General features: G+C 44.4%; 5 protein-coding genes, 3 long non-coding RNA genes, 1 other non-coding gene and 1 pseudogene across 24 annotated transcripts; 7 read left to right on the forward strand and 3 right to left on the reverse strand.

Annotated features, from left to right (window-relative positions):
* Positions 1-9,368: 9,368 nt before the first annotated feature.
* Fgfr3 (fibroblast growth factor receptor 3) lies at positions 9,369-24,590 on the forward strand. 8 transcript variants are annotated; one of them, XM_034508464.2, is made up of 18 exons: positions 9,369-9,554; positions 9,907-10,112; positions 15,204-15,473; positions 15,729-15,782; positions 17,268-17,437; positions 17,512-17,635; positions 17,717-17,907; positions 18,839-18,989; positions 20,294-20,484; positions 20,829-20,977; positions 21,224-21,345; positions 21,421-21,531; positions 21,610-21,800; positions 21,914-22,036; positions 22,119-22,189; positions 22,398-22,535; positions 22,676-22,781; positions 22,956-24,590. In XM_034508464.2, the coding sequence occupies exons 2-18, from the start codon at positions 10,010-10,012 to the stop codon at positions 23,100-23,102; spliced, it is 2,412 nt and encodes an 803-aa protein (XP_034364355.1). In that variant the 5' UTR covers positions 9,369-9,554; positions 9,907-10,009; the 3' UTR covers positions 23,103-24,590. The 8 variants fall into 8 exon arrangements, with proteins under 8 accessions (XP_034364355.1, XP_034364358.1, XP_034364357.1 ...); XM_034508467.2 differs by lacking the exon at positions 18,839-18,989 and adding an exon at positions 19,670-19,814; XM_034508466.2 differs by having other exon boundaries at positions 9,370-9,554; positions 20,832-20,977.
* On the reverse strand, positions 10,676-13,275 carry LOC143443079 (uncharacterized). The gene is made up of 3 exons (XR_013111793.1): positions 13,151-13,275; positions 12,192-12,768; positions 10,676-11,597 (listed from the first exon to the last, which is right to left on the reverse strand). It is a non-coding gene; the product is annotated as an uncharacterized LOC143443079 (long non-coding RNA).
* A 2,461-nt stretch (positions 24,591-27,051) lies between the features above and the next one.
* Positions 27,052-101,061, reverse strand: Letm1 (leucine zipper and EF-hand containing transmembrane protein 1). 4 transcript variants are annotated; one of them, XM_076938303.1, is made up of 14 exons: positions 100,960-101,061; positions 65,772-65,832; positions 56,489-56,939; positions 47,668-47,811; positions 46,822-46,959; positions 45,972-46,175; positions 40,608-40,727; positions 36,243-36,374; positions 35,663-35,803; positions 34,878-35,105; positions 33,852-33,986; positions 32,686-32,873; positions 31,368-31,506; positions 27,052-30,193 (listed from the first exon to the last, which is right to left on the reverse strand). In XM_076938303.1, exons 2-14 carry the CDS (start codon positions 65,798-65,800, stop codon positions 30,044-30,046), a joined length of 2,199 nt encoding a protein of 732 aa, XP_076794418.1. In that variant the 5' UTR covers positions 65,801-65,832; positions 100,960-101,061; the 3' UTR covers positions 27,052-30,043. The 4 variants fall into 4 exon arrangements, with proteins under 4 accessions (XP_076794418.1, XP_034364184.1, XP_076794417.1 ...); XM_034508293.2 differs by lacking the exon at positions 100,960-101,061 and adding an exon at positions 69,650-69,959 and having other exon boundaries at positions 34,878-35,012; XM_076938302.1 differs by lacking the exon at positions 100,960-101,061 and adding an exon at positions 69,650-69,896 and having other exon boundaries at positions 32,686-32,864.
* LOC143443077 (uncharacterized) lies at positions 70,108-79,121 on the forward strand. Its single transcript, XR_013111791.1, has 3 exons — positions 70,108-73,936; positions 76,147-76,302; positions 78,909-79,121. It is a non-coding gene; the product is annotated as an uncharacterized LOC143443077 (long non-coding RNA).
* On the forward strand, positions 80,208-80,836 carry LOC117712385 (large ribosomal subunit protein eL6 pseudogene; annotated as a pseudogene).
* Positions 94,840-96,452, forward strand: LOC143443078 (uncharacterized). The gene is made up of 3 exons (XR_013111792.1): positions 94,840-94,956; positions 95,543-95,601; positions 96,368-96,452. It is a non-coding gene; the product is annotated as an uncharacterized LOC143443078 (long non-coding RNA).
* A 1,332-nt stretch (positions 101,062-102,393) lies between the features above and the next one.
* Nsd2 (nuclear receptor binding SET domain protein 2) lies at positions 102,394-175,562 on the forward strand. 4 transcript variants are annotated; one of them, XM_034508961.2, is made up of 23 exons: positions 102,395-102,553; positions 103,331-103,400; positions 122,973-123,598; positions 126,083-126,239; positions 131,833-131,999; positions 132,475-132,957; positions 138,055-138,199; positions 142,395-142,513; positions 145,207-145,288; positions 146,402-146,526; positions 156,619-156,750; positions 157,614-157,737; positions 158,600-158,800; positions 159,640-159,819; positions 160,162-160,318; positions 160,453-160,658; positions 162,134-162,237; positions 162,592-162,861; positions 164,440-164,556; positions 169,411-169,552; positions 169,832-169,938; positions 171,144-171,348; positions 172,676-175,562. In XM_034508961.2, the coding sequence occupies exons 3-23, from the start codon at positions 123,002-123,004 to the stop codon at positions 172,945-172,947; spliced, it is 4,092 nt and encodes a 1,363-aa protein (XP_034364852.1). In that variant the 5' UTR covers positions 102,395-102,553; positions 103,331-103,400; positions 122,973-123,001; the 3' UTR covers positions 172,948-175,562. The 4 variants fall into 4 exon arrangements, with proteins under 4 accessions (XP_034364853.1, XP_034364852.1, XP_076794419.1 ...); XM_076938304.1 differs by lacking the exon at positions 103,331-103,400; XM_034508960.2 differs by lacking the exons at positions 102,395-102,553; positions 103,331-103,400 and adding an exon at positions 106,491-106,511.
* LOC117713190 (small Cajal body-specific RNA 23) lies at positions 169,229-169,338 on the forward strand. Its single transcript, XR_004607371.1, has one exon.
* A 439-nt stretch (positions 175,563-176,001) lies between the features above and the next one.
* On the reverse strand, positions 176,002-226,230 carry Nelfa (negative elongation factor complex member A). Of its 2 annotated transcripts, none has more exons than XM_076938306.1 (11): positions 226,060-226,230; positions 189,698-189,869; positions 188,304-188,465; positions 181,265-181,354; positions 179,735-179,865; positions 179,578-179,647; positions 179,052-179,140; positions 178,211-178,322; positions 177,067-177,338; positions 176,829-176,928; positions 176,002-176,730 (listed from the first exon to the last, which is right to left on the reverse strand). In XM_076938306.1, exons 2-11 carry the CDS (start codon positions 189,867-189,869, stop codon positions 176,546-176,548), a joined length of 1,383 nt encoding a protein of 460 aa, XP_076794421.1. In that variant the 5' UTR covers positions 226,060-226,230; the 3' UTR covers positions 176,002-176,545. The 2 variants fall into 2 exon arrangements, with proteins under 2 accessions (XP_076794421.1, XP_034364855.1); XM_034508964.2 differs by lacking the exon at positions 226,060-226,230 and adding an exon at positions 202,398-202,864.
* A 476-nt stretch (positions 226,231-226,706) lies between these two features.
* Nicol1 (NELL2 interacting cell ontogeny regulator 1) lies at positions 226,707-228,139 on the forward strand. Of its 2 annotated transcripts, none has more exons than XM_034509166.2 (4): positions 226,707-226,823; positions 227,013-227,164; positions 227,320-227,408; positions 228,028-228,139. In XM_034509166.2, the coding sequence occupies exons 1-4, from the start codon at positions 226,750-226,752 to the stop codon at positions 228,091-228,093; spliced, it is 381 nt and encodes a 126-aa protein (XP_034365057.1). In that variant the 5' UTR covers positions 226,707-226,749; the 3' UTR covers positions 228,094-228,139. The 2 variants fall into 2 exon arrangements, with proteins under 2 accessions (XP_034365057.1, XP_034365058.1); XM_034509167.2 differs by having other exon boundaries at positions 226,776-226,898.
* The last annotated feature ends 3,022 nt before the right edge of the window (positions 228,140-231,161 follow it).

Consider the following 231,161-nt stretch of genomic DNA (forward strand, 5'->3'; position numbering starts at 1 on the left):
CATCCATCTCTTAAGTAAGCCTAGCTGTTGGCAGTGCTTCTTACCCTGATCCACATGGCTGGTTTGGGAGATACCATCGGCTGAGGGACTTCAAGGCTCCTTCTCTGTGGCATTGGTGGACTCTGGTAGAGGACAGGGGCAGGGCTGAGTTTTTTGTGAGAGAGAGTGAGGGAGTAGACTCTGAATTTGTCTTGTAGTAGGGTTTGAGCCACCTCTTTCCTTCATGGCCTGGTCACAGGAACCAACATGGCCCCCTTCATGTGTTCATGCTCTGCTGCTGGATCATTGCTGTTGCTAGGCCACCAGCATCCTGTTTGTCTCTGAACTTGGACCTATTCCATGTCTGTCTATCTGCTCAGCACTTGTCCCTCTATCTCCATCCACCTCTTGCTTTCACATATTCCACCTCAGATGCTTTTTGTCACATATAGTAAGCTCTCTCTTTCTCTGTTTCTGGCCAGTGGTTCCAGGGCTGAGAGTGGCCTGAAGGCTAATGGCCGTGATTACAATATGCCCAAGATCCATCCTGTGACCTCCAGAAGTCTTCAGTTTCTAAGCCCTCTTCTCATCCCAAGTCATACAACCTCCAGAAGTCATACAAGAAGTCATCCCAAGTCATACATTTTTTGCCCACATTTTATAAATAATACTTCAGAGTAAACCTGCCCAAGACTTTTCATGAGCTGGGGCCTCAGGCACAAAATTGCTTAATAATGGGGAGGGTAGACAGGTGGTTGTCTGCTGGAGGCCAAGGTTGGAAGCTAGTAGGGACCCTATCAGAGCTGGTGTCGGTGGGGCTTGTCATCCTGCATATTAGAGATGTTCAGGTACCTCTGATAAGGAGCTGGGGGTGTGTGACATTGAGAGATCCAGAGTAGAGGCCTGACGGGTAGGGGCATCTGTTGGCGAGTGCACATGGTCTAACCTTCAACATGGAGCACAGCTGAGGCAGGTGGAGCTGTCTTCACCCTCCCTTTCAGAACAGGAGGTTCAGGGCAGGCCTGGAGAAGCTGAATAGAGAGGCCTTGGGGAGTGGCACCCATCGAGTCTCCACCTGCCCAACCTGTTGGTTTCTGGCACTACCTGTTATGTGAGCCCGACAGTAGCATGGAGTAGAATCCTTTAAGCCCTTTACAAGGAGAACATGGAGTGTGTGTGTGTGTGTGTGTGTGTGTGTGTGTGTGTAGGGAGGTTGCTACTCTGGGATCCTTAGGTCTGTGGTGCAAGGTAAGACAGGGACATGTCCCTGAGAACAGATGTGGGGGCTCAGAGTATCAGGGAGCCTCACTCCTGGGCACATATGCCCATGTGTGAATATAGCAAGGGTCCTGGGCAGAGTTTCCCTGTCTTAGGAGCTTGGGGAGGGTCTTCTAATGCTGATAGGTAGGTGGATGGGTGATCATGGTTTGGGGATGTGCCCCCTCTAATGAACTTAGCAAGGGCCACTGGGGCCAACTTCATCTGGTGGGGTATGAAGACAGGCAGGCCTGGGAAATCCAGGACTCAGTGGGGCCAGATGGTATCCCAGGGAAGGAGTAGGTAACAGGAAAGGGTATTTGCTAGGAGTAGCTGCAGCCCTGCTCCGACGCATTCCACCTTCTGTGAGCCAAGCCAAGTTGTTCCTTGTACAACCAGAATGAACACTGGGAAAATCCCCAGGGTGAGGCTGGCCCCATAGCCATGAGATGGCCCCATAGCCATGAGATAGCCCTTACTGATCCTGGCATCTTCTCTAGGGTTGCCATGGGTGAAACGGGCTGTCCTGGGTGTCCTGAAAGTCCTTGGGTGGGAGGATATGCTGTCTCAGAAGGATCTGGGATAGATTTTCCTAGGGCAGGCAGAGGGTGTTTTTTTATTTGGTTTGTGCCTTGGGGTAGAAGGCTGGCTGCCCTTTTAAAGACTTTAGATTCTGCACCAACTACTTATCTTCATCTCAAAGAGCTCCAGGGGTGCAGAGTCTCAGCAGGGAGTCCTTTCCTGAGGGCAGTGACCATTTAGCCTGCCCATTATATTTGGGTTCCCCAGCTTTGGTGGGCCAACCTGGGAAGTGAAATATCCTGAGCTTGGAACAGGCAGGCTGTAGCTATTCCAAGCTGGGGTAGGCACATGTGGAGTTGGAGGAAGCCTAAAGTTCTAGCTGAGGCTCTTGTGGCTTCTAGACGCTTGCACACAGGACAGGGCCAGGTGTGCTCAGATGGGTATGGGTATGGGTATGGGTCCCAGGTTGTTGAGTGAGAGCTCCTGTCCTGCTGTAGGCATGTGTTCTGCTGGGTGAGATGAGGCGGTGCTGGCACAGGGGCCTGCCCAGCCTTGCTCTGACCCAGTTTTCCAGGCCCAACCCAGTTCTCTGCACCCAGGCAGGCAAGGGCAGTGGGAGCTCACAGAACTTTTTTTAAGGAATACCAATGCCCTGGCCCACAGCAGCTTTCTTGTCCAGGGCATTTGACTGGCTGGCTGTCACTACAATTAGTCCCCCGAGAACACAGGCATCCCTAGGACTTGAGTTGCTAATGATCCCACGGGATCCTGCTTTGGAGTTACCTGTTCTGTGCCTCTGTCTCCAGATGAACTGATGCATTGCCCAGAGATAGACAGACCCTGTACCTTCTAACTAAAGATCTGGTAGTGTTTCCTGCCCTCCTAGAAACCAGTTATGGCCTTCCTAAAGATAGGGACCCTTAGGTGATAGGTAGATATGGAACAGGCCACAGAGTCACAAGAGTGGGTATAAAGGCTCAGGAAAACATTCCAGGGAAGGGGAGGGTGGGATAGTGGTGTCTTTGTGGACAAGGAGGCTGGGTCAGCAAAACCTGTATGAAGCCTGCTGGGAAGTAGGAAAGGGTAGGGAGGGTGGCCGTGACTGTGGGAATCTTGCTCTGGTGGCGGCTGGATAAGCTGCTTTGATCCACATTGAGGCAACACAGACCCCAGCTCTAAGATAACTGGGGCTTGGGAACCCGGGCTCTGGCCCCTGCTGCCCTTCTGGGTTTTACCCCTGCACAGGAGAGAAACTAGTCCCAGTGGTGACTGGCTCTCTGGGCAGGTTCTCCTGGATGCTGGGGCATGGCTCTTTTCTGTTTGTTTGTTTGTTTGTTTGTTTGTTTGTTTTTCAAAACAGGATTTTACTGTGGCCCTGGCTATCCTGGAACTCACTCTGCAGAGCAAGTTGGCCTCCAACTCACAGAGATCCACTTGCCTCTACCTCCTGAGTGCTGGGAATAAAGGTGTGTGCCACCATCGAGGAGCTGGGGCATCATTCTTAAGCTGACCTGGCAGGACAACTTGAGGCCCATCAGTTTCCAAGGAGAGGAGTGTGGAGTGTCCACCTCAGGAACAGATAGGCCTCCACTTGACTCTGGTCCTCTGAATTAAACTTTCTGAATACCTTTCCCAGCTAGCTGTTAGCATCTTTCACTTGGGCTTGAGAGGCCATGGAATCCCCTACTCCCTTGCTGGGACCAGGAGGACAGCCTAGTTTGAGCGGAGGTCAGCATGGACACATATGTGGACACATGTGCACACTGCCTGGGAACCCCATATCAAACTCCTAACCTTTGCCTCAGCCATGGTCAGTACCTTCCCACCCCAGAGGGCTGACTCAACACACCCTCAGGCCCTATCCATCCCAGGCTAGTGGACAATAAAGCTGTCAGCAGCCAGGGTGAGGGGCAGGCAATGGGCGTGGCTAGGAGGAGAGGGCCTCCAGAAGCACAGACATCTCTATTAGGGGCTGTAGACCCTGCCTGTCCATCCTACTCAGTGCTGGGACCTTGGAGGCTGGAAGCATGTGGTGACTCAGAGAGAAGAGGATGACCAGAATAGTTAGCAAGGTCAATAAGGACTGGGAGCCATGTGGAGACAGGTGTCTAAGGAGCAAGCGCCCTGCCCACCCCCCAGGCCTCCAGCCCATAAGAAGACCCTGAGAAAAGGGGTTCTCAGAGAAAAAAGATGGTCACAGAACATGCCTCAGCTTTCCCACCTGTGATGGGGCATAGGGCTTAGACAGACACCACTATGTACCTAAGCTGTGTTATAGGACAGCATCAGTCAGACTCCAGTGGAGTCCAGCAGACAGCAAAAGCACTTTCAGATATGGGCTGAAAAGACTGAAGAAGGAAGTGGCTTCTACATCTGTCTCCCCTACATTCAACTCCCAGGTCCAGTATGCCTACTTTGTGAACTAGGGCAGAGACCCAGATGATAGGCATGGCTGTATCCTCTTACTAGATTCTGCTGGAGACTTAGGAGCTGAAATTTAGGCCTATGGCCCTTGGATCTTAGCTGAGATACTCCTGAAAAGTAAGGCTCCTGAAGTGGCTACAGGTTGTGAGTTGGCAGCCTCTATCTGGTGAGTTCTCTGCAGACAGCTCTCTCTTCCAATGAGCTGTAAGCAGCCTATGTGTTAGCATCTCCTGCATCTCCCAGGATCCCTAGCTCCACAGCATCCTCAGAGTCTTACCAGGCTTTGTGGGTGGGCTGGTCCTTTTCCTCAGGCTGATGAGGCACCTAGCCCAGGGCTGGTGAGGTCCTGACTGCTCTGAGGGCTCCCTAAACATTCTACTGTTCCCAAGTTCAGCTGAAACATCTCTGGGAGCAGTGTGGTTACCTCTGGTGACTGAGTAACTGGGACAGTGATTCCTTATTCCCCATCTGTCAAATGAGGCTTCTGTGAGGGCACTGTTAGGAACTTCCAAGACTACCAACTTCACATTCTCCTGACCACACAAGGACCTGGATTGCCCGGCCCAAGCCATCTGCAGGAAGGTTAGGGACTCATTGGGGGGTGTGCATGAGCCCGCACACCACCCCAGGGGGCTGCTCTAAACTTAAGAGAATGGAACTGAACGCTTGGCTGAAGGTCACATAGGGATGATGGGTGAGAGGGCCAACCAGTAGAGGGGACAGAGCAAGACTGCCATAGGTGATACCAGGAGGGGCCAGTGACTGAGAAGCATTCAGTGTAATAGAGACCCACTGGGGTGGAGGAGGGTGTGGCAAGGGCTGCTGGGCCCTCGGGCCTAGATTCCTAGTTCTGCTGGAGCCTGCAGAGTTAGGACTTGTTTATTCTTGGCAGGAAGGCTAGTCCTGGGGGGGGTGGTGAGGGGGGGGTAAGGCCTTTTCAAAAAAAAAAAAATAAAATAAAACATTCATTTAGAAGGCTCCCAAGGCGTGCTGAACTGCTAAAGGGTCCTGGAAAAAATGCTGAGAGGGTTTAAGTGTAAATGGACCCAAAACACCATAATTAAATTTCCCTTAAATTTACCAGAGTTTGGGGTCAAAGAAAAAATAAAACTTAGGGAAAATACACTTGAGGTTTCAGGCCAAGAGCTTAGGAAAATAGATTTCTGAACGGCTCAGCAGCTACTGGCCTGGCCCTGCCAGTCCCTGGGTTGTCGAGGCCTCACCCCCATCTCTGCTAGGCATTGCTCTGTGCACATACCGTTCCTAGGGGCTTTCGAGGCACCCTGGTTGCCCCTTATCAGCTCTTCCTGCTTTCTGCTGTGTAGCTCGTCTTGTCAGGTAGCCCTGCCCTTGCCCTGCACCTCTCCCTAGCTCTGGTCTCCACTATTCATCCAGGCACATTTTCCAGACCAAAAAAAAAAAAAAAAGTAGGACTTGAGGTCTAGTGGTCTGAGTGAACCAAGGGGCAAAAAGGCCAGAAATATTGGTCTGGAATATCACAGCATCCCCAGGCTCCCAACAGCGCATGATTCATGTCATTGCCCTTTTTGCTTAACCTGCCAGGAAGCTCACAGCTAAAATTAAGGATCTTACATAGTAGCTAGTGTTGGCTGAAGGCTTTTGGAACATTTTCTCTTCATGTTCTTTAAAATTCCATTTTTCTGTTATAATGTGCAAATCAAATGTACTTTTATTTTAATCCTCAAATTATGAGAATAAATTTGAAGGGCAAAAATTACCCACACACTTTCAGAGTCACATGGCCATTCAAACTTGCTTCCTGTTTCTTCTTTGGGGGAACCGGCTCATGCCAGTCCTCTAAGTCAGAGTTCTGAGCCCCTTCTCCATGGTACTGCACTGGCTCCTGAGCCTATGGGCACACAGTAATGATGTTTCCCAGTAGCTGAAGGAAGGGGATTCCTAGGAGAAGACAGAGCAGCTCTGGGGCTTTGAAAGCCTTCAGTCCTTCCAGCCAGGCTGTGGAGTCCATTGGGGCTCAGTTTCCCTTATCTCTTCACTCAGCTTAATGGCAGCTGCCCTGCTGGACCAGGCACCCTCCCTGAGTGCAACCTTGGCAGGGTCCCAGGGCTCCCCCTGCCTGGGTTCCAGACCCACTGTGCCTTATAGTAGCTGCCACCTGCCAGGAACCCTGTGGGTAAGAGGTGAGATGTGATTTCAGGTCTGTCCAAGAGCCACCCCCGACTCCTCTCAGCTCATTGTACCTCACAGCCATTTCCCCAGCCTCAGCCCTGGTTTGGCTGGGGAGGTCAGGGAAGGGCAACTATCAGGTTTTCTTCTGCCAGCCTGTAGGGATTCCATTCCAGGACACATGCAGCTGGTGCCCCACCACAGTCTCTTTCCTTGTGGCTCAACAGCATAGGCCTCAGAAAGCTGAAGCTACCCAGCTCTGAGTCCCTAATATGCCTGACTTGGCCTCTGCCCTCGACTCATGTTTACTGAAGAAGACTCCATCCATCTATGTGAGCCTTAGAAAGCTGGTGGGTTCCCCACAAGTGGGCCAGGAGGTGTAAGCATGGAAGGGGACTTTATCATTAGGATAGGGGTATCATCAGCACTAGCTGTCGGCACGCTCCAACCCTTGTCCTCTGGGACTGTGCCATGGGCCAAAGAGAACGACCTCCTCAAAACCTGGTTGTAATAACAGCCTGGAGTTCACCTGAGGGCCTTGGGATAAAATAGTGGTTAAGTTAGAGGCAGCATCATAGAGATTTAAGGGCTGGCACCATCCTGCACTCATGACAGAATGGTGGGCTCAGCCTCATCTTGTGTAGGTCTCTGAGAAGCAGGTAGACTCCTGCTGAACCTACTGACTTGGGAAGAATCACTTCATATAAGAAAATCACACTGAAAACAGACTGTCCTTCCAGGAATTACATCTTGGTATCAAGGGCAAGGCAAGTGAGCTGCAGCTACTTGGGGTTGGTACACAGGGACCATATTGATATGAACTCCCACAGAATCAGTGGAGTCTTAAAATGCTGTGCCTCTTTGATGTAAGGGCCATCAGACAGTGGCAGCCATGTTGGAGAGTCTATCACATCTAGTCCATGTCAGGATGTGCATGATATCAAGGGACCAGGAACTGCCAGGTATGTAGTGGGCAGAAGGTAGCTTCCCCCAGAGGCAGGTCTATGTGCTATCTCCTGGGATCCATGAATGTGACCTTATTTGGAAAAAAAGAGTCTTGCAAGTATAACAGTGGGAAGAGGCTTGAGGTGAGGTCATCCTGCACTTTATGAACAGCTCTAAATCCAACCACCAGTGTCCTTATGCAAGGCAGGAGATGTGGGAGAGATGGCAAAGGCACAGAAGCCATGTGAAGGAAGAGGAAGAGACTAGAGTGAGATGGCTGTAAGTCATGGATGCTTGGAGGCCCCAGAACTAACTATAATAGGCAGGAAGAAGCCTTCTCAGGGCCTACAGCGAGCCCAACTTGACCTCAGACTTCTGTTGTCCTGAGTTGGGAAAGTAAATTTAAGACAACCAGATTTAATCTGGAAGTAGGCTCAAGACAAGTTGTGAACACAGCTAATTTCTGATGAAGGGGGCACACCCTCACATTGCTGCAATTGAGCAGGGGTCTACATGAGCTGGCCAATGTCAGGCCACAGGGCTGGGGGAGGATGAGAGGAGTAGAAGTACCCTGTCTGGAATCCTCTTTTCTGCATGTGTAGCCCATGAGAGATATGGTCTGTTGGGCCATATGGGGTTCAGAGAACAACCAGCACTGGCCTGAGATTCCGGACTGGGAATTTCTAACAAGGAGGACATCTCAGAAATAAATAAGTATTGCTGTTTGGATGGATGCTCAGCTCCCAGTTGGTACAGGGTGTGGAGGGGTCTGGTAAATCCTCCAGACGAAGGGGGTGGAAATAGGGGTCAGAGCTCACATTCTGGTTCATTTACTGATAACTAATCTGCCAATAGATTAAGGGAGAATGTCTGCTATGACCTCCTGGGGTGGCATCCTGGGAGAGGACCTGTGAGCAGCTGCCTGGGGGTTCCATGGGAACCTAGGACTGGATTCTAGCCAGTCTGCAGGGAGGGGTGCTCGGCCAGAGCAGGAGTAACAGTAGGCAGAGCTGCCCAGCTCTAGGGTGGACACAGAGGGATAGCATGAGGGCTCTGGGGGCAGGGCCCTGCTCCGCTATCTGGGAAAGATAAGAGTGATCAGTGAGCCAGTGAAGGGTTTTCATGGCCCACTTGCCATTATTTTCTGACAAGCAGTGTTATGTCCTTCGAACCACACACAGCCAGACTGGGCAGAAACACTGAACCAAGACCCCAGATATCTGGCTCCATAGGCCCCATCAGAACTTTTGGAGCTTGACTGAAAGCCAGACAAGGTTCCCTGCCTTGGGAGGGTAGATACAGAAGCCATCAGTCACAGGGTGGTGTTGGTTGCTGTTACAGAAGTTCTGCCAGGCAGGACCCACAGCTTGCCAGCATTGATTGGGTGACCAGGCTGATCCTCCAGGGACCAGCTGTCATCGTGACACTCCCCAGATGGAATGTGTCCCCACGATGGGTGTGCTGTGCTAGGACGTTCATAGGCTGGAGTTCAGGCAGCCCTAGGGCAGGGCAGGCTCCCCTGTAGCCCCAGCTCTTCTTGTTATTCTGACGCTGGATAGTAAGTTTCTTCCAAACCAGTGTGTTCTTGGGGAAGTGTGAACATCCTGAGTAGGATGCCGGCCACTGGTTGGTTTGACAATCCCTGTGTCTTTCATCGTGTAAACTCTGTTCCATCCTCCGCTGAAAAGCCTCTTCACACGTATTTGAATTTCTGGAATACTGTCAGGCTCTGCACCTGAGGATTTAGTGCTCTTTGCACAAGGTTCAGCTGAGCGGTTCATTGTGAAGACGCCCTAACACCTGAACCCCCACTGAGGTCAACCTTCTGAGCCCCTGAGCACAGCTTTATTGGAGGGAGAAGCGTGCTGGTAGACAGTCCTAAGCTCAGCATTGCTTTAAGGGGTCGAGTGTGTGACCCTTGCCTCTCCTGCTCCGCCCCAGCTGGGCTCCCACGCCCTCCGGGGCCGCCCGGCGCCCCCGCCTGACCACGCCTCTTCGGATCCCCCGCCCCTTGGCCGCCGGGGAAGGGAAGTGTTCGGGGCGTGGCGGGAGCAACCTCCCCCCCCCCCCCCCCCCGGGCTGCTGCGCGCCGGGCAGCCCCAGTTCAGTGCGCTGTGGCAGCGGGGGTGGCGGGAGCAGCTGGCGCCGTGTGGTCCGCTCCGGCGGGGGGGGACTCACCGGTGGGCGCCCGGCCACTGGGACAGTGGAGACCCTGGGAGAGAGGACTGAGAGCCGAAGCCGTAGCCGGGCGTGGTGAGCTGGGCTCTAGTGGCCGCCAGGTTGGTGTGAAGGACTCGGCTGGCGCTCGGAGGGGCCGGGCGGGCTCAGAAGCAGTAAGGGGCTGCGATGGGCTGGAAGTGGAGTGGTTCGTAAGTGCGGCGAGGCCGGGCAAGGCGCGGGGGTTCCCGCTCTGGAAAGTTTGCGGCTACTGCCGCCGTCCTGGGAGGGCTGTGCGGCAACCAGGGAGGGAAGGAGGAGGGAGGGACCGCGGCTGGGAGGAGGCGGCCGGCGCCAGGCAGCCCGGGAGAGCTAGGAGTCGGCGGGCGGGCGGGGCGGCCGGGGGTCCGGGTTCAGGAACGAGGCCGCGCTTCCAGGCTGCCCTCCGAGTAACTCAGTGATCTCCTCCTGTAGTCTCCGCAGCGGCGCCCTCCCACCGGCGCCGGAGCCGGGCGTAGGGGGTTGCAACATGCCCGCGCGTGCCGCTTGAGGACGCCACGGCCCGCGCTCTGGAGCCATGATAGTCCCGGCTTGCGTGTTAGTGTTCTGCGTGGCGGTCGTGGCTGGAGCTACTTCCGAGCCTCCCGGTCCAGAGCAGCGAGTTGTGCGGAGAGTGGCAGGTAAGAACCGACCCAAGGTGTTTTTCCAGGGGCAGCCTTTGACCACAGGGGCTTTGGCAACGGCGAACGGACCTCGGGTGAGGAAGGGGCGTTGGGTTGAGTACCACCACAGGGGTCAGTTCGCCCGGGTTTTGTCTCCCGCCACGCAAATCACTGTCAGTTCTGACGCGGCAGTTTATGGGGGTGTCTGTAGGCTGGGAGTCGCCACCCCAAGTGCGTGGCGTCACGGGGACCGGTGCGCCGTGGCGGTGGTCCCAGGCCGAGGCGCGTCGGGAAGGCGCGTAAGTTGACTTTTCACGATTCCTATTGTTGCTGCTTGGAGTTGAGAGGACGAAAAGTGCCTGTTACTGATTCTGTCGTCCTGCCGGAACAGTTCTTGTTCTGCTTCGGCTAAAGCAAGGCTGGACTTTGCGGAGTGGAAAGTACTATCCCAGCCAAAGTTCGGCTCTCAGGTGTTTCGCATGACAAGGTGACAGCTTCAGTGCCGCCGCTCCCCTCTTATCCTGTAGGTGGCCTGGAGGGTCGGTTCCCAGGGGCGCGCACTGACCGCCCTGTAGGCCGCACACTGGGAGATGAGGGGCGGTTGTCCCAGGATTTTGGAGCCGCCTAGGTAGACCCGCTGGTCCCCAAAGTCCGCGATGGGACACTGAGTGTCTTCAGATGGGGCCGGAGGCCAAGGATACGAAAGGGAACCACAGTCCGCTCTGCGTCCCTCGGCCAACCGGAGGTGCGACGCGCGCGGCCCCCAGCCGTGCTCGGTTGCAGCGTGGCAAAGCAGAGCAGCGGTCTGACGGGAGGCCGTGTAAAGGGAGGTTTTCGCTCGGTAAGCTGTCGCCCCACCCGAGCTGAGGCCCGAACAGCCGCTCCTTTGTACCTCGGCGGCCACAGACCGCGCATTGATGGCGGCGCGGCCTCTCGGGGAGGTGCGAGTGCGGCGGGCGCAGCGGGAGGAGGCAGATGGCGGTGTGCCCCTCCCGGCGCCCCCGAGCCCTTCTCTCCAGCGGCTGTAGTCTCCTGGAACAATGTCATTTTTTTTTCTTCTCTCTCTCTCTCTCTTTTTTTTTTTTATGAATGAAAGTGGGCTGGGAGCTTGAATGTGCGTGTCTTTCAGCGGCGTGACAGAGGCGGTCGGGAGGTCAGCGCGCGCTTTTAGCGCCTGCTAGAACTGCCTGAGTTCCCGGGCGCCGAAAGGCCGGCGATGGGACCACATTAGCATGTGCATTCAGATGAAGATATTACTCCTTGCGTCGGGTGTCAGTGAACTCCGGTAGGAGCTGCGGGGCGGAGCGCATACTCTCTCTGTGCTCCAGGCAGTGACGGTGGCCTCCTGGCACGACCCTCCTGCGGGCAACTGAAGCTGAGCTAGGCCGCCAGGGATCGGTGGGACGTGTGCCCGCCCCTCGCTTCTGCGTTTGAGCTGGTGAGACAGGTAGGGAATTGATAGGCCAATAAACTTAATCCGGTTCCTTAACGAGATGGGCCAGGCTGTAAAAATACAAAGACGTGGTGAAGTTTACAGAGGTCTGGGCTGGCGCTTTCCCTACCAACGTAAATACCAAGTTGGAGCTGGCTAGGGTCAAGGGCTGTGGGGCAGGGCTAGGTCCCAGCCTAACCTGGCCACCCTGGGTAGGGCAAGCCCTGCTGGTATGTTTAGTGTAGGAGAGTAACCTTTAGGGGGTCTAGAGGTTGACCCCCCCCCCAGGCTGGCTTGCAGAAGTAGGGCCTTCCACTCCCCACCACCACCCCAGTGCTCCCAAGGCTGAACTTTGAGCCCTGCTAGCCCTCCCAGTGGTTCATTAACCTGGTTGATCTTAGACTCTGAAGCTTTGGATCCTATGCTGAGTCTAGAATCCCCTTGTCCTCTAGGTCGCAGGTTTCACTTGGGACCTGGACGACCCCCCACCCCCAACCTTTGTAGTTGTGCCTAGAAGGAAGTTACCTGGGGTGGGTTAGGGGGTAGATGATGTTTTGGGGAGAGGTGGCCTGCTAGGTTGAGAAATTACTGAGCTGTGAACAAAGCCATTTGGGGTTGGGACCTGTCTCAGTTTGGGTACTCTCCTAGAACCTAAGTCTCCTCACCTGTCCTGCTAGAGATGACTGGTAATGGCAGGGTTGTTTGGGGGGATTAAACCAGATAATCCCTGGTAAGCCCTCATTAGCCCGCCCAGCCTCCGGATTTTTCTTTCATTTTCTATCTTTCTTTCTTGACTTTGTTATAAAAGTGTGGAAACTGCAATGTCTCAAAGTTGAGATGGTGGGGAGTGCGAAGGCCCCTTGGGTCACCCTTCTTTCTCTTGAGTTATTTTACTCATACACCTCCCACACCAGCTGTGTTCACTATCAAAGCAGATGTCGCTCAGATCTGTGTCCTGGTTTTGCTCCAAAGTCCAAGTCTGTGGAGTTCCTTAGGGTGACCAATCTCAGACAGGTCTGGATTTGATGCTGGTTTTGTCGTGCGCACTTCCATCTCAACAGCAGTGACCAGAACTTGGGCTGTCAGGTCCTCCAGGCAGGGGATGCAGCTCCCCTCCAGCTGGTCAGCTATGGTCTCACACCATTGTTTGACTCAAGGGGCTTTGGCATAGGCGCCCCTCGTAGACACCTCCTTTTTAAAGGCCTCCGGACTTAGGTCTGCAAGTTGGATTTTCACATTGTGCTGTGGTGGAGGAAACAGGCAATTGATGAGACCCTAGGCCCAGTACAGCTTCATTGGGATACAATGTCTCTTAGTCTGCAACACTGAGCTGCGGTAACCAGGTCCATGTAAGTACCATGTAGCAATGGAGATAGATGCTATGGGATTCCTGTAGTAGGGACATTGCCCCTTTAAAGAGCACAACAGAAGGACCAGTGCTTGTGTGCTGCGTTTAGCTCCTTTATTGATGGGGCCTAGGGAGTTACTCATGTACTTCTGGAGGCTGATAGTGTGGGAGTTCCCCTGGTCAGTGCTCTGCTTCTACTGCCCCAGAATATGGTATACTATTTGTATTCTACATAGTCTCAAGCACTGTCCTACACTGTCCTTCCCTTGTTGTTACCTGATTGAGGTCATAAGTTCCTCTAAACTCTGTGACCCTAGGTGGTTGTTGGTGGATACATTGTTGCCCAAGGCCCCCCGAAGTCCAGGTGTCTGGTTTCTGGTTTCGCCCAATTCCTAGTTGACAAGATGGAAGGAGAGATCAAAGGTCAGCTCTTTGAGCTGACTGAACCATTTCCCCTTGCCACCCTATGCCTCCGGTCTGACTTGGGAATGCCATGTTATTTTCCAGTCCATCTTTGGATTAGGTTGAAGCAAATACTTGCGTGAATGGCTTGACTGGTTGTCTTGCCCAGACCAAACTGGAAACAACTGGCTGTTGCCTTTGGGCCAAAGCCTGGACTGGGGCTATTGACCAGCATGTTCTTGCTCTTCTGTGGAGGGAGAATTCAAGCAGCTTCCAGCACTGGGTGGTCCCCATAGGACAGCAGCAGGACTGGAGAACTGGAAGTCAGGAGAGTAGGCTCCTGGCTAATGGGACTTACCTAGGACAACATGAAGCTGTGGGGCTTGGAAGGACGTGAGCTTCGTTGATATTTTGGAGGCATATGGTTCCCTCTGTCTGTCAGAATCCCGGTGGACTTTGCCTGTGGGCTGTCTCTGGGATGGACAGAATTGGGCCCAAGGACTGGTGTGGCCAGAGTGGACAGCTGGGCCTCGAATCTAGGCCATGCGTCAGTGGAATGACAAGTGACATTATAGCCAGTCCAGCTGGATCTGAGGAAGGAGGTCTGCTTAGCAGGACCACCCACTCCTGTCCTGGGCCCCAAGCCCAGCTGCCCTGTGATGGGCATTGTCTGGTTCTGGCAGGGAGGCCTGGGGGAGATAGCCCAGCTGGTGGTGTGTCCCTGAGGGTGAAGTCTTTGGGCCCCCTCATGAGCAGGGCAGCACCTGGGCAGGGGAGAGGTGTATTACCTGTGTCTGCCTAATGGGGGAGCTATGTTACGCCAGGTCCTTAGCCCTCAGGGTGGGTGGATGGCTCTACTTGGCTCACATGGCCACTCTGACAATCCCCACCCCAGCCTGGTCCTCATTTGTGAAATGTGGATCCTGTGTCCTCAGCCACCCTGTGAGCTCATATAGATCTCATAGCCCACTGGCTAGAGACCTAAGAGACCAGAATGGTGTCCTTAATGTCTTAATGTCTTAATGTAATTTCCTAGCTGGCTATGTGAGATGGGTATGTAAGTTGCAAGGCATGGACTGACCAAGGATCCCCCAGCTGGTATACACAGCTCCTAAGAACAGCAGGCCTAGTAATGTATGCAAGCAAGGGCTGCCCAGCCATGTTCTTGGATGTCCTTGGGTTTGATTTTGTTTTTGAGAATGTCTCAAACCGTAGCCAGGCTGGCTTTAAGCTTGTGGCAATCCTCCTGCCTCAGCCTTCTGAGTACATGACCCACCGTACCTGCCTTTCTCTTTCCTGTTGTTAAAGTGTGTGCTGTTCCCTGGCTCTCCGTCCAAACTGGTTTAGAAGCCAAGATGAGGGTTGGGTGCAAAGAGGGTTCTGAAAGGGCTCTCTATTCTTTCTCTGAGCTTTGAGCCAAAGGCCAGAGAAGGACAGCCTGTCTCGAACCTGCTTTTTTGTGCTTTCCTGTGAGCTAAGGACTGATTTTACATTTCCAAATGGTGGAAGGATCAGAGGAAGAAGAATTGGTGACTTTTCTTGGTGCTAGGGATGAGCTCAGGACTTTAGGCATTCTGGGCAGGTGCTGTTCCACAGAGCTGTCCAAAACCCTTCTTGGCATCTTAAGATTCAGTTATCAGGAGAGCTATGCCTATTCCAGATAATCTTTGGAAGACAGCTTTCTCCTATAGGGCAGAGCCGGAAGCCTTAGCACAGACCGTTGACAGAGCTGAGACACTGATGGATCCAGGCACATACTAAAACAGTTTTCCACCCCTGGTTTGAGGTCTGGCAGGACCCCAGGCTCCAGGGCCACATCTCTCACTTGCCTACATACAACCTTTGCTAGTGCTTGTAAAGTAAAGTGCTGGGCCTACAGCATGCTGCTTTGGAGAACTTGTTTCATAGTTTACCATTTCTTCCACAGAGGTTCCAGGGCCTGAACCCAGCCAGCAGGAACAGGTGGCCTTTGGCAGTGGGGACACTGTGGAGCTAAGCTGCCATCCCCCGGGAGGTGCCCCCACAGGCCCTACTGTTTGGGCTAAGGATGGTGCAGGGCTGGTGGCCTCCCACCGCATCCTGGTGGGACCTCAGAGGCTTCAAGTGCTAAATGCCTCCCAGGAGGATGCAGGGGTCTACAGCTGCCAGCAGCGGCTCACTCGGCGTGTACTGTGCCACTTCAGTGTGCGGGTGACAGGTAAGTGCTTGGTGGATGGGGTGACAAAGTGTTGAACAGCTGTAGAGCCAGGGAGATCAGGAGTGTTGCTGGTTGTTGATAGAGAGGAGAGGGTATTCCTAAGTAGGTGGCATCTGAATGAATGGCCTTGTGAAGGCAGGGCCCTCAAGGTAGGGAGCAGTGGGCCCTGAAGGTGGTGAGCAGTGACCTCAGATATGGGAAGCAGCAGGTCTTTGGATGTAGGGATATCATAGAACCCCCACTTGTAACTTGCAGATGCTCCATCCTCAGGAGATGATGAAGATGGGGAGGACGTGGCTGAAGACACAGGTGAGATTAGAGCCTAGGTACACTGAGTTTGTCGGGCCGGGATGCCTCTCTGGTGGTTAGAGGGAACACTGCTACAGGTGGGTAGATGGGAGCAGTGAAGGAAGGGGCAGGCTGCTCTGCAGGGACTTTGGTATTGACTCTGGTGGGAAGGGGTATCACAGATGTGAGAATAGGCCAGGCATGGAGCTCAGATTGTTGCTGAGGAGCAAGTAGATCCAGGGATGAAGGGTACTAGTGGTTGTTGGTTCAGGCCTGCAGGAGCAAACAGTGGATGTTGCCAGGCTGAGGTATACATTGTAAAGAGGGTATCACAGAGGGGGAATGTGTGTGTGGCTATACCTTGGAGACTAGGCTATGTGGACTGGGGATTTGGACCATTTGGAGACTTCTAGGGAAGAGTGGACAAGGTGTTGAGGAATCAAAATTTATGGGAAAACGGGAATGAGTCTCTGGTGTATGGGGGCAAGGAGAGTGGGTACAGGGGCCTGTATGAGATTTTAGAGTGGACTCTACGTAGGAGTCTAGCACTGACGCCAACAGAGACTACTGTACTGAGGAGTTGTTTGGCTTCTCATTTCCCTTTTTCTTTTGGCTACCAGGTTGCTCAGAGCAGAATTTCTAATCCAGTTGCCCCCCCCCCCCCCAAAGCTCCTGCACCAGCCACATTACCAGTGGCCTTGCTCTGAGTTTATTTCTGCTTCTGCCTTTATGGCTTTCCCAGGCTGTATTTAGTGCTTATGCCTGACATGGGCTTGGGCTCTGAGGTGACTAAAGGGTCACCTTCTGGACCTTGCTGGTAGTGGGCGGCATTATATATGATATAGTTATATATAATGTAGTCACTGTAGTCTCTTGAGTGTGCCAAGACTACTGGTGACCCTGGGAACCCAAGAAGGCTGCTCAGGCTGGGGGGACCCTCCCCAGTGTATGTGGACTGTCCTCTTTCCCTATGCAGTAGCTCTTTCACCCACAGATGCACATGGCCCTATGGTAGAGTACAGTGAGGTTGCTACAGAAGGGACCTGCCTCCCTTTTCTGTCCTGGATCCCTGCTCTGTTGCTCAGCTTCTTCAGGAGTCCCAGTAGGGTGGCTTCCTCCACCTACTACTTCTTCCACCCAGAGGACTCAGAGCACTCAGTGGGGGGAAGCAAGACCTGAAGGGAGTAGGCCAGGCCCTGGGCAGTGCAGACTCTGGCTCGGGTTTTGTGGACTGGTGAGATGACCTGGCCTAGCTGCCTCCCTAGATCTGCATCCTACCGGGATCTACCTTCTGGGGACCTCCACCTGTGGGCCTGCACCAAAAGGCAAGGAGAAGATACATTCAAATCTGAGAGCAGGGTGACTGTAAATGCAATGTTCAGGTTCAGGGAGCCTGTTAGACAAAGCAAAGAACTCTCAATACAGAAGGGGGAACAGACTAGAGGGTGGGCAGGTAAAATTCTGGAAGGCACTGATTATAGCTGTTACGGGCATTTCTGCCATCAGGGGCTCCTTATTGGACTCGACCAGAGCGTATGGATAAGAAACTGCTGGCTGTGCCAGCTGCAAACACTGTCCGCTTCCGCTGCCCAGCTGCTGGCAACCCTACCCCCTCCATCTCCTGGCTGAAGAACGGCAAAGAATTCCGGGGGGAGCATCGCATTGGGGGCATCAAGGTAGGTCTGGGGGAGGGGCAGGGGGCTGCAGACAAGGTATATCTTGCATCTACTCATGGACTACCTACCTGCAGCTTCGGCACCAGCAGTGGAGCTTGGTCATGGAAAGTGTGGTGCCCTCTGATCGTGGCAACTATACCTGCGTGGTTGAGAACAAGTTTGGCAGCATCCGGCAGACGTACACCTTGGATGTGCTAGGTGAGGGTCAGCCCAGGTGGCTAAGGCAGGGCATCCCTGGGCCCCTTGGCCCACTGCCCCTGACCTGACTGCCTCTTGCAGAGCGCTCCCCACACCGGCCCATCCTGCAGGCTGGGCTGCCGGCTAACCAGACAGCCATTCTGGGCAGTGATGTGGAGTTCCACTGCAAGGTGTACAGTGATGCCCAGCCACACATCCAGTGGCTGAAGCACGTGGAAGTGAATGGCAGCAAGGTGGGCCCTGACGGCACACCCTACGTCACTGTGCTCAAGGTAGGCTCTGCCACCATCTGGTGGCTGGCTGGGTGGGTGATTCAGCTGGGGCTGCCCTGGCCTTGGCCCATATGTATGTCCCTCTTGGCTGAGGGATATGTTGGAATTTACTGACTGAGGTGTTGGAGCTTCTGAGAAGGGGCAGCTTAGTCCCAGTGCATAGTCCCAGTGCATGTCACCTACTCTGAGCTCCAGGCAGGTTCTCTGTTCTTGTGCCGTGCCATGGGACTTGGCTCCAAGGGCTGAGCCTGCAGAAGTCTTCTCTTGGGTGACAGTTACGGTGGCCCAGGGCAGGAGGATGACTGCTGAGTTATTACCCTCCGGACCCCAGGGGACTGGCTAGACATTTTCCAGCTGTCCTGGATTGGCTGGTGTCATCTGCTTGCATTTAGCACTGGCTCTGTCCTGCCCTCCCTCTGCCTGTAGCATGTTCCATACCAGAGTCAGGACTTTGCGACACTGGAAGCTCAAAGAAAACAGCTGTTGAGAGACAAGGAGGTCTGGTTGGGGAGGGGAATAGGGACTGGTTGGAACAGGAATCTTGGCTGTTGAGGAGGCGGCCACTGGGGTGTTTGATGCGTCCCATACCATGGGTGTGGATGTTCATGAGAATAAGCTAGGTGCCCTAAAATGATCCCTGGGGTGAGGATTTAGAGGCTGTGGGTTACAGGTTTTGTCTCTCTTCCCCTTTCCTCTCTCCTCCACTCTCTGTGTATGTGTGTATGTAAGCATGTATGTTAGACAAACGTGGTGACAGACGTGGAGAGAAGGCCTCTTTCTAAAATCATGCCTACCACTCTCCAGGCAGCTTTCCAGGTGTTGCTGCCCAGCCCCCTGCCCATCTCTGGGGAGCTCCCTTACCCTGCCTCATCCTCACATCCTTCAGGAGCTGGCTCGGGGTGTGCCTGAGCCCAGTCTCTTGTCCCCGCAGTCCTGGATCAGTGAGAATGTGGAGGCAGACGCACGCCTCCGCCTGGCCAATGTGTCGGAGCGGGACGGGGGCGAGTACCTCTGTCGAGCCACCAATTTCATAGGCGTGGCTGAGAAGGCCTTTTGGCTGCGTGTTCACGGGCCCCAAGCAGGTAATGACTCTGTCCCATGCCTGCCTGGCACGCCAAGCTCCAGCTTCAACACCCTAGCCGTTCACATGCCTGCATGCCCTGCACGACCCATCCTGCTTGACCCTGCCTGTGGCTCGAACTCTACTTGTGATGCCTCAACAATACTGGTAGCCCCCAGTTACCACCAACTGACTGTTTGCTTCAAAGCTCCTCCCCAAAGGCCGTGCTGTCCTCTCGCTTCCCCCACTTGGATACTCGGAAGATCTTTAGAGCCTGTTAGGGGCCATGTCCTGCGCTGTGTGAGCATCGACCTTACACCCATCTCCAGCTGGCTGATGCCTTCTGGCTTCCCCTCTGTACATCTGTCTTGCCCGTCTTTTCATCTGCATCTTTCCTGTTTCTGCACTAACTCTGCATGCTACCTTTTTGTGGCACTGTGCTGCCCACCTGCCTGTTGCTCACCTTGGGACAGAGGACTCGCCACTGGTGGAGGGACTGGCTTCAGGCTCAGTGCCTCCCTCTGTGCAGGAGACAGAGGGCCCTGGGCCTCCGTGGCTGTGGCAGGGCCATGGTGGTGGCCGAGGTTGTGGTGGCGGCGGCGTTTTCCTTGCAGCCTGGCTGGATCATCTCCATGTGGACTGCTGTGGTACCTGCAGGGAGGTGTTGGCACTTGCCTATCGCGCTCTGTTCTCTCTTTGTAGACTGCAGGCGCTAACACCACGGACAAGGAGCTAGAGGTTCTGTCCTTGCACAATGTCACCTTTGAGGACGCGGGGGAGTACACCTGCCTGGCGGGCAATTCTATCGGGTTTTCCCATCACTCTGCGTGGCTGGTGGTGCTGCCAGGTACTGGCTTCTGCTGCTGCTCACGCTGCACCTGTCCTCTTAGGGTGCTGTCTCAGGACATGCCAAAGCTGCCAGGAACTGCAGGGGCCCCTTATAGCTTATTGCTGCCCATCCCGTGAAACTCACCCAGGCCTTGTGCTTGGTATGGGAACATGACCTTGCCCTATTTTGGTCCTGCAAGGGCCTCTTCATTCTCTAGCAGGGCCACCAACAGTCCTTACCTGAGGCTCTGGCATTTCCTGGGTGCCTGGGTAGCAGGTGTGGGTGCTTCTGGCTCTGCTGGGCTTCTCTCCTGGGTGTGTTCCCTGCTGACTCTCAGATGTTTTTTGATGATACTACAAGGTGAGTGGGGGCCATCAGCCCCTTCTCTCCGAGTATGAGTATCCCAGGTCCCTTCCCTCCCCCACTAGGGCCTGTGGTTCCGGCCGGGGGAAAGTTTGAAAAGGCTGGATGAGGCCCCAAAATTTCTATCTTTGCAGCTGAGGAGGAGCTGATGGAAGCTGATGAGGCTGGCAGCGTGTATGCAGGCGTCCTCAGCTACGGGGTGGGCTTCTTCCTCTTCATCGTGGTGGTGGCAGCTGTGATACTCTGCCGCCTGCGCAGTCCCCCAAAGAAGGGCCTGGGCTCACCCACTGTGCACAAGGTCTCTCGCTTCCCGCTTAAGCGACAGGTAACAGAAAGTAGATACCAGATTTTGAGCTCCCTGTCCTGCCTTTAGTCCCCTAGAGTCCCAGCAGGGCCTGGGGCCTGCCCAGGACATACTTCTCTGTGGTTGGGTGGGCTGATACCTCCTTATCTCTGATCTCCATGTGGAGCTCAAGTTACTCTGAGGTGCAAAAGCATTTTTAGTCGTCTTCAGTCACCACTGTATAGAAGTCAGAGCAGCCAGCCCTTTTCTTGGCCCCATACCTTGCCTCACAGACTTGACTTTGCCATCCTGGAGGCTCTATCACCCCACCCCTTTTCAATGCCCAGCCCACGTTGTGTGGTACCAACCTGTCCTGATGACCCAAGCAGGTGTCCTTGGACTCTAATTCCTCTATGAACTCCAACACACCCCTCGTCCGGATCGCCCGGCTGTCCTCAGGAGAAGGTCCTGTTCTGGCCAACGTTTCTGAACTTGAGCTGCCTGCTGACCCCAAGTGGGAGCTATCCAGGACCCGGTCAGTGGTGGTGAGGGACAATATGTACTTGGTGGGGTTTAGTATATACCTGGTGGGGGTTCTGGGATTGGGGGCTAGGTGGCTACCAGGCAGGGGCCTGTTGGAGGTATTTCTGAGATACTCCAGGGTGAGGTTTGAGGTGAGCTTTGTCTTCATAAGCAAATGCCCCTAGGGCTTCTGAGATACAGTGGTACGTGAGGGATGGGGGCACTGGGCACATACTCACTGCCTCTGTTTCCATGTCAGGCTGACACTCGGCAAGCCTCTCGGAGAAGGCTGCTTTGGACAGGTCGTCATGGCAGAAGCTATTGGCATTGACAAGGACCACACTGCCAAGCCTGTCACCGTGGCAGTAAAGATGCTGAAAGGTGAAGAGGGAGGGAAGTAGAGGGGGCATTTGAGGGTTATGGGACCATCAGTTGACACTGCTGTTTCCGGCACAGATGATGCCACTGACAAGGACCTGTCGGACCTGGTATCTGAGATGGAGATGATGAAAATGATTGGGAAGCACAAGAACATCATTAACCTGTTGGGGGCCTGCACACAGGGTGGTAGGTCAGGTGGTAGGTGGGCTCGCTAGTGGATGGGGCTCCAGAGTCTCAGCATCTCTCAGATGTCTGTGCTTCCAGGGCCCCTGTATGTGCTGGTGGAGTACGCAGCCAAGGGCAATCTACGGGAGTTCCTTCGGGCACGGCGGCCTCCAGGCATGGACTACTCCTTTGATGCCTGCAGGCTGCCAGAAGAACAGCTTACCTGCAAGGATCTCGTGTCCTGTGCCTACCAGGTGGCACGAGGCATGGAATACTTGGCTTCCCAGAAGGTGGGCAGAGACAGGGCCCAGGCCTGGTGGGGCTTCTCTGGGTGGAAGAATGGGTGATAGCTTGCCTGAGCTGGGAAATGGCAGCTTAGCCCAGGTTCCTTTTGTCTCCTCAGTGTATTCACAGAGACTTGGCTGCCAGAAATGTGCTGGTGACTGAGGACAACGTGATGAAGATAGCAGACTTTGGCCTGGCCCGAGACGTGCACAACCTGGATTATTACAAGAAGACCACAAATGTGAGCCCTGGTCCTGCATGGTTGGGGTGTAGGGCCCATTAGGAGGCCCCACCAGAGAGCCAACACCTCTCCCTCTGCCCAGGGCCGGCTACCTGTGAAGTGGATGGCACCAGAAGCCCTTTTTGACCGAGTCTACACCCACCAGAGTGATGTGTATGTGTCCCCACATAGGATTGGGGTAGGGAGATCTGAAGACAGGCAAGGCGTGAGTTGCACTTGTGCAGCCTTCAGGGTTCTGGTCCCCTCATTGGGCCACCAGTATAGTCCTGGCTTCTCCTTATCCTGGTGCCCCATTTTGCCCATCAGTGGTGTGTTGTAAGGGGCCAGGAGTAACAGGCCTTCTGTCCTCATTCCCCCACAGCTGGTCCTTTGGTGTCCTTCTCTGGGAGATCTTTACGCTGGGGGGCTCACCGTATCCGGGCATCCCAGTGGAAGAGCTTTTCAAGCTGTTGAAAGAGGGCCACCGCATGGATAAGCCAGCCAACTGCACACATGACCTGTGAGCCTTGCTCATTCCTCTACCCAGTCCCTGGGGTGGCAGGATTCCTACCAGGGCCCTTGGGATGTGTAGGGGACTGGTGGCCTGGGGGGAGGTAGGGACGAACAGCAGGCCAGGGACCCACAGCTGTACTTGCACAGGTACATGATCATGAGAGAATGTTGGCATGCAGTGCCTTCACAGAGGCCCACCTTCAAGCAGTTAGTAGAGGATTTAGACCGCATCCTCACTGTGACATCAACTGACGTAAGTGTCACTCAGTCCTGCCCCCTCTGAGGTTGCCTTGCTTACTGTGGGTGTCACAATTTAGCGCTCCAGTGGAGGGACTGGCTTTAGGGGGCATAGCCTGAACATAGATGGTGTGGGATAGAAGGGTGTGCATGCTAAGAGAAAGTTCTGACAATCGTGTCCACCAAACAGGAGTACTTGGACCTCTCTGTGCCATTTGAGCAGTACTCGCCAGGTGGCCAGGATACTCCTAGCTCCAGCTCGTCCGGGGATGACTCTGTATTCACTCATGACCTGCTACCCCCAGGCCCACCCAGTAATGGGGGACCTCGGACGTGAAGGGCCAACAGTCCCACAGACCAAGCCCCAGCCAATGTTTACGCGGACCCTAGCCCGCCCTGCTACTGCTGGTGTGCAGTGGACTCAGCCAGCCCAGTGCGATGGGCCAACAATAGACAAGACTTCTGTGTGTTTATCCTTGGCTCCTGGGTGCAGAGGCCCCTTGGGAACATGCACTGCTGTATAGTGATCTCCTGACTGGCCAGGAGCACCAAATGAGAATGTAAGAGGCCCACCCTGTGCAACCCTGGGCTTCTGGCTCCCTCATCCCCCACTGCTACCTTACAGGGACCATTGTAGAGGGGCTAGACTCCATGTCCAGAGTGGGCCTTGGCCTTTTTGGTGCCCAAAGCTGAGCCTGCAGGGAGGCTCTGCTCTTATGTGGCAAGCCTCTCTGCTACATGGCACCTTGTGCCTGGAGGTGAGTCATAGCTAGACTCCTCCAGGCTGCCTGCTTCCCATCCTGTCCCTCAGAGACAAATTACGGGTACCTGAAGGGGGGGCCATAATGTCTATCAGAAAGGTTTATTCCAGAGGAAAATGTACATTTATATAAATAGATGTTGTGTATGATATATATATATATATATACATACATATATATAAGAAAATCTATATGGAAAAAGGCAAAGCTGAGGCCCAAGTGAGCAAGATACTCCATGGAGCTCACTAGTAAAATGGCAAGAGCAGGCTGAGAAGCAAGGGGCTTTTCTGGCACCGCAGTTTTGTTTGTACCTGGACCTGTATATTTGTAAAGCTATTTATCAACCCTCAGAGCTCCAGTCCCCGACCCCAGGTTCATAGCATTTAGTCCCGAGGTATTGCAGAAATTCTAAGTTGTAACTTATTAACAGCTGAAGATGTTTATGCTGAATTTAGGGAGTTGCTGAGAGCGTGCGTCTGGCCTCCATCAAGGCTGGACCATGGCCCCTTGGCACTTGAGTGGCTCCTAGTTAGAGCTGGCTCCATTGCCTTTGACCCTCTTTTGTGGGGGATTAGAGTTTTATAGGAACTTTCTTTAGGGGATTTTTAAAAATTTCAAGGTGAACTGGTATTTTTCATACAGATTATTCTAATTGCTATGTATTCCAGGCAGGAGCCTGTGCCCAGGGAGGGGTTGGCCCTGCAAGAAGGTTCAGATGTTAATAGATATGTTACAAGTTTATCTATAATTTATTGAGTTTTTACAAGTTGTTTTGCTGTAGGCTTAACACTTCCTATACAGTGCTTCTAGACTTTTATAGCCTAGACTGCTACCTTTCAAAGCTTGGGAGACAGTGGTGAATGCAATTTTGTTACTTTTTGTACTGTTACTGGGCCCTAGGCTTGGGTGGCTGTCCCTTGCCTGTCAGCCAGCAGGGTCAGGACAGTGGCTCAGGGTGATTTTCTTGGGGCCTAGCACATGGGTTTGTCAGCCCACGCTGGCAGATGTGGTTTTGTTAACACAGCCAACTTACTTTCCAAAAAAATAAAGATAACTGGTTCTGATTTCCATGAGTGCTTCACTTTCTGTTTTGAGACCTGTACAGCTGTGTCCTTGTTGCCTGTGGGGACAGGTTCTGGGGTACATTCCCAGGGGAGGAGGGATAATAGCACCTGGGGATTCAGCAGCCTCTGGCTGGTCCCTAGAAGAAGGTACTAGTCCCAGGCTCCAAGGAGGACTGTCTTTGCTTTTCTTTCTCAGGGTAAGGACAGCTGAGGAAGTGTTTGGGTCTCTTCAGTCCCCTGGCTGGCCTGGTGGGAGGGATCTTATGAGGACAGGGTACTTAATTATAGTTGAAAGTCCTCTGGGGAAAAGGCAGGTAGCCAAACCCCATGTTTAAGCAATCTACATTGAGCCAGGCATGGTGCAAGTGACCTCTGTATTTTTTTTTTTTTCTTTTGTGTTTCGAGACAGGGTTTCTCTGTGTAGTCCTGGCTGTCCTGGAACTCACTCTGTAGACCAGGCTGGCCTCGAACTCAGAAATCCGCCTGCCTCTGCCTCCCAAGTGCTGGGATTAAAGGCGTGCACCACCAACTCCCGGCAACCTCTGTATTTAAGGCGAAGATAATGAGTCTACATAATGAGTTCCAGGACAACGTGTAGACAACTTAGTGTTTCCTTCCTACATTCATTTTGTCTATCATACTTTCTAACCTTGGGAGAAGACCTGGGGCTGAATGAACGTGCACCCTGGTTCCACCCTTGCTAGGATCAAGCCTACCTTCTAGGTGAGGGCATTTTTGTTTTTAAAGTCAAGATGACTTGGCTCCAGACTGAAATAGAAGCTTGAGATCTTCAGGGAGGCCTTGGCTCTCTGTTGGTTACCCACAGCATCGTCTTGAGGGACACCAGATAGTTTCAAGGACTCAGAGCCACACAGACATATGATGATAGTGACTAGGCAGATGGCAGAGGATCTGACTAAAGCCTGCAGAACAGCATGTGTGCATATATCAGTACGTGTGTGCAAGTATGTGTAGGGGAGTGGCACCAGGAGGATGCATTCTTATCCCTGAAACTAGATCAACTACCCAAGATAGCTGTGTGGCAGCCTGTAGCGCCCTCTAGTGCCATTCTGAGCATAGCTTTGTATGTTAATCTGGGAGCCCTTTTCAAGTCCAGGGCTCTTGGCAATCTAGGGAAAGCTAGCATCAACGTGTTGGTCCATGGGGACAGGAGTGGTCCTGAGAGGGACGGGGGCCATAGGTGAGGCTACTGCACCACCAGGATTTCCTGGGTGGTCACTGCCCTGTGAGAACACAGTAAGTGTGGCTATGTCACCAAACACTGGATTTGCACTCAGATCTCCCATGAACTAAGTCAGGTTCCTTTTGCTGTGCAGTCTCCTCTGGAGGAAGTCTATTCCACTGCATTACCTTTTGAACATGGGTAGTAATGATGGTGGATGGTTTCCTGGCTTGCTCTGGCTAGTATCAGGAACAGGCTGGCTCCCAGGAAACTCCTGCTTACTGTCACCGACCAGTGGCTGGCTATCATCCTGGGTTAGGGTAGGTCCTAGTGTTCTGAAGACCACCAGCAAGAATTCTCTGATTTGTAGAGATGACTCTGATTTATTTAGAGTATTTTCTGCTCTAGCAGAGGACTCGGTTTTATTCCCAATACCCACATGATGGTCAAAACCGTAATTCCAATTTCGGGGGATATAATCTTCTGGTCTGCGGGCACTGGAGGTACACATGGTACGCGTACATACTTGCAGGCAAAACAGATAAAAAAAATTATCTTCCCAAGAAGGGAAGAAACAAGTTGTGTGTCAAATGTCCTGTTTTTCCAGTGAGACTCAGGCATGATCACACACCCACTCCCTGGCACACAAGGCTTTTCTCAAGAGTCACGTAGGGATGGGACCTGAATTTACTGTCTAAGTCGACCTCATCGGAACTTTGCTTTGTTCTCAATATAGCCATGGGCGTGCTGTGCCCTTTAAATGACTGTCCTTCACCAACAAGCAGTTCCTACCCTTGCTCTGAGACTTGTACTTCTTGAGCCTGGGGACCAATGTCACCTCAGTCAAGCATTCTAGAAGACACCAAGAATGGCTACAGGAGGCCACACACTACATTCTGGTGTCCTGGGCTCAGGGCAGCTGCCACTGATAAGATCAGAAGATGAATACTGTAACTTTATCCTAACACCCAGACCCACCTCCCAGCTAAGGTCCCAAAAGCAAGCACAAGGTGGGGCTTGGGGAATTGCCTCCACCAGGCCCTCTGTCCTCCATACAACCCCATGGCTGGATCCTGTCTCTGGACTGAGCAGTAGATTCTGTGTGGGCACAGACCACATTTCCATGGGATTCCCAGCCAAGGTCCTAGCTCCTGCCCACCCTGTATAGCTCTTGAGAAGAAAAGGTTGGGCTATGAGCTGACTAGTCTGTGGTCATCTGAGCATTGGCAGGCTGGGAGAGCCTGGTTAGGTGTGGAAACTACCAACTTGAACACACTATTATACAGCAGACAGGTCATCAGTGGCACTTTATTCAGTCAATTCCTTACATCAAGGTGTTTAGAAAATATCATCATGCAGCCTGCTAGCCCCACAGGGCCCTGGGTTAGCCTAGAGTCTAAGAAGTCCTTCCTTGTCAGATTCTACAAAACAGGGCTGTATCACAGGATGAGGGTATACGGGCTTCCTCAGATAGGTCACACAAGCCATGAGCCTGAAACCAAGGCTTGAACCCCCAAATGTGAGGTGGCACTCACCTAGGGGCTGAGGGGAGGGTCAAGACCCACTAAAATCTGAGCACACCTGGTGGCCACAACACAATCATTAGAGTTTAAGGTGGTCTGAGTTTCCATTCAATTTCTCGGATTGCTCAGGGTTCAGAAGTATCACTCTGGGCTGTTACATGAACATGGAAGATGTCTATACATGATTTAGCTGGAGGCTCTGGGACCCCTGGAAGGCAGAAGAGGGTACAGAACTTGTTCCTCTACCATGGTCCTAGGACGCACAGCCCAAGACCATGAGAATGGCTTTTAAGAACTGCATGGTGTCCTTCACATTAAGATGTTAAAAGTCCAAAAGGAGCCTGGAATTTAGGTGCCAGCTTCCCAGATTCTGTGTGGAAAGGGGTTTTGGAGTGGAGAGAGGAAACACCAGACTCTCCTGTGTTGAAACCTTAATTTCATTTAAAAGATGCAGACATCTCAACTCTTGAACATACGCTCTGGGCAAGTGCTGAGGTGCAGGGCAGTTATGATAGATGAAACACCAACTTTCAAATGCTCAGCCTGAGTACAGTTCTCAGTCCTGGATCTGCCATTTCTTTTTTGGGGGGTGGTGGTGGTGGTAGTGGTAGTGGTTCAGGACAGGGTTTCTTTGTGTGGCGCTGGCCATTCACCTGCCTCTGCCTTCTGAGGATTAAAGGCTGCACTGCCATCACTGCCTGGTGGATCTGGTGTTTCTAATCCTGACCCAGCTGTACTACTTAAGGTCAAGCAGTGAAGCAAACAGATGTGGGGACAACTCCAAAACCCAAGGGAAGTATCAACTGGTAGACCTTCTAGCACATGTGTTTGCTAAGGTGCTGCAGTGGGGTGATGGCGTGACCCGTGAGGACAGAGTCCAGAGTGGAGGTTAGAGGGAATTCCCGAGTCAGCAGCGGCCAGCGCGGCCACCAACAGTGCCCTGTAATACAAAAAAAGGATGAAGACCATGGGTAGACACAGGGCAGGCTCCAGAGTGCTGGTCACAGAAGATACCCTCTACAGTGGGGACATACTGGTAACCATAACCTTGCCCTTGTAGAGACACCAGGATTCAGTTGTGACCATGGAGTGACTAGGCTCCTCCCGCTGCTGCTCTGCAGTTACAGTCTACATGCAAGAGTCATCTCATTCCTGCTCAGCATCATATGTTTCCTTTAACAGTCAAGAAAGAAGTTTCAAGAAACTGAAAGAAAGGTCCATTCTGCTTGCTGCGTCTCTGTACATGTTCCAAATCCTGTCTGGAGTCAACAATCTCTTTTTTCCTGGACAGGGTCTTACTGAGTAGCCCAAGTGGAACTCACGATCTTCCTCTCTCTGTGCTCCCAGGATGGGGTTACAACATGAAGGTGGTGGTGAGGCCACAGGACACCCTGGCCTGTCCAAGGAGCCATTTCCAAATGAGAAAGGCTAGCGGCCACTCAGCAAAGAGCTCTGGACCATCGACTCAGAGGGGTGCCAGTGAGCTGCTGGTGGGCAGGGACCACCATGCTGAAAGCTCTGTGGCAGCAAAGGACTACTTCCTCACTCCTTGGTGGCTGGTGCACAGCCATGAGCGTTTGTGCTAAAGATGTTGGAGCCTTGAGCCAACAGCATACAGAAATTCCCCTGTGAATCTCCATCTTGCACACTGTTCTGTGAGATGGGACTTGAATTTTATGTTAAAAGCCACACAAACCCTTAGGTATATTCAAGTTGCAGACGTCAGTTCTATCCCCTGGGCCTGCTCAGCAATGTGGATGCACAACAGAAAAGATTTCATTTTCTTTCTTTCTTTTTTGGTCTGGTTTTTCGAGACAGGGTTTCTCTGTGTAGTCCTGGCTGTCCTGGAACTCACTCGGTAGACCAGGCTGGCCTCAAACTCAGAAATCCGCCTGCCTCTGCCTCCCAAGTGCTGGGATTAAAGGCATGTGCCACCACTGCCCAACAAGATTTCATTTTCAAAGTCTCTTGAATGTGTGTCACCCACTATATTAGGAATTACTCATGAATTAGGCGGACGGTCATGTATGAAAATTTAGTACTAGTCAGTTAAAGAATTATTAAGTAGACATCAATGGTGAATTGAGAGCGCTCTAGTCAAAATGCCTTGGAATCCATACAGGGCACAGACACTGCTGTCAGGGACCTGCGGTTAAGACAACTCTGGAGGTGTGAGCAGACAGATCTATGTACGCTGGCATTTAGGAATCTCAATCCCTCAGACTGATGGCAGTGTCTTCAGAGCAGAGCGGCCTGCATTTGTATTTGACTAACTCCTAGCCCGAGGCCTCTGAGGACACACAGGCACATCCTCTTGGGTCCACACAGGTGCTGGGGGGCCAGTTGGTTCTCACTCTCCTCTCACAGGATGGAGGCTCGCTCCAATCCTGTAAGGACATATACAGAGAAATGCCTTCCTACCGAGCCTGGCCAGAGCCATCTCTGAAGCTAGAGGTCAGTGTGGGGCTATGATCCTATTGGCAGCTGTACCTTAACCCAAGTTAGAGCCGGTTAGTACCACACCATGGCATGAGTCCAGACACAGCCACCCTCTCCTGCTCCAGCTGGACTGAATCTTCGTGGAATGATGAAAATTAAAAATGGCTTCATTATGGAAGTTTCTGATTTATTCCAGACAAAATATTAGATTTGTCACTAAGAATCAGCTCAAAGCAATCACTGTGTCATGCCACCGTGCTGGCGCAGCATGAGAACGGCAAACCTTGTAAGACTGAAAGCCGGCAGTTCTAATTCTTCACTTCTGCCGCCTCTTTCTCAGCCTTTTCCTTGGCCTTTTCTTTCTCTTCCACCTTTTCTTCCTTCTCTAGTGTAGCCACAATTTCGGCTACCTGGGTGGTAGAAATCTGAACATCTTCTTTGTTCACCAAGTCGATTACCTACACACACAGGGAAGGGAGACTTAGGAGGTGCTCCACCACCTAACCATCTGCTGACACTCAACAGCTCTGGGAGACAGCACCTGACTCCTCCTCTGAGCCTTCCTCTTGGCGGGGCACTTGCCATTTTACTGCTTGCTATGGGTATCTGGGTTTCACCTGTGTCTCTGGCACTCAAGTCTCAGACCTCCAAGTGCCATAGACTTCACAGCAAGGGCGTGGCATCAACTCCCTATTCCAGCCAGCACGGCTGCTACTAGAAGCCTTGGACCTTCCCTGAACATGGCTTCCCGGGTACAGCAAGGGGCAGGCACTGGGGTACATCTGTTTTTGCCATGTAGCCTGAGGGGAAAATATGAAAAATTCTCATCATGTATGTATAATAGTAGCTGTTTTAAAATGGAACTAAAGGAAATTAACCAATATTTCTGGCTATATATAGAAAAGTCACAACCTTGCCAGGTGTACTGAGAACCATGATGACAGTGGCAATTTTTTTTTTCCCTCAAAACCATGACTTATAATTTAAGTAGGTCCATGACAATTTGCAGGCTGGAATTCAGACTTCCCCTAGAGGCTGGCTCTTGACTCAGATCTTGTGGGCTGATGTACCTGGAGCTTAGCCACTATCCCTACAAGCTCTACCTACTCAAATGTCTCTCAGGTCTCAAGGGGTCCTGGCAGAGGTGTTTACCCTATTCCTCAGATCTAATAGGGATGCAAGGTCCTACAGTATAAACAGTGTAAGGCGGCAGGCTAGAGTGTACCTGCGGCAGGCCAGGGGCATTTTCTTATCTCACCAGTATGTCTGGAACTTTAGTAACTTCTTAATTCCAGTATGATTTCAAATGAGAGCAAAAGGCAAATCTGACTTCCTAATAGTCTTCTTTTCAAAAGAATTTATTTATTATGTACATTGGTGTTTTGCCTGTATGCATGTCTGTGAGGATGCCAGATCCTCTGGAGCTAGAGTTTCAGACTGTTGTGAGCTGCCATGTGGGGGTAGGAATTGAACCTCTTTCCTCTGTAGGAGCAGCTAGTACCCTTAACTAAAGACTGAGCCGTTTCTCCCGATAGTCTTAAAGCTCTGAATAAGTAGACCCCCCACAAACCCCTGGGCCCTAAACCAGGAAAGCAGCCATGCCGGGCTGGCTCAGTGTGCACTGAGACCCACCTTAACAAGGTCATCGATGTTGATATTGCCATCCTTATTTTCATCCAGGGCTGAGGTCAAACTGATCAGCTTGTGTTCTGGAATGTGCTTGATTTGCTTCATGGCGCTGATGAGCTCACCGACACTGATGACGCTCTCCCTGGGGAGTACAGCCTCCATGTGACATTGGCCAGGTGCTTGGTCTCATGCCTTACCCACAGCTCTTCCCATAAGCTCTGAATCTAGAGCCATGCATGAACTGGAAATATCAGCATGACTTTCCCACAGTGAGATCCTAAGCTGCTTTCCCTTCAAGATGCAAGACTAGCATGGACACTTACAAAAAGCATCCTAGGATGCTAGGAAGGTGCTTAGCAGCTGTCGGTGTTCTTACTTCATGAGGACCTGAGTTCAAATCCTCAGAATCCATGTAAAAGCTGGTAATGGTCACACATGTGTCTATAATCACAGTGCTATGGGTGGGGGAAGGCATAGGAAGACCATGGGCTTGTGGGCTGACAGCCTCATGTGCACATAAGCATGTATACCAGCACACACACATGCTTACACATATAGCACATATACAAATACCACACTCACACATAAGCTTATGCATACCATTTACACAAATACACACATACACATAAAACTGAAAAAAAAAATTTTTGAGGCTAGAGAGATGGCTCAGTGGTTAAAAGCAATTATTGCACTCGCAGAAGACTTGAGTTCAGTTCCCAGAACCCATGTTGGGTGGCTCACAATTGTCTACAATTCCAGCTCTAGGGGATCTGACACCTTCTTTTGGCCTCCATGGGCACCACACACATGTGCATATCCCCACAGTAGGGAGCACCAATATGTCTTCCAGGCCACCAACAATCAATTCAAGGACCTAGAGTAGAAGCTGAGCCTGGCTGCAGCCACCTGGCCTCACTGTAGAGACTATGGTCAGGACTTGTGGCAAGTCCACTCGTAGCTGGGTCACAAAAGCATGGAGTGTCTCACCGTTTGCCAGTGTCTGCTCAGCAAGGCAGACTGTCCACAATGGTGTCATACCAGGGTTAGAAAAGGGAGGAACCAGGAGAAAGCCTGACAGTTTGAAGAATCAGGAGCCAAGTGGGGTTCAGACTAAAGCTCAAAAGGATGGGAAGGCAGGGAAGAAGCAGATCTGATCTACCTAGGAAAAACAAGCATGGAGATAGAGAACTGAGCTATGAAGAGAGGAAATACACGAGCAGAGACCTCTTGTAATCCTGGCTGCCCCTGGGCCTGAGATGAGGTGGGCAGGTAGAGGCCAAAGAGCTATACTCTGGAACTGGAGGCTCACTCCCTCACTCACCCTGTCGGAGAGCTCTCCTCAGGGCCCAGACTGCCATCCTGCTGAGTGGTCTCTAGCTGTGCGATCAGGCCGTCGATCTGCCCGATCATCTGCTGCACCCGCTTCGACAGCCTCTTGCTAGCTGTGGATTCTTCTATGTACTGCTCATCACCCGTCTTCGAAAGTTCCTTCTTGATCTCCTGTAAGTCCTAATTTAAAAAGTTTATCCCAAAAAAGAGGGAGGGCTCTACATTAATTTGAACTTAAAAATGAAGTCATTAATTTGTACTGGGATGTGGCTGAGTGGCACAAAGTACTATGCACAAGGTCCTGAGTTCGATTCCCAGCTCCACAAAACAGGAATCAACCTCACAAAAGAATTAAATTCAGCCTTAGAAATTAGAGAATCTTATTTCTCTCATGTAAATTTATTCTTATTAACTTATTTTTATAAGTTCAAACTTTTAAAATCTATCTTGAATTTCAACTTCCTCTGTAGTTAGCAATGAATAAATACAAAGGCTCAAGGAAGCCTAACCGCTCTTCTCTACGTGGGTCAAAGGTCACAGGGCTAAGAGCAGGGTGGAGCAGAGGGGACGGAGGCACTCACTGCCTTGTCTGGTGAAAATGTAGTTTCTGGTGGAGAAGTCGCATAGCCAGAGGGGCTACCACATGGAAGATGAGAAAGAGAAATAGATTTTCAGCAACAATCTCTAACCCATTCCTTTCCCAGCAGAGTGTGGACAATGGTACTGTTATCTCAGAGTAGAAAACAGTGCCTGCTGAGGATGCAGTTAGAGGACTGCACTTACCTAGCATAAGGCCCTGGCATCAGTCCTAGCACCACGAAAGAGAGAAAAGGAGGGCGGCAAAGAAGGAAGGGAGGGACAACCACTAGATAAAAAAAGAAGTGCCGTGGAGGGAGGGCCCTGAACCAAAGGACGGTTCAAACATTAAGTGACTCAGCTGTTCCCACGACACCTGGGTTCTGATAGCTATCACTATCTACTTAGCAGCAGCAAGGGTCACATCTACCCACACAGTGGCCCAATAATCTGCCTACCCTCTCCAGTGTCAGCCTGGGCCCGGAGCAGCTGCTGAAGGGCCCCCTCCAAGGGTCCGTCTCCCCTCAGTGCACGCCCACCCATCTCACTGCAGTCTGTACCCCTCAGTGCACGCCCACCCACCTCGCTGTAGTCCTGCACATCCTCCTTCAGCAGCTCCAGCTCCTCCTTCTCCTTGGTCAGGGACTTCTTCTGCTCCTTCAGCTTGGAGCAGGCGTCACTGAGGATGTCAATCTCCTCCTTGGTAATTTCTTCTCCCTGGAAAGAAATAAGTGAGTAGATAAACTTAGCCCAAATGGCTTCTGCTATTCTCTAAATGTTGAAAGCCTTCTTGTTCACACCACATAGGCAAGCACTTGAGGACAGCCTCAAGTGAGTTGCAATTCAGCTGAGTTATGCTGCTATGGCACTTGTCTGTATCTTCTTGGTGTGCAAGCAGAGAAAGCATACTGGTTATCCCCAAATGCTCCCTTGTGCTTCCCAGGATTCCATCCCCAAGCCTGCCTTTTGCTCTATTGGACAGCCTTTGTTTTCTACAACATTATAGGAGACAGATTACCAGCTCTGTTTCTTTTCATCAATCACCTATTTTGAGACCCAATGGTAAAGTATTTCTAATCTGGACAGCAACACCATCACAGTTTTCTCCTTAGTGGCTTTCAGTAACTACAATGGCAGCTGCTGGGAATGTCTGCGTATAGGCATAAGCAGCTGATAATAGGATATAAGTTTGGTGCTTTAGAAAACCATTAAAGTGGTTTCCAAAGTGACCCAGGTCCTCCACATTCTCACCAACACTGGATGGAAGGCCACATTTTCCTGTTGTGTAGCATTGGGCACTGAGCCTACGGCCCTGAACATTCTATGTAAGGAGCACACTATGTAAGCACCCCAATGGAACCACATCCTCAGCCTTATCTTACATTTTTAAAAGATTGTTTATGAGTATGTATATGGGTGTGTTTTGCCTATATGCATGTCTATGTACCACATGTCTGCCTTGTTCCTGAGGAGACTAGAGAAGGGGGCATTGGTTCCTCTGGACTGGAGTTATAGACTGTTGTAAGCTGCCACGTGGGTGCTGAGAATCAAATCTGGGTCTTATGGAAGAGCAGGCAGTGTTCCTCCTCTCCTAGTCATGAGGCTTACCTTCAAACCTTCCAGTACAGGTGCCGTATCCTTCAGTACCTCTGAGGGCAGGATCACATCAGCTATCTTGGGCTGAAGCTCGGCCCCTGGCCTCCCAGGGACAGTGGCTTCTGCCACTTCAGGCTGGATGTCCTTCTGAAATGTAAGCAGTACCACACTGTCACCCTGTTCACCTGGCTTTGGTTCCACACTCAGCATATCGCCCTGACAGGTCACACTTGGCATACTCTGTAGTGACAAGGAGAACGACTGATCAATATCCAGCAGCAGTAGCTCGCTTGACCCATGATGAGCCAGCCACCTGAGGCCACCTCAACAGACTCAGTCAGAGCTCATGTCTGGGACTGGGACTAGGTGAAGGGATGTGCATTGATAACCTAGGCAACTCCAAGCTCTAGAACATTACAGCTTCCTGTGGCTTCTGAGACCACAGAAGCCAAGAGTCATGGAGAAGCACAGTCATGGGGAGTGAGCAACTGACAGGATAACAATCCTGAGAAGGTGGATCCCTTGGTGACTCCCTGCTTGGTTGCTAAGATGGCCCCTCCTATGGCAACGGCAACCAGAGAGTTAGATGTCACATCATGTCTTCTATTGTACTGTCCCTGAGAGCTATAGCTCTACAGTCAAGCACTCCTGTGTCCTTGAACCACTTTGATCCCTGCAGAGAAAGACAGGATAGGCCTGAGAGCCACATACACAGCTACAAGACAGGCTCTAAGGAACTTGGCCTGGTACAGGTTTGGGTCCCACAGAGTGTCTGTCAGTCAGTGCAGGATGCTCACCACAGCCTCAGCAGCTCTCTTTAGTTCTTCAAGGTGTTCTTGCTGGATGGCAGCCTCTTCCTGCAGTGTGGCCTCCAGCTTCGCCTTGTTGTCTACCTGTTCACCCTCCACTTCTGCTGCTTTTACCTGAGCCTCCTTTGCCTTCAGAGGAAAGGAGAAAGAAGAAGGTAACTGCAGTGAGCCTGAGGTGCCAGACCTAAAGTGCCCTTATCTCTCTCTGAGCAATGTTACCACCCAGGCTTCATACAAAACAACAGAGTACACAATAGCATGCTGCCTCCTGTGTTTAGAGGCTCTGAGGCTTCTAAAGGTAAGGTTCCCCTTTCATAGAAGACTGTTTGAGTTAAAGCATAAGGGAAAAAAATAAAAAATAATGCATCAATTCACATCTTCCACCTCGGCACTGCTGTGCCTGAGATCGTGCTATATGGGAGGCTGGTCAGGGAGACAAAGCAGGGAGCTGATGAAGAGGACAGGAAGACCAAGGTCTCTTGGAAAGGCTCCCACAGCTGTGGAGGTGAGGATCCCATCCCAAGCCCACAGAGATAAGGAGTCAAAAGGGTTGTCTGACAATACATACCACAATTTCTGGAAGGGTCTGCAAGGTGGACTTGAGCTGGTCAGCAGGTGAGAGGGTGTCTGGGAGGTACATGGCCCGGGACAGTATGAGCAATGACGTGGGGATCTCGTGATGCAGGTGTAAGTCCAGCCACTGGGAGCAAAGCACAGTCACTAGGCATGCTGTCCTTGCCGGCCCTGTGCCTCTCCTGCAAGGTGATGGATGCCCACCCCAGTTTCCTTCTGTGGCTCTGGTTTACTTGGGAGATGCAGAGTCGGGGTGCCACAAACAGGACTGGAGCCAATAGTTCCATTAAGTCACTGAAATGCATCTTCCAAAGACGGCATTTCAGAATGTCCTGCAGGGGCTGGAAAGAGCTCTTGCTGCTCCTGTGAGGACCTGGGTTCAGTTCTAACACTCACATGGCCGCTCACAACTCTTTTTAACTCCAGTTATGGGGGACCTGACACCCTCTTCTGGTCTCCATGGGCACTTGCATGCATCAGGTATACAAACATGTATTTAAATACCCATACAAATAAAATGAATATTAAAAAATATACCCAATATATTTAATATAAAGTGTACACATGCATACCCTTCAGTAAACTGAACAACTGATCATCAGCTCCAGGTACCTTGAGAATGGTCAGTGTGCTCCGAGCTTAAAAACAGGTTGGTACACTGGCCCAGGAATGGTGGTGCTGACCTGTAATCCCTGCCCTAGCTGAGGCAGGAGGCTCACACAATCTATGGCAGCCTAGGCACTTAAAAAATAAAAACAGGCCTAGGGGACTGGAGAGATGGCTCAGTGGTTAAGAGCACTGACTGCTCTTCCAGAGCACCTGAGTTCAATTCCCAGCAACCGCATGGTGACTCATAACCATCTGTAATGGAATCAGATGCCCTCTTCTGGTGTGTCTGAAAACAGCTACAGTGTACTCATCATATAAATAAATAAATAAATCTTTAAAAAAAAAAAAAAAAAAAAAACAGGCCTAGGGTATGACACACATATACATTACATGGTACCTAGTCCTATTTGTAACTTTTATGCCTTTATTCATTTAAATCTATTTATTTGGATGGGGTAGCAGCACAGCCATAGAGGCATATAAACTGAACTCAGAGAATGGCATTTGGGAGTCATTCTTCCATTCTATTACATGGGTTCTGGAATCAAACTCAGGTGGTCAAACCTGAGCCACCTTTATTCATGGAGCTATCTTACTAGCCCATGTGTTTAGATGTAAATAAAAAAAATTTTTAGAAATGCTGAGGCAGAGGGATACCCAGAAGTTGAGGCTAGCCTTTGGAGGGCAGGCTGGATGTGGTGGCTTACACCTTTGATCTCAGCACTTTAGGAGGCAGGGGCAGAGGTGACTGAACCTCTGTGAATTCAGGACTGGTCTAGTCCACACAGCAAGACATAGGACAGCCACGGCTACACAGTGAGACCTGGTTTCATATAACAAACAAAATTTTAGAGGCCAGAGGCTGTAGCTCAACGGCAAAGTATTTCCCTAGCATATGTGCAGCCTTCGGCTGAACCTCCAACACTATGTAAAAACAAACTGAAGGCCAATGAGATGGTCTAGCAAGTAGAGACATCCCACCCCCCACCCCCACGACAAAGCAGGATTTCTCTGTGTAGCCCTGGCTGCCCTGGAACTCACTCTATAGACCAGGCTGACCTTTAACTGAGAGATCAGCCCATCTCTGCTTCCTGAGTGCTGGGATTAAAGGCAAAACCACACCTAGCTTGATACATTTGTTTATAGACTTTATAACTTGAGATTGAAATCTAGATCCCAAAGGTGGCATGAGAACAGATTTCTGCAGCTGTCCTCTGACATCCACAAAAGAACATAAAATGAGTTCAGGTCTGCATGAGCTCAATGCCTATCAGGGTACTTCACGGACACCAAGACAGCCTCTCAAGTGGACAGAAAAGCCTCTTGGGTTTTGTTCACACCCAGGGCAATAGATGAGAAGAGGGGCCAGAAAAAACAGCTCAGCTTTTAAGAGCACTTGTTCTGGTAGAGGACTTAGGTTCTGTTCCCTGCATCCACATGGATGGTTACAATTGTCTGTAACTCTGGTTCCAGGGGACCCAACACCATCTCTTAACTTCCTAGGGCATGGGAATGCATTGCTGCATAGTCATAGATGCAGACAAAACAGCCATACACATAGATAAGAATACTAATAAATAGTGAGAGAAGATGCACCTAACCCTCAATAGACTTGAGGCCCCAGGGAGTAGGGAGGTCTAGTGGGGTGAGGGTGGGAATGTGGGGACATCCTCTTGGAGGGGTCGGGGGAGGAGGTATGGGATGGGGAGGAGTGGGAGGGAGGTGGCAGACCAGGAAGGGGATGAAGTCTGGAGTGTAAAATGGGATTAAAGGGTTAAAAAAAAAAAAAAAAAAACCAAACCCAAGTCTGAGAATAAAACATATTTGAACCTTTGAGATATATATGTGTGTGTGTGTGTATGTATATATATATATATATATATATATATATATACATATATATATATATGTATATATATATATATGTATATATATATATATACATATATATATATATATATACATACACACACACACATATACATATACATATATATATGGAGTCGCATGTGATGATACTTCTTTAATCCTAGCATTGAGGAGGCAGAGGCAGGTGGATCTTTGAGTTTGAGGCCAGCCTAATCTACAGATGGGAGTTCCAGGACAGCCATGTCTACACAGAGAAACCTCTTCTTGAAAAACCAAAAAATGAAGAAACGCTAAACATGTGTGAAAAGGCTGAGCAGCAGCGGCGGCGGCAGCAGCAGCAGCAGCAGCAGCAAGGCAGAGGCAAACATAACCACAACTTTGGATACCTAATTCACCAAGAAGCACAGCCTTGGTTGGTGTGTGCTAAGAATCCATGTGGTGAAGAAGCCTTTGGAAGACAAATGATAAGAAAAAACTGCAGAAACATGTTAAGTGGAAAGTGGGTACCCACTCATCTTACACATGTGGACAGTACACGGGACAGTGGGTATCCACTCATCTTACACATGTGGACAGTACACGGGACAGTGGGTACCCACTCATCTTACACATGTGGACAGTACACGGGACAGTGGGTACCCACTCATCTTACACATGTGGACAGTACATGAGACAGTGGGTATCCATTCATCTTATACATGTGGACAGTACATGGGACAGTGGGTACCTACTCATCTTACACATGTGGACAGTACACGGGACAGTGGGTATCCATTCATCTTACACATGTGGACAGTACACGGGACAGTGGGTACCCACTCATCTTACACATGTGGACAGTACACGGGACAGTGGGTATCCATTCATCTTACACATGTGGACAGTACACGGGACAGTGGCTGATGAACAACTGCCAAGGGCACTAAGTGGAGAAGCTCATTTAGGAGGAAGACCAGGCTCATAGCTCACATCCGTTAAGGCTTCTGATGTGAAAGATGATAGGCTGTAAATGCCATCTACTGCCATAGATCTGCAAGGGACCACTGCATCAAGACCCTCAAGCTGACGCAGAGTGCAGTGTCACATACCAAACACCTACTACCAGGCACAGGGTAGCTGTGGATGCAATGTGTCCTGAAACTTGATTTTTAGTTGTAGAAGTTCTTATATTTCTGATTGTTGCTGGGTGGTGGTGGTGCACCCCTTTAATTCCAGTACTCAGGAGGAAGAGACAGGTGGACCCCTGAGTTCAAGCCCAGCCTGGTTTACAGAGCAAGTTCCAGGACAGCCAGGACTACAAAGAGAAACCCTTTCTCAAAACAAACAAACAAACAAAAAAACAAAAAACAAAAACAAAAACAAAAGAAAAAACAAAACAGAACAAAATCTTGATTTCTTGCTTTTGATTGCCTTGCCTTCACATCTTGAGTGCCAGGATTACAGATGTGTACAACCATGCTAATATGGCACTAGAGATCCAATCCACAGCCTGTGCATGGTAAGCAGATAGTCTATCAACTCACCCATTTCTATCACTGTTCTGAGACAGGGTCTTACTCTATAGCTCAGGCTAGCCTCAAAGTCTGACCCTTTTGTCTCCAAGTGTGCCATCACATTCGGGTTTCTGTGTATGCATACACTCCTATGTTGTGCCGAGAATGGGATTCGGGGCATTTGTACCAGATATGCATTCACTTGGGCCATACCCCACTCCAGGGGCTTTTCTAGCTTGAAGACCAACTCAACCCTCCCCCCCCCACCACCCAAAAAAAAAAAAAAAAAAAAAAAAAAAAAGCCTGTGCTGGTCTGGAGCAAAGGTAGATAATTCCTAGTAGAGGAAAAAGCTATGAACTTGCCCCAACCAGCCATTGAGGCCACATACCTGTTTCAGCTGGCCCTTCAGACGGTCTTCTGTGACACCAAGTGCTCGCATGCCTCGTGCTCGACACGCTGCCTGCAATTCCTTCACAGTTAGACTGTCCACCCCTTCCTCAGAAATCAGCTGGAAGAGAAAGTAAGCCAATTATTGCTTTGCAAGATCATCTCAGATCTATGACACTGATGGTAACACAACTGGGGGAAAACTACTGAATTAGAAACCACTTTCCTGGGGCTGGAGAGATGGCTCATCAGTTAACAGCACTTGTTGCTCTTGCAGAGGTCCCGGATTTGGTTCTCAGCACCCCACAGTAGCTCACAACCATCTGTAAGTATAGTTCCAGGTGGTCTGATGCCCTCTTCTGACCTCCATGGGCAACAGGCACTCATGTGGTACATGAGTTCTGGGGATCTGAATGCAGGTCTTCATGCTTGAATGGCAGGCACTTTACCAGCCAAGCAGTCTCCCTTGTCTCTGGCCATTCTTTAAGGAATCTGTGACAATTCTTGTGTTCTTTCACCTGAGACTGTCTTGGTTGTTCCTTATTCCCTTTTTTCTGTTTTCTTGTTTTTTCAGACAGTGTTTCTCTGTGTAGCCCTGGCTGTCCTGGAATTCACTCTGTACATCAGGCTGATCTAGAACTCACAGAGATCAGCCTGCTTCTGCCTCCCAAGTGCTGGGATTAAGGGAGTGTGCCACCACTGCCAAGCATTGTTCCTTATTCCTAAGGGACATTTTGGTTGGAGAAAGAAGCCAGTAGGGGAAAAGTCATCCAGCTTTTCCAGGCTCCTCAATTTCTTTGAGGAAACCACTGTTACTGTGTTCTTGTCCTACAGGGAGACACATCCTTTTCGCTGTTCTCCAGTGTCTGTGGTGTTTGTTAGCTTGGTTTAGAGAATCATAGTAGGAATTTCTTCAGACGTTCCACTTAAAGATTCATTCCCCTTTCTTCTCTTCTCTTCCTTCCTTTTTCTGTGTAGTTCCGTCTGTCTTGGAACTCACTTTGCAGACCAGGCTGCCCTCAAACTCAGAGTTCCACCTGCCCCTGCCTCCCAAGCTCTGGGATAAAAGGTGTGTGCCACCATTGCCCAGCTTATTCTGCCTCTCATTTGTGACATTATGAATCACATATGAATTTGGGGAGTTTAAGGTCATTAGTTCTTCCAGGTTCTCTGGTCCTGGCCACCCTGTTTCTCCACTCCTCTAGATCCTTTTAACATAAGCACACCGTGCTGTGAACAAACCATAGTGCTGTTCAGTGTTCATGAGTTTTTGCCTGCCACTGCCAGAGGCAGCTCCTGTCCACTGTACCACCCTCTCACGCTGCAGCACCCTCCCGCCAGGCCTCCTGTGTAACTCTTTAAACCCTAGTGCACTCAGGGAGATGTTCACTTAGTTCAGTCGTAAAGTGTGTTTAAACATCTATAAAACGTCTGCTTCCTTGGGAGGCAGAGGCAGGCGGATTTCTGAGTTCGAGGCCAGCCTGGTCTACAGAGTGAGTTCCAGGACAGCCAGGACTATACAGAGAAACCCTGTCTCGAAAAACCAAAAAAGCCAAAAAACCCCCAAAAACCAAAACATCTGCTTCAAGGCTTCTCTTAGAAGCTCAAGCAGTGGTATGTGCCTGTGGTTGTAGAGATCTGAGTTTAATGTTGGCTTGAACAGCAAAGCTAGACTACTGCCTTAAAACAAAGAACAAAACCTCTCCAGTTTTCAGAGGTCAGAAGTGGGCACTCCTGGAGCTGGTGGCGCATGCCTTTAATCTCAGCAGGTAGAGGCAGGTGCATCTCTACATTTGAGACCAATCTGGTCTACAGAGCAAATTCCAGGACAGCCAGGGCTACACAGAGAAAGCTTGTCTCAAAAAACCAAAAAAAAAAAAAAAAAAAAAAAAAAAAGAAAGAAAGAAAGAAAAAGAAAAAGAAAAAAGAAAAAAAAAAAGAAAAAGAAAACAAACAAAAAAAAAGAAAGAAAGAAAGAAAGAAAAGAAAAAAAGAGAAAAGGAAAAGAAAATCTGAAACCAGAGCTTCAGATGGTTGTGACATACCATGTTAGTGCTGGGAATCAAACCCACATTCACTGTAAAGATAGCAAGTGTCTTACCAGTAGAGTCATCTCTCTGCCCTGACAGGTGATTTTTTCAATCAAACCTAGACACATTGGTACACAGTAGAAGAATCTGGATCGAATTCTACTTTCAGCTTCACTGGCTTCCTCTGACACTGCTGGGTTGGAGTACCACTTTACAGATGTTAGGGTGGGGTGGATATCACTTTTACAGATGTTGGGGTGGGTATCACTTTTACAGATGCTGAGGTGTGCTGGGTACCACTTTTTCAGATGCTGGGGTGAGTACCACTTTTACAGATGCTACAGTTATGATTTTGCAGCTAACAGCCATAGTTGCTCTGTTATCTAGTTTTCTCAATCAAACAGAAACCTTGATCTCTCTGTTTCACATCCTATAGTCAAAACCATCCCCCTGGCTGCTTCTCCACAAGGAACACAGGCAGAGCACCAGTTAGTCCCTTGTGTTCTCTATCCTATTCCTCATCAAGGTTCTATTTTTTTCCCAGCTGCTATAAGTCACAGAGGTGTCTCTCCACACTGCTTACTTGGTCCTATCTACAAGTTAAGGGATGAATTTTAAAACAAGTGAGGACACAGACTCCTCATTTTACACTCGCTGACTCTCTAAGGTAAACATACATCCAGCATAACTATAGGGTTGTCTGTACCCTGTCTCCCTTCTGTTGACACCCTGGCTGCCAGGGCACAAGGTCCTCGTTATTGTTACTGCTTCCCACACAGCTCCCAGTGACACCACAGGGCCTCTGCTGACCTCACCTGACACTTGTCCCTAGTGACCCTTACTACCTGCTGAGGACAGAAGTCAGCTTTTTGCTAGCTCCCTCCCTGCTAGCTCTCTGACCCCTTCCTGGCCATCCTGGCAAGGGTGGAGGTAGCTAACTCTTGGGCTTGCTCACTGAGTGAGTCCTTCCTGAAAGAAGAATGTCGGTCATTACAGTCAGTTCCTGTATTTCAGAAAAATAAAATAAGCAACCAAACAAAACCAAGAAGGACAGCAAAGACAAAGACCCCAGATGCCTCGACCTCTGATACTGAATGTGAACTATGATTAATATGTTTCAGAAAGAGAAAGAAAAATAAGGGCCAGGTGTGGTGATACATGCCTTTAATCTCAACACGTGAGAGGGGGAGGCAGGTAGATCTCTGTGAATTAAAGGCCAGCCTGGTCTACATAGCGAGTTTTGAGGTCAGCCTGGTATACAGAGTGAGTTCCAGTACAGTCAGGGCTAAGTAAACAGCCTTTGTCTGTCTTAAAATAGACAGACAGACAGGAGGGGAGGAGAGGGAAGAGAAATTAGGAAGGAAGGAACGCAGGCAAGCAAGCCAGGCCTGGTAGTCCACCAACAAATTCCATGATTGGGAGGCAGAGGCAGGAGGATTAAAAGTTCTATAGCTTGAGCCAGGCTGTGGTGGCACATGCCTTTAATCCCAGCACTTGGGAGGCAGAGGCAGGCGGATTTCTGAGTTAGAGGCCAGCCTGGTCTACAGAGTGAGTTCTAGGACAGCCAGGGCTACACAGAGAAACCCCGTCTCAAAAAAAAACAAAAACCAAAACAAAACAACAACAACAAAAAAAGTTCTATAGCTTGGGCTGGTAACTGAGACTCTGTCCAAAATAAAAAGCAAAGAAGGAGTGCTGGGGCTGAGTGTGCTGGGTCATGCCTGGGAGTGCTGGGGCTGAGTGTGCTGGGCCATGCCTGGGAGTGCTGGGGCTGAGTGTGCTGGTCATGCCTGGGAGTGCTGGGGCTGAGTGTGCTGGGGCTGAGTGTACTGGGTCATGCCTGGGAGTGCTGGGGCTGAGTGTGCTGGGGCTGAGTGTGCTGGGTCATGCCTGGGAGTGCTGGGGCTGAGTGTGCTGGGTCATGCCTGGGAGTGCTGGGGCTGAGTGTGCTGGGTCATGCCTGGGAGTGCTGGGGCTGAGTGTGCTGGGTCATGCCTGGGAGTGCTGGGGCTGAGTGTGCTGGGTCATGCCTGGGAGTGCTGGGGCTGTGTGTGCTGGGTCATGCCTGGGAGTGCTGGGGCTGAGTGGGCTGGTCATGCCTGGGAGTGCTGGGGCTGAGTGTGCTGGGTCATGCCTGGGAGTGCTGGGGCTGAGTGGGCTGGTCATGCCTGGGAGTGCTGGGGCTGAGTGTGCTGGGTCATGCCTGGGAGTGCTGGGGCTGAGTGGGCTGGTCATGCCTGCTGTCCTAGCTCCTAGCACTTGAGCTGGAAGCAAGAGGAACAAGAGCTGAAGGCCAGGGCAGCACAATGGCACTCCCCACCAAGCTTAATGACCTGAGTGTGAGCCCTGAGACCAACATGGTAGCACTAAAAGAACAGACTCATGCAAATATAGCTGACTCCACACATAAAATGTGAGATGCCCATGCCTGTGTGCATACACACAGATACACTAAATAAATAAATATTTAAAAATTGTTTTAAAAGAGTTAAATGCTAATCTTGACTACATAGTGAACTGCTGGCTAGCCTGGGTTACATGATACCCAGCTGGCTTGGAAATCAGCCACTGTGGTGAACTATGGTCTGACTAGAAGACCCTGTTATACTGAGCAAGATGGAGGAACAATCAAGGGTGATTCCTAGCATTTTCCTTGGGCTTCCAGATGCATGTGAATCCATTCAAACATTCACCCTTCCCAGACACATGCAAATGTAACACACACATAAATACTACATACACACATGAAAAATATTTTTTAAAAATGTAAAAAAGAAAATAGATTGAGGCTGGAGGAGTCTCAGCAGACATGAGTCCCATCACTCCAGTGCCCTCCTCTGATCTCTGGGGGCACCAGGCACACACATGGTACACATAGATATATGCAGACAAAATATTCATATGTATAAAATACAACTTTAAAAAAAGGAAATAGAGGGTTGAGGATATAACTCATGAGTTAGGGTGCTTACATATCATGTGAGGCTCTGGATTCAATCCCAAAGATTGTTCTCTCAAGCAAAAACAAAACAAAACAAAAACAAAACAAAACAAAACCAAAACAAATTGAGGTCTGGTGGTTTATGCTTATAATCCTAGCACTGAAGAACATGGGGCAGGAGGATCACCAAAAACATGAGGCTAGCCTGGGTCATTTAGTGAGTTCAAGGCCAGCCTAGCTATGTAAGAAAAAGAAATGATAAGAAAATGTAAAAGAACAATGAGAAGACAGAGCACTGTAACCAAGACACATGGGCAAGACACAAAGACCAGAAGGTACCTCACAGTGGCCAGAACAGTACCCCACAGTAGAGGTGACCTTTGGCCCAACTCACCTTATCATCAGCCTTTATGGACCTCAGCCGCATGGTGAGCTGGAAGCGTAGGAAGTTGTTGGTGCCAATGGACTGAAGCTCCAGCAGCTTGCACAGTGCTACCAGTTGAGGCCTTGTGAGGTTATCCAGGGTCAGTTCATCCTCAAACAATTTGGAAAAACGCATGATTTCCTCATTGCTGGGTCTTTCCCCTGTCTCCCGGATCTGCAGAAGTAATCCCAAGTATTATTCAGTAGGTTCAAACTATGAATTCTGTTCCCACAGCTAACCTCTGGTCCCCGAGAGAGAACAGATGCAGAGCACTAGACCACCTACCTCTCACCAAGCTCTCCCAGGAGCTGTCATTCCCCAGGCAGCTGAAGCCTGGGCTGGCACTACTATACAGAGGATCAATACCTGCAACACCATCCAGGCTGCTGTCTCCCAGGGGCCTGGAGTGGCAGCTGTGGGATCACCTCTGTTGTTCTTTTTCCATCAGAGCTGTGGGGCAGTGACTTGAGCTCTCATGCCACACCCCCGTTTCTCATTGGCAGAATTAGACCACACTTGTATATACCTACAGCTCCCCTGAGAGGGACTGAGCACAGGGAGTAGGCAGTCAGCTTAAGCTCTGTTCTAGGGGCTTGAGTATGCTGAGGAGGAGGAAGAGAAAGAAGAAGAAGAAAGAGAATGAGGAGGAGGGAAAGAAGGAGAAAGAAGGAGGAGGAAGGAAGAAAAAGAGGAAAAGGATCAGAGGATCAGCAGCAGCAGTGGGGGGTGGCAGCAGCAGGGCTGAAGGAAGGAAGAGGGAAGAAAAGTCTCTTAGTGCTTTACATTTGAATCATCCCCTGACAGGGAGGTAGTACTGCACCTTCTGAAAAAATGCAGAGAAATCTTTGGTGGCATTCCCTTTGGCCGCCTTGTTCTTCAGGGCCATTTCCTCTATGGTGTCCTGGAGAAACTTGGCTAGCTCCAGCTTCACCCTAAGCTCCTTCTTCAGCCTTTCTTCCTACGAGAGCAAAGTAAAGGTTATACTCCAGTCCTGTGCTGACCTGCACTCCACCACTACCTGTCTCTACCATAGAAAGTAATCTCAAAGCCTGCTCAGACTGCTGCCCACTGCAGGCTAAGTCTCCTACACCCCATACCATTCAAGGAACAAAATCTAAGTATGATATGCTCAAACTCTATTTCCTGGCTCTAAAAAAAAGTCTGTGTGAATCTCTAACCTTACTTCAATAGCAGAAGTTGGTAAATTTGTTTCATAAGGGGCCAGACAGTGAGGCTTTGAGGCTCCTGGTGTCATCTGGTTCGATTCAATCAGTCGACTCAGCTGGTGCTTCACAAGAGAACGAGTTGATACATATGAAACTGTGTGGAGGTGTGGATGGAACTTTAGACTCATTTTCTTTCTATTTGGGGTGTGTGTGTGTGTTGACTTATGTGAGTGTGGACACTGGGTGTGAATCAGAGGACACCTTGGTCCTTACCATCTACCTGTCTGAGAAAGGATTTCTTCTTTGTTGTTTGTGACTAGCTGGCACACCATTTTTGGGGAATTGTCCTGTTGCCACTTACATTTTGCACAGGAGCACAGAGGTTACTGCTGCACTACCCCACCTGGTTTCTCCATGGTTGCAGAGGTTTAAGTTCAAGACCTTGTGTTTTCCTGTAAGTGCTTTCTCTACCGGCGTTGCCATCTCCCCAGCACCCTCACCTTGATGGACTGGGTCTCAAAGGTGGAGGGCAGCATGTTGGGGAAGAGCTTCACAACCACAGGTAGCAGGAACTCCATGAAGGGCACCACCACGAACACCAGGAAGGGCACTAGACGGAACAGGTCGGCACAGATTCGGAGAAACTGCAAAGATGTGTGTCCGTGAGCAGCAACAGAGCAGGCAGGGTATTTCTCCCACCCTCACCACAAACTGAGCTACAGGGTGTAGTGACTCGAGAGCTCTTGGCAGATACTTCAGAAACCCATTTCTCTCTCAGAATCTAAACTGCATGCCAATGGGCTTCAGTAAGAGACAGGTGCTAACTTACAGGTCACCAGATGCACAGGGTGTATGTAGAAATAAACAAGACAGACTCAAAAAAGGACAATTTAGACAAGATAACAATCTTTGAAAGAAGTCTTGGACCACCCCCTGCAAGGAGGGGGCCTGTGAAATTCTTCAAATGAGTTTTTAATTTTCCATAGAGGAGTCTATTACATGCCATGGTCTGGACAATTTCTTAAATGCCCTAACATCTTAGTACTCGCTTGTTTTTAATGGTCCCAATCTCTATGTATAATTTTTATTTATTTACGTGTATGATGTTTTACTTGTATGTATGTATGTACACCAAGTGTGCCTAGTGCACAAAGAGGTCAAACTAGGTCTAACTAGAGTTAGACATGTTGTGAGCCACATGATTGAGCCCAGGTCCTCTGCAAGATCAACAAGTGTTCTACATCACTGAGACATCTCTCCAGCCCCATGGTCTCAATCATCCTTAGCTCCAACTTTTTACTGGGTTTTCTGGCCCAAGTGCAAGTTTTTCAAGTCTTTTTACTCAGTTTTTTTTTTTTTTTTTTCTCTCCTGATCCTCATTATAAATCTGGTAAAAAACATCCAGGAATAAACTACTCCACAGCCTATTTTTTTTCTTGAAATTTTCACTGCTAAATTAGTCTGTCACCTTTAAACTCAAACTCCCACAAAGTTTCTAGATACAGATGAAATTTAGACAAGTTCTAAATGAGTGGCCTCTAGACCAATTCTCAATCAAATCCTGTTTCCAATTGAAAATTAATGTCAGTGGCATGCGTGTGCTCACCTGTGTGCTTGCTTGTGTGCGTGTGTGCACACGCTCTTGTGTGCACTGGCCCAGAGTTGACATTAGGTATCATTTGTTATTGCGTTCTGTCTAAGGTTTGAAGAGACTATCTCTGAACCTGGAGCTTGCTGTTTCAGCTCTGTTGGCTAATCAGTGATCCCCAAGTCCTGCCTGTCTCCATAACCCCAGGGCTGGGTTTATAGACATGTGTCACCAAGTCCAGCTTTAATGCAGGTGCCAGGAATCTGAACTCTGCCTCATGTTTTATAGCAAACACTTTAGCTCCTGAGTAACTACATGGTCTTTACTGACCATATTTCTGTCAGAATTTTGGTCTTCTGAGCTCCCACTCATTAAGCTCTGTCCAAATTTTCCTTACACCAGTTCCAAGGGCTTAAGAACCGCAGGGTCAGGATTAATAATACATGCCTCTGCTTCTGGTATCAACTTTCTGTATTAATACATTTTCTTATAATTGTGAGTAAAACACCTGAGAGAACAATTTAACAGAAGGAAGAATTTGTCTTTGCTCATGGTTTTAAAGGTTTCCACCCATCATGGTACACATGGATTGGCAGAGCAGAAAGGTTATCAAGGTAACCAGGAGGCAACAACAAAGGACCAGAGTAAGATCGAGCCACCAAGGACATACCTCCAGTGATCTATTTCATTTCCTTCACCTAGAGTTAGAGTGCATTAGATCATAGCCCTGATAATCTAATCGTTTTCAATGACTTAGGCAATCTATCAATTGCCTTTAAATATTTAAAGGAAAGACCTTTGGGTTGGGAATGTAACTTAATAGCAGAACATTTGTCTGCTACATACAAGACTCCAGGCTTCATCCCTAGCATCACAAAAGAATACAATAAAAGAAAGAAATCCTTAAGTGTGTAGAAACATAAAAAGTTACACTGGGCACCGGTGGTACATGCCTTTAATTCTAGCACTTGGGAGCCAGAGGTAGGCGATCTCCAAGTTCTAAGGTAGCTTGGTCTACAGAGTGAGTTCGAGGACAACCAGGACTACACAGAAAAACCAAAAAGAAAAAACAAAACAAGACAAAACAAAAGCAGAATTACAACTCCTTGTTCTTTGGTACCTTAATCACTCTACAATTATCTTTGAAACAGAGGGTGACAGTGCCAGGCACAGTGGTAGCACACACCTATAATCCTTACACTTAGAAATCTGAGACAGGATTTCAAATTCAGCCTGGGCTACATATAAAGTAAGATCCTGAACCAAAAACACAAAACAAAACTTGGACATCATACAATGTATACCTGTACTAAAATATCAAGCTATTCATGAGTACTTAATTTAAAAAGTTTTTTTAGATTAAATAAATCTAATTAATTTTATGTGTATAGGTGTTTTGCCTGGATGTATGTGTGTGTACCTGGTGCCAATGAAGGCCTGGAGGGTGTCAGATCCTCTGAAACTAGACTTACAGATGGTTGTGAATCACTATGTGGGTGCTAGGAATCAAACCCAGGTCCTCTGAGCCATCTCCAGCCTGTAAATAATCAATTTTTGCTTTTATATACCAAATAATAATGATAATAATAATAATAAATAAGTTGACTAGGTTTTTTATTTGAGTACTGAAGAGAGTAAACAAGACTGTGAATTCCAGGCCAACCTCAGCTATCTTTATCTCACGAATAAAGTGAAGGGTTGGGGTTGGGACTGAAGAAATGGCTCATTGATTAAATCCATTTACTCCTCTTATAAAATACCCAACTTTGATTCCTACCACCCAAAGGTGGATCACAACCATTTTCAATTCAGTTCCAGGGAAACTGTCAACTTGTTCTGACTTTTGTGGGCTTTTGCACACATGTAGTATATATAATACACATAAAAACATACTGTGTTCTTTTTTTCTATGATTTATTTTTATTTTATGTGTATTGGTGTTTTGACTGCACACATGTCTGTGTGAGGGTATCATATCACCTGAAACTGGAGTTATAGACAGTTGTGAGCTATCATGTGGCACTGGAAATTGATCCTGGGTCCTTCAGTAGAGCAGCCAGTACTCTTAACTGCTGAGCCATCTCTCCAGTCCCAAAACACATATATTTTAAAAATTAATTAAAAGAATAAAATTTCATAGAAACCCTGTCTTAACAAACAAACAGACAAACAAAGGGGGAAAAAAAAGAATAAATGTGGGTTGGGGAGCCAGGCATAGTGATGGTGTAGCATCTGGGAAGGACAAACAAGAGGATTGTGAATCAAAGCCAGCCTGGGTTACACAGTGATAACTTGTCAAAGAAAGAAAGACAGACAGACAGACAGACAGACAGGCAGCTGGGAGTAATGGTGCAGCCTTTTGTCCCAGCATGAGAGAGACAGAGACAGGTAGACCACAGATGGATCACTATGAGTTCAAGGCCACTCTAGGTTACATCAAGTTCCAGGACAGCATTGTCTATATAGTAAAATCCTGTCTTATGGGGGAAAAAAATAAACAGGGCTAGCAAGATGGCTCACTGATTATGAGTACTTGCTGCTCTTGCAGAGGACACAGGTTCAATTCCCAGCATCCACATGGCAGCTTACAACTATCTGTATCTCCAGTCTTAAGAGATTGGATGCCCTCTTCTGGGCTCTGAGGATACCAGACATGCACAAACACACATAAATGCAGGCAAAGAACTCATACACATAAAACAAAAATAAGTATTTTCTAACCACATACACACCTATTTGATACTTTTAAAAAAATGTGACCCCAGGGGCTGGAGAGATGGCTCAGCAGTTAATGGCACTGACTGCTCTTCCAAAGGTCCGGAGTTCAATTCCCAGCAACCACATGGTGACTCACAACCATCTGTAATGGGATCTGATGCCTCTTCTGGTGTGTCTGAAGACAGCTACAGTATACTTGTATACATAAAATAAATAAATAAAATCCTTAAAAAAATGTGACCTCCCCCCCCAAAAAAGTGAACCTAGTACATCAATGTATAGATGGACTTCAATGCAAAAGCAAACCAAGACGCTAATTTTCTTTTTTCTTTCTCTGTGTGTGCCAGGAAAGAGCCCAAGGACTCCTGTATATACACTGAACACATGCTTTAACACTAACACACTCAGCCCTCCAAGCTAGTTGTTTATGGCATGCAAAGTGCCAGAGGACAAGTGACCTAGAGCTGTAAGGGCCGAGAAACCAAAGCCATATACACACATATGTTCACAGTTAGTGTGTGTGTGTGTGTGTGTGTGTGTGTGTGTGTGTGAGAAAACATACATGTGAGTGCAGGCTTCTAGAAAGGCCAGAAGTAAGTGTAGGGGTCCCTGGAACAGGAGTCATGGGTGGCTGTGAGACAGATGCCTGGTATGGGTTCTGGGAACTGAACTTAAGTTCTCTGGAGGAGCAACAAACCCTCTTCCTTCTGAGTCATTTCTCCAGCCCCAAAGCTTTACTTAGGCTTTCACCTTAATAAGGAGTAGGGCAGGGGTAACATCCAAATTTACATACCCAGAAGAGTGAAGGTCTCATACCCTTGTAGGAAAGCTGGTATGTCTTAAGCTCCCATGGGGATGGTTTACCATGCTCACAAGAACTCAGTGACAGCATCTCCCCCACTTCAAATATACACAGAAGACAGATATAATAAATGTCCAGATGTGTTAGGGCTGTCAATCACTTCTAGGTTCTTTCTTTTTACATTTATTTGTTTGTTTTTTGTTTATTGTATCTCACTATGTAGCTCTTGATGGCCTGGAACTCATTATGTAGACCAGGCTGGCCTTGAACTCATAGAGAGCTTCCTGTCTCTGCCTCCCAAGAACTGGGATTAAAGGCGTGCGCACTACCACTACCACTTCCAATTTATTCAGGTTCAGCAGGCATCTGCAAGTGCCAACCAGGCTATAATAAACACACAAGCATGGGTGCACTGCCATTGAAGGGTCCTCAGCCTACCTACTGCAAAAGGATGACCAGGAAATAGAGTAAGTTTGTGAACAACACAAAAGCACACTGGGATGAGAAAGTAAGGTCAGGCCAAGGCTGGAGCACGTGGTCAGACTGCTGCTCAGAGGTTGCCTGCATCTGGGAAGAGGATCCCCCAATACAGACAAGGTACCTTACTTCTTTAAAAGGACTGTTCCTAGGGTGCAGACAAGTGGCCCCTCTGCCCACAATGCAGGGAAGAAGGGTAGGAAGTATGAAACACTTGGACCTGGGTTCCATTGAAAATCTGGTGGCTGCTAGGCACCCTGGAGGAATACAGGTTCCGAGGGCCTTGAGCCTGAGCACCTGCAAGGGTTGTCTGTTATGCTGGTTGAAGGCAGCAGAGGCTTCCCAGAGACGTACAGGGAGGGTGGGGGAGGACCAGAGCTTGTTCTGGACATGCACCCTGACCCCGAGACAGCACACTGAAAACTAGCAGGAACACAGTGAGCAGTGAGCATGGGGGGTGGCGGGGAGAAGCCCAGGCTGGGTGTACATAGGTGTAAGGACATCAGCTGTATGTAGATGGGGTTTCTGTGCCCTACAAGGGGAAGCAAAGCTACCTGGACCAAATGCCTTGTGATGTCCCACTCTAGAAGGTGTTAAGAGTCACCTGCCTGAGTAGCATACAAATGCTAAGTAAGCCCCCAGAGGGACTGGTATTCAGGACACAGCTAGCTCCTCACAAAGCAGTGGCACCCTCAAGGTGAGGGCCTAGACCAGGAAAAGATATCAGTGAGAAAGCTGGGGAGGGGGGGACGGGAAGGAATCAAGTCTGGAGTTTAGCAGAGCAGGAAGCTAAGCCAATGGCCATTATGAAACAGGGGACTGAGGTGGAGGGGTCTAAGCACAGTACCATCTCTAAGATTTCTCTATAAATTTAAAGTTATCTTGTTGGAGTGATGTTTTTTGTACACTCTGTGAAGATGTGTCTCTGTCCTTCCTTGCCTGCCTCAGGCACCTTCTGATTGGTTAAAATAAAAACTCTACCTATAGCAAAAGGCAAAATAGTACGGTGTGACTTTCAGACAGAGGGAGGAATTCTGGGAAGGAGCCAGTGCAGAAGATTCAGACAGACAGATACTGAAGAAGAAGCAGGCCAGGAAGGAAGGAGAAGTAGCTAACTAGCCATGTGGCTGAACTTAAATTAGTATAAAGGGGATAACTGAGTTATGAACAGGTGGGAAATAATGCCTAACTATAAGGCCAAAAGCTTATAAATAGCCTCCGTGGGAACTGGGGTGGGCATAAAGGTCTACAGCTACATTTTAAAGTAAAAGATTTATTTAAAAATAAAACTAAAACCCACAAAATAAGTTATGTAAATCCCCAAGAGCTAGAAACAAAGAGAACAAACACGGATTCCCACCCAGGCTTGACCCCTACACAGCCCCACGGGTCTCACAGCACCCAGTCAGAGAGCACCTGCATGGAGAAGATGGCTTAGCACTGACATCACTCAGGGTTTCCACAGTTACGAGTCCTTTGAAAATAAACTCGTAGTACAGAATCACTAAACTCTACCTAAGGATGTATGCTGAGGATGTAGCACAGTTGGTAGAGTGCTTGCCTGGTGACTGAGAATGGCCCCTACAGACTCAGATATATGAATGCTTAGTCACCAGAGAACGGCACTACTTGAGAAAGATTAGGAGGTGTGGCCTTGTTAGAGTACATATGGCCTTGCTGGAGGTGGTGTGTCACTGGGCTTTGAAGTTTCAAAAGCCAAAGCCAGGCCTAGTGTCTTTCTCTTCTTGCTGTCTGTGGATCTGGATATAGTCTGCATGCCATCGTGTTCCCCACCATGATGATAATGGACTAAATCTCTGAAACTGTAAGCCAGCCTCAACTAGATGTTTCCTTTTTTAAGAGTTGCCGTAGTTATGGTGTCTCTTTGCAGCAATAGAACACCAACTAAGATATATGAGTTTGATTCCCTCTGGTACTGTATAAGCCAAGCGTGGTGGCACAGGCCTCTAATCACTTGGACGTTGGAAGCAAGAGGATCAGAAGTTTAAGGTCAATATAAGCTACATAGTGAGTCTGAGGCCACCCTGAGCTACAGGAGACCCGTCTAAAACAATAAAAGAAAGAAAGAAAGAAAGAAAGAAAGAAAGAAAGAAAGAAAGAAATCTTGTTGGAGTGATGTTTTTTGTACACTCTGTGAAGATGTGTCTCTGTCCTTCCTTGCCTGCCTCAGGCACCTTCTGATTGGTTAAAATAAAAACTCTACCTATAGCAAAAGGCAAAATAGTACGGTGTGACTTTCAGACAGAGGGAGGAATTCTGGGAAGGAGCCAGTGCAGAAGATTCAGACAGACAGATACTGAAGAAGAAGCAGGCCAGGAAGGAAGGAGAAGTAGCTAACTAGCCATGTGGCTGAACTTAAATTAGTATAAAAGGGAAAGAAAGAGAGAGAAAGAAAGAAAGGAGAGAGAAAGAAAGAGACAAATAAAAATCATGTGAAATCACACACATACACATACAAAAATTAAAACACACAAGTCACTCATCATGGGCAAAGTCCACAATAAAGAATGAACCCATCTCCCACGAATGTCAGAAAATAGAAATTCTCATTTCAGGAATGAAACATATTCAGAAATGTTAAAGACTTAAAGGAAGGGCCTAGAGAGATGGCTCAGCAGTTAAGAGCACTGATGGCTCTTCAAGAGGTCCTGAGTTCAATTCCCAGTAACCATATGGCTCACAACCATCTATAATGAGATCCGATGCCCTCTTCTGGTGTGTCTAAAGATAGCTAGAGCGTACTCATAAATAAAATAAATTAATAAATCTTTAAAAAAAAAAAAAAAAAGAAAAAGAAAACTGAATGCTTATTGTTTTTGTTAAAAAAAAAAAAAAAAAAAAAAGACAAAGGTCCTACCAAGAAAAACCAAATAAATTGATGGTAACACACAACACACACACACACACACACACACACACACACACACACACACACACGCACACGCATATGTACATGCACACACACCAGCAGAACTTCCAGAAGTAAAATCAGATACACAGAACAAACAGCCTAGCTATTGTGCTGGAAACACTTCAGCTGACAACAGAAGGAAAGCAATAGCAGCAGCCCCTAGAGATTGAGATGAGGTCTCACTGGGTCACCTAGGCTAGCTTAAGATCCTTGAGTTCTAGGCTCCTAGGTGGCCAGGACACAGGCACAGCCACCATGTACTTGGCTTAAGATTCCTCTACTCCCACCCCTGCCTTTTTATAATTTATTTTTATTTTCTGTGCATAAATGTTTTACCTGCATTTGTGCCTGGTTTGCAAGGCCCAAAGAAGGTATGGGATTTCTTGAAACTGGTATTACACAGTACAATTGTAATCCAATATCTAAGTTCTGGGAATTGAACCCAGGTCCTCTGAAAAAACAGCAAGTGCTTTTAATTTAATGAGTGAGCCATATCTCTAGCCCCAGGAAGGGTCTTTTCATAGGTTAAGGACAGAAAGAATTCTATACTAGGCCCACAGAGCCAAAGAAATAACTAAGAAACTTCCCCAGAGGGACAGTGTCTCTGAAAACATGCTAGAGGCAGAGACAGAGACCCAAGTCTGCAGGAAACCACCAAGGAAGAAATAGTGTGTCAGCACTGACATTACAATTCACCTGTAGCATGAGATAGGCTTATGTTCCCATAAACTTTTACTGACGTTTTATCCAAAGGAGTAGAAAATAACCTGCAGCAGTAAAAAAAGCATCTGGTGTGTCCCATACCTGCCTGCGCTCCCGGCGAGTCAGCGTATGGCCATTGAGGATGCGCCACAGCATGCGGGCAGCAATCTTGGTGTCGATCCAGAGCAGGCGGAAGCCATGGTAGTAGTGCTTCAGCTCATCCAGTATCCTCTGCCCCAGGGACTTCTTTACTGCCACCTGAGCTGGCGGGCTGTATACGGGGCCACCCTCTTCCAGCTTCTTATTCTTGTCCTTTAGGGACTTAAGGGACTTCTCTATCACAGAGTCCTCTCCTAGTGGGGATGATGAGTGCCAGCTGCGCACAGGAAGGTACTGAGGTCCTGTAACAACCAACCTTGCAGAGGCAGGTGTCCATGTTGCCCTTGCCACAGTGCTCTGGCCCTCAGGCCTCTGAGTCCAACAGCTGAGGGGCTCACCTTTGAAGCAGAGGTACACAGGGTGGGCTGGAGCACAACAGCGAGACAGAACACTCCTTGAAAAGGAAAAAAACATAAAAGCAGCAATGAGAAATTCCTACCTATCTGACCACTCAGCACAAAACATCAACCTGTACTTCATGGCAGTATATAACTACCGACTTCCTAGAAGGAAGCCTTTGGGAGGGCTTCCATGTGAAGCTAGGACCTGAGCCTCATTGGCTCAACTCATGAGACCCCAAAGACCCACATCAGTAGTGTGGACATGTACACACAGCAGAGCTTGACTAGACTCTACCTAAACCCTGGCACCGGATGTAGGAAATGATATTCATGACTTTGGGTTTGAAGATATGGGGTGCAGAGTCAAGAGTTTGTCCAGTTTGGATAGTCTCTCTCAACAAGTGACTCTTGGTTGACAGAAGGCACTAGAACAAAGGGGAAATCCGAAAGAGGAGTTCAGGGTCCATTTCCTTACCTGGCTCTAGTGACTCCCCACCTCTGTCCATTTCCTCCTTAGTATACTCTTTGAGGCACGTACTACCCATCACCTGTCACAGAGGGATGAGAGGCACATACGCCATCAGGCCTGTACCTCTTCACCAGACTAACAGCCCTAAAAAGGCTGAGGTCACAGCCAGAAGCTGTTAGCTAAGAACTTTAGCTCAGACCACACTGGATCAGGCTCACAGGGCTGTCTGGAACCCAAGTAGTGCCCACTCACAACGTGACTCTAAATAAGGCCAACTACAGTGGGGATCATGCCTACTTAACCCGAGCTGAGTTTATATACAACAAGACCATTTCCAGAGCCCATATGGAGCCAGGGTCAGTACTGAGCTTACCATCTGACGTAAAAAAAAACTCACCTGGACAACCCTCCTTGAGGTTTAAAATGTACATTAGAAACCTCTCCCTACCAGTCATTTACAAATCCATCTCTAGGTGGCCACAAACTCCATATTCACTCTAGAGGCCTGCCGTGGATTCCCACCTGCCGTGGATTCCCACAACCCCCCTTTTCTGCCTCTTGCACTTGGCTAGATTCCTGTGTGAGGACTGGAACTCTGAAGTAGATTATCTAGGCTCAAAAGCTGCAGCTCTGGGCTGTGAAATGGCTCAGTGAATAAATGCGAAGCCCGATGACCTGAGTTAGACTCTTGGGACCCACAGGTAAGAGAAAACCAATTCCTGTAAGTAAACTGTTCTCTATTTCTATCCTGGTGCCACGACATGCATCTCTGCCACACACAATAAACACCCTGGGCTACAGAGCAATTTAGTAAGTCAGTATTTTCTTAGTAAAACCCGAGTCTCAAGTAACAACACCACACACACACACACACACACACACACACACACACACACACACTCACTCACACGCGTGCGCCCGTGGGCGCAAGCATATTGGTCCACTTGCTGTAACTACAATAACCTCATAACTTGACCTTTCTGTGTTTTAGGAGCTTCCTTTGTAATCTCATATTAAAATATACCTACCACAAAGGGAGCCAACAATGATGGACCTATCAAAGCAATGGGAAGCAAGGTACGACTTTCTAGAGCTACAGTCCCTCATAGGTGGGCTCAAATAAGGGCAATGGTATACACAGCCTCAGCTCACAGTGTATGGTGTCCAGTGAAAGCTGACACAGAGCACTATCAGCCTACAAAGAATCCAAGTATGGGACTCACTGGGCTGCTAGGCTCAGCTCTGGTGCCATCTTTGATTACAACATTCTCCAAACTCCAACTCTGTCCTCTGTCACAGATCATAAGCCCACACTGACTTTACAGTGAGCAGAGAAGAGTGGTACGGACATGTCTGTGGACCACTGAAGACAACGAGAAAGTGTCTGTGAGTGTGTAAGCCAGCCCTCTTAATCTATCGCCCTGGGGATCCTGTAAAGTGCTGTCAATCTCTTCCCAAGCCCCACCCAGCTCCACAGCACCACACCTCTGGGTTTCCTTGTCTCTGCAATCTTGGGGATGTGAAGAGCCCCTGAATCAACTCTGTCCTGAACCACAGTGTTACATTACTCAGGGTGAGGCCACATGGAGCAAGACAGAGTCCAACCAGATCCAGAGTACCACTCAGCTACTTACCAACAGAGAGATTCAGGGCCTATTTCCTACCTTATCTTGGCCTCACCTCCAAATATAGGGGAAGACAGTTCTGCACATGGGACAAGTACATCGTCAAGCTTAAATGTCAATTTCCCATCCTCAGTGAGGAAGAGTGTGGCTTCCACAGAAGGCTTGATAACTGCAGGTATAAGGGCCAACAGGCCAAGGCAAAGACACATACACAAAGATGAAGCAGGCAACACAGCATTCTGGGTAAGGGCTGGGTCAAGATCTTCCTCTTCTTAAACTCAAAAGAGTTGTTGTTGTTGGGGGATGGTGGGGACAATCTGCAGGAGTCCATCCTTCCATCACGTGGCTCTCAGGTGTCAAACTCAGGTCAACAGGCTTGGAATCAGGGTTGCACCATTGAGCTATCATCACTGTCGCCTCAGACAGGCTCCTAACTATCATTAACACATAATGTTTTACCATTTCAAACAGTAGCAAATCACATGATAAGGTTTTATTGTTTGTTTGTCAGTCCTAAGAATAGAACCCAGAGCCTCCCAAAGGCTAGGACAAGTGCTGAGCACTAAGCTCCACCACAGGCCAAATTATATAATAATATTCTTAAATTTCTACTGATGCGGAACTAATGTCGGTGCTGCTGGTGTTCAACTAGCACTATCGCAGGGGCCGGACTACAGGCCTGGCTTCCATCATCCTTCTCCGACTTCCTTTTTTTTTTGCCTTTCCCTTTTGAAAATCAATTGCCAAATGGAGTGAAACAGCACCAACCAAACGCAGTATCTGAACAAGAAATAGACTGCTTGAGCTGGCAAGATGGCTTAGTGAGTAAGGGTGCCTGTCATCAAGTCTTATGACCTTAATTCAATCCCTCAAGAGGTCCACATGGTAGAAGACAGAACTGACATCCACAGTTTGTCCTTGATCTCCACACATGCATCATAGCATAAGTTCACCCATATACATGTCCCTGCCCTCAAAATAAATAAACAAATGCTGAGAGAGAGAGAGACAGAGACAGACAGACACACATACACATACACAGACACACACACACACACACACACACAGACACACACACACACACACACACACACACACACACACACACACACGTCAGGGTGGCTGACCACTAACTCATAGCACCCACCCACCTACATTACGAAGCTAGGAATCTTAGCAAGGGTGATCATTTATATAAGGGTCCTGAGCCTATGTCCTGCCCAGCCTGAATATCCAACCTTTGTGTTAGCATAAGAAAGACTAAGGAGAACCTTACAAAGGAGGAGTGTGCATGATCCTTATGCTATCAGCTACATATTTTCAGCTGTCAGGCAGGTAAGAACAGGAATGGGGCACATGAACATACACAAACACACACACACACACAAACACACACACACACAGTGTGAAGGGGAGGACACAGATATCTCTTCTGCTGTCAGTGTTTCTAACTCTCACTAACATTATACAAATGTCAGGGGTATGCTCACAGGCCATTCCCACGTGAATCACTCCCTTGAGCCACTCCAGAGCCTCCAACCACAGGCTACCCCTAGAAAGGCACAAAACAAGCTAATAGACAAAGGAGAGGCCTAGTTATAAAAAACACCAACCCGGATAAGTCATTCTGTTCTTCAGGAAAGTGATGTCAAGGAATAAAGTCATCCTCAGCAAGAAGGAAAGAACAGAGTTATAATTTTAACAGAATAAATCTCTAAAATCACAAGATGATTCCAGAAGTGCAGACAAGTCTACTTAGAGGCCTGTGGTTATACCACATCAGACAACACTTGCTTCCTGGCTGAGGAACTAGACAACACAGGAAAAACAACAACAACAACAAAAACCCAAAACCCAAAAAAACCAGTAAAGTATAGCAGAATCCTTAGTACCTGGTTCCAGCTCATGACAGGAGATTCTGAGCTGGGATGTCATATGCTGGGCTCATGCTCTGCAGGGATACCCATTAGTATAGTATAATTTCCCAGAGCAAATTTTGCTACTCTGAGCACTAAATGTGGTGTGGGTTGGATGGCTCAGCAGACATGGGCACTTGCTAACTAGTCTGATGACCTAAGTTCACCTCTGAGATCTGCATGGTAGAAGGAAAGCTCCAAATCACACCAAGTTGTCCTCTGACCTCCACGCCTGCATTACGTACACACACACACACACACACACACACACACACACACACACTGAAGAACCAATACTGGGAGATGGCAAGAAAGCTCAATGGGTAAAGGTGATTGCTATTAAACCTGGAGACCAAAGTTTAATCCCTGGGATCCATAAGGTGGAAGAAAAGAACCAACTCCCAAAAGTTTTTCTTTGACTAGAAATTGACATCGTGGCACATGCACACTCACACACATAGATACACTGTACATATATAGATATAAACATACATAGAGCCAGCCAGCCGGCATGGTAGTGCACTCCCTTAATCACAGCACACAGGAGGCAGAGGAGGGTGAATCTCTAAATTTGAGGCCAGCCTGGTTTACGTAGTGAGTTACATAGTGAGTAAGACAGTCAAAGCTACAAAGAAGAGACCCGTCTCAAAAACAAAACAAAACAAAACAAAAACAAAACAAAAAACACAATAAACCAAAACCAATGTGTACCTTCCCATTTCAAGTCACCTCCAGGACTCAAGATTTCTTTCTTTTTAATAAAACAACAAAACCAAAACATTTCTGAGGGTTCTGTAAGTTAAAACTTAGGAATTCTTTTGAGATTTATTTATGTGCAATATTTGCTCACATGTTTATATATCATGTGCATGTTAGGTGGCCACAGAAGACAGGGAGGGCAGTGGAGACTATGAAATGGAGCTACAGATGGTTGTGTGGGAATGAAACCTGGGTTCTCTGCAAGAACAGCACTATTCTTAACCAATGAGCCATCTCTGTAGCTCCAGGAGTCAAGAATTCCTGCATGGGTTAGAGAGGTGGTTCAGTTGGTAAAGCGTGGAAGCTGGCTTTGGATCCCTGGTAGCCATGTCACAGCTTGGTACCACGGTGAGCACCTGTAATCCCAGTACGAGGGAGATGGACACAGGCAACCACTAGTGCTCCCTGGCCTGCCCGACTAGTAAAATCAATGAACTCCACATTCACTGAGAAATCTGTCTCAAAAAATAAGGTGGAGCATGATCAAGGAAGACAGTCCATGTCACCCTGTGGCTTCTGCATGCACACACTGGCGCCCACACACAAGCTTACTCACAGGAGCATTACCACATGCAGACAGAGTCCTTACTCTGCGTAGCTAAAACGGAAGTTTTTGCTGCTCATCCATAAGTGCTGATTTAAAATGTGTAAGTTGCTCAAAAGAACTTTATAGTTATTACTGTTAGCTTTTAAAGCAAATGTCCAAAATAGTTAACTTAAAAGAAAAAAGTTAAAGCTGGGTGTGGTGGGACATATCTATAATCCTAGGACTGGAAGGCAAAGTTGAGTTTGGCATTAGCCTGGATCACACAGTGGGACTGTCTCATACCAAACAAGGCCCAGGGATAGAGAACACCTGCCTGGCAGTACAAGGCTCTGGTTTTGATTTCCAGCACTGAAAATAAAAAATTTTAAATTAATAAAGCATAGTTCTTTACATTCTAATATGAATCTTAAAACTCTTAAAAATGCCAGAGAGGTACTTGACAAATCTAACATATATTCTTAATGAGAACACTTTGAAATAAGAATGAGCAGCTGGGTAAACAGACAAAGATGAAACCCCACAGCTACTGCTTAGCATAAGGAGCTTGGCTAAGCTGGCCTGAGGAGGCCATGCTGTGTGTCTGTCTAAGCTGGCCTGAGGCGGCCATGTTGTGTGCCTGGCTAAGCGGCCTGAGGCAGAGCTTCCTGCTGAAGCAGGCCCTGAAATTACAGAGACACAGGCACTAGGACTGGAGAAGTGGGTTCTGCTGGTGTCAACAAGATTTCAATCATAACCTGAACCTGTGCTACCAAGTGAGCTGAGCAGAAAGCAAACACAGTGATGTGAAGTGGCCAAACTAGACATTATCACAGACTGGAAGAAGTAAGAGACTGGCAAGATAGCAGAAAAGGAAAGTGAAGGCAGAATACACCTGGGAACTGCCTTAGAGACCAAGGTCATGACCAAAGTCGCTTTTTCTGAAAGAAAAGAGAAAAGTCTTGGGGGGGGGGGGGGGGCAGTGGTGGGAGACAGGGTCTGACTCATAGCTGTGGCTGGCCTAGAACTCATAGATATCTGCCAGCTTCTGCTGGAACTAAAGGCATGTGCCACCACACCCAGCTACCATCCCTACTCTAACCAAAAATCTTGGAGATGAAGTTGCAGTATCAAGAGATAAGGGCCAGCCTTAGGTATAGGAGATTCTGTTTAAAACAAAACAAATGAAAAGTTGTTAATCTTGGGGCTGAGGATATATTTGCTGGCAGAGTGCTCATCTAGCAAGCCCAGGGCTTTAGGTCCTATTCCCAACTCCACAAAACAAAACAAAAAGCTGCCAATCTCCAGTGGTTTGGTAGGTTTAGTGGCATTTCACAAAGGCTGTTTTAGACCAGAAGAACTAAGGAGTTTATCTAGGACACTAAAACTCTCAGAAAAGTACGGGTGAGAAACTGGTTCCTAGAGTGCTGACTAGAACCCGGAAGGCATACGGTGCAACTCAGTGTGAGCCATACACACTGCCTGCAGCAAGGCTTAACACCAGGCCAGTTCAGTCATAAGTCATAGGACCTGCAGCCCACATCTTTGTGGACTTATGCAGGGAAACTGAGTTCACAGGGCATCCCACTAATCTTCATCTGATGTTGGCACTTCGTAAAACTAGAGACTATTCAAAAAAAACAAAACCAACCAACCAGATGATGAAGACAACAACAACAAAAAACCCCACCAAAAACAAAGCTCAGAGACTGCATACCAAATCCCTACTCAGCTTCTCCTGAACCCCAAAGCAGCGTCCACCAAGCCTCACCAGCTCACCAGCACACTTCAGGAAGAGCCAAAGAAGCTAAGCAAGGTGTGGTGGTACATACCTTCAGTCTCAACATTCAGGAGCTAAGGCAGAGGCAGGCAGATCTCTGTGAGTTCAAGGCCAGCCTGGTGTATGTTGTGAGTTCCAAGACAGTCAGAGCTGTTACACAAAGAAACCCTGCCTCAAAAAACAAACAAACAAATGAACAAACAAACGAGTCTTAAAGAAGCTCAGTACATAGACATTAATGCCATTACTTGCACAAAAACTATCCAAAGAGAACTCTAATGAACATCTCACCCAACAGGCACAGGGTGGAAGCCCATACACAAGGACTCTCTCAGTCAGCTGTGTGGGGATCTGAACATGATGTGTGTGCAGTAGCCATCCAGCCACAGAAATGTTGCCTTGTCCGAGAAGCCTGCAGGCCTTCTTGTTCACCTCAGCACTTGACAAAAGGCATCATAGCAAATGTGCTTTGACAGAAACCAAGTCTTCACAGCTGACCTGTCTGTAGTTTGTCTTTGTTTTAAAAAATTTGTTTATTTTATGTATATGAATGCACTGTAACTGTCTTTGGACACACCAGAAGAGAGCACTGGATCTCATTACAGATGGTTATGAGCACTATGTGGCTGCTGAAAAATGAACTCAGGACCTCTGGAAGAACAGTCAGTGCTCTTAACCACTGAGCCATCTCTCTAGCCCTCTGGCTTGACTTTAATTTAGGGAATTAAATCTGTATCAAGAAGCAGCACTGTTTATGATACAGAGCCAAGTAATTACTTAACAGCTTTAAGTGAACACAAAATCTCTAGAGATGAGGAGCTGGAGAGACAAGAAGTGCACAGAAAGTAGCACTGGTTTCCTGCTCTGCAGAGAAAGAGACAGGGATATGGAAGCAGGAAATGAACCTCCTTCAGTAATCTGAGCAGATAGCAGAGGGTATCTTCTGGCCCTACCCTTTTGGTTAAGGGCTGAGGTAGAGGCTCAGGGTGCAGGACACAGTGCAAGAAGCACAGCAACTCTGGTGGAAGTCCAAGACTACATACAACAGGAAGTGTGGGTGCTATTTTCTTCAAGAAGCTCTGTGACACTGGCCTTGCAATGTCACCAAAGACTCATTTGAGATGCTGTCACCACCTCATAGGCACCGTCATCCTGTGGGCTAAATACACCATCCAGAGTGAGGGGAGGGGCCTGGTGTGAGCATCCCTGAGGCAGGTACCCTTGAAAGAGCAAAGTATTCAAGGAAAGGTCTGCCTGGTCACAGACAGGTTCCCAACAGTCTGAATGCTGCCGCAAACAGCTGAAAGGAATTAGGCAAGAGTCTATGGAAAGCCAATAAAGACAACACGTGTGTGAGCACAAAAGATTAGCCATTCTGAACAGACAAAACTACAGTGATAATGACTACACTAAACCCAGTTACATAAATAAGAGTATCAGGCAGGGCGTGTTGGAGTACATGCAAATCCAGTAACTGGAAGGCTAAGCAGGAGGGCTGTCAAAAATTCAAGGCCAATCTAAGCTACAGATACTATATATGGAGACTCTGTTTCACAAAACAAAAATCCAAACCAATGCATAAACAACATCCAAAAGTACACCAAAAAGTCAGTAGTGTGCATAACTGCTACTGGCGTCATGAGTACTAACTCTTATGGTTATAACGATCAAAATAAACAGATGGGGATTTAAAAGAAACAAAACCAAGGAATAAGGAGGAAGAAGCCATCAGTTCCCTGACAAAGTCCAGGTGCATGGCCTGCAGCCTCCAGCAGACATGTACAGTGACATATTCAGTCGTGGGCTTACTTACTCATGGCTCATCAACCCCACGGTCCTCATACAACTGAGACAAGCTCGATCCCTCAGACTACCTACGACAGAAACAAAGAAAAGGTAAGCAAACAGGTGTCAAACGAGCATCTTTGAAGATCTGAATGGAACCCCAACCGGGAAGTTTCTGGAAGACTGTTGTGAATGATGGGGGGCTTCGGGCATGGTGGAACAGAGCATCTAATCTCCCCAGTTTGGAAAATGGGTCTCAGGCTGAGCCCCAGGGAGGAGCATTGAAGGCATGTGGGCTTCTCCCAATGTGAGGCCCTTCCAACCAACTAGTTGTTGGTGGCAGGCAGGGGAAAGGGCACACTGACTCCTAACAAACTGATAGTCCTTCAGACCAAAACTCAATTCCAAGGGACAAGGGTTGAGAACTAACAAATGCTAAGAAGCCTCTACAGGGCCAGCAAGATGGCTCAGTGGATAAAAGCACTTGCCACCCTGACCAGGGTTCGTGCTCAGGGTCCCCATGGTAGGGGAAATAACTCCCAACAAGTTGTCTTCTGACCTCCATAAGCATGCCATTGCATATCCAGACAGATAGAGAGACCAGACAGACAGACAGACACACACACACACACACACACACACACACTATAATTAAAGCAAAAACTTTAAAAGAGGCCATGTCTGGAAAACACTAGGGATGAAATACACTTTCAATGCTTTCCCTAATCCACTCTTCTAACACATGAAGCTGAGAGTTTATTCACAACACTGCTATGTGAGGCAGGAGTTCCTGCACAGTGGGAACCAGAGATACAATTTTCAAAGGGGCCACATGGCCCATGTAGATTTCAGGCAATAGCAGGGGCCAACAAGGCAGTAGGTGACATCCTGCCCCAATCCTCCAAGCAGTGGGAGCAGCAGTAAAGGTATTCAGTTACCGTTTTATGTCAGGAGGGAACTTTTCTGGCTCTATGGGGAAAGAGGTCACATTTAGGGTCTGGTAGCATTGGGAAAACTCTGGTTGCTTCTTTACCACCTTAAACAATTGATATTGGCTACATATGGGTTCTAAGATTTTCGTGCCTCTAGCTGGCCCTTAGCTACATTCTTACAAGCATAAGCATCAGGTAAGTGTTACATTTTAAGTACACATCCTGGGTACACACCCCAGGGCACACAAACTTTTCCAGATTCCTCTTAACCCAAAGAGATCCAGAACTTCCCTCTCAGAGAGCCCCTTCCAACACTACTTTTAAAGGATTTGGCTCAGAAACATCCCATAGCACCCAGAAGATAGCCTGGGTAGATCTTATTTTGAAGTTTCTGTCCTACCATCTCCCTTCCTGGATTCTCCCCCAAATAACATCTGAAGGCTGTCCTGCTGCACTACCGATGCCATGCAGGGTGACAGGCTCACAGGTCTGTATTCCACTAGAGCTGCTCAGACTGCCTGTGGTTCTGCTCTCTGTAAACTTGGGATTTGGGCTGAAGCGATAGCTCAGCAGTTAAAAGTACTTGCTACTCTTGCAGAGGACTTGGGTTCAGTTCCCAATACTCATATTGGCTGGTTCATAATTGCCTGTACTCCAATTCTGAGCTTCTCTGACTTCCATGGGCACCTGCATACACAGAGTACACATGCCCACATAAACACACAAGAATGCCTAAATTTTTAAAATCTAAAATAAGCCGGGCGGTGGTGGCGCACGCCTTTAATCCCAGCACTTGGGAGACAGAGGCAGGCGGATTTCTGAGTTCGAGGCCAGCCTGGTCTACTGAGTGAGTTCCAGGACAGCCAGGGCTACACAGAGAAACCCTGTCTTGAAAAACAAAAACAAAACAAAAAAACTCTAAAATAAAATAATACATTTGAAGGGTTAATATACTCTTGGTTTTGATAATTTGCTAGAACAACTCACAGGACCCAGCAAAGTCACAGTTTATCACAAAGGACACAATGAGTAGCCAGAAGAGACATGGGACATGACTGGGAGAGTCCTGAACAACCTAGGTTTTTTCCTCTGGCCCACTGACCACTCTATACTCTCCACCTCCCTGCAGGCATCTATTTAGGCCCATTTCTCTTCTCAGGTGGGGTGGAAAGGGCTCCTTATGAGTAACAAACCCGCTGATATCTATCACCCCAAAAGCTGTAGGAGCTCAGTGTCAGACCCAGGGAAAAAGACTAAATGAATTTCCCTGATTTACTTGGCCTTCAGGAGACCTTTACTTCTTCCCAGGCAATGTCCTCCCTGACATTCATGCAAAGCCTCCAGGTCTAGTGCACCTTGTAGCTGTCAAGAACTGCAGAAACCTGTCTCACTCCGAGCCAGTCAGTCCTCTTTTGTTTTCCTGAGCCTTGACTAGTCCTCACAGGTTTACAAAATGGCACCGTGGCCTCTAAACTGGCTTCTCTCCCACACACTCCAGGATCATTCAGTCTCATTTCTACATACCATGTATCTCCCTTTCACAGAGGACAGGCACAGAAAGGGGAAGGAAAGGATCTTCGCAGTTGACCAGATCAACTCAGCATCAACAACGTAACTGTGGAGCCTTGGCTACATGTGATGAGCAAAGCATTTAAAACCTCTCCAGTACTCATCAGCCGAACACCAAAAGAAAAATCTTAAAACACACCTGACCTAAGTACTCCTCCCAACTCACGGAAAACAAACAAAATCTGAGAAATGATTACAACTTGAAGAGCCAAAAGGACTAATGTAATGTGGTGTCATGGAAGAAGATAACGAGAAAATCCGAAAATAAAGTAAGTCACACAAAAGTGAAGACTAAGGTAAGTACTCAAGAACAAAGAACATTCTGATTCAATGTTGGCCTCAATTTATCCACTATGACTAAAAAATTAGGCCGTTCATCCTATGCCTGTTGCCTTTGCCAGCACATCATTACAGGGAGTGCAGGGACTTGCTACCCAGTGCTGCCCTATTAGTTCCACATCTAAGCAGCTGACAAAACCACTGTCAGGGAAGCAGTATTTTTGTTCAAAGGGAACTGGGTTAACTACAGAAAACATTCTTGTGCCTGGAATAATAACACACACACACAGTATCAGCTAGTTTTAAAGCCATAAACATAAATAAGAAAGCCACAGAAATAAGAAAGGGCAGAGTACTTAATGGTATCCTGAACAAGTCAACAGATAGACAGCTCTTATGGCAGAGACAGTTTGGAAAACCACACTAAACCCAGGGATACTTTGCTCTTTCCACTCACCATAACTGGTTTTGTTGTTTGTTTTTAAGACAGGGTCTCTTGTGCCCTGCCTGGCCTGAAATTCTAAATGGTCTGGAATTTAGAGATCCACATGCCTCTACTTCCAGGGTGCTGGGGTTTAAAGGCATGTGCTACCTACCACGCCTGGCTACACATCACACCTGGCTCTCCAATATTGTTAAGGTGACAAGAATTGTACTTCTGCCAGGAAACCATAAGGTCTTGGGTCCCACTCTCACAGGCTAAGTTTCATCTTCACTGTAACTGTTACAAACAGGACACATACAAGTTTCCTTGGGACGAACGGGTCATTGGCCACCCCTCCCTAGGGAGCGGCCCACTATGCTGGCATCAACCACAACCCAATCTCCTTGTCCCAGAGTTCCGGCTTCCAAGCCTGAACTGGCCAAAGGGCACAGCAGGGCTCCGTTCATCATCGAGGGGAGCGTCAGGGAAGGCAAGGCCCTAAGGAACTTTCTCAGCGCCTCTGTCAGTAGCAGTGACCTGCAGTGACCAGGGCAACTAAGGTCACAGAGAAGCTGCCCAGCCTAGGCAGCACAGAGCCGCCTGGTGCTTGTCATCGACGCACTGCCTCGGGGCACAGGGAGGGAGGGTCCAGCGCGGGCGCCAAGTCGCCCACAACAGGTCCGGTGAGCGGCTCCCGCTTACCCCGAGGGGAGGCGGCCCGGGGCGGCGCGAGGCGGGCAGGCCCCCGGCCGCGGCAGCTCCTGAGCAAGATGGACGCCATGCGCCCGCCGCGGCGGCGTCCTATGGCAGCCTCAGCTTCCTCGGCGGATCTTCGCCGTCCTAGCGCCTAGGCCCAGCCCGTACGGACGATTGGCGGCAGAGGTTGGCTCCCGCTGCAGGCGATCAGCTCAAGCACCCGGCATCCGCAGCGGCCATGTCCCGGCACAGACGTCCGGAGGCGCAGGGCGGGACAGGCCGGGCCGGCACCGCTCCCATTGGCCCTGCGGCACCCGCCCTGGCCAGGTGAGGGGCGAGCCCGTGCAACGGACTACCAGTCCCAGCGTGCATCCGGGAGGCTTGCATCTGCCGACTACAAGTCCCAGCGTGCGCCGAGCCTCTCCTTGAGAGATGAGCGGCTTGGGTTTTCCTGATGAGCTCAGAGCTTCCTGGAGTTTTTCTTGCATCTTAGCAGTGCCTAGCTTCTGATTTGGGGATGCGGGCACAGAGGCGGCGAAAGAACTGGCATTTATCCTTGTTGCTACTAAGCCCTATACTAAGCGTAGCTGATGGCTCATGGGACTTAAGGAAGGGTGGGTAGGGAACATAAGGCTATGTTAGTTGGTCCCAGCTCCTTGGTTCGCATCTGGGGCGAGCAATCTTACTCAATAGTAGGCTGCGCTCCTGGCAGGTACCCTCTGTGGTAGCTCACAGCCACCCCTGCCCACTCCAGAATAGACCTGGCAGCATCCTCTTCTTTAAAGTGTGGCTAGAATGGCAGGCTTCTGGATAATGGAAACCCAGAACCCTACACACTCTAGTGCTACACAGCAGCCACCCCCTCCACAGATCTGTATTCCGACCCAGGGGCACCAGACCTTTCCTTGAGACTTCCCTCACGGCTTTCCACCTTCTGCCTTTGGTTCTCTGTGGAATGCCTTTTCCGTTCCTTCTACTTTCCTGTGGGGGTGAACTCAGCATAGTAGGTGAAGACCTTCAGTATGAACTTAATGCATCTGTTTTTTTGGATGAACAGGTAGCTGGCTCCCAGCAGGAATGCTTAACTAATATTCCAGCACAGCCCATTGGGAAGAAGTAGCCTATGTGCTCATTTTCTGAATCAGAACCTAAAAGCTGGGCCTGTGTAGGCCAGAATCCTATACCAGAACTCAGGTGGGAGAGAATCTCCTAAGATGTCTGGAACCTCTCTTGTGCATGAGGTAGTGTACATTGTGGACATCAGATACAGAATTAAGTCAAATATAGGGATTCCCTGAAAGGGTTAATGACCTAAACAAAAGAATCTTAGCCAAGCTGAGAAATGCCCACCAATAAGAACACCTGCCTTAAAAAAAAAAAAAAAAAGAAAGAAAGAAAGAAAGAAAAAAGAAAAAAAAAGAAAGAAAAGCCAAAGTAGTAATGAGGACAGGTTGGAGTGAACTTCCTTACATTGTATTAATGTGTGTCTCTGTATCTTCAGTTGTTGATTCTGTACCAGCAGAGAGCTAAATGCTGGTAGGATTCTGGTATTGTTATTTCTTTTCTATGGCCCATCACCAGGTTTTCTATTTGTAAATGTTTGTTCTTCCTTAGCTGCCCAAAGGCAATCTAAGAGATGTATCAGGTGTATCGATCTAAGAGATGTAAGAGACTACTGGTTGTAATAAAGATCTGATGGCCAATAGCTGGGGCAGGAAGTATGAGGGTGGAATTTCTGGGCACAGAGATGCAGGGGAGGAAAACAGATGAGACAGAATCCAAAGTGGACGCATAGGTGAACAGAGATAGACTGGAACAGAGGAGGGAGGTAAAGAGCTAGCCATGTGGTCTGTCGTAGACTAGACTAGTCAGGTTAAGTTTAAATGGTAACTGGGAGACTGCCCTAGCAAAAGGCCTAAGCTTTAAAATATATTAGGACCAGCCGTGTCTTGGAGAGGGGTTCTGAGGAAGGCATGTCTGGGATCAGTGAAACAAATGACTCGAAGTTAAATTGTTGGGAATTGGTTCTAATGCTTTGTCTTATTTCAGCTCCCAAAAAGCTACACTTCCTGACCTGAGGGCCCTGCCCCCAGCAGGCTTCGATTGATAATAAAGAATTGCCGTACAGCCATTGGCTGAGCAAGGAGAATGGGGTGGGACTTTTAGATTTTGTGGGCAAGAGACCTAAAGAGAGGGGAGTTGGATAATAGCCATGACAGGGAGGCAGAAAGATGATCTGGGAGAGTCCCCGGATTGGGTCTGGGTTAGCAGAGAGGAAATGTTAGCAAGTTGACTCAGGAAAGTTGGAAGGGAGAATGTATGCTAGCCACAGAGAGATTTAGAAATGCCCAGTCATTGAGCCAAGGCATAAAAATTAGCGTGTGTGTGTGTGTGTGTGTGTGTGTGTGTGTGTGTGTGTGAATCCAAAGAGCTCTTGGCAGGTGCAGTGCACACTTGTGACCTACCTGGAGCCAAAGCGGTTTAACTATTTCACTGCTACATCAAATCGTGGGGTGAAGCTGGTGACTTATGCTCTGCTTGAGACAGCTTTCCAGCCTCCTTACATATCAATCCAGTCATTTACCCCAGGTTTGCTTTTGATTATCCTATAAATCAGCATCCTGTGACTCCCCAATGAAGTGGAAATTTAAGGGTTCTTTGGAAAGTCAGTTGGAAGGTGTTTTGCTGGGGCAAACACGTGAAGGAGTGTTGTCCTGAAGTGGACACAGGTGAAAGTCTAAGTAAGGTAGACTTGTTAAGGAACTTTTTGCTGAAGCAGACACAGAAGAAAGGATGTTCTGCTAAAGCAAGCATGTGAAAGGACACGTGATGAAGGATTCTTTGCTAACAACATGCATATATTGGTCCACCTTACATTGCATAGTTGAGCTGCATTTGTAGGACTCCATAGAGAGAAGTGCACCAAAAGCTTCTGGTGGTGTGCTGCAGTTTCTTGCTACAAACTCGGGCTGATTGGCAGAGTGATGCCAGTTGAGACAGATGCACTTGCTGAAGCAAGACATATGGAGTTCATGTGATATTTGGAGGGTATAAAAATGACTCGACAGACAGTGACGGGAGCAGGGGGTGGGTGGGTGGAGAGAGTTTGGCTTGCTTATAGAGCTAGTTGTGCAATGTTTGTGGGTCTCATTCTTCCCTGATCTTCAATTCCCTGAGAGAGGCACAGCTGAGAATTTCTCCTGATGTTCCTGCTGGTCCTTCCTGCTGACTTGAGCCAAGGCTGAGTTCTGGCTATCTCTGCTAGGTAGTGCCACCGCTGTCCCAACTCTACCAAAACTGTACTGCAGGTGTATCCATGAAGTGTTTGCGAGTGGATCGAGCTGCTGCTGCTAACCTGAACTGAACTGCTGATTTCCAGACAACACAGATGGGAGTTGCTCCAAAGAACCTTTCTAAACAGATCCACTTCCATCGTATCCTTTCTTCTCCACTACCTCTGGTGGGTAGTGGACTGAGGAAGGGCCAAGAAACTGTAGCACACCACCAGAAATTTTTTGATGCATTTCTCACTATGGAGTCCCCACAAATGCAGCTCAGCTACATGATGCAAGGCAGACCAATACATGCGTGTCATTAGCAAAGAATCCTTCATCACGTGTCCTTTCATGTGCTTGCTTTAGCAGAACATTCTTTCTCCTGTGTTTGCTTCAGTGAATATTCCTTCATGAGTCTGCCTTAGCCTTTCACACCTGTGTCCAGTTCAGCTAAACGTTCCTTCACGTGTTTGCCCCAGCAAAACACCATTTAACACAATTTTCTAAAGAACCCTTAAGTTTCTACTTCACATGTGGACTGTTTGGATCCAAAGATGGCTTGTATTTTAGTCATTTTGCCTTCTATTCAGTCTCCCATAGACTTTATGCAGAGAGTAGATTATCTCTTAGAATGGATAGTTTCAGCACACAGACTAAAAAAAAATTAAAGACCTACGTAGAAAAAGTTTCTGAATTGACTGAGTTTGGGAAATAGATGTGTTTCATTTTTTCCAGAATTTAGAAAATTAAAGTATGTGTGTAGGGGAGGTGCTGATTCCCTAATTGGTTCTTGATTTTGCCAGTAAAGAAGGTCTGGAGCCAATTGCTGGATGGGACAGGTCAGACTTCTGGGTCCCAGGAGAAAAAAAAAAGAGATACACAGAGAAAGAGCAAAGATTTTTCAGCCAGGCTTTGGACGGAGAAACATGATACAACCATGTAAGATCTTGGGGAAGCTAGAACTGGCGATGACAAAGTTTAGGGCAGCAGATTCTGCTCCCAGCTATTGTACTATCTGGTAAGTTTTAAAATAATAAAGCTATCTAAGTGTTTTTATCTGCACAGCAAAGATGGGCAGAGAAAGAGAGAAGCCAGGGTAGTAGCTGGTGGTTTGGCAAAGCTACAGGATTGGGGGATTGTTGCAATTGATTCTGGGCTAAGCAGGATGGAGCAAAGGGAACCCGGAGAGGTTAGAGCACTGGCCTAGCTCCCATGAAAGGCAATAGCGTGTTTTTAAAAATTACACACAATATATGTACATCATACTATAGACACATTCAGGATTTCAATGGACCACTGCTTTCAGTTCTTAAAAGGCTGATTCTGTAATTACACATTTATTAGCAGTTATAGCTATTATGGGAATACCTGTACAAATTAAGTTTGACAATGCTTCAGCATGTCTCTAATAAAATGAAACATGAGTGCCCTATCTGCATGCACACCCATGTGCCAGAAGAGGGCATCAGATCACGTTATAGATGGTTGTCAACTACCATGTGGTTACTGGGAATTGAACTCAGGACCTCTGGAAGAGCAGCCAGTGCTCTTAACCACTGAGCCATCTCTCCAGCCTCAAACAACTTTTTGTATATTTTATAAGAAAGCATATTACAGCCAGGCAGTGGTGGCGCATGACTTTAATCCCAGCACTTGGGAGGCAGAGGTAGGTGGATTTCTGAGTTAGAGGTCAGCCTGGTCTACAGAGTGAGTTCCAGGACAGCCAGGGCTACACAGAGAAACCCTGTCTAGAACACCCCCCCAAAGTTATGGATTCATTCAAAATTAATGAAGATCAGATTTGACTGGGGAGATCTCCTAAAACTCTTGGCTGCAGAAATGAAGAAAGATACTAAGAGAATAACAAAACAGGTAACATGAATGCTGGTCCATATACATGGGAACAGCTCTGACACTGGCTGACAAGTCTCTGTATAGCCAATAAATCGTGTGTACAAAATCCTCAGGAATTATTACATGCCATCCTTCTATATGATATACATGGAATATATATTATAGTTATTAATACAGTCTAAATGGACATATAAATATTAATACCTTTCACCTGCACAAAGAAGAGACAATTATCTTTAGCTGAATTGTTCACACTGCACATTTCATACATGTGTTAATGCAAAAATATATATCACTTTGACTGTTTATATGATAACATACCAAAAGAACCAGACACCAAAGAAGACAAGTAGCTCAGATGATCCAACCTCACAGACTACATCAATGGCTGTTTCCTTAAGAATCTGTATCTAGAACAACTTCAAAGTGGCTAGCTAAGATGGTCCAAACTCAGACTATTCCAGCTAGCACTCCAGTTAAGCCCTGTACTTTCCCATCACAGTGACTAGACAGCAAATGTTACAACTAGCTTTCCTAAGACTTGTCCAAAATCTCAATTTTCTTAGGGACCCCAAAAGAGAATGTTTCCCCTAGACAGCAGGAAGCCATTTTAGGAGAATGACACCCACCCACAAATGTGGGGAGGGTGGTTTTTGGTTTTTGGGTGGGCTGGGTGTTTGTCATTATTTAAAGGGAACTGGTTGGGTTACCAGTTGTCAATGGTCTTGGTCAGGGAGGAAACAAACAAAAGGGGGCTGGATTCAGAGATTTCTCTTTTTCTTCCCTCTATTCTTTTCCCTCTCCTATCAAATGTTATGTGAAAAGTGGGGAAAAAAAGAACAAAAGGGGATATAGCAATAATAGGATAAAAGGGTAGATTACTGAATCTACTTATAAACTAAAAAAATCAACAAGCTTAATATTTCTACGTTGATATGGCATTTTGTATGTTGATATAAATTTAAAATTATTTTTGTTACAACACTGTGTGTGTTTCAACTTTTGTTTAAGGTATTGTATCTATGCAAATCATTTTAGACTGTAATGTGAAGTTCTAGTCCTTGAAAGTGACTATTATAAACTGTTTAGAATAATTAAAAATGCACGCTGGAAGTGAGTCCATCAAACTTATGGTCATATTAGGTAATAGTTAATTACAAAAACAAGTGGTACTTAGCCTTCTGCAGATGTCAAATTTAAGCAGATAATAAATAGCTAGAAACAAGCAATCTTACCTTATTCAGCTATACATAGATGGTCTTCAAAAACTTCAGACATCTACAGAATATAGCACTTAAAGATGTTTTATTAATAAAAGGCTTTTTGATAGTAAGACATGTCAGCTCATGTCAGCACCTCTGTTCCACTTCAAAGAATATGATGATCAGTGAAGAACCCTCATATGGAGTTTGCGTCTATGTGTCAAGCTAGCACTGGCCAAGAAACTTGCCTCGACTAATGACAGTATGCTGTCAAAACTGGACATGCAGGGCATGGAAGAAGTCAACTGCCAAGCTTTTCAAGAACAAGGTAGGCAAATCCTTCATAATTCCTGCTTCACAGGAAAGTTTGTTAGATATATTGGCCCAGAAGGCTGAAGACAATGCTCCATTGTTGCAGAGAAATCTTTGATGACTATCTAGGCAGACAGCTGCCTCTGTCATTTCTATAGTTTTGGAAGCTGACTGCTCTGCAGTTCCTGTTTTCCCAGGTATATTTATTCCTTCTCAGGTCTGATGGTGTTGAAGATAAGATAGTTATAGTCTTGCTTTTAATTAATTTCAATGTAATTTAATTAATAAAAATTAAGCTTAAGTTCTGTCTTAGGATTTTACTACTGTGAACAGACACCATGACCAAGGTAACTCTTATAAGTCCAACATTTAATTGGGGCTGGCTTACAGATTCAGAGGTTCAGTTCATTATCATCAAGGTGAGAGCATGGCAATGCCCAGGCAGATGGTGCAGGAGGAGCTGAGAGTTCAATGTTTTGTTCCAAAGGCAATCAGGAGGAGAATGTCTTTTAAGTGGTTAGGAGGAGGGTCTCATAGCCCACTCCCACAGTGACACACTTCTTCTAACAAGGCCACACCTAATATTTCCACTCCCTGGGCCAAGCATATTCAAACCACCACATTCAACTCTCTGGCCACTATAGGCTTGTTCAAATACAGGAGTCTAAGGGGCCCATACCTAGCCATAGCATAATAAAAGTACATTTATTCCCACTTCCAAAGTCCCCATAGTCTATAGCAGTCTCAACAATATTAAAAGTCCAAAGTTCAAAGTCCCTTCTGAGATTCATCCAATCACTTAATTGTAATCCTCAAAGCAAGACAAGAAACCAGCTAGGCAAACTCTAAACTCTGTATCTCCCTGTCTGATGTCAAAGCAGTCTCCAACTCCTTTTTTCATCTTTGTTGACTACAAGAAGCTTTTTTTCTCCTGGGCTTGTTCCACTCCCTGTTAGCAGCTTTCTTTGGCAGGTATCCCATGGCTCTGGTATCTTTAACATCCTGGGGTCTCCAAATCAACCTCAACTTAAGGCTTCTTGTTCCATACATGATATTCTGAGCTTCTGAGATGTACTAGCATCTCTAATTCACTGGAGTCTTAAACTGCAACTAGGCTTCACCAATAGACTCTCATAGGCTCTCTTCATGATGCCAAACTTCAACTTCTTTGCATGACCCCTTCAGTCTTGGGCCATCAACTGCAACTGAGGCTGCACCTTCATCAACGTCCTTCCCTGGTCTCTCACAGTGGCAAGCCTCAACTACATTCCATGACCCATTCATATCTTCAAAACCAGTACCACTTGGGTGACTCTTACACATTACAGAGTCCAGCCAAAGCATGAGTTACAACCTTGGCTATCTCTGGAACACAGCTTCTTTGTGATCCCAGAAAATACTTCCCAGAAGATTTCACCTCAGGATATGGGTCTCTTCATTACTACTAATTTCTTAGCTTCAATTAACCAGCATCAATTGTCTCAGTAGTCCCTTCTTTTATGGACTCTAAGGCTAGAGCTATATGGCTGAAGTTGCAGAGTTCTATGCTTACTGGGGCTGAAACATAATTCCCTTTATTCTATTGCCTGCTTTCTGTTTTCCAACTCCCTCACTGCCTAAGCTTGGCTGTTCTGGAACTTGCTCTGTAGATTGACCTTAAACTCAGAGATCTGTATGGCTCTGTCTCCTAAATTCTGGGATTAAAGGAATGTACCACAATGCCTAGATTTAAGCTTTTCTTCACCTAGAATTTGCTGTTACAGACTGACCTTGAACTCAGAAATCTACTTGGATTTGTCTCCTGTGATTAAATGTGGTGTACATGTGTACTACCATGCCTGCATGGCCATTATTCCTCAAGATGTAGATCAAAGCCTGTGTCTCCCAGACTCAGGATGCAGATCACAATCATTTTTGAATTGTAGTTCATTCCAGATTAAAAATCCAAACTATTCCTTGTTCAACTACAAACACAAACAATAAGCTTAGCTGGGTGGGATCTTGCCCTGAGATCACTACTCTCTTAATCTCTTTATCTCCTTGAACATAGGATTCAACTCCATCTTTGTGCCCTCTTATTACCTGAACCATACATTTTGTATTTTTTTCTTTTCAAACTTGCTATGCTTGATCAGATTGCTCTTCATGGGAGTAAACCAAAGGGCAAAGTCTATGCTGGACTTTTCTGAGACTTCCTTTGTCAATGCAATTAATCTGATTCTCTTTACCTTAGACTTGGCCTCATGCAGACTCTTCAGACAAGGGCAAAAAGCAACCACATCTTCACCAAAATATTACAAATAGTCTCTAAGCCACATACTAAAATTCTTTTCCTCTGAAACCTATAGAGCCAGGCTTCCACAGTTCAAATTACCCTCAGCAACAAAGTATTCCATATTCCTACTAGGATAACCCATTAAGCCCCCACTTTAAAGCATTCTACTGCTTCCTAAATCCAAAGTCTCCAAATCCACATTCCTCCAAACAAGAACATGGTCAGACCTATCAAAGCAATACCCCACTCCTGGTACCAACTTCTGTCTTAGAGTTTTACTGATATGAACAGACACCATGACCAAGGTAACTCTTATAAGGATGGCATTTAATTGCTGTGGCTTACAGGTTCAAGTGGGAGTGTGGCAGTGCCCAGACCAGCATGTCACAGGAGGAGCTGAGAGTTCAACATCTTGTTCAGAAGGCAAACAGAAGAAGACTGTCTCCATGTGGTTAGGAGAAGGGTCTCATCGTTCACAGTGACACACTTCCTTGGACAAGGCCACACCTACTCCATCAAGGCCATACCTCCTAATTGTGCCACTCCTGAGCCAACATATTCAAGCCACAACAAATTGTTTAAGATATAAACAAATGCCTTAAGGTCTAATACGATATTTTAAAATTGTTAAATGCAAGTTATAATAGAAAGTGATTTAAGTACAGAACTGTGAACTCACCAAGTTAGGATAGATTACAGTATTTTCTCCAAGGTTGCCAAATACAAATAAACTGGACATTGTGAATGTAATTTTATGTGATAGTTTTCATAATTGTTCTTATTATATATATTATTAATGTAAGAGAAAAGAGTCTTTATTGAATTAAAAGGGGGAAATGTTGTGGGATAGTTTTGTGCACTGTGTATTCAGATGCTGATTACCATGTCCAGGGATCTCGTTGCAGTCTGGATGTTGGCATTGTCGTTATTATTATCATCTTCTGTTTTAATGTTGTGTAAAAATTAATTTTCATCACCTCTGATTGAGTAATAAATGCTGATCAGCCAATAGGCTTGCAGGAGAGGAGGAGTGGGTTTTCTGATCCCAGTGAAAGGTCTCTGGTTGGGACCAGAAAGAGAGAGAATTCACCAGAAGATTCACTATGAGCAGGTTACCAGGGGAGTCGTCATGAGGACACTAATAGAACAGGAGCAGCCAGGACAAGAGTAAGTTGGAAAGTACTGGGCACATGGCTATGTAGTAGGCAGATTTAGATAGGTTAGAATGGGGTTAGAATAGATGAGAACATGCGGAGCTATAGTGCAAGAAGCTTTTTAAATAAATATACCAGGTCACCATGTCTTTATTTGGGAGCTAGACTGGGCATAGAAAAGCCAGAATCAGTTCTCTTTCCTGTCTTGCAAGATGGCTTGTGAAAAGGCGGAGAAGCCTTATACAGAGGAGAAGAAAACTGTGGCCAAGAAGGCTGGTGGTGATGCTGCTGCCTCTGGTCCCCCAGCTGCTGGTGCCCAGGCTGCTAGTGCAGCCAAAAAGGGTAACCCTAAGGTTAAAAAGCCCAGGAAGGGGAAGCCCCATTGCAGCTGAAACCCTGTCCTGGTTTGAGGAACTGGCAGGAACTCCCGATCTGCTATGTATTCCAGAAAGGCCTTGTACAAAAGAAAATACTCAGCTGCCAAGACCAAGGTTGAAAAGAAGAAGAAAAAGGAAAAGGTCCTTGCTACTGTCACAAAAACAGTTGGTGGGGACAAGAACGGTGGCACCTGGAGTGAACCTTTGAAAAATGCCTAGGTATTATCCTACTGAAGATGTGCCTTGGAGCTGCTGAGCCATGGCAAAAAGCCCTTCTTCAGTCATCACGTGAGAAGGTTGTGCTCCAGCATCACTCCTGGGACTGCCCGGATCATCCTCACTGGGCGCCACAGGGGCAAGAGAATGGTTTTCCTGGAGCAGCTGGCCAGTGGCTTGCTACTTGTGACTGGCCCTCTTGCCATCAACAGGGTTCCTCTGCACAGAACACACCAGAAGTTTGTCATCGCCACCTCTACAAAAGTTGACATCAGCGAGGCTAAAATCCCCAAATTCTTGACTGATGCTTACTTCAGGAAGTAACAACTACACAAGCCCAGGTGTCAGAAGGGTGAGATTTTCAACACAGAGGAGAAATACGAGACTACAGAGCAGCGAAAGGCTGATCAGAAAACTGTGGACTCGCAGATTTTGCCAAAGATTAAAGCTGCTCCTCAGCTCTAGGGCTACCTTCGATCTCAGTTCTCCCTGACAAACAGGATGTATCCTCACAAACTGGTGCTCTAACTGCTAACAACCTAATTAAACAGATTTGTATGTTTAAAAAAAAAAAGAAAAAAGAAAAGCCAGAATTACTTTTATACCATTTGGTGTGCTAGACAAAGAGAGACAATTCTATAACAGACACAGCTGCTTTAAACTTAACTAAACCATTTGATAAAAAAGTAGAGCAGCTCAAATGGATAGAATAAGAGATTAAAAAGCTGCCAGAAAAAATATGTTGGTAAAATGCTATAAATAATAACAAACCAAAGTTGAAATTATAATGAGATGGAATTGAGATTGAAGTCCTACTGGATACAGGAGCTGATGTAACAATAATTTCACAAGATTCTTGGAATCCAGCTTAGCCCCTTCAAACAGTATCTACACAGTTTGTAGGGGTTGGGACATTGTCTTAGGTAAAACAAAGTCTAAATACATTAAATATATAAGACCAGAAGGTCAGATAAAATGATTAAGGAATATGTGGCAGACATAGCCATGAATTTATGGGGATAAGATCTATTTCAAGACTGGGAAACATAAGATTTGTAGAAAGAATCTCTTATAATCATAACCTGTCAATAAAAATGCCATGGTCAATGAGCTGAGGCTGGAAATAGGAGGTGGGACACTGCCAGGAAGAGATAGGATTCTGGGAAATAGTGAGAGGCAGAGGAGATTAGAACAAGATACTGAGGGAGAAGCATGGTTGCTGAGCAGAGATTATAAGCCATATAAGTGATCTCAGGTTAGAATAAAAGAAGATTCACCTAGAAATGCTGAGGAGACTGTTGTAAACCAGCAAGATAGCTGAATTCAGGATAGAATAAAGAGATTTGCCCCAGACTTGGATGTATGAAGCAGACAAGAAGTAACTGACCATGTGGAAGATATAGAATAATTTGAATGGGTTAAATAAGTTATCAGCTAGTCAGGGAATGAGCCAACACTAATGGCCTAGACATTTACTAATAAGTGATTAGTCTCAGTTGTCATTCCAGGAGCAGGGGCCAAGCAAGAGAAAAAGCTTTTTTTGTTTTGTTTTGTTTTGTTTTACACAGACTAGCATTCCTCCAACTTCAGGGACAAGGTGTAAAATAGAAGATGTTCCTGATAAAGGTATAAAAATGTTATAAAATATAGTTACAGAGTGTCCAGGCTGTCTATAAAGAGGACAGTGAAGAAGTTGGGTCTTCAAATTTACAAGGCGGCTACTGCTGATAGTGTACCAATTGCCCTATTAAAATTGTTAATCGACTAGCCTGTTTGGATAGAGCAATAGCCCTTAAGTAAAGAACCGTTCCAGCCCCTAGGACAGCTGGTCAAAGAGCAGCTGGAGGCTCCACATGTAGAAGAGTCCATCAGCTCTTGAAATTCTCCTATAGTTCTCATTAAAAAGAAATCTGCAAAATGGAGGATGTTAACAGATCTGAGAGCAGTCAATAAAGTAATTCAGTTGCCGTGGTGGTGGCACATGCCTTTAATCCCAGCACTTGGGAGGCAGAGGCAGGCAGATTTCTGAGTTCGAGGACAGCCTGGTCTACAGAGTGAGTTCCAGGACAGCCAGGGCTATACAGAGAAACCCTGTCTCGAAAAACAAACAAACAAACAAACAAATAAATAATAAAGTAATTCAGCCTATGGGTTCCTTACAATCTAGAATCCCTTTAACTTCTTAGTTAAAGGCATAACCTATTGATGTGTAAGTTTCTGGTTGTGTCGTGTGATGACCAAGTCTGCAGACTTGGGTGGTGTTTTGCTGTGGCAAGACCTGTGGGAGGACACATGATGTTTGGAAAGAGTATGAATAGAAATCAATGGACAGTGATGGGGCATATGCATTACTACAATATATTTATTGGTCTCACATCTTCACTGATTTTCAATTTGTTGAGAGAGAGGCATGGCAGAAAACTTCTGATGTCTGGCTGGTCCTGGTGGCTTCTGCTGACTTGTGCCGATTTGGTGGAGCTCTGGCTGAATAGTGCTACTGCTGCTGATTCATTTTTGGTATCCTGACACTACTGAACTGGACTGCTGGTATCCTGACAGAGATTGTAATCCCTTCAAAAAACTACTTCTAAATAGGTCCACATCCCCTTGTTCTATTTACCATCTTTTCTCCCCTACCTTTGGACAATGGGCTAGAAAGAAGGGGGATTGAAGTATTTAAGAACCCTTATTAAAAGTAGGTTTTGAGTGCTGGAGAGATGGCTCAGCAGTTAAGAGTACTGACTGCTTTTTCAGAGGTTCAGAGTTCAATTCCCAGTAACCATATGGTAGCATACAACCATCTATAGTGGGATCTGATGTCTTCTGTCATGTCTGAAGACTGCGACAATCCTACAATCTGGAGGTGAGCTATAGCATACTTATATACATAAAATGATAAATAAATAAATAAATCTTAAAACATAGGTTTTGAAAAAACCTAAGCCTACAGCCTACTATAGTGATTTAAAAGATTGATTTTTCTCACTATCCCTTGAGTAATAAGATAAAGATTTGCTTTAACCCTTCCTAGATTTAGCCATGAAAATCCAACTAAAAGATACCACTGAAAGGTTCATTCCACATGGAATGTTAAACATCCCCACCTTTTGTCAACATTTTGTATAACCATCATTAGAAACAATTAATAAACAGTTTTCTGAATCTATAATTTACCATTATATGGATGATATCTTGCTGGCTGATTCTGATACAGGTATCTTAGGGAAAAATGTTTGATAAAGAGAATTTTGGCTTGTTGGGGATTACAAATTGCTTTTGAAAAAAATACAGAGAGGATATTCTATTAATTATTTAGGATATAGGATAGGTTTACCAAAAAAAAAAAAAAAAAAAAAAAAAAAAAACAAGTCACAAAAGGTAAAGATCAGAAAAGACCATTTACAAGCTCTTAATGATTTTCAAAAATTGCTGGTGGATACTAATTGACTACAGTTCATAATTGGGTTAACTATTCAAGAGCTAAGTAATTTATTTCAAACTTTTCAAGGTAATTTGGAATTAAATAGTTCAAGAAAATTATCAGTTGAAACTGAAAATTTGCCTCTGGTAGAAGAGAGATTACAGGATGTATATGTGGGTAGCTTGGACCCTAAGCTTGATTGTATTATGATTATTTCTCATCCTACTCATTCTCACACAGAAATTCTCATGCATAGAGAAGATTGTATCTTAGAATGCATATTTTAACACACAAACAGTAAAAAATTAAATACTTACATAGAAAAAGTTTCTGAAGTAGAAACTCCTAGTTTCTTTGGAAAGTCAATTATGTCAAATGATGTTTTGCTGGGCACATAGGTAAAAGAATGCATGATGTATAGAAGGAATAGAAATATGACTCCACAGACAGTGGGAGCTTGAACATTGGTTCACTTTGTTCTATCTTGCTATTCTTCACTGATGACATGAATATATTGGTTCACCTAACATTTTGCCTTACTGAGCTTTGCTTGTGGTGACTTCATAGACAGATACTTCTCAAAGAACTTCTCTTAAGGTTCCCACAGCTTCTTGCAGCTTCTGTGGAGGGCTTGGGCTAGTTGGTAAGCCTTGACATTTCTTCTGGATTGAACTACCTTTGCTGATTCGTGTGTGGTATCTTCAGACTAGACTGGACTGCAGCTGCCAGTTCATATGTGGTTTCTGCCAAGTATACTGGTCTGTAGCTGTTGATTTGTGTTTGGTGCTTGCTAGTGGACTGGACTGAGAACACACGGGATTGAAATCTCCTCAAAGAACTATTTCTAAACAGGTCCACTTCCCCCATATCTCAATAACTTTTCTTTGCCATTACCTCTGGTGGGTGGTGGGCTAGAGAGGGTGAATGCTTATTAAAGTAGGTTGAGAAAAATGTATGCCTACAGGTTTCTGATTTAACTATGAAAGGAAGAATAAGACATTGTCAATTTGAAGGAACAGTTCCAGCAAAGATTTTATTGCTTTATATTTATGTTGGAGTGATGTATTTGTAGTGTTTCAAGATATGTTTCTCTCCTTCCTTGCCTATGGCATTGTCTATTTAAAATAGAAACCCTGGACTGGAGAGATGGCTCAGTGGTTAAGAGCACTGATTGCTCTTCCAGAGGTCCTGAGTTCAACTCCCAGCAACCACATGGTGGATCACAACCATCTGTAATGGGATCAGATGCCCTCTTCTAGTGCGTCTGAGGACAGCTACAGTGTACTCCTATACATAAAATAAATAAATATTTCATTAAAAAATAAAATAAAATAGAAACCCTACGGCCTATAGCAATAGGCAGAATAGTAAGGTGGAACTTTGGTAGAGAGAGAGACTCTGGGAAAAAGAAGAGTACCTGAAATTTGCCACCCAGACTCTGAGGAAGTCAGATGTATGAAACTGTGATGAGGTAACAAACCAGCCATTTGGCAGAACTTAAATCAGTATAATGGATAATTGAGTTATGTGCAAGTAGTAGGCAATCCTACCATAATGCCAAAAGCACTGTAAATAAATATAAGCCTCTGTATCATTATTCTGAAGCTGGAGTGGGCATAGAAAGGCCCACACATTTACACTTGGCATCCAACAGATGGCACAGAATTCTAGTTAGACAAAAGATTTGAGTATTAGAAAATGTACCAAGTGGAAGGTGGTTTTCCAGTGACAGAGCAACAGGAAAGGAGCAGAAGACAGGGAAGACCTCTAGAGGCCTAATGCTTGGCTTCTTTAGGAAACCCCTACTGAGAGAAAAGTTAGTTGCTCTCTTGGTATCTCAGGACAAAATAGTAATAGCTTCTCTCAAGTGTTGCATGGTCCCAGAGAAGGGTTGGAGCATGTGCTTGAGAGACCTAGGTGGCCAGGGTATCAGGGCACTGGAGCCAGGCCACATGGATGTGCATGAGTACTTAAAATGCAAGCTTGGGGGTGGGGGTGGGGTGCATAAGGTGCAGCTGCTGGCCAAAGCTGACTGCACTTTGAGGGAGACTGTGCCTCTCCCCAAATTTTGGACAGCAGAGCAGCTGAAGGGAAACACTGTAGAAGATGGCACTTGAACTCTCTATAATTTTTGTATGATTGTCAGCATACAAATAATGATATTTTCAGAAATGATTACAATTTTATATATCCCTTTTATGAGAGATCATAATAAAACAGAGTTAGAGAAGGAAAAGACTAAACAATGAAATGCTAGATTGGAAGCAATAAAAATGTCGTGGTATAGGGATTGATTCACAAACCACATAAACACTGATCTCAGTCAGTCAGACAGGGATGGTTTATTCAACACACACCCTAATACTGATCAATCAGGACAATATCTCAGAATTTGGGGGCTAAGCCATAGTATTGAACATCTTTTTCAGAATTTGGGGGCTAAGCCATAGTATTGAACATGTTTTTCTGTCACTTTATAAAACCCACAATGAACTTATGTAGGTCCAGAAAGTGCTGTCTGGTAGTCAGTTCTGACTCAAGATATTTTAGACATAACAGTTCATATAGACCGTTAACTTGATGGGTCCTATGGAAAACTTTGTGGAATTCCTTAATATTAACAAACCTCAGAACATATGAACATAATGGGGATGTGGTCAGCATGACCCTGCTCTGAGTCAAGTTATTTTTCTGTCAATGACTGGTAGGCATATTCCAGCAACAATATGAAACAGCTGGGGGGCATGGAACAAAATGGCTACAGCTACAGTGTGTGTGTGTGCACGCACCCACGTGTGTGTGTGAGTGTGTGTGCGTGTCCACAACAGAAGAAAAGATTGGAAAATCCTTTGATTTAGAAAAAAAGTATCATCAGATGAATCCAATCTAAAGTCTACAGTGTCACCTTATGACAAGATTGCAGATTGGCAGCCTACTAAATTCCTAAAGAAACTTAAACTGAGTTAAGAATACAGATTATGTTTAAGAATGCCACCTCAGGTGCCTGTATAACACATTTAGGAATACAAGGCCTAGACCCAGTCCTTCTTTAACTTTTTTTAACTGATTTGGGAAGGTTAACCTATGAGTTAAGGGACTATAGCAAATTCATGGCTTTGAGTTTATTGTTAGGAGGTTTCCCATATTTTATTTAGAAATAGCTGAGAGGTGTGAAAGACAACAGTCCAGGTTACCTTACATGGATAGTTGGTTTTCAAAACATCAGAAGTCCATAGAATTGACGCTACAAATATTTATATATTAATGTCCATTCTGATTAGAGACTTGTCTGCTCCTGACAGCTTCCTGTTGTGGATTCTAAGAAGAAATTGAGCATCCTTGGAGTTACGCCAGTTGTGTGGTGACAGCCACTGGGTAAGAATTGCCTCTTTCCATCTACAGACAAATTACTGTCCAGAAAAGGACACACATGCAGAATAGTCGACTGATTATATCTGCCTAATAATATCTGCCCTTAATAATCCTGCATCACTAAGGTCTGTCAGATGACTCTGGGCCAGAAAGCTGAAGATTTGATGCTCCAACATTCGGTAGTATAGGGGCTTTTCAGGTGTTCAGTGGTCTCTATAAATTGGCTAAGTTTTAGAAGCTATGTTTAGTGCTTCCCATAACTTCAGTTAACTCAGTCATTCTGGATTTCTGATGGGGTTGAAGACCTATAGTCTCATAGCCAATCCTGGCTATTTACTTTGAGAGAAAAGATCGGAGTAGATGGTTTTCAGCTGACATTCATTCTAAAGCCAAAAAAAAGCCAGGATCAAAAGTAACTGTTTTAGTTAGAAGAGATGACAGAGGTTCTGGTTAGTCAACAAAATGATGGACTGGGCATTAGGACTATCTTGTACCTCACTGGTACAATTAGGAATAAGTATGCTCTAATTGTATTTTGAGAGAAAAGTTTTACTTTAACAGGAAGAGAGATATGTAGGAGGAGCTAAGTGGGAAGGAGTACTGAGACGAAGAGATGGAGTAAGAAGAGAAGATGAAGGAGAGGAGAAGCTAGGTGATGAGAGAGAGAAAGAGAGAGGGGGCATGGAGGCAGATGTTCACAGGTCTCCACCAGTCAAAGATAGTTTTTATATCTAGGTTGGGTATTGGGTTACACTTCTGATTGAGCATTACCAAACTTACAAATCCTTTGATTAACATTTAAAAAATTGTATAAAAGCAAAAAGGAAAGGGGGGGGCATGGGACAGGGGTTTTCTAGGGAGGGGAAATGGGGAAAGGGATCTTAAATGTAAATAAAATATAAAATAAAATTTTAAATTTAAAGCATCTTAAATGTAAATAAAATATAAAATAAAATTTAAAATAAATAAATAAATAAATAAACACTGATCAGCACAAAATTAAAAAAAAGTAGAAAGAATGCCACCTCAGAACAATGTCACACAATAAGTTATATGTTTTATTCTATAGAGTTTGGAAAATTACAATATGTACATATGTTGATGCATCATACTAAGGATACATACCTAAAATTCCAATGGGCTTATATCTTGAGTTCTAAAATGGTTGATTCTGAGATTTTACATTTATTACAGGTAGTGATGGCTATCTTGGAGATGACTTTGAAGATTAAAGCTTATAATACTCTGACTTACGTATCTATTAGAATACAACAATTTTTAGATGGTATGGTATAAAATGTGGTACAAATACATCTTATAATCCTACAGACCAAACAATTGTAAAAGACCTAACTATACATTGAACAGAAGAAGGATATGGGATCTCCCAATGATAGAGTGAATAATGCTTTAATTGACTTTGAATTTTTAAAAAAATGTCAAGGTAGCACAGCTGTTAAAACAAAACAAAACAAAACAAAAACCCAGTGGATTTTAGAAAGACCTGTTGAATTAGATCAGAACAAAAGGCATGAAATGTGTTGTGGTGGTGCAAAGGTTTTGTCTTTGGTTCAACAGAAGACGAAAAGCTATGGATTCCCTCAAAATTGATAAACATCAGATTTGACTGGGGTGGGAGGAACCTCCTGAAAATCCTGGCTGTTGACATGAAGAAAGAAACCAAGAACAAGACAGGTGACACGAATGCTGATCCTGTTCATGGGAACAGCTCTGAGGTTGGCTGAGACATGAGAGTATCTCTACATAGCCAACAGATCTTGTTGGCTACAGAGTCCTCGGGACTTACTATGCCATCCTTTCATATAGCATGGGACCTGACTTTATAAAGAAGATGCCTTCCATGTTCAAAAAGCAGATATTCATCTTTAGCTGGATTGTGCATACTACATATTTTATACATATGTTAATGCAAAAATGTATCTTGTAACCAGATGTAATTTTCTATGCCTGCTCTTCTTCCTGAATAATGATATGGAGACCTCTGCTAGGCTTGTTCCCAACTAGCTTGTGATTCAATTATCCAATTTATAATAATCTAGGTTCTGCCACATGATTTGTTACCTCTCATCAGTTTCATCTGTCTGACTTCCTCCATGTCTCAGAGGTGTGTCTCCTGTACCAGACTTCTTCCCAGAGTCCTCTCTCTTGTCTCGGAGTCCTGCTTTACTATTCTGCTTTTTGCTATAGACCATAGGATTTTTATTTTAACCAACCAGAAGTGCCTTAGGCAGGAAAGGAAGGACAGAAACACATTTTCATACAGTGTACAAAAACATCCTCAGGGAGCTAGAGAGATGGCTCAGTGGTGGGGTGCTCTGACTACTCTTTCAGAGGACCTGTGTTCCAGCATCCACACAGCAGCTCACAACTGTCTGTAGCTCCAAGATCTGACACCCTCACATAATACAGACATATGATCAGGCAAACCACCAATGCACATAAAATAAAATAAAAGTAAGTTAAATTTTAAAAAATCTGACATCTCCCTCTCTTAGTCCAATAAAGGCTCTTTCTTCAACATCAATAAACTATATATAATAAAAACAATTATGAAAACTATTAAGTAAGAATTACATTTACAATGTTCAGTCCATATGTATTTAAAAATTCTAAGGTTGCCAAATATATCTATCCTATCTTGGTGCATCTAAAGTTCTGTACCTAATCCACTTTCTATCATAACTTGGATTTATCAACCAAAATCTTTTTTTTTTTCAAGACAGGGTTTCTCTGTATACCCCTGGCTGTCCTGGAACTCACTCTGTAGACCAGGCTGGCCTTGAACTCAGAAATCTGCCTGCCTCTGCCTCCCAAGTGCTGGGACTAAAGGTGTGCGCCACCACTGCCCAGCTCAAAAATATCTTCTTAAATTATAAACAACTTAAGCTTAATTGTGAGACTCTAGCAGTCTGACAGTAGAGAGCAGGGTGCTAGGAAAATTCATTTTTCACTAATAGAAATGGCCTTACTTGTAGATGGTTTTTGCTACTTTGTGGGTTCTTTGTTTCCCACTCTTTATCCTCCTATTTTCACCCCTTATCACTAGATAGGAGAGAAAGAATAGAGGGGAGAAATCTCTGAATCTAATTTCTTTCTTCTTGTTTCTTCTTTGAGCACAACTACTAACAAATGACAACCACCTCCCTAAACAACCACCACCTCTGCCTCACTTCTTGGGCCCCTAGCATTTTTATATACCCTCTGAAAAGTTCTCAGAATTCCAAACGTCATACAATCATAAAAACTATCTGCAGCTGGCAAAACCACACCTCTGCTATAGTATGAGGCAAATTATTGTCAGCTGCTGTGGACAGTCTGTAGCAGCCCCATACCCCCATACTAAAGCAAAAAACACTTTCTTATATTTCTGAGTTTTTAACAAAACCCCAAATTCCCAAAGTGCCACTTTACTTTGGCATCAGAAGTGCTGGGATTACTGGAGTAGGATATCAAAACTACAAAAGGAAAAAAAAACTTTTTAACTTTTGTAACTTTGGGCTTTTCTACCTGGCCTCTTTTCCCAGAAAAAATGATTCTGAGACTTAATTATGAGTAAATGCTTAGGGCATACGTTTGGGCCTCTTTCCTGACTAGCTCATAACTTGATTATCCAGTTTATTCTAGTGTACGTCCTGCCATGTGGACGGTTACCTGGTCCTCAGTTTCATCCAAGTCTTCCTCTGTGTCCAGGCAAATCACCCAGCTCCTGGACTCAAACCCAGAATTCCTCTCTTCATCTCTGCCAGATGTCCCATCTTCTAATCCTGCCTCAGCTCACTGGTCAATCAGCATTTTATTGACAGGTGAATGCTTTTACACAGTGCACAATAGATTATCTCTACAAACCTTTTTGATTCTTTTTTGGAGACCTCTCTTTCTTCCTCCCTACACTTCCCGAAAGCTACAATCTTCCAGTGTTTACATTGGTGGACGAACAGGGCAGGATATCCCAGCAACATAGAAAGGTATTTAGGGAGGGGTATGGCTAGGGAAGTCTTAGAGATCACATTGGAGGATTTTTGAGGGCTGGGGTCTGCCATCCTATAAATGGTATGGAACAGGCAAAGGTGGATTTGCCTAATGGCATTTGACAGGAAATAAGGGAAGAGGCACAGTGATACGGAGGACGTATGCACATTTAATAGAAAGATTAGCTGGGGTGGGGGTGGGGCATTTATTTTGTTTTTTGTGATGGTCTCAGGTAGCTAATTGAGGCAGTTCTTCCTGATCTTCCTGTCTTAGCCTCCTGGGTGTTAGGACTTTGGGCATGTATCATTCACATGTTGTAAAGAACTCTAAATTATCCTTAACCTCATAAGCATACCATGCCACTCATGTATGCATATGTTCACATGCATGCAGTGTGTGTACATATATATACTCACACAACTAAACAAACAAACAAACAAACAAACAAACAAAAATACGTAGCCAGGCTTGGCAGCACACATTTTTAATCACAATACTCAGGAAGCAAAGAGGCAGGCAGGTCTCCATGAGTTCAAAGCTAGCCTGGTCTACATAGAGAGTTCTAGGACAGCTACAAAGTGAGACTCCCCCCACCCCCGAGACAAGGTTTCTTTGTGTAGCCTGTCTTTGGCTGTCCTGGAACTTTCTCTGTAGATCAGGGAGGAAAGGGTTTACTGGGTTTACACTTCAAGCCAGGACAGGAACTCAAACAGGGCAGGAAACTGGAGGCTGGAGTTGATACAGAGACCATAGATGGATGCTGCTTACTGACTTTCTCTCTATGGCTTGCTCAGTCTGCTTTCCTATAGAACCCAGGACCACCAGCCTAGGATAGTACCACCCACAATCAGCTAAGCCCTCCCCCATCAATCACTAAGAAAATACCTTACAGCTGGGAGGAAGTGTTCTTTTTAATTTTTAAAAAATTGGGGGCTGGAAAAATGGCTGAGGTGAAGAGCACTGGCTGCTCTTCCAGAGGTCCTGAGTTCAATTACCAGCAACTACATAGTGGCTCACAATCATCTGTAATGAGATCTAATACCCTCTTATTGGGTATCTGAAGATGGCTACAGTGTACTTACATATAGTAAATAAATAAACCTTTGTGCTGGAGTGAGAGGGAGAAGGGAAGGGGGGAAAAAGTAACAATGGGTAACTAAGACTATGTGAATCTAAGTAGCAGAATATGTTTACCTATTAAAAATATCTTATGTGTATGCATGTTTTGATCATGTATGCGTGTGTACCACTTACATACCTGGTGCCCACAGAACCAGTAGAGGGCATTAGATCCCTTGGAAGCAAAGTTCAGAATGGTTGTGAGCTGCTGTGTGGGTGCTAGGAACCAGACCCAGGTCTCCGTAAGAGCAGCAAGTATTTTTAATCACTAAGCCACCGCCCTAGCTTCTATTTATTTATTCCTGAGACAGGGTCTTCTTGTGTGGTCCAGGCAGCCCTCAAACTTACAAGCTTCCTGCTTCAGCTCCCCAGATATAGCGATTTCAGGCTTGTAGCCACAATGTCTAGCTTCAGGCCTGGTTTTTATTGCTTTGTACTGTTTCCTAATTAAGGCCTTATTTTCTCTTTCTTTTATATGCTTAGGGATTTGGTTATATAGTTGTTTATGAAGGACATGAGGCAACTCTGAGTTGTTTTCTTTCTCTGAGAAGTGCTGATTTTCATCCTTAGCAGGTAGCTCAGTTGCCACAGTGGAGCACCTTGAACTAAAGTTGGTTTGGTATGCTCTGTCAGATCTCTGTGGAAAGTCTAAGACATTTCATAAGCCTCTCAAACTTTCTGAGTGTCAACTACAAACTGTCTCTTTTGTGGATTTTGTCAGAACTCATTTTTGATCTGTGGTGGGTATTCCAGGTAGGCTCAAGGATATTTGCCTCTAGGTACACACATCCACAATAGGAGGGCTATCATGTTAGTCAGTAAGAATTTTTGGAAATGATAAGGCTGGATTTCAGGTTTCTACTTTTATTCCTTTTAGATTTCTAGCCACACTCTACATAGTCTTGGCTGACCTGGAAATCATTCTATAATCCAGGATGGCCTCAAACTCATGCCTGCTGTCTAGTACTGGGATTAAGGGCATGTGCCACCATACCTGCTTACTCCCCAGTTTTAAGGTTTTTCTTTTCCTTTTAAAGATTTTTTTCTTTTTAGGATTTTTTTTATACATACATACATACATACATACATACATACATACATACTCCATCTGCATGTACTCCTGCATACCAGAAGAGGGCATCAGATCTCATTACAGATGGTTGTGAGCCACCATGTAGTTGTTGGGAATTTAACTCAGGACCTCCGGAAGAGCAGCCAGTGCTCTTAACCACTGAGCCATCTCTCCAGCCCCGTCTTAAGTTTTTTTCAAAGTTTCTCTAATAGCTGTGGCTGTCCTGGAATTCCCTTGAACTTACAGAGATCCACATGCTTCTGCCTCCTGAGTGCTAGGACTAAAGGCGTTCACCAACACGGCAGGCTTACTCCTCAGTTCTTGACCAAGGAAACTATAAGTTATATAGTTGTTTACTGTAGTATCAAAACAGTAAGTTTTAGCCGGGCAGTGGTGGCGCACGCCTGTAATCCCAGCACTTGGGAGGCAGAGGCAAGCGGATTTCTGAGTTCGAGGCCAGCCTGGTCTACAGAGTGAGGTCCAGGACAGCCAGGGCTACACAGAGAAACCCTGTCTCGAAAAAACCAAAAAAAAAAAAAAAAAAAAAAAAAAAAAAAACCAGTAAGTTTTGGGGTAATATCATATATAGCAATGGGTAACTAAGACTATGTGAATCTAAATAGCATTTTACTCTGAGAGAAGCTATACCATTACTTGGGAATGAATTTTAGTTTCAGCCAAATTTAAGGACATTAAGGAGGCTTGAGTGAGGTCTTTCTAGCCTGTCAGCATCTCAGTATGTGTAACCCATTTCTCAGCTGTGGACAGGCGTAGCTATAGCTCCTCGCCACACCGTCCCTTACTTCCTGTGCCCTCTGTGGATTCCGGCTGCCCTTTAGCTTAGCAATGTTCTCCTTACCACCTTTTTTATTCTTTTCATGATGGTACTGGGGATTAAATCTAGGCCTTCATGTATAAAAGACAAGCACCTTACCACTGTGTACAACTCTAGTCCAGGCTCAGAAATGTCTTAGTTCCTTTCAGTGCTTGAGGATCCGTGTTGGGGATCTTTCCTGAGGCAAGGCCTCAGTCGTGTTAGGCAAGCTCTCTCCTGCTAAGCTATATTCTGCAGTGGAAACTGAAGGTTCCTTTTGAAAGTTGGGTTGGAAGGTGTTTTGCTGGGGCAAACATGTGAAGGAGTGTTTTCCTGAAGTGGCCGCAGGTAAAAGACTAAGGCAGACTCATGAAGGAATGTTTTGCTGAAGCAGACACAGGAGAAAGAATGTTCTACTAAAGCAAGCATGTGAAAGGACACATGATGAATTCTTTGCTAACAACAGGCATATAATTGGTCCACCTTACATTTTGTAGCTGAGCTGCATTTGTTGGGACTCCATAGAGAAACTCACCAAAAAACTTCTAATGGTATGCTGCAGCTTGTTGCAGTTTCTTGCTTCTTCTTTGGAGTCTGACAAATTCAGCTCAACTATGTAACATAAGGAGCTGATTGGCAGTGATATCAGCTGAGACAGATGCATGTGCTGAGGCATGTGGAGGACATGTGATATTTGAAGAGTATAAATAGGACTTGATGGACAGGGACGGAGGCTGAGCTAGGATGGCTTATAGAGCTAGCTGTGCAATGCTTGTGGGTCTCGAGTCTTCGTTGATCCCTGCTTCCCGAGAGGCACAGTTGAGAACTTCTGGTGTTCCTTCTGCTGACTTTTGCCTCAGGTGAGGCCTATCTCTGCTAGGTAGTGCTGCCGCTGTTGCTATCCTGACTCTACTGAACTGGACTGCTGGTGTATCCGTGAAGTATTTGTGAGTGGATCAAGCTGCTATTGCTAACCTGTGAACTGAACTGCCAATTTCCAGACAACACAGGCAGGAGTTGCTCCAAAGAGCCTCTCTAAACAGGTCCACTTCCCCTGTATCCTTTCTTTTCCACTACCTCTGATGAGTGGTGGGCTAAAAGGGAAGCTAAAGTGTTTAAGAACCATCTTTAAAAATAGATATAAAAAATTAGGTTACAGTTTTCCTAGCACTTGCCCTTCAGTTCAGAGAGAGCACATCTCCCTGAATGGATTTAGTCTTTCTGTGCTCTGCTTGAAATGGCTGGGGAAAATAAAGCTCACTCATAGATTTCCCTGTTCTGGGCACGGCAGCTATAGCGTTCCCACCCAAAAACTGCTGTCACATCTGTTTTATCCATATTACATGGTCACAGTTGGTCCAGGACAGGCTTCTGTGATAGCCAACACCAAAGAACTGGTCAGAGGCTGACCAGGAATTACTGATTCTCCTTTCTCTTCCTCCCAAGGTCTAGGATATAGGCAGATGCCATGACGCCCAGCTCTTAAAACCTATCAGAGTATAAAGGTAAGTAATGGTAAAACAGATATGCTCTCAATCAAGTTTGGTATTTAGTAAACAGTAACAGGCCAAAGTTATCTCTTAATTTTTTCCTGGGTGCTGGGGATGAAACCCAGCCAGGGCTTTACATGTGAGGCAAATGCTTCATCCCTGAGATGCACCCAGCCCTGGTCTTTTGGCTTTGACAAAGGTACTCTAGAGGTACAGCATGTTATCATTAATAAGAAAAACAGGTGAAGAAACTCTATTACCTTCGAAACTTTTCAGTAAATCTTAAATTAAAAAAGCTCCTGTGGGGGCTGTCCCTGACTGTCGCCTGCCTATACATCCCATTCCCCTAACTGGGCCATCTTATTTGGCCTCAATGGGTAAGGATGTGCCCAGTCCTGCAGTGACCTGATGTGCTGGGGTGGGGTGATATCTAGGGGCACCCTCCATTCTCAGAGGCGAAGGGGAGAGAACACGGGCAGGGATAGGAGTTATATGGGAGAGACTGGGAGGGGAAGGGGGCTGATATTGGGATGTAAATTGAATAAATAAATTAATGGGCAAAAACCCCGGATGCTCCTAGGCCAGCAAGATGGCTCAGTGGATACAGCATCTATTGCTAAGACTGATGACCTGAATTCTGTCTGGGGAACCCATGGTAGACAAAGAGAACTGATGTCCACACACTGTCCTTTGACTACCATATGAATTCTGTGACATGTGTGCAAACTCTTACAAACACATGCTAAACAAATATAATTTTTATATTATTATTTTGAGGCAGGTCTCTCTTTCCTGGCTGTCCTGGAACTCAGTAGATTGTGCTGGCCTTGAACTCATGAAGATTCCCCACCTCTATTGTTGTTGTTTTTTCAAGATTGGGTTTCTCTATGTAGCCTTAGCTGTCCTTGAACTCACAGTAAACTGTTTACCTTTGCCTCCTGAGTGCTGGGATTAAAGATTATATACCACCACTGCCTGGCTATTTTGATTATTTTTAATTATGTTTGTGTGTGAGTGTTCGTATGTGTATACCTTGAAGGCAGAGGAGTTAGGTTCTTCAGTATGTTACAGGCAGTTGTGAGCTACCTGATGTGGGTGCTGGGAACTGAACTCAGGTCCTCTGCAAGAGTAATATGTGCACTTAGCTGCTGTGCCATCTCTCCAGACCCATAAACATAATTTAAAAAAAAGGTGGGTGGTGGTGGTGCTTAGTCTTTAATCCCAGCACTCGAGAAACTGAGGCAGGTGAATCTCTGAATTCCAGTCTAACCTGGTCTACAGAGTGAGTTCCAGACTAGCCAAGGCTTTATAGTGAGACCCTGTCTTTAAAAAAAAAACCAAACCAAGGGCCAGTGAGATGGATCAATGGGAAAAGGCACCTGAGCACCAGAGTTCAGTTCCTGGGACCCAGATAGAAGGAACAATTGCCTCCTTCTACTTGTCCTCTGACCTCCTCATGTTTGCCATATGCCATAATGTACATATGTGTACACACACACACACACTGAATATAATGTAATAAAATATAAAACATAACAAAAATGGGACCAAACAAAAACAACACAGAAATCTGCCCTGGATGGGAAATGGGTGGGGTAGGCTGGGTGACCTGAATCACTATCCACAGGCCAGCCATCTCAATTTTTGGGCTCAAACGTCCGAAGCTACTAACTAGTCTGGAAAATGTGGCTCTCGGCACATGGATTAGGAGGGGCTTAGTTATCTTCCTTCTGCTAGTATGAGATTTAACACCCTGCCATTTTCATAATTAGAAAAAGAAGTGCTATTTTAGCATTGAACTCCATTTCTTAGGCAAAAGCAGAGTGAGTGGGCAGTGCTGGCCCCATGCCCTGCTCTACTTTGATCCTTGAGTATGTGGCAGCCCTTTGCACAGAGCAGGGGGATGGGCCAGGCTCCCTTTCTTGAAGTAATCCAACAATGCAAAATCAAACAGTGTGTGGCTGCAAATAACAACCACACAGTTTGATGTGAAAGAACTGTTCTTCACTCTCTCAAAGGGCATGGCCAGGTAATGGGTGGAGCAGACCCTAAATGGTAATGCCCGAACCAGGTGGAACCCTAGTGGTGGAACCTGTGTAGGAGATTGATCAATTTCTTAGAATGGCCCAGAGCTGCTCCCTTAAGCTTCCCACTTACCCTGAAGTTGTTCTTGTGGCCTGGTGAGTGTCCTCACATCTCATAGGCCTTTCTCCATTATCCCTTAACCAAACTGAGGAAGTTTGCTGCTTGGCCTGTCTGTGACCTACACCTTTTAGGCCATGTGCTTATGAAAAGTGAGCACACTTTGTCTGTTTGGGATGGCACATACCAGACCCTCCTTTCTTCAAGTAAGAACAGGCAGGCAAGAGTTAGAGCTTGCAGGGACATGGCCCTTATCTGTCACCCTTTCCTCTAGGGCCTAGAGAAACAAATACTGATTATTTCCACAGCTCTACAGAGTCTCAACATCCTGACTAACCATGGGTTTGAATTGTGTAATTGTGTTTCTTCAAAGGTATTTTCCACAATTAACCAGGGCACCTGTCATTGTGACCTTAGTTGGAAATAAGGCTCTGGCAGATGTAGGCTACTGTATTCATCAAAAAAAAAAAAAAAAAAAATCAGAAACAGGAATAGACAGACTAGAAAAGGCCACAATGAAACTCAAGCAGAGATCATGATGTTCATAGGAGCTACAGATTATAGGTAACCACCAGATAGTTGGGAAGAGGCAGGAAAGTCCTACCCAGGTTTTGGAGCCTTATCCTCCCTCCACAACTGTAAACTACTAACTTACAGTTGTTCAGTGTCTAAGAAACCAACAATGGGGAAACCAGCTGTCTAAATCCAAAGATAATACTACCTGAGGATGAACACCCAGAGCTGGGATCCAGCTAAGTCTAGAAGGGTATCAAGGAAGACTTTGGGGTCAGGCTGGTGGGGCTTATCTGTAATCTCAGGACCGGTATGTGTGAGAGCTGGAGGCCAGTCCAGGCTACATAGTGAGACCCTATCTCAAAAAACAAACAAACAAACAAACAAACAAACAAGAAAAAGAAAAGGAAGGCGGCTAATGAAATGGCTGAGGGTAAGAGCACTTGCTCTTCCTGCACAGGACTGGCGTTTGATTTCCAGCACCCACATGATGGTTCTCAACCACCTTAACTCTATTTCTGCACAATCTATTCTGCCTTCTGCAGGTACCAGGCATACACGTGGTACGATTACATACATGCAGGCAAAGCAGTCATACGCATAAAATTAAAAAATAGAAATAAACAGCGAGACAGATGACTGAGTGGTTAAGATTGTATACAGTTCCTACAGAAGACCTCAGTTGAATTCTCTGCACCCACAACAGGTGGCTGACAACAGCCTGTGACTCCAGCTTCAGATGCCAGAACCTCCAGCCTCTTCTGGCACCTGCACTCATATGTACATACCCATACACGTACACATAAAATATTTTTTTTTTCTCAAGACAGAATTTTTCTTCAGACACAACAGAAGAGGGCATTGGATCCCATTACAGATGGTTTTGAGCCACCATGTGGTTTCTGGAAATTGAACTCAGAACCTCTGGAAGAGCAGTCAGTGCTCTTAACCTCTGAGCCATCTCTCCAGCCCCAAGACAGAATTCTTCTGTGTTGATAGCCTTGGCTGTCCTGGAACAAGCTCTGTAGACCAGGCTGGTCTTAAACTCACAGAAATCTGCTTGTTCCCAAATGCTGGGGTTAAAGGCATGCCCTGCTGTATTCAGTTAAGAATAAAATAAATCTTTTTTAAAAACATGAGAAAAAAAAGTAAGTCTCTTACCTAAGATCTGGAAGAAGGTGTAGTTTTTCTGAATGACACCCAGTGGATATTGGTTGGGTTATCACCCTAGGAAGCATCCTTGGTGAAAGATGGGTTGCAGCTATTCTGGGCTGGTGGTTTGTACCCGGAGGTGACAATTGGACCCCAGTGACAGATACCTTAGGCCTCTGAACCAGGGCTTGTGAGAAGAGAGTTCTTAGCCACATTTCTGTCCTGTGTAGTTTTTATCTGATAGGGATCCTAGGTAAATAGAAAAGCCTTGCAGAGCTGCCCAGGAATTCAAGAGAATTCCTAGGGAATTCCAGTGGCCTTTGCCTGGGTAGCACCTCAGCTGGAGGCTTGGGGAAGTCACCCTGCAGTTTAGAAAGCAGAATGATCAGTTCTGGGGAGTTTGGGGGTAGGAGGTCCTTCAGTGGTTCTGCCTGGGTTCTGGGTCTTTCCACAAGCCCCTTTTTGGAGACAGGGGCCACCTGGGGCATGGGAGGAGGGGCAGTCCAAGCTGCATTTCCACTTGGAAGCCCTCTTTATTTGGCCTGGAACAGAGAAAGACTGGGGTCAGAGTGCACACATCTCCATGGAAACAGCAATGAGCCTGGCCCCTAGGGGACCCTAGGCATAGTAGGGGGTCTCAGGATTTTTTTTTTTTTTTTGACTAAGGGGCCTGGGCCTATCTATCTTTGGCAGCAGCTTTTACAAAGTTTCAGGAGACCTGGAAGAGAGGCAGAGAAGTGGACTTCAGCCAGGGACACATGGAGCAGCAGAAGAGCAGACTGAGCTTTTTAGGACTACAGGCTCCAGGTAGGAAAATACTGAGTGCAGCAGCTCAAATGTGGAGTCTTTAGAGAAGGGACAAGCCTTGGAGAGACCAAAGAAGAGTTAGCTGTGCTGATGCTGTTCCTGTGTCCTGTTCCACTCAGGGACCACCTGGGTTTGAGTCCCACCAGCTTGCCGAAGGCTCCTCTCTAAGAATATCTCCTCTGATAGTCTCAGAACGCCAAGGCTGCCAGTGCATCTGAACAGGTGACCTATAGAATGAAACTATTGACTTGGATCATCTGGGAGCCTGGTATGGGAAGTGTGCAAACCTTGGTGGATGAATTTCTTTTTCCTCAGGATTCTACCTATGGAGTCCTATGTATGTCCTTTTTCTGCCTGGGAGTACTATAACATAAAACACTACTAGTAGTCAGGAGCCCCTGGGTTAGGCTGTGTAGACTTACTGAAGGGGGCTTATGAAAGGTGAAACAGAACAAGAAAAGAACAGTGTCAAATAACAGTCAAGATAATTCAAATACACTTGCCTATTTTAAATACATGCTGACTACACAGTACTGCAGGTTTGTTTTTGGAGAACAGATCTGGCATCAGGAAGCTACATGGTATCCCGCATGTGCTGTAGGGATCTAGAAGATGCTGGGGAGAGAATAAAGCAGTGGGCCTAGTGAGACAGAGAGGAGACTTATTCCCTACTGTCAGAGGAGTCTGTATCATGTTCCAGGAGCACATGGTAAGCACTGGCTAAGCATCTCAATTTGACACACATCCTGCCTGACTCACCATAGTGTGTGGATGGAAAGTCTTCTGGAGTCAGTGAGCCTTTGGCTAGTCCGATAGTATCAAGCAGATGAGTCTGCTCCAGCTCATCTCTGCAATTCTGCCCTCAGGCCTTTCCTGGACTTAAAGCGTCTCAGAGTTTCAGGTCAAAGGGTTTCAGGTCTTCATGGACAATGCCTGGGCTTGAAGGTTTTTTTCTCACCCCTTTCGATCCAAAGCACTAGACTAGGAACATTCCCGAAGATTGGGGGTGGGGGACAGTAGGCTGTGAAAAGTAAGTATCCTTAGGAATACAGCAAAGGGATGGGGCTGAGTCCTAGGTCACAGCCCACAACAGCACCCAGAGCTGGAGTCTGGACACCACTGAACCTGAGAGGAAGCAGTGGCAGGCAGAGAGCTGACAGCAGGGAGCAGTGGGCAACAAGCAAGCAGCCAGTGGTCCGAAAGGGAGCCTGACTCATTCCCACGCTCTGATGCTTCTGGGAGCTGTCCTCAGGGGGCTGAGAACATTCTGTGGTTGGCTTAATCTAGAAAACTCCAGGAGATAAGGCCCAGAGTCCTGACCTCCCGAAAGGCTAGATACTTAACTCGCAAAAAGTCAGTCGGACCTCCCAGGACCACCGCCCTTCTCCCGTCTTTAATCACACTTCTCCGACTCTGCGCCACGCGCAGGCGCTTCGCGCAAAGCACGCAAGCTACCCCGACCCGCTGGGGCTGCGTTCTGATCCGCCGTAGCAACGCATCTCCGGAGACTGCCTCCCGACGCCTTCCCAGGACGCCAAGCGGTTCATCTTTGACAAGTGATTCTCCCGGGTTGACAGCCCGCCCGGCCGGGCGTCTCAGAACCTGGAGCGCCCGGCGAACGCTATCAGTGACGCGCGCTCCGCCTGCAGACGACTTCGCGCCGCCGTGTCCAGCTGTCCACGCAAGGAGGCGGGCAGGCTCCGGCGCGCCACGAGCTGCTCCCGCCAGCCGCTGGCGCTCGAGGCCCGGACGCTGGGCGGGGCCGCGGCCTCCCGCGCTCCTAATCTGCCTGAGGCCCTGTGCCCGCGTCCGCGCCCACGCCGGGCTCCGGGGCCGCGCGCGGCGATTGGGCGGCGGGCGTGACGTCACCGCGCCGTGACTCGCCGCGGTTGCGGAGCTGGCCGCCGCCCGCGCGCCGCTGAAGGAGCGGGAGCGGGAGCGGGAGGCGAGCGGAGCGGGCGCGCGCCGGCCTCCCCAACACCCGCGCTCGGGATCGCTGTCTACTCCGCGCGCCCTGTCGCCCGCCGCCTGTCGCTCTCCGCGCGCGGCCCCGGCGCGGATTTGAAAAGCCCGGTCCGCGGGCGAGTTGAGGCGGCAGCCAATCAGCGGAGCGCACTTTTCCCGCGGCTTCTGGGGGCGGCGGCGGCCCCGGCGGCGGCGGCGGCGGGCGGGAGGCGCGGGGGCGGGGTCGGCGCCGCGCGCGGAGAGCCTCGGCCTGGCCGCGCTGCGCCCGCCGCTGCCGCCGCCGCCGCCCCCTCCTGCCTTCCTGCCCTCCGCGGCCTCGCGCCCGTTGCCGCCGCCGCCGCCGGACAGCCGCTGCGGGACAGCAGCCGGAGGATGCGACGCAGCGCAGGTCACTGGGGCCACGGGCCAACCGCCGCGGGAACTAACCGCTGGCTGGGGAAGGGAGGCCGGGTCGGGAAGCCGGGAGATCGAGGCCTGAGGGCTGAGGGGGCAGCTTGAGGGGCTGAGGGCCGGGCGCCGGGGGCAGGCCGGAGGAGGACGCACGGCCTGAGGCGAGGGTGGAGAATCGGGAGGCTGGGAAGACGCGGCCTGAAGCGCCGGTCGGACGCGCACGGCCGGCGACGGCTAACGGGGCGGCGGGCGCGCGGCCATGTTGGGCCCGCTGGCCGGGGCTGCACCTGTGCCCGACCGGCGGGCGGCCGCCTTTGTTCCCGCGGCGCCCGGCGGGCCGAGCGAGCCTTTGTGCGGCGCGGGGCGCGGGGCCGGGTGGCACGGTGGGAGGGGCGGCCGGGTGGACCGAGAGGCGCTTTTTGTGTGCGGAAGCGTCCGGCGTTGACACTCGGGACCCCGGCCGTTGGTCAGCGCGGCGCCGCGGTCGCCGGCCCTTGCCGGGCCTCGCAGGTGGAGACGAGGCTGGCTGGACCCGCGGACCCGCCCGGGGCTGTGGCCGCGCCTCACAGGGCGCGCTCCCTCGCTCGGGATGCAGCTCTCAGCCTAGAAGGCGCAGGGCGCGGCGAGCCGGACCGTGACTACCAAGCGGCTGGCTACTGCCTTGGTTTTAAATCTCAGCATTTAAAAGATGTTTGGTTTGAGTTTCGGTGAGAAGAAAATGGATGAGATTGTTGCATAGGACCCGTTGCAACATTGAGCTTTTCTCCCTTCTCAGCTCAGGACGAGGTTTGACATTGACGACGAAACGGTATGAAATCGGATGTTCTGACGGGAATCATTTTCAGGTAGATAATTGGAGGGTGTGTATTTTATAACGGACCCCGTAAAGAGACCAGCGCGAGTTCAGAATTAGGTTAGAGAAGTTCCTAAGTACTGCCAGTTTAATCCCAGACTTTGAAGGCCTTGACTTTTAAAGAAATTAAATTCTAAGATCATGCGTGGATGTTAGTACTGTTTTATGTATTTGAAATAAGATATCACCACAGAAAGTAAGTTAGGAAACATCTCACTTAGGAAGCTGAGACTTTTAACTGGCATGTTTTCCATGTTTTAAGTTCTGGTTATGTACTTAAGTCGATGGTATACATACATGCGCACACGCACACACACAACACACACACACAAATACAGAAAGTAGCAAGGAGAGAGCAAGTCCCGTAAACACAGATCTTCCTATGTGTTCTCCCATTCCTCAATACCCAGAGTTCAAATCATAACTGTTGGCTAAAGATGAAGAGGGTTCATACCTTATACATTTGCTGACTTTGAGTCATTTCCTTTGCTTTCCTTCCATTTTCTTCTCTGTCCAGCAGCCTTCATTTTTGGTTTGATGGCTCGAAGTGTGTGGACTTAATATTTGCTTGTGAATTTGTGTAAGCTTTTGTGAATAACTCTTACATATTCAGAATGAAAATCCTCTCCTTTTGGCCTCTGATTCTAAAGGTCAACATACAGTGAATTAAAAAAAAAAAAAAGGACAGTTCTCATGTGTTTAGAGATGTGTTATGTTCATTGTAATGTTACAAACTAGCATAACTTGGAAGTTTGTGGAGACATAAAGAGAAAAACAGTAAGACTACAAGTGCATTACTAGGTTATTTTTGTGCAACCAAGCTATCTGGGGCTGTTAAGCCACTGCCTGAAGAAATGTGAGGAACCAAAAGAAGACTTAACTCAGAACTGCAGAATGAGTCAGGCATTAGAGACCCTGTGGGTTACTTAAGGGAGGAGTCTAGCCTTTCATCTATTCAGACATCCTTCCAAGAAGTACTCAGGCTTTAAAAAGGTTTACTCACATGGCAGAATGTGAACTAATTAGTTACTTCCTTTTTTACAGTTTTGACAATTCAGTGTAAAACATGAATGTAGATGGAATTAGACTAAGAAGTGCTGGTGAAAAGATAGGAAACAGTATATAGTTAAATTGTGTCCTATATGAGCTGTAGGGATCAAATCTCCTTACCAAGTAATAGCACATGTAAAAAAATTGTGCTAAAATGAGTTGATGAATATAATTTGAATTTATTATTCTTTTTATTCCATCAGATAACTTTTTGAGTGAGTGCTTTAATTAGTGATAATTGAAAACAGGTTTTTTTTTTTTTTAAAGACAGGGTCTTGGTAAGTGACTATGGCTGCCTAGAACTTACTTCATAGACTAGGATGGCCTTGAACTTTGAACAGTCCTCATAGCACTGAAATGAGAATTGTGAAGGGTATTGTGTACATCTGTTGAAGATTGAGCCCTGGACCTTGAGCATCAGGCAAGCCGTCAACTACACTGGGCTACATCTTTAGCTTGACGACAAGTCTTTATGTTCACATATTCTAATATTGTGTTTTATTTTCTGGCAAATTGCTCAAGACTATAGAATACATACAACATTATATAAGTATTGTAGTCTCCTGGCTACACTCTGTTTCTCTTGGGTCAGTTCAATCAGAGTATCTCTCTTCCCAAATTTGTGGTGATCTGTCTTCACTCCAGGAGTTTGTACAGGTTGTTGTTGGATATGGGCCACTGATTGTTCTATATAGCACAGCATACAGCTTTGTAATGGCTCTTTTACCTTTTGGGTAAATTCTTGAAAGCGGTACTCTGTTGGTTTTGGGCACCCTGTTTTCTGCTTTTCACTTTTTCACAAAAGAAGTTCAGCTAAATAATACTAAGTGAAGCATGTGATCTGTTTGCCTCTTTAAACCATGTTGAAGTAGAAAAGTTCCAGAGAGCTGAATATGAAAGAGAAAGAGTGGCGCTGAGGTCCTCCCTTAAGTCCATAATAGCTTGAGCTTTATCTTAGAAGCCAAGCCCTGTGGCTCCTGCCTGTTTTGGAAGGCCCTTGTAGGTATGATTTTACTTCTTGTGGCTTTCCTTCCTCTGATCTCTACTAGCTCAGTGATAAACAAACAAACAAATGGATGTGGTCGATGAGAGGTCAGTTTGCTAGTTTTTACCCATGCTAAATGGAGATAGCTTTTGAAACATTGCAAGTATGCAAGTGCAACAAATAAGGAGGAGTAAGAGTCTGCTGTTTCTGGTTGATTTCTCTGAATCACTGGGCTAAGCAAAAAGAATCAAAGGTATACAGGCAAAAGGAATCACTTATAAATTACTCCCATGTTTATAAACTATCAGTATGGTTTGTTAGTTTCTCTAAGAATGGTTATTTATACTGAACATTGTGGGAGAAAAAGATTTGATGTTAGTCTCAGGAGATCTAATACCATCTTTTGGTCTCCTTTGGCACCAAACATGTATTTGTTTCACACACACACACACACAGCACTCACTCACATAAGTCTGAATTTTAAAAATTTAAGATTAATTCATTATTTTATATGGATAAGTCTTTTGCGTGTGTGTGTGCGCGTGTGCGTGCGAGTACTCATGCCAGTGCCCAGTGAAGCAGAAGAGAACATCTGACCCTCTGGAGCTGGAGTTAGAGGTGATTATGAACCTCTGAACATGGGTTTTGGGAATCAAACTCAGGTCCACTTGAGCAGCAGGCCCTCTTAACCACTATGTAATTTCTTTGGTTCCCCATCTGTCTTTTATTTATTTGTCTGTGTCTGTGTGCACGTGCATGAAAGTGCATGTTCAGGTAGAGGTCAGTAAACAGTTTTCAGGACTTCTTTTACTGTGGGTTCTAGGGTTTGAACTCAGGGTACCAGGCTTACACTTGTATTTGCTTAGTCATTTTGTCAGCCCCATCTTACTTCTTTTGGCCATGTTTCCTCTTGAGCCTTTGCATGGTTAATTTTTATTACTCTTCCCCACCTTATACGTGCCCTGCCATGTGTACATGGACTCACTCTTTCTTTAGTTATGTCTTAACTTGAACCTCATACAGGAAGCCTCTATTTTGGAAGCAACCTGTTTTGGAAGGCTCTTGCAGGTAAGATTTTAGTATTTGGGACTTCCCTCATCTTTTTCTGGTCTCTGTTATCATCTGTTGTAGCTATACCTCTTGCTTGCCCTAAACCCTAGTCCCACTGTGCCTTAGACCACTGGAATACTGTTTGTTCTGTCTATAGTATTCTTTGCGTGACTTGATTTTTATCCTTTCAGAGGTTTTTACCCATTTTACTAGTTTAAAATATTCCCTTGATCCTGTGTATGGTGGCCCATTTCTTTAATCACAGCACTCGGGAGGCAAAGGTAGGAGGAACTCTGAGTTCAAGACCAGACAGGCCTATTTAGTGAGTTCTAGATCAGCCAGGCCTACATAGTGAGACCCTGTCTCAAAAAACAAACACACTTAAATTGTCTGGTATTTCATTCAGTCTTAACATTTTCTCCATAATTTTATGTGTTTTATTTGTTTGCTCTTCCAGTCTTCATTGAGATGTCTCTGTAGGTGGGGATTTGGTCTTTTAGTTTTTATCCTTAGTAACTAAAATGGTATCTGAAGTCGGGCGATTTGAATGAACCATCATTCAGTGCTTGTATGATGGTGATGAAGTGATGTTGATGAAGGAGGTTGTGTGAACATCCTTGAGGAAGAGGCAAGCCAAGGACTGGTGGGAGGTCAGTAAGGAGGCTTGTAGATCAGGACTAGAATAGAGTACTAGATAGGAAAAGAGATGGGGGTAGGAAGAGAGGACAGATGCAAGAATAAGAGCTGATGTGTATGTGTTTTTAAGTTATAATTACTTACTTGTGTGTGTGTGCTCATGCCTAGACTCACGCCATGGTGTGATGTGGATGAAAGAGGAAGGTTAGCAAGAGTTCTCAGGAGTTCTCGTTACTCACTGTGTGGGCTGTAGGAATCAGACTCAGCTTGTCAGGCTTGGTGGCCAGCACCATTACATGCTGAGCTGTCCTTTGGACCCCTGATGTGGTTTTTACAGGCTAGAAGGATAAAGAGGAGAGGGTCCCAGATATTATGGTAATTACAGTATGAAAATTGGTTAATACTGGCCCCATTTTTACCTTGTAAATCAGTGAGAGGGAAGAAGGGCCTAGTTTGTGGCCTACCTTTGTTCTTTCTGAAAGGAGGCTTTGATGTCTTTGTTTTGGAAAGTACCCTAGATCTATCCTGGTGTTCCATGATACTCACAAGAATCTCTGGGTCTAGAGGATTCCCTGTCTTCCTGTTCTCTATCCTTTGTTGTCCCAAGATTATACTTTGATGATGCCTATCTCTCTTAAAATAATCCTGGCTTATTTCTGGAGCTTCAGTGCTGTTTTTAAATTTTTTATTGTTGTTTGTTTTACTAGATTTTATTTTATGTGTATGGGTGTTTGTACATGCATCATGTGTGTGCCTAGAGAGGGCATTATTAGATCTCTGGGACTGGAGTTACATTGTGAGCCCCATGTTGGTGTTTGAAACTGAACCTAGATTTCTAGAATACCAGCAAATCTCTTAACTGCTGATCCATCTCTCCAGTTCCCTGTGGTGGTATTTGATGGTTCAGATCTTGTCTCTGGGAAGCCTGCTTTCACTGGTGTTGCATATCTGGAATCAAACCTCAGATATACCAGGTGTCCTTGTGCCAGATGTCTTGGTGTTATGTAGGGCCTCCAGCACATTGCCCAGGTTTTCATATCATTCTTTTTAGATAGTTTTTCAAAGGGAGGCTCCTGACTGGTACTTTGGTACCTTTAGTACCTGGGTGTAGAAGGGACTCAGTTAACAAATGGAGTCAGATTTTGGGTATTATTTCATACTTTGCTAAGAGTTTTTATTTCACAGGATTGTGTGGGTTCAGATTTTATTTTTCAATTAGAAATAGGAGGTTAATAATAATCCTTTCAAAGATTAAAGGTTAGTGTCATCGGTGGACAGCTTTGCTCTATGTAGCTTAGAAAATGTGCATGTTTGTGTGTGTGTGACATGTGGCTTGTGGTTGGCATGTAGGCATAAGTGTACAACTTTCAAGAGTCAATCAGTTCTCCTACCATGTGGATCTTGGCCCCTCTACACATTTTTTTTTTTTTTTGTGTTGCAGATATTTTTGTTTTGTTTTGTTTTTCTTTTTTCTGTTTGAAACAGTTTATCTGTGTAGTCCTGGCTGTCCTGGAGCTTTCTCTGTAGGCCTGGCTGACTTGGAACTCAGGGATCTGCCTGTTCTGTCTTCGTGCTGTACTCCCACCTCCATGCTTTTTATTTTTTTTGGATTTACTTTAGTATTTTATATTTGTGAGTGTATTGGTTGCATGTATATAGATACATCATAGTGTTACTGGTGTCATGGATGTCAGAAGAGGACACTGGATAGATACCCTGGGATGGAGTTTAAGAAAGATAGAAGTGAGCTATCATTTGGATTCTGGAATAGAATCCAGGTCCTTTGCAAGACCTCTTGACCACTGAGTCCCTCCCTCTCCAGCTCCTGTAAGTCTTCTTTATTTCATCTTAACAGAACATGACAGCAGGAAATTTCAAAGATATTAGTTAAGTAACTTGCCCGAGTCACTATGCTTTAGGTGATAATGATTGAGTTTTGCAGGGCCTGGAAAATTCTTGTTCTTCTGCTCAGGGAAAAATTTTAGTCTATCTGTCAGTGGGTAGAAGGGGCAAAGGCAATTACAGTTTTGTACTTATGGCTCTCATTTTCATTTATTTATTTATTTACTTATTTATTTATTTATTTAATAGTTTTTGAGACAGTCTTGCTGTGTAACCCTGGGTGGTTTGGAACTTGGTATGTATAACAGGCTGTCTTTCAACTTGTGATTGACTGATCTAGCTCAGGTTCCCAGGTGCTAGAATTGTAGGCATGTGCCACCATACCCAACTTTCTTGCCATTCATTATGTATTTTACTTATTATGTGTGTGCATATGAGAGCAGTATTCTTGTGCCATAGGGTGCATATAGAGATGAATTCTCTCCTGTCTTGTTGAAGCAAGGTCTCCTTTGCTGTTTTGGTTCCTCTGCATATATAAATCTAGCTGGCCCTGGAGCTTCCAGGTGGTTGTCCTGACTCTGCCTCCTTTTATGCCTGTAAGAGTGCAAAGATTATAGACACAAGCCACTGTACCTAGCTTTAAAAAACAAAACAGCTTCTCACTATATAACCCTTGCTGGTCTGGAACTCACTATGTAGACTAGCTTCAAACTCAAAAGAGTTTGACTACCTGGGATTATAGATACCACCACATCTCCTCCCCTATATACAGCTTTTTTTTTGCTTCCAAAGATGGAACACAGGTTGTTAGGTTTGCTTGGTATATACTTGTACTTACTGGACTATTTCCCTAGCCAGCCAGCCAGCCAGCCAGCCTGCCTGCCTGCCTGCCTGCCTGCCTGCCTGCCTGCCTACCTGATTCATTCCTTCCTTCCTTCCTTCCTTCCTTCCTTCCTTCCTTCCTTCCTTCCTTCCTTCCTTCCTTCCTTGATAGGATCTCATGTAATTAAGGCTGGCTTTGAACTAGCAGAGGATAACTTTGAGCTTCCCATCCTTGGGCCATAGAGTAATTGGGTAAATATACTTGCTGCACAAGTACGATGACCTTAGTCGATCCTCTAATCTACAGTGGAAAGAGTAAACTGACTCCAGAAAATAATGCTGTGCCACTTTTTGTTTTGTTTTTCCAGACAAGGCTTTTTTTGGTATCCCTGGCTGTCCTGGAACAAGCACTGTACATCATGCCAGCCTCAAACTTAACAGATCTGCTTGCTTCTGTTTTCTGAGTCCTGGGATTAAAGGAGTGTGCCACTTATTAATATTGTGCCAGGAAGTGTTTGTGAGCCACCAAGATCACCAAGGAGCCATGTCCGATGTAATAGCATTTGGGTCTCTTTATTATATAAGCTCAGGCTTGGGCTCTCCTCCAGCCCAACCCTGACACAGCAGGAGGGGAAGGGAAGGCAGAGCAGCCTCAAACCCTTAGCAGGACAAGTTTTTATAGGAAAATAGGAGCAAGTGATGGGGTGGCAGAGGGGGTGTCCAGTCTGGCAAGCATCTAATAGAATGACTATAAGCCAGCAGGTGAGTGCTCTGAAGACCGACCGTATACAATCACAAATGGTCTGAAAGTACATCTGAGACAATCAGACTAATCTTTGATTAACTGCTGTTAGGAAGTAGCTAGGGAGTAACTCTGGCCAAGGACAAGCTGTGGGGCACATGCATGGTATATGGCTACATGGTTGCAGCTTAGGTTCTGCTGTAGGTCAAATTTTCAGACTTTTTTTCTTTAAGATGGAGGCCAGTCCTAAGATGGAGTAGGTTTGGCCTCTCATTAACGCATATCTTCCATAAAACAAACAATAATAATATTTATTATTAAAACTTCCAATCCTCTTGTGTTCATCTCTCAGGTGCTAGGATTAGAAGCATATACCACCATATCCAGTTTATGTGGTCTTAGGGATTGAGCCCCAGGTTTCCTGTATGCTGTGTAAACACTCTACTACCAATTGCGCTATCTCCCCAGTCTTCTGATGTTTCTTTATTGAAGAGATAACTGAGATTAGCCCTGTGACAGTAATAAGCTGGAACCCTGTTCTTTATCCCATGAAGTTTAGGGACCTACCTGTGAACAGGAGAAAAAAAGGACAAAAGATTTTGTTTTTGAAAACCTGTGGGATACTCTTAGAGGAAAAAAAAAATCAACCCCAAATTTGATAAAATATCCATGTTTAACAGCTGATAAAACTACTGAGAAGAGAGGAATGTCTTAAACCATGTCACAGGACTGCCAGTGGCAGAAGTATGGACAGAAACCTCAAGACTAACAACCTGTTTCCTTCTACAGGGAAAGGCAGGAGAGGACTGTAGATGACAAGAGGTTGGAATTACACTGACAATGTGAAGGGTTTATTTGCATCTGTGTCTGGTTAACAAAAGATGGCTAAATACCATTTATCACATCTGAGGAAATTAGACATTAGAGTACTGAGTGCTAAGGATGTAGCTCAGTAATATAATAGAGCTTTAAAGCCCCTGGGCTCAGTCTATAGCCTTATCATTCCAAATAAAACGAATTTGGAACAATGTCTAGATTTGTTAGAAAAAAACATATTTAAAAAATTTTCTAATAGAGTTGTTATAAGCAACACAAGAATTTTTATTTTTTAAACATACAAACATTTACTAACGATTTGCGGTTTGGGATTTATTTCACACTCTTGACAGGAGAGGGGGTAAGTGTGTGGTTAAATAAGAACTGGCTTAGTGGATGATAGTATGAGTATGTAGGTTCTGCCTGCTTTATGTGTTTTCAGAATTCCCAGAACAAAAACAGTAACTCTTGAAAGAAAGATCTAGGTATATTACTAGGGATGGCATTAGGAAAAATTTCCTTATAGGTTGATTTGGAGGAGCAGAATTAGAAGGGTTCGGGGTGTCAGCTCTATACAGGATAAGAATACATATTCAGGAGGTCACATCATAGGAGCAGAAAAAGCTTAGCATGATTAGAGTAAATAGTGAGGCTGGACAGATGTATGGGATATTGGAGAGGATTTTCATCCTCAGGAAATGAGAGGTTAGGTTCTAGAAGTATTTTGAGGGGGTTAGGTGATACGTGCAACATAAATGTATGTGCTTTGGAAAGCCTGTTCTTTAGAAGGTACTGGATGGAGGTGATGGGATGAATATTTTGTTTTGTTTTTTTTTTCGTTGTTTGAGACAGGGTCTTGGTATGTAACTCTGGCTATTCTGGAACTTGATACCTAGACCAGGCTGGCCTTGAACTCAAACAGTTATCTTCCTGTTTCTGTCTCCTTAATGTTGGGGTACAGTGCTTAGTGCCACCATGCTAGGTGGGAAGAGTATAAGTATAATAATAGCCTACAGTTACTGTGTTTGTTTAGGTTAGACACTTTTTCTTTTTTCTGCTTTGTGTGTCTAATATGTTTGAACATCTCATCCCTTTGAAATTTGATGTGGCTGTGTGATTTGTTTTGGTTATTGAAAAGTGGCACATTGAGAACTGGAGAGATACCTTAGCTGTTAAGAACACTGACCTAAGTTCAATCCCTAGCATCCACAAACTCACAAATGTCTGTTAACTCCAGTTTCAGAGGATCTGATGTCCTCTGCTGGCCTCTATGGGCATTGCATGGTTGTGGTACACAGACATGGAGGCAAAATACCCATACATAAAATAAAGAAGGAAAGTAGTATATCCTTTATATGGGTGTATGTGTATATTTATATTTATTTGAGTGCATGTGGTTGCCTGTGTGGAACCATAGGGTAATTAATTGTAGGACTGAGTTCTCTTCCTTTGACCATGTGGGGTCTGGGGATTGAACTCAGGTCATCAGACTTGGTGGGGAGCATCTTTGCCTTCCAAGCCCAGCATATTACTTCTTCTTCTTCTTCTTTTTTTTTTTTTTTTTTGTTTGTTTGTTTGTTTGTTTTTTCGAGACAGGGTTTCTCTGTGTAATCCTGGCTGTCCTGGAACTCACTCTGTAGACCAGGCTGGCCTTGAACTCAGAAATCCACCTGCCTCTGCCTCCCAAGTGCTGGGACTAAAGGCTTGTGCCATCACTGCCCAGCCATATTACTTCTAAATGAAAGGTTTTTTTTGGTTTTTTTTTTTTTGTTGTTTTTGTTTTTGTTTTTAATATTTGATCACATCAGGCAAATCAGTCTCCTGTGTGTGTGTGTTTTGTATGTATTTGTGAGAATGTACATGAATGGTAACAAGTTGACATCAGCTGTCTTTCTTGATTACTCATTACATTAATTAAAAACATTTTTATTATTTTCTGTCTATGGGTGCTTGCTTACTTGTTCACCTGTGTACCACACCCTTGCAGTGTTCATGGAGGCTAAAAGAGGGCATTGGACCCCTTGGAATTGGAGTTAACAGGTAAATATGAGCCACCATGTGGTTGCCAGGAACCAATTCTGGCTCCTCTGTGGGAACAAAGTGTTCTTAACTACTGAAGCACCTCTCTAGCCCTTCTGCCTCTTTTTGAGACAGGGTGTCTTTGTACTCTGGTTGTTCTGGAACTCTCTGTGAAAACTTCCAACTCTGTCTCCCAAGGTCTGTACCACTTATACCTGCCTGTACTTTATTTTTTGAGAATTTCTTACTGTTTTGGCTAGACTGGCTGGTCAGTGAACCCCAAGAGTTCTCCTTTTTCCCCTCCCCAGTATTGGGATTACTGGCATACATCCATTGCACCTATCTTTTTAAGAAATTTTGGGGATCTGACCTCAGGTGTTCATGCTTGCAAAGCAAGCACTTTACCAACTGAACTATTTCACCTGCCTATTTGAGTGAAAGTTTAAAAAATGATGTTTGTTTTATCATTTTCTTATTTCTCATTTCCTTTTTCTTCTTTTCCCTTCCTCCCTCTCTCTCTCTCTCTCTCTCTCTCTCTCTCTCTCTCTCTCTCTCTCTCTCTCTCTCTTTTTCTTTCTTTCTTTCTGACAGGGTTTTTCTGTGTAGCTCTGGCTGCCTTGGTCTCTGTAGACTTGGCCTTGAACTCAGATGATCTGCCTGCCTCCTAAGTGCTGGTGCTGGGAGTAAAGACAGGCACCATCACTGCCTGACTAAAATCTCTTTTTAACATGTCATTCATTCACTCATTATTTATATATATATAGGTGTTTTGCCAGCATTTTTGTGCAAAGAGTGATGAATGTTTTGAAGCCCTGTTTTGGTCTCTGTAAGTAAGCCTAGGTGTGTGTATCAGCACATAAAAGTATGCATATACTCCAATACATATAGAAGTGTACACAGTATACACATATCTTAAGAAAATAAAATTGTGGGGCTTTGAGAGGTGGCAAGTACTTTATGCCCTTGGTGAGGACCTGGTTTTGGTTTCTAGCTCACAACTGTATGTAACTCGATCTATAGGATCTGACTCTCTTGGCTTCTGCTTGCATCAGGCATATATGTGTTTCATGCACATATATGAGGCAAACACTCAGATCTTTAAAAAATTATGTCGTTAAGCCAAGTGGTGGTGTCACATGCCTTTAATCCTAGCACTCTGGAGGCAGAGGCTGGTGGATCTCTGAATTTGAGGCCAACATGGTTTATAGAGTGAGTTCCAGGACAGCCAGGGCTACATAGAGAAACCTGGTCTCAAAACCCAAACCAAACTAAAACCAAACCAAAAAAATTTATGTGGCTGAAGAGATGGCTCATTGCTTAAGAGCATTGGCTTCTCTTTCAGAAGACTGAGGTTTAGTTCCCAGCACTGACATGGCCTCACAATTGTATGTGACTAGTTCCAGGGGATCTGATGCCCCTTTTGGCCTCTGTGAGCATCAATCAGGCCTTCGGGTAGTATTCAGATACACATGCAGGCAAAATACCAATACACATAAAAGTAAATAAAGTTTTATTCTTTTGCTCTCTTTATTCTTTTAAGCTGTTATCTCCTGCTTTCCCCCTATTGCAGTAATGACCTCATTTGTTTTCTTGCCTTTTTAGCTTATGTGGAAGCTCTGTGAGGTGGGGCACTTGCCTTGTGTTCACACTTGTGTCCCTAGAACTGAGTTATATGTAGAGGTATGTAGTACATGTGGGCTGAAGGAAAAAGTGACACATCCTCTGCCCAGATCACAAAAGGAACTTCTTGCCTTGTGGCAAACAGGAGTGTGGCCAACTTGGAACCTTAGGTTTTTGTTTGAATATGACTCAGATACTGCCAAGCACTGTCTGGTGTTTGACTAGAGGGTCCTTGGGATCATTCTTCCTCTGTCTGCTCCTTGTTGCTTATTTCCTGTTCATTCACATAGTAACCTGAGATAAGCGTCACCTGTCATGAGAATAAGAAGCTTGTCTAATTCCTGGCAACTTACTCTAAAAATCGAAGAGAAATGTATTTAAGCAGAAGCAGCAACATTACCAAAAGTAAAAGCTCATAGGATGAGTGAAGTGGAAGTTTCTGGACATGTCATGTGATGCAGACTCGTGGTGTTTTGAGTACCCTTATTAAAAGTAGGTTTTGAAAAATCTAAGCCTACAAATGAGACTAAAAATGGTACATGTAGGCATGTAGGGAAATTCCCTTCCCTTCATTTTCCTTCTGTGGTCATTTTTGCTTTTTGTGAGATAGTCTCGTGTACTCTATAGTCTGCTGGCCTTGAATCTGGGATCCTTTTGTCTCTATCCTGCCTTGAAAGTTCTGAGATTATATGTATACAATAACCACACTTATTTTGCTTTTTTCTTTTCTTTCTTTCTTTCTTTCTTTTTTTTTTTTTTTTTTTTTTGAGTTAGGGTTTCAGTACATAGCCCTGGCTGTTCTATAATTCAATATGTAGTTCAGGCTGGCCTCAAATTCACAGAGATCCCCCTGCTTTGCCTCCTGAGTGCTGGCATGATAGCAGTGAGCCACCATGCCCAACTTAAAATTCATTTGAAATAAATACTAGTACTTTCTGTTTGGTCTCTATCTTGTGAGTCTAACCCCAAATGTTTTTCTCCACTACCATATGCTGTTGATCTCTCAAGGATCTCTATGAGTTAGAGGACTAACTAACTCAGTGAAGAAGCAGAAGCAGGTATCCATTGGAGAGCAGTTCAGGGCCCTGCTGTGGGATTTTGGACTATTACTATTAATTGTGTAGGTAATGGAAGCTGGGCCTTGTGCTTGCTAGACAAGTTCTCTACCACTGAGCTGTACATCCCAGACCCCATTACTATTTGTTTAAATAATTAAAAAAATGAGATTATAATTACATCATTTCTCCTTTCCTCCCAACAAACCCCTCCCCTATATACATCCTTTTCATATTTATAACCTCATTTTCTTTATTGTTAATGGATGTGTAAGGTGTGTATATGCCACAGCAAGCATGTGGAAATCATAGGACAGATCCAGGTGTTGGTCCTCACCTTCTACTTTATTTGAGACAGTCTCTTGTTTGCTTCTGTATACACCAGGCTAGGCGGCTTACAAGCTTCTGGAGATTCTTTTATCTCTGCCTCCCATCTCAATGTAGAAGTGGTGGGATTACGAATGTGTGCTACTGCATTTAGGTTTCCTTGAATTCTAGGTATCTGAACTCAGGTTCTTTTTTCCCCTCACCCCTATATGCTCCCCCCTCCCCTCCAAGACAGGGTTTCTCTGTGTAGTCCTGGTTGTCCTGGAACTTTGCTCTCAGGCTGGCCTGGAGATCTATCCACCTGTTTCTGGCTCCTGAGTGTGGGGATTAAAGGTATACACCACCACAGCACGGTTGAACTCAGGTTCTTAGACTTGTACTGCAAGCTCTTTACTCCAGCCATCATTTCTGTCTTTTGAGGCAGAGTTTCAGTATTTATAGGCTGGCTTTGAACTTGATATGTTGCCCAGGCTCACCTTGAACTCAGGATCCTCCTGTATCAGTCTTTCCCAGTGCTTAGACTAATAGGTATATGCTTCTTCTGGTTTAGTGGTTTTTAGTATATTCAGTGTTGTGTAATCATAATCACTAATTCCTAGACAGTATCTTTGTATAAAACTACTAACTTTCCTTGCTAACCTCATCTTAACTCTTTAATCCACTCTATTATCTGTATATGCATTTACATATTTGGGAGATTTCATGTAGGTGAAATTGTACAATAAAATCTTTGACAATTTTAAACATTTATAATGAATTTTGGTCATTTTTATTCTTCATACTTGTTTAACCACTTCTCTTTCCTGCTGAAACCCTACTTTCCGCAATCTTTTCATAATTTGATTTTGGGTGTATGTGTATATGACACACTGTATGTAACTATGGTTACTAGCATCAACTTATTGAAGAAAATGATACACTTTCCCCAGCAACCATTAACTTATAGTAGTCCCTTAGGAGAGGTAGACCCTCATGAGCTTCTTCAACACCCATGATGAAATGTTGAAGGGCCCACCCAGTCTTGTTTAGGCCTTGTTCAGGTAACTGCAGCTGCTATGAATTCATGAATGCTATGCAGTCAGGCAGCCAGTAGAGAATCTTTTGTGTCCAGCTTCCCCCCACCCCCAAGCCCCCTGTGCTCCCAAGGCTTATCTATATACTTCAGTCCTTTAAAAATTTTACTTTTATTATTTTAAATTATATGTATGTCTGTACCTGGAGGTGTTAGGGTCTTTGGTAAGTGGTGAGCTGGCTGATGTGGGTGCTGACAGCTGAACTCAGACCCTCTGCAAGAGTAACATGTGTTCTTAGTTGCTGAGCCAACTCTCTGGAGCTGTACCCCTCCCATTCTTTCTGTTGTTCATTTTTTTTATTATTTATTTTTTTATTTTTATTTTTATTTTTTTCTGGTTTGGTTTTTCAAGACAGGCTCCATGCAGCTCTTGCTGTCCTGGAACTTGCTCTGTAATCAGACTGGCCTTGAACTCATGAGATCCATCTGCTTCTGCCTCCCAAGTGCTGGGTTCCCTCCCCTGTTAGAAGGTATGTAGAATTCCCTTTAATCCCTGCACTTGGTAGGAAGAGGCAGAATTCCTGTGAGTTTGAGCCAGCCTGTTCTACATAATCAATTCTGAGACAGTCAGGGACTAACTACATAAGAGACATATTTCAATAAAAGACAGTACATGCCCCACAGAAATCAAACTGTGTTAGATTTCTGGGAACTGGAGTTAATGACAGTTGTAAATCTCCATGTGGATCTTGGAAATTAAACCGTGGTCCTCTGCAAGAGTAATAAGTAGACTAACCACTGATCCATCGCTTTAGCTCCACCTCTCATTCTGTAAACCTTTTTCAGTGTTTTTATTTAAGTATATGAATATTTTTTCTGCATGTGTGCCTGGTGCCCACTGAAGCTAGAAGAGGCTGCTGGATCCCCTGGAACTGGAATTCCAGATGTTTGTGAGCCATCCTGTGGGTGCTTGGACTTGGACCCAGGTACAAGGTTGGAGGTCCTATTGGGGGATCAGAGACATGGCCCAATAGTTAAGAGCACTTACTGCTCTTGGCAGAGGACGTGAGTTTAGTTTCTCACACCACTATTTGGGTGGCTTATACACTCCTGTAACTAACTCAAGCTTCAGGAAATCCATTGCCCTTTTCTGGACTGTGCAGGCACCTGTATTCACATATGCGCAGACCAACCCCCACATTCATATGTAATTAAAAATAAAAGTAAATCTTAGAATATAAAAATTATTTTAGAATTACCAGCTTTCCTCACCTTTGCAGATTGATCTTTCCTTCTGGGTTTATAGTCTTGTTAAAAAGTACCTCCTAGCATTTCTTTGTGAAAAGGCTGTGTGTAAAGCTCCCTTTGGCCGCACATTTGGTATATTCCCTTCATCTTTGCCTGGGCATAATATTTTAGCTGGGCATAAAGTTTAAGTAAAGAAGTTATTATTTTTTTTTCACATGTTGGTCAGAGGACAATTTTTATGAATTCTCCCTTCCACCTTTACGTGTGTTCCAGGGATTGAATTTAGGTAGGTAGGCCTGTTTTGTTGTGGATTGCTAATCACTTTATCTGCCAAGTCTCACAGTCTCAAGCAATTCCTTTTTCTCCTTTCAAAATTGATCTTAGAGATCTGTGGAACATAGTGCTGGGTAAGAGTTCTTTCACGGAGCCATCCTAATTTAGTAATTCCATCCTAACTTATTCTTTTGGGTTCTTAGTAATAAAGATTTTCTTATCTTTCATGCTCTGAAGTTTCAATGTTGATTTGGAGTCCTGTTGAATTTTCTCTGAGCATAGAAAGCTCTTAACCTGAATGCCAGGTTTCCTTTATTGGCCATCCCTTTGAAAATTGCCTTTCTCCCATTTTTTTCTTTGCTTCCTAAGAAAAATTCTCTTTAGGATTTAAGCTCCTTGAAGGCAGTCTTCTTTGTTTACTTCTAATAGAGATGTATGTATAAAATTTGCTATTTTAATTATTTGAATGTGTACATATGGGCCTGGGAGTACAGCTCAGTGGTAGAACATTATTTACCTAGTATATATGAGGTCCTGGTTTCAATCCCTGGCAGTGTTTAAAAAACAACAACAACAACAAAATAAAACAAACAAAAAAAACCAACCAAAAACCAAATTTTAAAAAGCCAGGTGGGATTTCTATGACTTCAGAGTCAGCTTGGCCTGCATAGTTAGTTTAAGGCCAGGGTTAGATAGGAAGATTCTGTTGGGGGGTGTGGGTGGGGATTCTGGAAATAAGCATATTTATGTTGTTTTAATTTTAATGAATTATTTCTGTCAGAATATTATTATGTAGACCTGGCTGGAACTTACTATGTAGACCAGGCTGACATTGAAGTTACACAAATATGCCTGCTTCTACCTCCCAAGTGCCAGGATCAGGATTAAAGGCCTGTACTACTATCTTTTGCTCTCAACTTGAACTTCAGAAAATGATTTTTTTTTTTAATTGTACCTGTTTCTGTATTTTAGATGTATCTATAGGTCAATGTCAAGTAAGAGGACAAGTTGTGAAGTGCTTTTACTGGCTGAACTATTTCTCCAGCCCACCCAGCTCCCTTTAAAGCATTTCTTACATGTCTGCTGGTAACAACTTTTCGTTTCTATTTCTTGATGTATTTGGCTCTTATTCTTGGAGAATACTTTTTCTATATGAAAAGTTGACAGTTTTTCTTTCAACACACTGACTCTGGCCTTTGTTTCTTCTTTTTTCTTTCTTTCTTTCTTTTTTTTTAATTAAAAAATAAAATTGCCAGGTGGTGCTGGCACATGCTTTTAATCCCGTCAGACCCCTGCTGGGATTAATCAGGAGGCAGAGGCAGGCCAGCCCTTTGAGCTTGAGGCCAACCTAGTCTACACAGAGAGAATTTTAGGACAGTCAGGGCTACAAAGAGAAACTCTGTCTCAAAATTCAAAACAAATAAAAGTTATGTTTTGTTTGCGTGTATGTCTATGTAACATGTGCATGCCTGGTACCCAAGAAGCTTAGTAGAAGATGTTGGATCCTCTGGGACTGTAGTAACAACATTGTGAGCCTCTATGTGGGTGCTGGCAATTGAACCCTGGGTCTTCTGGAAGAACAGTCAACACACTTGGATTTAACTTCTGAACCATCTCTCTAGCACCTGGCATTGGTTTCTGATAAGTCACAATCTGTATTACTGTTCTGTATTTAAATGGATATTTTTAAAGTTTTGTTGCTGTAGATTGAATCTAGAACCTTGGACATGTTAGACAAATATCCCACTAGTGAGCTATGTTATTGTTTTTTTTTTTTGTGATTTATTTTATTTATACTATGTGTATGTGTTTGTGTATGGCAACCCATACATGCATGAATGGAATGTGAATGAAGGTTGTCCTGGAGGCTGGAGACATCAGATCTTCCCAAATCAGATCTCTCTGGAGCTGTTATTATAAATTGTGAGCTGCCCAGTGTGGGAGTTAGGAAATGAGTTTTGGATCCTTTTAAATTTGAAAAAGGTTTTTGTGTATGCATGTTTTGCCTGCATGTATGTTTTGTACCACATGTATGCCTGGTGTCTACAGAGGTTAAAAGAGAGGGTGTTGGATCCCCAGGAACTGGAGTTCCAGGTGGTTGTGAACCGGTGTATGGGTGCTGGGAATTGAACCTGGGTCCTCTGAAAGAGTAGCCTGTGCTCTTAAAAGCTGAGCCATCTCTCTAGCCCCCAGTAAATATTCATATCTACTGAGCTATATCTCCAGCCTAAGCTCTTATTTTTTTGAAAGGTACTCTCTGTAACTTAGGATGGCCTGGAACTTAATGTAGCCTGGACTTAATTGAGTCTGATAAGCAACATTTATTTACTTATTTTTTTTTTCTTTTTCTTTTTTTTTTTCAGTTTGAATTATATGCTTTGGTATGAGTTCCTTGTATTTTTGTCATGCTTGGGATTTGCTAAGTTGACTGTTAGTTTGTCTCACTAAATTGGGAAATATCCCCCCAAAGGTTTTTTTTCTGCTTCATCCTTTCTTTACTTTTTGGGTGGGAATACAGACTTTGTTTTTTCCTCAGCATGGTGAAACTATATTCTCGCTTCTCCTAATTTTTTCCCCTGTTTTTAAAAGTTTGGATATTTTTAATCTAGTTTCATTTTTTTGACTCTTTTCCTCAAATGTGCTTTAAATTTTTTGTTTTTGAGAGAGGCTCTCTCTTTGTAGTTCAGACTGACCTTGAAACTCTGTAGACTGGAGAGATTGCTCAGTGGTTAAGGTTGAGCACTGTTCTTCTAGAGTACCTGAGTTTGAGTTCCAGGGGATTTGACACCTTCTGGCCTCTGCAAGTACACAACATACACACACAGAGACATATACATGAATAATATAATAAAATATTATTTTAAAAAATGAGAATCTCTGTGGATCAGGCTGGCTATGAATTCAGAGAGGTCATCCTGCCTCTGACTCCTGAGTACTGGGACTGAAGGCGTACACCACCACAGCTAGCTTCCAGTGTGCCATTAAGACAGTCTATTAAGGGAGTGGAGAGATTGCTCAGTGGTTAAGAACACTTGCTCTTCTTGTAGAGTGCCTTGGCTGTGATTTAGCATTCATAGTGATCCTTAGTTCCAATTCTGTGAGATCCAGTGACCTCTTCTGATCCTTACGTATGCTTGATACTCCTGTGGTGTACACACACACACACACACACACACACACACACACACACACACAGGTAAACCACTGGTGCACATAAATCATATATTTAAAAAAGACGATCCATTGACATTTTTATTTTTAGACACTATTTCTTAGCTATAGATTTCCCAGTCTCTTCCCGCTTCCTTTCATTTTCTTTAATACTTGGGATTGAACCAGGGCTTGGTGCATATATGCAGTCACCCTACTACTAAGCACATCCCTAACTCACTATGCTTTTTACTTTGAGATAGCATGTCACTAGTTAGGAGTGTTTTGAATTTACTCTGTGGCCCAGAAAGGCCACAGACAGGTGATTTTCCTACTCTATTTTGGTATGGCAACATATAGTCCTTTTAATAATATCCACTTCTCTGTCATAATTTTTAATTATTTTAATTTTTAAAAATGTGTATGGGCATTTCGCCTGTGTATTTGTACACTGCAAGTGTGCCTGGTGTCTGTGGAGGCCAGACGGGGAGTGTTAGACTCTTGGAACTTGAGTTGCAAGTAGTTGTGAGCTACCATGTAGTTGCTGGGAACTGAAACTGGGTTCTCTGTAAAAAGCAGTAAGTGCTCTTAACACTGAGCCACCACTTTAATCCACAAGTTAAACTCTTAAATCGGGCATCCTGCCATATTGGTTGTTGGTGATATATCTGTCCCGACTATTTTCCCTTTTATAAATGATTACTTGTCTTTTTAGCTGTATTATTTTGTGATATTAAAATTACTTTCTACAGACTAAATTATTATATAAAACATTGTAAATGGTTTCAAAACACAAAACTGAATAAAATGTAACATCAACAAAACTATAGAGCGATTGACATACTTATCCTAGGTTTAAAATGTAATATGTTGCTTTTTTTCTTCTTTTTATTTTTTATTTTTTTAAAATACTGTAGTGTTCTAAGAACCAAAGCACCTAGGCTGGATGGAATTTAGCATCAGAAAAAGTCCTCTTTCTGTTCAGAAAGTTGTAAAGTGCATGAAGATGAAGCAGGCACCAGAAATCCTTGGCAGTGCAAATGGAAAGACTCAGAACTGTGAAGTGAATCACGAATGTTCTGTATTCCTCAGCAAAGCTCAACTTTCTAACAGCCTACAGGAGGGGGTCATGCAGAAATTTAACGGCCATGATGCGCTCCCCTTTATTCCAGCAGAGAAGTTGAAAGATCTTACTTCTTGTGTGTTTAATGGAGAACCTGGTGCTCATGATACTAAATTGTGTTTTGAGTCCCAGGAAGTAAAAGGAATTGGGACACCACCCAATACTACTCCTATCAAAAATGGCTCTCCAGAAATTAAACTAAAAATCACCAAAACATACATGAATGGGAAACCTCTCTTTGAATCTTCAATTTGTGGTGACAGCGCTGCTGATGTGTCTCAGTCAGAAGAAAATGGACAAAAATCGGATAATAAGACTAGGAGGAACAGGAAGAGGAGCATAAAGTATGACTCTTTACTGGAGCAGGGCCTTGTGGAAGCAGCTTTAGTATCCAAGATCTCAAGTCCTACAGATAAAAAGGTATTTGTGAAGGATTCTGTTGGGTTATATGACAATTAATGGTGTGCACGAGACCTATGTAGAATACCTTAAAATGTATGACAGTGGGTGGGAAGGATGGGAAACAAGCCTGATGGTGGCAGTTGCTGTCTTGCCTTGGCCCTATGTAGGTGATACTGATTGAGGCTTGGCTCCTGGTTGGTTGTTGGACTTCGAAATATCTGGACATTGCTCTTATTAGATACCACAGCCACAAGTTGTGCCACTTGAGAAGTCTAGTGAGGTTAACCATTCAGGATTAAAATGGCTAAAAAGGCTAGATGTGGTGGTTCACACCTTTGATCACAGCACTCAAGAGACAGAGGTAGGCAGACCTAAGTTCAAGGCCAACCAGGATTGCCAATAAGACCCTGTCTGAAAAACAACAAGAACAATAATTTCTGAATCTAGGTCTGTCAGGTTTCATGACCTTATTAGGTCTACTGTTTTTATGGGTTCCATCTCTCCAGTGTTTTTAGGCTAACTGCTCAGTGGAGCTACATCTGTGCCATCCAGTGAATGATGGAGCAAAGCTGTGCTATGGAGAGGTGCTGCTGTCATGCTTTCTACATATGCCACAGTCTACTCAGTGGGCTTTTCAACCAAGTGGTTTAGCAGCCGACTGCCTCCTTGATAGCTGGACTATGTCATACACCTTCCTGTTTTTGGGTTTTAATGTAGAACCTAGCACTTTGTCTATAAGCAGGCATGTGCTGATTCATTCCTAAAGGCTGAGAAGGAAAAGCCCTGATTTCAGGTGGAAGAATATGTGGTTATTCTGTTAGATGGTTTATGTCATTAGTGTCATAAAAGTGACACGCAGAATGGTCCTGACACTTGAGTGAGTATAGATCATGTGAAACAGCTTAGTGACTTGGTCTTGCTAGAAAGAAATAGGGACACCAAGTAGATCCTTGCTCGTTAGTCTTGATGGCCTTGAGGGTACTAGGTGTTTTGACCTTTAGTTGCAGCCAGTTACCACTGAGAAAACTCAAGACAGGTAAGTTGAAATTCAAAAGAATTGTTGGCATTGTGGAAGTTGGAGTATTTAGTTTAAAATTGTGAAATTTTGTTTAGAATTACCACAGACAAAGAACAGTTGAAATTTCTTTGAAATTCTTAAAACCACAAATTACTTTTAGGGTTTAAAAGTAGTGGTTATACCGGGCGGTGGTGGCGTACGCCTTTAATCCCAGCACTTGGGAGGCAGAGGCAGAGGCAGGTGGATTTCTGAGTTCGAGGCCAGCCTGGTCTACAGAGTGAGTTCCAGGACAGCCAGGGCTACACAGAGAAACCCTGTCTCAAAAAACAAAAAACAAAAAACAAAAAAAAACCCCAAAAACAAAAAAAGTAGTGGTTATGAGGAGCTGTTTTATTCTTGCTAATGGAATTCCAAAGGTAAATCTTTGTTTTTTTCCTTTTTTTGACTGGGAATGGGGTATGGTTTCACTATGTGGCTCTGATTTGAACTCATAGATATCTGTCCATCGCTGCTTCATAAGTGCTAGGATGTGGGATTAAAAGTTTGCATCATACCTGCCCAAAGGTAAATATTTTAAAAGACCAGTATAATAACCTGGGCTCATCTAGAGGTTTATGGGCATGCCTATAGATGTAGTGAACCTTAATGCTTTCACAGGTTTTTGAAGAGGCCTGAGCATGATTATCACAGACTGGACTTTTCTTCCTAGTTTTGCCATTTGATTTGATTAAAATTGCTCTCACTTATACAGTAAAGTAAAACTGAAATGCTGTGCAGTCATCTGAACTAACATTTCTTGAAAGTATATTATGAATCTTGAGTAGTCTGCACTGTTGTGCTTACAAATCTGTAACAGCCAATGAGATTTATGGGTAAATACGCAACAAGAGAAGGAATTGCCCTAAGAGAGGATGTTGAAGCCCATGTTCCAGAGATGGAGAAACTGAGCTTAAGAGAGCTTTGAACACTTACAGCACATGCTCACATATAGGTGCAAACGCTTGTCTCTGCACTAATGGTGGGGCTAGGGCCCTTGCTTCAGCACAGGAGGTTGATATGTTGATTGAGGTATATGTTCTCAAATACCAACTATCAGACATGTATGTGGCCAGGGTAGGGGACAGAATGTTTTGAGTGTTCTGTGAATAAAGCACCAACTTAGTAATATTGAGAACTTGCTATTTGTCAGGTCTTAAGATAATGCTTTAGATGAGAATGAGAGAAAGTAATTGTGAGAAGTGATTGATATTGAAGGTGAAATCTAAAGTACGTAAGGGAAGCATTCTCTGAAGATCAGGCCCTTAAACATGGACACACAAGTGCTTTTCCAGTGAGTTATACCCCAGTCTTCTCCATACTGCATTTTGAACCTTTAAACTTCTTATTTTAAACTTCTAATTAATACTTGTTCTTTTATAGATAGAAGGTTGAATTTAAGGATAATTACTTAATGTTAATATTTATCTTTTGTTGTTCACTTATAGATTCCAGTTAAGAAGGAGTCTTGTCCAAATACTGGCAGAGACCTCTTGTTAAAATACAACGTTGGTGATTTGGTGTGGTCCAAAGTGTCAGGTTACCCTTGGTGGCCTTGCATGGTTTCTGCTGACCCACTCCTTCACAGTCATACCAAACTTAAAGGTACTAAATTTGGACTCTTTCTTTTCATCTTCCTCTTCTGCACCAAACCTTTCTAATTTGCGTGTTTCTTTTCCATGCTTTGCTAAGTGGTCTTACTAGCTACTTTTACAGCTTTGTCTTAGGTGGCTGATTGGTTCAGATGTGATATATCCATTTCCTAAAAACAGGGTTTATCTGATTGAACTGGTACTAACAGGTGAATAACTTATAAGAATATTTTTTTTAGATTTATTTATGTTTTATGTGTGTTTTGCCTGCATGTATGTACATCAACCGCATGTATGTACATCAACCACATGTATACCTGGTACCCGTGGAGGTCAGAAGGTGACATTGTCTCCTTTTAAACTAGAATTATGTATGGTTGTGAGCTATCATGTGGGTGCTAAGAACTGAACCTGGGTCCTCCACAAGAACAAGTGCTCTAAACCGTTGAGCAGTTTCTCTGTAGCTGGGGAAACACTCTTTACCTTGTATTAGCCTCAAGTTTTATGACAAAAATTATTATTTAAATATGTAGTGATTATTTGTAGACTAATATTTGATAATATATTAACTTTAAATTATATAAAAAAAACCTCCATTCATTTTATTAGGCTTGGAAAGCAGGGAGAAAGCTAGAAATGATAATCTGATTTAGAAAACTTGAATAAATTGGCTCATGAAACAGCTAAAGAATGTATTAAAAATGTGTTCTTGATACAAAGTAAATAGTTTAAAATAAAAGGTAATTTAAGAATAGTTTAAAATAAAAGATAATTTAGCTCATCAGTATGTTAAGTATATAAGAACAACCCACTGAAAATGATTTGGAAAGAAAAGTAACCAAGGATCATGTGGATCTATTTATTTATTTATTTATTTATTTATTTATTTATTTACTTATTTACTTACTTACTTACTTACTTACTGAGACTCGTAGTTCAGGTTGGCCGTATAAAACTCATGATCCTTCTGCTTCAGCCCCTAGTGTGGGGATGTGTACTACTATGCTTTGGAAAGTTCTTCTAAAGTTTGAATTTGATTTGAAGAAGGTACGGTGTGTTACATTAAAGTTAGGCTGAATAAGTTTATGTTCTTGACATGTGTACCCCTCTGAAATGTGGACAACCACAGCTATGACAGTCCAAGGTTGGTATTCTAGTCCAGAACTGCTGCTGACCACTCAGTCTTGTATGGTCCATCCTTTGTGGCATACCGAAGCATGTGCCCCCTGGTCTTTGAGGTCTGACAGGAGTGGTGCCTGCTCCATTTGGTTTTGGGTTATTGTATTGCCACCTGTTTGCCACATATAGGTTTGTTGGCTGGCTGTGTGCAGGTAGTTGGAGGGAATGACAGGGCCCTATGAACTAGCAAGTTTGGACTGGAAGGGACAGTGCTTAAGATGAGGAAAACCTGAGTATCATGCCTGTCTTGCCTTGGCCTCTGTCCTAAGGGTGTAGTGTTTTGTTGTGTGATGAGAAACACTTAATAGTCTATAGGGCTGCACAGTGTGAAGTGCACATGAATGCACGTTAAGTACACACAGAATAAATAAATTATATGTATATATCTATATGAAGGTTTTGTATATTTTTCTCTACTGAGATAGTATATCTGCCATCTTTTACTTGTATTATTTTGTCAGCTGCTACTTTACCTAGTTTGGGGCTTTGGTCTAAATTATAACCTTAAGCATGCAGATGCCTATCCTTTGTCTCTTGGAACTCTGTGGTCTTTTGTCCATGTGACTTTCTCTGTGCTTTATTCTTGTTTCTGTACATACCTGGCCTTGCTTGCACTTAAGGTTTTTCTTCTTTCCCAGACTTAACTCTGAGGTAGTCTTGTGGGATCTCTACTCTGTGCATAAATGGCTGCTGTAAACTCAGTAGGCTCCATAAACTCTAGAGAGTCTCTGGGCAAACCTCTCCCTAGCTTAAAGGGCCAGGAAGATCTCAAACTCACAAGATCCTCCCGATTCTGCCTTCTAAGTGCATAGGCTACCACCACTCAGCTACTTTTATTATCTTAATTATGTGTGTGTGCGCTCGTGCGTGCATCTGTGCCTGTCTGTCTGTCTCTCTGTGTGCACATAAGTTCAGTACCCTAGGAGACCAGAGGCTTGAGATCTCCTTATGGGTAATTGTAAGCCACCATTTCTAGAACTTAGAACCTGTAAGCCAGGTTCTAGGAATTGAATTTGTGTTCCCTGGAAGAACAGCAAGCACTCTTAACTGCTGAGTGATCTTGTCACCTTCCAAATAAAATTATTATAGGTTGAATATACTCATTAAAAAAAAAAAAAGAAACCTGGGCTATGTTTTTTTTTTTTTTCCCATATCCATCTCCTTTTATCCTAGCAGAGGCAGGCAAACCTCTGTAAGTTTGAAGCCAGCCTAGTCATGGTCTACATAGGGAGTTCCAGGACAGTCAGGGCTATATAGAGACTACCTCAAAAAGAAAAGAAAGAAAAATAAATAAAGAAAATTAAGTTATGTTGGCATTTTAAAAAGATTTATTTATGAATTTTATGTATGAGTGTTCTGTCTTCATGCACATCAGAAGAGGGATTCAGATCCCATTACAGATGGTTGCTGGAAATTGAACTCAGGACCTCTGGAAGAGTACTCAGGTATTCTTAACTGTTGAGCCTTTTCTCTAGACTTCTGCTGATAAATTTTTAAGTAGGAAAGAACTTCAGAAATATTATACTCAAACCAAGTGTGGTTGTTTATGCCTTTAATCCTAGTACTGAGGAGGTATTATATAAAAGCAGATTGCAAATTGTAGCTTAGGTCAGCCTAAGCGACATAATGAGCTCCTGTCTAAAAGAAAAAGTACTTGGGCATGGTGGCAGACACCTTTAGTCACAGCATCAAGGAGGCAGAGACAGTTAGATCTATGTGAGCTTGAGACCAGCCTGGCCTGCTTAGCAAGTTTCAGGCTAACTGAGGTTACATAGTGAGACCTTGTCTCAAGAAAAAAAGTAGGAGCTCAAGAGATGGCTCAGCAGTTAAGAACATGTGTTCCTCCAGAGGTCCTCAGTTCAATTCCTGGCATCCATATGGCTAACTGTATATAATTGTATATAACTGTGCAGTCTTAACTGAGGTCTCTAGGGATCTGATGCCTTCTGGTGTGTATTTATGTAGACAAAGCACCCAAACACATAAAATACATAAATAGATTTTTTTAAAAACATTTTATAAACTTTGGGCCAAGCTATAGTAATCTGTTTTGGCAACTGATATATCAGGATTATCTTTTCTGTCATTAACTGTTTTTAGTTTTTGAGACAAGGTTTCATTATAGCCCTGACTGGTCTGGATCTCTCCCTGTCGATCAGACTGACTTCAGACTTGCAGAGATCCACCTGAATCTGCCTCCTGAATATTGAGATTAAAGGTGTTTATCACACTTGGCTAGGCATTAAGTTTTTTCTTCCTTAAAACAACAACAAAAATAAACTTTTATGTGTATGTATGTGCGTGTGAGTGCAGTTCCCCATGGAAATCAGATTTCCCTTGAGTTGGAGTTACAGGTGGTTATATGTCACAGTATATAAGTGCTGGGAATAGAACTTGAGTCCTCTGGAAGAACAGCAAGTGCTGTTAGCTGTTGAGCCACCTCTCCACCCTGACAGTAACTATTTTAAAACATTATTTAAATCACTATTGATTCAGATGCTTTAATTTTAGCACTTGGAAGGCAGAAACAGGCAGATCTCTTAGTTTGAGGCCAACTTGGTCTACAGAGCTAGTTCCAGGACAGCTAAGGCTACATAAAGAAACTGTCTTGAAAAAACAACAACAAATATTAATTAATTTTATATACTATAAAAGATTTTCAGGGCTGGGGAGGTGGCACTCCCCAGTGGTTAAGAACACTGACTATTCTTCCAGAGGTCCTGAGTTCAATTTCCAGAAACCACATGGTGGCTTACAACCATCTGTAATGGGATACAATGCCCTCTTCTGGTGTGTCTGAAGAGAGTGACTGTGCTCATATATATAAAATAAACAAATCTTTAAAAAAAATAGATTTTCATTATGAACCAATGATATATATTTATGCTAATTTTCATTACTCAAATTAAAGTGTTGACAAAAACCAAATTGCCTGACAGCTCTTTTGTTCTTTTAAAAAGCTTACTAGCTTAAAAGTAACTGTTACACATAGTGGGCTTCATTATGACATTTTTATACATAAGTATATATTTTGATGATATTCACTCCCATCACTCTCTTTTGTCTCCATCTTACCCCTTCTTCTCATCTCATCCTCCTACTTTAATGTCTTTTGTTTTTGAGGAAAGCAAGACCAGTTAATTAAATTGTGAGCTGCCATGTGAGTGCTGGGAATTGAATCCAGACATACATGTAGGCAAAATACTTATATACATTAAATAATAAAAATAAAACGTAGCAGGGCATGGTGGCATACTACTTTAATCCTAGTATTCTCAAAGCAAAGGTAGGTGGATCTCTGAGTTTGAGCTAGCTTGGTTTACAAAGCAGGTTTCAGAACAGCCAGGGCAACACACAGAAACCCTGTCTCAAAATAAAATAAGATAAAATAAAAATATTAAAATAAAGAAAAAAATACCTTCTTTTTTCCTAGAAAACAAGAAATTTCTCTGTTCAGTGTCTTTACCTTGCACTTTTAAGTTTGTTACCCTGAGAGCCTGTTCAGAACTTATATTTTAGATTGATTTTTGTGGGAAGCTTTCTGGTCCTTGGTCCTTGGGTTACTCTTGTGTGTGAGCATAGTATTCAGAGCTACTGTGGCCACAAACATAAAACTTGATACCTGACCACCTTTGCTTTAGAGGACTGGACTCACCATCAGCCACTTTACTGGAGGCATCTTTAAAGATGCAATGAAGAGGTTTTTCTTCTTGGTGTTCTAGCTATCCAGGAAGTTTTATTTTCTTTAGGATAAAGGCTAAAGGTCTTTTTACCTCTTGTTACTGAAATCTGACCTTTTGACTGGCTTACCTGTGTCTGTCTCTTTCAGCCTCAGCAACATCTGAAGTTTCAGGGGTTAGTGGTCTCTTTGCTCATTGCTCTGGCTGCACTGAGAGATGCTGCTGCTTCTTGCAGCTAAGAGTGACAGTAAGGACTATCTGAGAGGTTTGTTGTGGTCTCAGGGATGCTTTGAGGTTGAATGCTCTTATGTAAGCACTGTGCCCATGGTAGCCAGAAGAGAGGGCATCAGATCCCATGGAAGTGGGTTGGTAGGTCATTAATGGGATGGGTAGGGATGGGTTACTGAGTCCAGCCCAGTACTGCCCTCTCACTGCTGCTGTTGGCTTTGGTGTAAGTGCCCTTCTGATGAGTCTTGTCCTGTCTAAAATCTTAAGAAGATACTGAAAGAGGGAAGATGAAGTATTTTTATTTAGCTTCTTTTTCCCCCAGTCTCCTTTTATACCTTCTCTATCTCTGATGAGTGGATTTTCTTCTTGTGCATGGAGTATATTGAGGATAAAAAGGTAGAATTCATGTTGAGATTAATAAGCACAAACAACACCAAGTAAAATAATTTCAAAGCAGTCGTAGATTTGCCCGGTTTCATCCCAAATTTTAATGTTCATGTTTTTTATTTTTAAAATTAGGTCAGAAAAAAAGTGCACGCCAGTATCATGTACAGTTCTTTGGTGATGCCCCAGAAAGAGCTTGGATATTTGAGAAGAGCCTTGTTGCTTTTGAAGGAGAAGAACAATTTGAAAAATTATGTCAAGAAAGTGCCAAGCAGGCACCCACGAAAGCTGAGAAAATCAAGGTGATAGACACTCCTTTGGTGTGACCTTATAGTTACTATAAGTGATATAAGTGATTTCTTATGTTGGTTGTTTACCTTTTTTTTTTTTTTGAGATAGGGTCTTATGTAGCCCTGGCTGGCCTTGAATGCATAGAGATCCACCTGCCTCTGCCTCTCTAGCCCTGGAATTAAAAATGTGAGCCAACATGCTCAGCCTGCATTTGTCATTTACTTTTACCTGAGTATTTAATTTTTCTTTTACTCATTTGATGACTCAGAGGAATAATTTATTTTTTGATTTTATTTTCTTTTATAGAGAGAAACTATTAGTTAAAGCTATTAGAGTTGATTGCTAGTTTAAAGAAACAATAGTTGTCAGCTGAGTTATGTCTAAAATTTTAGTTGGTTTTTTATAGGTTTTTCTTATAATACTGTGGAAGTGTTTTTAATTGAGTCACCTTTTATGCAATAAAATTTATAATTTATTTTTTTCCAGTTGTTGAAACCTATTTCGGGGAGATTGAGAGCCCAGTGGGAAATGGGCATTGTCCAAGCTGAGGAAGCTGCTAGCATGTCAGTAGAGGAGCGGAAAGCCAAATTTACCTTCCTTTATGTGGGGGACCAACTGCACCTCAACCCTCAAGTGGCTAAGGAGGCTGGCATTGCTACAGAACCTTTGGGAGAAATGGTGGACTCTTCAGGGGCCAGTGAAGAAGCTGCTGTAGACCCTGGGTCTATGAGAGAAGAGGATATTCCCATGAAGAGAAGGCGAAGAGCTAAAAGGTCTAGTTCTGCTGAGAACCAAGAAGGTGACCCTGGCACAGAAAAGAGTATACCGCCAAAGGTGGCAGAGGCTGAACCTAAGAGAGGAGTAGGCTCTCCTGCAGGGAGAAAAAAGTCCACAGGCTCTGCTCCTCGGAGCAGGAAGGGAGACTCAGCAGCCCAGTTTTTAGTCTTTTGTCAAAAACACAGAGATGAGGTAAGTACTCTGATGGATTCTGAGTTGTTTGTCATGCCACAGGATTTCCAAATTTGATGAACATCCCTTTAGTGCAGAATCCTGTTTCTTAGTATGCTGGTTAAGCACAGTTTAGTTTTTAGCTGTAACAATTACTGTTGGAACACAGCCCTTTGCAGGCTTGGTTGCCACCATGTTCCTTCACAGTGGATAAAAAGTTGCAGCAGTGGGAAGTGGGAAATGAATTTCACTGGGCCTCCCTTTGCTGGAAGCTGGGCTTAGTCCTTGACATTCAGCTCTTGATGAGCATTTTCTCTTAAACTGTTTTTTGAAGCATTCAGTATGGGACATGGCTTACTTATAAAGATGGTGATGTTAGCACCGAGTATGCTGAAGATTTATTTCTATAATACTTCAGAGGATAGTGATATATAAATGAGTAAAGTATTTAAGTACTTTTATTTCTTAACATAAAATATATCATCTCTTGGTGCCTGTGTCTCGTTTCCATTGTAAGGAACCAAGGCTTTTTATAGTGTGAGTCATGAAGCCATCTCTATTATAATGTCTCTTTTAATTTTACTTTCATGGGTTGTTTGGTTTTTGTTGTTGTTGTTGTTGTTCAGAATTTCAAATACATATTAAAGTCACCAGTAAGCAGTATTATCTGGGGGCTAGAGAGATGGCTTAATAGTTAACACTCACATAGTGGCTCACAACTAATTACTTTAGTTCCTGGGGATCCTCTTTTGATACCACATTTATGCAGGCAAACACTCATACAAATAAAAATAAATACATATTTAAAAACTAAAGAGAAAATTGGATGGTAGTGTACCTTTAATCCTAGCACTCGGGAGGCATAAGCCCATGGGTCTCTTGAGTTTAGGGCTAGCCTAGTGTACAGAGCGAGTTCCAGTATAGTCAGGACTACACGTCCTGTCTAGAAACCCTCCCCTCACAAAAAAAAAAAAAAAAAAAAAAAAAAAATAGGGAGGAGAGAAAGATAACATCTGGACTAGTGAGATGGCTTGCTGCATTATAACATTCTCACCAGCTGATGACCCTAGTTTGATCCCTGGGGTACACTGGTAGAAGGAGAGAACTGTTGGGGTCTGGAAATATCCACACAAACCATATGCACACCAATTTTAGTTAAGCAAGAATAGTTTATTGAACGCATACCATAATATTGGACATTCAAGATTATAAGAAGGAAAAACCTAATTGTGGCACCAGTCTGTCCTCAAGGCAGGCTTTTTATAGGAAAAATCAGGTTCAAAAGTTCAAAGGCAAGCAGTGAAGTGATACACAGTTTTGGCTCACTAGACAAAGTATCATCAGCCAACCTTTAAGCTGATTGGTCCAACTGAGGTAAGAAGGGTGGTAGACAGGTTCTGAACAAGGAGATTTTAGAACATTGAGATAACAGGGTACAATTGATTCAGCCATAACTTTTTGGCTTATTAGTAACATTCTTTATTGTCAGCTTCTGGGAAGTAGAGTCTGAGAATCTGAACTTAATTTCACTTTATGAGCAAAATGGAGACTGAATACAAAATGGCTACTGTTATGTTGAAAGGAGCAGGCCTCAACAAGAACCATCTTCAAATTGTCCTTTGACCTCTGCACATGCAACATACACACAATGAATACCTAATTTTAAATTAGTTTAAAAATAAAAGAAAAAATATTTCTTGTCCAAACATTATCCATGCCCTTGTTTTGTGTCAGGCAGCATGGCCTGGTGCAGGATCATGAGGAATTTAAGGAGTTGATTAACTGAATGGTTATGGGTATTGTAAGAAAATCATGGAACATGTTATTTTTGTCTCTACATGGTAGCTTAGAAGTCTTCCCAGAGAAAATATTGGAGTAGTATCTTGAAGAAGAATCTGTAAACCATGTTGGGCGTGGTAATGCATGGGAATGCACAGATGTACTATCTTCAGCACTATTTGGAGACTGACACAGGATGATTGAGTTTGAGGATAGCCTGGGCTACATAGATTACCTCCCTCTCAAAAAAAAAAAAGGAAAAAAAGACAAAACAGAACTAATAGCATCTTCCTTGGGAATGGAAGGTTTATTTAAGTATTAGAAAATCTGTTGAGGCTGGAAAGTTGGATCAGTGGTTAAGAGCCCATACTGTTCATGCAGTGGCTTAGAGTTTGATTTTTACTACCCATGTCAATTGGCTCACAAATGTTTGCAATTCTACCTCCTGGGGAACCAATGTATTTAGACTCTATCTGCACATACAGATAAATTATTAATTTTTTTATTTATTTAGACACAGGCTCTCACTGTATAGCTCTGCCTGGCTTAGAACTCACAAAGATCTCCTTGCTTCTGCTTCCAGAATGTTGTGATTAAAGATGTGCACCACTGCCATGCCTTGTAATCATAGGTGGTTTTCAAAGGTCAATCAAAAGCTGAATGTGGTGGCACACACCTTTAATCCTAGCACATGGCCAGCAGAGTCTAGCCTGTCCTACATAGTGAGGCATTGTCTTTAAAAATTAAACAGAGGCTATAGAGATGGCTCAGTGATAAGAGCACTAGCTGCTCTTCCAGAGCTCAAGCTATGAAAGTGAGGATATAGTAATGGAGACACAGCAAATGCAAGGACCTGCCAGAATGAGAACGTTGATGTCCAGCATTTATGAGTAGTTTAAGTTCATTGCAGCAGAAAGCCTTAGTAATAATCTGAACAGATACATCGCTCAATCCCTAGCACACATGTAGTGCCTTAGGACAGACTGTAATTCCAGTTCCAGGGAACCTGACACTCTTCTGAACTCTGGACAACCATGTGCACACATGGTGTGCAGACATATGCAGGCAAAACACTTATAAGTTAAAAGCAGACAAACAGAAACCTTGGTCAATATGGAAGAGGAGTTTTCCACCTTAGAATAAAGGATTACTTTCTTTTTAAAATATTTTTCTTGTTATTAAATAAATAAAATTTATGTGTTTGTGCACCACTTATGTCCCTGCTGTCCTTAGAGGCCAGAAGAGGGCATTACATCCCCTGGAATTGGAGTCACAATCATTTCTGAGCTACCAAGTAGGTGCTGGGAGTCAAACCAGGTCCTCTTAAAGGGCAGCCAATACTCTTAACTGCTGAGCTGTCTCTCCAGCTCTCAAGGAAAGGATTTTTTAAATAAGCAATCTGAGTACAGATTGTGAAGAAACTGTTTTAAAATGGAGATTTTTTTTTTTTAATGTGTCAAGGACACCATACACAATTGAAATGACAAGATTTGTCAGCTAGTTTTAAGGGACAAAATGGCAATTTACAGGTGAGTTTCAGTGACTTATAAGTACATGAAGAGGTATCGTTCAAGCCCACACATAGACAGAGACTTACAAATTGAATTTATGACTCATTATTACATAGTCATCAGGTGAGCAACAGTGATCTTGGAGCTAACTACTTGGGGCTTGAGAAAATGAGCAAGGTAGCAATTCTTGGACAAAGCTGGTGGGGAATAAATACTTTATCATACTTGTTTTAGAGAGGAGTTAGCAGTACCTGATGTGCTTTATTTCTTTAATTTCATGCCTAAGTATTTACTGTAAAACAATTTCACCCTTGCATCGAACCAAAGGAAAGCACAATATTCAACACTAAAAAGTTGTCAGTGATAGTTGTTATCTGTTCTTACAGTGTATAATATGCCAAAGTAAATTTATTAGATTTTGAAGAAGAAAGCAAGCTGTAGAATGTTATGTAGATCCTGTTGCTTCTTTAAAGTCTGAGGAATATGGTATATTACTTGCACCTCAGTATCTGTTTTTATCCAAAAAGAGAAAATGGTCAGCTGAGAAAGTGTATGCCCAATGTTAAGTGTTAACTCTTAGGAAACATAATTAACTGTTGAATTTGATGTGTTGTTACAAAGTACTCAGTAGTATGTGGTCAGTTACAATGGCAGATTTTTGTGGGAAGGGTAGCAGATAAACTCAAAATGGATACAACAAGTATTTGACAGTTTAGCTGAAACAGAATTGATGAGGAACTATGTGTTCTTATCCTTTGGTTGGAAGTTGGGCAGAGCTTTAACAAATAGGAATTCTAGCTAGTTTTATTCCAACAGGCTTGCCTTTTTTTTTTTTTTTTTTTTTTTTTTTTTTTTTTTTTTTTTTTTTTTTTTTTTTTTGTGCGTCTATCCATAGGAAAGTAGATGCTTGAGAATCTAGACTACTGCTTAGAGATTTCCTCCACTCTTTTATTTTTCTGGGCCCCAGAATCATTTCAATTAGCCTTTGTAGTGCTAAGCATTATAACTGAAAACCTAGATTGCCACCATGGTGAGAATACTATAGATAGACCGAGGTAAAGGTGCACAGAAGAGTTCACTAACATAGTCATCAATTCCACTCCACTCTAGACTTAGGCAGGATCTGAACTCCATTGGCTGTCCCTCCTGGAATTATTGCCATGCACAGTTAAAGTTGGGGGCTACTGATTAAAATCATTACTGTGTACCTGAACCACCTAGAAGACTTGTGAAAATGTATATTCCTTGATGGTAGGATGGGATGGGGCATTCTGAGCATGCTCTGAAGGTATATACATATCCCCTGTAACTGGAGAATCTGTTGCCTGTGTAGTTCTGTTGTCTTTGTGCTGACTTAGACAAAAATTGGGGCTTGCTTGTTGGTAGACTATTGTCTGTATCTCTTGTTTGTTGTAGACTTGTCTGTCCATGGCATGGATTGAAAGATGGAGTTAGGCTATTGTAGTTGGTGAAGACAACAAACCAAGATCTCACTTCATGCTCATAGGAGCATTTTTGCACAGCTTGCCTGACTGTTAATTTTTCAAGAATGACTAGAAAATTGTGACTTAACAAATGATTTAGAGATTTTAGGAAAATACATGTTTTCTCCTCATTATTTATCAGTTATTTTCACTTAGAAATTTTTAGTGAATCACTGTATCAGTTGTGTGTTAGTTTCTTTGATCCAAATTTTCTGGGACATAATTCTATTGTGGGAATAAAAATTTTACATATGTAATTCTAAAGGACTATATTTAATTTTATGTGACTCACAATGAATTTTGTGAGTGTAGAGTTCTTACTGCCCTCCTTTCTTTGTTCATAGGTTGTAGCTGAACACCCAGATGCCTCAGGGGAGGAGATTGAAGAATTGCTTGGGTCTCAATGGAGCATGCTCAACGAAAAGCAGAAAGCACGATATAATACAAAGTTTTCCCTAATGATCTCTGCCCAGTCTGAAGAAGACTCTGGTAAACATACACCTATACATATGTGTTCTGCTTGGTACAGTGTATAGTGTGGCCACATTCACAGTGTACCAAATCCATGCTTGTGTTGTTGCTTCCTCCCTTGTCACCCATGCAGGTGTGTTTTGGATGGTCTATAGGATCTTTATTTTACTCTTTATACAAAGTAGTGATTCTGGCTGTAGTACTTGTAGGGGTGATTGAGGAAAGAAGGAAAGGTAGGTATTTAGTCACATGGGTCAAGCCCAGTAAGAGCAGTTAGTTTCTGGCCTGTTTGCTTGAGTACTTGTGAAATGACTGGTTGACCTTCACTTGGGTATCTCATTTTTAGGCTTTCAGTTTGAAAACTTTAAGACATACTATATCAAATACCAGTTTGGGCTATGGCAAGGTGAGAAAGAACTGGAGAAAATGTCTGTCAGGCTTGTGGTGTGTAAGCACTTGGACGCACAAGTTGTAGAAAACAAAACATAATTTAAAAAACAAAACAAAATATTCCTGTTAATGAAAAAATAAGTGCAATATATTTAAATGTTAATTAAAAATATAGAAACAGTTTGTAACTCCTAAGATTCATTATTGAGTTTTGGAGATGCTAGATATGAAAGTCCAGGTGTTCTAAGTGATCCTAAAATAGCTGCCAAGTATTAGATTGTGACTATACATACAAACATTAGGTGCCCCTCTGCCCTCATGGAATAGACTCATCTTGATTTGCTAGGCATCTTAATTACTTTTCTTCTACTATGACAAAGCACCATGACCAAGGCAATTTATAGAAAAAGTTTATTGGGGACTTAAAATTTTAGAGGAATGTTCCATGATCATCATGGCAGTAATCACGACAGAAGGCAGATTGATAGACATGGAGCTAGAGCAATAACTGATCTATAAGCATGTGGCAGAGAGAGCTAATGGTGTGGGTTTTGAAACCTCAAAGCCTACCCCCAGTAATACACCTCCTTTAGCAAGTCCTAATCAGTCCCAACTGTTCCACCTACTGGGGAGCAAGCATTCACATTCAAATATGTAAGCCTGTGTGAGTCATTATCATGTAAACACTAGAGTTCCATATCAGCTCATTATATTGATCCTGAATAGGGTTGCCCATTTTCATTTTGCTCATGTTTATTTAGGTGCTGTAATTTAGCAAGAATGTTTAGAGTTTGTGAACTTTTGTTTCATTTAAAATTTTTTTATTGGATATTGTATTTACATTTCAGATTTTATCTCCTTACCCCATTCCCCCCACCACCCAGGAACCCCGTATCCTATCCCCCCTTTTCGTGCTTCTGTGAGGATATTTCCCCACCTACTCCCCCACTCCCACCTCCCCACCCTCGAATCTCCTCCCCACTCGGTGTTCAGCCTTCATGGGATCAAGGATCTCCTCTCCCACCTATGCCTGACAAGGCCATTCTCCCCTAGGTATACAGATGGAGTCATGGGTCCCTCCCTATGTGCTCCCAGGCTGGTGGTTTAGACCCTGGGGAGCTCTGGTTGGTTGGTATTGTTGCTCTCCTCCTGGGGCCACAAACCCTTTCAGCTCCTTTAGTCTTCTCTCTAACTCCTCCATTGGGAACCCCATGATCAGTTCAATTAGCTGTGAGCATCAGCATCTGAATATGTCAGACTCTGGTAGACCTCTACCAGCTATATCAGGCTCCTATCAGCATGCACTTCCTGACATTCACATCAGCGTCTACCTTTGGTGACTGCACATGGGATGGATACCCTGGTGGAATGGTCTCCAGAAGGCCCCTCCTTCAGTTTCTGTCCCACACTTTGTCTCCATATTTGCTCCCTTGAGTATTTTGTTACTCCTTCTAAGTAGGACCTAGGCATCCACACTTGGTCTTCCTTTTTCATGAGCTTCATGTGGTCTGTGAGTTGAATCTTGGCTATTTCAAGCTTTTGGGTTGTGAACTTTTTTAAAAAGTGCATATTCACCTCATGGTATGCTAATATACTAAGTCTTGAGTAATACTTTTTTTCAGTATGGTTGGTATACTTAAAAGGAACAGGCATTTCTGAAGGCCAGGGTTAACTTACCCTAAACAATAAGTATTTGGAGTTGTAGTCAGTAGATACATAACTATGGTTTTCCACTTATACTGTGTCAAGTGAGTGCTATTCCTAAATGTCCTTGAACCATGACTTCCTAGTCACCTTGATGTTTACCATAAAGATGTATAATCTTTCTTTGTCAGCTGTTGTGCTGACTCAGTGTTTGGGAACTCAGATTTCTGGAGGAAAAGAGTGACAGTCACCTCCCAGTAACCTACCCAGGTCAATACCTGGGGCTCAGTGTTAGAGTTGTGAGAACACACCAATTGAGGTGTCTGGTGGGTGTGCTATGTGGCACTTGGGACTCCAGTAGTGGTTGAGTGAGTTAGTTCCGGGTATCCTCAGCTTTGTACACAGACCTTTTTCTCCCCAGACTTTGCAGCTAGTCTACAGCGGTGCAGTCAGGATTAAAGCCTAGGAAAGATTTTCAGAGGCCTTGTTCATACTAGCCTAGAGCTAACTATGACTGCTTGATTCCTTCAGTAGTAACTTGAGTCTCAGACCTGAGGAGCAGCCATGTGCGGTTGTTGGCACCAAAGGCATGGGCCTTAGCACCTGAGGCTTTCTGGTTATGTCTGTGCTGTGTTTCCAAAGATAATGGGTTTGAAAATGACAGTATTTTTAAGTTTTCTATATAATAAGGCCTGGTGAAAAACACTTGTAGTTTCAAGTACTCAAGAGGCTGAGGCAGGAGGATTTAAGGCATTTTTAGCCAATGTAGTGAGATTTTCTTTCAAAAGTAAAAAAGATGGCTGGGGATATAATTTAAACCTTGGGTTTTATCCTCAGTACTACACACACACACACACACACACACACAAGTTTGATAAATAGAATCCTAAAAACAGTTGTGCAAATGAAAATAAAGAATTTGTATTCAAAATAAACATTGGAATATTCAAAATAGTTGGCTCTAGAATTTATTTTTTGCCTTCCATCATATCTTTTTAATTCAATGATATGACTTAAAATATTCAATATTGAATACTTTATTGAATATTAGTGATATTTCCAGGGACACCTAAAATAAAGTATTGTCAAACAAATGTATAACAGGAAGGGCTTAATTTTCAGGTGCAGATATAACTTTGCTACTTAAAAAATTTGTTATTTAAGCCGGGCAGTGGTGGTACATGCCTTTAATCCCAGCACTTAGGAGGCAGAGGCAGGCAGATTTCTGAGTTCGAAGCCAGCCTGGTCTACAGAGTGAGTTCCAGGACAGCCAGGGCTACATAGAGAAACCCTGTCTCGAAAAACAACCCCCTCACCCCCCCAAAAAAAAAGAAAAAAAAGAAAAATTTGTTATTTAAGTCTGGTAGTGGTGGCACCACGCCCTTTAATCCCAGCACTTGGGAAGCAGAGGCAGGCAGATCTCTGGGTACGAAACCACCTGGTCCCAGTACTGAGTTCCAGGACAGCCAAGATACACAGGAAAACCCTATCTCAACAAATAAAAACAAACAAAAAATAGTTATTTAAGAGAATACATAGTAGCAAGTTGTAGTTCTTAGTTTATTTTTTATTTAAAAATTTTTAGATATGTTTTTATGTGTTTGAGTGTTTTGCCTGAATGTGTGTATATTCACAGAGGGCAGAAGAAGGTGTTGGATACTCTGAAATGAATTACAAATGATTCTCAGCCACTTCGTGGATTCTGGGAATAAAACCCAGGTCCACTTTAAGAAGTGCTCTATATCACCAAACCATCTTTCTAACTCCAAAGTTTTTTAAAAGTTGACTTAAATCCTACTTGTCTTTGCATGTTCATAAATAAATGCTTCTTTTTCCCCACCCTGAGACAGTGTCTTGCTGTGTAGCCACACCTGGTATTAAACTCAAACTCTCTCATGATAATCCTTTCTGAATGCTGTTATTATTACCCTGTCCAACTGTAATGGGTTTGTTAAAAAAAGACTTAAGTTCTATAGCATATTAAAAATACAGCAAATACCAAGATAATAATTTTTAGGTAAAATATCTGTGGGTCTCTAGTTCTTTTTTGCAAAGAGATTGGATTTGTAAGATATAGGCCTTGGGCATGAGTCTGGTCACTGGTTCTCAAGCTGAATGCCAGAGCAGCATGTGGACTCTTTTCTGTGCATTTACCCCTACTCTGATTCTTCATTCCAAGGAAATATAAATGGGAAAAAAAGAACCCACACAAAGAGAACAGATGACCCTCCAGAGGATGCCGATGTTGAAGATGCACCCAGGAAAAGACTTAGGACAGATAAGCACAGTCTTCGGAAGGTAATGTTCTGGGCTTCTCCGGTCTGTGAGAATGTGTATTCTATATAATTCTTGAGACCCTGACAAAATATAGGCAGTGGAGTTTTTTGGGCTCTTGCTAGAGTGGTATTTAGTAGTAAGTCTTGTCATTTTTTTTTTTTTCTACATTGAAAAGGCCACTGAAGGACACATTCATTAACAATTAAGGGACATTAGCACAGGAACTGTTGGTATGAATTTGTTCAAGGAAACAGCATCCACATGCTTTGAGTAGCATTTTAAGTAATGATTTTTTGATTTTACGTGTTAAAAATGTCTTTTAGATTGAAGGGCATAGTTCAGTTCTTGACTGCTCAGGTAGCATGAGCCTGACCTTCATTTTCATTGATAGTACTTGGCAGTATGTTTTGTTTGTAGGGGTTATTACTCAGTGTGTAAATGAGGTACATGATAACCCACTAAAGATACTTTTCACTGCAAAAAGAAGTTAAAGAATCTATGACCGGCACTGGAAATGGATTATATGAATTTACTCACTTTGTTAGTAATTCATGATCTTACTTATTCACTGGAAACTCCACGTGGGCAGCACTGTTTCAAAAAGGAAACTTAAGAATGGATTAAAAGGGAACCCAGGGCCTTGAGCGTAAATGGGCCTAGTATCTGAAGGAAAGTGAAACTGACCAAAATCTGTGTGTGCAAAGCAACAGTGTCTGCCATGGGTAGCTCACGTGGAGAGAGAGTGAGTCTTTTAGCAACTCTTGTTTCAGCTGTCTGAGATAGATCTAGGTAACTTTTTGGTAAGTTGAGTCTAATTAGGCTTTGTACTACATATTTGAGTTTATATTTTTCAGGAGTTCTGACACAATAGTTATATATATTTAGGATTTTGAGTAAAGCTTGATACTTTCACTGATCAAGTTGCCTTTATTTTTTTTTCTAATTTTGAGGAATAGAAAATCTCACATTGCTGAAATATAAACTATATTATTTATCTATAATTATTTTTTATCTATCTACCTATACCTATATCCTTTATCTTTAAGGTTCTATTTATAGTGTTTTGTATTATTTTTCTGGTGCATAAAGTGTTACTTGGACTTATTTCCATCACACAGGCTATGTAGTGGTAAAGTTTACTATGAGTTAATAGAGTTTAAAAGTACCAAGAAGTACATAGTTAAGCCCTTTAAATATGTGTTATCAGAACATTTTAAATACTAATTCATATTTAATAGTTAGGCATAATTTTTTTATATTAGCTAAACAGATTAGAAAATGGCACATGTTTAAAATGTAGTAGTGTTTGCTCTTAATCCTAGTTCTTGGAATGCAGAGACAGACAGATCTCTAGTTCCAGACCAGCTAGGGTTATATACATAGCGAGGTCCTTTTAAAAAGTAGTATTGTCTCTCTGGTCTGGTCTTTATTAATCTAAGTCATGTTGCATACAATTCCTGATATGTATTGATTACATCTAATGAGCCAGCAGCATTCAGAAAGCTATAAACAGAATTTTCATGAGTAGTCTCAATGGACTTTTATTTTATCTGCTCTGGCTATCTAGGTGTTAGTGAATGAGATCTGAGGTCTGGTACTGGGTAAGGTCTGTCTCTTGGAGTGGCACTGTAACCATTTAGGCAGTACTGTTCCTGTGCCGTTGCAACATGGTTCTTGTTTGTTTTGGTTTGTTTCTTTTGTTGTTGTTTGAGATAGGACCTCATGTAGCCTAGGCTGGTTGAGAATTTTCTCTGTAGCCTAGGTTGGCCTTTTAATTCCTAGTCCTTCTGCCTGTGCTCTCATGAATGCTTGGATTGTAGGCTTGTGCCACCATACTTTACTGAGGGCATTTTGAACTATATATTTTTTTCTTTTTTTCTTTCTTTTTTAAGTTTGTCTGTCTGTCTGTCTGTCTGCAGCCACCATACTTTACTGAGGGCATTTTGAACTATATTTTTCTTTTTCTTTTTTTTTTTCTTCTGTCTGTCTGCAGCCACCATACGTTGCTGAGGGCATTTTGAACTATATTTTCCTTTTTTTTTTTTTTTTTTTGTTTTTGCTGTCTGTCTATTTCATCCCTTGATTGAGTTGAGACAGTCTTACAATATAGCCTTGGCTGGCTTGGAACTTGCTATATATACCAGTCTGGCCTCAAACTCACAGGGATCTGACTGCATTGGTTTTCCTAGTGCTAGGATTAAAGGCATGTGCCACCATGCCTGGATTGAACTACATTTTTCAAAATTTCAGCACAAAATATTTATGATATTAAACCTTTGTTTTTGTGAGACAAGGTCTCTCATTATGTAGCCCAGGCTGGCCTCAAATTAACAGAGTTTGTTTGTATTTATTTATTTATTTATTTATTTATTGGAATTGAATCTAAGGTTATAATAGACATATATTCTACAACTAGCTAGCCCCCCTTTTATTTTGAATATATTTTTAATGATTTGTTTTGTGTGTGTGTGTGTGTGTGTGTGTGTGTGTGTGTGTGTGTGTATCTGTGTTAGTGTAAGAATTAGTTCAGGATATTTTAAAAAAATTATTATGGGCAACTGTGGACCTGTTGAGTGTGAGGAATACTTGTCAAAGGAAGAATTTTCTATTGTGTAAATTTTCAGCAGCCTATGTTCATTCATATTAGGAGAATTTTTTTTCCTTTGATTTCTTTCTCTTTGTCCACTCCCCCCATCCCCCTTTTTAAATAACAGAGAGAGACAATCACCGACAAAACGGCCAGAACAAGCTCTTACAAGGCTATAGAGGCAGCCTCCTCACTCAAGAGCCAGGCAGGTAATGTGGTCAGGCTCCTTCCTGGCTCCTCTGGGTGCCTGGGTGGGTGAGCAGGGCGGCCTGGTCCTGCTCTTGGGGATCCTCTAGTGCGGGCACCTGAGAGGGACAAGGAAAATGAAGTAGGGCTGGGCAAGAGGGATCCAGGGTGCCTCAGAGAGTCAGCAATTAAGCTAATACCATAAGTAGGCAGGATAGAAGATCTTGTGGAATTGAAAAAGAACTGGTTTAATGCGCAGACTGTAAGAATTCAGTCATATTGAAGTTACTTTTCTACTAGTTTTTGCTTGACTTTATTATTTTTCAGTTTGAATTTTATTAGAAGAGAAATTTTAACCAGAAATTCTCAGATTTCTTTATGAGATTAGTTGTTACCATAAATCCTGTCACTCTGATTTAGGCTCTTGATGGTTCATACTTAACCAACCAAGAGTAAAAGTCATGACTAGTTGTTTCTATTTCATATGATAAAGAAATCAGCTTAAAGGACTTTCTGTGAAAAACAGCTTAGCTAAGCGGTAAAAAGGAAAAATCAGACTTTTTGACCTGTGTGTGAGTAATTCTGTGGAGACAATAGGTTAGCACAGAAATACCATCTTCAATATAGGGTGAGCTGTGAGCTATAGGTTAGAGATTGTTTTCTTTATGCTGCACAAGATGATCAAGTTTTTTTTTTTTTTTTTAAGCTATTTGTAACATTTGTGAATGATTGGAGATTTGAATATAAGATTGCTATTTTAAAATATGAAAGTGGTAATGTTTTGCTTAATTTTTTTGTAGGTATACTCTAGGCTTTTTATGTGTGAAATTATGTATAGTGTGTGTCAAATACTCCTGCAGTGGGTCATGGATCCGGGTGTGATGAAACTGCATTGGCCCTGGGTTGGTTTGGGTGGGGCAGGTGGTAGGATATGGGATTCATTGTGTAGTTTGTCTGCTTTTTAAAACAAAACAAAACAAAACAGTTTTACATGATAAAAAGTTAAGCCCTTAGTGACAGCTAAAGGAACCAGAAGATTCATCTTTAGGACTTCATTTAATTTAGGGGGTTATTCAAAGCAGTAAAGAGGTAGGAGGTTTAAATTTTAAACTTTATAAAATAAAATTATTTTACAGCAACGAAAAATTTGTCTGATGCTTGCAAACCCCTGAAGAAGCGAAATCGGGCTTCTGCAACAGCATCTTCAGCACTTGGGTTTAACAAAAGTTCATCTCCTTCTGCATCCTTAACTGAGAATGAGGTAAAATAATGATGATAGTGATACCATGGCGTTCATGTGAAGGCCATTAGTTACTCAATTGCAATGTGAGTGAAAATCCTTTTTTAAAAGAATTATGTTGGTGTTCTCTATAGGTATAGGTGAGTTTCAGGTGTTCTTAGCTATCTAAAATTCACAAAATTGAAAAAATGGTGCACTATTTTAGCCTGAGCACTTTGAATATAAGCACATGCACGTGGTGAACGTGTAGGTGTACATCCATACTTCAGTCTTGTTGCAGAGTAATCGTTGTTGCAATCTGTTTTAAAATGGTATGTTCTGTAAACCTAACTCTGTTTTCTCACATGAAAGGAAATTCACACTGGCTCTTCCAGGACATGCTATGTTGGCCACACTGGCATTTGCTACTGTGCACCCACACTAGTGAACTGGAGGGGCTCACAAGCCTGTGGGAAGCCAAAGGTTTCTTGGTCCTCATGCGTTGCGTGTCTCTGGTCCTTTGTTCTGGCATGTCTCAGATGTGAGTGTGCAGGCAAGTTAGAACTGTCACTATACTTAGAATTCCTGTGTTTCTGGTCTTACAAAATACACAATAGCAGAGAAGTAGGTGGTATTATAATAGGCTGCTGCCGCCATCACTGTAGTGTGTGGCATGTAGATGTCATTACCAATTCTAAAGTCTGCAAATGCTAAAAACAAGGAACAGCCACAAATTCAAGAATCATCATTTATTTTGGTGCAGAGGTAGTTTTAATTTCTTGATTGTAGTGACTACTTTTATGGATCTTACTTTCCATTTTTAATTTTTTGTTTTTTTGATCTCTGTAATTCTATTTTTTTTTTTTTCATTGTAGACTGGAGATTTATTTTCACAGTATTTGTAAGGCATTGACAACCTTGGTCTTCATTAACAGGATAGTGAGATGGAAACTAAACAGGCCCCTTTCTCCTTTTGGATCAAAAGCAGTACTTCTCGTCTGGCCTCTTGTTATGGTTTTTAGTAGGGTTGGGTGTGTCCTTGCTGTTCTTTTTATTGGTTGTGGGCTGGGCCTTCCATTGCATGATGGTTAGGGACCTGGGTGGCCCAAGGAACACCCTTGAGAACTCTGTTACTGCTCTGAAGTGTGGTGTAAATTTAGACTGTTTGTTTAGTCGTATCTCAGTCATACAGACTAGCTCAGTCATAATCTCAAGTGTTCATACTCATGGGACTGGGACTTGCTTATTGTTGTTATGTGTAGAAAAGTAAGCATTTCTTATATTTGTACACATTTACTTCATTGCTGAGCTTCTATCTAAAATGTTACTGAAATACAAAAAAAAGCTAGTTTTATATAAATTATTTTTCTGTTTTTCTTCTCTTACCCATATTTACACTAGTATTTTAAAAAATTAAAGCTGGTCTACAGTTTAAGTTAACCATACTAAAAATGAAAGGGTTTCTAGAGTAGAATAGAAACCCTTTCATTTAGGCATTAAAGTTGGTCTTTTCATTTATGATTTTTTTTTTCTAACTGCTGGGGACTTATGAGTACAGGAAAATGCCCTATTACTGAGTTACATTCAAGCCCTATAAACATTTTCAAACAAGTTTTTCTTGCTTTCTATTTTGATCTGTTTATCCAGTTGTTATTTTACATATGCTGTTGTCGGATATGGAGAGAGAAAACTATTGAACTTGTTTATCTATTATTCCTCATTAGTATTGGGTATTGAAGGTGGAAGCAGTGAGAGGACAGAAGGCAGTGGCTGGTGCAGCTCAGTAGTCTGTTCTTGGGAAGACTAAGGTCGAGTATTTTCTGACAAGACTTAGTTGCAACACCAGAAGCTGATAGATGATTTAAGTATTCTTATTATGTAGGAAATGTATTCAATTCAAATCCCTTCTTACATTTTGAAGGGGATACATAAATCTCACAGTATACTTTATGTTCCTTAAATAAAATAATTTAAATTTCTAGGTCTTCTCTATTAGGTTACTTGTGTGGCTTATGTAAATATTCCATTATAGCTTATTTTATAGAGTTGCACTGTTAATTAAAAAACTTTAGGTGAATAAGTAGATTTATCGAGTATACACTAGCACTACTAAACCCCACAGTGAGCTTACAAGTGTACAGTGCTAAGTGTCTGCTAACACATGAGATGTGGAGACTGTTAAGTCTGGTTCTGATGTGAAATTGACTGTTGAGGGATCAGACTTCCTCCGCAATTTGGGACACTTATGTTTTGCATGTTTATATTTTTTCCCCCTTCACCACACTTGATTGAAAGAAAGAGGATTATATAGGGTTGGTATTCAAGACATTTTAGGACATGTTGTAGTTTAAGTTCTTGAAAATGTATATAATAAATTTATATTGGAATAATTATTAATAACATGATATTACATCACCCCAATGAAGAGATTAAAATTGCACACTTGCATGACAAAGGCCTGTGAAGGAATTGATGTGATTTAAGTGTTTTGTAACTTCATTTTTTGTTCCCTTAGTAGAGCAAATTCTTATTTTTTTCGCCTTCACTGGTAACAGCTTTTATGGGAGCCCACATCAGTCAAGTTGGACTTGAACTCAGCCGCCCTGTACTGCACTTAGAATGATGTAATACCCCAAGATGTCTGCTGCAGGTGGTGCATCATCGTATACACTAAGTGACATTTCTATCACAATCATTTTATGGAAGATGTGTGATAATCTGTTTTTACTGGTATTAATAAACACATACAATGAAGAAAACAGATAACAAATTTTAAGACCAAGGTAAGATACTCAATCAAGGCCATTTAATCAATCACATTCATCTCATAATAGAAACACATTCATATTCTAATGATCAATCTAAATTTCACGTTGAGGAGGAGGCCCTTCAATTGAGGTTGTCCAGAGCTGTGACAGTGCACCATGTTGAAGGGGCTATCCTGTTAATGCTCAGTTTTTCCTCTAATTCATAGCTTACTGAATTTTTATGGAAAATGTCAGCATCTGTTCTATCAGTCAGAAAGAACAAGCAGGACACATTAAAGGTTCTTTGTCAGCTATTTTCATTGCCAATGAAATGTATTCAGTATTGTAGATATTAAACCAGTTTTCCCACATAAAAGGCAGGAAGAATTTTGATTCTGTCCTTTTTTACTTGACAGTTTTACTATGACACTAGACTCAGTAGATTTTTAGGGAAAAATATGATTAATAGTATCATGTTGAACCATTCAACTGTTGATCTAGTCACTGATATCTAGAAGACACCATAATCAGTTTATTTACAACAGCCATGTCATCAGTTGCTTTTGTAGAACATCAACATCATGTTTTAAATGTTGTGGTCCTGGATGTCCAACTGGGGCTACCCAGGTGCCAGCATGTTTGCATGGGAGGAAAGGCTCCACTTGCCCTTAGCTCAAGAAGCAGAGCTTGTGCTATGCACGGGGTGTGTGAGCGGTGCCCAGGCCGTTCCACACAGACACCTCAGTGTTGGACCTGTGATGAAAGTTTCTGAGAAATACTTTTGTTCCAAACCATTAAGTAATGTAACGCATGTAAAACACATAGAGTGCCTGGCATCTTGCAAGGCCTCAGTGGTTCACTATTGTGACAGCAATGGTTATTACAATAAAAATAATAAAATCACCATCATTCTACTTTTATCCAAAAGTATAAATTTTGCTTTGGCATGAAAAATGATCCCCTTGACTGCATCATGCATGTGAGGAAAAAAATAAATCCAGAAGTAGCAGAACCCTAGCTCTGTTTGTGTGACACAGTAGGGTATTAGACTATGAGGTTGTGGTCTGGTAAGTCACTCAGCTGGCTCTCCTCAAATGTATTGAGAGACATGACCTCAGAGAATACCTAGTTAACATTCTAAGTTGTACTGTTCTTAATGGACATGAAAGATCTCAGGTAAATAAAAAAAATTTAAAATATAAACCACAAAATTAAAAAGTATGCAAAGAAATATGATGGTGTAGAAATGGCCCTGGTTTAAGAAGTGATTTCTCCAAAATAAAGATACTATCCCGGAAGATCTTGGGCAGAAATGAAGGGATTTCATTTGAAATTAGAGCATGATGAATTTTGAGTGGGTGCCCAGGAAGCAGCTAGAGGATAGGCATTAGGCTCTGTGCTGCTGGGGAAGTGAGGACTTTAGAACTAATGGTGATGTTCACAGAGCAGCACAGTTCAGAGAGTTCAGAGAGTGCGAGGGGACAAGGGTGAGCATACTGGAATGTTCTTCAACTGGGAAAACAGAGCTCACCTTGGGGCAGGGGCAGGAGCAGGGTTTTCAGCATTTTACAGTGAGTGTAGAGTGAAAGTCCTTCATGTAGGGTTTTCCTGCCCCAGAGACCAGTGGTAGTCTTACAGTAAATAAACAGAGTTCTGTGTCAGCTCATGGCTGATCTCTCCTCAAAGAGGTGAGTAGAAAAGAGACTCTTGTTTAAAAGGGTCTAGCAAGAAGCAATAGCTTGTCTGTTAAGAGTACAGACATTATGTGACAAATTTATTATGCTACAAATTTAACATGGAATTCCTTCATTTTCTATAAAAATGTCAAAAAAGCAATGCTACCTCTAGCCTTAGGTCTTTTGAACTGCCCACTGTTGAGATGAGTTTTACTTTTGCCATATAAACAATTATTACCATTTGATTCTATTTGGCTTCCTTCAATCTATTGTTTGTATACTGTATTTGCTTGGCAAGGGGAGGTAGCTTTTTGTATAAGACTCTGATTCTAAAGAGATGAAGACTTGTGTGAATGTACAAAGGTTTGCATTGTAGCTGTTATAACAGAACAGTGCACCAGGGAGTACATAAACTGCATAGAGACCTGTGCTCAGCAGCCAGGCCCTTCAGGTGCTCCTTAGTCAGCCCCTCTGCTCCAGATGGACTTCTCCTTCCCTGCAGCTTTTCCTCAGAGTTGATGAAAAGTGAATGTTATGTTGTCTTTTGGTCACAATGCCTTTAAGTGTAGTTGTAGCTCAAAACTTTTTTTAGTATTCATATACTTACATCTGTCTTTCCCAACAGAAGACAACTTCAGTATTTTTAAGAGGATATCCTGAAAACCAACACGAAATCTAAGCATGACAAGGAAGTAAAACATGGGATCTAAGAGGAGAGGGTCCTTGCTCCATGCATGAGGACATTCATTTCACCCACTGCCTCTGAAGAGGTGTAGAGCAACCTGCTTCTGGCATGGGTGGAAGGGTTTTTAAGTTGGTTTCCCAGTCAAGTTATATTTAATTATGGGATTAGTTGAGATAGTTCATGCAAAAGCACCAGAAAACTTAAAACAGGCTTCTCTGGTGCTGGAAGCCAGATGAGGGACAGGATCTTTTCATTAATGAGAAAACATGTCACAAGAAAAGCAAGGAAAAAAACCCCAACAAAACCTAACCTGGTAACCACATGTCTGTGACTCCATGTACTCATCCCAGGGCTATATTTGGAGCTTGTGGGTTGGCTAGATGATATGTGACTGGCACCTATTAAGAGTTTATAACGTAAATACCATAAAAAGAAGGAAATAAAGATCATAAGTAAACATCTCATTTCTCAAACAAAAAATGATGCCTGTGTTTAATGTAAAATTTAAATAATTAAAGAGTGCTCCTGACAAAGGATCTCATAGCCTAGAGTGAGGGCCAGAACTGATTTTGTTCTGTCTGTCCTTCAGCACTGGTGTGTATTCTTTATAAGCTCCTAGCTCACTCGGCTCACTTGAGCAGAATGAGGTATCTTGACTAAGTGGTTCTTTGTTGGCCTCAGTTGCTTTATGTGGGCCTGAGATGTCCTATGAGGTCATAGCTCCCTTCTTTAGAACTGTTTGTCCAGTGGCAGGTTAACCACAGGGTCATTAACACTTAGTACGTTTGCTTCCTTTCTGTCATTGGAGTCTAAAACAACATATGCCTCACACATATTCAGACATACAGGTTGCTGATCCACCTTGTATCCTGCTGTCCAGGTGGACTTCTGTTAGGGACCCAAGGGCCCTTTGGAGTGAGTATAGCGTGCAGCTCCATCAATCAGTCCATTATCCAGTTTTTGAAAAATCAGTTCCAAGGACCGTGTTTATCTTTCGGATGATAAAATCCAAGCTATCTTTTGTTATAACAAAGCAGAAGGGCTTTCCTAACATGCTGGTAGAGCTGTTACCGCTTCTTACTAATAATACTGACTTAGAAAGATTTTTGGGTTTTGTATTTGTTTTAAGAAACATTGATTCCTATATTTTTTAGCATTTTTGGTAATTGCAGTTGACTTTGTTTCTTTTAGATACTATTTTTATTGTTTTACTTAGAATATTAAGATTTTTTTCACTAATTTTTCTGCCAGTGAAGGAAAATGGTCATCCTTAGTACACAGAAAAGTACGTTTCCATTTTTCCTTGTTTGGGAATAGTAAGGGAAATGCTTTTTGGGGTTTAACTAACAAGGATGTACTTCCAGTAACCTAACATTATCTCATCTTACCAGAAGTCCTGTGTGCTATATCCACATTTATATATATTTTTTCTAGCCTATGTAGTTAGTTGTTCAGCTTTTAACAAATAACTCTGGCAGTTTTAAGCTAGCATTTCAGGGGTATTCTACTTAAAAATTAAAAAACTGGGATCAGGTGGAGTCCTAGTTTTGTACAGGGGCATTGCCAGTCACATGAGCTAAGGAAGCAGGTAGGCTGGTGGTTCTTCTGTTCTCAAGCCTTTCAGGTGAGGACACATGGCCTGTTGCTGCAGCTGGCTGGACCAGGCTCCTCCACAGCCTACTCCCAAGGGATGGCTGCTTCTGAGGACACAGCTGGGACATGGTTGAGTCAGTAGAGCATTTAGAGACTCACTTGACTTTGGATAAGGCATGCCTTTACGGGAGCAGTAACTGTGTGACTGAGTGGCTCAGCTCTCCTTAGACTCTGCCGTCCTCTTATGCTAACCGTGTAGAAGCCGGCTTTAGATTAAATGACTATGAAGCACAATGACATTCTGTGGACTAAAAGTTTTTTGTATTTTGATTTAACCCCCTCTTTCATGTCCTCAGTAACTCATACCTGGCTTTGAATTAGGAGCAGCTAGGAGGGTTCTAGTCTGTGCAAACTTTAATAAAAATTATTTTGAATTTTAGGATTTTAGAATGGTTGACTTAATTTAAAATTGTCTTAATTCTACTCTTAATACTTCACTGTGATGTTAACTTGGAAGACCTGCTGAAGATTAGTCTTAATTTTCGACCATTATCTCTGCTGAGCACAGGATTATTATCATTTGTAAATCTAAAACCGTCTGTGAACGCATTTCTATGCTTCTTCCTTTATGAAAGCATAACTTAAAACATGAAAATAATGTTGGTTATAGAAATATTTACTGTTCAAGGTCTGTAACTGTATTTAAAATGATGTAGTATTCAACTTGTGAAGGGATTTGTTTTGTCAAAAAAAATTAAAACTCAATGTGTATCAGCCCACAGAAGGGCAGGGGTCTGCTTTGTGGCCACAGTAGGGTAAACTCCAGTTGCATTTATTGAGCCTTTCTGATGGCCACATAGCTCCTGGCAGTGGGTTGGAAGATTTTTACTGGGTCACATGATGTTTGGTAATGCCATCTTGAACTCCCTGTAATAGATGGAGACTGCACTTCCTATCCTTGAAGGAATGTGTGTCTAAGGCAGGTAGGCAACTCGGTACTATCACATACCGAGGAGTGAGTGGAGAAAGTATTCTCAAACTCAAGAAAACTTTGGAAAGTCAGGAACTAAGCTGCTTGGAAATCAGTGCCACAAGCATGACCTTGGTGGACACAGGAAGCCACAGGAAAATTCTTGACAGTCTATGTCCCATCAGTCACTGCATTTTTCTTTTTCCAAATACATCCTGTTGGATACTGAATAGATCATAGATGATGTAGACTGAGATCTGGGACTGTGTTGGGACCATACAGGTGATATGTCACTTCCACAAATGGCATCTCCAAGTAAGCTGTCACCTGGTACACATGGAGGTGGAGCCTGCAGCTGGAGTGAGGCGCACACTTGACTCTACTTGCAGGTGGTTTGCTGAGCAGAGAGCTGAGGGACCCTCTTGACCGGGTAGGAGTTTTGTCCATTTGTGGGGAGGATGTGGTGAAGGTGGACCTTCTACAATCTGTCATGAACTGTGATATTGTAAGGTCTATATTCTGTATGTGGATAACAGACCCAATCAGGAAACGAGCCTTATGTGTGTCGTTAACATTTATATTTCCATTCAAAATATGTATTCAGTGTTTATTTCCTCAAACAGACTTTGTTAATTTAGGAAATATCTCCAAGTGGAAACGTGCTAACTTTCTGTAAATCTTAAATAAAAGGTGCTGTTCCTTCCTCTGACCCAGAACTGGTTTGTGTTTTCTGTCTTTCTTTCCATTCCTTTCTCTTTTTATAGTTTTGAAATTTGTTTTATCCACACTAAGGGAAGAAGTGGGTTGGTGGATGGAGCATGGGCTCTTTTCCATGGATGATGTGCTAAACACCCTTTGGGTCTCAGTTTCTCCATTAGTCAGATGGTCATCCTTGTGTGGCTATGGGAGCTGCTCTCTGAGCCAGGGCAAGCTTTGTGGCCACTGATTCCTAAGGCCCTGGGCTTTTCTAGTACTTACTCCTGTCTCATCTCAGAAGTACTCAGACTCCCACCTGTGGCCCTATCTGATGGACGTATTAAATTTGAAGTTTGAACTCAGAGCATTTCACGTTGCCTCTTTCTGGATGTTGATGTTAAAGACGTGGGCGGTGAGCTGATGGGAGAGGGATTGCCAATGGGCCCTGTAGTTCCAGCTAGTGAGCCTCCTGGTGACAGACCTTATGATGTGACATTAATCTAGTGTTCTTCATGCTATTTCCATCTTCCTGCAAAAGGTGAGAAAATACTTTGAAAGGCCTGTTTTTATTTCTTCATTATACTCTTGTTGCTCTGTGTCTAGTGAGACTAGCATGGCATCACACAAGGCTGTCCTTTGCTTCCATGGCCCATCAGAGCCACAGGAGTCCTTGTTCATTTACCCCACTTTAACATTGAGTTCAAATCAGAGAAAATGCATGTTTTTCTCTCATTGCTCCCAATAATTTCAATGAGATAAAGGGAAAGCTTATCAGTAATGCTGCAAAATCAATGGGCCAGAGTCCCTGCTGAGTTTTTTGTTTTTTAATGTGGCCTAATTACACTATCTAGCATTGTGTTCACTGGCAAATAGCAAGCCTATAACATAATTACTTGCGATTTTTGAGGTAAACATGAATCAGAGTTAATACTTTTTTTTCTTTATCTCCAAAATTAAATTTTCAACACTTTCTAAGATCAGATAAAAACAAAAAAATTAAGCACCCCCATTTGATGGATGAAAGGGTTTTCTATTTCACACATTTAAACATTACTTGGTAGTACTTGTCAAGTGAGGACAGGGTGATTTGTGCAGCGATGGTGAAGTTATAGCTGGATCCTAATTTCTGTTCAGTGGAGTAGGGCCGGGAAAATGGGTGCTTTCATCAGCACACTACTGTATTTCTCCCAGTCTTTTCCTTAGGGTCAAGTGTTAGAGAAGGCAGAAATTATTTCTTGCCTTTCTGTGGGGCAGAGCAGATGAGTTGGGTGGGACCAGTTAGCTTTGAGAGGAGAGACAAGGCACTCAGGCTGCAATGTGTGTCAATGACTTTCCTGACTCGTGAATCAGTTCCCGGGAGCACAGTGTCCTCAGTAGAGTGAGAAACAGCTACTTTGAGGTCTTTTTTGCAACTTCACTTTTTTTTTTTTTTTTTTAAATTCATGTGGTTATTTGGGTCTGAACACATTGGGTAAGAAAGGGCAAGAATATCCCAGAAGTCAGTTTACTTAGAAGAGAGATAATTGGATTTTCATAAGTTACTTTATTTAAATGAATTTGTCTTATGTACATATGTATATTAAATATTGAGTAGAATAAAGTCCACTTCTAAAGTTCTCTATGCAGCGTTTTACAAGTTTTATTACTAACAAAGCCAGTGATGATGTGTGTCACTGGGTGATAGGACAAGAAGTAAGCCGTGTCCAAAGGATGTGGCCACCTGTTTTCTGTGGCTAGTGAACTGTCGTCCACCTCCTTCATCTCCAGGTCTCAGACAGCCCAGGAGATGAACCATCAGAGTCTCCATATGAAAGTGCAGATGAAACACAGACCGAAGCATCCGTCTCATCTAAAAAATCTGAAAGAGGAATGGCTGCCAAAAAGGAGTACGTGTGTCAGGTGAGGGGTAGGCGGTGTTTGTTGTATTTGTGAGGGCTTCTCATGGAGTCCTAGAACAGCAGAGTAAGTTTCCAGCATCCTTTTCTTTATACTTCTTTGGAAGGGTTAGATTATCAGCAGAATTCTGTTATTAAGTTGCCTAAGTTAACATTCATTCTCAGATGGTAGCACTGTGTGTGTGTGTGTGTGTGTGTGTGTGTGTGTGTGTGTGTGTGTGTGTGTGTTTGTGTTTGAAATAGTACTTGGAAGTATGTGCTGTAAGAGGTAAGGTGCTAGGGTGATCCAGTGTCTTTGCTACTTACTTAGTTCATTGGGTAGGCCAGTCATGGATTGGGATGGTGTAACTGGATCCATTCCTACAGAGGTACTGCCTGGGCCAGTTTCCTACCTGTGCTGGATTATGGGTTGGAGATCTTAAGAAAGCTACTCACCTAAGTCCCTGCACCTTGTGAGAGATAGTCAGTGTCAGTATTGATGTGGGACTGCTGATTTGTCCATAGTTGGAAAATGCTTGACAGGCAGCTTCATTGTTTCCATCTGTGGAAGGATGGCTAGTTTATGATGAAAATATGCCATGGGTCTTGGTTTTTTTTTTGTGTGTGTTTTTGTTTTATTTTTGACTTTCACATCTGAGCTGAAAACCTGAATGTATCTTTCCGCGTTTTGGTCTTTTGTTTCCTTAGAACTTGCTGAGGGACTAACATTGTCTAACTTAACCTGTCTGTAGTCTGGGATCCTGCTAGGTATTTCACTCTTTGGTTATGTTCATTTGCATGTCAAAGATGAAATCAAATTGTCCCCTGTGGTGAGGGGGCCCTGAAAGGGCTCTGGCTGTTCATGCTGCCCTCTCTTCTCTCCCTCAGTTGTGTGAGAAGACGGGCAGTCTTTTACTGTGTGAGGGCCCCTGTTGTGGTGCGTTCCACCTAGCCTGCCTTGGACTCTCTCGAAGACCAGAAGGAAGATTCACCTGCACCGAATGTACCTCAGGTAAGTTCCAGCTGCCAAGGCTGGGGGTTTATGTGTGCAAGTCAGTGCTGCTTGTCCTGTCCTTCTGTTCGGTCTCTAGTTGCGTATGAGTCATTTGGCAGAAAACAAAGCTCACTCATACTGGCTGAAAGGCTTATGTTCCTAAGCTGTTCTTCCACTGTACTGTATTAACTTGAATGATAATATCACTGGACAGAGTAGTTTAGGATACAGTGACTGATGAATGAGGAAATAAAAGGTTATGCACAAGGCTCAGGCTAGCCCACAAAAGGGGATTGCCTGAGCCTTGCTCTACAGGGCATTGTACCTCCAAACAGTCCTGCCTAACTAGTAGACAGTTACAGAACACTGGTATTTTTAGAATTCTAAGTTCTTTACAGAGATTCAATGTAACTCAGCTTATTTTCATCAAGAAGTTAACTAAGGGGTTGAGTACAACTCTAGTGCCTCAGGATTCATCGTAAAGTCTAGAATCACAGTGAGAAGACTGGCTGCACAGTGGCCCCTCCTCCCTGCTGACTAGTCCCAAGAAGGGTCAAGCTGTCCAGGCAGCTCAGCAGCAGTAGCAAACTTCAGGTACTAGTCTTTCTATAGCCATAGAAAGTCTTTGCTGCATTGGTGAGTGGCCCAGGAAGGCGAAAGACTTCCTGTATTTAGGTGAAGCTGGAGATTAGATGACAGTGAACTCTGATGACTGGTGGTTTTCCTGAAGAAGGCTTAGACTAGTCATCAAGGTTGGAAACAGAGATAGAAGCTTTAGCAACACAGGCTGCTCCAAAACAGCTGCCTTGTGCTAGTTGCTCAGAACTGTAATTTAACTCTTGTTCTCTCTACCTTTCTCTTTTCTTTGATCACTTGTTAGGGATTCACTCATGCTTTGTATGTAAAGAAAGCAAGATGGAGGTGAAACGCTGTGTGGTAAATCAATGTGGAAAGTTTTACCATGAAGCCTGTGTAAAAAAATACCCTCTCACTGTGTTTGAGAGCCGAGGCTTTCGCTGTCCTCTCCACAGCTGTATGAGCTGCCATGCCACAAACCCTTCAAATCCACGGCTCTCAAAAGGTACAGATAGATGTGCCCTTAAAACTTGGGTTTGGGTTCACTGGAATGTGTTGGTACTTCTGAAAGCAGGCCCCTTGATGCCCAACAAGTGTCAGCAGAGGTTGTGAACTGTACCCATCTCTAATAGCTCCCATTTTTCTGCTGACTCATCATAAGAGGAGTCAAGTGTTTTTTTTTTTTTTTTTTCCTGTAACATAAGACCTGCTTCCATTCCATTCTTTCCATTTGTATTAGCTCATTCAAATTCTTGACTTTCAACACAGGATACTACCTGAGCTGTCTCTGGATTTTGTTTGCTCATTTTAAAAAGGCACTTCGTATATAAGGGAAACGTTTCTTTGTAATATAAGAGGTAGAACCCTAAGTCTCACATACCTAGGCAAGTGCTTCACCACTAAACTTCATCTTCAAATGGGAAATACTTTAAAATCAAATTGTATACATGAAAGATAAGGGTGGTTGTGTAGGATTGGAGAGTATAGTCTTGTCCTTGTCAAAGGGCTTCTCTGCCAAGATATATTTAGTAATATTTAGGGGAGAATTTGCTATCAATATCTAGTAGGTAAGATGCCCAGAAGAGGCTCTCCCAAATCCCAAATCCCAAATGATAGCAGCATTAGGTTAAGAAATGCTGGTTGACCCTGCTTTAGAATGTGATATTTAAATAGTGTCTGGTTTTTTTTTCCAAACACTGTTTTCAAACCTTTGCCTTCATGGAAGGTATTGTTATTAAATAGCTCCAGAGTCTTTCATCTTAAATTTTCTAATTTTCTCAGGCTTCATGATGTTGGTCATGAAGTCAAGAGTATTTGTGGTCCTCAGGGTGTTATTTCCTTTAGGTAAACTGATGCGGTGTGTCCGATGCCCCGTTGCCTATCATGGAGGGGATGCGTGTCTAGCAGCAGGATGTTCGGTGATTGCTTCTAACAGCATAATCTGCACAGGCCACTTCACTGCCCGGAAGGGGAAGCGGCACCACACCCATGTCAATGTGAGCTGGTGCTTCGTGTGCTCCAAAGGTAAGGATGGATTTTGCTATGTGTGCTGATGCTGAAATGTAAACTAAGAGAGTCACATAGACTTTAGGAAGATGACTTTGGTAAAATGATGTCATTGAGTGTTGACTCATGGTTGATATACTGGCACTCGTGCTTCTGTTGGGTTTGTGGCAGTTACAGGCTAAGGGAGAGGGCCTAGCCAGGCAGTGGTGGTGCACATCTTTGATCCCTGTACTCATCAGCCCAGGCAGAGGCAGGCAGATGTATGCATCTGGAAAACCCTGCCTGGAAAAGAACAAGAAAAAAAAAAGTCTAATCTGACCTGGAGAGACAAGCTCAGGCTAGCCTGTTCTCTTCCTGTAGGGGGAAGCCTTCTCTGCTGTGAGGCCTGCCCAGCAGCCTTTCACCCTGATTGTTTGAACATTGAGATGCCTGATGGCAGCTGGTTCTGCAATGACTGCCGGGCTGGAAAGAAGCTCCACTTTCAAGACATCATCTGGGTCAAACTTGGGAACTACAGGTGTGCAGTAAAAGTCTGTGCTTTTATAAAGTCTTCTTGTCCAGATGTGTTTGTTGTACTTTATAGTAGTAAGTATTGAAAATTTTGTCACTCTCTGAAGAATATGTGAATCCTGTTTTTAATATTTATAATAGATGGTGGCCAGCAGAAGTTTGCCATCCCAAAAATGTTCCCCCAAATATTCAGAAAATGAAGCACGAGATTGGAGAATTCCCTGTGTTTTTCTTTGGGTCTAAAGATTATTACTGGACACATCAGGCACGAGTGTTCCCATACATGGAGGGGGACCGGGGCAGCCGCTACCAGGGGGTCAGAGGCATCGGAAGAGTCTTCAAGAACGGTATGGAGATTTCCCAATGGAGCATAGTTGTCATTCTCTTATGGCTTGTTAATCCTAATTTCTGTTCTTTTGAAATTTGGTATTTTCAAAAATTCTTGAACTAAATATTTTATCTCTACCTCTAAACTAGAGAAAAAGGAAGGTTGTAGGCTGATGTATTTATTGAAGTATACTTAAGCTGTTAAATAACTTTTACAATATTAGCTTGTAGTTAACTTTATTAAGCGACATAATAAATTTTATTTATTTATTTATTTATTTATTTCAGCCCTGGTTGCCCTGGAACTCATTTTGTAGATCAGGTTGGCCTCAAACTCACAGAAATCCACCTGCCTCTGCCTCCTGAATGCTAGGATTAAAGGTGTGTTGCACCACTGCCTGGCAGAAAAGATACTATCTTTAGCACTAGTTACAGATATTTTCCATAGCTAGTCTTTGTGTGGTATCTCTGGAGATGATTTCCTACAGTTAGACCTCAGCTGCTAATTCATTCCAATTCAGGAGACATAGTGGGACCTTGGGTGCCTTATACAGTGTCAGGGTGGGCAGATTGACAGGAATGCTGTGTCTAATTCTACAGTCTGTGAGACAGAGTATAGAAAGTATGGTTAAGCTGGATCATGGCTTGGGCAGGAAGGAAACAGGAGATTAGAGGCGTGACATTGCACATGCAGAATCAGCATTTTCTCTGAGTGCAGAGTGAGTGTGGATAGTAGGAAAAGCTTACAGTGCTTCCATGCATGCAGGGAGAACTAAAGTTATGTCACTGCTGATGGGATTTGCCAGGGTAGATGAAGATCTGTCTCTTGAGAGCTCTTGGATCCCTGCTTGCAGCTGAGACCTGTTCTCTTTCCCTGATGCCTCAACATTTGGGAGCTTCAAGAGGTTTTAGTAAGCATGGATAGCTATCAGAAGACTCTTAAAAACCATCAGGAAGGAGAGACCTAGTAGAGACTGTGGCAACCCAGTGAGTTTGATACAGTTCCAAATAGTGAAAGTGGGACTCCTGATAATGGCCTGCTATTAAGTTGGGTCTGATCAGTTCCTGCCAGCTTAGCCCATCCACTGTCCAGGCCTCAAAATAACATTGACATTCTGTGAGCTCTGAGTATTGATGTAGCCTTTGGTGATCTGAACCAGAGCTTCTTGTCAAAGCACATTTGCTTACAAAGAGAGTAGAAGCTCACTTTTTTCCTTAGTACACTGTTTCCCAAGCACCAGCACTGTTGCCTTGTCCTTAGAGCTCAGTACAGAGAATAGGTAGTGACTGACAGAGACAGAACCAGGCTTTGTGCTGAAGTGGCACAGATGAGCTTCCAGTGCTCAGTCACTAGGCACTCACTTGCCTTTTCGGGTGGTTCATAGCCTGTAGCTTCCTAGAAACCAACAACAGTACTTAGCAGTGAATATGGAGCATAAAAGATGGATGTAGTTATTTACTGAAATATATTTCTTATATCCTTTTGACTTTTTAGCATTGCAAGAAGCTGAAGCTCGTTTTAATGAAATCAAACTTCAGCGGGAAGCCCGAGAAACACAGGAGAGTGAGAGAAAGCCTCCACCATACAAGCATATCAAGGTACTGGGCCTGTCAGGGAGGGGGTGGGGACACACACACACACACACACACACACAGAGAGAGAGAGAGAGAGAGAGAGAGAGAGAGAGAGAGAGAGAGAGAGAGAGAGAGAGAGACAGTCCATTCGTTCTCAACAGAGTAGTAAACATGGCTTTTAGGCTACTGATTTGTTTTTTTATACCTGGGTTGTGGCTGTTAAGAGGTCTATAAGGAACTAAGTCTTTGGGTCCAATGATGAATACTAGGATGCATGTCTCCGAGGTAGGTAGGTCCTTGAGGGGGCAATATGAGTGTGCAGGGTCCAGGGTTCTCTGTTTATAAAGTGAGTCATGACAACATGCTTTTCCCCTACAGGTGAATAAACCTTATGGCAAAGTCCAGATCTATACAGCTGACATTTCTGAAATCCCAAAATGCAACTGTAAGCCCACGGATGAGAACCCCTGTGGCTCTGATTCAGAGTGTCTAAACAGGATGCTCATGTTTGAGTGCCACCCACAGGTGTGTCCTGCAGGGGAATACTGCCAGAACCAGTGTTTCACTAAGCGCCAGTACCCTGAGACCAAGATCATCAAGACAGATGGCAAAGGGTGGGGCCTCGTTGCCAAAAGGGACATCAGAAAAGTACGTAATGTGTCTTCTTTTTATACTATGTAGTGATTCTTAATTGTGGGTTTTTATGTGTATTAGAATGTATGTGGATGTGCATGTGCCATGGCATGTGTGTATAGATCAGAGGACAACATTTGGGAGTCAGTTTTCTCCTTCCATGTGGGTCTCAGGGATTCAGCTGAGGTTCTCGGCCATGGTGGCAAGGTCTTTACCTATTGGATCATCTCACTAGCCCTCCCTTCCCCTCATAAGAATTTGTGGCGCACTGCTTATTATATGTGGGGTTTTTGTTTTTGCATTTGTGTAAAATATTTTAAAATAGTGTTCAGATTGAATTATTATAGTTAAAAGTTGTAAGCCAGGTATGATGGTACATACCTGGTATGTGGCAAAGGCAGGCAAATCTCTCTTGAGTTCAAGGCCAGTATAGCCTACATCGTGAGTTCCATTCCCCACCCCCACCCCCACCCCCAAATGTTTTAAAACATTCCATAACTCCTATCAAAGTTAATACTAATAAACTTCCTTGAAGCATGTCTTAGGTATAAATTCTAATGTTTGCCTCTTAGGGAAAAAAAGAGTCTATGAAATGATTGCTTTTCCTTTGATTGGCAGTCAGATGCTCAGGCATTCCTACAAGAGCTAAGGAGGCATTACTATTTGACATTGTCTCAGCATAATCCAGTATGAATTCGATAAACAAAAACTTCATTGGCAGGACTGGAAAGATGTCTCAGTGACTAAGAATACTAGTTGTTCTTTTAAAAGGACCTGGGTTCTGTTCCTAGCACCCCAATGGTGGCTCATAATCATCTATAACTCAAGTTCCAGGGAATCTAATGTCCTCTTTTGGCCTCTAAGGGTACCAAGCACATGAGGTGTACAGACATATATTCAGGCAAAACACCCATATACATAAAAATAAATAAATTCATTGGTGAGTGAGACTAACTTCTGCTAACCCTGTTTCTGCTTTCAGATTCACTTGCCAGTATATCCCCTTCATAGAGATACAAGTGGAATTGTTATTTACCTTGTCACAGACTGGCTCTGAAGTGCTTTTTCATGACCTAGGGACCAGTAGTTTCAAACTCAAGGTCCATGACCAGAGTAGGGTCCAGCATGGATAATGTGTAAGCTATAGACTAGTATCGGCCATTTTTTAAAAAAAGGGCTGTGTAGATGTACCCTTCTCTAGCTTTCTTCCATGGTTGCCACAGCTGTTGCTTCATGTAGACTTGCTATAGAACCTGCCTGTCAAGTTCTTTATAACCCTTTTCTTTTGGGGGAATCTGCGTGTAATGATTACTTACATGGACCAGATATGTGCTTAAGAGGCAAGACATTGAAGGAAGTAATATGGATTGTCACTACTCTGAGAATACCATGATATAATTGCTTCTGGCAATCTTTATTTATACGATATATATGAGATCACTTGAATTTGACCTTAACAAAGGACTTCTAGGATCCCTACCCCCAAGATATTAACGCCTTACCCTAGACTGATTGATAGTGTCATGGTGTTTGAACCTTGATTCTGAGAATTGGTTGGTATGTACTCAGTCATTATATTCTTCTGATTTCCAGGGAGAGTTTGTTAATGAGTATGTTGGTGAGCTGATTGATGAAGAGGAGTGTATGGCAAGAATCAAATATGCACATGAGAATGACATCACTCACTTTTACATGCTTACCATAGACAAGGTAATGGAAAGCCTGTGTTTGGGTTTGCTGTTCATTCCTGAAGTCTGGAACATAGGCCGGGAGGGTTCGCCTGTATGATTGGCCTTTCGATTTTGTTGACATTCTCATTTCTTCTTCTTAATAACTTTTTTTCACAAACATTGCGTATTTTTTCCTGAATATAGAGCTGCCCCTTGGCAGAGAGCATCCTAAGCCATGTGTGTTTAGTACAACATAAATAGTGTACCAAGAGTCTTCCTAAGACCAAGGAAAGAAGGGGAAAAGCATAGACATAAGCATTTCAAGCTATCTGGGCTGCACTGTAGAGTGGTCTTTGGCTGTGAATTGATCCATAGCTTGTGAATCCTATGCATTCTCTCTGTGTGTATGCTGCTCATGCTGACTTGAAACTTCTGAGTTCAAGTAAATGGGACTAGAGGTGTGTGCCACTCTTCATAGCTCTGTAATTCATAGTTTTAAGCAGATGGAACCTATATGCTAGAGGGTTTTGGTGTTCTCAGAATGAAGGTAACTAGCCGTAGGTAGAGAAAGTGCTTCAGACTGGTACTTTTTTGTCTTCTGCAACCAGTAAGTGGGGCTCAAAAGTGCTCAAAAAGTGGGGCTCTGTTTCAAAGACAAAGACTAATAATAGTGCTTGAAGATGGCAAGGTAGAAAATGGCTACTTAGCAGGCGTTTTGAGTAGAGCATAGCAAACAGACTCTGCTTTCTGGGGATAAAGAGCCACTGTAGAAATAGAAATGGCTCCAAGAACCTCATCCAACTGTCCCCTTAGGAAACGTGACCATTCTTCAACTCCATTTGCTGTAGACTGGTGTGTGGACCACTTAGTGAGGGCAGTGTCAGAGACAAGAGGGCTAAGAAATAAAGACTTAGGAGATACTGAAGCCAAGTATAGTGCATGCCTGTTTATAATCACAGCACTCGGGACAGTGAGGCAGCAGGATCTTGAGTTTGAGGTCAGGGACCACAAAAAGCTGAGGGATAGAGGGGAAGAGGGAAAATGAGTGAGCAAGCAAGCTCATGTACCAGGGGTGGAGCAAGATGTTAGCAGCTAGCCCTGAAGGGAGTAGTGGCAGTAGTGTGTGTGTATGTGTGTGTGTGCGTGCACGTGCATATGCACATACACATATATGTCTGTGCCTGCATTGTAAAACAGGAGATAGTGAATATGGCAAAATAATAACTAATATAGGTGGGTAGGATGTAGTAATGTGCATTGTGCTTTTCCATTTCCCCTGTGGGTTTGTTTCTGTTTTTGTTTTTCAGGTTTTTTTTGGAAAGGGGGGTTGCAAGAGGTGTAGAGCCTAGAGCTCTAGAGCTGAGTAATATGTCCTCTTTCAGGCTCTGACATGACACAGGATTAAGAAGATAAACTATGAGTAGGTTCATGGAGGGCCTTCTATAAGGAGGACATTCTGGTTTATTGGGAAAGCCCGCAAGCTAGGATTCTGGAGGCCAACAGACAGAAAACCAGGGTCAGCACTGTGGGAGGAGAGGTGCCTGACTGCCACAGGGATGCTTCTGTACCCTGTGTGCTGATAGCTCAAGGGGGTGCTGCTCATTCCCACCTCATTTCCCTTCTCCCTCATTTTAGAGCTGTACATTAAAAACTAAGACTTCCACAACTGTGCCTGCCCTGGAGAAGGCACAGGCTCAGAAAAAGCCACAGATATCACCCATTTTAAAAAGAAGAAGAAGAAGCCTAGAACAACAGTAGAAAGAAAAGAACAAAATCAGAGGAGGAGGAATAATCTGATTTCCAGAGTTACTGAATTATTAGATTCAAATGTCCAGGTTTCATCTAAAAACTCCTAAGCTCTACAAAGAACAGAAAAGAATGCCCCATTCAGAGCAATAATTAAACCAATTTTAACTATTTTAAAAGAAAGATTTATTTATTTTATGTATGAGTGCTCTGTCTGTACACCTGTGTGCCAAAGAGGGCATCAGATGGACGCCCTTATAGATGGCTGTGAGCCACCACATGGTTGCTGAAAATTGAACTTCGGACCTCTGGAAGAGCAGTCAGTGCTTTTAACCGGTCTCCAGGTATAGCTCTTAAAAAGACCTCTTAGATCTCTAGACAAAAAATGAAACCTCTTTTGTTGATTTTGTTTAAGTATTAGAGAATCAAACTCTTTTTTAAAAAATATTTATTTATTTATTTATCTTATGTATATGAGTACACCATTGCTTTCTTCAGACACACCAGAAAAGGGTATTGGATCCCATTACAGATGGTTGTGAGCCACCATGTGGTTGCTGGGAATTGAACTCAGGACCTCTGGAAGAACAGTCAGTGCTCTTAACCGCTGAGCAATCTCTCCAGCCCCAAACACTTAACTCCTACAGATTCTATGACCTACTACTGAATTACATCCCTGTCCCTGATTTTGAATTAGCTTTGTAGCCCAAGCTGGCCTTGAACTTGGAATTCTTCTGTCTCAGGCCAACCTAGTGTGGAAATTACAGACACCGGCTGTTAATGCATGGCCTAAAACCATAATTTGAAAGATGCTTAAAGAACTCAAAGGGCTGGGCATGATAGCCCATACATACTATCATAGTCCAAGCATTTAGGAGGAAGGTGTTCCCTCTCAAGTATGTAAATAGCAAAGAATTAAAGGGGTGCCCCTGTAAATGTGTTTATTACAATTAATTATACACATAAAAATGGTTAAGATGTGGCTGGGCATATGGCTCAGTGGTAGAGTCTTGAGCCCTGAGAGCGCATACACACACACACACACACACACACACACACACACATGCGCGCGCGCAAGGAAAAACCCCAGTAAGCTTTTATTTAAAAAAGATGAACATGGAGGCATATTCTTACAATCCCAATGCAAGGGAGGTAGAGATGGAAGGATCCTTGGGTCCCTGACCAGACTAGTATAATTGGTGAACCACAGATTCCAGTGAAAGAGTCCATCTCAAAAAGCAGTAGTGCTTTTGGTGAGGCAAGATGGCTCATTGGATAATAGTGCTTTGCAGAAACCCTGAAGACCTGAGTTTAACCCCAAGGACCCATTTGGGGGAAGAGCATCATTTCAGGAAAGTTGTCCTCTAGCCTCCACACCCGACCATGGCATACACAAGTGTGTGCACACACAACAAACAAATAAATGGATATTAAAGAGAAAAACAAGTCAGAAAGCCTTTGAGAAATAGCACCCAGGCTTGAACTGTCCTCTGAATGCATGCACACAGATGTATACAAACTTGGATAGTTTTCTGAAGGACCTACGTTCTTTTCATATGACCCATATCAGGCCCACCTGCTTCTAACTCCAGCACCAGGAGATCTGACACCCTTTTCTGGCCTCTCTGAAGAACCACACTCATGTGACATCCATAGTCACAGAGACATACAAACATGTAAATACAAATATGTCTTTGATTTAAAAAAAATTCAGTTGGAGAGTTCTTAAGTCAGCTACTCTGGATTACATGGCACAATATCAGAAATCAAAGACAAGGTGGAAGTAGACTTCCTACTACTAGAGAACTGACTTCTAAACAGTTGTTCCCTGACCATCACATATGTGCCTGTAGTCACATATTTGCATGCACTTTTAAAAACATGTATTTACTTTGTGTATGTGTATGATTGTGCACACTGTGGCATACTTGTAGAGGTCAGAGACAACTTTTAGAGGTTAATTCTCCCATGGTGTAGGGTCTGGGGTTCAAGCTCTGACTATGGGGCTTGATGGCAAATGCCTTTATCTTGTGAGCCATCTCACCAGTTCAGTATACAAATACAGCTAAGGCGTGATTCAGCAAGCTAGGTTGTTCATCTGTCATCTTCAAAAACAAACAGAACTGGTTGGGTGTTAATTTAGTATAGTAAAATGCAGGTCACTGAGTTATATCTGATACTGGTTCTACTTTTATTCTCCTGGAGTGAATTCTGAGTCCTGGGCTGAAGTGATCTCCTTCCTTAGCATCTGAAGACTGCAGGCATGCCCACCAAGTTTCTCTATGTTTACACCACCTGATGGGTGCAAACCATGGAGGTTTCTTAAAGGACCCAAGTGTTTACCGCCAAGAGAAACCCGTAAGGTCAGCACCCATCAGGTGGTACAGGCATAGTCATCCCCAGTGTTTGCCATGTGCAGTGCTCTCTGGTCCACAGGCACAGCTAGGAATACTGCTGACACAGACTCATCCCTACTCAGACATCACTGTAGAGCAGAGAACCTACTTAGCTATGTGTTTGGTCTAGAGGTTTTAGGGGAGAAGGTACATCTGATGTGTACCCACCTGCCCATCTCCTGATGTGAGCTGTGATAGGTGGTTCTTATTTTTTTATTGTACTTGAACACTTGGATTTCAGTGAGTTAGTTCCCAGAGCCACTGTGTATTCACATTTCTGATTGCCATTTCAGAACTGTCAGCCTGTGCCTATCCCTCTTGTGTCAGAATAGCATCATGGACACAGTCCATCGTTCCAGCTGGTGGGAGCTTGAGCATGTTATGCTTGTGTCTTACTTGCTCTTTAGGAGTTGATACGGCTTGTCTATTTTTAATACAGTTTGCTGGTATCTGGCAGTGCTGGTTTTCTACAGGCTCTTCTTGCTAACCTTCCAACTCTGTGGCACTAGTATTTCTCCTAGCTTACTTGTTGCCAGGGCTGATTTAGGTGCCAGTTCGCTGTCCTCAACACTGCTCACTTGGGTTCTTTTTGTGTTCTGGTTTTGAGCAAGAGAATCTGGACTGGTTGAGAGGTGCCTGGTCCAAATGGACAGCAGGGTACCATGATTTTCAGTATAACAAGCAACATTATCATCTGATACAACCTAGAATCCCTTTAAAGATCAAAATGTCATTGACTTTTTTTCCTACAGGACCGCATAATTGATGCTGGCCCCAAAGGGAATTATTCACGATTCATGAACCATAGCTGCCAGCCCAACTGTGAGACCCTGAAGTGGACAGTGAATGGGGACACACGGGTTGGCCTGTTTGCTGTGTGTGACATTCCTGCAGGTACATCACTGGGGTCCTGTAAATTTCTGGTGCCATGTGGACAGGCAGAGGCAATGGCTGGCATTTGGTATGGCTGAGTTTGGAAAAGTCTAGGATAAGAATTTGTAAGTTTTGTTGTGGATATCTGTTTTATGAAGCGAATTGTTGAACTCTGAATCATGCCACTGTGTGCCTGAAAGGAGCGGCGAGGGGCACATTTTCTTGAGACTAACTCTTAACTTCAGCATCCATTGCCTTAGGAAGACAGGGTCCTCTAACAAAGCATTGTGTCTCCTTTAGGTACAGAGCTGACCTTCAACTATAACCTCGATTGTTTGGGCAATGAAAAGACGGTCTGTCGGTGTGGAGCCTCCAACTGTAGTGGGTTCCTTGGAGACAGACCAAAGGTAAGGGCATCACAGCTTCTTTCTGTGAAGCTCAAACACGTAGTTCTGGTGCCATTATGGCATCTGAGAAGATTGCTTTCTAGTAAGCAGTACCTCTTCCCAACTGACTGTTGCTATGTCAAGGGCCGGATCCCTGCAGTGTGTGGGTTGAGGTTAGTGAAGCCCTCTGCCAGTGTAAGCCACTTGTTAAGACTTCTTCAATGATATAATTCCTGTAAGAATTATCCCAATGAAGCACCAACAAATGTGTGGCTTAGACATCAGGAACATAGACTCAGTTCTGAACACAGGTAGGTAAAATCAGAGTTATTGACAGGACCATGTTTGTTCCAACGTTTCAAGAGTCTTTCAGGCCTCTTTCCCGCTCCTGTTGATGGCTGTGGCATTCCTCAGGTTGTGGAGGCCTTATCCTGGCATTCTGTTGCTTCACATGAGGTTCCATGTGGTTAGTGTCTGTTTTCACTGCCTCTATTACCCTGCTACCTTTTTGTTTACATTGTTGTATGTGTATCTCAGAGCCCATGCCTGCTAGGCAAGTGCTCTCCCACTGAGTCACAACCTTTGGACTCCAGTCCCTTTCAAGTTGATTACAAGTCATGCTTGCTTGATGTGCCAGTGTTAATTTTTATTGTAATTTTATTCACAATGACTTCTAAAATCATGTCTCCAAGGTCCTTAGAAAAATATGAATGTTGGGGCACCCCTTGCATGCAAAAGGCCAAGGCTATCATGGGCAGCTCTACTCCGAGCTGCAGACTGAGCCCGACTTCTAGATATTTTCTGATGGACTGCTGGTTTGACACTGGATTGCCCTAATCTGTTCTGCTTATAATTGAATTCTTAGCTGAGAGAAGTGGCCAGCAGGCCAGTAGTCTGGCCATGGGCTGTGTCAGCAGACCCCAAGCATGGCGTTATTAAGCCTGTATATTGTGTCTTTTGTCTTAGCAGGAATTGCTGAAGGTGTAGTGGATCATCGCATTGGCCATGGCCCTCTTCTCTGTGTAGGGGTGTACCCTTTTGTGGTGCTAGGAATGGAACCTACAGCCCTGAGCTAGCCTTCTAGCTCAGGCACCCTATGTTGGAACACCCTAGGGATCTGTAATGTCCCTCTTGACCTTGCTGTTTGGCCATCTGTGTAGTTTGTCTTCTATTACTGCTTCAGTCTGTATTCTTTCATAAGAACTATGCTTAATTCTTGATTCTAGACATCAACATCCCTCTCTTCAGAGGAAAAAGGTAAAAAGGCCAAGAAGAAAACCAGAAGACGGAGAGCCAAGGGTGAAGGAAAGCGGCAGTCAGAGGATGAGTGCTTCCGCTGTGGTGATGGCGGACAGCTGGTGCTGTGTGACCGCAAGTTCTGCACTAAGGCCTACCACCTGTCCTGCCTGGGCTTGGGCAAGCGGCCTTTTGGTAGGTGCCCAGCACCCATACCAGCTTCTGATGACTTACAGAGGGCTTGCCTGCCATTCCTACTAGGCCTTTCTTTACTTGACTGGGCCTTACCTGGTTGCAGATTCATGGGAAGGTCAGGCAGTAAATGTCTCCAGTTCACAGGATGGGGTCAGTTAGTAGCTTCCAAAGTCTAGTGTAGTGTGGTCATTTCATTAGTACCAAGATCTAAAGTGATACACACCATGCAGGACTCTAATGGAGAGGACAGGTTCCACTGCAGCAGCCACCATGACTAGTCTCAGTCACTGGAGGGCCTGGTTGTTAGGCACCTCACTTAACTCCCTCCCCAGAACTTGCAGGCACCTAGAGATGCACAGCTAGCAGGAATTGCTTTTTAAGATGGAGCTACATATTTGGCTCCTTGGAAAACAATAGAATAGGCTTTGCCTCTTACTACCCCTACATACTCAAGAGAGACCATAGCATCAAGATGAAATACAAAGACTTTACTCAAAGACAAGAAACCCAATACGGTTTTACATATCCGTAGTGGATTTGACAGCTATCCTTAATATTAACAAAGAGCGTCAGAGATTCATATCTAAGCAGAAAACTGTTCCCTTATATTAGGCAAAGCACAGGCCAGGCATGACAGCTCACACCTTTAATCCCACCACCTGGGAAGCAGAGGCAGGTGGATTTCTGAGTTCAAGACCAACCTGGTCTAAAGAGTGAGTGCCAGGATATTCAGAAGTACACAAAGAAACCCTGTCTCGATTAAAAAAAAAAAAAAAAAAAAAAAAAAAAACTCATAGGGAAGGGTCACTGCCATCAGTGGACATCTGCTAGTGTTCTTACGCTGTGTCTGGTGTGATACTGCAGTTGGCAGGAATGTATGCTGTAGTCTACAGCACTCAGCACCTGCCTGGCCTTTGAGCACCAATTACTAGCTTCTCTCTGGCAACTGAAATGAAAAGCAGACTCTTGTGTTAATTTGCATTTATTTGACTAGCCAAGTAAAAAAGTAATTCTAAGTTAGGTATGCTGGTATATTCCAATTGGCCCACCAACTCAAGGCTGAAGCAGGTGGATGGGTAGTTAAAGATCCCGGTCACCCTGGGAAACATACTGAGATGGGTATATCTTATAATAATAATAATTATTATTATTATATAATAATATATTATATAATAATATATTATGTGGATATTAACTCAATGCTACAACATATGCTTGAGGCCTTGGGTTCAATCCCTAGTACCCCTCAAAAAATTATTCTCCACCCTGAATATATTGAAGATTTGATTCTTTCACTTCCATTTACTAATGGTGTGTTTTATTGCAGGGAAGTGGGAATGTCCTTGGCATCACTGTGATGTATGTGGCAAACCTTCTACCTCATTTTGCCACCTCTGCCCCAACTCATTCTGTAAGGAACACCAAGACGGGACTGCTTTCCATTCCACCCAGGATGGGCAATCCTACTGCTGTGAGCATGACTTGAGGGCAGAATCTGCAACTAATACCAAGACTGAAAAACCCTTTCCAGAATCACTGAAGTCAAAGGGGAAGAGGAAGAAAAGGCGGTGTTGGCGAAGAATCACAGACAGCAAATAGCATTTGGTCAGATCCTGGGGTGGTGTGGGGCAGCCAGCCCTGCCAACAATGGGAAGGCAAATGCAGCAACACTCACCCCAAGGACCCAGGTCATAGCGCTATGTGTATAGGCCTACTTGCGTGGGAGGCAGCTCCTCCCACCACTGAGCCATCCTCAGCAGCTGTGCTGCGTCTGCACTGATGCTTCTCAGCTGCACGATTGGCGGTCCAGGATAAACAAGCCTTACTACGCAGCGTCACCTCTACACTTGAATCTGAGACCCAACTTCAAGGTGCCCTCCCATTTCTATTTTAGATTAAAGTTATGATTGAAGATTAACTGGCATGTGAAATGCTTTTATCTTACCTGAAACATATAAAGAATTTTCTACAGGTCACCATTAGCTCTCTCCTGATGGTGCAGGCTTCTATTCACATACTGCCCTCTACTCAGGGCAGATTGGGACTCAAGCCCTGGGCTCCTTCTAATCAGGATTGATAATTATTTTGTTTTGAAATAGCCTATGTTCTTTGTATTAATGTGAATTTTTCCTCAAAGTGTTTTGTTTCCACTTTGAGTGGTTGTGGTGTTGCAAGATTCCTCTCGTGGCTTCCCTTTTTGTGGACATGACCAGTGACAGCAGTGTGGCCTGGCAGCTGCTTTTGTTTTGCCTGTTTTTCTCTAATGTCTTGAACCCAGGTTCTTTGACCAACATTTGGGGGAAACCTTGTACATTTTCTTCACTTGGTAGTCTTCTGACATTTATTCCCAACATACTTTTGCTAAAACTTTCATACATTATTACCAGCTAAAATATATCTGAGTTGTCAGGCAGATAGAACTATTGAGCCCAGAGGGAGGTAACCACAGGAACCCCGGGGGAAGTGGGGGAGCACAGACAGCCTGGAACCTAGGCTAATGCTTTCTGTCTGGTGCATTTGTTTGTGGAGCCTCAAGCTATTTGCTCTTTATCTCTCCACCAGGGCCCCACCTTGTCTCATGGTGGTCAAGTCTCATGGTGCCTGTTTCCCTATGAGATTTAAGTGATTTCTTTTAAAGGCTCAGCCCAAGGACTAGTAGACTGTCCACTGTCCTTGGGCCTGCTTCAGCCTTCCCAGGACTGCATTGTGGCCCTGGAGAGCTTGGGACACTGAGAAAGGAGACCTCATGCTTTCTATTGGGAGGGAAGGTGCATGCAGTGCATCAGCAATGGATGGCTTTAGAAAAACCACAAAGTAAAAAGCTTAAACTAGCCATGAAGTCCCCAAGGTTTGCTGTCCACTGCTGTCCTGCCCTCTAGCCTTGTAGAACTGCAGTTCCCATTTGAACCAGGACTGAGCATTCTTAATGGTCAGCATCAGCCGTGACACCTGCCAGCCTAGCATGTCATGGGCACTGATTAGTGACTGTCCCTTTGGCACTTCTATAGTAGTCCCCCAAAAGTTGAAGCAGCAGCCTGTTGCTTTCGTAGGCACAGGCTAGTTACCTCTGGAGACACCTATTTGACCAGCAGGCCAGAAACACTTTAAGTTTAGATTTAATTTGGCTCAAACTGCTCTATACAAATAATAGATTGGTTCATAAATTTAGGTTATTTATGGCCCAAGTTTGGCAGGCTGATGTAGTGATAGGCCAGATAGTCTTCTCACATGCACATGGCCCCCAGGCTCCATGGTAGGCCCATCATGTTGTCCAAAACCATCCTTTCCTACCAGCTGAGTAGCTTCTGCTAAAGGTAAAAGGCACCAGAGCTGATTTTGCAGTTTACTTTGGGAACAAATTAACTGTGTTTTTTTTTTTTTAATCTTAAGTAAAATCTTGGGAATTTTGGTTCTAAATTCTTTTATGATCTTTATGAAGGAAATATTGTGAACATTGTAGACAATTTCCCCTTTTTAAAAGTATTAATGAGTAAATAACACTAACTCTAAAAACCAACCGAAGACCTACTTACAAATCTAGGGTGATGGCTTTTCCTACAGAGGGACCAGCCAATAGGCCTAGAGCTGTGACTCTGGATGTGGTAGGTGCTCTGAATCTGACAGAGATGTTACTTTCTGAACATCAGCTCCAGTTTTCTTTTTCCTTAATGTGACATAAACAAATGAAAACTGCCCATATTCTACACTACTCAGGAGCCATTCCCTAGTCAGCACACACCTATGTGTACACTTCTGCAAGGTGGCAGCAGCCCAGGGACGCACAGCCAGTGTCCACACAAGCACTGCTCTATGAGAATGTGGAACTACAGCAGTTAAAACCTAGGCACCTGTAGGGCAGTGCATCTGGCAAGAGTGATAAGGACTAGGTGCTAGTTCCTAAGGAACATCCTGGCACTAGTATGTAAGGACTCCTTGGGCCTCAGGCAGGCACACTCAGGTTGGCATTTCTGATGATTTCCAAGTGATATCTGTAGCATGATGTGTGAAGTGCCCAGAGCTACCTAATTTTCAAGAGTTAAGTATAAAAATGTTTTAAAGTTAATGCAAATACTTATCAGTTGCCAAATACCATCATCTACATGGAGTGTAGCTGATGACTGTTAGAATAAAATGCTGTGTCCGTGTCATGGTGTCACCGTATCCTGTTGAGATGTGAAATGTCCTGTCAGAAATTAAATCTAAGTTTAAATGTGCCTATTGGTGTCTAAACTTCATACAATATAAAGTCAGCTTCCTTTTAGGAATGCCGGGTGCTGTCACTAGGTCTGATAGTGAAGGCTTAAAAACTTGAAATTTGGGGGAGGGGGGAGGTAATACTGAAATATAGATGAGAATTACCAGTTGGGGAAAAATAGCATTTAAAGTGGAAAGTTGTGTTTGGAAAACTGTAATGAGTATTTTTTTATTAAAAAACTTTAAAGGCCTCTTTCTTACACTTATTTAATATGTACCTGTGTTTTACTCCTCTACTTCCTGGGTGCCCACATTTGCCCTACTATTTACCTACCTTCTGTTTTCTTGTAGCCTTATCTCCAACCCTGCCTCTCCTGCCCCAGGCTCTGACAGCTGTATCTGGAGGGGGGTTTGGTCTCAGCAGGGAGTCGAGCCAACCTGAAACACAGCTCTGCGGACTTTCTTTATAAAAACTAAACTTTAATACTCAGGTCATTTTACAATGAAAATAGGAACCCAGACACAGGTCTGAAATGTTTACAACTGTACAAAAAGACATACAAATCCCTGGTAGGTAGTGGCATCAAGGCTGGCCATATCCCTCTCACACCCTAGACTGCCAGGTGTCACCTTTGGTCCCCTCAACCTCATGAGGGAGGGCATGCACAAGCAGAGAAAGAGAAAGCCCTCTCAGCTAGTACTATTTTTTTTTTTAAAGAAGAAATAAAAAAGGTAAAAGTCTAACAGGCACTAGAATATATGAAATAACTTTTGGTTTGCATTCAAAACATAATCCAAAATAAGGTATCTTAATCACACAAAAAACTAACTCATTAAAATATAAAAAATAAGCCTAAACTTCCCAGAGAAATGGCTGGGGCCCAGGAGCCTGTGGATAGCATGTGCTGGGTAGGACACAGCCTTCGGTATCTGCTCAGGTCACTTAGCATAACCAGCAAAACTTGTCCTCTGGTCTGATGAAGGTCAGCAGCAGAGACGGCACTTAGGACACATTGGTCATAGGCTTGTACTTCTTGAAGCGTGTCCACTGGCCTGTGGCGTAGTTCATCTCGAACACTGTGTCCACTAACATGGTGGTACTGCCCTGGCCGTCAGCCTTAGGCAGATCCTCGGTGTGCTCGCTGAGCTTGATCTGGATCACATCCCCCTGCTCCGGACATGGATTCTCTGTAGGGAGCAGGGACTGCTGGGAAGGTGCCTAGGGCCAAGGAACCCATCCCCCAACCCGCGGGGGCCACCTCCCAAGCCTAGTAGCACAGACGCACCTCGAGAGCCAGCCATGAAGCCCAGGATGAGGGCCTTTTCTGGCCTTGTGACCTTGTTTGCCGTCTTGAACATCTCCTGGGCAGCAAACATCTGTTCTCTCTGTGAAGAGATGATGTGGGTGCCCGGGCTGCCAAGGCTACCTGCCTCGATATGCTCATCATATGATACCCCCCGGGCTGCAAACAGGCAAACCTGTGCTATCCAGCTAATGGCCTTGGGCCCTGCCAGGGTACCTACCGTGAGGGACAGGTTCTTCTTAGGTTGCTGCTGAACAGGGGCTGGGGCCTGGGTCTGTGGGGCCACCATGGCCACTGGGGGTGTCTGAGCAGTGGGAGTGACAGCTGGGGGAGTAGTAGGTGTCAGAGGTGAGGCAGGTGCTGCAGGTGTTGGTGTAGCTGGGCTCAGGCCACTGTTATACATAGGTGCCCTTTGTTTAAACTGTGTTGGCAGTGTGGGACTTGGGGCGCTGGGTTCCTCAGGTGGCCGGCTGGCTTCCCGGGAGGGTGGAGCTGCAGGCAAAGCAGGTTTATTAAGAGTTGTCCAGGAAAGGGAGTCTTCATTCCTAATGTTCTCATCCTAGACTGGTCCCCAGGCTGCCTGTCCCAGACACCATTTTCTGGAGAGATCGGCTCAGCTCCACTTCCCCTGCCCTGACAACTACCCCATATCCACCTACTCTCTCTTGTTCCCATCACTGCTGACCTTCACAGCCTGGGACATAAGCCCTGTGCACTACCACCCAGCAAGGCAGAGCCCACGTCCTCAGGCATTCCTAGACCCGTGGATTAAGTTGTCTAGGGCTCTGGTTAGCTCCTGGCTCATGTTACCCATACATACCCTGGTACTGGTTACAGGACAATGGAAAGCAGCTTCCCTAAGTAAGCCTAGCACTCTGTGCCCCCATAAGGCTGCTGACCTTTACATGTCTTGAGGAAAACTGAGCCCCCCCCTCCCCGCCCCGCAGCCTACAAAGCTGAGCCCAATGTAACCAACCCCCTGAACAAGTGGCTAACCCAAGCTTTTGTCTGCCCCTTAAAGAATCATCCCTCTGCAGAATGCCTCATCTGGGAAGAGAAAATCCTTGGCTTCCCTGCCTCCCCAATCCCTACCCAAAGAACAGGGTGCCCAAAGTGGCAGTCTTGGCAGCTACTTGCTCTTTCAAATCAGGACTTCTGGCTTATTTCTTGGCCAGAAGATCTTCCTGCTGCCTGGGATCAAAAGACAATGGGACATGTGCCTTAGCAGCACCTGTGAGCAAGGCTACTACTTCCCAGGTGGGTATGCTGGGCTCGGTCCAGGTGTCTAAGTGATCCTGTGACCCCAGGGCAAGTCCTTATGTGGGCTGAGGGAAAACTGGTTCAGCTTACTGCCTGGTACTCACCTGGGGGAGTCTCAGAGCTGGGGATGTAAGATGAAGCAGGTACCACACTGGGTGTAGAGGGCAGGTAACTTGTGGAAGGCAGTGTTGGCTCACTGTTCAGAGACCCAAGTTTCTGGAAGACAGAGACCGTGGTTCCTCCAGGCAGATGTAGCAGTTTCAGTACCTTCCTGGCAGCAGCCTGGACAGCCTCAATCAGCCATTGCCCACCAACAGAGCAAGGTAGCAAGTACCACTATCCCCAGGACAGGGATCATGGCTTCTCTAACCCATAAACCCTTGATTTTAGTGATGCTGGACTTCAAACTTAAGCCATGGCCACCACCCTATCCTCCCAAACTGACATCTAGGGAAAACAGTTCAGCAATGCAAAGCGTACCGCAAAGAAAATAGGCTCAGAGACCACACCAAGAAACAGCCACACTGTCTCCACACAACCTGTGCACAGACAGACCCTGGGGAAGAGCCACTCTGCTGAAACACCCTTGCCACATGCATGTGATGCCTGGTCTTCAGAGCACTTGGGCCTCCAACAGGAACCATACCCACTGGACAGTGAGGAGCATGAGGTAATAACAGTGGTATGGAGACACCACAGGCAGTAATTCTGGTATGAGGCAGGAATTTATTCCAAACACGAGACTGATGCCCAAGTCAGGCTCTGGCTCCCTCTGCCACTAACACACATACATGCACACACATCTGCACACATGTAAACACATACTTTTACAGAATATATCTTAGTGGCTATCAGTCAGGACAAGAGGGAGCACATTATTTTGGCTGTGTCAGCAGCTAGAAGTGGTATATAGCACGCCCACAGCTGCACTGCACGGAGCCCTACCTGTGTGGACACCAGGCCAGCAGCATAGTCAGGGGTGGCATTTTCAACAACTGTCTCTTCCTTGGTGGGCTTTTCTACCACTTCTGTGTCTGCCAATAAAGGAAGAGAGCTGGTTAGTGGCTCTCTGACCCAGCTCCAGTTCAGAAGTCACAAGTGTTCTCTGTGAAGGCCAAATGCAAAATGACATTGTGCACTTAGGTCTCAGGACAAAGAAATGATTCCTTGGATCAGGTATTATAACCTGTAATCCTAGCAGTTAGAAAGCTACAAGCTTGAGGTCAGCCTGGACTACAGTGTACAGACCTTGTCTCAAAAAGCCACACACCCCCACTCAAAACAAACAAACAAAAAACCTGGGAAAAGTCTGATTATCACCATGGTAAGATAAGACACTCAGGCAGACTAGACCAGAAAGAGAAACCATGAAGAAACCCCAAAGGACCCAGACACTATACTTGCAGAAGCAACTATAGTAGCACACTAGGCTACCTCAGACCTCCCTCCAAACCTTTAATGCTCCACACACCTAAAGTCTTCCTCCTCCTTTTTGCTTCTCGGCCAGCACCAACTGTATTCAGCTCAGAAATATCCAGCAGCTGCCAAAATAAATACATGCCACACTTAATCATAGAGCAAAGGATCCACACTTGGCCTTGGCAGGATCATGAGAAAGAATGTCCCACCTTCACACCCCTTTCTTTCTGCAGTGGAGTCCTCGAAGGTGGTATTGGAGTCCGGTTCCCAGAAGGGCTGAAGACGCTGGGTGTGGTGGGACTTCTGAAGGGGGCTTGCTTCGGGATGCCTTTGAGAGGGGCTACAGAAAAGACACGAATGTCCATGCTGATGTCTTTGGGGGTGGGGTGCCCAGCAGTCTTTTTGAGCACAATTGCTGAGCAAGGCTTCTTCTGGGAAACCCCACAGAAAGTCTCCTACACATTCTGGACTTTGCACATTTCATCCTGTGCTAAAAAGAACTAGAACTTAAGGGACTCAGTGGTTGAGAGCATTGACTGTTCTTCCAGAAGACCCACTTTTGATTTCCAACACCCACGGTTATTAACTCCAGTCCCGGGGGATCTGATGCCCTCTCCTGTCATCCAGGAGCACTGCACACTCATACACAGACATACGTGCAGACAAAACAGCCATACACATACAATAAAATAATTGAAAAAAACAAAAACCCAGACTCTTCATCAGTATCACTATGTTAAAGGGACACAAGTTCAGAACCTGCAAGCCTAACGTCATCCCTGAAGGTCTGCTGGGAAGACCCAGACTTGATGCTCTGAAGGTGCACGACATATCCTTTCTGAGAAGGCTAGAGCAATAGAGCAATAGATAACACAGCTCTGTAAGACAACTGAGACCTCCAGACCTTGCAGGACAAGAACTATCCTGGTATCAAACTGCCCAGAGAGCTGCCACACCCCAAACTGACATTTTTGCTAAGAACAAAGGCAAGTATCTCACGCTACATGACCTTACAGTATCAAGTCTCTCAGAACAATGACATTCCACTTTTCTTTCTGTCCCTCAGGAGGGCTACCCAATGTCCTCAGAGGCAAGGGAAGCAAGGTGGAGCCTACACTACAGCAGCAGGCCACACCAAAGGAAGAACCATGCACTGCAGTAAAAATGGTAGAATGGTCAGCCACCCCAAGACTTTCCACTAGTTATGTGCCAGTTTGGGGGTTATGGGGAACTTGGTATTCCAAGATGCCAGATGAGCCAAGTGGGAGGACCCTGCAAGGCTTTCCCTTCACTCTACAGCTGTCTTGCCCACTGGGCCCTGAACATGGTTCTAGAGGAGTCCTCTCTTGTACTTGACACAGTGCTAAGTGCACATAAACACAGGCACATGCATGAAGAGCCAAACTACTCTGTGACCCTCTAACTTGGAAACTAGCTCTGGGCACATGCCATCTGTCACATGTGTTACACCCAAGAGGATAGCTACAGATGACAGAGAGGCTACAGTAAATGTCCCCTTCACAGTCAGCTGGTCTGATGCTGGCTCACCACATACAGCCTCCTTCCTTTCCCCAGGCAAAGATGGATACGGCCTTGCTTGTCCTCACAGCTACTCACTACAGAGCCAGTGGGCCTCACCTCTCAGGACTAATGTTTTCAGGTGAGGAAAACTCCAACCTTTCAAGCCAAACCCTCCTGGCAAGTAACAATAGCTCCGCCCGAGAGCACACGAGCCTTACTTGTAGTGTCCATCTTTCGGAGCAGCCCCCGGCCCTTGGCGTGGAATGGGACCCCAGCACTTCTCTTCAGCTGCTGGGCTGTCTCGGTAGCTATGAGAATAAAAGCCACAAGGTCAGGGTCACTTAGATGATAAAGCAACTATAACAAAAGAGACATTAAAACAACTCAAGGTAACTCCTTTATGTAACCCAGCAGGGATGCACCAGAAATGCTGCTGACTTTTATAGTTGATACTTCCTTTAAAAAAACAAACAAACAAAAAAGCCCAAAACAAAACAGAGAAAGGAAGGACTGTTTCCTGGTATTTTTTTTTATAAATCATTGTCTAATAATTCAACATTAAGCTAAGAATTAAGTGGAAATTTTCTGCTGCTTTGTAACTGCAAGAGCTTCTATGTCACCTGTTTTCTTTGATTTCATCATTGTTTTCAAGATGACAAGATGGACAGAATAGACACAAGAGCTAATTGCTCGCGCATGGCTTCTGGGTTGGCACATCTCATCGTGATGCTAGGTGCTTCTGAGGATATACTGATTGGGCAATAGTTAACGACCACCTTAATCTCCGCTACATCTCCTCCAAAAGGGAGAGCACTGTGGCTACAGCCCAACCCACAGAGGCCTGCCCCTTGTTCTGGTAACCAAAGCTGTCTTGGGACAGAAAACCTGAAGCCAACAAATGGCTAAATCTGTCCCCTGGGTTGCCACTCACTTGACTGTCTTGTCATGTCACGTCATGGACTCTCAGACCCCTGCTCAACTCTGCCCCCTTCCCTCGGGGCCTCTGTGGCAATGGAATACCACCACAGGTAGCACCGCAGGTTTTTTCTTCTTGTGTCGCTTAATAGAAAATACTAAATCTCCCTGTGTGCACTGGCTTTCTAAAGTGACAACCTAATCCGAGCAAACATCGAGGGCAGTGATGGGCATTCAAGATGGCAGCAAGGGAGACCCTTCCCTCAGCAGAGTGAATGCCAACTATGTTACAGAGCTCAATGTTAAAATGAAATGATTGAAGCTGTAATAAAATTGAATACCAAATAATAAACCCCATCATATGTTGTAAGCTCATTTTGTTAAATAAATAAGCCTTCCCCTGTTCACTGAGGAGCCTGACACCAGCTCAAATATGGCAAAGGCTTTCTGTGTCAGGAAATATCCACAAAAGTGGCTCCTGCTACCTGTTGTGCCCCAGGGAACCAGAAGCCTGAGGTGTTGGTATCTTACAGGTCCCCACGGTTGTCTTTACAGAAGGCTCAGGCCAAGATTCTCCTCACAGAGTTACATATAAATAAGAGAAAGAAACAGATTTTCCTGAAGTAGCTTACAAAAGCTGGAGGGCAGGATTAGCCCGAGTCCATCAGCAGTACTGATTTCCCAACAGCAGGGCTAGAGCAACTGAGCAGAGAGGACTTCCAGAACAGGTAAGTGGGCCTGAGCTCCACAGAATTACACACAGCACAGACCCCAGGCCCCAGACCTGTCCTGCTGCAAGGCTCTTCCTTAGATTCCTGCAAACAGGGTATTTGCTGCTCTGTGATCCCAGCACTCAGGAGGCTGAGGCAGGAGGAAGGAGAAGCCATGCCAGCCTAGGCTACACAGTGAGACTGTTTTCCAATAAACAATAAAAACAAAAACAAAAAGAGCTATTTACAAATACTAGTAATGCTAATTGCATAGCCAGAATAAGTTTATGGAAGTCCGTGTTTTTTAATTTTTTTTAAATCTTTTTCATTTGTTGGTTTTTTGTTTATATTGTTTTGCCAAAACAAGGTCTACATTGCCTAGGCTGGCCTTAAGCCAGTCTGTGTTCATGTGGTCTTTCTGTCTCCGCATCTCACAAAGCTGTGACCTAGGCACACAGTGAACTAGCTGAAAACCCAAGCTTTCATGGTTTGTTGCTAAAGGACACTTTCCATGGCCTGTCTCCAGCAAGTGAATGCCTTCCACACAAACGTTCATAAGACATGATTTGGAAAAGCATTTAATAAAATCATCTAATATCTTCTAATAAGAGACCAGGTCAGGACACAAGCAGCAGCCTCACACCAACATCCCACTGTGAGAGACCTACACCCTGCTTGACTGGCACAGATTCTGTTTTGTGGGATCACAAGCACCGTGTCTGAAAACCCTGAGATCTCTAATGCATGTTTCTAAAAAGCAGTGGTTAGCACAGAAACCTCTGATTGTCTTTTTGAGAAGACAAACTAGTCTCTTTTAAGGTAAAAATGTTTGAAAACTATAGAGAGAATCTCTAGTGTATTGTATGGAAGCCTCTCGTCAATAAAAAAACCTATGGTCTATAGGAACCGTGTAGAACAGAATAGAAGGTGGGACATCCGGAAGGCAGAAAGGATTCTGAGAGAGAGCCAGGCACAGGGCGATTTGCCCAGGAATATGGAGGAAGACAGAGACCATGGGAGGAGCTGAGCGGAGGTAACCAGCCATGTGGTAGAACTTATATTAGAATAAATGGGAAATTAAATTATGAGCTAGTTAGAGAACAAGCCAAAGCTTATGGTCAAGGTGTTTATAAATATATTTTGAGTCTCAGAGTTGTTATTCTGGGAGTTTGGGGCTGGGAGGAAAGCATCCATTTAACAAATGGTGCTGAACACGGTAGGTGTGGAATCTAAGTCTTTTGATTTTATATTCAGTTATTAGATGGAGTCCAGGTAAACCGAGAACAGTGACCCTGTTGTGCTACAGAGCACTTGACTGAGGCCCTTGACCCTACAGTCTCTCTTGGACCAACAGCTAGCCCAGGACAGGAATTTCACCACCCCAATTATAGGGGTCACTCATCCAGTGAGCAGGGAGCAGGAGTGCAAAGATTCAGAACAAAGTCCTTGGGTAAACCCCAAGGGCTTAGGCTGGACTGAACCAGTTTCTCAGAATGGGGGAGTCACAGCAGGTATTTGTATGAGTATATGCTGCCCACACAGGAGCCTAGGACAGTGGCAGCACAAGACAGAATCTGTGGGTTTTCTGTTCCCTATGAGCCAGAGAGCCAAGAACCAACCACTCAGTGTCCCACTAAACAACACAGGGAGACAAGATCACACAAAAGGAATCTGAGCACACCAGAATGTGAAAGAACGTAAAAAATTATGTTTTAAGACTGAAAAGGGAAGGACACTGGATTTAAATTCACATATACATATAATTTACAATTGATAAATATAAAGATGAGCGGCACAATGACACGGAGGGCTCTAAGTTACCTGATATTCTTTTAAATGGTTCAAAGAAGAAAATAAAAGAAAAAGGAGCACATGTAACTGAAACTGAACTATCACTAATGACTAGTACTGTCTTACTCGCCTCATTCCACCTTAATAATATTATCAACTCTCTACATCTTCTTAGAGACAGACATGCAAAAATTCTGAAAAATTTATAAATCAGACTAAGGAAAAGGCTAAAATATTAGAGATGAAGGAAATGAGACGTGAAATTTGAAATTACAAAACTTTTTTTTTTTTAATTTATAAATCAGAGTAAGGAAAAGGCTAAGATACGAGAGATTTAAAAAAAAAAAAAGGGAGAGAAAATTAAGGCAGACTTGGAGAAAGAGGCTGATGAAAACTTAGTTGCAGATTGGAGACCACGGAGCATAGGTTGGAGGATTCTTTTGACTCAAAATAGGAATCTTCAGAGGAATCCAATCTAGAATTTACAGTAACATCTAAAGAGGCAGTTCCCGATGAGGAAAATCTACAAAGGCTTAAAGAATTAAAACGGCAGCCCATGACAACAAAATATATTGAGTTAAGAACCCAGATTCTACTTACTGATGCTGCCTTGGAACAATGCTATACTGTAAATTGTATAGAATTTGGAGGCTTAAGCTGTGTGTATGTGTTGATGCAGCACACTGTTGATCTGTTGATGCATATTCAGAATTCCAGTGGACTTCTGCCTTGAATTCTGAAACATGATTGTGAGACTGCACATTCATTAGAAGGTATGACAGCTATGGAAATACAAACTGAGACTAACAGTGCTCTGCTATTTGTCTCCAGTAAAATGCAAGTCCGTTGCGTATTCTACAAAGCATGTTGTGATGTACCACACAGTCCTACCCGACAGGCAGCTGTGCAGAGAGCTAGTCATGCTTTGAAGGAAATGCCTTTACAGGTGAAAGCTGATGGGGTTTCAGCATATGCATCCATTAGAATATAACAATGTTTTTAGACATTATGACATGAAATCTGTTGCAGATATAATTTACAGTCCTACAGATCAAGCAAACTGTGAGCAATCTAACAAAAATTTCATAGAGATGCTCATAGAATAGAAGGAGGATAAAAAAAAATCTCTTCGGGATAAAGCACTGGGTTTTAGAAAGGAGTGCTGGATGACATCAGCTTATAGAAGTCCTAATCCAGAATGGAAAAAAGGAAGTGTGTTGTACTGGGGGAGATTCTGCATTTATTTCAATAGAAAAGCTATGTCTTCCATCTAAATTGTTGGAAATCAGACATGAAGGAGGGTGGGGGCCGGGGGAGGGGTGAGACCCCTGAAGATCTTGTTGCAGACAGAAAGAGATCAAGACCAACAAAGCAGATAAAGTATGCGCTGACCCCTCTGCAGGGAAAGACCTCTGAGACACAAATAAATCTTGCTGGCTAGAGTCCTTACAACTATATTTACATGCCATTCTTTCATATGACATGGATGAAAATTAATATTACAGTTTGGTCATATAGTCCAAACTAATTTATAAAGATGTCTTTCACCTGCTCAAAGAACAAAGAATCATCTTTGACTAATCTGTATATACTGCATGTTCTATACATATGTTATTGCTGAAATGTGTATTATTTGTGAGTGTTTCTATGTTTGCAGACCAAAGAATCAGATACGAAGAAGACAAGACAAGCAGCACAGATGACCCAGGCTGTCTCAACTGCTTGATTCCGGGACAGTTTCAAAGAAAGCAGGTGACCCCAGTTTGCCCAGCATCATAGAGTCTTCCAGTCAGAACGACAGGTAAGCCCTGAACTTCTCAACACACAGAGACTAGACAACAGCTAGCTTTCTTAAGACTGACCACTATCCCAATTTGGGGGTTGGGGGGAAGAGGGAAAGATCAAAAGGAAAGTGAAACCCCAAATCATCGGGATGCTGTTTTAAGAGGTGAGATGGATGGCTTTTGGCCGTTTAACAGATAATAGATGTTTAAGGGGGTTAGTTACAATATGTTAATGATTCTGGTCAGGGAAGAAACAAAACAGAGATACTGGATTCAGGGATTTCTTTTTCTCTCTTTTTCTTTCCTCTATCCTTTCTCTCCATTAGACAAGTGTTAGAGGGAAAAGGGAGAAGGAAATGAAAAGAAATAGGGGAAATACAGGAATAATGGATGGATTATTGAATCTTTTTTTAGGTCAAAGAACATTAGTAAGCCAAAAATCTTACACTGGTATTGATTTTTCTATATTGATACATATTAAGGTTATATTTGTTTACATTGGTATAGATCTTTGTATAGTGATACAGATTTAGATTATACTTTGCTACAACAAGCTAAGATACTTAATGAGATTCATTTAAAAATGCAATGTTAAGTTCCAGCCCTTAAAAGCTGCTATAAGAAACTGTTTAAAATAATTAAAAATGCAAGTTACCAGTCAATCAAACATATTGCCTTGAAGGTGCTACTTTAGTTATTTACAAAATTAAGCTTTATTCTGGGTAGATGTTCTCAAGTTTAGTCAGATAGCAAATAGCTAGAAAGAAACAATTCAGATATACTATAGATAGATGGTCTTCAAATACCTCAGAGACCCACAGAATACAGCATTTAAAGATGCTTTATTAATTTAATCCTTTTTTGACAATGAGACAGGTCTCCCCCTGGCAGCACCCCTACTGGGCTTCAAAGGAGATGAGCATTGGAGAAACTCTTATGGAGTTTGCTTCAAAAGTGACAAGCTAGCCATTGGACACTGCCCTTGCTTCGTGCTGACAGAATGCTGTCTAAACCGGACAAATGGGATGCAGGCAAGTCGACTGCTGAGGTTTGCCAAGACAAGGTAAGCTGTCCTTTATACTTCCTGTTTCACAAAAAGGCCTGTCAGATATTCTGGGCCAGAAGGTTACAGAGGACGCTCCTACAACTCAGAGGAATTTGGGGGCTGTCCAGTCAGCCAACTGTCACTGTTGTCATCTGGAAGTTGCTTGCCTACACTTCCCGCTTACTCAGGTAACATTTATTCCTTCTCAGGTCTTGGATGGGGTTGAAGACTAGATAGATGTTTTATAGATGTTTATAGATGTTTTAAGGTCTATGCAAGTTATGATAAGAATGCTTTAAGTACAGAACTCTGAACTCACCACAATAGGATAGAGAGTAGAGTACTTTATCCAAAGTTGCCAAATACATATGACCTAGACATTAAAAATATAATTCTTGCCGGGCAGTGGTGGCACTCGTCTTTAATCCCAGCACTTAGGAGGCAGAGGCAGGTGGATTTCTGAGTTCGAGGCCACCCTGGTCTACAGAGTGAGTTCCAGGACAGCCAGGGCTACACAGAGGAACCCTGTCTCGAAAAACTTTTAAAAAAAAAAAAATTCTTACTTGATAGTTTTTCATATTTGTTACTATTGTATATAATCTACTGATGTAAAAGAAAGCCTTTTATTGAACTAAAGGGGGCAATTATGTTGTGTATTGTATGGGTTCAGCAACTTGTCAATAAAAACTCTACGTCTTATAGGAAAGGGAGGATAGAAGGTGGGACATCTGGTAGGCAGAAAGGATTCTGGGAGAGAGCCAGATGCATGGAGATTTGCCTGGGAACATGGGGGAGCACAGAAGCATGGGATCTGAGAGGAGGTAATCATCCATGTGGCAGAACTTAGATTACAATAAATGGGATATTAAAGTATGAGCTAGTCGGAGAATGAGCCAAAGCTTATGGCCAAAGTAAATATATTTTGAGTCTCAGTGTCCTTACTCCAGGGGCTTGGGGCTGAAGGGAAATCCCACAGAGAAAAGAGCAGGGTGGTTGTGACCCAAGCACTCACATTTCTGCAGCAGTTCTGCCCTCAGTGTGGCACTCTTAGGTTTCCGCTTCAGCTGAAAATGTTTCACTGGTGGGGTGAGGGGCCCAGCAAGGGTCGTCAGGGCATTCTTGTTCAGGTACTGGCACTCCAGCGGTAGCATGGCAGATGCCTCGCACTCACTTACTGTGGAGAGCCAAAGAGTGTTAGAGGAAGTAGCTCTTACAACCAGGGAAAGCAGGTTGTTGCCCCCACAGCTCACATGTAGACGACTCCATGAAGGCTTTCATTATTTACCACTGTGACAGCTTCTTGCTTTGGTTTCAAGCCCCCTATTGTCCCCACCACTCCAGTTCCACCATCTCTAGAACCCAAGATCATCTGGGTGCATCAGGACCAAAGAATAGGCCTGCCGCCCCAAAGGAAGACTCATCAGATTCTCCAGGGGCCTTTTAAAAATAAGAAATGCCTAGAAAAGAAGACAGGATTCCTCAATTATGTCAGCTGCAAGCCACTGGACTCCAGTGGAGGTCCAGGAACCACAAGCATCAGCATACAGCAGCATGGAGAGCAGCCTCCTGCATCCTAACTACAAGGCAGCCTCAGCACCAAGAGGAACAAGTGTGTGGCTACCTTAGCCTTCCCCTTTGACTGCAGAGCCCTGGCCGTTTCTCCTGACACTCCTCAGTGGCAGTCTTCTAAAGCCACCCACATGTGCTTCCTAATTCGATGTGGTCACCAAGAGGCTGGAGCCTCAAAAACTCCAAGGAGTTGCCCCAATCAGTCATGTAACTGAGGGAATCATGAGAAGCAAGCTGCCTCATCCTCCTACTGCCAAGAGAAGCAGCCACTCCAGCAGAGGGATGTGACATGTGCGGACCAAAATGCTCCCAGTCTGCAACTACAAATCAACAAAACCCCAAAAATGTCCTAGGGCTTCACAAGCAGGCCTGAGGGAGTGTGTGACCCCGAGCCTCCAACTCCATTTTTCCGAAGAAGACTTTGAGACACAGGTCTTCAATCTCAAGGGAGAGCGCATCAGAGGCACAGACATTCCTACTCTCAGCTCTCTAAAACCACAGTTTTCACCTCAGTCTAGAAACGAATTTGTTGGTATTTCTTATGAGTATCTACTTTAGAACAGAGAATGTTTTAGGCTCTGGAAACACAACCTATAGGGTTTTCACCCTTGAGGAACTTATGGGGAGGGACGGCAATGAGCAAGTGATCATGGGTGAGTCATGTAATTGCAAACACAGCACATGCAGCAGGGACAGGGTTGTTGGAAGTCAGACTGTGGGGAAGGACAGCTAGTGTCTAAGGAGACATGGCACACTACACCAAAAGTGTAATAATGACAACACAATTTCTAAAACTAGAGCCTTCTTCCTACTGCAAAATAAAGTCCAGCTACTTACCTTTTTCTCTAAGTTCTCCTAAGATGTCTTGAACATTGGGGTTCTGTTCCTCAAGGTCCAGATTCAAGGAGCCCGTGTCAGGGAAGGACTTCAGAATGTCAGCAACCATGAGGACCCAGGGGTCTGAATCCAGGGTGGCAAGCTGGATGATATCCATCAGAGCACCCTTCATCTGCCAAGATAGAAGACACCAAGTATATGCTACCAGCCTCACTTGGCCTCTTGGAACAGTGACAGCTAAAAATGTCCCCTGCCATAAATCTACCCATTTACATATTGTGGCCTCTGGGTGGCCTGTGGCAGGAATCTCTATGATACCCTTCAGGCCCCACAGTTCTACCTGGGTTTTGCTTTCTCTATCTGACCTGCCTGAATCCAAGGCCATCTGCTTCCCTGATCTGCCACATTTGTTAGGCTGTGATGGCCCATTACCCAGGGTCTCCCATGGCTTTCCAGACTGTGCCTATGCTTCCTAACTCTCTCTGGTGGGCAGATATAACAAAATATAAGATCCAAGGAACCTGGGTTGTCATGCCTATACTTCTGGAATATGTACTGTTAATGGGACTCTTCTGGCTCGCAGAATTGGGCTCAGTTGCAGGGGCATGGAGTGCCAAGGCAGTTGGGTGACCCATCATTTCTTGGGTGCAAAGGAGGGACATGGGCAAGAGCTTGCATCATGCATAACTGCCACTGCTAGCAATATCGGTACCTGAAGATACAGTGTGCACAGAAGAAACAGCAGAAAGCTGAGAATGTGGAATGGCAGTGCAGTCTATGAGCTAACGGCACCTCCGACAGAGTCAGAGGGGCCAGGGAGAGTCTTTTCGGCAGCCTGTGTGAGAGGCTGTGGCCAGAAGACAAGAGTGATTTGATCTCTACCACCCACAGATAAGAGGGCCACCCAATTTGTGCTGCTTTGTTGCAGTAGCTGTGGTGGTTTGAATAAGAATGGCCCCCATAGGCTCAGGTTTGAATGCTTGGGGCAGTAGAATTGTCTGGGAAGGATTAGGAGGTGTGAATTTTAGCAGAGCCATTGTATCTGGCAAGGTACACTGGCTTTGAAGTGGCCTTTTGCAAACAGTCAGTGATTGTTATCTGAAGGATTCACACAGCCTCTGCATAACTTAAAGGTCTCCAATGGCTGAGGTTACTTAGGTAATGGGTCCTTCATACACCTCCTAGATCAGATAAGAGGTTTTCGCAAAGGAAGCCACTTGCTAAATTGTCCTTTCTGTAATAAAGGAGTCTACAAAGTTGGTTCCTAATTCAGTCCTTCAGGGGCTGTCCCCCCACTTCTGAGAAACCTAAATTCATCCTGTAGTGTCTCTCGTTCTCAACTCATCTGGTGTAACAATGCACACAGAGGTGTGTCATTAGGGGGTGGGCTTTGAGGTTTCAAATGTCTGTAATTTGTGGGTCAGATGTGAGCTCTCAGCTACTTCTCCAGCTCCCTCCTGCCTGGCTGCCGCTGCACTCCAAGCCGTGATGAGCATGGACTAACCTTTAAAACTGTAAATGCCCTAAATTAAATGCCTTCCTTTATGTTACCTGTGTGGAGACACTATGACTAAGACAATAGCCCTGGAAAGGTAACTTACAAAAAGGGAAAACAGGTAATATTTTCTAAAAGAATGGCTCTAAAGATTTCAGGTTGCTGGGCGGTGGTGGCGCAAGCCTTTAATCCCAGCACTTGGGAGGCAGAGACAGGTGGATTTCTGAGTTCGAGGCCAGCCTGGTCTACAGAGTGAGTTCCAGGACAGCCAGGACTACACAGAGAAACACTGTCTTGAAAAAACAACAACAACAACAACAAAACAAACAAACAAACAAACAAAAACAGGTTAAAAATAGAAAGAACATTGATTTGAATTATTTATGTGTCCTCCAAATTTGTATTTTGAAGTATGTCTTTAAATTGCCATAGACTGAGCTGCTTCAAAACAACAGATATGGGCTAAACATAGCAGCACATGCCATGCAGAGACAGGTGGATTTCTGAGTTCGAGGCCAGCCTGGTCTACAGAGTGAGTGCCAGGACAGCCTGGACTACACAGAGAAACGCTGTCTTGAAAAAACAGCAGGCATGATCTCTTATTAGAGTTTCAGGCCAGCCAGAGTTAATACGGTGAGAGCTTGTTTCAAAAATATACACTTCATAGGCCTAAGAGTTGGGAAGTGGCAAAGTGCTAGCAGATTTGGTTTACAGTCAGGGGCTTTCTCCCTTACACAAACACATCCCATGGACCTATAGGGGCATAATCCCATTTTGCTTCTTAGTCTCTCAATATGCTGCTGAATGGGTTAACCTGCTGAATTCAATGTGTGTACCAACCTGGAAGACAGACATTGGGACAATAGTAAAGCCCTAGTTCATACATGATGGTATTCCTGTTAGGTGGCATTCTTTAATTTGTTTGAAGGTGTGCCTCTGAATTTTCAGTTGTTCATTATTATACTGGCAGAGAGCTAAGTGCTGGTAGAAATTTGGTATTGTCATCACCAGGTGTTTTATTTACAAATGTTTGTCCTTCCTCACCTGCTTAAAGGCAAAGAGATGGATCAGGTGGTGTCTTGCTGCTGATTGGCTGTAATAAAGATCTGAGGATCAGTAGCTGGGGCAGGAAGTATGAGGGTGGAACTTCCAAGCAGAGAGATGAATGCAGGAGGAAGGCAGACATAGCAGAGTCAAAAGCAAACATGGAAAGGAACAGACATGGACTGGAGCAGAGCAGGGAGGGAAAGAACTAGCCCTTGGTGGGTCATAGGCTAGAATAGTCAGGTAAAGCTTAAATGGCAGTGTCAGGTGCTGTCAGCCCTTCAAACCCGCGAGTCCCATATGTGTGGATTCAATTGCAAAAACTATAAAGGAAGGGTGCTCACTGTGTGCATGCTTTTATTTGACTCTATTCCCTAGACAATGCAGTACGATTATACTAGAAGTCCTGAATGCTGTAAAGATGATTTAAGTACATAGGTTACACAAAAAGACTATGCCACTGTACAACAGGCACCTGAATATGCTGGGCTCAAAACTGATCCCCCATAGTTACTGAGGGATAGTTGTACTGTAATGGCAGCCCAAGTTAACACAGCCATTTGCACACTGAATAAAATTATAAGCAAAAACTTACTTTTGGCCATACTCTCATTGTGCTTACTACAGGCACTGACTGAATGGGTGATGACCAAGCCCCTTACCTCTGTGGGCACCACATGGAAGACAAGCATCCTACCTTGCATCCAGCTACAGTCAAGGACATGGGTACCCATCCAACAACAAATCAAGGAGGAGGGAATAAAGTGTGTGTCTTATATAAACTTGACACAAGCTAGAGTAATCTGAGAGAACCTCAGTTGAGGAAATGCCTCCATAAGATCCAGCTCTAAGGCATTTTTGTAGGAAAGACCAGCACCCGTACATATCGTATCAAATGGCTATGTAGGTGTGCCCCTGTATTTTCAATTGTTAACTGCTGTGCTGGCAGAGCCAAGTGCTGGCAAGATATTTGGTATTACCATTTCTGAGGCCCATTTTAGATGTAAATGTGTATCCTTCCTCACCTGCCCAAAAGATGATTCTCTGAGATTATCAGATTAAAAATCAAGCTGCCATCATGAATGTCATGTAGCCTTCAATGCCAAAAGGAATAGAGAAAGATGGATTAGGCATTGCCCTGCTGCTGACTGGACCAAACTGAGTAAATAAGGAGGAGTATGGCTTTTTGTAGAATAAAGAACTGGCAGCTGGAGCTGGTGTGGAGATGTTTTACTTGTTAAAAAGATGGACAACACTATAACAGAGGACACTGACCCCATAGAGTTTCACTTAGTTACCATCATGGAGCTAATAACAATATGGTCAGTAATGACCTTCTATACCTAAAGAAAAATCAGAATAAAGAACAGAAGAGATACCCCTTGTCCTTCTCAGAATTCACAGGATCAGACTTAGATAAGGAGAGAATTGAAGCCCTAGTAGATACTGGGGGAGATATAAAAATAATTTCACAAGATTCTTGAAATTCAACCTGGCCACTTTGAAAGGTATCTATATATATCCTAGGGATTGGGACGCTGTCTCAGATAAAACGAACTCCAAAATGGATTAAATTTAGAGGTCAAAAAAGTCACGTAAGAATTAAGACCATGTGCGGCAGATACAGTCATAAATTTACAGGAAAGAGATTATAATGGTGGGAAACACAGATTAACATTCCTTCAACTTCAGGGACAAGCTGTAAAATGGGAGACGTTCCCGATGGAGGGACTGAGAAATGATACAAAAGACAGTTACAGACGATTCAGGCTGTCCATAGGCAGACCACAGCAGGTTTGGCTCTCCAAATTATAAGGAAGGGCACTAATGATAGAGTACCAATTGCCCTACCGTTAAAATGGGTAACTAACAAGCTATTTGAGTAGAACAGTGATCCTTAAGTAAGGAAAAGCTACAGGCCCTAGGCCCAAGAGCAGCTGGAGGCTCAACATATGGAAGACTCCACCAGCCCTTGGAATTCTCCTATATTTATCAATAAAAATAAATCTAAAAACCACAGGCTGTTATCTGACCTAAGAACTACCAATAAGGTAATTCAGCCTATGGGTTCTTTACAACTGGGAGTCCCCTTTACTTCTTTGTTACCTAAAGCATGGTTTATTAAATGACTGATTTAAAAGATTCTTTTTCTCAATATCCCTGCAAGAAAAAGATAAAGAAAAATCTGCTTTCATTGTGCTCAAATTTAACAATAAGCAGCGTATAAAAAGATATCAATGGAAAGTTTTGCCACAAGGAATGTTAAACAGCCCCACCTTGTGCCAATATTTTGTACAACAGCTGTTAAAAATGATTCGCAAACAAGTTTCCTCAATCTATAAATTATCATTGTATGGATGATAACTTGTTGGCTGATTCCAGTATACACACCTTAGGAAAAAAAATGTTGAAGTTAAAAAAAAAAAATTGCTTTGCTGGGGATTACAAATTACTTTTGAAAAAATACAAAGAGGAGATTATATCAATTATCTAGGATACAAGAATATTTAAGCACAGAAAGTACAGATTCAAAGAGATCAGTTACAAACTCTTATTAGTAGTTTTTAAAAAATGCTGAGAGATATTAATTGGCTATGGCCCACAATTGGGCTAACTACTCAAGGGTTAAGTAATTTATTTCAAACCTTAGAAATTCGGGCTTAAATAGTCCAAGAAAATGATCAGCGGAGTCTGAGAATTGGCTTCTGGTAGAAAAGAGACTACAGGATGCATATGTGGATCATATGGAGTCCAAACTTGATTATATTTAAGTAAATGACCTTCTACTCATTTTCCCACAAAAATTCTTATGCAGAAAGACAATAATATCTTAGAATGGATATGTTTAGCGCATAAACTGAGTAAAAAATTAAAAACCTATTGTGGTGGTTTGGATATGGTTGGCCCAAAGCGACGTGGTACAATTAGATAGACCCTCTTTGCAGTAAGGTGTGGCCTTGCTGGAGGAAGTTCATCACTGTGGGGGTGGGTTTTGAGGTCTTATGCTCAAGCTCTACCCAGTGTGGATGAGAGTCTCCTTTTGCCTCGCTTCAGATCAAGATGTAGAACTCTAAGCTCCTCCAGCACTAAGTCTGTCTACAGGCTGCCATGCTTCCTTCCATGATGACAATGGACTAAATCTCTGAAACTGTAAGCCAGCCCCAATTAAATGCTGCCCTTTATGAGCTGCCTTGGTCATGGTGTTTCTTGATAGCAAAACCCTAACTAAGACACCTATATAAAAAAGGTTTCTGATTTAATTGTGAAAGGAAGAGTAAGGCATTGTCAATTATCAGGAATAGACCCAGTAGGGATTATAGTGCCTAAGACTAATGTTGAAATTTCCTCATTATGGATAATCAATAAAGACTGCAAAGAGCCTGCACTAATTTCTGGGGAGAAATTAACAACAAATACTCCCCAAAACAAATGACTTCAGTTTATAAAAAGAACTAGTTGAATTCTACAGGTCAAGCAATTGTGAAAAGATCTAATGGCATTTTAAAAGAGATGCTCATAAAACAGGAGGCTATGATATCTCCCAGAGATAGATTACATAATGCTTTATTAACTTTAGTTCTTTAAACATCAGTGAGACAGGTAAGCACAGCTGCTAAAAACACCGGATTTTAGAAAGGACTACTGAATGTATTCACCTCAGATCGGAAGTCAAGAAATGTGTTGTACTGGGGAAGAGGCTACATCTTTATTTCCACAGAAACAAAATGCTGTGGCTTCCTTCAAAGTTAATGAAGGTCAGGTTTGACCATGGGAAAAGTCTGGCTGCTGACATGGAAGGTACAAGTAAGAGACCCAGGGAAACAACAAAGCAGATAATGTAAATGCTGATCTTCCTACAGAGGAACAGCTTAGAGACTGAGGAGACATGGATGTCTCTCTAGTAGCCAATGGTCCTCATGACTTAGTATTACATATCATCCTTTCATATGACATAGGTGACAATTTATAACACCCTAATACAGTTTGGTTAGGGTTTTACTGCTATGAAGAGACACCGTGACCAAGGCAACTCTTATAAAGACAACATTTAATTAAGGCTGGCTTATAAGTTCAAAGGTTCAGTCTATTATCATCAAGGCTGGAGCATAGTGCAAGAAGAGCTGAAGGATCTACATCTTGTTCGGGAAGGCAAACAGGAGAAGACTGGCTTCCAGACAGCTAGGATGAAGATCTTAAAGCCCACACCTACAATGACACATCTACTCCAATAGGGCCACGCCTCTTAATAGTGCCACTCCGTGGGCAAAGAATATAAAAATCATCACAGCAGCCCAAACTGACTTACAGATGCCTTTCACCTACTCAGGCACAGAGCAGAGAATCATTACCTGATCTGTGCACACCACATATTCCATACATGTGTTAATATACAAATGTACATACAATGTTACTTTTATAAGCTATGTGCAGGCACCAGTGAAGTTAAAGTGTCCCAACCAGATTCACTCCTTGGATGCTGAGACAGATGCTGAATTGCTGAGGCATGTATCTGTTCCAGCATCCTGCCAGGTTCTGGTGTTTCCTCAAGATTCACACCCAGGACAACTTCAAAGTGGCTAGCCCTGGATGGTACAGCCTAATACACTGCGTCAGCCAGGACTTTAGCTAAGCCCTGTACTTTTCTAGCCCCAGATGATCCCACAGAACCTGAACAGCAAATGAAACAGCCTACTCTCCCAGGACTTGGCCAGCATTCCAATTTTCTTTGGGTCGCCAAATATGTGGTTGCCCTCAGCCAGTAAGAAGCAATCTAAAGAACACAACCCTCATTCCTAGGAGGTGAGGTAGGTGGTTATCAGTTGTTCAGTGATTTATGAGGGTGAAAGGGAAAAGAAGGGTGGATTATTGTATCTCCTTTTAAACTGCAAAGGCAACAATGAGTCTCAAATATTTTAGATTTTTTTTTTACTACCATACTGTATATATGATTCAACTATTGTTTAGGGTTTATGTGCATATAACTTCTGCATGCAACTCATTTAAAATGTAAAGTCCTAGTCTTATAAAAAGTACTGTTGTAAACTGTTAAGGATAATTTAAAAAATACAAGTTAGTAGTCAGTAACCTATAAATAATCAAATTCTTTGATGCATTCAGAACTATACTTGTAGTCATGTTTTAGGTACTAGTGTAGTTAATTTCAGGCATAAGTCTTATGAAGCCCCGTTATTTTTCAAAACAATCAACTAGAAACAAGTAAAGTTTGTTTATTTAGATATATTTTAGATAGACAGATGGCCCTCTAACACTTCAGAAATCTGCAGAATATGTCATTTTAAATGTTTTAATAAAGAAGGTTTTTTATTTTTTTTTTGAGAGAGAGACACATCAGCTCCTAGCAGTGCCCCTAATCTCCTCCTATGAAGATGATGGGCACAGAAGAAACTCCACCTGGAGCTTACTTCAAATGTGACAAAGCTCACCACTGGCTATTTGCCCTTTGTCTCTACTGCTGACAGCACACTGTCCAAATGGTGGACAAGTAGGACACACAGGAGTTGACTGTCCCACTTTGCCTAGACAAAGTGGACAATCCCCCCAAGTTCCTGTTTCAAAGGAAAGCCTGTCAAGTCTTCTGAGCTTAGTGGCCCCAAGATGGATACGCCACTGACAATAGAGAAACCTTGTGACTGTCCAGATAGCCAGTAATAAGTCTCTGTCATTCTTATAGATCATAGGCTGTTTGGTCTGCACCACCTGTTTACTTGGGTGACACTCTGATGGATTCGAAGATGAGACTAGTGAAAGATTTATCAGTTAACAGCAGAAACAAAGGCTTACATTGCTTTCCCAGTTCCCATCACTGTGACAATCAGGCCTTAGGCTTCACTCTCCTAGAGCTGTGTGTCTGTCTTACAGTCTCCTTGTTACTAGATTCAGAAAGAGAAACTCACAAACGAGGCATAAAGTTTATGAAGGTTAAAGGACATAAAAACTTAGGTCCTTCATGACCTAAGATGATGTTTGAGTCTAAGAAGGTCTTTTAAAGTTCATAAATGCAAGTTATAAAGGTTGGAAGATGTGAAACTTAAATGGTGATAAAAAAAAATTATTTAAGATAAATACACTTCAGGTTTCTTTCCCTTGCTTATTTGACACAAACCCTCTACAAAACTTTGGACTCAAGACAGGATAAATGAACTGGACATTGTGAATATAATTCTAACTGTTAATAGTTTACACAATTGTTCTTATTATATATAGTTTACTGATGTTGGAGATAAAGACATTTCTTGGACTAAAAGGGGAAGATGTTGAGATAACACACACATACTGTATCTAGTGGCTATGAAGGTGTGTCTCTGTATTCTCACTTGTTAATTGCTGTGCCACTGGTGCCAGGCTAACAGCATATATAAATGCTTGCTGCATCCTGCCCAAAAAGAAAAGGCAAGCTGTCTTGGGGGAAGTTACCTAACTCTTGATGCCAAAAGGCACAGAGAGATGGACAAGTGCTGTCCTGCTGCTGACTGGTTCAGACTGAATGTGACTTTTTGTATAATGAAGAGCTGGCAGCTGGAGCTGGGAATGAACAACCAGGCAGAGAGGAAGCAGGACAGAAGCAGAGAGGAAGTAGGGCAGAGAAGTAGAACAGAGAGCCACATGGAAAGACACTGTGGCAGGGGAGCTGGACTCAGTTAGATGGGCTAGCTGAGGGACTGCCCCTGCAAACTGGCCAATCTCATTATACTACACAGATATCTGTGTCTTTATTATTGAACTCCAAGTGGGACACCCCGGCACCCCCAAGTCTCACAATAATAAATAAAATGAAACAATTTATATGAACTCTTAAAAAAAAGGCCTAAGGACAAAACATCAGCACATTCTGAGATCTCCACCTGTTGTTCAGTGACAATGTAACTGTTACAACTACAACACTCCTATGAATAGGAACCCAAAATATACAAAACAACAGTTGAGAAGGAGGAACAGGCAAATCCAGGATGCTACACTACAGCAGGGATGGTCAACAGTGTAAGTAGATAGTGAGTATAGTAAGGTAGAAAAAGGCCGGGTAGTGGTGGCACACGCCTTTAATCCCAGCACTTGAGAGGCAGAGACAGGCGGATTTCTGAGTTCGAGGCCAGCCTGGTCTACAGAGTGAATTCCAGGACAGCCAGGACTACACAGAGAAACCCTGTCTCAAAAAACCAAAAACACCAGGTGCCATTCACTCCTTACCTAAAGTATTTCTATATACCAGTAGCAAAAAAAAAAAAAAAAAAAAAAAGAAGATATGTATGAATACAGGATAATCATAGAACTTAACAGTTCTAAGTAACTCCACAAACCTCTATGTTATTAACTATTTTATTAACACCATGAGTTAAGGACATAGCTCAGTTGATAGTGTTTCCCAAGCTGAGTCTGAAGACCGAAGTTCAGCTCTCCACATTCACATAAAAAGCCTTGCTCAGTGAGTACATACAATGCTAGGGATGGAGACAGGAAGAGCCCAGGGGGTCGCTGGCTGGCCAGTCTAGCCACAAGGTTAGCTCCAGATTCAATGAGAAACTGTCTCACAATAAAAGATACAGAGAGCAACTGAGGCAGACACCTAAGCTGGAACTCTGGCCTCACAAACACCTGCAGAGATGAGTACACATATATGAACATGTAAACACAAACATGATACACACACACAAAGACACAGACTGACTGATGTTGGGAGCCGACTTTTAGCAGAAAGCGGCTATCAGCTTTGCAGCCACCTTGAGCCATATACCCTGACATGAGACTTGTATTACAATAGCCTACAACAGCTGAGCACACTCTGATAACATCTTGCTTTAGATACCCAGGACTTTCCTTGGGTGTGTGAGATTAAAGGTGTGTGACTTAGAGATCAGATTTAGAGACAAGACCTAAGGGCATGATTAAAGGTGTGACCAAAAGGCATGGCTTAGAAGTGAGACATATAAAAGTCGAGAGGCAGACAGGAGAGTTGAGAACAATTTGGAGAAACAGAGATTGAGTACAACTAGGAACTAGGAACTCAAGACTAGGGACTTGGACTAGGAAGAGAGACTGAAGAATAAACGGGATTGAAACACACTCTGTCTGGTCTCCATTCCTCAAGTCCGTCCTCACTCTCTCTCTTGCTGAACCCCGACCCTCAGACCGGAGCTGCAGCTTGGGCCGGGATACAGTGGCCGCCAAGTGCGGAGTGGAGAGGACCTCAACATTTCAGGCCACCCAAAGTGGGCCAGCCTAGGCCCCAACATTTTTGGCACCCAACGTGGGGCTAGTGCGGTTCTCAACAGACAGACACAAGTGCCAGGGCCCAAGAAAAGCTGAAGCCATTCCTGATGATTAAGCCAAGGGTTTGCCCTGTATGTCACACATTAAAACACACTACACACTCACAGGAAGCAGCTTGGCTGGTTAGCAGCAAGACAAATGGCTCAAAGGAAAAAAAAAAAAAAAAAAAAAAAAAAAAAGAAGAAGAAGCAACAGTGCAGAAAATTTAGTCATCTGCAGGTGATGCTGACCATCACACAGCCACATGTAAAACTGAATTCAGTTTCACAAAACATCAATCCCAGACAATGGGAGACTAAAGTATGAGAGAGATAGTAAGTGCTAAGAGACCACAGGTTCCTCACCTCAAAAATGGAGTCCTTCCTGAACAGGGCCAAGCAGTCACCTACCACTGGAAGGAGAGGCAATATACCATCTGGCTAAGAACCAAGAGCTTCATTCAGAAAGCTAAGCCATAGCTGGGAAATAGCAAGCATGGATTAAAAAGAATATTCCTCCAAACCAACAAGTCAAGGAAAAAAAAAAAAAAGACAACAGGAGAAAAATGGGCAACTCACAAAAAAAGAAAGCTAAACAGCAAAATAAGCAAATACTACAAAGTTTAACCAATCCTAGTAATATCTAAATACTTACCTGACCTACATGTTTTAGTGAGTATAATTTGAAAAAAAAATTTTAAAAAGCCACCTGGTATAATCCTACTGTCACCTCCGATTCTACTTCTAGAGTTCACCTGAACATGTATTGTTGGTATCAGTCATAGCAAAACAAATATGAAACAGGAAAAAACAAAAACACAAAACAAAACAAAACAAAAAAATGAATGAGAAAAACCAGCCACAACCTAATCATCCATGTGCTTGACGAATAGAACCCCTAATGCAGAGTAAATCAAACCCTGTCTGCAGCAACTTGGATAACTCTGTCCAGGTGTCTACCAACAGAAGACACACCCACGCCACACGGAGAAAGAATATAACATGAAAAAATGTAGTATTAAATTCAAATGAGGCAAAAAACAAATACTCCTGCTAGGAATGCACACGATTGATAACCCTGCCAAAAACAAAAAAACAAAACAAAAAAGCATAAAAACCTCCTGCGGGAAAGAAAGAATGGAGGTGCTTTGGAGGGTCCAGCCTTGTTTTCTTGTGTGGAGCTAACAGGAGTGGGTCATTTAGCTAGCCATCAGTATTTTTTAAACTGAATAAATATGCAGTTTTGTGTATATGGTATAGCGCAGCAAAAAAAACTGACATAAAAATGATATAACAATATAAAAAAATAATACAATAACTGGAAATGTTTAAAAACTAAGGTACTTTGATGTTTGTGCTATCAGATGTGGTAGCCCAGACCTGCAATCCCAGCCCTCCAGAGATTGAGGCTGGAGGATACCAAGTATGAGATCAACCTGGGCTACACAGTGAAACTCTATAAACATATATTATCTGTGTACGTATTTGCAAAGCATAGTATACGTTAGACAGAAGTATGCAATGTGGAACAAGAATGCACTGAAAAGAAGCCACAGAATAAAGATGAACGCAAGCAGACTGATACTTCGTAAGGCAAAAGCAACAAAATTAAGGCCAGCAGTCACATGGAAAGTTGCACTAACAACCCCAACCAAAAGTAGCTTTGGAACTGAAGCACTTCGGGAGGGGCCGGCCTGGCTGAGAGCTGTTGAGGCCAAGGCCCCACGACCCCCGAACGCAGACAGCGTCCAGCAGCTGGAGGTACTAAGGCGTCGGGGCTAACGGCGCCGACCCGGAGCAGCGCACGGCCGGCGGGAGAAGGGCAAGGTACGGCGCAGGTGCTGGAGGGAGGCAGGAGTGGTGCTCCGGCCGGAGAGAGGCTGGCCCGCGCCCTCACCTCGTCCACCGTGCGGCGCGGAAGATGCAGCGTCCCGAGCAGTAGCTTGAGCTTCACAGCCGATGAGAGGCGGTGGAAGCAGAGGCGGATGTTATCGATGACCGCAGCGGTGAGCAGGGACGCGATGCTGGGTGGCGCCCACAGCTCGTCCGTGGCGCCCAGCTTGTTGTGCAGCCACAGGCCCGTGTCGCTCTCCCGCATGGAAGCCATCTTGGCGGCGGCAGCGCGCGTCGGCCGGCATCTTACGCGGACGCCTACGTTTCCCCAGCGAGGACCCCCAACATGGCGTCACCCGTTGACGTGGGGCGGGGCCTCGAGCGACAGTCAATTGCAATTGCAAATGGCCTCACCTTCTGGAGATTTCGAGCACCGGCGAAAGAACGGGAGAAAGCGATGAGTCTCCGCGAAAGGGACTGTGGGTTTCCGTAACGCACGATGGCGGCGCCCAGTAGGGCACCGGGCAATGACGTAGCCCGAGTTGAGTCGCTTCCATGAGCCGTGGAGATGCACCGCCCAGAGTACCGTGGTGCGGTGCCTAAGTTCGGTTTCGTGGTATGCTGCCCACGGAATGAACGACTGGAGAATGCACCGACCTCGGTCTCCTCAGCCTGGCTTTGCAGTCTTGAATGCTCTTCTTCCCCTTGCCCATTCTGCAGACAGTGCTGCCTCGGGTCCACACACAGGTCCGTTCCGTGTGAGAGATGCCCCAGGTCGCGATGCCTGCGATTAATCATCAGGAGAATTGCAAAGTACTTCGGAGTACAGCCCTTCAAAGGCTGATACCCCGCTGCTGCTGAGAAGCCTAAATTCACCCTGTAGTGTCACTCTTTATCAGAACTTGACAATGTAGTTCTGTCTGTCCTTCGAACCCACTCTGTAGACCAAGCTGGCCTCAAACTCAAAAGACCCACCTACCTCTGCCTCCGAAGTACTGGGATTAAAGCTCTGGGCCACTACACAGGGCGGTGCCAGCAGAAGTGGCGTTAGGGCACTTCTCTGGTCACAGATACTTGTGAGATTGAGAAGGATCGGTTGGGCCCAGGAGGTAGAAGCCATTCTGTGCAAAATAGTGAAACCTCTCTTAAAATACTAAGTATTCTGGGAGTGGTGGTTCATGTCTGTAATGTCTGGAATTGGCGGAGCTGAGACAGGAGGGTTGCCGCCAATTAAGAGTCCATTTTGAGCCACATAATGAAAATATATAAATAAATGTATATTGTTTTTCCCAATTGAAACATTTCATGAAGAGAGGAGAGCAGCTCTTTTTTTTTTGGGGGGGGGGGGGTGTCAAGATAGGGTTTCTCTGTGTAGCCCTGGCTGTCCTGGAACTCACTCTGTAGACCAGGCTGGCCTCAAACTCAGAAATCCGCCTGCCTCTGCCTCCCAAGTGCTGGGATTAAAGGCGTGCGCCACCACCGCCCGGCAGGAGAGCAGCTCTTAAGACTTAGCATGGTAACTAAATGTACAAGGCTGAGAAAACTTGGAAAGGTATAAGACTCACAAGGCCACTTCCCAAGGTTATATAAACAGTTACTGACAGAGAAGAGACTGTAGACTTGCCTGATTCAAGGGGTTGGGAGCCTCAGGGATTTAGCATTTGGTGACAGCTGTAATCGAGTGGTCTTTCCTGATGCTTTAAGTTACTCATACTTGCAGTAGATTTTTGCTACTTTGTGGATTCCTTTTTTCCAACCATCATCCATCTCCCCCATCCCGTTTCACCCCCCTATCACTAGATAGAGAAGGAACGATAGAGGGGGGGAGAGAGAAATAGAGATCTCCCTGAATCTAATTTCTTCTTTGAGCACCACTACTAACAAACCACAACCGCCCAACCAACCCCCAATGGTTAACAACCATCAACTTCACCTATCAGGGCTCTAGCATTTATATACCCTCTGAAAAAAATCCCAGAATTCCAAATGCCACACAATCACAGAAACTATTCGAAGCTGGCAAAACCATGGCTCTGGTAATCACAGTCAGTGCTACAAAGCAGCCCCGTATCTCCACGCTTACTACTAAAACAAAAACAGATAGTTCTCTGGTTTTTTTAAAGAAAGAAAAATACCAGGATTCTGAAAATTGCTGCTATAGATAATTGCCAGCTGTGGTGGTGCACATCTTTAATCCCAGCACTCAGGAGGCAGAGACAGCCAGATTGGTTTGAGACCAGACAGGTCTACAGATCAAGTTCCAGGACAGCCAGGGCTACATGGAGGAAGCCTGTCTACAAAAATGAAGTGGAAACGTAAGGGTTCTTTGGAAACTCAATTGTGTTGGAAGGTGGTTTGCTGGGGCAAACACATAAAGGAGTGTTTTCCTGAAGTGGACCCAGGTGAAAGGCTAAGGCAGACTTGTGAAGGAACATTTTGCTGAAGCAGACATAGATGAAAGGATGTTCTGCTAAAGCAAGGATATAAAAGGACACATGATAAAGGATTCTTCAATAACAGCACACATGTATTGGTCTGCCTTACATTGCATAGTTGAGCTGCATTTGTAGGACTCCATAGAGAGAAGTGCACCAAAAACTTCTGGTGGTGTGCTGCAGTTTCTTGCTGCTTCAGTGGACTTGGGCTGACTGGCAGAGTGATGTCAGCTGAGACAGACGTACGTGCTGAGGCAAGACCCATGGAGGACATGTGATGTTTAAATAAATAGGACGACAGACAGTGACAGAGGCTGAGCTAGGCTTGCTTATAGAGCTAGCTGTGCATTGCTTGTGGGTCTTGTGTCTTCACTGATCTTCACATCCCTGAGAGAGGCACAGCAGAAAACTTCTCCTGGTGTCCCTTGGGGGTCCCTCCTGCCTGGCTGCTTCTGCTAGGTAGTGCCACCACTGCTGATTCATGTTTGCTATCCCAACTCTACCAAACTGAACTGCTGTTGTATCTATGAAGTGTTTGTGAGTGGATAGAGCTGCCACTGCTGACCTGTGGACTGAACTGTTGATTTCCAGACAACACAAAACAGGAGTTGTTCCAAAGAACCTTTTAAAGCAGGTCCACTTCCCCTTATCCTTTCTTTCCCACTCCCTATGGTGGAAGGTGGACTAAAAGGGAAGTTAAAGCGTTTAAGAACCATCATTAAAAATAGGTTTTGAGCTGGGCAGTGGTGGCGCACGCCTTTAATCCCAGCACTTGGGAAGCAGAGGCAGGCAGATTTCTGAGTTCGAGGTCTACAGAGTGAGTTCCAGGACAGCCAGGACTACACAGAGAAACCCTGTCTCGAAAAACCAAAAAAAAAAAAAAAAAAAAGGTTTTGAAAAACTGAAGTTGGGGCTGGAGAGATGGCTCAGTGGTTAAGAGCACCGACTGCTCTTCTAGGGGTCCTGAGTTCAATTCCCAGCAACCACATGGTGGCTCACAGCCATCTGTAATGGGATCTGGTACCCTCTGCTGATGTGTCTGAAGAAAGCAATGGTGTACTCATATACATAAAATAAATTAAAAAAAGAAAGAAAAACTGAAGTTATACAAAAACAAAACAACAACAAAAAGAATATTCAGAACCATTGTAAGAAATTTTTCGGAGGGGGGCTGGCTATGTCCCTTTTTACTCCTAAATATCTATTGGGAGTTTCCGCCCCACTTTTGCCTGTATAGTTCCCAAGTAAATGACTTAGAGACACTACAATTTATTAATAAGCTGTCGTCACCTATGCTGGGCAGGTTCTGAGCTATACTATCCTTTCACCTGTTAAAACCCATATAAATAAATACCTGTTGTTACTTGTCAATCTGCTGTCTTCCTGGATGCTTCTGCTCTACCAGCCTGTCCTTAGGGTAATCCTCTCTTGGCCATGTGTTTCTGATCAATCCCGTCTAATCAATCTCTCTCTCTCTCTCTCTCTCTCTCTCTCTCTCTCTCTCTCTGCCTCCCTTCTCCCCTCTCTCTCCTCTCCACTCCTTCATGGTCCTCCTGAGACCCCTCACTTGAGTCTTGATTCCACCTTCCTATCCTGTGCCCAGTTGTGGTGGTTTGAATATGCTTGGCCCAGGGAGTGGCTCTATTAGGAGGTGTGGCCTTGTTGGAGGAAGTGTGTCACTGTGGGAGTGGGCTTTGAGACCCTCCTCCTAGCTTCCTGGAAGCCAGTCTTTGTTGTGTGTCGCCCTGATGCTGTTTACATTCTGATGTTAATTCTGCTTCCTCACGAGGGGCTGCCCTGATAAGCAGCCCATCATGTACTAAGGGGATCTCAGGTGAACCTTCTCCCCATTCTGACTGGTCAGTAAAGGCTAAAGCCTGTGATTGGGCAGTGGAAGGGAAAGATGTGACTGGAGGTTTTAGAGAGTGAGAGAACAGTCAGGAATGAGAGGAAGAAGGACAGAGGAAGAGGTGGAAGGATGATGGAACAAACCCACATGGCCTGGAAAAGCCACAAATAGCAAGGGAATAGTGATAGATCTGCCCAATTTAGACATACAACTTATAATTACTGAGCTGTGTGTTTTTTATACTGGCTTATTGGGGTAAGAAATTACCACAAGTCTTCTCCTGTTTGCCTTCAGAACAAGATATAGAACTTCCAGCTCCTCCACTTGGGCCTGGGCACTGCCATGCTCCTGCCTTAATGATAATGGACTGAACCTCTGAACCTGTAAGCCAGCTCCAATTAAATGTTGTCCTTGTAAGAGTTGCTTAGGTTACGGCATCTCTTCACAGCAATGGAAACCCTAACTACTACATCAGCCATAGGGTACAGCCTTTTATTAGCCAATCAGGGATTTATTGGGGAGCAATCTTTACAATACATTGGTTAATACAATGCCCCAACATCAGGCTATAGTCTGGTCAGGGGCACAGAACTCAGTTTCTGAATAAACAGTATACAAAACAAACCCCAACAATCAGTGCTAAGCCTGACATCCTGAGTTCAGTCTCCAACACCTACGTGGTAGAAAGGAAGAGCTGGTTTCTATTGTTGTCCTCCGAACGACCTCTCACAGGTGGTGGAGTGTGGATGCTCTTCTCCCCCACTACATACATACATTTTTTTTTTGTTTCAGTTTGGTTTTTGTTTTAAGACAGGGCTTCTCTATGTAGCCCTGGCTGTCCTGGAACTAGCTCTGTAGACCAGGCTGGCCTCAAACTTGGAGATCCACCTGCTTCTGCCTCCTGAGTGCTGGGATTAATTTGTGTGCCATCTCAGCCCCATGCAAATTAAAAATTAGAATATATACTATTCACTGTGCTATTCATGAGAAGCACCAATCTTTAAGATGTTGTGTTGTCACTATGCTTCCTAGGAAGGCTTGTATTAAAGAATTTGATCAAATTGTAAGGAGAGTACAGCCAGTAGACACTGCTGGTGACATGCATAACCTCCCTGAAGAAGATCAGTGTGAGACGTTATCCACCACTCAGGCATCTGCTTCCAATGGATTTACCTGGAAAGCCTAGACCACATGTCACACAAAGACCAGCTCAGCTTTATTCATAATACTGAAGGTCATTGGAAGTGAATGCTGGCCAACCTGGTGTATAGCTTGAATCCCAGCACCTAAGAGGCAGAGGCGCTCTGTACATCCAAGTTCAGCCAGGGCTATGTAGAGAGACCCCCATCTCAAACAAACCAATAAAAAGTTCACAGACAAAGAAAGGTCCATCTTTGGAGTTTGTGAGGCTGCCTTCTGACACAGAGCCCTCTGCAGTCAGCATCAGTCTTAAGGTCACAGTACCTGCTCAGGGTTGCACATTGCTCAGGGCTGCATCATGTTTATTAACCACACCACTCAACCTCAGCCAGTCACTTAGGAATGTGAGGCCAGTGGCTGGAGAGATGGGACTTCCAGAGGACCTGAGTCAGAATCCCATCATTCAACAATGCAGACTCATAAGCATCTGTAACTCCACTTTTAGGAGAACTGACATTCTGGGCAGCAGGTACACATGTGGTACACAGACATACAAGCAGGAAAAACACACATACATGTAAAATAAAAGTATTCTTTTAAATGATGTCATTTCTTTTAAATGTGAGACTAAACTCTGGCCACCCAGTGGGCATCAGTACTGCTCTGCAGTGGGAGTGAAAAAACCGCAAGCCTACTTACTCACTTGATTATGAATGGCTATGCATTGTTGTCAAACAGTTTGCTGAAATACTTTGGATTATAGAAAGAATATCTTCTGTATTATATGGATGCATCCCCTATCAATTAAAAAGCCAATGGCTTAGGCAGGAAATAGAAGTGGGACATCCAGGAGGCAGAAAGGATTCTGGGAGAGAGCCAGGCGAAGGGGGGGTAGTGCAAAAAGATGTGACAAGATAGATGCATGGTACCTGAGCACAGGTAACCAGCCACATGGCAGAATGTAGGCTAGAATAAATGGGGTATTTTTAAGTGAGGATTAAAGAAGAAAAGAAAAGACACGGAGACAAGGGACAGTTTGGGGAGGGTTGTCAGTGGATACTGCAGCCTGGAGTTAACTGAGTACAGCCTTTTTATACCCCACAGTGCTGTGGGAAGCAAAACTACAGGGTGGGAGAAACAATTGCTGACATTTACACAGGATATCTGTCCTTATCCAGGCCTCCCTGTCCCTTGCACCAAGGTCAATAGAACATTCAGGCCCTCGCTTTGAGCCTCACGTTTATCTCTTCCCTATGTCCCACGTGTCAGCAGGCCAGGAGATCTGTCTGCCTGCAAAACATCCTGCCAGGGCAGCAAACCCTGACCTGTCTTGACCCTGCCTAGCAGACACATTTTTCCTCTGCTTCAGAAGCAGGCAAATGGTTTCTGACATATCTGATGTTGAACACCAGGAAGGGTGCACAATAGACCCCTCTCCAAGAGACCCAGCTCTTACAGGTAGCTCACCAGAGATAACTCACTCAGACACAATTTATAGTCAATTGAAAGTCTTTATTCTAGCTAGCTGAGATTACACCCAGGGATTTTGGGGACCTAAATCTAGCCCTGAGTGTCCAGAACACAGGGATTTCGAAGGCAAAAATTCTATCTTGGCTTCTTACTAGGCAGCTGCAGAAGCAAGCAGTTTAACAGAAGCTAAGTTAAGCAGTTAGCTGGAGGGGTTTCCGCACAAACAGGCAATTTAACAGAAGCTAAAATAAGTTAGCTAGGACAACCTGACCTTGAGTTCCTAGAATAGAGTTGGGTGATTTTCCATGGGATTCTTCATGAAGGAGATCAAATTCTAGTTAACCCTGAAATGGCCTCAGCACGAATGTAAGATGGAGGAACCTCTTCTCTGTCTTACCATGTTACATGGCCTTCTGCAGCCTTGACTCTCCTAAGGTCTAAGTGTTGTAGTTCTGTAGGGCAAGGCTTCCCTTACAGAAGTTCTGCTCCGGCTGCTGGAAAAGTTTCTCCAGTACAAGTGTAACAACTCTGCTTGGTCTGGGGAAAGATTCCCCAGTGGACGTGTTACAGCTCTGCTCCAAGAGATACCCTGGCAGTCAGGAGCCATAGAATACCACAAAGTCACACCACACAGCAAACTTCACACAAGACATTCACTGGGAAGGATAAAACCAGGAAAGAGGCTGCCTCTGCTCAGTGACAAGCAGCAGAGAACTAGGCAGAATGCATGGTTTATATAGGGTTTCTTGAGTACAGAACTTTCCAGGATGGCCTGGGATTGAAAGGTTTGTGTGGCCTGATCATTGGAGCAAGCTTAGCGATTGGTGAGATTTTTTTTTTTTTCTTGTAGGGTGGAGCCTGGCTACTAGCCCACCTCAGGGCTGGAATTCTCTTACAGAAATTAACCATTAAAGCTGTTAGGAAAGTCTGGGGATGGGGTCTGGCTCCTTCAATGGGGGTCTGGTCACTTTCTTGCCTTGAGGGTTTACAAAGTCTACAAAAGGTACAAACTTTTATTTACAAAGTTTACAATGGGAGTCCTTGCCACCTGAGTTGGTGGGAAAAGCCAAGATAAAGTATGAATCATTTGCTTCTGCTGGCTTCTGCCGCCCACCATTTTCAACTTGAAATTTTCAAGTCCAACAATTCAGCTGCTTCTTCCCTTCACCTGCTCTAACCAATTGCCTCCCCGGCCTACTTGGGTTCACCTTGGAGTTTCTCCTGGTCTTCTTGGGTTTCTGAAGTCTACAACTGCTACAAAAGTCACGCCTGTGGGTCATGCAGCTTCTCACCCTACTGGACAGTCACCATCTGAAAAGGAAGCCTTGCCTTTGTAAATTGGACTCTGACAAGACTCCTGATTCACTTGGCTTGGAGACACCCCAGACTGGAATTCGTGCTAAAGGACACTCCACTTTCTCTCTTATCCTTGTTTTCCTTCCCCTTCTGCTACCCCTCTTCCTCAAGTCTCTCTCAACTCCTCCTTGCTCTGCTCTTGCTTGGCTCCCTCCCTGGAAGTGTTACAGCTCAGATGGAAAGGTATGCTGACAAGCAGGAGTCAAGGAATTACACAAAGTAACCCTGTGTAACAAACCGCACACAAGAGATTTATTGGGAGGAAAAAAACTGAGGAGGATGACTGGCAAGAAGCAGCAGAGAACTGATCAGAACACAGAGTTTATATAAGGTTTCTTGAAAGAGTCAGGAGATGGAGCTTTCATGGGTGGCCTGGGAATGGAAGAATTATGTGGCCTGATTGCAGACAGAATCTCTTGCATATTGTATGGAGGCATCACCTGTCAATGCTGATTGGCCAACAAGATGAGGCAGGAAATAGGAGGTGGGAGTTCTGGTAAAGAGAGAAAGGAATTTTCTGGAATAGAGTAAGGTGTAGGAAGAGATTTGCCTCAAAGACCGATGAAGACAGCGGCATAGAACTGAGGAGAGTTAACTAACCATGTGGCTGGATTTAGAATACAATAAATAGCGTAAGTGAGTTACAAGGTAGCAGGAACAAGTCAAAGGTTTGGCCTAGGCAATTATTTGTAAATAATTCAATCTCATAGTCATTATTTTAGTAACTTTGGCGTTGGTGGAAAAGCCTTCTGTTACAAATGGTGTCTACTGTTAAACATAGAATTTAAGGTTGGGAAAGTCCCACGTAAAATATGCAAATAAACACTTCCCAGAGCAGTTTCCTAGCCAGACAGAAGATGTCCAACTCTTTTGGGTTTTTTTTGTTTTTTGTTTTTTGTTTTTTGTTTTTTTGTTTTTTTTTGGTTTTTTGAGAGAAGGTTTCTCTGTGTAGCCCTGGCTGTCCTGGAACTCACTCTGTAGACCAGGCTGGCCTTGAACTCAAAAATCCACCTGCCTCTGCCTCCCAAGTGCTGCGATTAAAGGCGTGTGCCACCACTGCCCGGCGATGCCCAGCTCTTTTAAGAGGAGGTCTGCGAACTAACTCAGCTGCCAAAAGCTGCCCCGCCCCTGGTCTCTCCCATACCCGAGCCGGAGGGCACAGTAGTTGTGGCTTCTCCTAGGCAAAGCATGGTTCCATAGAAAGATCAAAAAGTGCACTGGAGAGAGCTAGATGGCCCAATTTGGGTGCCCGGGGCGGAGCTGGGGGTGGGGTGGAGAATCCCAAAGAAAGAGACCAACCTAAAGAAGGCAGAGCAAAAAGCCCGCTGCCTGCTGAGTTAAGGGGTTGGGTAGAACCACCTGAGGAGCTTGAAGATTTCCTCACAGCTGCAATGGCCTGAAAAGCCCTGAACTTCAAAACTGGAAAAGTATTAAATTTAAAAACAGTAAAAAAGAAAATACTCGCTGGGCGGTGGTGGCGCACGCCTTTAATCCCAGCACTTGGGAGGCAGAGGCAGGCAGATTTCTGAGTTCGAGGCCAGCCTGGTCTACAGAGTGAGTTCCAGGACAGCCAGGACTACACAGAGAAATCCAGGACAGGACAGCCAGACAGCCAGGGCTACACAGAGAAACCCTGTCTCGAAAAAACAAAAAAACAAAAAAACAAAAAAACAAAAAAACAAAAAAACAAAAAAAAAACAAAAAAAAAAAAAAAGAAAGAAAGAAAGAAAGAAAAAAGAAAAAGAAAAGAAAGAGAAAATACTCCAGGTATAAGTAATCACTAAAAATAGTTTAAAATTAGTAAAATAAAGTCCTTAGAGAGAGAGAGTTAAATAAATTTAAAGAAATAAAGCCCATAAAGATGAGAGGTATATGGACAGTTTTGGACTCTGTACAAAGCAATTTTAAAGGGTTTAAGATAGAAACAAAAGGGAGATAAATGACATAGTTGGAACTAACACATTATCAATTATGATTACTATTACAATGGTAGTCTTATTTTCATCCTGATAGCCAAGATGACTTCTAATGCTTTCTCAAGGAAATGTGTTTTAGAGAGACAAGGAAAAGAGAAAAATGAAAAATGGAAACAAACCTTGGAAGAAACTTAGAAAAGTTTATAAATAAGAATGGAGAAGATCAGTCTCTGTTCCCTGCCATGGGATCCCCTTCCCCTTACCTGGGTCAGGCCTCAGTGGGAGAGGGTGTATCTAGTCTTGCTGGGGCTAGATGTCCCAGGGTGGGGTGGTACCCAAGCCGGGCTCCTCTACTCTGAGGAAAAGGGGAAGGGCAATGGGAGGAGAGATTTGTGAGAGTGGGACTGAGAAGAAAGGAACAAGGGGGCTTGTGATCGGGATGTAAGGTGAATAAAAAAAATGAGGAAGATACTAAGATGATAGAGATACAAGGAAAGGAAAAAGATGAAAAATGAGACAAGCCCTAGAAATAAAATTAGAAAAAAAATCCTATAAATAAAATTGAGGAAGATACTAAGATAGAGACAGGGGAGGGAAGGCCAGCATCCACAGCAACAAGACTGAAAAAAAAAAAAAAAGGCAGTCTATATCTGTTAGAAAACCTAAAATGATTTTTCCCAGCCTTGTTAAGAGAATTAAAAGGGGGTCTAGAGAGATGGCTCAGTGGTTAAGAGCACTGACTGCTCTCCCAGAGGTCCTGAGTTCAATTCCCAGAAACCACAAGGTGGCTCACAACCATCTGTAATGGGATCTGATGCCCTCTTCAGGTGTGTCTGAAGACAGCTACAGTGTGTGTGTGTGTGTGTGTAAACATATATATGTATATATATATATATACATATATATGTTTAAATCTTTAATATATACACATATATATTAAAATCTTTAAAAAAGAAAAATTAAAAGGGAATGAAAGAAATCCACAGTTATCAAGAATGTTGGTGGCAACCTATATAGAGAGAAACAAGATTTAAGAAGATTTAAGGAGCCGGGCAGTGGTGGCGCACACCTTTAATCCCAGCACTTGGGAGGAAGAGGCAGGCGGATTTCTGAGTTCGAGGCCAGCCTGGTCTACAGAGTGAGTTCCAGGACAGCCAGGGCTACACAGAGAAACCTTGTCTCAAAAAACAAAACAAAACAAAAAAAACAAAACAAAAAAACAAAACAAAACAAGAAAAAAGATTTAAGGAAGCAATAATGACCTATGACTTACATTCACCAATATGTCAAACAGATACTTAATTATTGGGCCATGTAAAATTGTATAATTCCAAAAGACGGAGAGACTTGATGACAGGCATCTGAGAGCCTGGCCCTCAGTTACAATGGCTAACATAGTGGAAAGATTGCTCCAGTCATGGAGCAATGGAATAGGGCTAGAAGCATTGATGTAACTGGTCCGGCCAGTTACTAGGTGAAGGTCTGTATTCTGAATTAGAAGTGCAGATTACCCTGATACTGCTGTCATAGAGCAGTGTCATAGAGCAGCCTTAAATGCTAGGGATAAGGTTAAACAACATGGCCAAACTGAATTATTTACAAAGACAACCCAGGGCCAACTCTCTCTCAGCTTCAGCTAATAATTTTCTTGGACTATTTAAATCCTTATCACATTGTAAGGTTTGAAATAAATTTCAATTTATGCCAATATTTTGTACAACAGCCATTAGAAATAACCCATAAGCACTTTCCTCAATCTATAATTTACCTTTATATGGATGATATCTTACTGGCAAATACCTTAGGGGAAAAATGTTTGACAAAGTAAAAAGAATTTTGTCTTGCTGGGGATTATAAATTGTTCCTGAAAAAAATACAAAGAGGAGATTCTATTGATTATCTAGGGTGTAAGATAGGTTTATAAAAGATTAAACTGCAGAAGATACAAATCAGAAGAGACCAGCTGAGAATTCTTAATGATTTTCAAAAATTGTTGGGAGACATTAATTGGATAAAAAGGCCCAAATTGGATTAACTACCCAAGAGCTAAGTAATTTATTTCAAACCTTACAAGGTGATAATGACTTAAATAGTCCAAGAAAATTATTAGCTAAGGCTGAGAGAGAGTTGGCCCTGGTAAAAAGAAATAACAAGATGCACATATAGACTGTTTGGACCAAAGACTGCTTGTGTTTTAGTCATTTTTCCTTCTGCTCATTCTCCCCCAGGGATTCTTATGCAGAGAGAAGCTTGTATCTTAGAATGGATACTTTTAGCTGACAAACTTAGTAAAAAATTAAAGACATACAAAAAAGGTTTCTGAATTGATTCTGGAAGGAAAAATGAGACTTTGTAAATCAGCACAAATAGATCCATCAGAAATTGTGGACCTTTTACTAATGTACAAATTGCCTTATTATTGGCAGAAAATGAACTTTGGAAAATGACTTGCAGTAATTTTGGGGGCAGAGATTAACAAAAAATGTCCCTAAAGCAGGCGACTTCAGTTTATAAAAAGAACTAATTGGACCCTCCCTCATAGAGTAAAAGGGACACCAAGTTCTGGAGCCCCTACATTCTATATTGATGCAAGTAAGTTAGGAAAGGCAGGTTATAAGTCAGAAAAATAAATAAGATGACCCAGAGCCTTATAATTCAGTTCAAAATTAGTGTTCTAAGCCATTCTTATCATAGTATTAACATTTCTTAATGTTGTTAAGAATCTCTTAATATTGTCACTGACTCTCAATATGCAGAAAGAGCTGTTCTGCATACAGAGACTGCTGACATGATTCAGGATGATTAAGTATTAACTTCACTGTTTATTCAACTATAACAAGTAATCAGAAATAGAGCTCATCCATTGTCTATAACACATATCAGATCCCATGTGAGTTTTCCAGGGCTTCTAGGAAAAGGTAATAATGAAGTTGATCAGCTGTTGATAGGAAACGTACTAGGAGCTTCAGAATTTCAGAAAAAAAAAACTCCATCATGTTAAGAGCAAAGGTTTGATGAAAGAGTTTTCTATTATTTGGCAACAAGCCATAGATACATACTCAGGATCTCAATGGGCAACTGCTTTACTTTCTGACAAGGTTGATTTGGTAGTTACACATGTATTAGAATTAGGGCAATTATGGGACTACCTGTACAAATTAAGACTGACAATGTTCCAGCATATATCTCTAGAAAAGTGAAGTAAGTTTTTTTCATATTATAATATAAAGCATATTATGGGTTTACCACATAATCCTACAGGACAAGAAGTTGTAGAGAGATTGAAACGTACTTTATAGAAGATGCTAAACAAAAAAAGGGGTAACAAAAACCCCCAGAGAAAGATCACATAGTACTTTATTAACTTTAAATTTTGTGAATGCCAATGAGCAAAACCCAACAGCTACTGAGAGACACAGAATTATGGAAACAACTGCTGACAACTGCTGAACCAAAGCAGCCTGTTCATCTTAAGGATGTTCTAACTTCAACATGGAGGAAAGAAAATGTGCTACCCTGGGGGAGAGGCTTTATATTTGTTACAACGGGGGGCGGGGGAGAAGCCATGGATTCTTTCCAAATTGATAAAAAACAGATTTGACAGGGGGAGACCCTTTGAAGATCTTGGCTGCAGACAGAAAGAAAGAAATCAAGAAGAACAAAACAGGTAAAATACATGCTGATCCCCCCATATGGGACCCACCCTGAGACTGGCTCACACATGAAAATGTCTCTGGTCAGGACTTCAGCTATGCATAGCCAATAAATCTTGTTTGCTACAGAATCCTCATGACTTATGCCATCCTTTCAAATGGCATAGATAGAAATTTATATTATAATTCGGTTATACAATCCAAACTAAGTTATAAAGAAGCAGAGAGCAGAGAATCATCTTTAACTGAATTGTGCACACTGAATACTCCATACATATGCTACTGCAGAAATGTATGTTACCTGTGAAAGTTTATGTACTGACAGACACCAATGAAGTCAGTGTAGCTCTGATGAGACTCCCTCTGGGGGATGCTGATACACTGAGACATATTTATTCCAGCATACCGATTGATGCCTCAACACCATTTCCTCAAAAATCTGTATCTGGGACCATTTCAAAATGGCTAGCTAGATTGTCTAGCATTACAGGACTTCAGTTAAGCCCTGAACTTTCTCAGCACGAATAGATAGGACAGCAAATGCTACAGCTAGTTTTCTTAAGACTGACCAATATCCAAAATTTTTTCAGGTGTAGAGAGAATATATTGTGCACTGTATAGATACATCAACATTAAAAATATTAAATAAAATTAATTAAAAATTTAACTAAATTAATTGAAATTCTAATTAAACTAACAAATTTAATTAATTTAAAACCTGGGTATAATAGAAGGTGGGACATCCAGGAGGCGGAATGAATTTGGGAATAGAGCCAGGGCAAGAGATGTGCCCAGGAAGATGTGATGAGACAGATGCATGGTACCTGCACACAGGTAATCAGCCATGTAGCAGAATGTAGATTAGAATAAATGGGTTATTTTAAGTAATGATTCTAGCCAGGGAAGAGCCTAGCTATATAGCTAAAGTATTTATAAATATATTTTGAGTCTGAATCTTATCTCTGGGAGCATGGGTCTGGAAGGAAGAACCAGACCTAACTTCAACAAGTGGGCCCCAACTTGCAGCAATTAGAACCCAAGCTTACCCCTGAAAAGGCCCAGGTGAGTGGGGGTGGGAATGTCAGGCTAGCTGGACAAGAAACCTGGTCTATTTTAAAAAGGAACGAAAGTAGACCACAGCCTGAGGGGCACAACAGCTGCGACTTCTCCCAAGAGCAACACAGTTATAAGTAAGCTAGAAAGAGTTCAATCTGAAGCCACTGCCTGAAGAAGTACAGAAGCAAGATGGGCTGCAAAGTCTGGGCCAGGACTGGCACTTGCCTCGGCAGGACCAGGAGTAACTCTGAACTATCTGAATGGCTAGGGCTGGGCTAGCAATAGCACAAGGTACAAAATAAAAAGCCCTGGGTGTCTGAACTGGTAAAGTATTAAACTTAAAATTGTTAAAGTCCTTAGGGAGAAGTTTTGAGATTAAAAAACAAAAATGTTTTCTATATTTGGGACAGATGGAGGGAAGCGTCATGACATGAGGTATCTGGATTCCATATGATCATGCTTTGCTTACCAGCATGCAAATGGCTGTCGTTTTCAATGATTACAGTTTTGTATGTCATATTTGGGAAAGATCAGAAGGACACAGACTTGGAGAAAGGCAAGACCAAGAAATCAGATACTAGATTAGAGACGATAAAACAGAAGTTGAAAGAATCTTTAAATCAAAATAGAAATCCAATCTCGAACTTACAGTAACATCAAATGCATAGTTCTAGACTGGAAGATTCCACAGGGACTTGAGAAATTAAAATAGCAGACCACAGAGATACAGCATGTTAAGAATCCAGATTCTGATTATTGATGCTAACTTAAAGAAATAGCACACAATGGATTGTGTGCTTCATTTTATAGATTTTGGAGAATTGAGATATGTCCACATTGATATGTCATACAGAGGACACGTTGGGAGTTCCAATGAGCTTTTACATTGAGTTCTGAGGGAGATGATTCTGAGATTGCACATTTATTAGAGATAATGACTGTCTTTAAAATGCCTTTGCAAATTAAACTGATTATGCTCAGGCATGCACATCCATTAGAATACAACAATATTTACACATTATGACATAAAACACATCACAGATATACCTTATAGTCCTACAGGTCAAGCCAGTGTAGAAAGACTTAAGAGGACTTTGAAGGAAATGCTTATAAAACAGAAGGGAGATATGGCATCTCCCAAAGATGGTTTAAAATGTGCTTTGTTAACTTTAAATTTTTAAAAAGTTAATGAGATAAATAGCACAACTGCTAAGATACACTGGATTTTAGAAAGAATTGCTGAATTAGATCAGCCTGTAGAAGTCCTAAAATGAAAGAAAGGAGGTGTGTTATATGGGGAGGACATTTTACATTTGTTCCTACAGGAAGAAAAAGCTATGTCTTCCATTCAAATGACTAGAAATAAGATTTAACTAGGGAAGACCTCCTGAAGATCTCAGCTACAGACAAGAAGATTAAAAGGATCAAGATAGGTGATGTATATGCTGGTCTCTATTTGGAAACAATTCTAAAACTGATTGGGACATAAAAATGTCTCCAGCCAAAACTTGCTGGCTACTGAATTCTCTTTACTTATTTTCACATACCACCTGCTCAGATGAAGGCGGATGGTCATCTTTGGCTGAACTGTGCAGCTTGCACATTCCATACATTGTTGCTACAGAATTATGTATTACTTGAAAGTATGTTTTCAGAAAATGACAACCAAGGAAGCAGCCCTTACAAGGTCTACCCTTGAGGATGCTGGCATGCCTGATTCTGCCTCAGACAGCTTCGATGGTAGACTTGCTCCCAGGACAACTTCAAAATAGCTAGCTCAGTTGTTCTAGCCTTACAGACTGATCCAGTCGGGGCTTCACTTAGGCCTGAGCTTTCTCACCACATAGAGACTGGACAACAAATGCTATAGTTAGCTTTCTTTAGACTAATCATTTTTCTAACTTTCTTAGGTGTCCCCAGAGGAATTCTACATCCAAAATCAGTGGGAAGCAATTATAAGAAGACTGTTGTCCAATCTCTTAAGTTGGAGTGGATGGTTTTTGGTCATTTTATGAGTTACAGATATGTTGTCATTTAAGGAGATGGTTATAAACACAGTTATGGTCTTGGACAGGGAGGCAGCAAGATAGGGATCTTAGACTCAGGGATTTTCCTTTTCTTTATCATTCTTTCTTTCTTTCTTAGATAAAGGGAAGGGAGTTGAGACAGAAAAGGGGGAATATAGAATTATCATATAGAAATAATGGAATAAAAGGATAGATTATAGAATCTATTTTTCAACTTAGAGTTCTTGATATTCTTGAACTTATTTTTGTTTACACTGATATGGATTATTGTATGTTGATACACATTTAAGGTTTTCACTGGTATGTCTTTATATATTGACACAAAATTTAAGATTAATTTTGTTGCAACATAATGTATGCATGTTTCAACTCTTGCATAGGTATTATGCCTAGGTGACTCATTTAAAAAAAAAAAAAAAGGTTTAGTCCCAGTCCTTTTGATAGATGCTATTTAAAACTCTTAGAATCGGCTAAGAAATGCAAGTTAATGGTTAGACAGTCAAACTCATGGTCATGTAAGGTACTAGCCTGGATTATCACAAAAATATACAGCCTTGGTAATTACAACAGATCATAAACAACTAGAAGACAATGTTTATTCACATACGCTATGAATAAATAGTCTTCAGACACCTCAGAGATTAACAGAATATCGTAACTTTAATTTTTTCAAACGCCTATTTTTCATGACAGTTCTTAAACGTTTTAACCTCCTTTTTAGCCCACCACCCACTGGAGGGAGTGGGAAAAAAAGAATTAGGGGGTGTGTGGAGAGGAAAGTGGACCTGTTTAGAAAGATTCTTTGGAGCAACTCTCTTCTGTGTTGTTCAGTTCAAAGGTTAGCAGCAGCAGCAGCAGCTCTGTCTACTCACAAACACTTCATGGATACATCAATAGTCCAGTTTGGTAGAGTTGGGATAGCAAACACAAATCAGCAGTGGTGGCACTACCTAGCAGAGACAGTCAGCCTCAGCCTGGGTACAGGTCAGCAGGAGGGACTTGGTGGGACGCCAGAAGTGAAGAGCAACACAGACTGGAGACCCACACGTGTTGCAAAGCTAGCTCTAGCCAAGCTCAGCCCCTGTCACTCTGTGGAGTCCTATTTATACCCTCCAAATACATGTGTGTCGTCAGCAAAGACTAGCGAGCAAGGCAGAGCAAGACAAACCAATGCTCTAGTTCCTACCGTCTGTGGGGTCATATTTATATTCTTTCTAAACATCATGTGTCCTCTCATGTGTCTGCTTCAGCTAAACATTCTTTTACATGTCTGTCCCAGCAAAACATCATATGACATAACTGAGATTTCAGAGAAATCAGAAATTTCCACTTCACCCCCCACCTATTTAACATATCAAAATGGACTGAACCTCCAGGTTCTCTCAGTCCCTACCTGTAACGAGGTATGGCTGGTACACCCCACCCTGTACCCAGAACTTTCCAGTCCAGGGGCTAGGCTTCCCCTCCCCAAGAGGCTCTTTCCTATGTCATCCTGATGGAAGATGATTTTGTGCACTGGGCACTCAATGCTGATGTCTATGTCCAGCATCTGGTTGCAGTCTAGATAAATAGCTAGATGGTCTAGATGGTCACCCATCTCATTGTTATATCAAAATTGTTTCCCATCATCTCTGATTGGTTAACAAAACTGCTGCAAGCACCTATAGATGGGAAGATTCCAATCTATTATAACACAACTAGGCTGCTACTGTCCGGCCAAATGGTCTATTAGCTGTAACTGAGTCTTGCCCTCGTTTGCTCTGGTCCATGTTTGTCCTCATGGCTGCTTTCTCATGGTGATCTCATAGTGAATCCTCCTGGTCTCTCCATACCTTCTTCTCCTTGTGATCTTCCTCTACTCTCTGGTCTACTTCTAGACCCCTTCACTGGGATCAGAAGCCCTGCCCTATCTCTTCTGCCAAGCTAACTGATTGATCAGCTTTTATTGACAGGTGATGCTTCCACACAGTACACAAAGATTCTCTATACACAATACACACATTTTGCTCTCTTTCTCTCTGCATTTCTCTCTCTCTCTGTGTGTGTGTGTGTGTGCACTTTCTCTTTCTCCCCCTCTCCTCTGCCTCCCTGTCTGCATGGTGATTTCTCTGGCCTCATTCTTTGGGACCAGTGAACCCACCCAAGAGCTGGCCCCTGCTATTAGTAGAACTTTTAGGATTTAGGGCTAGGTGATTAGATGTGGGGCTTCCACAATAGGAAGGGACAAATGCTGGTCTGTAGCATGAGACTTCATGGGAGCTGTTGCTCTAAGGGAGACCATAAGGCCATAGCCTGTGATTGATCCTTCTGTGTACAATGAGTGAGATCCCTTCTTGGCCTCTCTGCTGTGTTGTCACAAACCAAAGAGACTTACCAGGAACCAATGCCATGCTTTTCAGCTTTCAAAATTGTGAACCAAACAACCCTCTTTTCTTCATAAAGCACCCAACTTCATGTTTTGTCATAGTAGCAGAAACAAGGGCTCTAAGGAAAGAAGTCATGAAGGAACTGAAGATACTGAGGATATGACCTGGTGGGATTAGTCTTAACGAGGCCATGTGGTAGTGTGAGGTGGGCAGAGGGTATGGGAGATGTCAGGTAGATGGTGACCTTAGCTGGTACAGTGAGCAGGGAAAGGTGTGGAAAAAGATGTTGACAAAGGAGTGACCTTGAAGCTTTGAAGCTATGACAAGGACTGTTGCTGTTTCTAGAAATAGGATGGGAAATGTAGACATGTTGGGGGTACAGCACAAAGGTCCTGTACCCACAGATTTCCAGAGAAACCAGGAAGGTCAAGCACACAGGGAAAGATGTAAAAATGTGTTCTTCCATCCAGAAAGCAAGGAATTGGTGGTGACCAACAGTCTGGCGGTGATCTGTTTTATTTGTTGGTCCAGGCCATATTAAGCTCCTACAACCAGGACCAAAGGTGGCTAGTAATCTAAATGACCTGTATATCCAGGGGTTCTCCCAAGCTCCCACAACCAGAACCAGACGTGGCTAATAGCCCAAATGACCTCTACACTATCTGTATGACCAAGACACGGCCAGATCTTTCCTTAGGTCCTTAAGCTAGTACAGGTAGCCTATCTTCTTGGAAGAAATAACATGGACCCTGAGTTGATTTGCAATATAATTACAGTTCTTTGTGCATTGAGGACTGTATTACAACAGGACTCTTTCTTCCAAATTATAATTATATATAAAATTAAGAAATTATTTCTTAAATATACTGGCAATAAACCCCCTAGCATGGGGTTGCCTTGGTTATATCTTTTCACAGCAAGAAAACAGTATCTAAGTATCTAAGACCCTCTAGAAGGTTTGATCCAAGTTGATAAAGTCAGCCTGAACTGAGTTTTCATTCCCACATCTTCGTGGTTCATTTTGATGCTGCCTGACACCTACAAAGCCACACCCCTCCCCATCCCACTGCACAGAGAATGTGGACAGAGGGGGAGGAGCCGACAAGGATCTGAAAAGTTCTTTCCTCTAGGTAGCAGTTCACAACAGCAAAGAGGTGGAAGCAACCCAGGGGTCAAACAATGAATGGGTAGGCAAGGTCTGAATGAAAATGGCTCCCATAGGCTCATAAATTTGCATGCTTAGTCTACAACTGATGAACTGTGTGGAAGGATTGGGAGGTGGGTCCTTGGCAGAGTAAATGTGTCCTTGTTGGAGGAAGGATATCCCTAGGGATGAGCCTTGAGGTTTCAAAGGTCCACACAAGGCCCAGTGTCTCTCTTTCTCTCTGCCTGCTGCCTGTGGATCAGGATGTAAAGCTTCCAGCTGCTTCTCCAGCACCAGCACCATGCCTTCCTGCCTGCCACCATGCTCCTGCCATGATGATAATGAACTAACTAACCCTCAATCGAGCCCCAATTAAATGCTTTCTTTTTAAGTGTTGCCTTGGTTATGTATCTTCACAGCAACAGAACAGTAACTAAGGTACCAGGTGTGACCCATTCACTGTGGAATACTACTCAGCTTTTCCAAGGAATGAGATTCTGTCACAAACTACAGAATAGATGTGAAATAGTCTGGGGGGTTCTGGACTATCTCCTCTCCAGGGCCCTAGGCCCTTGGCCACCCTGCTTCGCTCAGCTGAAATAGAACCACGCTGCCATTGTCCTGCCATTGTCCGTCTGCCACCAGGCATGGTGGTCCAGTCTCCACAACACAGAATTTTTAAATATATGATAAAATGAGCCAGGCAGTCATGGTGCACGCCTTTAGTCCCAGCAGTTGGGAGGCAGAATATTTGCCTTTTCAAGTATCTGATTCTGTAGCCTTAAGTACATACACATTTCTGTGCAAATATCATCACCTCTGTCTCCAGAACTGTCATCTTCCCAGATACAGTTACTTCCCCTCTACATGAGCCTGGCACCCACCAAGGGTCCACTCTTGTCTCTGTGGGATTGAAGACTCTAGGACCTCTAGTGAGAAAGTAATAGTGTATATTCCCTTCATTTTTAAAAAAAGGAAGTGAGGAAGAGACCATCATCACAACATGGTTTGTCTACTGCTGGCTGACAGCCAAGAATATTGACCCAGCTAAGATGATCACTTGACAGTTGAGTTTACTCTCTTTTCTGAGAAATATTCCACACACTAGATTAACACATTTTGAATCAGAGTATATCTCAATCTCCATGTGAACCTGGCACAGTAAGACTTCCTTTGATCGAGTAACATTTACATATAATTATTTATCGTGCAGAGGCAGGTTGTGGAAGCCACAGGACAACTTGTAGGACTCAGGTCCTTCCTTCCACTATGTGGCTCCCAGGATGGAACCCAGGTTGTCAGTCAGCAAGTACTTTTACCCACTGAACCATCATGTTGGCCTTTCCCTTTCCCTCTCCCTCTCCCTCTCCCTGTTGCTCTGTCTCTGTCTGTCTGTCTGTCTCAGTCTCTCGTGTGTGTGTGTGTGTGTGTGTGTGTGTGTGTGTGTGTGTGTGTGTTTGAGACAGGGTTTCTCTGTGTAGTCTTGTCTTTTCTGGAACTCACTTTGTAGACCAGGCTAGCCTGGAACTCAGAGAACTGCCTACCTCTCTCTGCCTCCTGAGTGTCTGTGTGAGAGTGAGAGTGTCAAGTCCCATGGAACTGGAGTTACAGACAGTGTGAGCTGCTATGTGGATGCTGGGAATTGAACCCTGGTCCTTTGAAAGAGCCAATACTCTTAAGCACCGAGCCATGTCTCCAGCTCCCATGCTGGCCTCTTTTTTTATCAATAGGACATTTTAATCTCATGAGCACTCCTTACACGAACCTCATAAACATCAGTAACCCTGCAAAAGAAAATTTCTTTAGGTAAAAACGTAACTATACCAAAACCTTTGGAGGGTCTCATTATAGGTCAGGCTATTCTACAACTTACTTTATATATGGGGCTGACCTTCCTGCCTTTGTCTCCCGAGTCTGGAGCACACGTCATTGGGTCAAGTAAACCAAGATGTATGTCCCCTTTTCCAGTTTCTTTCTTTCTTCCTTCCTTCCTTCCTTCCTTCCTTCCTTCCTTCTCTCCTACCCTCCCTCCCTTCTTCATTCCCTCCCTCCATCCCTCCCTTCTGGTATAGGTGTATTGAACCAAGGTCTCACACACAGTAGGTAAGTGTTCTACCACTGAGAGATATCAACAGCAGGGAAAAATGCTTTTTAAAAACTTCATCTTTTTAACCTAAGATACAGATTAAAACTGTAATCTCCAAAGCTCCCAACTCCCACATAAATACCAGGAACTCAACAGCACTTATGTCTCAGTTAAATCTAAGTCAAATCTAAGTGCGTCCCAACTGACTTTATATTAACTAGTCCTGAGTGTCTGGCTGTCCTTAAAGGAACTCAGCCCCACCAGCAGCCCCAGGAGCTGCCGCCCAGAGGAAAACAAACACCATCTTGAGGAAAGTCACTGTTTTTCAAGTCCTGCTGTGCAAGTTATTGGGGAAGGGGAAGGGGAAGAAGGGGAAGAAGGGGAAGAAGGGGAAGAAGGGGAAGAAGGGGAAGAAGGGGAAGAAGGGGAAGAAGGGGAAGAAGGGGAAGAAGGGGAAGAAAGAAGGGGAAGAGGAAGGGGAAGGGAGCCATAACTCTGTTCTGCTCTGACTGATCACCATGGCCTCTGGAGAACATCGGGCCAGATGAAGAGAGAGAGAGACAGAGAGAGAGAGAGAGAGAGAGAGAGAGAGAGAGAGAGAGAGAGAGAGAGAGAACACCAAGCCAAGGTCAAGATCCTGGGGGTAATGGATTGTCAGTTGTTGGCCCCAAGAAGACAGATGAAGGAGGGTAGGGCAGCAGGCTGAGTGAGGAAGGAGAGTGGAGCCAGAAAGGAGAGGGGCGGACAGGTTTGTGTGGATTGAAGTTCTCTGAAGACCCTGACTCAGCTAACTGCCCTAGGTGACCGAGGTGCAACCTTCATCGAGCCCGGTGGTGTCTGTGGAGATTGAGAGTCAAAATGATCTCAGGCTTGCTTAAGTCCTTTCATATTTACCCTAATTTGTCTGACTTGGCATCCCGGTGACCAATATATTTCCCAGGATATATCACCAAGTGCCCCCCAACCATAAAACTAGAGCCTCACATTTTGAAATTGATGGAAGAGATCCCACCTGGGAGATACACCAATTTGTCTTGCATCTGCAGTCTCAACCCTGGGCAGTCACGTGGTTTAGAATAAATCAATCTTTCCTTTATGAACACAGTTCCTTCCGGTCACAGGTGACTTTTGGGGTCACTTTTGCGTGATTTGAATAGAAATCTCAGTGGTTTTTCTGAAGACTGTGTGTGTGGTGTGCCTGGGAAGAATCAACTGCGCGGTGACTCACCTGGATCTTCCAGCGTGGCTCATGGTCATGGTCAGTCTAGATCCTAGAATGAAACAGATCGGAAGGGAGAATATATGCGTAAGCTGCAGAAGAGTTGGGAGGGGACCCCACCCCCCACCCCCAACCTTGCTTTCCGAGGAAAGGCAAGTTCCTCTGGAGCGCGGACGTTGTTGTGGAGATACCGTGGCAGGGCAGGGCACTACAGTGACAAATCAGTGTGGCGCAGAACCCCAGGCCCTCTCCTGACCCCCACACCCACACCCCACACCCATCGCGAGGCTCCCAGGCTCTAGTCAGGACACTCAGGACCGCACATTCCCTCAATTTGCGTGCGCGCCGGCTCCGGCCTGGCTACCAGGGCTGGTCTCCTATACGAATGGAGGGACGCAAGGTCGAAATCATCTGCGGGCAGCAACTGTATGGTCACTGTGGAGAACCAGGCCGCAGGGAGGATCAGGCAGAGCAGGCGGGGCTTGGACAGGTGCTGGCCTAGGACTGAGCGCGCGGCCAGAGTGACGAGGTCGCGGCGGGCACCCCCAGCTGGTCTCTGGTGTCCTCCGCTGCACCCTACAGGGATGCGCCTCGAGCCTCGCGCAGAGGGGAAGCAGCTAGAGCCAGGCGCGCGCGGCCGCGGTGTTTCTATGACGACGACGTCAAGGGGGGGCCCCCGGGTGGGGTCGGCTTGGGCGCATGCGCGCGCGTGCGGGTCGCGGTCCGTCTTCCCGAGTCGCCCGCGCTGCTTGTTCGCGGGTCCGTGAACCGCGGTAAGGGTGGGGTGGTGTCCTCCGGGCCCAGGGCAGGGTGGGACTGGGCTAAGCGCACCTGAGCTCGCGGGACACGTGAGTAGGGCTGGGCTGTGTGGCGGGTTGTGGGTGGGCGTGGCCGGGGCATCACCAGTGGACCGGTTGGGGTGCAACCAGCTGCGCGGCGCCGCTGACCGCTATTCGCTGCAGGGCGGCCCGGGCTCCCTCTGCCATGGCCCCCGCGCCCAGGTCCTTGCTGTCGCCACCGACTTTGCTGCTGCTGCTGCTGCTGCTGCTGCTGAGCCTGGCGCTGCTGGGCGCCCGCGCCGAGTCCGCCGCCGGGAGCGCTGTCCCCGCGCAGAGTAGGTGACTGCGGAGGGGGCGTGCGGAAGGCGTCTTTGTTTCCTGCGCGGTCACTTTCTGGGTGGGAACTGGAGGGCGGGCGACAGGGACCGGGACGCCCTGGCAGGGGCTCCGTCTGCCCACCCTCACGTGACGCTGATTCGCGTCCCCGCAGGCCGCCCGTGCGTGGACTGCCACGCATTTGAATTCATGCAGCGCGCCCTTCAGGACCTACGAAAAACCGCTTACAGCCTGGACGCACGGGTGAGTACACAAGGTAGGCACCCCAAGATGTAGCCACTGTAGGGATCTGGGCTTAGGTCTCACCTGAAAACGCCCCCTTGCCCAGTGCCAGGATCTCAGGGCACTGAGTCCTGTGACTTGTGTACTCCAGGGATGTACACAACCCTAAACCAGGATCTCCAGTAAGAGGTGAGCCCTGAGTAAGAAGAAACTGAGGCTGGGACACAGAGGCTATGATGTGTGAGAAATGGAAAGCTAAACTGAACCAGAGATCTGGATGTTTGTCCTGGAGTCTTAGGTCCTCACAAGTTGGGTGAATTTGTATCTCTCAATCCCTGGGGCGTAGCCAAAGGAGTTGGCCTTCTTGTAAAGGGAATTGTTGGAAGCAGGAGGAAGGAATTGAAAGATGGCTGGAGTGGTTATTCTGGCACAGGGATGAGTGTGAGGAGGTTCCCAGCAATGGGAGCTGCACTGGAGGGAATGGAGGTGATAAGGCACCTGAAGGCACAGAGGGGCAAGGTGAGGAGGCCTGGGAGTCCCAGCGGGGTACCCAGATGAAAGTGAAGGAGCCAGGAAGGTCTGGGAAGGTGTTGGTTAAGCACTTCATCCCATCCTTATGCAGCTTCTGGTTCCTTTGCAGACGGAGAGCCTCCTGCTGCAGGCTGAGCGCCGGGCTCTGTGTGCCTGCTGGCCTGCTGGACGCTGAAGATCTTTGGCCAGTGATGTTCCCTGTCAATAAATGCCTGCTAGCATGTCTGTGCCCTGTGTTTTGCTCTGGCCACCAGAGCCCCCTATGTTGCCCTGTGAGGGTCCTCTCTAGGTCTTGGTTTCTCTGTTACAGGTGATAGGAAGATGTTTGGTACTGTCCTATAGAAGCACGCTGCTGAGGTGCACTTACCTGTCCATGCAAACACTTGGCACCGACAGTGAAGTGAATTGGCCTTCTCAGACCTGCCTCAGCCAGCATGCCTTTGTTTGGAGGCCAGGGGGTCTTGATACTGGCCTGTCCCCTCTGAGTTCCCTAAGGCCTCTCTGTACTGCAGTGGGCATGGCTTTGTGGAAGCGGAGCTCTGGAACGCCGACCTAGGGCTTCTTTAGGAAGCAGCAGCAGAGAGCAGCAGGCAGTGGGTAAACATACCTTCCAGGAGGGAGGACAGCGGGGATCATTCTGTCTGCAGCCCCAAGCTTAGCTCCTGGGTACCAGGGACTTCTGGGTGGGAGTTAGTGGTCTCTCTTATATTTGCACACGTGTGTTAGATGCCTAGCAGGCAAACCTCAGACAAAGTGCGGAAATCTCTCTGCTTTTACTGGAAAGTTTGTGCAAGCAAGTTAAAGTCCCCCCCTCCAAATCAAGTTAGGGTGTGTGCACACACTATTGAAAACACTTCCAAGAGCACACCAGGGGCTGAGGTTTTAGTAACTGCCTTACCCTAGACACAACACTGGCCTATCTGGGGCATGGTTCCTTGATTACCCCCACAAAGAGCTAAATCACAGGGGGGGGGGGGCATTGTTGGAGGAGTGCTGAGACCTTTGGTGGCTCTTCAGCCTGAGCACTGTCCAGGTGTGTTGCACCAACCAGGATTCTGTTCTGGGTTCTCCCTGAGCAATGGAGGTGGATGTGTACTCATGTCCCATTGGTTGATTTCAGTCCTGACCATTCCTTGCAGGAGAGACTGGGAATGTATCCTTGTTCTGGGTGTAGATTGCCAGATCTAGCAAGTCAAATACAGAAACACTTTTTAGTACCCTTTATACAACGTTTATGGGATGTACTTACACTAAAGGTATTGTTTACCCTAAATCCAAGATTAACTGTTCTGTATTTTATGGATGCTGTAAGGTTATCCCTTGGTACAAATAGCCAAGAAAGTGTGTAGTTTTCTTTTGGGGCATGCCTATGGAATGAAGTAGAATCAGTCAGAGAGGCTAGGATGAAGGTGTCTGGAGATTGGTAGCCCATCCTACAGAAGGGGTTACAGGGAGCTGAGGGAGGAAAGAGAAGAAGCAGCTTGACAGGCGATCCTCCTTGGAGCTTTGTAGTGTCTTTGAAATGTGTGTGTGTGTGCGCGCGCGCGCGTGTGTGTGCATGCACATGTGTGTATGCATAGAGGACAATTGTGGAGATAATTGTCTCCTACTGTGTGTTCCATGGATTGAGCTCAGTTTGTCACACTTGCTTGGGGGGCACTTTTAGCCCCTGAGCCATCCCTCTGGGCTTATGAGGTTTTGAACCAGCAGATTCTAGGTTTGTGGGAACAGGGTGCTTGTTGCTAGAGACGCTAGATAGCCCTGGAGGATAATAAGGGCCCTTGAGATAGTTGCATCCATCATGGATGGAGGCTGGGCAGTGCCACCTGTGGCCACATGAGAAGTGGTTTGATTCCAGATGTACTTGAAAATAGAAGTGGGGCGTCATGGTATCTACCTTTCATCCTGGCACTCTGAGACTTCAAGGCAAGCTTGGTCTACATAGTGAGTTATAGAACAGCAGAGAGATACTATCCAACTTTAAAAAAGAAAGAAAATGAAAATAGAGCCAGGAGGATTTGGGGAGGGGCAGGTCAATGTAGCTGTAAGGACAAGCTCCTGGCCCAGCACCAGAGAAAGAAGAGTGGAACCGTTACACTGTTGAGTTCTCTGTGCCTGAGTAAGGACAGGAGAGAGGAGCTGAGAAGACAGTGAGGTAAGTGGAGGGACCTCAGAGTAGAAGGAACAAACAACCAGGAGGCAGGAGAGAGCTGAAGCATGTTCTGAGTGCTGTATTGAGGGTTCTAGGGAGATGAAGGCAGCATGTCTCTCATGCTACCGTGGTTAAGCAAACACCAGGACTGGACTGACAGACTTGGTATTTTGGGCCACTGGTGAATAAGCTTGACTTGGGTTTCTTGGAAGGAACAGAGCTGGAGAGGTCTAGCACAGTACCTTGGCAAGCGCTTTAGGTTTTCCTAAGGGCTCTGCATTGTCCTGGAGCCACAGTGCAGCTTCCCTGTTTGTCATTGGCTTAATATGCCATTCAGATGACTAAACATAGCTTAGGTTATCTCAAACACAAGGCAGGCATTTTCTTTCCAAGATGCCTTTTGTTTTCTTAGATTTAGTCCTGGACTGACTTTGGTGTCTGATTATTGTTGAGCCCTGAGCCCAAACCTTGGGCACAGGATACCTTCATATTTACCCGGATCTCTGTTCTTGTTCCCAGACATTCCCATACTGGATGTCCTCTAGGGAACAGAGGTGCCCTGAGTGCATGAAGTGCTGAGTGATCGTAGGGAGCCCGTGCAGGAGTGTTTATAACGATTGGTAGATGACAAACGTAAAGACCAGAGGATGCAACTTCTTCCTCCCAGATACTTGTAGCTGGGACTGATGGCCTGCACATGACCTTTTTCAGAGACTTCCTCCCTCTCTGCGCTGTACCTACAGCATGCCGAGGTTCCAGTGTGACTAAAGAATCTCACGTGACTCTGGCCTCATTGTACGTGTGTCAGTGTATCTGTCCTTCCTTCATTCTTTTGCCACCCTTAGCCAGGGTTCTGGGACCCAAGCCACCAGCTGCAGCATTACCCACCTACACTCTTCTGTCCAAGCTACCTTTTCCTAGGTTTCATGTCTTCTATGCCTATGGCCTGTGTAGGAAGTGCTGAGGAAGGAAACTGAGTTGGTCTGCCTGAAAATACCTTTTTTGTTTGGTTGGTTTGGTTTTTGTTTTTGGAGGTAGAGTTTCTCTGTCTAGCCTTGGTTGTCCTGGAACTCACTCTGTAGACCTGGCTG

The sequence above is a fragment of the Arvicanthis niloticus genome, chromosome 7, assembly GCF_011762505.2.
Source record: "Arvicanthis niloticus isolate mArvNil1 chromosome 7, mArvNil1.pat.X, whole genome shotgun sequence".
In the NCBI taxonomy this organism is placed as follows: domain Eukaryota; kingdom Metazoa; phylum Chordata; class Mammalia; order Rodentia; family Muridae; genus Arvicanthis; species Arvicanthis niloticus.

Excerpts from the sequence above, each read along its gene's own strand:
- Fgfr3 (XM_076938297.1), top strand. The coding sequence starts at position 10,773 with ATGGGGCCGGAGGCCAAGGATACGAAAGGGAACCACAGTCCGCTCTGC. Across the intron at positions 17,636-17,716 it reads GTACACCTTGGATGTGCTAG|AGCGCTCCCCACACCGGCCC; the intron begins GTGAGGGTCAGC and ends TGCCTCTTGCAG. Across the intron at positions 22,782-22,955 it reads TCACTGTGACATCAACTGAC|GAGTACTTGGACCTCTCTGT; the intron begins GTAAGTGTCACT and ends TCCACCAAACAG.
- Nelfa (XM_034508964.2), bottom strand. The coding sequence starts at position 202,607 with ATGGCTTCCATGCGGGAGAGCGACACGGGCCTGTGGCTGCACAACAAG. Across the intron at positions 179,141-179,577 it reads AAGGAGGAGGAAGACTTTAG|ACACAGAAGTGGTAGAAAAG; the intron begins GTGTGTGGAGCA and ends CTTTATTGGCAG. Across the intron at positions 176,929-177,066 it reads AGAAGAACCTGTCCCTCACG|AGAGAACAGATGTTTGCTGC; the intron begins GTAGGTACCCTG and ends ATCTCTTCACAG.
- Letm1 (XM_076938301.1), bottom strand. The coding sequence starts at position 69,728 with ATGGCGTCCATCTTGCTCAGGAGCTGCCGCGGCCGGGGGCCTGCCCGC. Across the intron at positions 65,833-69,649 it reads CCGGGCCGCCTCCCCTCGGG|GTAGTCTGAGGGATCGAGCT; the intron begins GTAAGCGGGAGC and ends TTTCTGTCGTAG. Across the intron at positions 46,176-46,821 it reads TCTCTGCATTTTTTCAGAAG|ATCCGGGAGACAGGGGAAAG; the intron begins GTGCAGTACTAC and ends TTACTTCTGCAG.
- Nsd2 (XM_034508961.2), top strand. The coding sequence starts at position 123,002 with ATGGAATTTAGCATCAGAAAAAGTCCTCTTTCTGTTCAGAAAGTTGTA. Across the intron at positions 126,240-131,832 it reads CAGTCATACCAAACTTAAAG|GTCAGAAAAAAAGTGCACGC; the intron begins GTACTAAATTTG and ends TTTTAAAATTAG. Across the intron at positions 169,553-169,831 it reads TGTGTGTGACATTCCTGCAG|GTACAGAGCTGACCTTCAAC; the intron begins GTACATCACTGG and ends TGTCTCCTTTAG.
- Nicol1 (XM_034509166.2), top strand. The coding sequence starts at position 226,750 with ATGCGCGCGCGTGCGGGTCGCGGTCCGTCTTCCCGAGTCGCCCGCGCT. Across the intron at positions 226,824-227,012 it reads TCGCGGGTCCGTGAACCGCG|GGCGGCCCGGGCTCCCTCTG; the intron begins GTAAGGGTGGGG and ends TATTCGCTGCAG. Across the intron at positions 227,165-227,319 it reads GAGCGCTGTCCCCGCGCAGA|GCCGCCCGTGCGTGGACTGC; the intron begins GTAGGTGACTGC and ends GCGTCCCCGCAG.